Source organism: Daldinia childiae (assembly GCF_008694065.1).
Source record: "Daldinia childiae strain JS-1345 chromosome Unknown Scaffold2, whole genome shotgun sequence".
NCBI lineage: Eukaryota > Fungi > Ascomycota > Sordariomycetes > Xylariales > Hypoxylaceae > Daldinia > Daldinia childiae.
The window spans coordinates 1,382,826-1,660,275 of record NW_022984643.1 but is presented as its reverse complement, the minus strand read 5'-3'; the positions used below and the strand labels follow the sequence as shown (position 1 = coordinate 1,660,275).

Genomic DNA, 277,450 nt, shown 5'->3' with positions numbered 1-277,450 from the left:
CGCCCATTTTAACTTCATCACTGTCCCCTTAATGATCTTGAGGTTAGGTCTCTGTTCAATGGGATAGTAGAACGCTCGAGCAGCGTCTTCTCGAATGTTTGCGTCTCTGTCTAATGTCTGAGGCCAAACATCAAACCCGCGTGTTTCACCACCATTAACATCTAGGTTTAGGGGATAACCCAAACTTTCCCAAGCCTGTTGAGCGAGTTTGTAGAAGGATCCGTTAAGGAGTCTGAATGGAAACCCCGTTTTCACCAATCCATCCTTACCATGATATTCTGTATTGAAAGTGGCGCCAGCGGCCTGCTGGGCTGTAGTGGGAGGAGAGAACTGTTCAACCTGCTTGAAATAAGGATATAATATGTCCCAATCCCAGCCGTCGTTCCCGAGAGATTCCCATGCGTCAAACTCAGCCTTGTCGCCTCGGATGTAAGTCATACCTATACTATTAGCGAGTTTGACCAAGAGATCAGACTGTATTAGACCTACCATTGATTGTACTAGTCCCTCCAATGGCCTTGCCAGCGTGGAAAGGGATTGATTTATTATCAGCTCCCGGCTGTGGCGTCGTAGCATATTGCCAATCGATCTCGGTGTTAAAGGCGCGGAGGAACGCGCCAACGTCTGTGACATTAGGGTTATTGCGAACATCATCACCCGGTTCGACAACTGCGACTTTGATATTCGGGTCTTCTGATAATCGATTTGCTAACACAAGTCCGCACGTACCAGCGCCTGCGATCACGTAGTCAAAGGTTTCGCATTTTGCCTTGGCACCAAGAGCGGTTAATATTAGAGGAATAGCTAGTTTCATTGCCGATAGAATACTTTCATTGAGATCAGATCTATCGATGAGAAGACAACGCTAGGTTACCTGACTCTCTAGAATGCGGGTGTTAAACTTATGAAATAACACACCGCATCGGACGTAAGAATTCTTTAGAGCCATGCTTGCTGACAAGAAATATTGCTACGGACCGAATCTTCGCATCCAATTACCATTCTTGGGTGTGATAAAGCTGAATTCCCAGGTGTTTTCAGCATCATCGGATATCATTCGCCGCCTTAGATCGTCTAGTCTAGGGGGGTGATCATGGCTTGTCTTGATAGGATTTGCGGGGAAGCTATTTATTGCGTAACATTTTCCTTGCTTTTCAGTGAATCGGTTTAAATGCAACGCCGTATAGGGCTGAAAAGCTGGAATGCAACTATTCTCCATGGACTCTAGCACTTGAATCTGGTCCGATTACCACTTGTTGAAGCCGCTGAGAATTTGTACGCGGAGGGATTCAAGTTATCAAGTTATCAAACCCCACGCTTTCCCGTAAGCTACAGCTATGGGACACATGACAGTGGATGGCTCCGCTAAACTTCCTTTGTTATCTTATAACCATAACCTAGGAGTCTTTACATTCGTACCTCGGTTCCAACTTACATCCTAACAATATCTAAAGACTGAACTGGTTGGTTAAATAATTACGACTAATCGCCCATTTCAAATCTAGTATTACTAGAAAGAGGGAATACTTACCTTTGTTAATTTTTGTAATAGTAAGAGTCAAGATATTATATGAAGTTCTTGGTTCGTACGACTCTGAAACAACCGTCATGCCTCATGCTTCATACGGCGGTCCTCTCCAATTTGAGAGTAGCCGACTTAGCACATAAGCAAGCCAATACTCTGACCGAGTAACATGATATTCCTAGAAGTGAGAGCTAGTAATAACTCTCATTCTTGGAAGTCGTCTGACATAACTTCAATCACGAAGTTCTCTAACATCTGCTACGTGTCTCTGCTAATGTATTGAGAGGGAAATGATTCAAAAAATAAAAGAGGGAAAAAGAACCAGGCTGCGTTATTGCTTATTTAACTCTGGGAATAAATCATGTCGATGAGCATTGGTCCTTTGACGAAGTAATCCGCGCCTAAAGATGCCCAGATATTTCGATGCTAGTGCCCGCAGATGCGAAACGTAGCGATTGCAACCCTTTAACCCTCGCCAATCCAAGATCGAAGCCTACTATTCCCAGTACATAGGTAGTGTTCGGTATCTGTAGGTAGGTTAGACAGGTCGCAGGCCAAGTTGCGCTACGTGTTAGCTCGTGGTGATACGATTGCAACGGCTCACTAACGAAGGTAGGGCGGTAGATCTTGCGGTGATAGGCAGGTGATGCCCGTGCAGCATTGTCGATCTGCCGCCTGGTGAGCTGAGCTATCCGCCCAATCACGCTGCTGAACCCGTCGTCGTGCCGCACCGACGCGACCACCTGCGGTCCCGTTTTCCCCTTTCATATTTACCATGTCTCTCATCCCGGACTGGGGGGGAGGAGGGCTTTCGTACATACATAGAGAGATCCAGCTGAGGAAATAAGCTCGCTTGCTCGGTCTTGCTAACGGTAGTGCGAAGGAGATATGGCATATATCTAGCATATATCTACTTTCCTATCAGGCGTATGAGATCCGAAAGGGGAAGGCAGGTATACACCCCCCTGTCACGATACGTTTGGATCTACGCTACGCAACCCGTTTCCCATCCATGCTGAGCGGTCTTGTTCGATGTCGCGCAGGGCTAGTAATACCGAATTGTTGCATGAAGAATCTCAGATGGGGTCTCTTATCCAATGATTTGACCCATTTCTCACGCCAAAGGTCTTGGGTTGGATATTCGCACGCTGACCTGAGCTCATGTGCATCGCTTGGTCTCCGTTATAAGTAGTAGGCAAGATGCTACCATCGACATGTCACTAGCATTTGCTCTTAGCTCTGCAGGCCAAAATTGTTACCATCTCCGTCTCTCCACCGATCAAGTTGCACTCTATTGCCGCCCGTCATGTTTGGCTCTAAGGTATGTCTACGGCAATGAGTTACTGCCCGAATCCCTCATGTATCGTATTAGGCAGGATCGCTTATATGCATTATCTATTAGATCCTCCCTGCCATTTTCCTGGCTATCGTAAACGTATCGGCCCTCGCAGTAGAGAAGGTCGCTGTAAGACAAGATCAGACTTGCGTAGCTACGTGCGGCAAGATTTGCTACTGGCAGGAAGACATCGACGAAGCCGTAAAGCAGGGTTATTCTTTACACCAATCCGGCAAGACTGTTGGTACGTTAGATACTTATTTACCATTTATTATAACTATACGTCTTATATACCTAACACCCCTATTCCCATATAACAGGTTCAAACGACTATCCCCACCAGTACAATAACCGCGAGGGTTTTGACTTCCCCGGGCAGGCCCCTTACTATGAATTCCCTATCCTAAGCAGCTTCGATCCTTATAATGGAGGTAGCCCTGGTGCAGACCGTGTCGTTTTCAATGAGGGTGGCGACTACCAAGGTGCTATTACGCACACCGGAGCAAGCGGTAATAACTTCGTGGAGTGCACCTAAGTGCGCGCCATCCAGGTTGATGGGAGCGGGTGAATTGTGTAAAGGGTTATGAATGCTCTGTATATATTCAAGCATGTCAGCATTTTGTTTGTTCAAATACGATGGCACATGCTCTACACCATAACCTCTATAATTGCAGGTTATGTATCAGGAATTATATTCGAGGAATCGTACGAAACCTGCCGAAAGTGTTCCATAATTGTAGTTTGCTCAAACAAGAAACGGCGAGGAGCTGAATGAAACAAGACATCGGGTTATAAGTGTGTTGTAACATCTGTAATGTAGCTGCACTAGACCAAGGTCAAGGATATACTTCGATGTATTGTCTTTAGTTGCATTCTTAGTTGGGCCTATAGCCTAGGTATGCAGGAACATTCACCAGTAATAGAAAATGCTTAACAGAAATGTGGTATCAATAGTATATTATATTTAATATCATAGCCGTCTGTAACTATACTCTCATCTAAGAGCAAAGCCAGAAGTTATTACAGACGCCAAAGACATAGTAGCCCGCCATTATGCTTCCTTTTTCAACGGCACCCGCCGGCCAGACATCGACACCAGTAACTCATAATACACATATAACATGCACGTTAATAGAGAAACATCCAAAATAGAAAGGCTTATTGCTTTTGCGAGATCATCATCTCCTCATTTTCGGCAATGGGCGCGGGGCGGTTAACGGACTTGTTCAGCTCGTTCTCGCCGACAACGCTAACGGTACCCTCGAGCTTAAGGTGGTAGTCCTTGTTCTGGCTAAGAACATACTCTTCCTTGTCGATGTGTCGGAAAGTGAAATAGAAGATGATGGTGAGGACACCACCGGCAATGGCCGGGCCACCGAAATCCCACGTCAAGTACGGGTCGGTAATGACGGAAGAACAAGCTAAGCCGATAGCGTAGGCCACAGCCGTGTTAAACAAGTTAAGAGCAGACACCAGACCACGCATGTTAACAGGAGCACGCGAATATGCGATACCGTAGGCGGGCACGTTGACGAACAGCTCCGAAATACCACCAATAGCAAATGGGATAGCCATCCACCAAATGCTGATGGGGGCTACACCCTCACCGTCGAGACAGTTGCTAGAACCGTACTCGCCGCAGGGAGACTGCTGATACGCGTAGTAGTTCAAGATGGCATAGCCAGCACCACCCACCGACGACATGGCGAGACCAGTGGTAATACGGGCAACGGGGCCATAGTGAATGTTTAGCTTCCGTAGAAGAGGATATAAACCGTAGTTCAAAACCGGCGCCATGGCAATGATACTAAGCGAGTTGAAATTGTTAATAACGTCGTTAGGAACACCGTTGGTCGTCAGCATGGTTGACAAGAAACTAGCAGCGGCACCGAGACCGTTATCGTTAATATATTGGATCGGGAAAAAGCAGAAGATACCGGTGGCCTGGAACGTTCGTCGCACATCGTCAACAAATTCATCGTTCCAGTCGGTCTTGTAGTTGAGGCCTGCAGCTTCGAGGCGCGACGGCTTAGCCAAGTCCCAGAAACCGGAGCGACCAAGCTTCCTGAAACCACCACGGCGGAAGCAGATGCCAAGGACTCGGAAAACGTTACCAAGATCGCTTCCGCCCGGAGGATGGAGGATCAATCGCTTGTAGAGGAACCAGAGAAGGATCGGGAGGGGAAGGTAGAGCAGAAGAGGGATGAGGAATGCAAGCCACCATCCCACGTACTTCTCCGAGTATGATGTGGCAACTCCCATGAAACCACCGATATTGATCAGAAGGTAAAACCAAAGCATAACTCGTTCGGTAGTGGACTCGGGGTCTTGGATCACACGCTCGCCAGAGGCTAGCGTCATGACCTTAGGGACGGTCGTGGTCATTTGATCCAGTAAAAGGGGAGAGACGTTAGGCTTAAACATAGCTTAGAAAAGCATGTTAGTCTTAACTGTTCCATATAAATGCACCATGACAGAGACTTACCAGCACCAATCGCTAGGATATACACGGAAAGGAAGTAGGGAACCTTAGCCGTGCCGGCTGCTAAAAGGTCTTTGGCACCTGCGGCAACCATCAAGACGTGAGCAACACCGAATACCACGACACCCCAGCAGATAAGGGCGAAACGTCCAGTCTTCACGTCGGCGAGCCAGCCGAAAAGCATAGGTAGCGCATATGCCAACATGCTGAAGGACTGAGTAACAGCGTTTGCCGTGACGGTTCCGAGCCCTAGAGCGCCGGCCGTCTGCTGGGTCCCCTGCGGAGGAGCTCCGAATCCGTTTCCATTTTCCGGTAGAGGTCGGTTAACGTAGTTGCTAATTAGGGGCTGAATACCATAGTAAGAAGCTCTTTCACAGAACTCTACTATGCAGATTAGGTAGGCGACAACGGGTAGGCTGCCGGGAACTCGGCGCAGAGTCCTCATTTCCTCCTCTGTCGGTTTGCCCTCATAATCCGCCTCCATTATAGAGGGGTTAAGATACGGGTTGTGAGAATCACCCGGAGGCGTCTTGGACATCTTTTCCTCGTCGATAGGCGAGCTAGTGCCCGAGGCACGCTCGACGGGATCTACTGGGTTACCTGGGGCATGTCAGCAAGCGCTCAAAAAAGTTAAACCACGACGTCGTCGTCGTCGTCGTCGTCACGTCTCTTGGTGTTGAACATACCCATCGTTAATCCCTGTCTCTAGACGGTTCGCAGTTACGCAGGTTGGATGCGATACTAGAAAACAGAGAAAGCAAAAAATCGAAGGGGACGGTGGGATTTATGTTAAAAAAGCCCAGGATGGCCCGCAATATCGGGAACTATGTACGTGCGTACTAGATGCGTGCTAAGCATGTATGGGGTTTGACATGGATAAATACTACCGAGAGGTATCTAACCTACTGAATCGGGTCTCCAGGTGAGCCTCGTATCAAGTAATAACCATGCTATAGATGGTTCTCGGCGTGCGGCGAGGCTCGAGAGGCGAAAGATGAGAGGATCTTACAGGTTCTTAGAACTACTTTCACTAGCGACGGACCAGACCATATCGTCGGACTTTCCGTATCTCTACCTGTCTTGGTCTCGAGCATGGAGTGGCAACCAGTAAGAACGGATAGAGTCGTTATCTTGGTGTCACCCATGCGGGTCTAGCGATGGGGTTTTGTTTGGGTTACCCCTGTCCCCGGTGTCTTTTGTCTTTCCACAGGGACGGTCTCCAAAAAAAGCCTCTCGTGGCCGGCCGAGTCGTGAAAGAAATCAGATTGGGTCTAGCGAGCTAGCGTATATCTCACCGAGTTACATCCGTTTAAGCACGGCTGGGGGAAGATGCTCGTAATTCTGGAAATCTCTCTGCCGGAATGGGAAGGTGATTATCTGCAACCAGCCCTTGCGACTTTATTAGCTGACTGGGGGGAACTGTTACGTTGTATCGCGGTCCTACTGTGTAGTACCTAACACCCAATCGTTTGGGACATATTAGCAAGAAACTGTAAGATAATTAATATGTTATGCGTGAGTTACGCGGGTTGGCACGGGTTGACAAAGGGTCCAAAGCTTCAATTGGGCGGGCTTGGCAGGGATAAAACTGCATGAGATGGATGGATGAGATTACATGGGGGGATGGGGAGGGGACGGGGGGAGGAAGACTGCATGGAAGCTGAACCGAAGCATTCGATGCCATGATACTAGGTATCTAATGTATGCCATGATACGCCATGATACGCTATCTTTCGCCAAAGACGGCAAAAGTCCATCAGCTTTCAATCAAGCTTTCAAGCCAAGCTGAACGGTTTCTTTTCATTGATTCATCAAGCTTTTGCCCAGCCGGTGAGGCTTGCATAGGCGTGATCTTGTTTTCGGCAAAATTCCAAATCTTGTCCAACTTTCGAATTGGTATCAATCGCGGCATTCCTTTTTGCCACATTATGTAGGTACATGAATCAGCATTACATAGTCGGTACGAGAAGAACTGATAAGCTATTATCAAAACTAAGTTATTATGTTAGGAGGTACATACTAACCTATCATAAGCATAAGCTACCTATGTACCTAACTGCTGACACCGAATTTTAAGATCTAAGCTATGACATTTTGAGTAGCCGTCTCCGGGTTCCAACTTTAAGATTTATGGGGCTTTTATATCATCTTTCCCCCTAAAGTAATTTTTACGGGTGAGGTCGCGTGGTTATTTTATCTGAGCGCGAGATTTCGATTCAGCGATATCCGATCGAGTTGGTAAGCGAATAGTCATATGATAAGTATGATGAAATGCCTTGCTATACATAGTATACTCAATAGGCTACCCTATATTGATTTATCCTGAATGTTAAGTTAGATCTATACTTAGGTACCTATGTATCTAAGAGGTAAGTACCTATGTACATAATGTTCCGCAGTTGTTCGGATCCAGCGCCGTCCAGCCTCGGCTCCTAGCATACTGCATGGATGCAGTATGTACCTAAGGCGGTAAGTGTAACACTCACAGTATCGATAACGGAAATAAATTAATTCCCCAGACTTGAAATATAAGATTTAGTTACTCAAGGAGGTAGTTGAGGCATCCCGCTCTTTACTACCAGCCAGCCGGAACTCATCCGCACACAAATTTCTGTCGCAAACGTCAAATATTTAAAGTACTTAATATAAGTATGCAGATAGACGTATCCAATAATATCATTATATAGCAGACCACTTTCTTTATCAGGTAATTTTAGGCAATTGTCCTCTGCATGTTTTCCTTGCCATTCTCGTTCACGCGATCGACTCTAAAAGACACCCTAACCAGGTGAAGCAGCTGAGCTATTAGGATCAGGTAGATACCATAGCGGAGGAAGGGGGTTTGAGGGAATCATTCCGTAAACCTAAAACTATTGCACTTAGTAAAATCATTCCACCTGACGAAAACAGGGGAATCAGCTTGGTGCATTCCAACGTCGTGGAATGATTCTATTACTAGAATGATTCCGTAAAATAGAACGATTTGCCTTTTCACGTGACTTTCACGTGATATTCACGTGAAAAAGTGGGGTCGAAAAAGAAAAAAGTCAAAAAAATTAGAAGGACTGGTCCTCGAACCCACCACTCTTGCGTTCGTGTAACCATAAACCCCACCTTTTATTTTTTATTAAGGTTAAAGTTTAAAGTGTAAACGTTTGAGCTAATGGGACGAGGTGGCCAATCTCATCGAATTATTTCATTGTGGAATTTTTCCTGTTTTTAGGCCTTATAACCTTTACATCGGAAAAAGTAATATTTTGACTTAGAAAAAAAATTTTTTTTTTATTTTTATTTTTTTTTCATTTTATTTTTTTTATTATTTTTTTTATTATTAAAATTTTGTATTCTTAGTAAAATTGTTCCAAAAGTTGGAACGATTTTACTGGATGGAATGGTTTTACGGTTATAGAACGCTTTCTTTAAAATAAGATATTAAAAGTGGGTACATAGACCCACTATACCCGGATTCTGACCAATCAGAGCCCTTAAAACCTAAAAACGTTCTACCGCACGGAATCATTCCAGTTTTAGAATGATTCCGCCAAACCCCCCTCCTCCGCTATGGTACCTAATGTAGGTACATATCCGGATAGGTCTTTGAAGGATGTCGGATAACATGCGGGCCCACTCGGCCCTATTATAGTAGGTATAACTGTAAACCATATAAATTCATTTACGTGCAAATAAACTGGCCGTACAGAAGAACCTATTAACCAATTAAACCCTATATAAGCCTTCCCTTACTGGATACGGCTCGCATATGAAGCCACGCTGGAAATTCATTGGGTCTGATATATAATTACACATGCAAATACATAAGCACGCGATCGTGGATCTAAAAAGCAACATTGTTACCCCTTACTTTAAAGTACAGAAGCAATTATGTACACTATGTAGAAGCAACGAAGCGTATTGCATATGATTCTAAACCTGACTATAGTAAACGTCACAGTACCATTTATACTATCAACGAGGCTGTCGATCATATCATACGTAAGGCATAAGTGCATCTTCTCGCGTAGATCATATACCTAGATCCGTCTATCATCAGATGTCATTTATATATCTACAACTTATCTGATGACAACCAAATTCAAACGAATGGCAACTTCACCCACGCACGTAACTGTGACGGCTGGGTAACATGCCCAATCTACATTGCCAGAGATATCTATGAATGGATCCAACCTCTACCCGCAGTTTGCTTTGCCTCTTCCGTCACTCGATATCTAATCGACTCCGCTCTAATTCTCCGATGTATTCTCATTGTATCACTCACCTCACCTTATCGTCCCAAGAGCATGGTTCTGAGCTCAGATCGGCTGTCCCAATTGGTTGAGAGACACGGTTCATTCCTAGCGTCGACGGGTGGCGTGCACGTTGACAAACAACCATGATGCAAACGAAAACGTGAACCTTAAGTTGACATTTCGCAAGTCTTCAGCCCTGTCACCCAGATCGACCCGAATAAATGGGCGTTAGCAAACAATCAGGAAAATATAAAAAGCTTATCAGCAGCTCCACCGTCGATCTACGCTTTGTCGAGATAATCACGGGATTTCTGTTAGAAAAGGGATGATTCCGTATGAGGTGATCTGTACTATTTCAAGTAGTCCCACCTATCGTTCAAAGTATACCAACCATCCAGCCATTTACATACAGAGATAATTCAAAGAACACTCACGCACTTGACCGCCAACATACGATTACAGAGCCCCAACAGGCTGATTAATACGACATGATTATGGAGACTTATTAGCGTCGGGTTTGAAACTAGAACTGGATATTCGAAATTGCGTTCAACTCCTAGCGCCGGTTCCCGCAATATCTCCAGTTGTCTACTTTAGTGTATACTACTAGGATCTAACTAAAACTTTGATAATTGCTAAACAGGTATGAGCAAACTAAATGTCCAAACCAGCAAGGAGCATATACCGAACACTCCGAGGTTCTGAACTAGAGAAAAGCTTATATGATGGTCATCGAGCGAGTTCGGCCAGAGGTGATTCATAGCAGTTAGCAAGCTAGAAAAAAGTTTCAACGAGTTTCCCTTGCGGTATTCGAGCTTTTTTTTCTGCCCTACTTTGTGTAACCCCGTGTCGAAAAATAGATAGTCCAAAAAGACAGTCTGGCAAGCATACGTCTTTTGACAAGTAAATTCTATCCTTAGTCTGTAGCCATTACAGACAATAAGGGTCCAATTAGAAGTTAAAAGTCTTATATTTTAACTCTCATTTCAGATAAGTAATAAGTAACGCCCTAAATACTATTCCACGTGTTGGCAGGATTCAGGGGATGAGAATAAACAAAAGGTTTCCAATATTTATTGTAATATATACATAAACCCTTAATAATCACAAAGAAACAAAACAAGCTTAGCTTGGCAAGTGTAAAATATTTTCTAAATTAATTAAATATAGCATACCGAATAGTCACCCACTTCCATAATTATTTACCGTACCTAAGGTACAACTTATCAGGCTGCTAATACACTATACACCCGTCTACTCTGTGCTACTTCTACAAGACTATTCCTTGGTATATTGATGTGAAACACCGAAACTTGGGTAACGTACTGACTACTATGGTGGTGGTTTATTCTTCCTACTAAGGGGGTAACTAACTTAGGCCGTCAAAAAAATTTAAGCATAACTCATTCAAAGCCGGATATTAATAACCAGACTAGCGTTAGCTCTAGGGGAAAAAAATTCCAGATCACGAGCTAGTCACAGTCAATACTATTACCTGTCACCGACCCGGTGTGTTTTATACCAAAGTGTTAGTAATGGTAAACCTTTAAGCCATAAGTCCGCAAAGTCTACCACTGTTGTAAGTACGATAATGATGTTGCTCCAAAGCTATATACCACGTATATTCTAAACTATAAGCCGATGGGTCTTGAAAGTCGTATGGACACTTTCCTCTCTACAATCCAGCGAAGTTTACTAGCAATAGATATGAACCCTGATTATAGGCATGTCTTAAGTCTTCGCCCTTTGGTCCCCTTGAGCCCAAATTGTCACGAAGTAGTGCAAGAAGCATGGAAATAACTTTGTTGTTCCGCGAAGAACTGTGGGTTAAGTACAGGAACATACGGCTATACTTATTGAAATCCTGACACAATCAAGCTTCCGAGCATTACCTCAGCAGTTGACTGCTTTAACACAAACAAGATAACTTTGGTTTGATACTTTCTAAAGTGATTCAATGTCACGAGGTGGAACCAAATAGCATGGAAACAACTTCGTTGTTCCGCAAGGAACTCTAACTACCTAGAAGGTTCTACGTCTATATACTAAACATGTTCTTTATTCTAGATGTCTCATCTAGAATCCTGACATTCAAAGGTTTTAAAAACACTGCTAAAGACCTTGTGGACTAGATAGCATATACAGTATTCAAGAATCAAGCGAGTGACAAATGCGACCTTCTCAGGTATCAAACAACCTTAACTAAACAATATGAGTCAAGGTTGTAAGTAACGTTGAGATTATATTTCTAATGTTAAACATAGCCAATTGCGCAATGGTCCATCGGAGTGGTGTTTGTACTCTGGATCTTGAGAGATGCTTATAAAATGAAGTATTGACCTAGCTATACGTAGTTTTCTCGATGGGAAATTCTAAACATATCTCATACGGTGTTAAAGTAGTCGTAGTGAAACTTAGCATGCTCCTATGGGGTTAATACTAGGCTAATATGCTTAGATACTTAACTGGTCTGACTCAGGTTTCCCCTTGAGCACTGCTGAGCGCTGAGGATGATTCCATCTCTGTTATAAAAAGGCGTATTCGACGGGGTTTCTCCTGATAAAAGTCGGCTACCTAGCGCTAGCGCTAACCAGGCAGAGTAATGCTATAGGCAGGAGGGGGTGGATCTCTCATGTCAGGCGAAACTCCAGCTCCGTCTCCCTCGAGTATATATACTGGATTTCGACCAAGATTTATTTCATATACTGTTATAAAGATGGACCTGTAAGAAAAAAGTTGGTGATCTAATAGTTCTGTTAGTATTATAGAACACTCAACTAAGTAGTACTTCGATGTGAGGTAGCTCTTGAAGATCACTACTATTTCGTATGGAGACTTGGCTTAGTTCGCCTAAAAGAGAACACACAATATTACCGGAATTTATCAAGAATGAGTAGGTACCTAAGGTATTGATACTTAGGATTTCATTCATCTGGTATCAAACACCTCGGGTACTTGAATAGGTGGTAGGAGTATCACTTTATCATGGCAGGACTAACAAAAGAATGTCCTTAGTCATCTTAATCGTTTTTGGTTCGAAGCTATCACTGAACTATATTTTTACTATTAATATAAATATTTTACTAGCAGACGATGCTTGTTCGGTAGTTAAATGTTTAAGCAGCCTGATGTTTCATTGGGATGGTAAAAATCCCCTAACTTGGTTTGCTTACTACTAAAGTTGAGATTTCTTTATGTAACTACCTCCTAGCTTAGATGACTATTGGAGTTTCACATGTTTGATCTCGAATTAACCTGGTAAGGCTATTGCGGTCCGTCCCTTTATGCATGCTGCAACTTGGGGTTTGTGGCGTCCACCCGTGATGCAAGATCCCGAGAATGAAACGTGATGGAAGACACATTAGATACCAGATTCATGGGCCTAGTAGAAGACATGAACTTTTCAGTTATGCAGTAAGGCTCTAATTGCGATTATATAACGTCGCGCAAATAACCTTAAGATAACTCCTTAAAAGGAAAACGACTTGTTTTAAATGAATGAGATGACAATTAGTAGACATGGTGCTCTCTGAGAGGCAACCCACCAACTTGGCGACCCCGCACCGACAACAGCACAAGTTGCCAATTACTGAAGTGTTGCCTAGCAACCAGCTCGTAGCTGTACGCGGCCAAAGGATTGTCCTGCCTAAGTGCCTTTGGTATATTAATATAGAACAACTAAAACTACCTACCTTACTGGAAGTTATTGGGCGGCTTGGGCATTAGTAAATGACGACCTAACTAGGTAGATATTTAAGAACTTGTAGTAATTAACATCTTAACCTAGCTCTTAGTTGAAGATCGTAATGTGGTGATATCACTTGATTCGGGGAGAGTGATGAACAATGTCATTCACTGAATGTAACGGACAACCGCAAACACGGAAGCGGGGGAGCTCCCCGGTGATAGTCGGTTTAGGGGTACATTTGCAAGCGAGATACCCAATCCGCCAATCCACCTATACACCTATCCTCCCGTGATTCGTTATAGTATTGTATTGATGATGGTGGGAGTGGAGACTCTCTTGAAATTTGACCTGGCGCGTTTGTTGACCGTTATCGTGCGACGCGAGCCAATTGACAGCATCCAGAAGCCATGTTTCGGAGCGCCGTTTCAACGTCGATTAGTTTTCGAGAGGTTGGGTGGTTAACCGTTGCGGAGCAGCGCAGCCGAGGTTATGTAGCTAAAGATATATCTAAGTACCTGAGTTTATTATATACCTATATTTTGACTCTAGATTCTAGAAAACTATTATAAAAAAAGCAATAAAAAATTCAAGTCGAATATCTAGGTATGAGAAGTGAATTGCGACAGAAAATAAAATATTTTAATGCTTTGCATGGTAGCACAAAAAAATGTAGACAAGGATGAGAGAAGTGTCGAGTTGTGCATTTGCGGGGGGACGCTTAATGAGAAAAAATAGAGTTATACCGAATATGAACTTGCGCTATGCCTATAAAAGAGACAATTACGCTGCGCTCAGACCTTCGTGTGTGAGCCTCTAATTCTCATTGGCTAATATTTCTTTAGCGCAATGCAACCATTTCACAAAGTTGTGACCTGTCAAACAGGGTCGATTAGCAGCTCTGCATCAACAATTCACAAGTAAACATTGGCAGATTGGCAGAAGTTAGTGCCAAATTTTAAAGAAAAAGGACTTGCACAAAAGACTTCATGAAATTTCATGACCGCCACTTTGTCCGACTCCTCTTTTTGATGATATCCTTACATTACCTACATACGTAGTAAAATACTTTGGATAGCCTCTTTATCTTTGCATTTGTGCGATTGATTTACGATCCGTCAAATACATACACAAAAGTGTTTTCTGTTGTTGTTGTTGTTTGTTACTTTATCTATCCGCATGGAATTCGGGCATTGCGCTGTTTGACTTTTATCTTCTTTTCTCTTCTGTCTACGGTACGTTATTTCCCGTCATGATCTGTTCCCTGTTCGTCTTAGATGACTCTTGGAACTTGGCAGATTTTTTTTTATCTCTCCCAACTTTCTATCCTACACTTTTAATACCTGTCCTCCTTCGTTCACCCCCATCTCTATCCGCGCCATGACAATAACAATAATCTGACCTGTAATAGCGACAGCACCTTTTACGACTTTACGATCCTTCATGGCCTTTTCGAGATACCCTCATTTTTCACCAACGTATTCTTTATAATCGCGACTTCTCCATTTTCTCAATCGCATTTAACGTCTACTCTCTTCCTTTTGGTCGCCTTTTCGACAGGTTCACCGCTTGGCGGCTAGACCGTCGCGATGGATCAACCTCCGCCTCCGCCGCCGCATGGCAACATTCCCAGGCCGGCAAATTCCAACCTACCCCCGGGCAAATATGATATATTCATCATACCGCCGCACTCCTCGGGATCCGGTTTCCTCTATCTCCCTTCTCTGAAGCCGAACCTGAACAGTTTCGCCGCGGGATTTGCTAGCGCTCTGGTTCTAGTCGTTTTAGGTCAGACCATGGCACCGGTTTTTCATGTGTGGTGGAGCAGCTTCCAAGGAATGGGGAATATGGGCATGGTGTTATTGGTGATCGCAGTCGGAGTCGGGGCATGGTCTTTGGGGAGAACGCAACAAGGTGGTGGCCCGGCGTCGGGGAGAGGCAATGGAAATTCTTGGGGGTACGATCCCGGAGCTGGAGGCTATGCTAGTGGCCCAAATCCCAACGCTGGACCACCCCCCAATGACGATACGCCTCCGCCTCCTCCGCCTCACGCTTCGCCACCACCGCCTCCTCGGCACGGACCCAAACCTGGGACTCCAGGTACAGAGCGGCCCAAGCAATCGTGGCAACAGCATGCGCAAGCCAACGAACCTAAGGATGCGTCGCCAGGACCGCCACCAGAGCCTCGACGTCGACCGCCGCAGGAACCATCGCGAGAGCCACCTCGAGAACCACCTCGAGAATCTCCTCGAGAACCTCCGCGGGAACCGAAGCGAGAGCCGAAGCGAGAACCAAAGCGTGAGCCGAAACGACAACCAAAACCAGAGCAGCGACCTGAATCACCTAGGGAACCCCGCCGCGAACCGCCCCGGGAGCCATCTCCAGAGCCTGCGAAAGAGCCCCCACAGGAGCCTCCCAAGCCAAAACCCAGGCCAAAGCCCAAGGAAGCTCCTAGAGAGGTTCCTCAAGAGGCCCCTAAGGAATTACCTAAGGAGGTTCATAAGGAACATAAGGAATCTTCTAAGGCTTCTCCCAAGAAGCCATCTAGAAAGCCCAAGGAGATTCCTCCAGAAATCCCTATAGAGCCCCCTAAAGAGCTTCCCAAGGAACTTCCCAAGGAACTCCCCAAAGAACTTCCTAAAGAACTTCCTAAAGAACTTCCTAAGGAGACACCCAAGGAGACTCCTAAAGAAACCCCTAAAGAGGCCCCTAGAGATCCACCCAAAGGCGCATGGGAAAAAGCTAGAGAAGAGACACGGCGAAAAGAGGAAGAACGAAAAGCCAGGGAGGAGGAATTAAAAGCGAAGGAAGCTGAAAGGCGCAAGAAGGAGGAGTTGGCCAGACGACTAAAGGAGCTACGCGAGAAGGATGCTCGAGAGAAGGCCAGACGCCAACAAGAATCGAAGGAAAAGCAGGAACGTGAGGCCCGCGAAAAGGAAGAGCGAGAAAGGGAGCAGCGCGAAAAAGAGCAGCAGGAGAAGGAGCGACGGGAAAAGGAGCAGAGAGAAGCCAGAATACGGGAAGCTAGGGAGCGTATATTGCATGAACGATTGAACCAAGAGAGGGCGCTCCGAGAAAAGCTTGAGAGGGAAGTCAAGGAAAAGGAGGCAATCCGAATTAAGGAAGCAATCGAAGCAACTAGGCTGAAGGCTATAGCAGAGGCAGCTCAGCTGAGAGAGGAAGAGGCCGCGACGTTGAGAGCAAAGCTGAAAGAAGCGGAGGCTGCCGTGCAGAGAGAAGCCGAAGCTGCTGCTAAGCTGAGAGAAGCTGAGGCCGCCAAGCGAAAGGAAGAAGAGGCTGCCAGGGAAAGAGAAGCCGAAAGGCAGCGAGAAGCCGAGAGGCAAAGAGAGGTTGAGAGGCAAAGGGAGTTGGAGGCGGCTCGACAGAGGGAGGAAGCTACTAGGTTAAGAGAGGCAGAAGAAGCTAGGATCAGGGATATTGATGCTGCTCGGTTAAGAGAGGCCGAAAGTAGGAGAGGTGCCTACGCCTACTCGTCGGTCGGAGAGAAAACAAACCCTTGGCCGAACGGAAAACCGCCGGTTAGGTCTCCGTCTCCTGCTAGATCAAGTCCCCCTAGGCCGAGCCCAAGTACTACGTCTAGTAAGCCTAGTGCTGCCTCTACCAAGCAACCGAATCCAGCTCCTAGCACAACCAAGACTTCGAGCGGCGTTAACGAAGAAACTTACTCGTTTCGACCGTATGACCAGCCTAAGAACCATACTCGAAGGAGGTCGGGTGAGACAACCTTCACAGAGTCATCGTATGCTCCATCCCAGTCAACAGCAAGGACAACGCCGCCACCTTCCGAACATCCGCCTTATCGAACCAACGACCCAGATAAAATCGTTATCAAGGCTGTTTATAGCTTCGTCAACCAATTCTCCAAGACACCAGCTTCTCAACTCATTAGTGGTATGGGACCTGTCACGGACGGTTTGATTCTTCGTATCTCGTCTGCCGGTATCTTCATTGACGACGATGTCCGCAACGAGCCGCAGCGAGATTGGGACGTTAAGGCCTGGACGCTCAAAACGATGGAGATATGGTGCCCAGCACATTGCGTTGTCGAGTCTAACGTCACCCCCAAGGTAACGCCCAAGAGTCGTTTCCGATCCTCAATTCGTGGCGATCCAAAAACCCTGACAGGTGAGGATGCCGAAGCCTGTGTTAACGAGCTACTACATTCTTGCGGGGACGTGTGTCGCCATGCACCTCACGGAAGATGGGACACTGGGTCGTCAAATATTAGTACGCGACGACGAGGTCTGCATGTCCTGCGCGCCACAATCCGAGATCAAGACGGGAGGAGACACTTGTTTATTGTTGACGAGGATGAGGGCTGGAAGGTTGCGCAGGGCCTACGAAAGCTCTTCCAGGGTACCCAACACCGCCAGCTAGGTATCCAGTGCATGGCAAAGACAGAGGCTCAAGGCATTCTCGACATGTTCGGCTGGTGAGCTGGGACAGCATCTGGGGGACTTTGAGAGATATTTATGGGATATCAACTGGCAGGCATGCGTGGATACTGGAATGCTAAAGACTTACAGCATTCCACCGATATCCTATCTCCACACCGGTCTAATCATCATTCCTTCCGTGTGAGCCTTAATTCTTTATCCTTTTTATTATGCATGGCGATGCGGGCGTGGTGGCGTATAAGGGGGTGAATTGGTGAATTTATAAAGCACACGATTCACGATTGAGCCAGAACCGCATGTAGAGTTGGAAATTGCCACCAATTGGACAGATAGCCCTAAATATACCATGACTGCAAAGTTGAGACATTTTGACACGTAATATTTGCTTTGAGTAAAAATATGGTATATGTCTTTGTGAAGTTATTTATGCGTGAGGTAAGTATTTTTAACAGTTATAACCTGGTAGCTAAGACAAGTAGGTAATGAAATAAGTTGAGAAGGCTATAATAAGGCGGTTCAACTTATCCCAGATATGTAAACGATAGTTAAAGCTGGAATAAAGCTTACTAGGTTAGAGATTTAATACAAGGAAAATAAACGTGAGCCTCTTGAGTACATTTTGGGTTCGTAGCCAGGGTGCTCTTCAAGTTGCTCATGGCGCGTATTGGCTCACGAATCTATTGAAGCAGAAGATGATCATTTGCAACGCTTAGCTGAAGCCAACATATACTCAAGGCGCGTAATAGGAAATGCAGCTACGTATTAATAAACGTAACTAGAAAAATAGTAAATAATCCTATATCACCTGTTTCTTCACTGTCACTTGGTATTTCGCTTTCCGCTTAATTATTAAGGAGTAAAATATGGGTCGGATTTCTTCGTCGATAAGTGCGAATTCGTCCGTAGCCCTTGCATTGTCAATATTATATCCGACAACCCATTGCAAATCCTTCTCGAAAACAAACCATCTAGAACAAATACTAGAACGCACCGGAAAATACACAGACAGCGAAAAGCTCAGCCCGGGTCAGGAGACGTGTTACTGTGCTTAGGTGCGAGAGACGGCCCTAAGCGGGCGTAAGCGGCGATGGCGGAGGTAATAGACATTGGGCGACCAAGTAAATCTTCGGTGATATGCTATTAATTCGATATATAATTAATGGCTTCGTCCATATTGTACTGAGTTTTGCTGGTATTAGAACTAGCTCCATTATCTTAAGCAACAGAATTTATCTTCGTCTTACGATCTGAGCCTAGCAACTCCAGCAGCCCGCAAGACGAGCTACACTTCAGTCAACCATCAACACAACATAGTATGGAGCGTCTTCTCCCAAATCTATCCACACTGAGAACCGCCAAAGCAACTAGAAACATCTTCGTATTAAGTCAGCGCCTTAGTCGGTGCCCTCCACGATCAACTGTTCGATTCTTCGCCACGAAAGGTTCCCAGCATACTTCCAGCAATAACAAAACACTACATTCATCAGTCGGGATGCCTTTAAACGTCTTGATTATAGGTGCTGGTGTTGCTGGCCCGGCCCTTGCAATATTTCTACAGAAATCGGATCCCAATCACAAGGTCACCGTTATAGAGCGATTTCCCTCGCTACGCGTGGCAGGCCAGCAAATTGATATCAAGAACCAAGGTGTTGATGTCCTAAAAAAGATGGGAATCTTCGATGACATTAAAAAAGCGTGTGTTGACGAAACCGGTCTTGAGGTCGTAGACTCGAGCGGACGACGGAAGGCGCTTGTAGGCATCAACCCTGCTGGCCAACGCCGTCGCACTTTGACATCCGAATTTGAGATCATGCGGGGTGACATGGTCAAAGTCCTATACGATGCGAGTATCAAGCAGAATGAACAAGCGAAGCAGCTCGGGGGAAAGGGGGGCCTCACATATGAATTCGGTCAAGAAGTTACGGAATTCACACAGACCGATAATGGGGTAGACGTTACCTTTTCTAACGGACAAAAGCAGAATTACGACCTGGTGATAGCGGCAGATGGCCAAGCATCGCGCACCAGGCGCATGGCTTTTGGCCAGGAAGCTAACGATGAAGCCTTCAAGTCTATCGGAGTCCACGCCGCCTACTACAGCATCCCACGTAGCGAAGACGAGGGTACACTTGCAAGGGTTTATAGCGCGCCGAGAAGAAGAATGTTATTTACCAGGACGAGTGGCAGGCCGGTGACGCAGGTCCTGCTCTTCACCATGGCGGATTCAGATAATCTAAGAAAGTCGTACAAAGAATCAGTCGAGAAGCAGAAGGAAGCTTTCACGGAGACCTTCAAGGGCGCCGGTTGGCAGGCCGATCGATTGCTAAACGGCATGAAGACAACAACAGACTTTTGGGCGCACGAGTTGGCTCAAATCAAGATGAAGCAGCTATACAAGGGTCGAGTTGCGCTACTCGGAGACGCAGGGTACTGCCCTACTCCGTTCACGGGAATGGGGACGACGGGGTGTCTCATCGGCGCTTACGTCCTTGCGGGAGAACTGGCGCGACACAATAACGACGTCCCCAGCGCTTTAAAAGCGTATGACACGGTAGTACGGCCCGGGATCGATGAGATCCAGAAACTTCCTACGGAGCTCATGGGTGCCTTCTTCCCGTCTTCCAAGTTCGGCATTTGGATCTTGCAAAATGCAATTTGGGCGGTATCTAAGATCGAACCTCTGACCTACCGTCCAAAGCCGGAGGGGGATTACGCGTGGCGTCTACCGGAGTATCCTGAGCTTAAGCTGTAGTTTACCACCTGTCCGGTAACGCAGCCAGGGTGAGATTTGGAATGAGAAGTGCTGTTTAGAGAAGTATGCATAGATGCAATGTGTCAGTAGCATAACACCAGTGGTTTGAAGGATAAGCCGTGTATCTTAGTAGGATATTTTCGTTGCTGTTTAATACTTGTATTTACTCTATACAACCTCTGTTTCTCTCTTCATGTCTCAAGGCGTGGCATTAATTCATAAATATTTTGAATAGCACCTGCGTATTCTTCGTAATACTAGTGTAGTAGGTTTGTACTTTGGTTGTGGTTATGATGGGAACTATATCACTTAGGTAATTATCACGTTGGCAATCAAGTAAAATCTCTACCTATTCATAACCTGCCTAGGTAACGTGAACGGCTATTCAGAAGTTTATTCGTCCCATAATAAGACTTGCTAATTGACGAAAGGGCTAGGCCTCGGGATAAATAAGTTGTCATATGCAGCTACGGTAGGATTACATGTTATATACCCATCCCTCGGGTTTTGGAATTTTTGGGATTAGCTAAGGATATGGTGTTGCTCAAATACTGTTACATGGCTCCAGATGTTCGCTATAAAGAAAAGACCATATCCTTAGGAAACGGGAATAACCATTTAGTCGTTCCTGCGATATACCTGGGAGACTTGGAAATAGCTTACAATGTTGATTATATTTAGTATACTAACCAATAGTAGCTAGTAGTCGTAGAGGATGAGAACCTAATCTATTTTTTTTCTTGCCTACCTAAGGTATTTGGGTAGGTAAATTATTATCAAGTATGTCAGGTCGAAATTACATTTCCAGAACCAGCGCTCAAGATGTCTATCTGCGCTGTAAACTCTTACAAACCAACAAGTAATTATGGTTATATTGCAGTGAGGAATGTAGGTGTACTGATTTCGAAACGCCGCCGAGTAGAAAAAAAATCGATACCTATCACGGCACTTCCTCATCATACGCTCGATATTAGACTAGCCCTGGGATTGCAACATCTCAATAATTCTAGCGGTTAGAGCGGCTCCTATTCGCCACAAGAATTTGTCATGTTATATGAGGCGGTGTCAGTATTCTCGGCCATTTCAGGGATATAGGGGTAAGGGGGGAGGAAGAATGACAAAAATGCATATTCTATCTATTCGAGTGGGCAAATTTTCCTGATCCGGTAGATTTATAATCGCTTATAGGCCTTGTGGTATATTAAATCTCATATGCGCCTACACGTGCGCGATTCACCTCTCTCGATACCATCGCCCAGGGAATGCCCAGGCAGATGGTTGTGCTTCTAGTTTTGCTGGGATGATATAAATAAATTTGGAAAGGGGGTCTCGGCATATGCTGAGATGGATCCACGCCCGTATGTGCTAAGGAAGCTTGCTCCGTCCTATCTAGAAGGGGTCTTCGCGCGGTGCTGAGCTGGAGTTCAATGACGTTGGGCTACTTAGACGAAGGCTTGATTCGATTATTGGAACACTACCGAGTCCTTTGCCCCGCTTAATATGTCGGAATAGGCATGCGTCCGCCACAGCTAATTTGAGCTTCTCATCAGATTTGCTGCCCGGCCCTGTCCCCCAGACCCTAGGGTTATATTAACCGGCAAGGTTTTGTCGAGCGGCAGTTGCATTGCCATAGCTACCTAACCAATAACCACGGAGCCCTACCACTCCGTCCGCCTTGGCTTTACCCGGGGAACCACGAATTACGCCGTCTCGGCGAAGAATATAAACATGAAGACCTGCTCGCTTTCACCGGCTGGCTGTTTTGATCTTTTTGCTTTCTCTAAGCAAATTTTCATATTCTGAGTCAACATGCTGTTGAAATCTCTTCTGCCCGCAGCGGCAGCCGTCCACATGGCTGCTGCGCAAGAGCTTATGCGCTTCGGATGCTCCCAGCTTACTATCGACAGAATCGACCCGCTGGTAGAGCCGGGTAATATGCCCTCGGCACACATGCACCAGATCATCGGCGGAAATTCTCTTAACGCTTCCATGAAACCTAACGACCACGACCCGCCTACGGTCTCCACTTGTACTAGTTGTACCTATTCCGAAGACTTTTCCAACTACTGGACGGCCAACCTATATTTCCGGGCTCGCAACGGCACCTATAAACGAGTACCACAGTTTGCCAACCTAGGACTTAACGTCGAGGCCGGCATGACTGTCTATTACATCCGTGGTTACCAGCCTAATGCCAAAGTTACTGCATTCCCGCCGGTAAGTAGGTTCTGAAAATCTTGAAAATATTTTTTTGCTTATTTTGGTCAGGGCTTCCGAATGCTTGTCGGCGATCCGATGAACAGACAAGCCAGCACAATGCAGAAGGGCCTCTGCTACCGATGTGAAGTTAATATGGCCCAGAATCCATTCGGGGGGTAAGTTGAACGAGCCGCAATGAAGACGTTTGCTGACTTGCTATAGCGCCCCTTGCACAGGGTCAGACACGCAAGCGTTCCCCAAGGACGCATGCGGTGGAGGATGGCGAGTATCTGTGCATTTCCCATCATGTTGGGACGGCAAGAACTTAGATTCGCCCGACCACAAGTCCCACGTGGCGTATCCTGCTTCGGGAACGTTCGAGAGCGGTGGTGCTTGTCCTTCAACCCACCCGGTCAAGATCCCGCAGATCATGTATGAGATCATGTTCGACACACGTGCTTTCAACAACAAGGCCGAGTGGCCTGCAGATGGGTCTCAGCCGTTTGTATGGAGTATGAACGACACCACAGGATATGGCCTGCACGGCGATTATCTGTTCGGTTGGAAAGGCGACGCCCTCCAGAGGGCTATGGATGGAAAGTGCTCCGGCGACCGCTGCTCGCCGCTGCAGAGACAGACAGACCAGGCTGCCGTAGACTGTGTCAAGTCGCAAAGTGTTAAGGAAGATATTGGTGACGACTGTAAGTGGTCTCCCTATCTTTCATATAAGACATATATATGCTAACCATTCTTTCTTCCTAGGGCTCCCTGGTCTCCCTGGCTGGTAAACTGTCTTTCAATAAAGACACTCGGATATATATGCGATGTTGTTGTGCTGGGCGGCATGAGAAAAGATAGATATAGCTGTATAAGACTGGAATTATATGAGTTACATAGGTACTTGGTACTTAGGTACCTATGTACGGATTGAATTGAAGTTGCGGGTGTGGGTCCAAGCTAGCGGGCCGAAAACCTTATGTTTAATTTGGCTTCACAGTGCAATGTTTGCAACGTTTGTCAGCACCTTCATCAATCATAGGTATCTTTCCATTATTCAACTATTCACCTCTCACCTCACACATTACACTGATTTATCGAGGGTTGTGATCAACCAATAGTCCAAGAATTAATATTATAGATTATATACAAGAATGTTTGCATCTAGCTAACTATTAACATGATTAATAGGTACCCAGGTATTTAATCCCTTGTCGACTTCGCTTGGCTAGAAATTATATTCAATATCTGTCACTATATCCTATGATAGCGGGGCGCTTAAGGGCAACTTGCGACTGCTGGGACCGACGAACACGGTCTTGGCAGAGCTAGTAATGACCCAGTTCTGAGATTCAACATCCCAGTTGCTAACATCACGTCGTGTTAAGGTTGCCGTAAAAACCTCGGTGCAGCCTGGGTCAATTTGAATCCGATCAAAGCCGCGGAGGACTACTGACGGATCATCCTCTCCACCAAGGGAAACATAGAGCTGCGGGATCTCGTCGCCCACCACATCGCCAGTGTTGGTAATTTTAGCGGTTACCGTATACAAGACATCGAATAATCCGGTGTTACCACCTGGCTGATCCGTAAGTCCTGGTCCGGCAGGGTCGAGGTCTTGTGCGGTAGACTCTAGCGCTCCCGGAGGCAGGAACTGTTCTGCAGTCTTTCCGAATTCAGGATCCATGGATGCATCCTCGAGCGATGATGTCGTGTTCACGTACGGATAAATGTACTGCCATATATAAGGGAAAGAGGATTCTGGGAAGAGGTAGTCTTCAAGCTCTGTTGAGTAGTTACCGAAGATTGGGGCTTCGGCACCTTTCCCTGTTGTGGGTTTATACTCCTCGACATTGGCCTTCTCGACTTGGATATCCGAATACTCGAACGTCGTGTACGACAATCCAAATCCGAACTCGAAGATAGGATCGATCTTGGCACGATCCAAGGCCCGATAGTCGATAAATACACCCTCGGTATAGTCTTGCTGCGGTGCGCCGTTGCCGTTGTTGGGCTCATATAGGACGTCAGCACCATAGTCTTCTCGACTTTTAGCCCACGTGAAGGGCGTTCGGGCAGCAGGATTGACTTTTCCGTATAGTACGTCTACAATCGAGCGGCCGCTTTCTTGACCCGGTAAACCAGCCCATAAGATAGCAGTAACGTTGGGTGAATCGTACCAGTCCGATACGAGCGTAGGTCCAACAGAGTGTATAACAACCACTGTATTATTACACCAAGATGAGACGTTTTTAATAAGCTCATCGCCGTTGCCCCAAAGTGTTAAGTTGCGACGATCCCCATCATTACCATCAACACTAATATAGCCTTCGCCGGAATCAGCATTGACAAATACTAGGGCGATAGCCCCTTCTTGCTTGACCAAGGTTTCAATCGTCGTCGACGCGGAATTATCCAAAACAGCTTCGATACGAGTACGGTCTTCGAGAGCTTGTACCTGCAACGCATCGATGGGAGTGACGAGGTAAGGGAAGTCGGCGGTTCCCGAACCCCATCCCATTGCGAGAGTTCCTTTATTACAGCCTCGATCAGAGCAGCCGTTCGGACCTAACGGGTTAGGACCGGCATCCTCCCCGATGACGGCGAGAAACTTGGGCTTCTTTAGCGGGAGAACACCGTTATTCTTGAGCAGCACGGTTGACTTGGCAGCTATCTCCCGGATAAGATCTCCGTGATCTTCTTGGGCGTCTACGTGCCAGTTGATTTGCTGATGACCCTCGTTGGCAGCGTAATGGATAGGCCCGAAGGTATCCCGAGTCCACGAATCAAAGTTGATTGGGATCTGATCTAATGTTCTGCCAACCTTGAAATAAGCCGCCATGATCCTCATCGCCATATCGTCAACTCGGTACTGTGGCACTGTTCCATTTAGCACCGCAAGAGTAAGATTAGTGCCCCAGAAACTGAATCCGGAGTTGAAGAGGGTGTCTCCGGGCATCGTCATGTCAAGCCCGGCTACGGCACTGGCCGCGCCAGAGTGCTGCGCCTGCCAGTCTGACATGACAAATCCCTGGAATCCTAATTCGCCTTTGAGGAGGCCATTTAACGCCTTGGAGCTATAAAACGGGAAAAGCGCGTTAGCACAGAAATATAATCGCAACCAACCACTTGGCACCTACTTTTGACAAGAATATGAATTATTGATTTGCGTGTACGCGCACATGATAGAACCGACGCCGGCTCGGATCGCGTCCGCGAATGGCCATAAATACAATTCATGCATTGTCTTGTCGTCGATGTTTGACGACAGAGTGTCGGTAATGTTGTATCCACGGTCCTGAGACTCGCCGACTTGTCTAAAATGTTCTGCATCTGTATTAGCAGTTGCATTTCAAAAATGGTCATCTAATCCTTCTAACCTTGCTCGTTACCGATATAGTGCTTAGCGCAAGCAATCACGCCGGCATCTTGAATTCCCTTGACGGTCTCGGCTATTGCGACGCCGGTCAGATATGGGTCGGGAGAAAATCCTTCCCAGTTACGTCCACCTACCGGCGCTCGCCCGATAGGTCCAGCTACTGGCCCTAGAAGTACGTCGACGCCTTTAATTTTATTCTCTTCGCCCATTGCCTTGCCTCGTCGATAGATGAGGTCTCTGTCGAACGAAGCCGCCACAGTTTGACCAGACGTGAAAGCTGAGACATAGTCCGCAAAACGAATGCCCAACGGAGAGTCTTGCATACAAAGACTACGGAAACCCAGTCTAGGAATAGAACCAACTTGGCCAACACATTGCTCCCCTTGCCAACTAGATTTCGTTAGCCGATACAGCTCTGTGAATATTTAGAATGCAAATACTCACCCGACACCGGTTGTTAGATTGACCTTCTCTGCTAGTGTAAGCTGGGAGACGAATTCTCTAGCTTTGGCATAAGCATCTTCCCATCCTTGCGCAGTAGGGTTCATCCAAGGCGAAGGATAGTGCGGCTCGGAGTAGGCGAGATCTCGCTTTTCAACCTGCGAATTGTCAGATATTACGAACTGCGAAACCGGCAATATTTGTGCCAAAGATCTGTGGAGCTGCATGGTGAAAAAGCCTTGGCTTAACTGTGATCAGATCACGACATCAGAGAACATAAGATTTTGAATTTAAGCTATTTCGTATACGATACGACTGGCGCGAAAGAATCTAGATCTCGATGCTAAATTGATGGAGATAAACTTCACGACAGTCTTCTCGGTACTATGGATGATATGAAGAGGAATGTGCGAGGATGCCCGAGGGAAATACAGGAGGATGCATGGATGGGGTGACTAACCGCATTTGCTGCTGTATACCTGGTCACCGCCAATAAGGCGACCCACGAAGCGTAACGCATCGCGACTATCATACGGTAGTAACGTTCGTATGAAGTTCGTTCTATCCGATGAGAAGACAAGGTGAGGTCCGAGAGGGATGGACTACTAAAGGACAATAAAATCGAGCACAGGTCTCCCTATTAATAACATTGAAATCTGTTGCTACCCCTGTAAAGCAGCGGATCAAGTGATCAGCAATTCGCATGCGACTAATCAAGGTGAGAGAGATTGGATTCTCGAGATTCCTAGGTAGTCAGCACGGTTCTCCACGCTACAAGGTTACGGCGAACCCACGAAGAGCAGGGTTCTCCGCTTGGAGGGTTAGCTAAGAATCCGATTCCAGTTGGGAAACTAAACTAGACAAGACAAATCGAGTTACTACTGGCGTATATTAGACAAGAAAAGACATAGCAAACATTATGTAACAGTTGATCATTAAGAAATACGCGTCCTGTGGCGTCATAAAAATCGGCGAGATTTCCCAAGAACGGGTAGTAGTACATTTTAACAAAGCATTAATGGGCGGTCGAAGACAAGGAAGATCACGTTAGGAAATCCCTACAGCTCTCGCCCCCAAGGATTATGACGCATTGACTAATTAGAGACATGAGGTATGTACATGTTTAAATATAAAGCGTCAGGGAAAGATCTTCAGGGGGAGTTGAGTTATTAACATGTATAATTAATGTCTCTTATGGCATTTATTATACAGGAAGGACGTGTATAGAAAGTTTTGTGTAGAATATATATTATTCTATAGACTACTTATTAACGTATATTGAATAACACTATGAAATGAAGTGGTATGTTTCTCCTATTCCCTATTCTTAAGTTATCATATGTACATGTTAACTACCAAGTAAGTGTAAGTTGCACTGTAATTTAGGGTGCCAAGGTGCCGGGACTACTGAATACCCCCTTGCAAAGGTGCTCCACATACCACCCGTTCTGCCGTAAACACTGTGGGGGATTGGAAGGAATTCCCGAGGTTTACCCTGAGTGAGCCCCGCTTGTACACACTAGACCAGAAGAAAACAACTTCTTGTTTACAACATCTAACAGGTACCTAAGCTGTATTGACTGCTTTCTTTAACTCTTTAGATATAGTAAATACATAGTTGGAAACACCTCCAAAACAAACAACTCTAATAACGACAAAGATCCAATTCTATTTCATTCACCTACAATACCCGAATACCTACCAATCTCTCAATCCAAAAGGTCTCCCCTCTTGCCAACAATCAATTCGTACTCTTATTTTTTTATCGGCCCTTTTCTTAGCTAGTATGCAGCGTGCTTCTGATTTAGTTCTCCGTATACGAATGAGAATTGCTTCCCCGGCCGGGTGACGGTGTCTGTTTTGGGGAAGCTCGAGGTTGTGTGCGGGGAATGCCCCGGTCTTTTAGGTAATTATGCGGGGTAGACAAGGTTACCCTCGGCGGAATAATAAGCCAGAGCAGACTTTTGAATTTTGAATTATTGCCGTGTTTGCTTCATGAGGTCATATCTAACGAGATTCGTATAGTAGCAATTCGCCGGTCAAGAGGTGTATGCTTCTTCATAGCTTCATACTTAATTCGGTATTCCGGCTTGCTTACGTATTTTAATAGGCAACATCTTAGAGTAGAATAATGTAAATTGTGCTACGTACAGCTACCTAATGTATATACGATCAGTCATATGTGTGTACCCAATATCAACCATTTAAGTGATTTAAGTGTGTATAACAGTATGTGGATCACTTAACGTAATAAGTACGAGTTATGGTTAGGTAATTGGATAAATAACCTTATATCTACATAGATAGACACCTAGCTGATTACCTAAGGTATTATAGGGAGCACACTTAGACCATAACACTGCATAACACTATACACAGAATAACACCAAATAAAATAATAGTAAACGAATAACATCACTAAAGCTTCATAAATAGTATAATATGTCTGTTAGATGGAAATTTTACCTCAGCTCCTAAACCCGACCTAAATTCCTCCACTCTCACGCGACGTTTAAGATCTGTCCGCATCGGTATAGCCTTCAACTCTTTTCCGTTCAAAAGTCAATGTCTGGATAATGAATTCCTGGCTATTTTTATCACTCCGACTACTGCGTTGAGAGGGCCTCCATTGAATCGCTTCTGAACTCTGCGCTTCGGTAGCTTGAGGTACGTTATGGGCCCTAAACCAGTCATAGTGCTCATACTTATAAGACTGAGCACCGCGCCATCGGATTAGTTCTTCTTTACCATTCCACGCAAGGTGGAATCCGTCCTCTAGTGGAAACGTCCACAATTTAGCACACTGAACGACATTATCCAGCTGATTCTTCTTGCATGAAAATGTCTCCAAGACAAGCTCGAGCGTTGTGAGGTCTGGCCAATACTCTCGTATCTGAGAGCCCCAGCGCCCCTGCTTTTCAAAATCGTCCAGTTGGAAGTCAGGCTCGTTACCTGCTTTCCGTGCCTCGTACCCTTTCGTCATAGCCAAGTAGTTGGCAGGCCTCTTCCAGAGGTCTGTGACATTAATCATAGGCTCTAAACGAAGTCTCGCCGAAGGAGATACGTCACCCTCGTCGGGTCTACTCTCCCAACCCCACCAGTCAGTGCGAGACATGCGGATAGATAAACGAGTAATTTTTCTACCGATAAGTGGGTTCGGTAGAGATGATAGTTGGTTATTATATTCTTCCTTCGAGTCGGCCTCGCTAGTGCTTCTGTCGGGCTCAGTAGGCGACACAAAAGACGCGTAACCTGTAACCGCGTAGCCTCTACTCTCATGCCCATGATGCCGACCTATCGTTCCAATCAGACGAGACACTCGCTCGAGTCCACCTAATATTAGCGTCAGCAACTGAATTAGAGTACACATTCTTCAACGGACGATATCGAGGTATTTAGGACTAAACTCACCACCTTCCAAATTTACCTGCTGCAGTGTTATCTCAACGGATGATATATTTGCAAATTGCCAGAATCTTAGCTTCCTGCATAGGACTTGATCCTCCGTCGTGCGCATCAGCGGGATACCCGGAGGAATATCGTTGTTGTTGCCGTGGAATACCACTATGGGGTTGACTTGGAAGGGCGTAAGAAAGGCTTCGACGTATACAGCCCGGCACGTTTGAAGCAGCTGAACAGCTACCCGTAGTGGGGCAGCTTGCCCGGGCCTAGCATAGGGCTTCTGGATATCGTAGAGTTGGTCGAGATCTTCGTATCGCGTTAGAGAGAAGCGCCAAATCAAATCGCGCAACTCTCTGGGGAGCTTTCCGAAGAGAGGGGATTGTAACTGAGAGTTAATTGAGTCCGGGTGATCTAGTATCTCGCTCGCGAGCGGTACCCTCTGCTCCATCTTGCAGCGCGCAGGATCAATTGGCACTGGCACGGGCGCTGGCGGTGGCGTTTCGTCTAGTATCCTCTTCCGGGAAAAACCCAGAAGTTGGCCGACTCCTCGTACCATGATTGATTCAATATTTTGAGAAACTGCTTGAATAAAAGTCAACGAATCTATACTCTTGTGGGTTAGTTTTTATCTTCGACGAGATATCAAGGCATCAGCCTGCTGCCTGGTAAAGGAGGAACAGTTAGGTGGGGAATCCCCGGCTACTCCGAACCAATCTTCTCTTTACTCTAGGTTAAAAGGAATGATACATCAGCCGCAGCTGGATGTATATTTATAGCAACAGATCTTAATGAGTGTTAATATTCTTACATTCTTAGTCTTTTATATATCTCTCTTAATCTCGATCAGAACACGACAATTGTTGTAGTAAAGACTTCAGATTAATTCCTCTCGCACCATAAGGTATATAGGACTAACTTAAATTACAAGATGAATAGTCTGGGGATTAGACGCTATAATTTATGAACCATGATCCTAGTCTAACGTTGCTTCTTAACTACCTTAAGTACATAACCATAAAACGGACCTTGATCAATGATCCTTGGCCTATTTACCTCTTGGGAATGGGGACCTGCGAAACCAGCGAATATAATTATTTCAATCCACACACGCGGTACTATATAGTCCATCCACAGCCAAACAATCTAATAGGCAGGATGGAAATATTAAATATATAGAAGAGGATAATATCAATAAAAAAACAACTCTATGAATGCTAGGCTACTAGTTAAAAGGGGGTATTTAACATAATGACTTGAACTATCCGTATCTTTTTATAATATCCTCCTGTGCCTAGGAATTAAGCCGAGACATTATTGCTAGGACAATAACCATGCTGGTTTCAAGTCTTAGGAACGAAATGCTCAAAATATTAGCATTAAACCCGTACTAGCCTACATGAGAACCATATAGATAGAGAAGTGGCGATAATCAGGTCTCGTATTAGACGAGGAATTAAATGAATTTTTATACCTAAGGCAAGAGGTTCCTCCTATCGAATTAACTAGACGGCGAGAAACGCCAGTATAACTCTTTAACTTGAAGATAATGTCGATGAATCGTGGATGTAATAGCTGTTAGATAGTTTATACCCTTGGTAGTTACCATACACAGAGTGAGTGCTGGGATAGATACTTAGATTAGATAGCAAATAGTATTGAACTAATAACGCTTGTCTTCTACTGTTATAAAGACGCCACGCGCCTCTTTTATAGTAGATAGACCCTTACAGCTACCCCTAACCCACGTATGCCCTAACAATAGTCGTGGTTAGTCTCTACCAAAATGACGAGTAACCAGATATACAACCCTTCAGGGACTGCATTATCATAATAACTGCAGCCATCGAGTCCCTTTGTAACGTTAAGGTACAATAATATAGTGGAGAATAATATTGTTAGTTAATTCTAGCATATGACCGTTCTAGATAAGACCTTCATGAAGTAAACAACCGGTTAAACTTGATAGGCTAGATCGTCTAGTATAAATTGACGCAGAAACTAAAGAAGGATAATGCCTCATACTTTTCTACCAACATTTTATAAATATTTGCTAATACCTTAACCAAAACAATTAAATGAGATTGCAGCCAGGAGGTAGTCGTGTACCTAATATTACTTTAGATAGGTGAGATCTCGCGTTTCTTGATCTTTGGAGAATATTGGGAAATTTCAGTAGACTAAGTATTGACGTCCTAATCACAGTCGATGGGCCTAACTGATCGATCACGCTTAATAACCTTTTTTTTCCTATGTTAAGCAATACTCTGGCTTTGCCCCCCCCTCCCTCAAGGGAGTACTCTGGACGTCTAAAAGCGCCAAAGATGCGCAGCTGTATCTACATAGGTAGCCTATAACAGACCAATAGACGTAAACGCTACCATAATCATTATTAATAACCTTCTTGCATGAGACTGTTGAATTACATATGGAGTATGGCTCGCACCTAGATATACCTACACGAGTCTACATACTGTAATATAATTGGACTTCATTCGATAGACGGCAGTACTGTTAAGAGTTTAGGCATATGAGACGTCTAGAAAGAAGGGTATTGGTACCTACGTAAAACCGCCGACTTTCATATTCTAGCCTTAGAGTTCCTTGCAGGAATATGAAAGGTATTTTCACGCCTTCTATGCGCACACCTGGCTCTACAGCTCGATCTGCAATTCTACCTCACCAAGACCAATACGAGCCCTAGAGACATAGGCGAGAGCTCAACTAGAGGCTATTATCCTAGCGACTGATATGAGGACTAGATGCGTATAATGAAACGTCCGGAACGGTAGAGTAGACGTCGCCCCTTGAACGAGAGCACAGCCGCAAAAACATCAGAAACCAACTGCCCAACTGTCTTGCTTACAAAACTATCCAGCACTCCTTCACAGTCGTTCACAGTCGTCCACACTCGCACCACTGATGCCAGAATTCCAAAGGAAAGTACCCGCCAGCAACAAAGTAACTGGAACTTCCCCAACACCTACAAGATCAAACTGCTGCTAGCAAGATCGAGAAGGAACCTTTTATGTATTTTTATTCTTTCAATACATAGTAAGGCACCTAAGGCACCTAAGAGGACATCTTAAAATATTTTCACAGGCCTATTCAAGTTTTCCATCCCCTTGCAGTGGTTTATATTTACAAAGATCCCCCACCAACTTATTCACCACACAGCACATAACTCTCAACTTTTTTACCAACTTCGAAGACGAGATAGTTCGAAAGCGTGCCTAGGTTAGGTATCTAGAGATAGGTAAGTTCGCATCACTTATCTACCTCACGAAATTACACTCGTTAACACCTATGTAGACTGAGGCAGCAAGCACATCTACACTTGATCAAATCGAACTTGAGGTAAGTCTTCATCATCTCAAACATCCACTCTAACTATTCACTATCCCATCCTCTCACATATATCCCTAGAGATACCTCGAGGACTCATGGATGCTTATACTATTTCTCTTGCAGGCGGCGAATCGTATTTAGGGAGTCCTCTACTTAGCTCTCATCTAAGCAACATGGATACCTCTCGACACCTAAGCTCCACTGGTCATAATGACCGGGGTGGTGTAAGTATCCCTTCGTTCCAAGACTTTACAGGTAACATATTGCTAACAATGGCATCCAAGACGCATAATGACAGAACAAACCTCGAAGAATCAATGCCTTCCACTCTACTTCCCTGCCTCGTTATTCTTGAGACCACCCCCCTAAGCCGACACACTTCGGACAATATCCTCGATTTCGGTAGATTTGCTACGGACCAATTTGAGTTCAAACTCAAGCTCATTGCTCACCCCGATACGTACCATCTCATTAAACTCAATATGTATCGCAATGTTGAGGTTGGGAATAGCCATGGGGGAACCACTTGGATCGCCGGGGTGGATTTTTATTTACAATCAATGTCGCATGTTTCATGCACTAGATTGTCGCAGGATGCTACTACATCCTATTTAAACCGGAAATTTAATCCACTAGATCTCTGTGAAGCCCCTTTACAGGCATCGTCGGGCTCGCTTCGCTTGTCGTTGCGATGCTCTCGAGCACTCTTGTATTATGAAGAGGCTCGACTAATGGGCGAGACTGAAAAGGGGCAGATCAAACTGCTCCAGGGCTTTGCTGATTCGGTCAGTACAAACACTCCTCGTGAGGTTACGTTCCTGGTCGGCGAAGACCGAAGTGCCGCAAAAGAGAAATGGCTACAAGAGATTGCCATGATTGAGCCTAGTAAATACTTCGCGGATAGATCAAGCAAGCTCAGCGCCTTCAAGGCCATCTCTTTAGTTTCGGGCATGGTATCAGATCCGCTCGCTCGCTGGTTTGCTCGTTCTCCGAAGAAAGAGCTTATCAATATCCGGAATATCCTCGAGGCGGGTGAAAAAGATGCTTCTGAAGGCACCCGGAATGTCGTAAGACCTCCTATTCCAACTATAGGAATAATTTCGAGATTCTTCGACGACCGGCAGTTCAAGATTACTCAGGCCTACGGTACTATCGACCATATAACTCGTGCTCAGATCTTTAGCGACAAAAGGATATTACAAGAGTTTCAATGCCACATAATCGTTCTCCCAGAGAGCCTCGACGACTTAGACAATCCTTCAACCGTGGCCGTCGCAGTCCGCATAAGTCCTGGCTCTAACACTCACCTCCCAAGTTCAGCTACGGAATGCGAAATCCGGGTTTTGCAGGTAGAGCGCACCAAGAACCCACTATACGACGTCAATATAGCCAAAGAACTACCCGAAGTACTGGGCAGGATTGCATATGAAAATCTCGAAGAGCCGTCAGCAATGGGTCCCGAAGACTTTGTCAGCTATTGCAATGTGATCAAAGATGCAGAACAGATAGGTGCTAAGAAGGCCAAGGCTATACGTACCGAGCTAGAAGGAATTCTTTCAGGATTCTGGGTGTCTGAACGTATGGTGGACATCTCGGTTCTAAGAAAATTCGTTGCGAAGCACAAGAACTATCTTCGTATGCCCCAAGTCAAGGATATGACTCTAGAACGCAAGCTTGCAACGTGGAATGCTAGAGCAACCGACACCGTCTTCACTCTCTTCGGTAGTAGGTTTAGGGTCTTCCTCGCAAAGATCCCGCTCGAGCCGTAGTACGAATCGTGCGGCGGATTTGGGAGGAGGGCCAGCTTTAACCTCCAGCGTCCAGAGGGAGAGAGCTATGGCGACTATATCCAACGGATGCTGACGAACGATGATACCTTAACTTGCAAGATTACGCCTAAGCTCGTCCCGAAGATATTAGAGCAGGAGATGGAAGCTTACGCAGAGATTCAACACCCTGCTTCCACACGACGCGGGAATCCGGTGCCTAGTCTATTAGCACTAGATATCTACAGATGGTTACCCAGCTTAGAAAAGCCTAAACCTCACTCTGTAGTCAATCACTTCGCCATATTCCCGGGGATGGCACACGCTCTGGCCGGTACAGCGCCAGCCCACTTACAATCGATGTACAACGACTTCGACGAATGCAAGAAGCAGCTGTTTAACGAAGAAATGAAGCGTCTTCCCTGCGGACTAGCAGTAATTCCAGGAGTAGCCGCGTCTGGCAGGTTAACATTCGTCAAGTTTTACGCCCTGATGCACATAGCAGAGCAGACTCCCCCTGGTTCTCGCAATCGGGTCTTGATCTTAGCAGAGCAGCACCAGGTTCTCGATAATTATGAACCAAGCTTCAGGCGCTCGCTTGAGGAATACGGAGCACCTCCCCATGCATTTCCTCGTATAGAAAGGGTCTATACAACGTCTACGGACATTAGAGTGGCGGTGGACACCCTGAGCCAGCCAGCTTCCAGCCAGGTACCCAACGAGCTCGATACCATAGACCAATATCTCACCAAGTCGATCTTAGATGAATTCCATCAGCTTGCGGAGCAGGAATCGGAGAGAAGAGCCTCCAAGGATGTTAATTCTACTTTACTACAAGTCCAGAACCGCTCAGAGGAATACAATCTGTTCAATCCCTCAGACAGACGCGTTGACGAGCCAATCAATAGTATCTACAAGGCTAAGCTACAGGAAGCCGACATCGTCCTCGCTACTCCCTCGACAGCCCGCAGTATCCTTTTCAGACAGGAATTCCATCCGACTCTCGTCATCATGGACGAGAATACACGCTCGAGAGAGATGACGACGATCATGACCATCTCCTCATTCCCCTCCGCGAAATTATTCATGCTACTTGGCGACCCTCATCAGCAAGTCCCGGTAGTTAACCGCCGTAAGGACACGCTCGTAGCTTTCGACAACCAAATCGGCCTATCGTGCTTGGACAGGATCAAGCGCGCCGGTGCTGCTCTCCCCGGGCTGTTCTACAATCACCGGCAATACGGATGCTTGCAGGAGATGACAAGTGAATTGTTTTACGAAAATCTGATGAAGTCCAGCATCCAGGATCATTTCCCACCATCTGTCAACGTCGTTCAAGGCATAATCGCCGAGTTGACCGGCCTCCGCAAGAGTGTCCGTGTCATCGTCGACATTACCAACTCTGACGAGCAGGGTGTATTCAAGTCATTCAAGAACGACTATCATGTTCATTACGTACTCAAAACTCTAGAACGGTTCCTGAATGATCCCGCATTTACATCGGTAGACGGCAAACGACCCGGAACCATCGCCGTTCTATGTTACTATAAAGCCCAAGTCACGGAGATAGAGCTTGCTCTCCGTCGTCGAGAAGTACTACAGTCTCGCCTTCACACCACTGCCGAGACGATAGCCAAGCGAGTTCGCGTTGGCACAGTAGACAGCTTCCACGGCGAAGGAGCAGACCTCGTAATCATTGATTACACGCGAACCACAAAGCCAGGATATACCGGAAACGTATTTTTGAACGCTACTGCGCATACGCGCAGTATCCAGGGGGAGATCATCCTAATGAACCAATCGAGTTACGCAAGTCAGAAGAAGAAAGCCAGACATTCACCAGCAAGGCACCTCTGTATGATATACGAATATCTCGAGGCCAAACAGTGCGTCTCGAAGATACTCTTCTGCAACCACTGCCTTGGCTGGGGCCACGAAGATAGACATTGCGTCGAGAGGGCGACGTGCAGTAGATGCTACGAGATAGGCCACATCAAGTCGTCGTGCCCCGCAGTCCAGTGCGCAAACTGCGGCGAGCTGGGACATCTCCTTATCGAGTGCAACAACCTTGAACCGGCCAAGGCTTGCTCCCGCTGCGCAGGCGACCATTTTCAGGTAAACTGCACCGAGAGCCCGGAAGTCTACTGCACGGACTGTAACAACCCAGGACACTTCCCCGGAAGAGACCTTTGCGCAGCCGCCTGGCGACTTCTGCATCAGCAGCAGCAAGGCGTGTTGTTGGGTGATTTTGCGGAGAAGGATTCGGAAGAATGGTAGGAATGGTATACGCAAAGCTCGGAGATGAGCGTTCGTATATTCGTAGGTAGTTTCACGAATATTGGCTGATGCTTCATGTACATCTTGCTTTACATCGAAAGCACTTTCTAAATATGTTGTGGAGTAGATCCGAATCCTAGGAAAAGAAGTAGCAAGATGTTGTCTTCAGGCAGCTGCAAGGAATACCTATAAGCTACTAAGTCATTCGATCAGTTCACAGAGATAATGATATTGTATTGTACAGGAGTACCAATATGGGGGCAGCTCCCTCGGGGGGGTTTAAATACTTTTACAAGTGCCTAGCAACTCTCTCTTAAGTAGCATCCTCTTATAATATGCAATCCCGAGAATTGGCAATTGGTATAGGCTCGGTTAAAGTGCATGTATTTGCCTCCCGTAAGACGGTGGCACGATTTACATGACTTTCAGATCCAGCATTACTTACAAGAGTCTTTGTTTTGTTGTCTTGCTCGACCGTGAGGAAGGCAGCAAGGACTGTCATCAGTTCGAATAAGAAACATGGGAACAACTTCGCTATTCTCCGAGGAATTCTAAGCTAACTATAAGAGTATTAGGGTATAAGTGATACTGGTATGAATTAAGTATAAATCCACATGAGATAAATATATAAGGAGCGCTACGCGCCCTCGAAAGAGAGTAGAAGGTTAAGCGTTAATAATTTCACATTACTACACGACTACTATATAGCAGCAAAGCTGCTACTTCTAACATTTACTCTACGTATGACATCCATCAGGGAGTATCTCTGACAGGGAGCTATACATGAGGTACTGAAAGTATTCTTTACTCTAGATGCCTTATCCATGTAACTACCTAGAATCCTAAACATTGGGCCTACATCATTTAGCTCGTTATAAGTTTTCTCATTGTCACGACTATTCAACGTGTTCGGGTTCTTGTCTCACCATGCGAATGCAGGAAAATGGGTTGTTTAGCAATGCTTTGTTGTTGTGTTATGGTGATGCGCGTTCGAGTTATAGATATTCACAATGCGCCTTCTTTATCATGGTTATAACATTGGTAATTTAATACCTTAAGGTGTATTGGATTAGTTGTGATATTATAGTGTAGTATGTATCAGTTGAATAGTAATAATAATGTATAGTAATGATAGGTATGTGTGCAAGACTAAGTATTGAAGACTCAGTGTAACGGTGATGATGAAGTTTTCATGAGGTGGAGTACGCTGATGTGCAATAAATGAGAAATCAAAAACTTATCAGTAACGAGTATGACTGCTAATTACAACCTATCCTCCGCCGCGTGTATTCCTAACCATACCAATGTCCTTTGCACCTGTGAATATTATGCTAATGTACTATACACCAACTCTAAACCTCTTAAACCATCCAGCAGTTGGAAGCCTAGGCGAGAGTATCTTATATGGTAATGAACTTGATTGTTGTAAAAGGGAGAGAATATCTCTCCTTGACTATCTATAGTATATGTATGATTATCTTACATAATGGTAGGCTATCGATAAAGTCTATCACTACCTCTCGCTCCAGCATCTGTTGCCAGAACGGCGGGATGCGCTGGTCGTTGGGTGGTTGCATCACCCAAACTAAACCCAAGGCTACTAGGGCTTCGGCAACACCTGTTGGCAATCTGCCAAAACCGGTGGTTGAGTCTCCGTTAATACGTAAAATACCCTGTAGCACAACGAGTTGTGCTAATTGGAAAGCTTGCCGGCAAGGCTTTCCAATTAAATACGTTGAAAACCAAAGCCGATGGCTTCGGTTTTTTAAGAGAGGTACGTACCTGATTTTAGACTAAACTACATTTGTACATTTCGGGTAAACTTCAGCCAATAGGGTAAATGCAAAGTCGTAAGGTTTTACTAGCTTGAAAATCCGATCCCTCTACAACTCTATATACTAAATTTAACTTAGGAAAGCAAGCTTTCCAATAACTTCGAAGTATTCTTTCGCCGGTACGTGGTCGAGGATGCCATCGCAATTTTCCGGTTTCCACTTGCCGTGGTGGCCAATGGTGTAGACTTGGTTGAGTTCGCTCATGACATTGCGATAAGGTGCACCACTGCTAGGTTGTCCGTACGGATTCATCTTCATCAAGACTTCGACGATCTTTTCGACATCGAACCATTGTCGCGGTCCGGCAGTCGCGACGGCGTGGCACCAGTATTGGAGCGGGTCTTCAATCCACCTAGTATGATAAACTCCTGTCTATCGTCATATATTAGAGGTGGCATCAAATCATTACGTTTGGCGGCTTTTTTGCCATTTGCCAACCTGATGGCTATATTAATCCAGGAATCTTCGGCATATAAATGGTAAACCGTTACTGGTTTTCCCTAGCCCATATGATAAACCCGACTCTTGACCTACTCCTCTTAGCCGGAGACAAGAGTGGTTCGCTGATGAAAAGGTGGTTTGCTCCGGTAATATTCAGTCCCGTGCCACCCGCTCCAACTGTGCACAAAAGTACAGCCAATTTTTTTAAGTGCTCGATGAGATCTTTCAAAATCGCCACTGATTCGGATTGCTTCCAACTGTTCCTTGACAGGAAGCTTTTCCAGTATGCCTTGGCCGCTCTGGCTTTCGAAGATGTAACCGTCCCATTGAATTCTGTAGCCCTTATAGTATTGTGCTCCAAGGCCGCGCAAATTATATGAATTATATCTAGAAACATGATATAATTTGAGACAATCATAACTTTCTCGTTATGCCTTTCGAGTTGGATAGACTTAACTGTAGCAATGAGGCTGCAGGGTCTAGGTGAGAAGATCGCCTCATCTAGCTAGCTTTCGAGATAGGTAAGCCATTGCTGTCTTGCTACTAATATGCCCGCCATAGGACTTTTTAGCAGAAGCTGTTGGACTGACTAGGTATTGAATTCAATGACTGTGTATCACCTTTTACCTTGTAATAAAAGTGACGTTTTGCTGTATTGATGATGTAGAAGGGAAGATCTATGAAAGTGGGGAGAATCTATCCACAATTGGATTAGAGGGTGTGTGGGACACAACTCTTAGTCACATGACCATAATCCCAACAGAAGTATAATGTTGTAAAGTAATATAATAGGTATTAGTGTATAGTAGTGATGAAGTAGGTATAGTAGTAGTTAACTATGCATATGTAGTAGTAGTTGTGTATAGTTAGGTAGTGTACCAAAGACTTAATATTGAAGACTTGGTGTGATTGTGATAATGAAGTGTTCCAATGGTATTAGATTTTTGGAAATCTAGTAGGAGGTGGCCATGTTTATATAATGTTAGAAAAAAATGTAGAGGGCGGTGTGTAATTATATTGCCCATTGCGCATGTTTGCGAATGTGATCATACATAGGTACCTAGATATGTAAGGAAGGTACGACAATATTAGTGCTGTGATTATGCCTAAGGAAAGTGCAATAAAGGTATATAGGTATTTAATATTACTCTAGCAACTACAGGAACGACAGGAACTGCAACAGCTGCAATAACAGGTAGCAACTGCAACAATTTAAGAGATAACTACCTATGTACAGTAATTACAACAACTGTAGTAGTTTCTATTTAATAACACCTTCTCTTATATTAAATATCTAAGGTATTTGATGCAACTACCTTACGTAATTCCTTCTTCTTTCCTCGCAACTATGTTAGAACGAAGCTTCTTTACAAGCATTACGTAACTACTTTAAGCTTCAAGAGTTTCTAAAGTCGTGTCATTTCAATATGTCTATTCGCATTTACCTTAGGTATGTGGAAACTGTTTAGATGAAGGATCGACCTACGCTTTTGATACCGTTCCCGTCAATGTGATGCTACGAGTGAAAGTAAAAGTCCATGGTAGTACCTAATAGAAGTAAACTACTACCTAACCTATAGAGAAGATTATCGAGAATAAATATTCCCGAATACTTATAAGTACATGTAGATTATGTAGTTAGAGAACGGAACTATTAGAAGTCTATAGGTAGCGCCACAAGTATACGCCACAAAATTAGCCACCCCCTTTCATCCGAGGATATTAGGTATCTTAATCAACTAAAAAAATATCTAACCAGGCCCTGAATAGGTAGGTAGCATATTCTCGTAGCATAGGTAGTCTCTCCTCTATATGACTACCTAGTAATGAGATTATTTCTTGCACCAAGTTTGATGGGTTAAGATTATTCTGAGCTATGTAAAAATGGATAAATACACCAGAATCACTTATAACACTCGAAGTGATGATGATCAAATCTGTCAACGCCCAATGGGCGTATAAACAGATACTTAATCTAGCTAAGAGGTAGGGTGGCAGAGTACACTTATAAACCCTTAACGCAGCAATGGCGTGAAAGATGACTGGATTATGGGAATAAAGCCAGTGTTTCGCCTGACGTAAGAAAATAGGTATATTTGATAGTTAATATAACTAAAAAAGAATATAAAATACTAAAGAAGCACACCGTTACACTACATATGTAGGCAGGCAAGCCACATTAATAACGTAATTACGCACTAAAGTCCGCCCGTAATCTCCGTATCTTCTCTATTTACTAAGGTACTCTCTTTGTTATCGAGTTCTATGTATCATCTATGAAGTCTTATATCCAGCTTCGTACTACAGAAGCCTTAGAGGCCCTAAAGCTCCTATCTATTACACCTTAGATTGTTATCCTTCCCTAGTATCGAACTTCTATCTTCTCCTAAGCCCACTGGCTCCAACTCCTATTTACATCTACAATATCGACTCTCAACATTTTCAAGGCGATTATAGTTGTGAAGATGTCCGCTACAAACCGCTCCCTCTGGCAGGACAAGCCCGGCGTGCCAGGGGTCATCCGCGAAAGCCCAATTCCCTCTAAACTCGAGGAACATCAGCTTTTAATTAAAGTCCGCGCTTGGGCTATCAATCCTTGCGACGCCATCATCCAGGACAAGGCATTGCCTTTCTTCAAGTACCCTATCATTCTTGGTCAAGATGTTTCTGGCACTGTCGAAGCCGTCGGTTCTGGTGTCGCGGCTAATTTCAAGGTCGGGGATCGCGTTTTTGGCTTTACCGTAAATAACGGCTTCCAGGACTATGTGGTACTCGACCAGAGAGTCTCTGCAAAGATTCCGGACTCGTTATCCTACGCCCAAGTTGCCGTCTTTCCCCTGTGCCTCACTACCTGTTCTGTCTCGCTCTTCAGCAAAGACTATCTTGGCTTGCCCTTCCCGACTCTAAGTTCCGCTCCCACCGATAAATCGCTCTTGGTCTGGGGAGGCAGCTCAGCCTGTGGCAGCAACGGTATCCAGTTAGCCAAAGGTGCGGGTTTCCGAGTAATCACTACTTGCTCTGCTAGCAACTTCGACTATGTGAAAAGCCTCGGAGCCGACGAAGTCTTCGATCGTAATAGCCCCACTGTCGTCGATGACGTTGCCGCCGAGCTTGATAAGGGTGTGTGCGTCGGAATATACATGGCTGCCGGAAGCGTCGCTGAAGCCTGCCAAATCGCGTATAAGTCCAAGCAGAAGCCATTTGTTGTTTCTACCAACCCCGTAGTACCTGAAGAGGTCCCAGAGGGCGTAACAGCTAAGTTCACCTTTGGTACTGGGGGCGATGATCCATTTGCAGAGACGCGCCCCGCCACTTTCGGTGGGTACTTTCGGGATGCGTTACATAAAGGGGTATACAAGGTTGCCCCATCACCACAGGTGGTGTCGAGGAAGGGCCTTAACGGCATCCAGGATGCATTGGATATCTTTAAGAAGGGAGTTTCATCAAAAAAGTTGGTTGTGGAACTTGAATAAAATCGGTTGTAGTTATATGATATCTAGTTGAGTTAACTTGGACACTTATAAGTACCTAACCTAATATACCTAGACCTAGGTGATTCCGCTAGCTTGGCATTTTAAGTAGTTTTAGCATAGCCCATATGCTATAGACAGAACATTCAAATCAAGTGAATTAATCAAATTAGAAGACGAACACTATCGGGATACTGCTAGAAGAGTGCCGGGATCTTCGTGTATAAGATCAGTGTTTAATGTATTTTCATCTTTGAAATTCAACCTAAATGAACCCTTTTATTTCTTCGTCAGCGGAGGAAAAGGAGGTACCCGGTTACCAACTTCCATATTACAGAATTGGACTTGAGCTGATGAAAATAGACGCAAGGGAATTGTACTTTCAGGGTCTGCTTAAGCATATGTCCGTATTGTCCGCATTGTCCGACGACTCACTATTTCCTTGGAAGGGGACATGGGTCGCCTGAGCTTATATCGGTATTTTACCTATTTTAGAGCCTACCTAACCTCCGAGTCTAAACTCCGGGTCTAAACTCCGAGTAAGTCTAAGCTTGATCGTTAACTTCGGACCAAAGGCCATTATACAGCAACGGAGATTATCCGATTTAACTTCATGATTATTTAAGTCATGAAAGTCACTATACTTATTCGATCTAAGGTGTATATCTTTATGAAAGGAACTGCTTAAATGCCTATTCGGTAATGTGCGAGAGAACCATAGTAAACAATGTAGTTACACGTACTGGTTCAAGGAGATCGGGATCACCCATCTTGCCACCTCTTGCTAACTCCCTTACGAAGCAGGTGTAGACTACGAAATGCTTCCAGTTACTTGCTCCACGGTAATGCCCTATCCCATACTTGCTTAAAGAACCGAAGATATTGTGAGAAGCCCTGGTAGGTAGTTATAAATCATCCAAAAGATACATCGGGGCTTACATGAAAACGACACATAAAATACCGCTGAAAATATAAAACATATTAAGGGTTCAAACGAGGTTTTTTGCCTCATATCACGTCTCTTGGGATAAAGGGGTCCTCAAGGAAACAGGGCACACCTTGTCCTTTCCATCCAGTCGGTAACACCCTAGTCCTTGTACATCATATTTCAAACGTCTTTTAAACCCATGGAGATTGACCAATACTCGAGGAGCAGCATCTAGATGCCGCACAGGCCTTACGTGTAAGATGGTTAATAATATTAGAGCAGTTTGATATATATTGATCTACGTTGACTAGTCAGTAATAGGTCATATATCTTCATATACGGGTTTAGTTACTACCATAATATCGTATGATAAAGTGTAATCAGAATATTAAACAATCATCCCAGCGCTCTTCTTCATATTGTCTACGTAGCAAGGAAAATGAGCCCTTTCAACTACCTGTTCACTTCTTCCAGGGGCCAATAAGTATATTTCTTTACTATCTTGAGTAAGACTCGGCATCTCTCGTCATATCTTTCTATTAACCGCAAAATGCCAAATATACGTTCAACCAAGTCTCAGTTGCAGAGCCTCGACAGCTCGAATGCGAAGATGCATACATCAGTCGAACAACTACTTAGGAAAGATGGTGTTATACCGCTATCTACGGATGACATTAGTGGGTACTTCTTTCTAACTGACATACAGAAAAGTAGTAAATCCGCTAACTCGTAATGGGCGGATAGAGTGGCTACAACTAGACCAAGATCCGTTGAAGCTTTCACCTGAGAAACAACCCAGCCCAATGAAAACTACTACGAGGAAAAATTCGCCTTCTAGCAACACTCTAGAGTTCTTGTTTCCCCTACCACCATCAAAATCAGTTGGTACCCACCGTTCCCCCAACCTCTCCCCTTACTCCTCCGTAGCCCCATCCACATCCTCGTCTGCGGAAGACCTTCGAAGAAACGGAAATAGTGAATTCGCCGAAATAGCAGCTCAGATTATCCGCCGTACCCAATCCGCAGCTGAAATTCGAAATCCCGTCCAATGGAAGCCGCTGCCGGCTAGACCACTAGAATGCAAAAACAAACAACAAAGGGAAGTAGATAAGGCAAAGCAAAGGAGTCCTCGACCCACACGACCACCAACAGAAAGCCCACCAGCAAGTGTAAAGGGTAACCAACAGCTCTCGCTATTCGAAAGATCATCCTCTTCAGCTCCTGTAGTTAGAACCAGAACGTCGACTGAGGAAAACTCCGAGAGAAAAGAGCGGCCGACTATGAAGCCCCAGCTGACTACGAGTGAGGATATCACACCTATAAATCCGTTGGGCTTGGATACAGGACACCAGGAGAGTATAATGAGATTTACAGCGGAACAAGTACTATGGCTGCATCAAAACTACAGGGGCGAGGCTACGTTCTTGAAGGCGTGGGGTCTCCACATTTCTAGGGGCGCCGAGAGAGAAAAGGGACGTGAAATCATGGAAATGCTTATGGCCGCAGAGGCAAAGGAGAAGGAACAGTCAAAGCACCAAAAACTTCAAGGCCAAATTGACAGGGCGCAACATAAAACGACACCGGCCTTAGAATCAGGGGATAAGGGTGCCTTAGATATAATTGAGGAATAAAATAGGGAGGGGGCTATCCCTATGCATAACTGAAAAGAATATCGGGTTGAGTAGCTAGAAGATAATTAGGGACTCTGATTGGTATTGTTAGGTAATTTGTAATTGTACTTGTAGGAAAGCTTGTCGAGAACCTTCGCGATCATAAACTTCTCGTGGAAAAAAGAACATGTTATTCTCCTCGCGGATCGTAGAATCATTGTTTTAAGCGCCTAGATACTTAGGTACCTAGATAATAAGTTAGTTTTATTACTATGATCACATACTGCCATGATTCTAGATGATATACCTAAGATTAAGGACTTGCTTATAGCCACAGGCTCCCATAGTTAGGTTAGAGTGCCTCGCAGAACCACGAAGTTGCTTCCATGCTTAGTTCTACTTCGTCACACATACACTTCCAACTTGCACAGTTCATAAGATACTTATTATCTATCTAGGTACTTAAATTAACACCGCGAAATACGGCTAATGCTGTGATTTACTAATGGTAAACGCATTGGGAGATTCGAAGGCAACTATTTTGGAAGTCGAATACTCCGTTCAAGCTACACCCTCTAACAATGGTGATTGTCGAACCCTACCATCACATTCCAGTTCTACTCATCATTGAACTTTTGGCCCCTCACATGAGCGCTCGCATCGTGCGTCTGGCAAGCATTCATAATATCTTGAGCGTATTGGGCGGATTTAAAGTGGTATTTGAGTTTTTTTTTATTCACCTGAAGCTCGCTGCTTAATCCGGATCATATCATTGTTTAGCAACGTATCCTTCTCGAGCCCATTGACAACTTGATCTAGTAGTGCCGCTACGAATTCGCGCAAGTCGATGTTTGGGAGCTCAGGGATTATCTGCCTCTCCCTACCCGGAGCTTCAATAAGCCCGGGCTCAGCGACATAGGACTGTACGGAACCCTTGTAATGCTCCGCGTATGCAAGAATCCGTGACTCGGCTTCACCCTGTGGGAGTGCGATGGATTAGCTTCATAGAGTACGGAGTGGAGGTTGGAAGATAGCATCGTATCCATATGTACTCGCATTAGACCGAAGTTCATTAGACCGCTATTGGCGAGCTCTTTCGGCACCTCTGCCGGGCTGCGCGGGACAAAATGACCGCTGATGTAGATGAAATGGAGCGGCGGGTCTTGGTCGTGATATAGATCCGTGAGAGCCCGGATCCCTATTGCTGCATAGTCGCGGAAGATCTCGCAAGCATCTTCGAAAGGGACTGTCTTAAGTTTAGACGGTGTCACGGCGATGGTCCTGATCTAAGTCAACATACTAAATGTGCAAGGCAACAAAAGCATGGGTCATATGTACCAGATACAAGCATCCGTATCCTCTAGCTCGCGCTTGACGCTATTGGAGTAGCTTTCGAAATTGTCGTAAATAATAGACTTTAGCTTCGTAGAGCTAGGCTGTCCGAGGGCAACGATAGACGTGATGGCTGGACATAGAATAAAAGAGCTTGACGGATAAGTTACTCCCCCACAAAGCCGGTTGAACCACCGACGATTAGCTTCATGATGATAATTACCTATATAATACCTGTGCTCTAATGAAAGGTAGAAGGAAATAAGGCCTAGTTACCATGTGTTTGCTAACCTCAAATATTAACCTCCTTGTCCTACTTGACAAGCACAAAGGCATCGTCCATCCCTTGCATTGCGGCGTTTTGCCCTACTGCCGAGACTTTCATAGCTGTATAGAACTCTAGAATAATTCAATGTGAAAATCGAGTATTACTTATACCTACGACTATAATTAAAGGTAGTAATGTGTTTTCACCTGTGTAGACTACATGTTATTCATCGATGACTGTGCTTGTCATCTCCTTCATTAGGGCCGGCGTGCTGCGGGAACTTTATGAACCCCTGACCTCTCGGACCCCTCTATTTCTACATCAAGCTGATATACCGATAGGTGACCCACCAACATTTTTTTTTAGTATTGGACAAGCAGGGTGAAATTAGATTGCAAGATGAAGTCAAGTCGAGTCAAGCCAAAAGTCAAACTCCGGAATTTAAGTTCTTATGGCCGATTGAGAGATAGCACGCCGTTATAACAACAGCCTATCGTGGTGGCTTACCTTTATCTATTTGTAGGGTCTTTGTGGGGGTAAGACCCTCTGGATTCGATATTTCGGTCTCGATGATAAGTCTGCTATTGGATATATAAAATAGCAACAAGACGAACACCACTTAGGCGGTCGGGAACAAACTTTTAATACGCTATGGCCTTACAGAATGTGGCTGAGATCTGGTTCAAGATTCAATAAGCCTTTGGCTAATAGAACAGCATTACGAGCGAATCTTGCGCTGGGTGGGGAAAATTAAAGACGACTCGGCGGGGGAAGTTTGACGGATTTGGCCGCTTCTTAAGCTTTCACAAAGCACATCTACATAGTATTCTAGTTGGAGAATTGGGCACACTAGCAGAGAAGCTCGAAAACATGACATCTAGCAATGAAATATGCCAAACAAAAAAGGGCAGTATATGAAAAACAGCTGGCTAGACTGGAAAGTGTTATTGTTCAGCTGAGTTTGACAACTCGGTTGGAAAAGTAAGTAATATGATAATAATAATAATAATCGCGGTACGGTACATGGAGGAATCAGGTATTGTAACCGATTTTCCCTCAGGCTCTCCGTTTTCCCTCTCGCCCTACTGTACTCAGAAGGCCCATCTGCCACCCTTGCTCGTTCCCTTGTGACCGTTTATCTTCTGTCTTCTCCGGATTCTCCCATCGTTCTTCTTTCCTACTCACACATACCTTCTCTCCCGAATCTTCTTTTTGTCCTGCGTGTTGTTTCTCTAAGTTGTGCTGTTGTCATTGTTCTGTCCTGAACGACATGCTCTCTTTTCCCACTTATATGGATTTACCCTGCCTAAAACGGTATCGGGGCGGATTGAGTATACTGTACATGCGTATTGCGGAAGGGGAGCGTTTCTTAACCCGGAAGAAATCCTCAGCGTCAGCGATGCAGTAAACTCGAGCTCTATTCTATATAACTGAAGAGCTAGGCTTACGAAGCTTGCTTCTATCATCTACTCGATCTCGTCGGAGAAAAATTGATCGAGAACTGGAGCGTACAGCGTACGTATGGGCACCCAACGTCGCGCAAAACGGCCCACAAACCAACAATGGGATTTCGACCGGGATGATAGTCTCCGCCATAATTGCCCATAGTTACAGGGATCAGTTCATCAGTTAATCAGACATTCAGCGACGACCACTTCAATTCGGTCTTACGGAACATTGATGGAGATTCGTATAAATCAGCGATGTTTTCTCCTTGTCTAGGTTCCTACCAATCTCCCAAATTATTCGCTTGGAGTTAATTTTCGACTCACCAACAACCCTCACGAATAAGTCTGAGTCAAATTGACATTACCGTACGGCATACGGCATCTCCGTTTCGAGGTCCTTGTGGCAACACATAGGATTTCTACCTGTCACTTGTAACACGAGGCACCCGAAACTATTGGCAACAGCCAATTATTGGAAGACGCCGGCTCTTCAAGATGAATGATAGGGATGAAGAGGGGCCTGAATAAGAAGTCCTCAGTCTACCTACTACTGATCGGCAGGCAAAATTACAGGCCGATGCTCTATCGCGTACGTTTACCTACCGGAAAAGTACTTTCGTCGTTTGACCGGCACATGGGGACCGCCACATTTATTGTTCACCCTTGCAGTCCATAGCATTGGATTACTGGGAAATTCCTATTGGTTCTATGTACACTCCGAGGTACATTACATTTATACATGCATCTGCACAGAGTCGGATGTCAGCATGCATGTGCTATGCAATATATATACTATGCCGTATGTATATGTACCCGTTCAGCGTCAGCATTTCAGGCCGACAACTACATTTGAGTATCCGATTCCTTCATCATTGGAAGCACCGAGTACAAAGATCATCCATGGCACGCTTGATAATGCTGGGGGCATTCTAGGTTGGCTAGGACTGTCGGGATGCTAAACCAACCAATATAGGTACCTACCCTAGGAAGACTTTGAGCTGCCATGGAAATTTGAACTTCGAGATTGGGATACCATATCGGCCGGTTGTCAAATCCAACAGAAGTATAACCTTACCAAGCTGGCTTTCGTTTCCTCATCTGTTAATGCTGGAATTGTCGGTCACCCCTGTGGAAATCATTGAGTTTGGGACTATTGAGTCTAACACTTACTTCCTACGAGGCCACCTATTATTACAATATGAACTGCTACCCCTTAATGCTAAGGGATATCCAGAGAGCACGATGAAGTTGAAACAAACTCATGACACGGGGGAGCAGTCTGGTCGGATATTCGAAATATGAGGTGGGATCTCTACAGACACGATCTGTACCGAGAACTTTCCATGTGCTCGACAGCAAGAATACGAACAGCCTCCCTTGGATACTAGGAGTTGGAGGCAAGAGTGAGGCTTCTACAGGATATAAGTAAGCGCACTTTAGATCTAGATGATCTAGACCTATGGTTATGTCTTATGCCTGATAATTAGTCGCTCCTCATCCATCTGCGGAGAGACGGTGGCGATTCCTCGTCCTGGGCAGCAAGAGCTTCTTTTCATTTTCATTTCTCCGTCTCTTGCATTTACATCTCGTCAGATCGAATAGTTGTCGGTTTCGCGATTTGTAGGTAAGCCTTTTTTTTATTATTTTTTCATTATGTTAAATATGTCGTGTTCCTAAAGCCACTTTCGTCAAAGCAACTGAAGAATGACAGTTGTTTCGGCCTTAAACCTGTCGGGCAATATTCGGATTAACGTTTTATTATCCTAACAGGCTTAGGTACATCTTGTAGGTACATCTCGTTTTATCTATTGGGTCCTTTGTTATCCCACCAATGGTGTGACCTCACGGAGTAACGGGGTGGAACGTTAAGCTGTGACTTTTGAGCCAATCATTTAACTTTCTTTCTCGCAGGCCACACAGCTCCTGCGTTTCCTTTCACCACTAAGCCGCCTCCTTTTTTTATTTTTTATTTTTTTCTCCTCCCTCTTCCCTGACCACCCCTAACAGCCTAAATAATTCTAATCGCGCATCGACGCATGATTTCTCATCGTTTCCCCTCTAAACCTATCTAGGATTAGCGTAGGTGGGCTAAGTACTACCTGTTCCTTGCTTCTCTCGGATGGAAGGTGGTGCCAGCAGTCAGAAATTTTCTTGACCTACCCAGACCTTCAATCCCATCACTCAGCTCACAGCTTCCAGCTCAACCCCCCCCCCAGAGCCAAAGTTCCAGCCAAAGAATCCAGCCAGCACTCTTAGCCCGTAGCCCAAACAGGACCGGGCCAGCTCGCCAAAAAGACAAGTGCCTCTTCCTTACCTACTTACCGCCCTTCCCATCATTTCGCGCCTAGCAAACACGCACGGAGAGACGAGAAAAAGAAAGCGTGTGATTGAGGTGTCGTCACTCACCACCCGTTAGTTTTTAGCTTAGGTAGGTAAAACCTTGTTATCTGCCTCTTGTCTCTCTTATTATTTTCGTTATCGTCGTCTCCTCTAGTCTACAAGTCTACCTAGGTATCTATCCTGTCCGTCCTAAACTCACTGATCCTCGTTCGAGTGGCATTCGGGTGTTCCGTATGTACTGTGTCCAAATATAATGAGCACCACTACTGAAAAAAAAAAGGATAACCTTATATCCCCGTCACAACCTTGGTCAGCACCCCTTCAAGTGTCAGATGGTGTTGATGCGTTGATGCGCAGTGCTGCATTGAAACGATCAGTCGCTGTCACTGTCACTGGCACACATAATAGCGATAACGGTGACAAGGTGGGCGACTGACGCACCTGGCACGGCCGTACATACGACCCCGTCTGTCAATTCCGTATTATCACTATTATAGAACCAACCTCCGTACTCAGGCTCGGATCTGCCAATTACGAAAGTGGGCGCCGCCCTTTCGCCGGTGGATGTTTCCCCTACCTTTGCCGTTCATGTCCCATTCCCGTTCCCGTCCTCGTTTCCGTACATTTCTGCTGGGCAGATTTATTGTTATCGCTATCACTTCCCTTCTATTTTCGTAAGGTATATGTAGCACGGTATATACGGTCTACTCATACTGTATATATCTGTTTATGTATATGCCAAAGTACCTATCACTACTATTAAGGTACATATGGTACCTATGGTACCTATGATACCTATGATACAGCTTAGCATAGTGCTATGTTTAGGGAACTCTTCGCTGGCAAATGCTCAATCCCCGCCCCAATTCACGGCGCTACCAAACAACTGCAGCAAGTCCCAGCAGCACTAGACTTAGCTCTGCTATAGTACTGCCCTTCCCAAGCAAACCTATCTCCCCCCAACCACCGAAAACCTGCGACCGTACCAACTTATTTTCCCCGATCGCACCGTGGCCGTTCACCCCCCAAAATTCCTTAATCGACTCGCGACGCGACTTTTTTTACTATTCCATCGCGACAGTCGTCGCCCGTGACACTACCAGCTTTAATTTATCATTATTCTATCTCAATGCACTTGTCACAATCCATTATAATCGCTAACTTTATTTAAATTGTAGTCAGATGGGTTCCCATTCGCGATTACATCCGTCATGAGCTCCTGGATTAACGAGGCCGCTGCCGTCCAAAACCACAATGGCAACGGCTTCCCACACATGAACGACCCGAACAATATGGGAGCAGGCGGAGGAATGGGTGCTGGGCCGGGAGGCATGATGGATCCCTCGGCCTTCATGGCAAATACTGCTCAGTTCAATCACATGGCTGCTGGCCAGTTTAATCCTCAACAGATGGCCGCTGCTATGCAGAATGGCCCGATGCGCAACGCCTCGCCCTCCTTCTCGAATCCCGCATATCAGACCAACCCCGTTATCCCCTCGAAACGACCTCGACCTAGGGAGGATAGCATTGGCGCGTCTCCCCGACAAAACCCGGGCATGCTCCCGACGTCGCGCGCCGACACGCCTCAGCAATCACCCTTCCCAGGCTTCCAGCCAAATGCGATGCAGCCGCAAAATCCTAATCAACCGCAGCATTATTCCCACTTGCAACCCAATGGCTCGACGAACGCGTCTCCATCACCTGTAATGGCTGGTAATCAACTGCGTCCGGGAAGCGTGCCACAACGCGTCAATACCGCGTCACCACATCCTTTCTCTCCGGCTTCTCAACAGTTCGTCCCTCAGGCTTCGCCGGTCCCATCAGACCATGGCGGCACACCTCAACCGGGCATGTTCATGAACCCGCAAAATTTCCCGCAAGGTTTCAATTCGGGTTATACGCCTAGCGCATCACCTGCTAGGCCACCCTCAGCCCAGAATCCCATGGCGCAACAGATGATGCCTCCATCGATGGGCCAAATGCCTCAGCAGATGTCGCAGGTCCACCCGAGTCAGATGCTTACCCAACAAATGCAGCAGATGCAACAGATGCAGGCAGCGCAAGGGCGCGGCGCGATGGACCAGCAAAAGATGTTATATCAAATGCGCCTGCAACAGCAGCTTCAGCAAGGCGGCATGCCGATGGCAGCGCAGATGCAAGCTCAAAACATGGCTCAAGGCCGAGGCATGATGCCTAAGCAAGGGATGCCGATGCAGAATGGCCAGATGCCACCCGGCGTCATGCACCCTCAGCAAGCCGCGCAGATACCACGAGCTAACAATCCTGAAGCGTTCTTAAAAAACCTCACAACGTTTATGGCGATGAGGCAGCTTCCCTTGGAAACAAATCCCGTTATTGAAGGCCGACCTTTACACCTTCTTCAACTTTTCCAGAACGTTTCCAAATACGGTGGCTATAGGAATGTAACAGGCCGTAACCTCTGGACGCAGGTCGCTGCGTCGGTTGGTTTTAATCCACAGCAAATTCCCTCAGCCCCGTCTCAAGTACGAGGTGTATACGAACAAAATCTGTTAAAGTTCGAGGAGGTTTGGACAATGCAACAACGGACTCAGCACATGAAGCAGCAGGCGGGCGGACCAGCAGGTATGCCTGGTGTGCCAGGTCAAGGTGTACCGCAGAGAATGGGCCAGTTACCGCACGGACAACCCATGCAGCCCGGACAGGTCCCTCAGATGCAGCAGCCACACGTACAGACACCCATCAAGCAGATAACACCTGCTATGCAGCAAGCTAGCGCCAACGGTTTCTCGACACCTCAGCAGCCGCGAATAAGTCAACAGCAGCCTAATGCAAACCAAGGACACGTAAGAAATAGTATGTCAAGAAGTATTGATGCTAGACAGGCTAGTAGCGACTTCTCCGTACAATCTCCCGCATCTACCGGCAAGGGTGGGAGTATTTCGGTACAGCCCCCAGCTCAGCAGACAGATGGAGCACATACGAATGGTACCACCGCCAACTTGCCCTTTCCGGGACCATTCTCATCAGATCCTGATGAATATTCACCGTGTTCTCGAGAGATGCTCCCCGACCTCTATGGTGGCTTTGATCTCGAGTCAATACGAAAGCTCGGGAACGATTTAGAAAAGTGGCGGCCAGATGTTCCACCACCCCAGGAGCTCGGCCATATTGATCTCCATGCTCTCACAAAAAGCCTCCAGTGTGGCATACACGGAGAAGTACGGCTAGCTCTTGATGTTCTCGGATCTGTGTCGCGCGCAGCCGAGTATATACCGAACTTATCAATCGACCTGAGAGCTTGCGATGACTTGGTAGAGTCTCTTATAGATTGCGCAGAAGAGCAGGTTGACCTACTCGTGGAAAAGGCAGATCCGGTTTCAGACGAAATAGATCTTACTTCATATGAAGATGTCGTGAGAAGCTGCCGCCTCGAAGCTATAAGCCTTCGTAAACCTCACATATTCGGAGACGCCGAGTATGAGCTTGAACATGCTGCCGATCGTCTGTTAGCAATCACTACTATATTACGAAATTTTTCATTTATGGAGGTTAACCAAGCAGTCCTTGCTGACGAGATCGTAGTCAAGTTCCTCTGTGGCGTGATACGATCTTTAGGTACGCATGATAACCTGTTACGAGCCCCAAGGAATACGCTCGACTTTATGAAGGATGTTATAATTTTGCTATCCAATATTACTAGCTCCGTCGAGATACCCGGTCGTGAACAAGCACTTTGCCTCATACAATTTCTTCTTGCTTTCGCTCCATCGCCGGGGCCTTCTTTAACGACGGAGCGGGTGGTTTTCTCGCCTTTCGAGCCCTCACTTCACCCGTATCTCCCCCACGCTGTTGACTCATTAGCCAAACTTCTGGCGCGCGACGAGCCGAACAGAACGCACTATAAGATTATCTTTGCGGCCGACGCGGCCGCTTCACCTCCTTACGAGCTACTCACGCGGACTTTCGGTCTCGCCGTCTCTCCCATTCCAGACCAAAACAAAGAGAGCCGCCCAGCAAATTTACCATCGTTTGTGGAGGCGCGCAAAGCACTGTTAATGCAAGGTTTACTTGCTGCCGACATCATTGCCCAGCTAGCGCCGGGATATGAGTCTGGGGTAACGCGCGCTTGGCTGTCATCCGGGGAAGGCTTCGCGCAGAATCTCTTCCGTCTTATTCGTACTCTCTGCACACAAGCAGAACCGACTCCCCGTATAAGCGGCAATCCTAGGTCTCAACCACGCGAGGACATGGATATTCTTTACATCATTACCTGCGGTGTCTCCACCCTTAGAAAACTAAGCGAGAAGGCGAGAGATCCAAACAACCCGACCAGCATTCCAGCGAATGCTCTCCCCTCAAGAGACAGTCTCTTTGGGGCATTGCAAAGTCTCAAGAGTCCCAAGTGGGCATTCTTACTGAATCAATTAAGTACATATGCTGGGTTGGAAAGTTGAGCTACTCGCGCCTACGTGACGGATCGTGTTCATAGCAGCTTAATGATTGTGGACTTGGAGCAATTCGAACAAGGTAGCTCATACAATGGCGAAGCGGTTGTCGACGAAACGTGACTTGCAGGTGTCGTACCCGTGGTTTGGAGACTAGGTTGAAGCAATCGGACCCTCATGGGAGCGTGGCGTTTAGGAATTAGATAATTGGCATCATATGTACAAACTAGCCCAGCGTACAGGGGATGTATAAACGTGTAGATTATGCGTCGCGAGTTATACAGGCATGGCAGGTCACCTCCGCGAGAGGCGTTCCGTCCCGGAGCTTATGAGTGTTTTTTAGGGGTGTCAAGACTTGCTTATCGACGATGTATCGAATTAAGAGTGAGATGATCAAATATCTCTATTTTAAGTTATTTTGACGAGTCTGACTACCTTGATATTAACCCTGGAGTGAAAGCCTAATTATGAGGTTTATTAGTGCGTTAATGCTACATATTATCGGATGCGAATGTAATAGCTGCTCTTGGCTACTCTATGTATTATATTGAAAACGGTCATTTCTATCTATAGCTCAAAGCTAAACAAGCTGGTTGTAGCAAGAATGATGCGAGATCATACATAATAGACAAAAACGAAGCAAAATCCACAATCATTTTAGGCGAGAGCTTAGGTTAGGTACCTTAGTTGAAGACGAAAACTGGTTCCACTACAAATTGACCTATCGCTAGATCTACTTATTTTACTTATTGATCTTCATAACCCAGGGTTTGAGGATGGGTATCACATTCTCCTTCTCACCCTTCTCTTCCCTTCCCTTCTTCCTCTCTCTTCCCCTTCCTCCTCCTTACAACTGACTTGTCGGCTCTACGGGTTTCATATCGTGCGATGTGTCATCTGGCCTCGACCTGTAAGCATCTGGGTTGCCGCGGATAGAACGCGCAAGAGAGTTTAGGGAATCCCGCCGCCCGGGCGGTTTGAGGTCGTCGCCATCGTCTGCTTCCACGTGCGGCTGGCGATACGCGTTCTGAGGTCTGGTAGGTGGTCTGGGAGGTTTGGCAGCAGTGGTGGTAGGGGGCATAGGACCGACACCGTAGTCATCAAGTTCTTGGTTGTTCTTGGGAAACTCTCGCCTGTCTTGTCGCTGGCGCCGGATGTGTAGTACGAAAAGCGTCCCGACTGTTGAGACAACGAGGAGGCCGCTATTGTAAAGGGTCTCGTCAACAGGTTATTCTCCTTTCAGATTATACGTCTCATCTTTATCATCTTCTTCCTCATCCTCTCTCTTCCAGCTTTCGCAACCAAAATATAGACTTACCCTAATACCCCGACTACGATTGCAGTGCTATGTTTGGATGCTTCGGGCTTTTCGCAAAGGTCTATGTCAGGTCGCGGATGGCACTTCTTATCCTCGTCCTCGTCGCGCGTCGTCAAGACGTGGGAGATGGCTCGAGCGAAGTGCGACGCCAGCGATGCCGCCGACGGTATCGACGGATTAATCGGAAGAGGACTCATTACGTAGGAGATAGGCGACAATTGGATTTCGGAGCGTGTTCGGTGTTATACTTCACGATCGTCTTCTTCATTACCCAAATGGCTGATTTGCAAGTTCGGGTGCTTCCGAGGCGCCCGAGTAACAAGTAACGCGAGTAGCGCTAACAAGTTAATTAGAACGAATGTGACCTCGGCGTAGTTTGAGGTTTCGCATGTGCTAAAGCGTAGCTGAAAAAGAATAAAAAAAAAGAAAGTATAATAGTTGGAATTGCAAGGGCAGAAAAGAATGGATGGGATGAATAATGATGTTTCGTATGAAGAAAGGATGGGAAAATGAATAAATAACTACCAAAAGTAAACGAAGGCACCCTTCCTACACTACAAGGAAGAAGTACAAGCCATGATACACAATGTTTCACCGACCAAGCCAAGGGGGGGAAGGGTGAAAGGCGCTCGCTGGTGAGGCGACTGGCTTAACTGGAGGAACCAACGAAGACCCCTGAAGATCCAATTGAAACCGAAAGTTAGGGGTCTTTCGAACGTTACACTTTGATAAGTACATGCAGGTATGTTAGGTGGATTTGTATCTCAGGTGACTTTAATGTATGAGGTATTTAGGTACATTAGGTACCTTACTATCTAAAGTTAGTACCTACCTTATGTACCTAATCATATGATTAGGTGACATACCAGGGTGCGCTTGGGGGGACACTAGTGAATTAATACAGGTACCTATGCACCTAATCTACCTAATGCACAGTTATTATCGTCTCATCCGGCTGTCTCGACTTTGCCTTACCGGGTATATTTCAAGTATTATTGGTGTATAAAACTACTATGTAGAACAAAATGTTCCCTCGAATTTACTTCCCGGGTATTCGAATTATGTAGGTTAGTTAGTTTATTATAGTTAGAGTTTATAACAAAGTTCGCTCTAATATTACTAAAACTATTAAGACAAAGGGGCCTTGCCGTATATATATGTCATCAATCTACCCAAGAGCATGGAAATAACCCGTTTGTAGTAACCCTCCCCTCATCATACCTACCGACGAGATAACAACATAATGATAAACGAATTGGGTTACGGGTTCTCATATAGGTAGGTGAGACTGGTGAGTCTATGAGTATGCATTCTATCATCAAATGCAGCGGCATAGAACGGTTAACAAATTCCACAGATCGGCATATACGACCAAGTACTCAACCAATCTGGACCTCGTGACAGAATGATTACATTTGTGAAAGTGTGATAGGTAGGAAATATGGTAAGCTAGGAAGCATAGTAACTTGAAATTGGAGACGCGGCTCTGAAGATTCCGTCGGTAACCGCGTCGGTCTTAAACTTCATTGGATAAAATCGACGACGTCAGTTCCGTCCGGGTTCCGTACTTTCGGCTCGCTATTGTAGTTTTGGCTACCGTGAAAAGCCGAGATCTTTTCTATCTTGGATATATTTAAATTGTCTGGTGATAGATGTTGTATAATAGATAGAGATGGTAGCTACTACACGAACACGCAGCAGTGAGCATAAACACGAGGCCATGACAAGCAAATTTTGTTAACATTCCGGTGACGACAAACTCGAGAGTTAGAGATAAATTCACCACTCACCTTATTACAGAAAGGATTAGGTACCTATATAGGTATCTTTCCTACTAAGTAGTACAGAATATGACCATGATATTCGTCAACTTGATATATTTCGTTACTGTTACGGCTACGTTAGGATCAATTTATGTAAGAAATCTACAATAATTGTATAAGTCAAGCTCCAGCACGCTAACTAGTGCATGTCCTAGGTTATTGGACTTGTTACCTATCGATTATTCTTTCACCCTCTAGCTAAGTATCCGGGTCCATTTATAGCCAAGATCACAGATGCCTACCAATTATATCACGCCTGGAAAGGAGACCGACACCTGGAGTTCTGGCGATTACACGAGAAATATGGAAAGGTCGTGCGGTTTGGACCTAACAGCGTCTCCTTCAACTCGAACACTGCCCTGAAGGATATCTACGGATTTAAATCCAACGTGCGCAAGGCCGAGTTCTACGATGCCTTCGTACATCCGGCATCTAATACTCACAACACGAGAGATAAAGCTCTGCATGCCCGGAAGAGGCGCGTCCTCTCGCAGGCGTTCTCGGACGGAGCTGTCAAGGAGATGGAGAGGTACATCCTAGCCAATGTGCGATCCTTCTGCGAGCAGATCGGCCTCGGCGCGAGCGACGAGCAAAAGGGATGGACCGTAGCCAAGAACATGGCCGACTGGTGCAATTACCTTGCCATGGACATCCTCGGTGATTTGTGCTTCGGGAAAGCCTTCCACATGCTAGAAAAGCCCGATAATCGATATGCGCTTGAGTTAGTGTCGCTTGCTACCACGAGGCACCTCATCGTGAGTATCCAGAGCCCTATCGTTTCCTCTTCGAAAGATATCCCATTTTGTTAACTATGGCAGTGCGGAACCATGTCTGCCGTCGGCAAGCTTCACCTCGATAAGATCCTGTTCCGCAGAATTGCGACCGGCCGAGCGAAGTACATGGCATACAGCAAGGCCCAGCTTGCGGAGCGCACTAAGTTAGGCGATGATACGGACCGTCGCGATTTCTTCTACCATCTGCTTAAAGCACGGGACCCCGAAACCGGACAGGGATTTGCGATGACCGAGTTATGGGGAGAATCAAATCTGCTGTGTGTATCCAAGTACCTAGACAACTCCGTGTGTAGGCTGCGTTAACTAACAGGACTGTAAGGATCATCGCAGGAAGCGACACAACATCGACCGCGATGGCGGCAACGTTGTTCTATCTGGTCCGTAATGAAGTGGCATTGCAAAAAGCGAGCCAAGAAGTGCGGGCGAAATTTAGCGACGTAGAAGAGGTCTGTCAAGGCCCAGCGCTAAACTCGTGTACCTACCTCCGGGCGTGCATCGACGAAGCCATGCGTATGTCTCCCTCGGTAGGCGGAATCCTGCCTCGCGAAGTCCTGAAAGGCGGGATCACAATTGACGGGGAGTTTATACCCGAAGGGATTGTCGTTGGCACTCCTCATTATACCGTTCATCACAATCCGGCGTACTACCCGCGTCCGTTCTCGTACACGCCAGAGCGCTGGATCGAGGGCTCGCGTAAGGCCGTTGGAGAATTAGGCGGAAGCAATGTGACAGCGCAAGACGTATCGCTGGCGCAGAGCGCTTTCTGCCCCTTCTCCATCGGGCCCCGAGGGTGTATAGGAAAGGGCCTTGCTTATATTGAGATGATGACGACGTTGGCTAGAACGCTATATATGTACGATTTGCGCAAGTCGGCCGGCTTTGATCCGGCCGAGGGCAATCCTGATCTTGAATGGGGTCGACGACGCGTGGATGAGTTCCAGCTGATCGATCAATTCACGAGCTTGAAAGACGGTCCTATGGTTGAGTTTAGGAAGCGTATTTAAATTTTGGATATTCTCGATCAGATATGAAAAAAAAGGAGTTATACCTAGGTATGAAATGGATGAATGTGTGTGTGTGGTCACCAACCGATGAGATTGAAACTAGGTATGCAAGCTAGAAGCCGGCAAGGTAGGCAATTGGAATTGTCCAGCCAAAATTATATTTAGAACCTAGCGGTGGGCATCCCCTGTCTCGCATTTATTCATGGTAAAGGACCCTTGTTACTTTCTTCTCATGGAATTGGACGGGATAAATTAAGTCCAGCAGTCGACATTCGATGCTTTATCCAAGAGTAGCTAGATGAATATGTACCTAGTTTAGTATTGGACGGGCTGGCTGGATCTAGTCTAGGATAAGTTCTCACATCTGTTGGCCGAGAAGACGAATGTGGAGATGATATGCCGGCAATCTGGATGAATGACGACGGAAATATTTATTCCTACTATCTTGTTTTGCCCATCGGCGGCCAGCTTGGCGCTACCAAGACTTTACCCCTAGTCCCCCACACTTTATGATCTTCAATAGGCATACAAATCCTCTTCGTCCCTGGGTAAATACTACATAAGATGTGATTATACTACGGTCGTAACGTGAGAGGTGGTGAAAAGTCGGCCGCTCGGGAAGATGTTCCTACGAGCTCCCGAATCTTGGAACTTCCCCGGACAATACTCTCGTATAGGTATACCCTAGCTTGCTAAGGTGTTCTAGGGCACTAATAATGTTCTCGTATGTGACTTTAGGATATGAAAAGGTAGCAATATAATACGGAGGAAATACATAGTATGCGGTGAAGCTGTTCTTGGCAGATAGCATATAATCTGCAACACCCCGTGGGATATAGTCTCTCGTAGTGATATGATGATCACTGCAGGAAATACGCCATTCCGTCACGATGATGAGCTCGGGATTGTGTCGTTCTCTCGTGTCTTTGCTTGCCTTGGGCGGCATCCCATCCTTCTCTTGGGCTTCACCACTGAAGGTAGATATTGATGCTCGTGCCGATAGTTGGCCTTACGGACCGCTTGTCACATCTGGCCGTGACATAAAAAATACGCGAGGTCAAAATGTCGTCTATGCAGGCACCAATTGGCCGGGTCATGGAGAAGTAATGATTCCGGACGGACTACGCTATCAGTCTATCGAGACTATCGTCTCCAAGATCAAGAGTGTAGGCATGAATGCGATTCGCCTGACGTACGCCATCCAGATGATAGACGAGATCTATAGCAATAATGGCAAGGATACGACCGTGAAGGACTCGTTTACCAAGGCGCTCGGCCAGACAAACGGACCCAAAGTCTACAGCGAATTTCTTGCGAAGAACCCTTCTTTCAACGATAGTACTACTCGCCTTCAAGTTTTTGACGCCGTCGCCGCCGAGTGTGCAAAGCAAAATATTTTTGTTCACTTAGATAACCACATGTCCAAGGCTGCTTGGTGCTGCTCTACCAACGACGGCAACTCTTGGTTCGGGGACAGAGATTATAGTATGTGCATGACCTACATATGCGAATTGGGATGTCTTAATCCGCAAGTAACGCGGCATTAGACTCCTTAGTATTCGTACATACAGCTAACATAGATGTAGACGTGGAAAACTGGACTAGAGGTCTCTCGTATATGGCAAATCACGGGAAGAACTGGCCGGCGCTGACATCGATGTCGCTACGTAACGAGCTTCGCAAACCCGACAGCAACCCTACGCTTAGCAGTCAATCATACAACTGGAGGGATTGGTATACCAACATCAAGAAAGGAACAAGTGCGATCAACTCAGCAAACCCGAATTTGCTTATCTTCCTTTCGGGTCTTGATTTCGATACTTACGTGACACCGGTAGTTCAGGGCACGGCGTTCACACCAGGAAGCGATAAGTTCAAAGCGGCAGACTTCCAGGGCTATACCAACAAGCTAGTGCTGGAGATCCATAACTACCAGAACAGCGCGAGCAACTGCAACAGTCTCAAGAGCTCGCTATACAACAGCGGCTTCCAGGCGCTGCACGCAGACGACTCCAAGGCGGTTAACGTGTTCCCGGTGTTGCTGACCGAGTTCGGCTTCGATATGACGGGCAGCGCGTGGCAGGGAACGTATGCGACTTGTATCGCCAGCTATCTGGCTGAGCAGAAGGCCGGATGGTTTATCTGGGTCATCTCAGGTAGCTACTATATCCGCTCGGGAACACAGGACTTTGAAGAGACTTGGGGTCTCCTGAAGCATGACTGGTCGGATTGGAGATCGTCTGCGTATATTGAGGGAGGATTGAAGCCTCTTGTGAAGGCGACTGCGCAAGGATGAGATAGTTGAGACGGGCCATATGTAAACAAATACTTATGCCACGAGCCTAAACCTTTTGATAGTGATTTTCGACAAGTATATAGAGATATGAAGATTACATGAACAAATTCATTTTGGTGATATATTTTCTGTTTTGTCTAGGATCAATCAATCAATTCTTACATACAGCGAAAATAGTATGTATAGAACCTAGGTACCACGTGATACTTAAGGGTACGTACATTAGCTGTATGAATGTGGTTAGTGGATCTATCAATTCCGTGAGGAAAGAGGTACAGAAGAATACCTGGTATTTATCAGCTTCAACTAAATTGAAGCTTCCACGTTTAGAAACATTCTAAGTCTCCAAAGATATGCGCTTAAAGATGATATAATCGCATCCTTAAACGCATAAGTATTACATAAAATATTAAAGTTCCACTGAGGAACACCGGGACCTACATTAGTCTCCTGCAAGGCTGAAAAGGCTGATAAAATCCGTCAGCTTTTCGAGCTTGTCCATTAACACAACCACATCATCACTTCATCCATTCTATCGACATGTCGGGACGCATTTGCAAATTCTGGCAACGAGGCTATTGTAAAAATGATAGTATGATATATTCTCCTTTTTATTTCTACGTATCAAAACTAACGTCTATGAACGCAGCCGCCTGCCGCTTTGAGCACCCGGGCGCCAACACCAACGCGAATTCGAATCCGTTCGGAGCTCCTAACCCTAATACGAACCGTTTTAGCGCCCTAAGCACAGGAGGAAATAGGAATCAAGAAAACCCCTACAGGATCACTGCAGACATTATACGAACGGACTTGGGAATTGAGAGGCCATCATGGATGCTGTCGTGTTATGGCCCCGGGAGAGATGCCCCGGAACAACTATTTGGAGGATACCCACGGGAGCAAAGCCCTGAGGAAGTCATGCTACATATTAGGGGATCCAGTAATCAGCAACAGGCGGTATGATTTGGTAATATCGTTTCTTTTCGCAATGCTGACCTTTAAGCTAGATGTCGGAGATCGCAGCTCTCATCCAACAAGCTGAACAGCAGAACCAGACGGCGCTGAGCAACCTCGATGGTGCAATCGATTTCATCCTCGCCGCCGATAATAAGCATCCCAACCGTATAGATATATGCAAGCAGAGCAACCCACAAGGTAATACCAGTGGCATGTTTGCAAGAGATGCAGCGTCTGGCCCCCAGACGGGGTTTCCCAATCCTCTCGCTTCCAATCCCTTCTCGGCGGCTCCCCAGTCGAATCCTCAATCGAATCCGTTTAGTGGTGGTACAACTTCATTTGGCCAGCCGTCGGCGCTGGGACAAAAACCTAACCCTTTCGGTGCAGCACCGTCTGCCCCAGGATTCGGTCAACCTTCTGCGATGGGGGCTTCGAAACCTACGTTTGGGCAGACCTCGCAGATGGGACCAGGCGCTCCCGCATTCGGACAGACCTCGTCTTTGGGCCAGAAGCCGAATCCCTTTGCAAACAATACCTCAGGGCCAACTGGGTTTAGCCAAACTACCCAGAACGCCTTTGGACAACCGTCAGCCTTAGGGCAGAAACCGAACCCTTTTGGCGCGCCAGCACCCTCTTCCGCACCGAACCCATTTTCCTCGGGACCATCAACCTCGGGGCCTAATCCATTCGGCCAGCAACCGGTCGCCAATCCTTTTCTCCAACCGACGAACGCGACATCTTCTGATCAACAGATGGATACCTCTGCCCCTACTCCAGCTATCAGCAATCCCTTTAATCAACCATCCTCCAACGCCTTCGCGCCACCGACTGCCAACCCATTCACAACACAGAAGCCGTCTGCATTCGCACCAATAACAACTAACCCTTTCGCCCAAGCCCAGCTCCAGCCGCAAATACAACCACAAACGCAGGGACAGGCTACTGCAGCATCGACAGGCCCATATGCACCAGGTAGTACCAGACAGCACCCACTCCCTGAGAGCTATATATCCAAGGCTGCGAACGGGCGTATCGTGTCGTTCAACGGGCAGCCGGTAATATATAAGTGGAAGGTGGATGACAAATACCAAGACGAGATGCCCCAGGACGGTGGCACGTATTATCCGGCACCAGGCGTACGGAACGCGGATGGGTCGTGGCGTAAAATCTTCTTCCCTACCGGCCCGCCTGGCTATAACAAGGACACAGAGCCCGACCTCACGATGTACACCGCGAGCGTCAAGGCAGCGTATGCTACTATGATGGCTACTGGCAAGTTTGAAGGAGATATGCCTGAAGTACCGCCTCTGAGGGAAGATTGCGTCTGGAACTTTTGAGAGTAAGGCTGTTTTTAAAGCATTCGAGGGTGACTGGCGTGCATTATCTATAAAGGAGTGGCATTTATCGACTTGTCTGACAGGAATAGGCTACAAGGTTTGCGTTCTTGAGAGGTGGTAATTAGATACCCTGGAGTTACATTGAAATGGATCACGAATAACAAAATTATTCACAGATGACAGGAAGCGATCAGTTAGAATATTGGTCTCGTAAATTGGCTTAGGCTTGGATTATGCTGCAGAGTAGTCCCCGCAGGCATGTGTAGTTGCAGGCGATCTCTAGAACGCAGCTGAAATAACACGGGTATCTTTGAGTCTAGATAATCCTTCCAATACCCATCCGCCGTTTCGCCTTTTGTCATCTCCGCATCCTGCTTTAAGCAGCGATGGTGACTTCGACTTCGACACCGGCCTCGATGTTGACGATGATCTGCTTGACGGTCTCGGTGGGAGCGTTCAGACTATCAGACCAGTTAGTATTATTATTTCTTGCCAAGGCACGATAAAAGCGGAAATATTACGGCGGAGGCAAGGAGGCAAGAGACGTACTCAATCAGGCGCTTGTGGATGCGCAGCTCGTAGCAGTCCCAGGTCTTGGAACCCTCACCACAGGGAGTCTTTCGGGTGGTAACCTTGAGGGTCTTGGTGGGAAGACGGACGGGGCCCTTGACGCGGAGGTCCTTGCTCTTGGCGCGCTCGATGAGCTCGCTGCATACCTTCTCGAGGGCGGCGACCTTGCGGGAGCTGAGGGTGATGCGGATCTTGTGAGTCTTGGCCTGCTCGCCGGCGTAGTCCTTCTCGGGCTTGTTGTACGACATTTTGGCGTTGGGTATTTATTATCTTTTTCTTCGTTAAAAGAAAGAAAGGTGTATTTGCTGCGGTTGGCGACGCTAGGAATTTACCCTCACGACTCGAACGGTATGACGTTTCGGCAAAGTGATGAAGGCGACCTTTGGTGGTGTTGGTTTGTAGAGGGGAATTTTTAAATAAAATAAATAAAAGTTCGCGATATTTTTTACGAAATGATAATGGGCTTGAATTCCCCAATGTGGGTTCGGATAAGGGCTAGAGTGGGTCTAACCTTATACTTTCAGGTCGATAAGGATAAGACTGGAATCACTGGTAGTGGACGTGCATACAGCTGCTTACATGATGTAGCAGTACCCAAGGGTCTTGTGTCTAAGTAAGGTACTTCGGTACTTAATACGTTATACGTTTATTATTTTACTAATACCTTACCTTATGTACATAGGTATGGTTGATCTCATCTGAAGGCCAACATCTGGAAAGAGTCATCCGGTGAACATCCTTAATGTGGACCTAACAAACGACCAATTTAGTACAGAATACTATTATTTAATACCTTGAATAGGTTCAAGAAGCGTTAAAAGTTACACATTATAATATGTTCTCCTAAAGACTCCAGTGGAAACGCTTTGTTCACTTCGCATGTTATGGCGACTCTCCCTCAATTTGCGCCTTTCCCGGAAGCGCCATGGAGGAATCACATCGTACCCGAAGAGTGGGAAACTTGCCTAGCCAACTGGCTCGCGCTGGTAGAGGCTCACCTTTCTTTGCCAGAGGGCCAGTTTACTAGTTTGTCCGCCGGTGATGGAACATTACTATCGTTTCTTGTCTCTTTTGTGGCAGAAGCCTCAGCAAACGGTGCTACCGTACTCGGCACCTCACAATTCGCAAAGCTTCTATTCCGCCAATCTTTCCTTCTAGTTGCTAGACTACTGCGAATGCCTTCCCCTCCTCCTCCGCTGCTTCAGTGGGAATTCCTTTCCGACTTTAGCCGCCTATTTTCAAAAAAGAGAGCATCCACTCTGATCAGCCAGATCTCCCAGAAGCCACAAGTGATAAACTCGTTGACCGTCCTCAAGAAATCATTGATCGTAGATCTTGATTCGGGCCTCAAGGGTGACCTCAGAACCTTAGAGTCTCGGTTGAAGAGACTTAATCACCTCATCCACACATCTCCCGAAATAGCTGCATTCTTCTTGGCCGGGAGTGATTTTCTCGATGGGCTCATTAGTTGCTACAAAATCATGAACCCCCCTTTGAGAAAAGCGATTGTGACAACAGCTTATTTATGTCTAATTGGGTTGACTGAGGGTAATCCTCCTAATTTTTCCATGCTGACTGACCAGCTTTACTCCCTTAAAGCCGCTGCCGACAGCCATAAAGCAGGGCCGTTGAACGTGAACGACTCTATGGTGGCTGAATTGGTTACAGTTACACCCATCCTCAAGCAGTTTCAGCACCGTTTTGAGGAGTCTGGCTCGGGCGCAACACGATGGAAGTCAATTATTGTTGCGCTGGAAGGCTTTCGAAAACCCGGTGGTAATGCTAGACCGAAGAAAATAGTTAAACGGAAGATCGACAAAGGAAAGGGAATTATGACCGAGGACGATGATGTCCTGGGAGAAATGAAAATACATCGCATGAGCCAGATATCCCAAATACAAGATCTATTCCCAAATCTAGGTTCTGGCTTTGTTTCGAGGCTGCTAGATGAATACGAAGACAATACCGAACAAGTTATCGCGCACCTACTTGAAGATTCCCTACCGGCTCACTTAGCCGCTGCAGACCGCACGGAGGAGCTGTTCGTCTACGTGGAATATGCCATCTTTATCGTATATGCTAATTTATCTATAGATCTCAAGAAAGAAGTAGGAGGAAAAGTCGCGATATTGCACCTCGACCGACACCGCCGCTCTCACCTTCTAGGCGCCACAATGTATTTGATGGTGACGAATTTGACAAGCTGGCAGTGGACATGTCTAATATTCATTTCGGAAAACGAAATCCAGAGAAATCAGCAGATGATATTTTGAATGATAAATCATCCGCCCCTAACAAGGCTGCTATCCTCTCTGCACTTTCTGCATTTGACGCAGATGATGACGAACGTGACGACACATACGATGTTGCAGACGCTGGGTTGGTAGCAAACGACGGAAATCCAGAAGACGCAGATGATCAAAAACGAAAGGACGCAAGTGAGGAAGCTCTTTTCAGAGCTTACCAGTCAGATTCAAAGGTATTCGATAGAGACGCAGCTACGAGACGAGGCCAAAGCAGATCAAAACTAAAACAGCAGACGGGAATGACTGACGAGGCCATCGAGGGTTGGGCCTTGATGCTAACGAGAACGCCGCATCAGATGAGACAGTTGGAGATGAAATATAGCGCGTTTAGCGGCGACCAGCCTGCTTTAGCCCCAACTGCTTGGCGTGCGAGCCCAGCAGAATCGGCAGCAGAAGACTCAGAGATTGACGGTGGAGGAAACAATACCAATAATCCCCGAGGCGGATCTGGTAATCGTGGCCGCGGCCGTGGTGGTCGAGGACGAGGTAGAGGCGGTGGTCGTGGAGGAAATGTTGCCGGACCATCTGGTGATAAAGATACCGAAAGCGCTAGGAGGCGTAAGGAAGCGAGCAAGGGGTCCAGGGCCAATCATAACCGTCGAGACCAGCGCGCAAGAAAGATGGCACGTGGGGGCTTGGCAGGATAGCCAGTTGACACTATTCAGAGATATCTACCTAGATGGTAAAAAGGGGTTGGTGCTGACAGGCAGGTTGGTACTGGCAGGCATTACTTTTCGCCTCTTGGTTGGTGGTCGGCTATTAGTACGTGCTGTTGGTGTCGGCAATATACCCGTTGCGGTCTCATTGGTTTCCGGACATCTTTCGTAGAGGTCATCATCTTTTAGAGCGTGCGCATAGGGACTTCTCAACTCGGGATTACCCGGGGAGAGGGCTTGTGAATTTGGATAGAAAGCATGGATCGGCGCTGGAGATACCATGCCACTAAATGATGGGCTTGTTACTTCAGGTCCTACGTGACGAAGTAAGTTTGAGGCATCTCTTGGTGTTGCCAACTCTGATACGGATGTGACTTCGTTGTCAGTATCCCCGGCTCTTCCATCGTGCACCCCGATCATAGACACCAATGACTCTCGAGAGCTACGCCGACTTTCTAGATATTCGCGAAGTTTAAAACATTGTTTACAGACCGGATAGACAGGCCAACATTCTGCCTCGTCGCGGTACGATGGCAGCTGGGGCTGTCGCTCCTCGCCACACTTCTCTCGAATATCGTCTAAAATGTCATATACGGGCGTAAAGAAAGTGTGCCTCGGCCCAGGGCCGTAGTATTTGTTCCGCCCCCAAAGTTGGCCGATCATAGCGTTGGTCCCAGAATCGATGATGGCAGCACCGCTATCGCCTTCAACCCCTATACCACCGCAAATCCAAGCTTCTTCGTCGTTATAGGGGTAAGGCTCCTCTACGTACCACTCCCGAGATGCTTTTCCTGTACCGTTTCCTAAACCATCGACATATGCAGGTATCTCACAAACCTGACCTCGTTGAAAACCCGAGGTACGTCCTGTAGAGCATACTGTTGCGCCAGGCACAACCGAGCTCATCGAAGTTACTGGAGTCTCCTGCTTTTGGTTGGTGGCAGGGAATTTTCGCAGCATGTTGGCCTGCTGACACTTCGTAGAAACCAATGCCCAATCTGTAACGATCAATGGCGGCTCCTTATCACATTCTTCCCAATACGGATCATGGGAAACCCGAGTAGTTTTCAAGTCGAACCCAGAAGTTGCCGTCAAATTTCCAATGAAGAAGTTGAGGTTGTTGTCATTCAAGACTTCATGCCTCTCATCTAAGCACCTTGTACGGTCCGCCGGAGACGGGTGCTCGATAGATACTGGCTGGGTTCCTTTGCTCACGTCGATAAACGGGTGAAAATTAACCAACCAAAAATTACCGCCGCCAACTGCCAGACAGGGTCCTAACGTTGCTGTGATCTCATCGCCATCCTCTGATATCGCCCCAATACTATCACCTATGCACGGGTTCGTATAGTAGAAAGGATTACGCGGGAGGCAAATCTCATCCGGCATATCCTTACCTAAACCTCGCGACCATATGCGGTTTACTTCGCCGACAGAGAATATGAACGTGACTAAGTTATGGTGATTCTTTGGAAGCAGGTCTCGTACGTGGCTTGCAATGACTAGCCTCCGAGCTCTGGAGACGTTTTTCTTCGTCATGATACAGATTCGTCTCGAATTGGGCTTCCTCCCACGCATAACGGAAATGACATGACCATGGCCACACCATTTTGGGATGAATTCGACGAGAAATGGGAGGACGCCGTGTTCCCAAATAATGGGGAAACTAGCTGATTCTAGTAACTTGGAAATGTGATATTTATAATCTTCACCAGTTTTTGGTGTGCCGCCTAATGCTATTAGCGACCGCTTTTACCAAGCTTACAATATCCGTAACTCACCGTTAGCTTTCTTCATCCTCTTCTCGAGTACAGCTTCCAACCGGTCTCTGCAGTGCTTCTTCGAAACATCGAGAGACGTGTTCAACCCGATTGTCTTCTCTTCTATGGCGTTGGGGTTGTTAATCGAAGTTTGAGTTTGGCTACTCACTGCTGATTCCGACAGTGCTGGCACGGTTTCGAGAAGGTTGACGGGCTTAAATTGGGCGTTCTGGACCACCGTCGCATTGCCGTGGGCATATTTTAGGTGACAATCGAGGACATCTTTGGAAACGAAAGTGTCTTCTGCACATCCTGGGACTGGACATAGTAGTAAGTGTTCGCGCTTCACATGCCAATTAAGCTCTTCTGTCGTCGCGAATCCTGCACTGGAGCATGGTCCCTTATTGCCCCAAAGGCAAATGTGTCTATGCCCAACGCTGGAGTGGATATCAAGGTCTCTTTTGCTGATGAATTTGGCTCTGCACGGATCCCTAGAACAGACGTGATAACCATCTATATCAGCAGATATCTTATCCCTAACCTGTAGAGGGCTAGGATCGCGCGACTTTGGCGTTCCTGTGGAAAAGATGTCGGATATGAAGTCTGTCTGGATGGAGGACAATACCGATCCTTGATACGAAGAAGGGGGTGAATATGTCAGGGTACTGGCAGTGTCTGGGACACATTGCGATAGCCCTCTCTGCGAAAAATCAACAACTTCAGTCTCGGTAAACTTGCCACCAGCGCCGTATAGAGTCCCTGTTCCCAGAGGTATCGCTCCGCTACTGCCCTCTGCCCACGACGGATCCCGTCGCTTAATGGCGTAGAAAAACTCCGGGTCTTCCAAATGAAAATCGTTATCATAACCTCCAAACACAGTCGGCTCGATATTGCCACATTGGGAAATCCCATTTGCATATGAAGCCGTCTGCCCAATCCACCCGGAATGTCTCATAGCTCCGGGTGTGGATGCGGCCCCAGGCGTAGGTTTCTGATTAGCACCCATGCCGGGCTGCGGGCGAGAGCGCCGCCGCGACTACCTATGTAGTAAGATGGCTAAAAGGAGAAAAGCAGAGTAGGAATGAATGAATGAAGTTGGTTACTAAGATCGTATAGCCCCTATACGAGTAAACAAGAATAAAAAGATACCTCGTGTCGTATTAATTCAACGTTCCTAATTCCACTGTACCTCGGGGAGTAATGCTAAATGCGAGTCATTCGGATTAGGTACCTACCTATCCATACTCGAATGGGGGTTTCTAGCTGATGAAGAGGCCTCCCTTGTATCAAGGCAGCAGAGTAGTACCAAGGCGCAGCAGCTTGTAGTTCGCGACCCATCTTCAACCACCTACATACGCTGAGTTGGGGTAATCTGGTTGCCTTACATGGGTTTGTGGAAATCAACTATTTTACTGTTCTCAAAAAAAATCAAACTGCCTGTATAAAGCAGCTTTACGTATATCGGAGAGTTTTTGAAAAAAAAAAAAAAAACTATTTAAGATTTACTTTATAGGTAATCTAAATCGTATCGAACTAGTATAATGGCATTAGTATATTGTTTAAAGATGTCATAAAGTCTAATCACAAACCTATGTTTCAGCAAATGTCTGTCCTTTTAGTTTGTATTAATAATTGTATAGCTTTACGTCACCTACCCTCTATTCGATGGTCTTAGCTGTAAATGACAATTAGTCCTTACGAGAAAACATTTGATCACATCAAAGTACACCTACATAAAGCAATAGAAGACGAGCAAAAAAAAGATAAGGGCTACCATTTGCATGAATTGGCAGCGTAGAACTGCAGTATATCACTAATCCTCTCCAAACCGTCCTAATGAACAGGCGACTATGGACTTTACCCGGTCCACCCATCTCCTTCGAAGTTCCATAACAAAGTAAATGTGCTTTTTGTATAACCACCAGACAAAAGAACGCCTTAAATGCGTATGTCCACTAAACGTACTCCTAGGAACGCCAGGCGCCCATACGTCAATATTGATACAAGGTACTAGTAATTCGTATCGTACGTTCAACTTCCTCCACCATCTTGATAATTCTTCACGTTTCCCCGAGGAAGAAGAATTGCTCCCTCTCGCGATATGTATTAGCCAGAACACTGGCCTACGTAATATTGGGTATTCTCGGTTTCTGGCATGCGTGTTCTACTCTCCGTTACCTCTCCTCTTCGCTCGTACTAATTCGGCAGCAAGCTCATTATTCTGTCGCTCGCTATCCTGTATTCTCTGTCTGGCCGACGCTCGGTCCATATGTCTGGCTTCTCTTTCCATCTTGAGCTTATACTCAAGCTCCCGCAGCCTGAACATCCACCGGTTGTCGTCGCCGTTCTTTCCAGAAGAGCTATCGCCGTTAGAAGTACCTAGCCGCTCTATATCGGACGCACCCATAGTAGAGGCGCTCCGAGACATGCTGCCCGGTCCGCTCTTAGTGCTCGAGCTGGGCGTTTCTAAGTGAGTTGTCTTGCTGCGCGGGAGTTTTGATTCTCGGTGATGCGGCCCAGTCGGAACAGTCGGTGAAGGGCTACCTCTATCAATCAGGTCCTCGCGCGAGCTCTTGCTACTGGTCTTCTTAGGCCCCGTCCAACCGGCTCCGCGAGTGCGCGCGTCGTTAGCACGCTGTAAAGTAGCGTTCTCGATTTTGAGGGCCCGGTATGCAGTCTCTAGCTGAGATATTTTAGCATGCGCATCGAAGTGGCCGGCTGCAATTCCGGTGCGAACGATGGTCTCGAGACGTTCAAGTTTCTTAGACTTAGCGTCGAGGTTGCTTTCAAGAGACTGGTATTCTTTCCATAGCTCACGCTCGACCGATTTTATGCGAGATTGGAAATTGCCTACTATGCCCTCGATGGTCTTAACGGCGCTCATTAGGTTCTTAGCAAAGCCATGGAGCATCGTAGATATAGACTCTAGTGAGGGTAAGGCGCGTCCGTTGATGAGGCTATTATTATGGGCCCAATCGGTACCACAGAGCGCTGAAAGGCGCGTCCACAAGACCAGCAGTAGATTATTACGCTCGTTTAACTGTTCCTTAAACGAAACTTCGAGCTGCGCTATCTTCTTCTTGTCTGCTGCACGGTTGGTCTCGAGCTCTAAGATACGTGAATCCTGGCTGGTGACGGTCCGTGATACGTGCTGGTGCGTGCGCTGAAATGTTTCGAATTGATTTTTTGTATTGCGGTGAGCTTGCCGCTCCTTATCGAGCATCTCGCCTAGCCTCCGGGATTCGAGTCCGTGAGACTCGAGAAGGGCATCACGCTGCTTAATTATGCGATCCTTTTCCAGCATAGAATTCTTCGCAGCGTCAAGCTCCCGGACCGTGTTTTCGAGCTCTCTTTGGAGCTTGGCGATGGACTATTAAATGATTAGCTAGATATTCCAGAAACCTACACCGCATCTCGTGAATACGACTTACCTTCAGAAGGCTAGACCTGGTTCCATTCAGGTCGCCCAAAGCCTCCCGGAGATTGTTCTCTAGCTCCATAAGCCTCTCTTTCCATTCTGTAGCCTCAACCTCCCTACTTGTCAAGCTCTTACGGAGCCTCCTAGCCTCGTCTTTAGCGGTTGAAACTTCGCGATTAAGCTCGTTAACGAATTGCTGAACCTCTTCTTTCTCGCGTCCCGCTACGATCTCGCGCTGCTGCCGCTCGTTGGCCAGCCGCTGCTCCAACTCCTTAGTCCGATCGCGCTCCTCTCTAAGACCCTGCTCGGCATTAGCGAGCGCTGCTTCGAGATCGCCTATTCGAATCTTATCCGCTTCTTGCTCCTCGCGTAAAAATGCGATCTCGCCCTGGCTAGATTCCTGCTGAACCCCGAGACGCTGCGCCTTATCGTTCGACTCGAGAAGTTTAACCTCGAGATCTTCGGATTCCTTGTTAGACTCGGCAAGTTCCTGCTCCAGCTGTTCTATTCTTCTTAGTTTCTTCTCCTGTTCATCCTCTAGTCTTATCAACGCCTCGCTCATCTGGCGCATCTCCTCCTGAAGGGCGTCGAAATTCTCTGATCGGTCTTGCAGCTCAATCTGCAACCGTTGGATTTCTTCGGTCTTCTGGTCACTCTCGGCCTCCAAGGAATCAATTTCCTCTTGGGCCTCTTTCCGTAGGTTGTCGAATTCGGCCTGGAGATCAGAATGTTCCTGTAAAACCTCATCCCGCTCCCCTTGTATCTGTAACAGATCATTCGTCGTATTTTGGAGCTCCTCTTCCAGAGCCCCGTTGTGATCTTCAAGCTGTCTCTTAGACTCGCTGACATTATCCAACTCCTGCATACACGTCTGTAATTCGCGTTGGAGCTCTTGCTTTTCAAACTTGAGCTCGTTAATCCTGTCGCGGTGTTCGGCAAGCTTATTTTCTAATTCTTCGCGGTCGGGGTCCTCTTCTACCGTCATAGTGAGCCTCGTACGGCCACTCCCCCGGGAAGCCGAGCGTTCATGCCCACCCACACGCGACGCCGATCGGTCAAGAAGGCTATCGATAGTTGAAGTCGCTGGACCTCCGCGACGTTGAGCTAGTTTGAGGTCTTCAATCTCCTGGTAAAGCCTCTCCTTCTCACGGTTACGGGATGTCAACATGGAAGTCTGCGCGCCGACTTCTCTCCGCAGCTCAGCGTTCTCGTGACGTAGCTGTTCACTTTCTCTGCGGAGTTCATCGACCAGGGTTGCGGACTGGCTAGACGCGGTGGTAGGATCTATCTCCCCGGACAGGCCAGAGACGGGACGCGATCTTGACGGTGATGTTGGCTTGGCCTTCCGCGTGATATTATATATATTTGTTGTGTGGTGCATACCGCCTGGGGCAGCCGTTCCATTAATCTCCTGTTTTATCCGGAACAACTCATCTCGCAGTCTCCGGTTATCATCATCCGCCTGCTCGCGACGAGCCGTTTCTTGCTCGAGGAGATCTTTGTATACGTCAGCTTCCTCCTGGCGGCCTAGACTTTCGCCGACGCGCTCACCGGCGCGGTCTCCCATAGACTTAACCGTTTCGGCTAGTTTCCTTTTTTCGGCCTGGCTAGCCATGTTCTCGTTTCTGAGCCTCTCTATCTCGGTTACATATTCCTCGACGCGCTCCCTCAGATATAATAGCTCCTCTTCCCGTTCTTGTGCATCAGGATCGAAAGCCGGTGTCGTTGGCCCGTCCGAGGAATATCCGCTCCTCGCAGTGCTTGGTCGATCCTCTTCGTCGCGAAGACGCTTTTCTAACTCTTTTACACGCCGCCTAAGGATCTTATTGTCTCGCTGAATAACAGCTAATGACGTCTTAAGCTCAACATTCTCTGAGATCATTTCCTTAATACCTTCTTCGGAGAGTTTGTCAAGACGATCAGAAAGGAACATGACCTTGAGTTTAAGATCAAAGTTTTCCTTAGACAGGCGCTCAATCGTGCTAGACTGTTCTTTAAGAGTAAGATTTTTGCCGCCACGAGTATTGGTGGTAGTGGTGGTGGTGGTGCTAATATTTGCGGGCGTATAGCTAGACAGACTCGAAACCTTCCTATAGGGTTGTTGTATCGGTGTTGCCAGGCCACCTTTCGTCTTATACTCCTTGGCCAGAGATTCGGGTACCTCCACGTTGCGGACGTGTCTAGCAATGACCGTATCAGTAGGTGCCATTAGAGGACCCTTCCTCGGCTTCGGAGTTGCAAGCAGGTCGATACGACGGTCAGGCATAGGACTCTCAACTTCTTCCAGAGGCTCTAGAGCATCCGGTCGAGTGGGGTCCGGCGACTCGTCAAACCCGGACGCCATACTACCGATACTTACGGAGCGAGATAAAGTATTGCTAGCGCTCCGCGTTAAGCCAAAGGCAGGCAAAGCACCTCCTGACTGGAGGGCATAGTCAGCACCTAATCCGACCGTAGCATCGCTTTCGATATCTTCATTACTGAGGAAGGACGAAGTTGAAGAACGCTGACTACCGTTCCTACTGCGAAGGAACCTGGGACGCGTGCCAACCGGAAGAGAAATCGACGGTGTGCTGCCATTGTCGCCCGGTAGTTTACTCAAGTCCTGATTAGAGGTTTGCTGGTGGAGACTCGAAGATCTGGAGAGCGAACTCTCTCTCGGCACGCCAAGTACCAAATTACTGTGTGATAGAGTATCGCGATCATCATTTCCGCTCGGCATCTCCTCATTGGTACGTCTGCTAGCTACGGATATAGCTCTTGATACGCTACGAGCCGTGGCAGCAGTCGTCGGTGAGGATAGGTTCTCCAGCGCAGAGGTAGTATTGCCAATTTCGACGGCGTTAGAATCATCGTGGTCGCGTAAGGGAAGGGGGCTGTGATCTGGTGTCTGGCTTGTTATGTCATGGTCGGTCTTAGCGGGGGTCGAGTCGGTGAGTATATCAGGATGCGAATCGGGCTGGTCGTGCAAATCGGACGGTTGAGATGGTTGGGGTATTGTATTGGATGCGGGGGCAGGAGTAAAAGAAGGCGATAAGAAAGGCGCGGATGCCGGAGGATTCTTCTTCGTAGCATCGAATAGGTATGTGTCGTCGATACCTTTCTCAGGACTACCAAGTCGACTGGGCGAAAAAGGAGGTAAAAAACTAGATTCGACATCTTCTAGATGAGCTCTGACTTGCTGCTCCTCGGTGACCGAATCGAGGTGCTTATCATCGTGGTCAAGCCGTGTGGTATCGACAAAGCTACTATCATCTGGTGGCGTGCGAAGGAGTACGGGCGGGAGATTTTCCTTCTTAGACAAGGGAGTGTCTGTAGAAATGTCTACGGAAGCGGTAGCGGGATCCTGAGGGTTAAGCTCGGGAAGTGCTCCGGTCACGTCGTTGGTCGCGTCGACAGAGGTCGGGTCAATGCGACTATAGTCTTCAGCCATGGTTTCGGCGACTTGGTTTCAGCAGCTGGAGACTCGGCTGGGGGCTGGGATTCGGTCTCAGGGCGGGCACATCCAAGTCCAAACCCGATAGCGTTACCATCGACCTAGGAGTAGGTAAAATGGGGATATGTAATATTGTAATTATGGTTAGCCAATGCCGTCAGCATATAGTGTAAGGATAACACGCTGGCGGCTCGGAACAATGTCATATGGGTGGTGTTGACAGTATAGACATATGTACGTATGAGGTAGATTTTGAGTTAAGGAGATGCGAAAGCGTTTAACCAAAAGATGACAGGTTCAGAATAAACTGCAAGACCGAAATCTTCTGATATCGATAAGTACATAAACCTAAAAAACTAGAGGGATGCCATTGCCGTCGTTACTGCTTGTTTCTTTCCTCTACTTCTACTTTCAACAAAGAAGGATCTTAAAGTATCAAATAAATTTAAAAGAAGTAGGACATAAAAGTAAAAATCACAATATGGCTTTTCAATTTGGAAGTTCCAATTTCATAGCTTTTTTTTTCTTCTTCTTCTTTTGTCCTTTCCCCCTTCTTACATACTTGCAAGTTACACTGACGCTCAGAAGTCACCGCTCGGTCCTCTCTTGTTATGGTACGTCGGCTAGACCGTTATCTTAGCGCTTAAATGTCCCCTGTCCTACATACGTTGCTAGGACACCAGCGGGAGGATCCACAGGTATCCGGTGTACATTTCAATTGCCCAATTATCCCCTGAGGACGTAAGTACTCCCACATGTGGCTAATCCACGTTTTAGATGTTCCGCATTTACATTAGCTTGGTACTGCATGCATGTCCACTTCACTTATACACGCCAAGGAGTTTGCTAGGTACCATTAAAGAAAGCTCGAGCTTGATACAAATATTAAAGTTACAGGCCGATAATAATAAATTGTGAAGTTTGAATAGTAAAAGGTCAGTGTGCATATATATTAACTAATTAGACTAATGGATCCCTTAGAAATATATCAGATGATATGCAGTGCACATACATAGCAGTAGAAACTACCAACTTTATTGTTTGATTCCCTTTACTCACATCTTTAACCTGCTTAGTATTAACTAACATGTAAGATGAGAGATTCTTAGTTATAATATTTAGATAATTGCCTGAAGTACCTTCTACCCAAAGTTCTAGTCTTTCTGGACTATTTATCTTATTGGTTACCAAGTGCCAGAGGATAGGTAAGATAAACCATCGATTCGGAAATATTTACGGATAGATACTAATCTATAAATTATCTAACTACGATATATTAGTATAAGGTAACAATTCGTTGGCCATGGATTACGGACTTATGGATTACCTTAATTAGCAAGTGGGGTTAAATGTCGGTGGTTTCTCAAGATCCGCGCGATCTAACATTCTAGGTTAGTTAGGTACTTCGTACTGGATCTCTTTATTATTAATAAAATTAGGTGCTACCTCGACTTTCCGATTATTACCTATTATTAGCAAGGACGAAAGCTACTATAATTACGGTACTATTCCCACATTACCCATCATCTATCTAATGCCTACCCTACCCTAGGTGGTCTCTAGATTAATATTTCCATCTTATAAAGCTTCTCCTTAGTAAATTTCAACAATGGGGTGGGCGTCTTGGCTGTTCGTCATGGAGGCAAGTCAATATGTTCCGTGACACTAATGAATATCACTGATATCTGTCTATAGGACTATATTGTCGGAAAGGTACCTATACTCTAGCCAGTCCATATAAAAATAGAATTAGTTAGGTTAGGCACCTAGCATCCTAACATACCTCGTTTCCTAGCTTCTGCGGTCACCGACCTTCCAGCGAGGCGTTCGACGCATCCACAAAACCGTAGAGGATTATAAACACGGACGAGACCCGAGTGAGCCCTTACGAGAAGGAGAAGCTACTCGTAAGTGTCATTGTAGCTCAATAGCGAGATTACGAGATCTGATATGATATGTACGAGTAGGGCAGCCTACGAACCCCAGGTTAAGCGGATTTATGTCCCACTTCACCGACGAACTCCGTAATCAAGTTCGCGGTACGACAATTCGCCGCCCTAAGAAGTGAACAACAATGAGAAAGGCAATGATTACATCGATGGTCATGAAAGAACTACGTCATGCAGAACGAGGCGGTGAAAATATGCCAGTCGACCAGAATCCAGGGAGTAGCGCCGGCTACTCAGTTTAGGAGGACATGTGGCTCGTTTCAGTTGCCAGAATCGTCACATTACAAGGGCATTCAGTAACTAACATAAAGGTACTATGTCGCCACAGAAATCGCCTGTGTGTAGCCTGCTGGAGTCTGGTACAATTACTAAAGTCACTTCGCGGCATATCTAACTCGACAGTATGACTCTAGGGGGTTCTATAGGTACCTTACTATTTGCCGATACTGTGGTATAGGACTGCCTTCAGGCAGAGTTTTTTGCCATGCATACTCCGGTAGTATAGTAGGAGATATCAAACCTAGCAAGTCACTTCAGCCTAGCTACCGGTGAAGCCAACTCTCAAACGCCTAACTCACGAGAAAGGATGGTTGATATTTCATGAATGTAATCAGGAGTTACGTAATATATTGAACTCAGAATACATTTAAAGAAGATATGAAGTTATGATACACAGCAGGCAGTTATCATCGAAATCGCTTTATCATGACGCATCCCTTGTCCCCCAACATTAACTTCGGAATACCAGCAGCTCCTCCTCGCGTGTGCTTTTAAAGCGGAGGTGTACATGATAAACTGGTAGCAATGTTGCTCTGGAATGCCTGGCGCAGACTCTCAATGCTACTATAGCAGCCCAGTGCACATGTTACCAACGCGCCGAGGAAGTAAAATATGTTGAATGCGTTGAAGAACGGTTTTCTCATAAATCCTCGTCTCCATCGCTTCCACCCGTGATCCACGTAGTTGTACGTACCAGCCGCTGGGTCGAATCGTTCCTCACCCTCGATCATTGCGTCCTTTTTAATCCAATAACCGACGGCTAGCCAGGCTGGGAAGGTGTAAGTGAAAGATAGGATGAAGAGCGCGCCGACCAGACCGACGATGTACGAAAACTGCGGTACAGCCGCTGCTATGACAAATGCAATCGCCCAGTATAACGGAATTAGTGCGGCCCACCATAGCTTACCCGCCCTAGTTGTCAATTCCGGAAATCCTAGGAGATTATGGAACACTTCTATGTAGACGACCTTGAGACCGATGTTGCTGTATAGCACGGCCGCGATAAGATTGCTAACCAGGCTCAATATATTTCCTGCCGTCTGCATGCCGTACGCCGCAATACCTTGGACTGATGGGTTGTATGTATACTGGCCTTGGTACGAATACATGAAGATGCCAAAGAAGAGATACATCCCGTAGATGAATATCTCAGCGACGATTAGACTCTTCCAGAAATCCAAGGGGTGTCTAGCCGGTGTTAGCATAACTATCATAATTATAAGCTATTGCCCGATTCAAAGAAGGGAGATACCTCATCTCAGCCAGGAGAGCTGCAAATAGCAACGCTCCCCCGTATGCATACACGGCTACATTTAAACCGTTCAAAGAACCGACGAATCCTACGCCGCCTGTAGCCATTCCGGGAGGCGGCGTCCCGGCATACGTTCGAATCGGCATGCCCGGCGACAAGCCGAAGCTCGCTTCCACTGCGGCATAGTTCGGACCGTATATCACGGATACCATACTTTCAGTCTGGTGAGTAAGGGCAAGGTCATATTAGTTTCAAGTGTTTCTTACCATAGTAATACAAGTGTGACCGTTAGCCAGACGGAAAGGTTCGCAAGCCAACCGAGCCGTTGGAGAGTTCTGATCTGACCTAAAATGAAGCCAGCGGCCATAAATATAATCATACATGCTACAAAGCAAATACCCAGACTCTCTCCAGATGAGCCACGGCTAATTTGCGAGATACTCTGTCCATTGCTCAGAATGATAACCGAGACGGTTAGCAGTAGTTGAAGCGCCTGTGCGAGGTTGACGAAGTGACGGGCCCAGGACCCGAACATGCGAAAGAAGAAGTCGCCGTATCCTCTGATAGGATATCTGTCAGAGTCTAGCCCGCAGAAGACCTTCCAGAGGATCCAACCAGAGCTGAGGTACCGAAATATCAGACACGGTGGAACGTGGCGGGTTTTAGTATGGGTTTAACTCACTAATACGACATGGCGCCGAATACAGTATACAGCGCAACACCCGGGCCGTAGCCCAGTTGCGCAAACGCCCAGCTGGGAGAAACTCAGCTTCGATTCCCATCATGCAATACGTAGTAACTCACGGGGCTCCCGTTGGTCCCAGTATGTCGGTCGTGATAAGATAGAAGACGGTACCCCAACTTGCCGTCCTTAATGCCCGATTAGCAGTCTTACGCTGGGCCTCCGTGACCCCGTAACTTTCGGTGCTACTGTTTCCGGTAACTTGGAGCGCAGCATCATTGCCGTGGCCTTTCTCGTCAGTCTCTCTGGAAATCGATCCAACAACTTCGGCGTATGCGTCTTGTTCCATGTGGCCTTTGGAGAATCTACCCTTGATCACGCTTTTGAATGTCTGCGGACCACGAGCGGCTATATATCTGGCATTGGCTTCTTTTTCCTGGGCCCGCGTGATTGCGGCATGGTACATATATTCTTCGAAGCTGACTTCTCGATTTTTGGTGTATTCTATACTTGCAATGCCGCTTATACCGTCTCCTACCTGGAAGGACGACTTTCGAGGGTCGCCACCGTCAAGGGCAAGATTTGCTGGGGGGTTAGTAGCCATTATGATCGGTTTACCATACGGATGGATCTAAACCATAAGAGAAGAATTAAAGTTGAAGTTTCCGGCCGATGCGACTCATATCTACTTTATCTTTCCAAAATGTCGCTGAAGGATAAGGGTGGTCACATAAAGATAGTCTGTCCTACCTTAGTACCCTGGGTAGATACCTACATGCTGCATGATAGAGCTAGGTATAGATATACTAGGTATAGATATATTATGCGAGCTGAGCTATACCTAGTGTAGATACATAGAGTCGTGTAAGCCTCTGCAACCTTCTTGTATTAGTATTATGCGCCGATTTATCTCGTGCGACATATTTGGAGGAATTGAGCAATCACGAAAAGAATAGCTACGAAGTCCCGATTGGCAATTCCAAATCTTATTTGCTGCATTGAAAAAAAAAACGGGAAACTACAGCGACGATCGCGGTATAAGATTGTATGTATCTTTAATTCAAAACCCCACGCTTTTTCTAGGTTAGGTACATTTTCTTACTAGTCTAGATACGAGTTATGTATAGAGTATAGATATCATTATCCGGAACGGCCAATTCCGGGGTTCCTAATGAAACCTTCTGTTTCTACCTTAGTTGGGTACAAATTACATACCTAACTTACATGTTAATTCACGCTGTTATGTTTATCCTCATACAGTAGCGTTTAACTAATAAAATATCAATTGTTAACATACCCGGTACAGGTATATACTATGATTTGGTATCAACATTTATATACATGTGTAACGGTTAGTTATATGGAATACTTTCTCAAAATCCTAACCTTAGGTGCTCATGTAGCTTCCTTTGCTTCTTAGGCCTTAGGCTCTGTAACAACCCAACCCCCAGGTCGAAGCTCGCGGGATATATACTCCCCTTATATTCATGACAGTCCAACGGCATTGAAAGAAAAAAGAAATCTCAGTTGCGAATCATCTGAACAGACCCTTAGAATCCCAAGATCTCATTCGCCAGCGAAGTAATTGTCTTTGCTCCGCTGGTGTTTGTTGTGGCCGGGTGGAGTTTCTCAAACCCGAAAGCTCGTAGCCCATCAGCGGTGGCATATGAACGAAGATGCGATTCGGTCTGTCTATTGACATGGTCGGCTTCGCCTCGCCCGCCTGGAAAATCAGGGCCTGGGGTACCGTTCAAGAAAGCGTTCTTCTGTCGTGCGAGATACCTAGCATTTATCTCGGTTAATGGGCAGACCGGTATATACAACACGCTGGAGTCCGAATTTCCCTTGTGCACTTTGTCAACGGCGTGGATAGCTAACCAAACTATTAGTTGTTACCTAATAACGCAGAAGAGTATGGACTTTTTCGCTTACAATCACAGTGCCATACCACGTAGTCGCCAGGCTTGATACGTGGGACGTGCACCATAGTATTTTCGAGGTCCAAGTGTGGGTGGAGAGCATTATCTAACTCTTGCCCATGTCCAGGAGTCGCGCCGTGTAGTTCACTCGTCATATCAGCCCCGGCATATTCCCAGTTCTCGGCGGCGAGATATTTTTCTGGGGATGCTTGATCGAGATCCTTAATGGGCCGGAAGAACGGTCGAAGCAGTAAGTATGCTGTTGAGAGTTTGATTGCTGGATTCACCATAAGGGTCCCTTCGAACGGCTGTGCGGTGCTCATACTTAGCCAGCCTTGAAACATTCGGAACATGGAGCAAGCGCCCAGCCCGTTATAGTTATTAGCAACGGCAGACACCCGTGTGCTGGCATCCCACGGATCGTACTCTTCCCAGGAACCTTCAAATACCTTATTATACACGCCGCCACGACCGTACCCGTTCAACTCCCATCTTTCAACACTGCCCCCGTCAATATGCGGGCCCAAAGCAAAGGTTGCATCTCCAGGTTGCCTGATACGAAGACGGTCGGCATATGATACTGGCTGCGATGTAGAAATAGGGCTTTCGGGGTTCGACGTGCGCCACAGTTTCATAAGCGCCGTTTGGACTTTTAGCATGTTCGGATGCGCCCGAGCGCGGAGTTGCGGTGCAGACCAATATAGCTCATATACTTGAGGATCATGCGGCGGGAAGGCTGGTTTAGAGTCAGATAACAGAACGTGCTTTGGCTATTGCTATAGTGGTACCTTTTGTTTGAGGATTCTGTCTCACATACTCCTCGATTTCACCCTTGAAGGATCGAGCTTCGTCTTCCGGGAGCACCCCCCTAATGACAGCGACACCTCTCTTCTCAAGCTCGCCGCGGAGTTTAGTAAAATCTGCGTCTAAGTCCTGAAAGTCTAGACTAGGAATAATTCCGGGACCTTCTCTGGCGATTATCTTATTCTCACGTTTCAGCTCGGCGAGAAGTCGATTCCAGCTATCAATTATACGATCCTCATGACCGCTAACTAAAGTCTTCTTGAGGTGAAGAAACCGCTGAGGAAGAGGTGGTCTAGCACTGCCGGATAATGAGACAAAGGCGTCGGAAATATCACCCTCCCTTTTAGTCTGGGTTTGGGTCGCTGTCCCCATGACTGATCGTATCTGGTGAGTGTTTATTGATAACCGCCTCGGAATAGTGCGCAACATGATATCGGTGATAGTAAAGAGTAGATTTGTAAGTGTCTGATTAACTTCTTAAGTTGCAAGATATAAGGAGCAAGTTGACAACATCTGCCTTATAGTCCTTATTGAGACAAGGCATAGAAAGTCACGAAGGAGGATGAGTTTTATCATACTGTTTAGGTAATGTTATATATGGTAACTCAATCATCGATTCTACTTGAACATCTTACCTACATCTATCTAGGAGAAGAGAGGAGAGGAGAGGAGAGTTGCCGGAATTTCCTATTTAGGTTCCTTGAATTCCGACAGCAGCGCGGCGAAAGGGTTTAACCTAGTGTAGTCAACGCACTAAGAACGATTATAACATTATACCATGTACCTATCTAGGTACCTTATAAGCTAAAAGCAAAATACCTATACGGATATATGGACGTAAGTTAGTGTTTACTTTACGTATTGCCGCGGTTCTAATTGCTCGTCAAGTTTAGAGTAAAAGAGCCTGTATAAGTCTCCTTGTCAACTATCCAATCACATAACGTCGGAGTTCCCATTATTACCAAGATTATCGAGCGGGGCCGTTTGGATCTAAATACGGAGTTACCGTATTTAGTAAAACCGACTCCGCCTCTCCTAACGTTCATACGATGTCTACCTACAGCACAACGCGTGTACAATACAAACCTACCGATCGATTTGTTCACAAGAGCTTCGTAAGGTTTACTACACGCATAGGGCAGACGGCGCTTCCTTTATATGCGAATAAATTGCATGAGTTATTAGCGATATCCCTTAAGGTCCTTTCGGTCATTACTTTCTTGGGTTATTCGCCGACATCCTGGTTCACCTTTGCTTTCTCGGTCCTGCCATACTGAGAATGCCATGCTAAGAGTTCTCCTCTCTTAGAAATTAATACCACTTGTGATCGGTGTCGGAGTTGACGCTTCTGGAGCTTCGCCGCGGTTCGTAACCATGGTTAGGTTCGTCGAGTCGGACTCGACAGGCCTACCCCTTAAGAGAAAACAGGTCGCCCAGGCCTGTGCTAGGTGCCGACGCCGGAAGAAGAGATGTTTTCATAGTCACGATAGCGATATCTCTAAAGATGGATCGCCCAATTTAACACCCGGGGGAGGGGATACTACGGCCCGTAATCCAACTGGCCACCCTACTCCTCCACGATGCGAGCCTCTCCGTAGCCCTAACGACGCCCAGAGTCCAGAGCGACATGCTTCTAGATTTGTTGGCGACCTGAGCCCCGAAGCAATCCTCATGGAAGCTACGAGTCTTTGCTCAACTCGCGATGTATCAGTGAGGGGTGGCTTGGGGATATGGCAACCCCGAGCGCTCGACTTAGATAAAGTGGCCGGTCCCCTTTCCTTGACATCGCCATCGCGACATGCCGTCCAGGACATGCTTAGAGTATACGTAAAGAGCCATTGTCTTCCTTGCTGTCCTCCGCCTTCAGACTACGTGGTTCTCCGCCGTATCTACTTTGACAAGCTAGATACTATCTTCCCTATCCTCGGTCACTCGATAATTCAGTCCGATGACGAGGTAAAAGAGAAAGTGTTAAAGCAAATAGTTAGTCTTGCGGCTGCTTCCGATCCCGAAGCTTCGCGTCACCTTCGTTTGAACCCCGAGAGTCCAGTCCTTTCTCGGCATGACTTCTGCACTCTACTATCGGATGCAATCCAAACGACTATCGACGCCGGCCTCATCACGGACCGTATCTTCCTAACTCGTATATTAGCCGCCTTGTCGTTATATATGCAGCCTCGCAGTTCTGATGAAGCTGACATCCCAGCATTGCTTAACGGTCGTGCGGTTCATCAAATGCATACTCTAGGATTACAGATGGCCTCGGAAGAAAGCCATTCGAATATCCAGGCTACTCGGTCCTTGTTATGTTGTCTTTGGGCCTTGGACCGCCTTAATGGCGCATTTTACGGGCGAGCTTGTCTCATTCACGAACGAGATATCGGTTGGAACTTGGACGATTGTATTGCAATGCAAGCACCACTCTTTCGACTATTCCTAATGATTATCGGCCTCCTTGACAAGGTTATCGGGTTGTATCGCCCTGGAAGCCGGAAAGAAAAGGAATTCATTATTGAGCTACCCATCTTTGAGCAAATGATCATTGATGCCGGAGCGGTTCGGGCTTCAAGCTCATGTCTAGGTAAGTAAATGTCTTGACGACCAAATCAAGTTATGCTCATGTTTACCTCTTAGCCTCGCTTGAAATATTCTATCATTCAGTTGCCATACTTTCAAGCCAGTCACCATCTGAAAATCGATCCACAGCCCTCCCAGCGCCCGCAACAAACAGCCGTCGATCTTTGGCGGCCGACCGAATCACTTCCATCGTCGGACGTGAATTTCTAGGGCAGCTATCATACTTGCCTATAATTCCGTACGGCGTCTCCTTGTCGCTTAGTGTGTCGTATCGGAAAATGCGTCATAGCAATATCCCCATGTTTAGAAGTAGGGGCAAGCAATCTTTTATGGTAAACACGACGCTACTAAAATCAATGGACGACACCTTCTGGACCGCGAAGACTACGGTGGCAATGGCTGAACAGGTTCTCCAGGAAATGGACAGGGCGGTTGCATCGATAACACAGGAAACTGGTTTAGTAGATGCTTCAAAGAAGGGCGAGTCGGCGCCACGAGACCGAGAAATGCCTCCTCCAAGCGCGGACGATACTATTAACAATTACAATACTCACGGTGCTGACTTTTCGATTCTTGAAGAAGTTTCGGATCTTGATGTTTTCGGTCATTTTGACCCAACCTTCGACTTGGGCGCGGTAGATGCCGCCCTTGAAGGAAATCTCGATTTCGGAGCCTCTTCCAACTGGTTTGACTGGCAGCAACTATGGGGTTAAATTCCGAGTGGACACGCATCAAGGGACCAATTTTCCTCTAAGATGATACGCTTATATTACTAGAAATGTCCATATATACCTAGTACATACCTACACACGCACACAAATATATAATACCAGGTTCGTATGAGTTTACTTGCCTATAGGTATTTTCATATCATATCATATCACACCACCCCTGATTCTTATCTTCATGTTCCTTGCATATCTAGGTACCATCGTGACAACGAATCCCTGCCGTTTTAAGTGCGTGCTGCATGGGAGCTAACTCGAGTCTAGCTTATATTGCATCCATGTCTGCCCAAGCATCTAAGAAGACGCGCAGAACAGGATGTAAATTAAGTTAAAACTACACACTATGAGGTGGCGATGATGGAAAATCTGTACTCTAATCGCAATGTGATACGACAAACCCCGCATCACCCACAGATATTGCGTCCTGTAACGGAGACCCAGAGTTATTAGGGCATCGCCTAATATATCTAAGCTCCTGGTAGCTACCGTTGCTTAAAGTGATAATCTATCTAAGGTAGGTAGGTAGCTTTATGACAAGGGTGAACTTACAACAGATATCGCTTCGAGACGTCCAATCTCGTCTCTCGTGAAGCTCATCCACGAGGATGGCATCATATTCGAGTCTCACCAGCTCAGCTCCTACCCAAAAAATGGCACCGCGTACAGCCGTGGCCGTGAGTCTCGCGCAGATCGCCAAGGTCATCGACCATTCCTTACTACATCCAGCCATGACCGACAAAGAGATCCTCGCCGGCCTCGAGATAGCCAAAAGGAATAAGGTCGCAGCGGCATGCGTCAAGCCTTACAGTATTCCCGCGGCGAAGGATGTCCTTGACGGATCGGGAGTTCTTATATGCGCTGTCGTTGGATTTCCTCATGGGAACAGCACCACGGCTATAAAGGTCCTCGAAGCTGAAGATGCCGTTAAGACGGGAGCCCACGAGATTGACATGGTGGCCAATATAGGCAAGGTTCTCAGTGGCGACTGGGAATATGTGACTAATGAGATTCGGGCTGTTAACGATACTGTTGTGAAGCACGGCGCCATTCTCAAGCTCATATTCGAGAACGACTTCCTCCAGGACGACCACGTTGCGCATCTGTGCAAGATCTGCACGGCTCTCCCCGTGGCCTTCATAAAGACGTCGACCGGCTTCGGGTTTGTGAAACAGCCCAACGGCTCATATACATCCAAAGGTGCTACCGTACCGCGCTTACGGCTGATGAAGGCCAACATCGGACCCAACGTACAGATCAAGGCCGCCGGCGGGATACGAACGCTGGACGAGGTAATGGGAGCTATATCGTTGGGCATTACTCGGATTGGTACGTCAGCCACTGCTTCTATTATTGAAGAAGCTATCCGGAGGGGAATCAACACTCCTCCGGGTTTCGCATTAGTGTCTCCGGTAGATTCTCGTGGCTGAACACGTCGATTTTGAAACTTACAAATACGAGGATGATATCGTTTATCGTGCATCTAACTGGCCTTGTTTGATTCAGCAACACATCAGACGATTTAGGCTGCTCTTTAACACGATCGCTACTACGCCCAGATATTATATACATATATACAAGGGGGTAGGCTATCCAGAACCATCTTACTACGCTATGGACTCCTAGTGTAGGTTTCGTCTTGGAGCTATATATATGGTAAGATGAATATTCCAATCGAGACGAGGCCGCGGATGCTGTGGTGCGTCTTATAGCGTTTTAGGTACGCCCTGTGCGGAGATGTTTTACTAGGTAGTATCACTAGGTAGTATCCAATAATAAATTCCGACGCAAGTAACAAGACGTCGAAGAGATGATTATCAAGTTCCATTCTATTTTTCTTCTATTTTATGCCAAGTCCAAGCCACATTTTGTTTTGTCCTCCTATACTCCTACTGATACGTATAGACTACTAGTATTTACCATCACGAGAACTCCCAATCTGCAACCAGGTGCTCCAAGTAGTTAGCCTTGCCCAACGGCACGCCCTTGTGCCTGAGAATGTCGTAGAGGGTGGTCAAGTGGAAATAGACCGACGGCACTAGAAATCTAGTCACATCTGCGAAGTTGTTAGCATTGCTAGCCCTTAGTTTCAAAGTCGTATTAAAATAAGAAGAATATTTTCCGTTCACGTACTGCGAGTATAGTTAGTTAGCATAGTTATTTATCTCTAATAAAAAAAACACAATAGAAATAGACGTAAGACCGCACACTCACCAATCTATAGCCTTGGCGCTAGTTTTCCGCGGACCCACGTTAAACGAGATGATTTCGGATTCTCTCCCGTTGAGATCCTCAGGCTTGATCTCGGCGAGCAACTCGAGGGCGCCGGCGATGAAACTGTAGTTCTCCTCGAGCGACCACTCGCCAATCTGCGTGGGGGGCAATTCCTTGCCTGCCAGCAGGTGGGATACGATCCTCGCGAAGAGCACCGTGACCCCGACCTGCTTCGACAGCGAGAACATGTCCGGGGCCAGACGGGCAGCGACGAGCTCTTCGACGGGCGTGCCGGTGGTTTTGGCGTGCTCCTCGGCTTTCTTGAGGAGAGACTCCTCGGTTCGGAGGACCCGAGTTAGGACGGGGATGGTTAGCTCGTAGAGGGAAGCCATGGTGAGTGTTGGAGTTATCACTGAGGATTAATGTGACGAAAGAGTAGTGGAATATGTTGGATTGTTAAGATGAGGTGTATTGAATATGTTTAGGTTGAATTGCAAATTGTCTAGTTGGACATGGACATTCTATCCTTATATACCTACCTTTCATACCAATAACTACCTCATTTATATATCATACCAGGTTTCAGCAAGGCTAGTTATCCCATAAAACTCCGAACATGGGTCAAAATATGTCTTGTCCCGTATATCATACCCATATCGGGAGTATTTTGGGATACTTCGTATTAGACCATCAGTAATATTAATCGTTATTAGTCGTTATTAGTCGTTACAGTCTCGCCCCCTGATCTGAGACTATGAAACTCTGTCCAAAAATCAAAAATGCCATTTCTAAGCTAATGCTTACTAATCCTCTCATTAAGCGTTAAGCGTTAAGCGTCTTTTAATTATTAATATTCTTCTATTCTTCTATTCTTCTTAGATTACCAATGACAAATATTATTCCTTTTTCGCTGTTCGTTTAATACCTCCTTATCCGTCTCACGATAGAAAATCATACTTGGCGTGTAATAAATTCCAAAAATATATATATTTGGCACCGTGCAATTGGACAATTGGACAATTTGTAGACAGTGCGATATTTTGAGATAAATTTGATTTAATAAGCATCGCAACTACCGAATACCTGGCTGGCTAGACTAGAAACATATATCGCTTATTGGCGCGCTGTTCAAAAACAAGATAAAATTACTGTGCGATGTAACCCCCATGAGGTACATATAAACCCCGAACGAAAGAAGAAAAAGCGGTCGCGATGGTCCTAGTTATAAATCAGCATCTAGGTACCTACGCATACTGGATATTAATCCTTTGTAATCCAAAGCCAGATCACCGGCTTCTCTCCCGTCCGTCCCGTCCGCGAACGATCCCAGCCTAGATCTCTTAGCGTCTTGGTCGTAGAGTCACCGTCACCAGAAAATGTGACTCCTCTATACCACTTTCCATTACCTCCCTGAATCACTTCGGTGACCTTGTTCTTCTTTGGACATGGGTTGAGAGCGCCAAAGCCCACTAGTAGTTCCGCCAACGTCGTGTTGACAGGCACATGGTAGGCACCAAAGTTCATCGACATACCTTCGGGGAGTCGCCAGGGGGCGGTCGACGATTTGACAACGTGAAGCTTCGTGTGTTCGGGCGGGAAAAAGTAGTTGTATCCAGGCTCGCAACCGACACCACCAGTGGAGTTGTTCAGGTTCAAAGCCGGGGCGTCAAGGTTAACAACCGGATGAGGGTTGGGCAGTCGGGGTCCTTGGCTAGGAAACACAGGGACTGGATGGTTATGTCCATTCTGAGGGATAACATACACCGGGGCCTGGTTATTCGGTCCGGGAACGACACCGCCGGGTAGACCAGAGATTCCCTGGTTCGGGAGGTAGTTATATCCACTGGAGCCGGTATAGACGACGCCAGGGACAACATTGCTATAGGACGGAGTAGCATTCGGGTTTGCAGTCTGGTCCGAGCCGAATTGCGGGTGCCATCCGTTTCCGAACGTCTGGGCGGCCATGATCGGTGCAAAGGCCGGCGTATAGCCCGTGTAGTTCCCGGGATAATGGACAAAGTGAGTAAAGAAATTGTCAAGGGACTCCCCTTGTAGTTCAGTACCGTTGTATTCGTTAGGGAAGTAATTAAGGTTAAGTTGTGTTTCTATGTTATCTCTAAAATATTCCTCTCCTTCGTCTATTTCAAAGTTCTCTGATGTAAAAATTAGTACAATACAGGCAAAGACAATAACAGGGTTAATGACCTACCAGTCACGTCAGATGCGTTAGATGTTAAGGACTCGGCAAACTCGGTAGTAGTGTTATCCCCGTATCCGATGAAAATCTCGATATGCCAGAGCTCATGGGCCTCGGAGTCGTAAAACGAACCGACAACCAGCCAAGCCCAGGAGCGTCGAGATGGATGAATCCAGAAGTATTGACCGATGATGAGCTTTGTAGCCGGGTAAGGCAATTCAACTAGAGTCTCTAGAGGATCCAGCTTGAAAGACAAGCAGAGCGTGTCTGCTTAAATAGTTTGGAACCTATTAAAGTAGTGTGCTGGAAGTAAGAACCTGTGTGGAGGACAGCAATAATTTGTAGTGAAGACTGTGCAGCTTTCCGTTCCAAGACAGTGTCATGGCTAGTGAACTGTTAAGATAATGTCGTGTTTGCTTCTATCACAGTACATCCAGCTACTAGGAGACTCAAGCGTGAGATGGTAGATTATAGTCATCATCACCAGACGAATAGGGGGCTTTAATGGTTAAGGGTACTCTACTAACAGACTCGGTGGTAGACCCGGGGAGTGAATCGTCCAGTAGATTCATCATCTGCTCAGTCACTTTCCTACCCAACTCATCTCATGTGATCACCGCTCTTCTTGGGATGGAAGATTGTAATACATGTACCAAACCAGTCTAAAATCCCCGCGTGCGAGATTATAGTATAGATAGAAAGACACCATAAAGATTCGACGTATAGTTGCTTTTTGGATTAGGTAATGGTCGTCGCGTACTGTAAGAGAGTACGTCAATGTAGCGCCCGACATTGACACTATAATTCGGAAGCCTAAAAGCGGCAAGCCATTCAATGACACTGCCGTTGTACGAGAATGCGGCAAACCCTAAATCAGACTAATATCTGCTTCATAAGTGGTGGTGCTAGACTGTGTTGTCCAGTCAGCCAAAGCCAAAGCCAGTGCCAAGTATTGACGCATTTCCAGCAAGTGATACAGTAAGTGTTAAGAGTAGTCACTTGCGGTAGACGTGGGATATGACCGCGACACTACTGCGAGGATTGGTCGTTATTGTTAAGGACAAAGTCAGTTGAATGATATCATCTTCGTCTTCGTGCCACAAGCGCTATTTTCGCAGACCTTGTCAAAAATCAACCTGAATACCAGATCCAGTGGTAACACAAACTTGGGACTTATTAGAAGTTTGCCAACTTGCCCAAAATGCGTAAATAAACAAGGGAGGAAAGTGGTTCCATAGCGTTTGCGGAGGCGGGAGACTCGGTTCCCCAGATAGGCGTCGTGAAACATCGTGAGGAATAATGCCGACGGGCCGCGCGAGTAAATACTTCATCAGTATGTAGTCGTGCCAAAACTTAACTTCAGTCTACCATGTTAATTTCTTCTTCGACCATTCGGACAGTGCCTCCCTTTCTCCCTTCCTCTACCTCGTTTTTAATTCGCCTTCGCTTCTCAACCTCAGAGACAAGTCCTTTGAGATAGACTTCAGCTTGTACTGTCGCGCTGTAGGCGATGGCGGTCCAACTCCACACATTTCTCTTCTCGGGGTCGGCCCCTGCAGCAAGCAAAGTCCGTAGAACGAGGAGGTTACCGTTGCTGCTAGCGAAGTGTAGAGCAGTATTCCCGTCGAGATCCGCATTTTGAACAGCATTTTGCGCCCCTCCAGGCGCATACGTGAGAAGAATTTGTAGCACCGTATCATGACCTCCCATGCTAGCCTCCATGATAGCATCCCTACCACGGATATCCCGTCGGGGGATAGATGCGGGATCGCTCTCGGCAAGAAACAAGACAACTTCCGTATGACCCGCGGCGGCGGCTAGCATCAAGGCTGTTTGATGGTCATCGTTCAAAGCCGGCGTAGGAAGCTCGTGACCGAGAGCAACCAAGACCTTGCATACTTGGAGGTGACCAAGGCTGGCAGCAAGATGAAGGCTCGAATTAGAGAGACCGGTTGCGGAATGGTCTGGGTTATGAATTAGACTTGGGTGAGATTTCACGATGCGGCGAACGAGTAAGGCATCGTTGCTATGGACTGCTCGTCGTAGTCTTTCGGATGGCTCGATCCTAAGGTACAGGATACGTATCAGATTTTGCGAGTGATTATTATGATGATTATTATGATGTAGAACCGCTAAAAGAACACTGTACTTACATGATGTTTTAGTATGTGAACGGATATCCACTAGAGAGATGCGAGGACGTGGTGATGCGCAGTCGACGAGTCAGTCTATGGCACCGCGCGGAGGCCGGCGCATACAGCAACCGAACCTAACCTCTAACAAGCAAACACTCGCGACTCGGATTTTTGCATATGTTAGGTTAGGTTAGGTACTTTAGGTACTTGTTAACTACGAAATACCGAAATTTTAGAAACTAAAACTGATGAAGAATTCGATGATTATCACGGCCCTGATTCAAGATACAGCCAGACAAGTCTTAGACAAACATAAGCAAGCAGGAGCTGACGTCGTTCTGTATGTCCAATTAGAGGTACCTAATTGATAGATCTCCCCCCGCAGAAGTGAGCGCAGGTACTTACCTAGGTATCTAGGTACCTCTATTTACCCCACCTACGTAGCATCGTTTCAGGTTTGACATGTTTATCCTTGCTTCCCGCGCACCTGCTGGGATATATATTAGGTACCTTAAGTACCTGGAGATATGCACCCCGAATTCGTAAAGTCTTTAATGTTCCTGTCTTCCATGCTATGTCATGCTGTATTTGTCACTTGCAAGAGCGTCTCTCGGATATAGGTAGTAGAAATATTAATTAGATACTGTACTTTCGAATTGTTCTTTAGTTACCCGATTCTCAACATTGTTGGATTGTAATAATAAATGCGAGCTAAATAATTTGGACCATCAGGCGTCAGACAGTCTCAGGTCAGCTTGATTCTAGTAACTGCAGATCCTGGTTAGAGCAAATTATCTCAATAAAGTCTATAAAACCAAAGTCGCAATTTCTATACCAGTTTTCCAAAAAGTCACCTGCAAGTAATCAAATCTCCAGTCAAGATATTCTTGACAGGCCTGATAAGTACCTGTTTAGAACCCTACCTCCATCCCGAACTACGTAAAGGCAGGTAGGACAACGGCATGACTCCGAAAGACCAATCATAGTGTTAAGGTATTCTCGTGCCTCCGATAATAGTTATATTTTAAACAGTCTCTATGGTTCTTTACAAAACATTCTATCATACTTAAGTAGATATTGCTTAGTGAGAGAGTTTTCTAACTACTATAGATGTAGCCTCTATAACCGAGACTTTGAACATGGTAAACTCTATAACTATGTGTATAGGGCCATAAGTTCATCGATATTAACACAATATTTGGTGTCTTAAATCCAGTATTGCCCATGTGGTATTTTATTACCTTTAATCGAAAAGATGCAATTCAAACATAACTAATACGCTTTCGCGTAGTTAGGTAGTTATATTAATATAAAGATAATACTACCGTACGAAAGCTAATATTTAGGAATTGACCAAGTAAAGTTGTATAGCGGACTTAATCGGATTCTAAATGGCATTATGAGTATTCTGTTGACACGTCAAGTATAAGTCTATGCAGGCAATATTAAGCATATTAAGCATCACACGTCCAAGTTTAAGCCGGGTAAACCCTTTTCAAGCCCACTACTAATTAAATAGTCAATTTTTATTTTAATTAGTTATTAGAGTAATCACATACGCTAGTAAACTACGTAGGTCGGCGTCGTGGCCATTCGCTTAATACTGTAGATAAGACAGCTCTGTTAGTTTATGCCCCCTAGAAATCGCTTCTATGTAGCAAGCCTTGAAATCAAGATGTGGGTTACGTTTTGGAGAGACAACGGAAATAAAGATACAGTAGCTTTGCTAATGACCTTCCCATTCCCGCACCCTGAAGCAGAATCGGCTTATCTAGAACAACTTATTGAACGGCATCGACTTTCACCCAGGCCAGGAGGCCACATGCATATAAGCAAGTTTGATAAGGTGGTGTTGATTGAACGGCTGAAATAAATCGGACCGTCCATATGAGGTGGGCGGTAATCGTATCTACTACTGGGCTTCCGGATCTAGATTGTTGGGGAAATTATCTAGAGCTATCTTTCGGTACGTTGATTGATGGTTTATCGACGCTATTACTTAAGATGATATCGTATTGCAGTAATATAACATAAACTAAAGGAAGAAGTCATGGGAGAAAGGAGAGATGTGTGTCATGAGTTGAAAATCGCTGACGGTACGTCGGCTAAGCTGTAGCCGTTAAAAGCAAAGCGCCGGTTTGAAGCGGCTTTGCTCGACCAAGCAGCCAAGGCAGGAAGCAAGATCATCGTGGGGATCTATGTACGTAAGAGGTCTAACTATCTAACTTATACTAGGTTATATAGAGGAAAATGCAGGGGAAAGAGGTAGTATTGACCTAATAGAATTTGGTATTCTTCTTGTACGCCGATGCCGGTGGTGGGTTGGAATCTCTACTATAGTAGAGGGACATATTAGTGATGACGAGTGCGGCGGTAAGTTATGTAGGTACCTACCTCTAAAGACAAAGCTGTTTTTTAATTTCTACCATTTTACGTACTGCATTCTTGGTGCTGAACATGGGATAATGCACCTAAGGGTTTAGGGCATTGTAGTGGCTTATTTAGGTTAGGTAGGTCTAGGAGCATATATCTCCATGTGGCTACCCGGATTGATTAGATTACAGTGCATATAGGTGCAGTTCTTACCTGTAGGCCACCAATATGCGATACCTATCAAGGTAGTTGCCGGTACTTTCCATCTTTAACCCCCACCGCTCGGTACACGGGTTAGCCTTTAAAAGCTTAGAACGTATATGCACTGAAGAGGGACACGAAGGAGTAGTGGGAAGAAACAAGTAGCGCCGCTGTCATGTGCCAAAAAATTTATGAGATATCGGAAAGGTAGGACCGACTTTTTTAAGCTTCCAACAATTTCTCGCTTGAGATTCTTGTATTTATAAAGACTCTTAAACTTTTAACACGTATACTCTGACATACTCTCCAATTGCTACCATTAGATAGACAAGTTGGATTTGTTAGACCGGCGGACTAGTTATAATAGCTGTCTCTCGACTCGATTGTATATCACCAGCACTACTCCCCTCTTTAAACTCATATAAGAAACAAGGCTAGCAACAATGAACACCTCCATGGTTAAGTCCAAGTTTCTTTCCCACCCCGAGGACCTCGGCGTTGTTGCCGTCGGTTTCTCAGGTGGACAGGTATGATGAACCGCAATTGCTATAACTACCCCCCTCGGAATATCGCAGCAGCTTACAATACGGCTATTATTCACTTATAGTGTAAGCCTGGAGTTGATGCCGCTCCTTCGGCTCTGATCGAGTCTGGATTACTTAGCCAGCTTCGAGACGAGCTCAACTATAAGCTACACGGTCACGACACTGTACACTCGTACACCGATCTTGTCCCGAAAGATGACCCCCCTTTCCGGAACATGAAGAACCCCAAGGCCGTAAGCAGCGTCACTGAGCGTCTCTGCGACCAAGTATACGAACACGCCAAAGAAGGAAGAATGGTTTTGACCTTAGGTGGCGACCATTCCATCGCAATTGGCACCATCGCCGGTTCAGCTAAGGCCACACGGGAACGGCTCGGCCGCGAGATCGCGGTTATCTGGGTAGACGCACATTCCGATATTAACACGCCCGAGACGAGCGATTCCGGTAATGTCCACGGGATGCCCGTGAGCTTCATCACCGGCCTTGCCAAGGAAGAAAAACCTGAGTACTTCGGCTGGCTAAAGCCTGAGCATCTCATCAGCGTGAAGAAGCTCGTATATATTGGTCTGCGAGACGTAGATGCGGGCGAGAAGCGCATCCTTCGCGAGAACAACATCAAGGCATTCAGCATGTTCGATATCGACCGGTATAGATCCCTCCCCCACCCCCTTCATAGTTATATGTTGTCTAGAAACGTACTGACATGCGGCTGCGCCTTGGTATAGATATGGTATCGGTCGTGTCGTAGAGATGGCGCTAGCGCATATCGGTGCAGACACTCCAATCCACTTATCCTTTGACGTCGACGCGCTCGATCCCATGTGGGCACCTAGCACAGGAACGCCAGTCAGGGGAGGATTAACGCTGCGCGAAGGAGACTATATCTGCGAGAGCGTCCATCTAACAGGAAGCCTCGTGGCTGTGGATCTCGTCGAGGTCAACCCGAGTTTGGCACCGGAAGTCGAGTTGGGAGCTCACGAGACAGTTCGTGCAGGATGTTCGCTGGTGCGATGCGCTCTGGGTGAATCTTTGCTATAAACTGATTAAGATGGCGAATGCGATTAGGGTCTGTCCATGTCACAGGAGACATGAGTATGCTGTCAATCCATTGAGTATAATACTCGGATCATGACGGCGGCGGTTTAGTATATATATGGGATACATGTGTTTACACATGCTCTGGGGATTGGTTAAACTAGACTAGACGGTGTCTACTCATAGAGGAAATGGGCAGCAAGCCTTAGCAAGGACAACAAAACGAAGTATGAACTCCAACCTTGAAGTATATTGGTCGATAGTTGATTTAAGTAAGGTACCTAAGGTAGCTGAAGTGGAGTTAGGTATTGAATCATCACATGTAGAATAAAACGTGCGAGATCAGGCAATACCTTAACAGTATAAGTACATCTATATAGTACATCTATATATCCAGGGGTCGTCCCCAACTTTAAGGTAGCATGGTCTTGGCAGATGATCTTGTATCTTATAGGAAGAACCTTACATTCATCACAGCACGGCTTTGTGCCTTACAAATTACCAGCCACCATAGTTTCTTCATCACAATTTTCCCCCTCTGTGATTTAATAGGCGCTAAAGAGAAAGAGCGTTACAATGTTCCTCATACAGGTAATTACCTCGCATACATCGGGGTAACGTAAGGTAGAATTTATCCCTAATGCAAATCTATAAGCGCTAAATTGTTGTCTCTTTAATCTTCCTTGAATAAACAAGTCTCAAATTTCATGCTATTTCTATGGTTATACAATACTTACCTAACTATCAACTACATAACTACCTATTCATATCAAATCTCTAGCATTGCCGATCCTTTATCCTAGTCCTAATAGTATCACTTAACCAGGTATAGGTACCAGTAATTAAGGTACCTAGGATTAGGTACGCCAACAGGTCCCGCTCATCCCGCTCGGCGTCTCGGTGCGCTGCCGAAGAAAAAAAAACCCTTCCAGCGCCTTGTTCACTATTACGAATATTTCGTATCAGCTCGTGTAGCTGTAGCTCCAATTCCACAATCTATCCCTCACACAACGACGACGACTCGAGACTGTACCACGTAGTTCTTTTCTGCGCGAGCCTGTCTGACAATCTGACAGCGCACGATCGAAAGCGGATGCGCCCAGTCTCGCGGGGCTCCGGCACCTGCATTTGCTCAGAAAAGGCGATCCAATCAGCCCTCTAACACATCGATCGGCCGCGTGCGAAGCAGCTCTGAGCTGGCAGTTGGTTGTGGTTCTACTTCGTCAGGCTTCTAAAAAGTTAGGCGATTCGGGAAATTAATAGGATTATAATTATAATTGCAATTAACCATATGACGACGCCCCTCGACTATTAGAGCTATTTGCCGTCAGAATCGCCGTCGCGAACCCAATTCCTGTTTGGACAAACGACGTCTTAGGGAGATAGAAATATTATACCTTGTAACAACAATCGCTAGGCGGGACGGGTCCGGGAAAGACAAACACGCGGTTAGATAGAGGTATTGTCGGGTCGAATATCGAATATCTCGAGTCCTCTCTAGGAAAAGACGCTCTTGTCGAGGAGGAGAGCGTCAATTCAACTTCACCTTAGAAAAATTAGGACGGGCGAATATCTTACCTTTGCATTACGCGCTTTCGACGTTGGACGGAACGAACTCGACTTTAATAGAGCTCCAGTCTCGCATTGCTTATACTCCCTAGAGTCAAACGCGCAAACGCAAGCAAACGCAAGCAAACGCAAGCAAACGCAAGCAAACGCAACCCAAAATCTATAATGGCTACATCAATAGTAACCGGTTCCGACTCGGTCGTCTACGAGCGCCGGATAGCCCGTATCCATAGATACCACTGGCCTGCTATTCAACTTAACGTGTGGATGCTCATAATGCTAGCCGCATCGTGCTGCATCATTGGTATCTTCGCTACCTTTATCGGTGTCCAACAACAGCTGGAACTCTATGTTCCCTGGTGAGCAGATTTTATCCTACCCGCCCTCTTAAGTGCAATGGGATCGATTGTTTTCTAACTCAAGTCTGTTCTCGCGCAGGTACTTCCCTTATTTTATCACCGTGTCAGCATTAACAATCGTCTACGTTGCTACGCTGCTATGGCTTATAGCCCAACGACGGCTTCTCCCTTCTATAGTCATCCTCGGCTCTTTCATGTTCTTTGTGCTCTGGATGGTAGGCCTCATCGTCGTCAGTATTGAGTTATGGGGCCCCGTCGGTTCCGTCAGCTCGAATTGTAACCTTTTGGTATGGAGCACGTCGCCCACGGGAAATAACCAAGGGACATTGGCGTGGCTGGAGCAAAGATCTATATGTGAGCAATCCCCGGGTTCGATCCCTTCTAACAATCATTTACTGCGTATCTACTCATTTTTGCTTGGTATTTTACTAACACTTCCTTCGGAAGGCCAATCGTGGCAAGCAGTTTTTGCTTTCGCTCTGATCGGGTGCATATTTTTACTGTGGATTATCGTGATGGCGATACAAGTGTTTTACGATGACGCTTAAAATTTTACGAGATGTACGGTTTCATGTACGGAGTGAGCCATTGTGTTCTCTATTCGTACTGGTTTATGTGTTATGTCTCATGGACTTACTACTACGCGTATAACCTGATTATTTATTAGAGCAAGATGATTGGCTACACGACGAAAGTGTCCGGCGTTTCGGTGTACAGATGTTGAGTTTGAACTTTTTTATTTAAATATTTTCTATTTGAGAGATATGCCCATCTTTCCTGGGTGGGTTGACTAGTAACCCATTGCTTCATACCCTTTCTTCGCGATTAAGGAGCGACGAATTACTGGATAATCCAGATGTCAGTTATAACCCTCTATAGCTATTTGTCGGTAGCCTTTCCATGTGAAGGATTGATTAAATATTATATCCGCAGTATATCCTCCCTTATATAATTCGACAGCGCGATGTTCGCACTTAGTTGGAAAACTTAGGGTCGACTTTGCTTCTACATGCCAATTACTGTTAATTTCCCAAGAAGAAATTATTAAGGGTTGATTGGGGTTTACGTACCCAGTCGCCTTCTCATACATGTTGCGAGCCTTGTCTGTGCCGCTCTCTAGTTGCGAGTCGGAGAGCTTGCCTCCCTGCTTCTTGTTCATGAATCCGGCGACTAGTACATTGTCATGTTAGACATCGAACTTAAAGAAAGAGAGAGAGAGATAACTTGTGCAAATCAAATGGGACCGACTTACTTCTGTCTCCGACGTCTTTCTTCTCGCCAGTCTGTTGGGCACCGGTGTTGCTGCCAGTGTTTTGCGAGTTACCGCTAGCGAAGTTCTTGAGGGCATCCATAATGATAAATGTTGAGTAGTTCTAGGTACTTGTTGGTGAGTAATATAGATAGGTTAGGTAGATAGATATTTTAGAATAAATGTTTGAAGTTGTATAGAGTATGAAAGACCAATAATGTATAGACCACCTGAGAAGATATCCTCAGCTTTATACCGTCGTAGCTTCGACTCTCTTTTTACAAAGCTCACCGCGTTCGGTATGTCTGACATGTGTGATGACGTGCACTAAACGCCAAGGTACGTAATTCAAGGTTTGTGCCAATCTCGATCTATACCTACCTACCTCACTTTTACCTAGGTACTTTAAATCGGTTTTTTTTTTCTTGCTTTGCATTCCATGTCTCGGTTTGTTCGGATAAAATGGCATAGAAGGATCATCGGAGAGATATCATTGTCTTACCATGAACTTGCTTCCGTAAACTTGCACAAGTCCCGATTATCAATACTAAAATTGGTAGGGATTATGTAATTGTCGTAGTTATACCTAGGTAGTTGTAGAACATTGCCGCTACGTCATACTTATAACATCACTATATTCATTCATAGGTAGATATGCACCTATATCCATGTCTCGTGTTTTCAACTGTAAATATATCGTATAGCAAGAAGACCCCTGGCTATAGAAGTAAATATACAAGTTTTAGCACTGCTAAGTTGCCATTATTCCGAGTGCATGCATTAGTCTAACATTATTGTAGTTGTTCCTGGTGGGAGGTCCCGTTACTATTGTTCAGGGGTAAACGGAACCCCATCATATCGAGCTCTCCAATGTCATATCAAGTCAACGTAAATGTAGATCAATACCTTCAATTAACAAAGCCAAGGGCCGAGTAGTTAAAAATAAAAATAAAAATATTGAGGTACTTTCTTAATTTCGCTACCACAGGTAGCCACCTAGAGACTTCAATGTTCGTCTTTAAATACACCATCCAACGCCGGTTACCCAGACCAATTGGTCATATGCTCGAGCTTATCTGCTCCATGCTGGCATGCCAACATTTCAATGCCTTAACCCACCCTAACGCCGTCCTCGTATTGGTATATCGACGATGTTATACACTAAAGTTCGTCATCTAAAGGGTATGTGTCATGATTAGTTACTTTCGTCCTTCATATCTCCTCTTCACGACAGCAAATCGTCAACCCAGCCCATGATTTCTCTTCGGTCGTCCGCGATTCGCGCATACTCCAACAGCAACCGCAGCACATAGATTTGCATATCTTCTTTCCTGAGCACCTTTTCAGCCCAGGCCTTTCCGTCCGTCGCGATCTTCTCGGCTACTTCGTCGTGTCCAGGAACGCCGTCGTTGTAGCCGAGGAAATATTCCATGATACCATAGTAATCGCTGAATCGGTTATCCATCGGCACGAAGTGCTTCCAGGCCACTAGACGGCTGTCGTGCCACTCGCGCCAGAGCGTGCTCTTTATGGGCAAACTCGTACTTCGTAGGAAGCCTAGGTAGCGCCCCGAGAATGAGTTGCCATCAATGTCGGGAAGATACTTGTAGTAAAACTGAACCGCTAGCTTCTGGCCGAGTACCGTTTCGTAGTGCTCATCAGTATATATACAGTGCCCGTCTTTCTGTTCGGGCTCTACGTCAGGGTTACAGAACAGGTCGGTGAAGCCAACATCAGACCACTGCGATACCCACGCACCCAATCGCCTCTCCTTTTGCGCCGCTAGACCGTAGGTCGCGCTAGGCAGTTCGAAATTGATTGGCGCCTCGATATCCTCCTCGGCGCGCTGGAGCTTAGTTCCGTTGTTCATCGAGACGAATCGATGTCGCTGAAAGCCCTTCCAGTTCGATTCAGTATTGCGGCCGCCGGTAGCCACGCCACGCCAGATGAGAGGGCCGATCTTGCTATCCCACGACGGCCCATGGTCATCTCCTCCGGTAAATCTTTCCTCCTCGTTCCAATACATGGGAGCCGGAAGAAGGATTTCATTGTTAGTGGCCAGCTTGCTTCCTCCAAACATCGGGAAGAGAACCTTGGTCGCAGACGTTGTGAGGGGCCGTATAAAGATACCTTCAAGTCCTTGTAGATCGGGCTGGTGGCAAAATTCGGCCGAGAGCGTCGAGTTGGCCACATATCCTTGATATTGATGGGGTGTTGCCCACTCCGGGGAGAAGCTAGGTTTGCCGTCGAACGAACTAAGGGCGGGCTGTTTGCGGGCAGGGCTGTCAGGAGGGCAACCTCGACGAGCGATTAACCAGTACGGGTCTACAAATTGTTAGCATATACAAATATTCTTCACGTCTACCCTGCAGTGGCAATGAATGGTTGGTCCTACTTGTGTCTTCCCAGTCCTTATCGACAGTATGAACAGACTTGTCCTCGTGCTTAACCGGGGGTGGCAACTTCTGGAACTCGTTGACGATACTTTTAGCGGGATTCAAAATTCGGCTCTGCTTTTCCTTCTTCATGTAGGCATTGATATCCTCCCACGGTACTACAAGTCGCGGCTCGTCCATTGCGTTTAGAGCGATATCCATGTCGGGTAGCAAATGCTCGATAGTTTGAATCATGTCTAACCAGATCTGAGTCCAAAACCAATCGCTCTCGGCACTCGCATTGCCGTTGCGTATGTTAATAACCATCTCGTAGCCCGATGCCTCATCACGAATGCTAGAAGGTTCCAGCCCCCAAAATGGATTTAGGTCGTGATAAATCTGGTCAAAGAAATCTTCGACTATGACTGCATCATTCTCCTTCGCGAACTCGTACCACTTATCGAAACCTGGAGGCGGATGCCGCCCGCGACGTTTACGATAAGCTTGGGCAGCTTCGGCCAGCGTGTTCGACTCCTTGGTTAGCAGGTCTTTGAAATCTTTATCAGCAATTTTGATTAGCTGGTCGATAGGGTGGTCCGTAGCGGGTTTCGGCGGAGCTGGTTGGACGGGTTGGACAGGTTTCGATTCGTGTACTGGCTTGTCTTCGTCGTCTTTATTTCCATCGTCCAGATCTCCGTGAACAGGTTTCTGATTGGTAGACGGATTCTTGGCGGGTTGATCAACAATGTCAGGTGTCCCATGGTCGTAAGAAGCGGGGGGGGATGACGATAATGAGGATTTGAAGGAATCGCGATCGGAAGTTAAATAGGAATTAGGTGTTTGGACCTCTTGGGGCTTATTAGAGAGGTAGTAGAAGATACCGAGGAGGAGCACGGCCGGGAAAATGTATCGGATGAGGTGAGAGGGCCTCCTCGGTGGAAAAGCGGGCGAGCGCATGGTAAGGGAGAGACGTCGGCCGCCCTAAAGACGGCGCCGGGACGTCGACACTACTTCGAAGATGGGATGAAACGTTTCGTAGCGCGCGCTCGAAGATGCTGGCACGGTTCGAGTAGAGTAAGATGGGGAGGCTCCCGGTCTGGCTTAAAAGTCAAATGTGTTAGCAATGATAGAAGGGAAAATCGGTAGAACGATATCAAAAACTTTGTTTTCGCAACAAACGATTGGATGTTAAGTGTTTACAAGGAAAGGCCAAGAAAGAAAAAAAGATAGTAGACGTAAAAGACAGACGAGAATAAACTAGGAGCAGACGGATTCAATCCTATAAAAATATGTAGGAGACAAAATAGGACTCGAGGGAAAATATTATGAGGAGACAATATGATACAAATTATTGAGGCGGAGTGGTGTAATTCAGTGGGCAGATCTGGGTGACAGGTTTTACTAACCATGTAACTTGACTACATGTATCTCATGACAGGTACAAATTGCGCTTTGACTTGTCGTTGAACATTGGACGAAGAAACAGTTGGAACAGAGTTTCGTAAAGTTTGCTAAGTTTGTTAAGTTTGCGAAAAGTATAAAAAAAAAAAAAGAAAAATGAGACTTTGTCCACGGGTACAGATGGGCTTATTGGGGGAAATTTGATAAACTCGCGAGCGAAGACGCTTCTAGGCAAAGGTGGGTTAGTACGTTCGATACTGCAGGTAAGCTCACCCATATTGGTACAAAGTACGATACAGTTAGATACCTAATGTACTGTACATAGCATGTCGCACAATACGGGTCTTACCGTACTGTACATGTTACGGACCGTGGGGCTAAGGGATGCAGTAAAATTGAATACCAGCTCCCTGGGCCTTATAGATGATGTCCTTACCTACAGATATGCCGGGAGGTTACAAACACATGTAATATATTATAATAATTCCGGGAAGATAGGTAATAATAGTTACCTACGTGTCCTTATATAGGTATGTATACATGCAAATAGGTATTTAATATAACATATTTCAGTCAAGTATGTATTCTCATACAAACAAATATATATCAATCTGTAACGGCGCAAAGTTATAATTACATCTTATCTCAGAAGTCCCCTTGGCATATTACACGCATATATATGTGGTTCTTCTAATCTCTACCATAATAGCTGAAAGTGGCACAGCTCCGTGCGCTCACCTATGTATGTACACTAATAGCGAACAAGGTAAACAGGGGCCAACACCATACAAGTAAGCAGGATGTTCAATGTTATTTAGTGGAGATGTTGCTTGAAACAGTTAAATAAGTATTATGCTGCTTTATTTATATGGTGAAATACAAACCCGTTAGAAGATTCTAGCTTAATCTTTGCCTGAATAGGTAATTTTGGATGAAAAAAGTCTTCCCAAAATCAGGAGACATATTCACAATTGTATTTTGCCATAATATTTCGAGTGTTTTGATACTTCCCTTTTTTAAGTAACATCTCCACTAAATAACATTGAACATCCTGCTTACTTGTATTAAAAAAACGTGCAACATTCCTATGTCTCCATATTTCCGTTAGTTAATCCAACTTTCCTCCGCTCATCACTTGCCTTATGTGCATCCTCTAGGCGGTCCGATCGATTGAACATCTCTATACCAGCCCGGTGGGAAGGGGGAGCTTCTACTCTGTCACTGCAACACCCTATTGTCACGGGACCGAGCCGATCGTTGAAGATCGCTTCTTACGGAGTTCAATCTCCTTTCGTCTTCATGTTTGCAGACATAGGTATAAGGTACACATAGGAGGGAGATAATGGACAAGTACCTCTTAATGTACTTAAAGTACTATTACCCCAGACAAAAGGTTACATAAGGTTAGGTACATGTATGTACCTTAATATATGCCCTCCTAAGTTTAACGTTCTTCGATAAAGCTAGCGCCGAGCTAACCCCGCGCTAACCTCAATTTCAGATGCACCCTAATTTCATCTTTTTAATAACAGCGCCAACGTTCCAGAAACTCGATAGAACGGCTCGTTAAGCATCGAGATAAAGTTTCGATTTACCTGGGTATATATTTCTATTAAAAAACGTGACATCCTCTAGGGTATTATACATAAATGAACCGAGTCTGAATTCTATCTTGTGATTGGCGATGTCGTATCAGTAAAGTAATACGAGTCTGCTTTTAATGTAACTGTAAAGTATTCTTAGCAACTTAACAACATTCCGCTCGCATAAATATACTACATATATAAACCTGCATCGGGCGTGTTCAATTAATTAGCGTAAGTTAGGTGTAAGAGAAACACGGTATACGTTGCAAAGCTCGTCTGGATGAGTAGGTACATAAGTAAAAGTGTTGGCTTTTATTACTTAACTACCTACCTATTATAAGCAAATTGCTAACTATAAGTAACGTTAAGAAACCAGATAAACAGTAATCTGCCGAGGCAAGCAAGACCTCTTATTAACCCATTTTACGATGAGATATCGTATCGCAACGACTTAGACTAGGGTTATACAAAGCCAAGCCGACATTGTCAGCTTGCTGAGTGGGTTCATTTTGCTTCGGGCAGCTCCAAAGGGCCAGTTCGTAAAAGTAAGAAAAGGGGCGACTTTTATTTTTTGCATTGAAAAAAAGAGAAACGATTTCGGAATTGTATTTGTAGGTAGTCTATGAGCCTTATTGCAGCACCTCACCGAACATCATATCGAGTCCTTTCGATAATGGCAATTATGAAACTAGAACGGCACGGAAACGGCTTGCTTACTACTTGGTAAAATTAGAGCTTTAGGGCTTGAATTATAACACCGCTCGTCTGCAATGGGCGAGATGTCGGACAAAACACATACCTCTGTTTTAACGGCATTTGTCCGTGACATTACTTCGAATTGTCTCATGAAAACGCACTACGCTTTCGGTGGCTAGGTACCTTACGCATCTAGCATCAATGATCGAGCTCGCATTATTACGGTCTCAATTGCATAGAGCTATAAAGCTCACATGAAATAGATAAACGCATGTTGCAAAGGTCACGTTCTCTTCTGCTCTATCATCTCGCCATAATGTCATGATCTCGCTAAGAATACGAATACCTTACCAGGTACGCAAATATGTATGTAGAACCACCAAGCTTGTCGACGCCAAGGTCAGCCTAGAAAATCCTAGACACCAATTATGATTGTGCATGTATTGCGGGTCTTCGAACCATAGTAAAATATAATATGGCCAGGCGGCGCAGAGAAGTTGGCCGTAACTCATCTTGCTAACGCATATTAACGCTTCTAGATCCTTACAATCATACATTATTCGGTCTCTACGTAGAATAATTCCGTCATCTACCGTAGGGAACCTAGGTTGCAAAACGCCATCTCTCGTTGGAATCAGTCGGAAGCCATAATGTTATCTTCTATGGCTAACTCGTCGTGGGTGCGAGAGACGAGTTCGTGAAACTCGGGACGGAAAGGCCACTCCATCCAAAGCTCTATAAGTTCTTCCCACTGCCGCGCATTTAGTAACCTCGGCGTCAGCTCTAACCTTTTTATCTTAGAAGCCACTCCGCCGTGTCTCAAGTCTCTAGCGCTCCTCCAGCGGGGCATGATGTAATCGGCGGCACCTGGCATGAGGGCATCCAAAGCTTGGCTGACGGGAATTGTGCCGTGGCTCATCATCGAGCTTAAAAGCAATTCGAAGCTATCGCCTGCCCTATTCGAACCTGGGCCGGTCTGGCGGAGTAACGGCGGGACCCTTTTCGGCTGGATATCCAGCAAGCTGCATTCAATATTCGGGAAGAATTCTTCAGGCTCTATAACCAACGGCTCGTATGGTCTGCGATCCCAATGTAGCAGGGGTGGATCTTGCCTATAATAGTGAAGATTGTCCTTGTAGGTGATGAATTCAGTAACAAATCCCTTGGGATTGTCCTCCAGAGTGGCTTGTAATTTCCTTTCAAGAGCTTCGATTTCCCCGGGCGCCGCCTTGCCTGACTTGTAGAGAGTATTGATAGCATCGTAGCTTTTTATTAGATCAAACATGCGCTGGTGCTTTGTTTTCTCCCAGTTAGCCCTCCACCGATAGCCCCGCATGGTCTTATAATCATCCGAATCTCGAGTAAATATTTCTTCCCTATGTGCTGCCTCGAGCCTATCCAATATATCTCGGTAGGGTCTCTTAAATACAGGGGGCTTTTTGCCGGGTACAATATTTTTCTTTGACCTCGCATTTAGTCGAGCCTCTTTCAGACCTTCGGAAGACCTCTCCGGAGGTATACTAATCTTGGCAGCTTTCATCCTCTTCCAGGTGGCAAAGTTACTACTCTCGTCGATGGCACTATCGCGGACGTACCAAGAATTATCGGGGCCTTCGCGACCACACACCTCGTGTACCCATTCGCAGCAGATCTCGGAATCTAACGCCAGCTTCTTCCGCTTCTGCATCACCTTAGGGAGCAATCCGTACTTGTCGTCGTGCCGAGTCCATATCAGCATGCGGACGAGCCCGTAGCGTTGAAATAGGCCGCTAGTTCGGATAGCTTCGATAAACTGGTAGAGAACTAAATGCGCCAAAGACCCGAAGGAGAGAAAGCGTTTCTGAGGGTGGAAAGCAATATTTGCAGTGACTAGCAGAGTATCGTTGCGTCGACTCAACTTGGCCGCGTCAGGTATGGTTTGATGCGGTAGGTATTCCGGGGTGAGAATAGAATTAAGCTCCCGCCAGACGAGCCCGGACGCCGGAACGAGCGTAGTGTTGGGCCGATCGAGGAGAGGTTTGAGAAAGGGTTTGTATAATTCTGCATCGGGTTCCATCAGGATGTGAGAGCGCGGCTGGAGAAAATCGTGTAGCTTTTGGCTCCAAAGCCCGGCGCCCGGGTATATATCGATAATGTCGCATCCTCTATGTCGCCTAAGGGACTTTCCGACGTATGAGATGATATTGTCGCATAACTCTTCGCTGACGATGTTAACTCTGGTTTTGTCACTATCTGGGTGGGAGGCCTTGTCAAATTTCTTTTGCTGACTCTTTGGTAACCATAGCTCCGTAGCAGCGAGCTTCTCAGCTACAGGACCTGATGCTATTGTTGTTGACTTGTCGAGAGATTTTGAGGCGAGAGTGCGCCTCGCTAGGGCAGTAGTGGTCGGTCGATAGAAGATAGAGCGGGGATTGAAGGTGTACCGCGCATTACCACGGAAATTAAACATGTGAGATATGCGGAAGGTTAATAGGACATACAGTTATAAGGTCGATCTGAATGAGAAATTGTACAATGCGGATTTGTAGCATTAATCTATAGGAGGTACGTAAATTATCGTAGCCTTCTAGTTATATGTAAGTGAGGTTAGTGATTTTGGTGATGCAATTGTAAGTGAAAGGTCAGTCGCTTTTTTTTTTTGGTTTAAAGATTTAATTGGGTGTCCACTGTCAACCCCTGGCGCATCACATAATGTTAAGAGGTACCTAGGAGGTAGTTACGTCAGAAGCATATACCCCTGTAATGCTGTTAGGTAATGTACCTAACCTAAGGTACCTGATTTTAAGGCTGAACACAACGCGTATTGAGCACATCGGGGCTTTAAAGTCTACTAAAGAAGTATATTCTAGTGTTATATTATATAAAATTTAAAAGAATACTACTATAATCATAAGACTCGCACCGATGGATAGTGATACAGAGATAGCCATCTTTCCAACACCCGAATCATCAGTTTGCGTGTTATTGCCGGAGTGATTATTATTAGACTTCCTCCTTGGTTCTCTCTTCTCTACCTCGGAGAAAACCGAAACATTAACCTGTGATTCGACGCTGAATTGGATGTTAATAATTGGATCTAGAAACGACGATATTAGATGGTGTAGAACTTACCTGTCTCCGACGAGAACAATATGTTCGACCTCATGCGAAATAGCATGGGCAGCCACTGGTTTTGGAGAGGTCGGATCGTGTGTCTTGACATTATCCAGCCATGCGACTCTGTTAACTTGGGCTTCACCTAACCCGGTTGGCAATAAGCAAGTCGAGGCCAGTAATACCTGGAGAATAGACAAATTTGCAATCATTTTTATGCCGATATTATATCTAACCACAATCGGCCAGCTAGAGCAGGTAGAGACAAGAGATTTGATTCCAATATATACCTAACTCAGGTAAATGATTTATATTAACCATTTATATGAACAGTGCTAAAGTGTGCCAGCGCAGAATCAACCCTAAATATAGGAATCAGAAGTCAACAAGATAAGGATGTTCGCCTACCTTGACATGGCCCTGACATGGCCCTGACGTGGAGTAGCATTGTATGCTGCGTGACGAGTATAGTTTTACCTAAGTTGGCATTCTTGTGCGGCTGAGGTATTCGCTAAAATTTAGACCATGGATAGATACTCTTCGACTATTCGTCCATCTGGTGGTTATATCTGACTACCTGGTAATCTTGGTCTCCAGCAGCTCCCGCTTTGATGGGACCAGTGGACACATTGCCCCTACCATAACCCCCTAGATGATGCCACATGGCTGACATCAACATAGCCATATTAAGAGGGATCTAGCGAAGCGACAGTTTAGGTAATAGTACGAACAAGACCAAAGCGTATAAATATCTGGTTCACATTAAAGTTAATTCAAGTCTTGAGGCGGTCAGCATGGCTACAGGATCTTCAGGACTAAGTACCTCTTGGGAATTGTCGAGCGTTACCGGCGATTTACTAATATAATGAATAACGATGTGATACTTTAAAAAGTTGGTGGACTCTTAATTCCGACTGATTTAAATGCTTCTCGTCATGCGACTTGTACCATCTATACCTCTCATACCTCTCATGGATGCTTCTAGCCATAAACGCTAATTTTGTATAACGGCTTCTAAATGATCTCATCTCTATTTTATATTTATCCCTTATTCACCTATAGTCCTTGAAATTCATGAAACATACACTAATAGTAATAGGCAAGCACGGGAATTACTCACAGCTTAACCACCTACCTCAAATAGGAAAATTCACGTCGCTTTATCTGATTAGGGATACGATTCATATTTAAATACGGTTCTATATAAGACACTAGATGTAAGTAGTATGGCGACTAGATGAGACTCCATGTACAATATAATAAGACGTCTGAAAACAGTAATGTAGAGGAAGATCATGGTATAACCATACAAGCTACTCTAACTACCTGGGATACTTTCCAACCCTAGTAACATGTTAGCTATGTTCGCGCATCTGTAGCAAATATGACTCACATCCATCAACATCCTCCACTACTGTCTGAGCCTTGGTGCACTTCAGGGCCTCTTCCGACGTCTGAACCTTGAGCTCGCTGCAGACAGCGTTGTTGCATCGAGCATCAAGAGCACGTTGGAGGGAATCGTCTTTCCAGCCGAAGACGTAATCGCCGTGCTGCGAATACCCAGTTCTGTACGTGTCGATTTAGTACATGACAAAGTTAGAATATCTCTTGGAAGACTCACTCATCATTTGTACTCCAGAAGAACGGTTGCGAGCCATCCTCGGGCCATAGTTCCGGGTCGTTGAAAGGCGTTGTCTACAAAATATACAAATTAGCAATAGTCCTTCGACATAGCCTGTTACATCAAAATAGCAAAATTGATACTTACATCCCACATAACTTCGTACATCAACTGCGGTAGCCTGACGGGGTGACTCTCCGGACAGGCACCTACTGATTCGAAGGTACCCTCTCTAGGATAGGCAACGTGACTATTGTGATCTGGGCTGTCTAGATTCTTTCCGTCCCAGCAGGTAGGGAATGTAATAGTCGTGCGAATACCGCCAGCACAGGGCTTAGGGGGTAAGCTCTGCGTATCTGAACCAGTACACGGCGCGCCACCCGTGTCTCCAGCGGGGCCGGCGCCATCCGCGGTTGTGTAACAGCGGTGACATAGCTGGCGCTGCATGCCGTCGGCCTTGCGAAGCGCGGCGTCTCCAACAAGCATACGGAAACCCGGCTTGAAAGCGGTCACCTTCGTCTTTCCATCGTAGGGTGGGATATAGTAAACTGTGATTCCACCATCTTGTCGGAGTCCTACATTCGCAAATTGTGGTACTCGCATATATGTCCCATTACGGGCCCTGAAGTATAGAACCGCCGTCCAATAGTTGGAGAAATCTTCGGAGAACGTACAGCTAGTACAGGTAGAGTCTCTGACGAGATCGTGTACTGCCGGGTCCATGCTCGAGTTGAACGAGTTTCCACCCACGATCTGATGGACGTGCGGCGACGGCAACGTACCGGGGTTGACGAGAGGGTCTAGACGCTCAATAACAAGTTGGGAGCAGCCAAAGCGTATCATCTGCTGGGCGGCAACCTCCCCCGCGAGGAGCGCCAGGGCTAAAGCCTTCCACTGCATCTTGGACAGAACTATCTAACCAGTCTACAGAAAGGGGGTTGCGGCGATGGGAAAGCCTCAGACGGAGCGAAGCCAGACTATTGCTGGCGCATATAATCTGGACCTTAATTCCTATATACGAGAGACTTACCCTGTTCCTAAATCAATGCCGAGATACCGATTCTTAGACTTGGTTTTCTAACCTGAACAATATCGAGGTATATTGAGCTAAGGAAAATTGCTAATCCTAACGAATTTACCCGGGAGTATCTCACATAACAACCCTTTATTAGTCGCTCATTGCTCTTGGCAGAAACCTGTTTTCGATCGATGGTATGTATCAGGACATATTTGATTTCTGACAGTGAAACTTCAAGATGATATAAAGAGGCAATTCAAATCGTACTGATGCTGTATGATCTTTAGAATTAAATATATATAAAGTACGCCACTTCTGCACACTCGCTTATACTTTCGAATCTTCACCCAATGTTATAATTTGTCCAAGATAAGAGGTACCTAATATATGGGCGATTGGAGACCTTCTCCTGCTACGGCAAAATGGGGTTAATCTTCCACATACTCTTCCATATTGCAATGTAACGGCCTAGACGTCCCGGCATTTAATCAAGCCGGTATAACTAAAAGCCAGATAAGATCACCCATACCGAACTATAGACACCCCTTTATTACATAGCAATCATGCCGGCAGAGAAGTTTTAATCACCATCTATATTCCTTAGTATGCTTTGAGTAGTCTAGGAAGAAGAAAAAGTCCAAGATGCGAAACGGTGTGTTAGCCTTTGTAGCGGCGCTGCCGCTTACTCATGGAGTCGTTGCTTCTAGAGTATGCGGCACCGGTACGAATGCGTCCTCGGAGTATCAGTGGCATGTGGGCGCCGCAAGATATGACGGCGCAGAACCTGGAAAGAACGGGGCAGCGACGATAGCTGTGAGCATCGTGCCTGGAAACCTCACGATGGGCACCTTTTTCGAGTGTGTTGCAGAGTGGCCCGAATCGTGGGAAGGTTGGTACGAAGACGGAAATATCATTTGGAGCGATTGTATCTGGGCTGGCAACGGTAGGACTTCAGATACCGCCGTCGCATTTGCCTTGGACTGGAAGAATAATCGTACAATGTATATATCTCATACATTTGCCTGCTCAGATAAAGAAGGGTAAGTATTTCCCTAGACTTGCTACGGTCTTCAGACATAAAACGAAACTGACATCACGAGGATAGATCCGACGCCTTGGCTATAGGATCTTTCTATCTAGATTTAGATTGCGCGACGAGCGAGGAAGACGGCACCAGCTGCATGTTAAAGGGCGAAGGTCTAGATGTTACTACTACAGGAAGCCCGGCTCGTTTAGCAGCAGATTCTTGCGCGGATAACGCAGAGAGATACCAATCGTGGCAGCTCGAGAACTGGTTACGTCGCTACGAACAAGTTCCCGGCTCGCCGTCCTCGAGCGCGCCCTCATCTGATTCTGGCCCGTCCTTCATCTTGAGAAATATGGCCAATACGGATGTTTTCAACTGTACGACTTCGGGAAGCCAGAACAATACTCTGACTGGGTCTTGCGAGTCGGATACGGAAGAGAGTTCTACGACGACAGCAACGTTCAGCTTCGATCGGCAAATAAACGTACTGACTATTAAGCAGCACTGGAACTGTAGCGAATCGTAAGTGAAAATGTGATTTTCTGAGAAGTCATGTTTCTGACAACGCAGCAGGTCATCGTTTGATGCTATCGGTGTTGGTTATGTCCAAGCGACGTGTAGCCGGCAAGGAAATTTCCTCACCTGTACTTCAACTCCGCTCTGGATTGGTACGAAAACTGTATGATGATGCCTCTATATGAAAAATATCAAGGATGTATAGGTTAGGTACCTTTTACTAGGCTAGGAAAATAACTATTCGGATATTTACTTGAATATTCGCGCACTGCTTATCGACACTCCCGATATTCTAAATTAGAAGGATTCTGTGTTGGAATATTATTAGTTCCTTAGATCTAAATAAAATACACCATACAATGCCTCTCCCAATTTCCACATTATTCTCATTATTCTTAGTGGTAGGTCAGCTCATGTAGAAATCCACTCAATACTTATACAAGAACGGGGGAAAATACATTGGGCAGTTATTAGGTAAATACAATACAGATTCACCCCTGCCACGATGCATCTTGACGATCTCGTGGCTGGGTACTCGGATCCATCCTTACCCTACACTACGTGACGTAGGTTACTATTTTCAGATACCAAGCCGGCAAATAAGAACAGCGTAGCATTCACCCCGCAGAACAAGGAGAATTAAAGCCGACTAAATCCATCTTAGGTAGATCAGACACAGGGTTTAGTCAAGGATCACTCAGGGCAGTTCAGGGGTAACACTCCATCCAAATTTAGTCGTAATGAGAATCTTGATATTACTAAAACATCTAATCGTAACGAATCGAATAGTAGCCAAAAAAAAAAAGTTGACCCCTCATCGCCTCGTACATCCTTTTCAGTCTATACAGCTACTTTACAAGGTTATGCACCCATCTATTTCCCAACAGTAATCTATAAAAAAAAATCGTTATCCAGAAGTGGTACCCAAGAGGTAGAGATGGTCGATCGACTATAGCTTGAATCCGCCCGTGACCAGACGCTGGAACATCTGGCTTCTGTCGTACTTCTTGCTGGCGGCCTTGAGCTTGTTGTGGGACTGCTGCCCGTAGCTGACGAAGGGCTTCTGTCCGGCCCAAGCGTCGTTTAGGAAGACGAGAGGCATGTGAACCTTGCGGGCCTTGGTGTAGCTCTCTACTGCCGCCAAACTGTCCTGGAGGATCTTGTAGACAGCTGCATCGTCCTTCTCCAATGACCAACCAATGTTGATGCCGATCCCTAGAATTGTTAGCATTAATGCATGTGCGGGGGGATACTTGGAAATATTGTTACTTACATAGTTGCGCCTTAGCCTCCACGTTCATGGGGTCCTCGCCAAGAGCTCGCGACTTGTCGACCATGCTCTTGGAGATGGGCTGAACCATGGGGGCAAAGGAACCACCGGTAACCTTCTGGATGCGCGACTTGAATTGAGAGAACACGTCGATCAATCCTTCGTAGGTCTCCTTGCTGTTGCTGTCAAAGGCTAGAGTCGTAGCAGCGTAAGTCCACCTAGGTACCGCGTAGGGGAGGTCGACTTGGGCAAACTGGTAGAAGTTGTCGAAAACCTGGGTATAGTCTGCGACGATGGGGATATCGAAGAAAGGCTTGAAAGCATCAGGGCGGACTACACCATCCAAGTATACAAAGGTAGCGATGATGGTGTCGTTGTTGATGCCGACGTAAGGGAGGATAGCAGACTTGGTGTCAAATTGACCCTTAGCCTGGTATTCAGCCATAGCAGCCATGAACTGCTTCGAATAGTTACCAGGAAACTGCATGAGACCACCCCAGACCTTGCCCATGGGGTAAGTGCGCTGGACGATGTGAGTGATAATACCGAAGTTGTTGGATCCGGCCTTGATGGCATAGTATAGGTCAGGGTTCTCGGTAGCGCTGGCCTTAACATGAGAACCGTTCGAAAGCATGACTTCGTATGCAACAACGTTCTGACCAACCCATCCCCATTCGTTTGAGAAGTGAGAGAGACCGCCTCCCGTGGCCAAGCCAAGTCCGACCACGTTTAGACGGCCACCGACAACGATTCGTCCGTAAGGAACAAGATGTCCGTAGACGGCGCCCCAGCGGTTGCCCATTCCAGATCGCTGGGTTTGAGTAGCTTCATCGTATTCCAGATCGTTAATGTTAGTCATAGAAATCAGCAGGCTACCGTCGATGCTAGCCCAGTTGGAAAGAGGCGAGTGACCACCGCTGCGGACGGCAAATTTGGTGTTTGTGAATCCGGCGAGAAGAACGGCGCGTCTTAGATCTCGGAGGTTGTTAGGTGCGTAGATGCAAGAAGGAGACTTCCATGCCGTTGCCGACCAATGAGCGTGTGCCTCCTGAGTGTAAAGATCGCTGTTAGAGCGAGCGACGTATTGAGTCTCGTTACCGACATTGCTACCGTTGTTGCCGAGAATGGAGAGGACGGCGCAGGTGAAGTCGATACCGCTCCGGCTCTTGAAGCTCGCAGGTACCGAGTTTGCGTTTACGTCGATAGATTGTAAGAAACTATCGACTGATCCGGTGTTGGGAGCAGCCAATACTGAGGGGATAAGGGGTAAACCCAAAAGAGGAAGCCAAGACACGCGCATGGTGAAATGATGACAAGACAAGAGAGAAATGGTAAGGGAATATAAAAGATCGACTATATGAAAGACGATGAGGAAAATAGACTATGAGGAAATAGACTATGAAAAAGAAACTAAGAGGAAAGAGACTGAGGAAAATCGAACTCTATGCTTTTTTCTTCTTCCAAATCTACAAGTTGTGCTACGGTGACGTCCATACTTATACAGGCTGCTTCTGGAGATTGCTAATATCATGGACCCTCATGGCCCCGGAATTTTACGCCTCTTAGAATAGATACCTAGATAGAAAATGAGCTATCGCGCAGCCACGCCAGCGCTCTCTCACTCCTTCGGACCCGGATCGTACGAGCCTCATAGCGACGGGTTAGGTTCGCCGCGGACGCTTCCGTTTCCACGTGAGAAGCCACAGTAGTAAGATTTACTTTGCATAAATCCTTCGCGTGGTTCTTTTTTTTAGAACTGACTGCAGCCTTTGACAGCAATCTCAAATATCTAGAACTACTGAAACGCACCAAAATACAGCTGAAATAGGTCGAGGCGTGCGATTGGCTTACTCACAACAGCTGATCCTTCAGCTAATGAGGCTCAGCTAATGTGAGCGGCCTAGATCCTATATTACACCCGGCAGCCTACCGACCGAAATTTATCGGCCGACGACAAACATGACCCGAAATTTATCGGGGCTCGTACTTCGCCGTAGGGCTTACATGTAATCAGGTCGTGCGATTTTGAGCAGTTAGCAGGATTATGAATCGAAAGATAGAGAAATTTATGAGATAGATATATGAAAGAAATAGTAAGTCTACGCGGGAAATTGTGGCCTCTGGAAGCTCAACTCTTTGAAGATCACATTTACTCGTAGCCACGAGTAGACCATCTTCAACAATGCTGGACCGAGCTTTGCTTCTTGCTCTCTGGGCACTAGTATGCTGGGTATTCCTAGCGATATACAGAATATACTTCCATCCCCTGTCAAAATACCCAGGGTCTAAAATCGCTGCCGTATCGGATTCGTGGTGGGAGTTATATTGGAATTATTATCGAAATGGAGAGCTACTGTTCGAGATCGACAGGCTTCACAAGCTCCACGGTGAGTTAACGCCCCCGGTTTGATTATCGTGCGCCACAAGCTTATGCGCATGCCAGGGCCTGTAATTAGGGTCGGTGTAAACACTCTACACATTAGCGACCCGGAGGTCTTCCAAGATCTAGTGAAAACCAACTCGACTTTCACTAAGGATCCTCACTTCTATCTGAACATCTCGTTTCCGGGGACTTTGATCGGCGAGACAAACCCGGCTAGACACCGCGTCCGGAGAAAGGTCTTGGCCCCGGCTTTATCGGGCTCTAGGGTACAAGAACTTGCTCCCGCAATTTTGGCGAAGACGAAGCAGTTGGTTAAGAGGTTTGAGGAAGCGGCAGAGAAGTCATCGCCAATATGTGTCACTTCTGCCGCAAAGGCCTTTACGATGGACATCATCTCCAAGATTATCCTCGGTCAGGAGATGGGTTGTGTAACGGAGCCTAACTTTCGCAACCAGCTCACGGAATACCTAGAAGCGGGTTTCAAGATAGGATGGGTTGGCACTTCGTTCCCCACGATTTCAGCCATCGCGCTGAAAGCCGCATCCATGACTACATATATCATTTTCCCCATGCCCCTATTCAGCTTCAAGCGTGTAAGTCCCTGGATTTTACGTAGGTATAGTTAGTCGTTTAGCTTATCTGACTTTATGTGTAGGCCTGTCTTAACATTACCGGGAGATATCTTGAAACTTTCAACCCGCACCAGGCCGGAGGCCCTCTGAGCAATGCAACCCGGGAGTTACAGAAGAGCTACGGCGAGCGATCGGCTGTTATAGATATGCTTATGGATCCAAAAGCCGCCAAGGATCATCAAGTTCCCAACCTCGAGGAGCTAAACGACGAACTCGTCATGCTTCTGACCGCTGGAAACGATACCACTTCAACTGCTTTAATCTACGGTCTTTACCAAGTATACACCAAGCCCGCAGTCTACGAGAAGATATTCCGTGAGCTTTCGGAGGAGTTCCCGTCGCTCGAAGAAGAGATCACATACGAGCGTGTTAGGAAGCTACCTTATCTGGTAAGAGATCTGCAAACCCGTTACGGATGAGGAATAATTTTCTAACATACACATTTAATAGACTGCCACCATTAAGGAAATACTGAGAGTTGGAAGCCCTCTACCTGGACGCCTTCCTAGAACCGTACCCGAAGAAGGATACCAACTCTACGGCAAATATTTGCAGCCAGGCGTAAGTGACGAACCCATCTATGTGATATAGCATATTTTCTAACATTGCGCTATGCGCTTATCAGGTCAACATCCAAATGTCTCCCTATATCCTTAACCGTCACCCTGACGTCTGGGACCAGCCGAATGAATTCATCCCCGAGCGATGGTTGACCGACGACGTTGCTAGGCTCGACAGGTATCTAGCTACCTTCAACAAGGGGGCTCGCCAATGTCTGGGCAGAGAGTAAGAGATTTGCTACCCCCCTCTAACGCATTGTTGGGTACCTAACCTAGACGAACATGGTTGCTAACAAGGATATAGACTGGCCTGGTGTGAGATGTGGGTTGTTTTCGGAAACATCTTCCGACGCTTCCAGATTACGCCGCACAACACAACGGACAAGGACATGGAGTGGAAGGATTTGATTCTCGTAGTGTGAGTAACTCGTTAAACTGAACTTTGTGGATTTTCTTTAACTAACCGGTTGTGTGTTGTATAGATATAAGAATAAATTCTACGCTACAGTCGAGAAGCATTCGGTATAGAGTGTAGTTATATGGGAGGTTTAGTTGATATAGGAGTATATAGCGACAGTATTATAGGTATAGAATGGGTAACAAAAAGGGTGCATATAGAAAAATGTACCATCATAAACCAGTCCAAAGCTGGTTAAGGAAATTGAAGTTTACCCTTTACTATATAAATTTTCCCATGGCAGTGATTTACTTGAGCAATAATGTAACTAAAACATGAAAAGAAAATCCGTTATTACATGAGCTTATAAATGCCGTGGGCTTCTCTTCTTCATTTCATCTATTACTGATTGTAAATCACGAAATATAAAAACAAACCTCACTTAGAAATTACAATCACACGAGGTATTCTTAAACGAAATAGTAGGTAGGTACTCAATAAAACATAGTAAGCTTAACCAGCTATATATTCTTCGTATTGTACAAAACAAATATAGCCAAGGAGCAACAAAACCTAATTCGGGATATATAATCTAATCGTCACTATACATGCTTCAATACAGGTCTATCCCACCACCCTGCGCCAAAACCAAACACCAAATCCCACCCCACCCTTCCAATCAGAGCCAGGGAACAAAATCTAATACTTCACTTTTCCCAAGCGGATAAAGCATTGTCGCGGTGTGTGCGCAAGTCCATCCTTAGCAGCATAGCTCGACAACGAAGGGGGAACAGCGAGGAGTTCGAATTCCCACAACATCAGAGTAAGGACGATTCTCATCTTTGTGTAGGCAAGCCTACGGCCGGAACACCCTCGCTGGCCAAGGCCGAAAGCTAGCTGCGGCCCGGCGGTGGCGTCGAACCTCACCTCGCCGTCTTCGCCCCTCGCCAGCCAGCGCTCGGGACGGTACGCGCGCATGTCTTCTGCTTCGTTCCACTGCCGTACCCGAGTCGCCTGGGAGGTCTTGCTGCGCTTGCTTTCGGGTATCTCAAATGAGGGGGAGAGGAAGCTTGGCCCGTTAGATAGGAGAAGAACAACGGTTCCTTTGGGTATGCGGTGTCCTAGGAGTTCAGTGTCGCAGGTTGCTTCCCTGGTTATGGGCATGGCACTAAGACGCAACATCTCGTCCATAGTGGCGTCCAAATAAGGTATGGTAGTGTGGGTGATCTCGTCTAGGGTGGGAAGACGCTTCTCCGCCAGCGCCGCAGAGTGGGCGGCGTGGAGTGCGGAGCGAAGGCGTGACTGTGCCGCGGGATTGTCTGTTAGGAACTTCAAACCCCATACCAAAGTATTAGCAGTGGTCTCGTGACCTCCGACGACGTTGAAAATAATCTGTTTTGTATAATTGTAAGCGGGCATGGACACCAAAATTTTAAAGATGTTTCGATTTTTCTTACCTCGTCGCTCATGCTGGGACTGAAGAACTGAGGTTCTCGGCCGCTCTTTTCGGCAAGAACCGTCTCGCGCAGAATCATATGGTCAACAGCCGAGCGGACCCAGGAATCGTCCGCGGTGCCGTTCGCATTCATCTTCTTTACAGATTTATCAATTTGACCCATAACGAAGCGATCTTTAGCAGCGAGGGTCTTCCTGAAAGAAGGCCGCATATTCTCCCACCACAGCGTAAACTTAGGAGCAGCAGAGTTCATCAGCTTTTCAAGGACGTGTCCCGCAGTCAAGCTAACCTCGAGATTCTCGTGAAGGGCAGCCTCGGGGAATCGAACGGGATCGTCGATATCTCCCTTTAGAGCCGACTTCTGCTCGGGCGTTAGACTCTCAAGAAGATCCGACTGCGGGCGCACAGCTGCGTATTCAAAGCTGGCTCCGAACGAAAACGCGCAGACGGAGTCGAGGATAGTGTGGTAGATATCCGTCTGCGCGTGAAAAGGGCTGCCCTCCGAGAGGTTCTCTTTGAGCTCCCAAAGGTGTAAGAAATCTAGGACCTTGGAGTAGATAGCAGGGGCGGCGACTTTGTGCAGAAACGCGGGAATCATCAAGTCTTGAGTAAGCTTGCGAGCGTCTTTCCACTCGCTACCGGTACTCATGCGAATATGATGCTTCTCGATCGGGGCCATCAAGTCTCTTGTGAAGCTTGATCGATCAAAGTCCTTCCGCTTCATCAGAACATCCTGCGCCTCTCTCCAGTCTGCGAGAACGAGCGTAGGGTTAGATAACGGTCGCAGAAATATCTGGCAGAGCGGCGCGTTCATGTTTTCTGACTGTTTTCGCATCCATGCCATAAACTCGCCCGTCTTCACCGTCTCCTTTAACATGCTAGGCGCATCGCCAAAAAGGGAGCGTGTAGCCTCGGGATTATACGGAATCCCGGGAATAGGCTTGGGTAGAAGTCTAAGATAAAGTCCATAGAGAAGCACAGCAGCGCCGGCGAGAAGAAAACCAATAGCCGGCGAAAGGTGGACGTTGCCGAGGACGTCTAACACACCTTGTGCTTGAGACAACATGGTGGTCAATATCGAAAAGAGAAAACTAACACAAAGAAAATTGTACAAGCCTAATATTTTTTGAAATTGTAAGAGATGTAGTTAGAGAATACTAAACATACAAACAACGACTAACAGGGAACTACAAGCTATAGGTAATTTCAAGGAGATTTGTCTTTCTAATTTTCCTTCAAGATTCATCGAACCAAGACCCAATCGTAAGATTCCCAGTGATACGATTCTAGACTTAGTTATTTTGTGGACCGAATTGTTCGGCCGAAACTCTTTGAAGAATTGGGATTAAGGCTGATGAACTGACTACCTGACACTAAAATATGACTTTGACGAAGGATGTCCAGAAATATCAATTTTTGGACTTGTAGGATTTAGCTCTAGAAGGTGACAGGCCTAAGGAGGTGATAGGCCTAGTAGGTGGGTATAGGTATACGCGTACCTAGCCTACAAAGCGAGAGCTCGCTAAGGATGGGTACCTACCTTAGGTACCTCCTACCAGGTACCTAGGCATATTAGCCGCCTCGCCGGGTTTTATAACCCAGTATTGACCAATCCCCGGAAACCTCTACCGTAAATAATAAGTAAGCAGATTTGCCTAGGACCCTTATAGTGGAGGAAATAATCTAGGTACCTAGGTACCCCTAAGATATTAGTCAGAACTAGAGCAGTAAGTGAAATCAAGTTGCTACACCATTACATACATGTATAATAGGAACATCCCTTGGGTACTTTGTAATATTACAAAAGTCCCGATATCTCCACCTATGTCCGTGATATGATAAGATAAAAAATAAAATAAAACAGGTATTGAACCAAGTTAAAATCAACATGCAACAATTGCACAATAATCCTAGCGCTTCGTAAATACAAGGTGCAACCAACAATTTGGTAATCTTATCATCCTTATCATCCTCCGTGCCCTGCCTTACTACATGTAAATGCCTTCTATGCGGTTCCTTCTATAAATCCTGCGATTTCTGTGCCTGTTTCCGTGCCTGTTTCTTGCTTCCGTCGCAACCGACCCGGGTGCCTTTAAATTTATAGGTACAGCACCCGTTGAAAGGATCAATCTTCCAAGGTGGGCTACCGTGCCACCTTTGTGGCACCCGATCTATAACATCCCACTATGTACGATGGGATGTGGGATGTAGGATGGTACGTATATCTTACGTAGGACATGCGCGTATATAGTATACCTACCATATGTATGTCTAATCTATATTTTATAAGCATGCATAATACATTTTCAATGCAGGCTCCTCCCCATCGAATAGGTATGATGTTCCGGCTATTGGAATACAGCGGACCCTTTACTTACTTGGGGCATGCATAGGTACTGCGTTCTGGAACGCGCCACCAACGCACTTTCTCAGATTAAAGGTCGCATCGGAAGGACTTTTCAGGCAGCGCGGGTATTTAGGTCCTAAACGTTCTAAGCGTTCTGATAGATTCCGCCAAGGAACCAATCCTCAGGTAGGACCCATTGAACCTACCTGATAAAACCTGCATACACGTTGCAGACTGCAGAGGTAGGTACCTAGGTACCTTGTACATACATGTAAGCAGGGCATCAATTATTTGTGCCACCGGTTGGCGCTGAAAACGATGTGCGGAGTAAGCACCCTATTGGACCGTTTGTCCTAGCTGAAGTTAAGATGGGGCTACCTAGCTCGTATGTAATGCGGCTCCTCCAAACCCCTGTCAAGTCTCCACCCTGTACCTTGTCGGGAACCCCAGCTTGCTAGCGTGGTCTTGGCATAACCTTGAACAGTGGGTATAATTGAGTCGGTCTGTTCCCACGTGTATTCGCATATGCAAAGGAGGACGCGGGGGTGGGGGCAGTGTAACAGTAGTACAAAATGAGTAATCATTTCGGGACGGATGTGATTGATGTGGATTGGGTAGGCTATAGGCAGGCTATGGACCACGAAGGAATAAAACGAAATGATAACTTAGTAAGCTGACGTATAAGGGAATAGCTCGATGGAAGATTCCGAGACGAATCCGTCCGGCAGTCGTAAAGAAAAGCCATTCTGGATTGTCGTTTGAAAGATGCGCTGAACGGGGTTTTATTGTAGTTGCATTTATCGGGATGATCATCATACCGGGGATAAGATGTAAGTCCCGTTACAATGCATGCAGTTATTACATATCTTGAAGATCCCAGAGAATAGAGAGTATGAGGTCATGATTTCCCAACCAGATAAAGTTTAATAGATCGGATGCATAATCAGTAAAGATCGTCCTATGTTTAACCCAATCGGATTTTTATCTCTTGGTGTTGACGTTGAGGGTGCAGTCTACATGCATTGACCTATCTAACTTAAGTGGCTTCAATTGATACCAGAGTTAAGACTAGGAGATACCTACCTACATAGAAATAATCATAAGCACAAAAAGGGGAAGGAGAAGAGAACAATTCAAAAAATAATTTGTAAATAAAAAGATATCAGTTGTCTCATCTCTTTATTATTTAACTTCTAACTCTAGAGTCTAAATGTCTAATCTAGATTCTAGATTCTAGATTCTAGATATCGAGTAGTATACAATCAAAAGTGACTAAGTTCTATATCGACATTGCTTAGTGATAGTTGAAGATCCGAATCGGACATTCCTATGATTGATGACCAGTTCATGTCTTCGCTCATCAGATCGATGTCTGTATGCGACATCTGAAATTTTGCGATCATCGGACCGCTGTTTGCTGTTATAACGTGCGACATCGAGGAAGAAGACGGGGTATCTAATATGTCATCCTCCGGCGTGCCGCACTCTCCTATACGTCCCAGAAGCCTTCCTAGAGTTTTTGCTCCGGCTTCTGCCATCGCGTTGAGGTCGGCTAGCATTTGTAACCGCTCGTGCGCTTCTCGTATAGCTTCTACGCATCTAGCCTGGCTAATATCCATAGCCCTCGTCGCTAGGGGATCAACTAAGCGGAAGAAAGCTGGGAAACCCGAGCCGTCGTCGTCGAGACCTATTTGTGTCGGCTCCCCATCATCACCGTAGTCGGACCCGCCAGCTAAACAGAGACAAGAAAGGAGCACCGCCGCCTCAAAAGTGTGAAAGATTATGTCGAATAGACGTGTATGAGTGGCGCCTAATAATCTATGAAGTGTTGTGATAGCCTCCAGCATATTTAGTGCTGCCCGTGCTAAACTTCTCTTTTGGTGTTGGAGAATGGCCTGCTTATACCTTGGAAGAGCAGAGATCTGGTCAGGCTCCAATCGAAGCAGCGGCTTGAAATTATTGCAGACGGAATTATATATAGCGACGTGAAATAGTTGTCGCTGCCGCGCTAGATTAGGAACGCCGACGTCCCATTCTTTATTTGGATCCAAACCAAACGGAGCGGGAATATTTGTGATAAACTCGGTGCAAAATCTTTCGTAACGTTCCTCCGCGGCGCTGGGATCGTAAGATACCGACGTGTTACGGCTGCCGATGAAGCTGTTCCAGAATCGGGCCAATCGAGCTTGTAGAATCCGTTCCATAAACGCCTCCGGAGCGCCACTCTTCTCAAGATCTGCGATTTGGTGTACCTTTGGTAAGCTCGTGGTACAAAATCCGTCAGAAAGGAACGGGAGGCGTTCGAGGGAGCTGGATAGGCGTCTTTGAACCAATAGTTAGTAATGCTTCTTCTTTGCACAAAGTTAGATATTGGAGAATGAGACATGTATACTTACGCATCCCAAATATAAAGATTGCAAAATATCCGCCGCCTCATCTCACGCTCGAATTCATCCATCCCTTGTGATGCAGCGCCTGTAGGTTCTCTATGGATTCCTATCATCTGCGCTACTCCAATAGCCGAACCGAACGTTGCCCACGAAAGTTTTATATTGCCTTCGCATTGCTGGTTAAGCGCGGCGAAACAAAGATGTTGCACTCGGATTAGAGAGCCCGTCGTGTCTGCTTGTGCACATATCTTCTCTAGTATCTGGGCCGTCCGGGTGCATTGGTATCGTATCTCAGTTAAAGAGACGCCACGAATCATATCGGATGTATGAGCTGGCGAAGGGAGGAATTGCGAACAGTATGCGCTGATACGCAAGATGAGAACGGCAAACTCGACATCTACCAGACGAGTTACAGGTCTCCTTGTCCACCAATCTTCATATTCGGCCAAGAAACTTGGCGGATGTACGAGCTGATTCATCCAGTTGACCTCATGGATGAAATATTGGAGAAGAAAGTCTAAAATTGGCCTTGCTGGTATCTTTCCCATCTCATGTTGGGCAGCATCCAAGATTTCTCCAGACAAGTTTGTATAATTGGATTGCCATGGTCTTGTCTCTTCTACTTTCAACTAATTTTTGTTAGGTTGCTGACTTTGAAAAAAGATATAACATAAAAGGGGGATAAAATATACGGGTTAATACTTACTTGTCGTAATAATCCAAGCGTATTAGAGTCACTGTCATCGAAATATCCAAAGAGATCTGCTAAAGAAGCTTGTTGGTTGCTCTCGAATCTCTCCCTCTCTGACATGGCTGCCAACTGCTGGTTTGACTCTACCGGTGGCGTCTCCAATAATCTTTGGTTGGACGATGCCATGCCATCTTGTCCTGTGTTCGAACCCACGCTTTGTCTCGAGGGACTTAGACGAGGATTGGAGATGTAAGTGCATTCTTCTGGTCGTCGACGCCGAGTGCAGTGGTTGCATGGATATTGTCGGTTACACTATTCTAATTAATATCTAGTTACATGTATAAGAAAGACTACGGGATAGTTATTAGGTAAGTACCTTCTGCTTTTTCGAATAGCATGGAATGCAAGACGAAACGACACGTTGTTTACGCTTTGGAGTTGGTATCATGATGATAGAATATTAAAGATCGTTAAAAGATCGAGATCGATGGTTTGGAAATGATCGTCAGTAAACTTATCACATAAGAAGGGACCATAAATCGAATCTTGAACATGAGATTGGCATTACAAGCTAGGTATAAGAAACGTGCGGCATGTCGAACCCCCCCTTTCGATACCATGCCCTTATATTCATATTAATATTCATATTAACTTAGAAGTATAAGTATATTATCGAGGGATCCTACGGAAATAATGAGCCACATAGTTTACTAAGGCTATCATTGATCAGCCTCTTCGTTTCAGTTGGCCGGTTATTTTAAGGAACTAATGCCGTCATGCGGCACCTGAAAATATTTGTCAGATACTAGCGCTGAAGAGGTCGAACCAATAATAGTGAAGCCTCGATATTCGACAAATGTACAATTCGTTTACATTTTTATACGCGCTTATGTTCATTCTCAAGTCATTTAAGCTCCCCCCCTCTCCCTTTCTCCAATCTTACCTTGCATAGTTCATTAACTCCAAGAAGCTCTCCCCTCCCCCCCCTTCACGAATAAAAGAAGTCCTAGTATAACTTTACGAGACATCCCATAGCTTAGCTTGACAACATACGATATATTTCTTGGTAGCTTCATCAAGTTTACAATCATGGGCACCTTTCCTGGATTTTTGTACCGACAGGTTACCTTCAAGCCTAAGCCGCTGCCTAAGAGCCTAAACCTCAGCGGCAAGACGGCTCTGGTCACGGGTGGAAATGCTGGTCTCGGTTTTGAGGCTGCTAAAGAGTTGACTTCTCACGGATTGTCTCGAATTATCCTGGGAGTTCGTACCGTATCAAAGGGCGAAGAAGCAAAGAAGACTCTTCTCACGCTGAACCCTCAGATCGACGTCCAAGTATGGGCGATCGACCAGGAGTCTTTCGAGAGCATTAAGAACTTCGCCGACCAGGCGGCAAGTCTCGACAGGCTAGACATCGTCATCCTCAATGCCGGTGTTAAGAGCATGGAGCACGTCAAGTCGAAAACAGGCCATGAGCTAAATGTCCAGGTATGGAACAATCTAAACACCTAGATAATCGCGCGCATCTAACCCGAGGTTTTCGTAACAGGTTAACCACTTGGGTACTGCTCTACTTTCCCTTCTCATCCTCGGACCTCTCAAGAGGACGGCCGCGGCAACGGGTGAGCCGTCGCGCCTGACAATCGTCAGCTCGGAGAACCACTTCTGGGTGAAGCTCAAGGAGATCAAAGGTCCCGACACGCTAGCAACCATGGACAAGCCGGAGACTTTTGGAAAGGGCATGGATCGCTACAACGCGACCAAGCTTCTAAACGTGCTATGGATGCGCGAGCTGAGCGCTAAGGCTGCGGATTCCAACGTTATCATCGATGCCGTGAACCCCGGCTTCTGCCAGAGCACCCTGCACCGCACGGATTCTAGCGGATCTTCCTTTGCCAACTTGATCGGCTGGACTGCCGCGCAGGGCGGACACTGCCTGACTGACGCCGCGACGCAACACGAGAAAGATGGTAACGGCGCGTACATCAGCGAGCAGAGCGTTAAGAGGTAAGAATCCCTACTACCTACCTAATATTTACAAGACAATAGATGCTAACCAAAGATAATGTTAGTCCTTCTCCTTTCGTGCTCTCACCAGCCGGACGAAGCGCGCAAACCAAGATCTGGAACGAGACTATCCAACTTCTCCAGGACGAAGTGCCCGGCGTCGACCTTCTTGCGAACCTCTAGTATTGAGGCTAAGACAGTTTGTATCATGATCAAAATCGCATATTGTTCGTATTATTAGCAGGGCGCGGCAGGTAGCCGGGTGGAGTATCTGGACAAAATTGTTTCAAGTCTAGTAGTTTAGCTTTCTGTACCCGATTATTACCCATATAGATTTTACCAATACCATTGAATACTTGTTGAGATTGTCAAAGCTCTGCATATGGTGTGTTTTTTTCCAGCTGTGTTATGCAAAGGTTTAGGTTAGAGTGTTGTATTCATTAGGTACGTCAAAATTGGTGTGGGGCATTAAACATTGAAAGTCCTAGACTAAAATGTAGACTAAGGTACTCAGAGACCGTTTTCATTTAGTCAATTGGTCAGAACTTAGAGTTTATTTTCTGACGTCAACTATAAGGTCTTACAATTTTTATGCAGTCACTATTAAGTCTTGATATGTAATAATTCAAACTGAAGCCTGTATTTGAAGTATTTAATGCCTTTAATTAAAAAGAGCCTACCTAAATTTTCGAATTAATACTATAGTCGCTACAAGAACATATCTATGTATACATAATTACTACCATACACTACTACAGTCTCGGAAATGGATATTCGGCACGGTAAAGACGTCGGAGTGATTACGTACGTTTATCAGGTAGGTACATAATTCAGGTATTAATTAAAGGCCTTCCATGTCTCAGATCTTATGGGTTCTAGGCTTATACATATCAATCGGCAACCAAACTTGGCATCCGAATGGTTGCCTCGATCTTACCCTGTTATTTAGCGTAGCTGCTAGGGGATAAAAGTACAGAACATATAACTATCGCTTAGATAAGATATAAGGGCTTTTACGAATATTGCGGGGGAGACAAATATTAAGCCACTGGGCTAATTAGAATTCTGAGTGGCTGAGATAAGGGCATAAGCGGAAACTGGACTTTTGTCGAGGTGGAATGGACCACCCTTGCTAGTACCTAGGTACCTAGGTACCTCCCACGTAAGCACTTTACACCCCAGGGCCCATGCAAAGCATAGGTCACAAATCAATTAGTTACCTTGGTTGTGAAACCATAAACTCGGGGGCCGTTGTATGACGCATAATTTTACTATGTACTAACTTGCTCAATATTTGTGCAGTCCTAAAGTAATACCTAGCTTAAAGTTTGAAGTTATTTTATGAGATGAGGAAATGAAGAAATGAGGAAATTGCAAAGCTGGACCTACCTCTAATATAGATATGTATTAGGTACTAGGTTATTACCTAACTAAGGTGCCTAAAGGGTCCGTTTAAGATCGGCAACTAAAACTGTGCTGGGGGCCATTAGACGGCATTAGACGACTTCTTACAATAGCAACAACATTTTAATTCGTCTCGCACTCATTTTACAGCCCACTCACTCACTTACTCACTCACTCACTCTCTGGTCGGCATCAACGTTGCCCAATTCGTATCTACCTCCTACCTAGGTCTCGCTATTTAGGACCTCGAATTCTTTTCGGCAAATAACTTGACGCCAAGGAACGAAGCTATACTATTTCTAGCTGCCTTAGCTTTCCTTAGTTACAAGCCAGGCATTGATTGTATAGGTTCAGCCCATGTTTTCATTAATCTGCAGTGGCGTATCTGGCGCTTTAGGGTCGCTAACACGTTGCGACCATCCCAGTTCTGAATGCGCCAACGGGTAAACCCAGCTTTGCCGCCAGCGAGCCGAGCCAAGGCGATCGAGATGCACCCATTTCGCACCCCTTACACCGATACCTGTTTCTCAAGCCTCTTTCGCGGGAAGCTCATTTGAAATTCTATTGTTTTGATGATAAGTCACTTAAGCACTAGGAACAATAGCCTGGTTACTCCCGGCCGCTGCCCTGCCGAGTCTAGTATTTAGTGCATATACTAGGGTTTCTATATAAGCTTCTATGATTGGTGGGCCAAATCAAATAGAACAACGGGCATGTACTGTTATTCTCATAGGGTGAAGTCGTTGCTATCGCAGTCTCATCGTGAACGACTCTAGGTAATGGTGGTAGGTAAGATGACAAGCATCCAATATCCCACGTATCTTCCATTATCTGCAGTTACTTCTCCCTTTCTTGCAAGATGCAATAGGTCATCATACGCGGGATATAAGCATATAGCAACCTTATTAGCGTTATAAGCCAGTAGTTTGCCCACCTTGAGGGCCTCTATGACGATACCAGGGTAAACACCCATGATAATATTCAATTTGACTTTATTTCCTTTGTGATTATGCTGGCGTTAATGTCTTTTTCTTTTTTGATGATTTTTAGGCCAGTATATTACTCCTCTATGGTTATGTTATGATCACCTGGGTAAGGTACCTAAGGTACCTAAGGTAATATTTCATTTTTCCGTGACGATATTGCGACTAGTATCTTTTGACGATATCGAAGTTGTTAATCCTCCTGTAACGATACTGAAATCAACACCTGATTCTTCCGAAACGATATGTCGTAATCAAAATTGGAGATTAGACGATCTCATATCTCTTACTGGTAAGGAACGCATGTAAGTGTTGGCGATCCTCTAGAAATGAAGGCAAGATCCCGTGAGACACCTAATAAAGCTGATAAGCTGGGGTTGATTGTGGGGTTTGAGGCACAGATAACTACGCCGGCGGTAATGATTGCGGTCCGCGATGAACATGCGCCGCTAAGTTCGGAGATGTTGGTGGTTTACGTGGTGTTGTCCAGGATGGCTTATCATTCCCCATCAACTTCAGGTTTCGAAGGAATGATCAAGAATTGGACCTGAGTCCAAGCGGATATCGTAAACAAGAGTTAGGATTTAATGAGTAATCAGATAGACGACTCCTCGACCCGGGGCAAGGGGTATGGCAGGGGAGATATCTAAGTAAGAAAATACTGCTTATCTCCCTTGCAAGCTAGCAAAAATAGAATTGCCTATAGCTTCTAGAAACCTTCGCGATGCAAGGCGAATACCTAGAATGACGACCCGTCGGGAATGGTTGATGGATTAGAGCTGAAGGCGGATGCGGGAGGCGCAGCATTCGGCAACGAAGCGTCTTACTAACTCTGGCCAGAATCTTACAATCTTCGGCCGACTTTCATCGGCTTGAGTATATCGAAGGAATATAGAGGCTTAGGACTATACAAGTCAGATCCTAGATAGGAGAATTATGTCAGCAAGACGACTTCGTCAAGACTTTCAACATGAACTACTAATATCATGGCCTCCGCGACTCGAGATGAGGTTGATTAGATTCTTTAGACAAACAAAACAACACAGCATTACTTGGGTATTTGGGATAGATTTCGCCGCGTCTTTTTTTCAACTTTTAGATCATCATTAGCTCTTCATTGTTCAACACACCACAAAATCAGCCAGCCATGTCTTCTCAGTCGACTAACAACGGGGCACCTGAAATGCAAAATGACTTCAGCGGTCATAACCCAGAGCCGATCGCCATCGTCGGCATGGGTGAGTACAACTTCAAAAAGCTTTACTAACGGCATTACTGACCATGTATACTAGGTTGCCGATGGCCGGGAGACGTCCAAGATGCCTCGGGCTTGTGGGAGCTTTTGAAAAACAAGCAGACCGGCTACAGAGAATTTGGCGATCACCGCTTCCCCCTTAGCGGTTTCCACCATCCCAACCCCGATCGCCCGGGGAGCGTCGCAACTCGCGGAGGTTTCTTGTTGGCGGAGGACCCCCGTCTGTTCGACCCATCCTTCTTTGGCATGACACCCTTGGAAGTAGAAACGAGTAAGTAACATGAGCCTTCGTAAAGGGGTTAAGAACTTGAGAGGCCATAAGAGAATCGTCACTAACTGAATATTATAGTGGACCCCTCTCAGAGGAAGCTCCTCGAAGTTGTATACGAGGCCTTCGAAAACGCCGGAGAGCCATGGGAGAGCTTCTCCGGATCGCGCACCGGCGTCTTCGTCGGTAACTTCAGTACTGATCACACACTCATTGCGGGGCGAGACCCTGACCACCCTCGACCTTACGCTAGCACCGGAAGCTCTATCAGCATTCTTAGCAACCGCGTCAACTACATTCTCAACCTTCTTGGTCCCAGGTAAGACTCCCTACTAATCGTTCCGCGCGGTATCAAATGCTGAGACGTGACTGCTCTAGTGTTACTCTGGACACTGCTTGCTCATCTTCTATGTATGCGCTCCACCTTGCCGTCACGGCTATCAGGAGCGGCGACTGCGACTCGGCCATCGTAGCCGCTTCCAACTGCATCATGGATCCGACCGCGCAGCTCATGATGACAAAGCTCGGCGTCTTGTCAGCAACATCTACTTGCCACACCTTTGACGCTTCGGCGGACGGCTACGCTCGTGGTGAGGGTTTCGCCGCGCTTTACCTGAAAAAGGTATCGGACGCGGTTAAGGGCGAGTTCCCCATCCGTGCCGTAGTCAGGGGTACCGCTATCAACGCCAACGGTCGCACCGGTGGTATTACCCATCCCAGCAACGTGGGTCAGGAAGCTGTCATCCGCCAAGCGTACCAGAACGCCGGAAACCTTCCTCTGGGCGACACAACCTACTTCGAATGCCACGGCACCGGAACTCCCGTCGGTGACCCGATCGAAGTCTCTACTATCAGCGACGTTTTCTCTTCCGAGAAGTCGGCAGACGACCCGCTGTATCTTGGTTCCATCAAGACCAACTTGGGCCACACTGAATCCGCGAGCGCCATCGCCGGAATCATGAAGGTCGTACTCGCGTTAGAGCACGGTGTCATCCCGCCTAGCGTCAATGTCAATAAGCTCAACCCTAAGATTGATCTCGAAAAGGCTAAGGCCGTTGTGCTGCGGGAGATGACCCCGTGGCCCGCTGGCAAGGTCCGCCGTGCTAGCATCAACTCCTTCGGATACGGAGGCGCTAACGGCCACTGCATTATTGATCACGTCAACAATGTCATCCCCAACTACGTCAAGCCTGGTGTATATGCGGCACCTCAAAAGGCCTTGGCTGATGTGGTCGAAATTGACGGCCCCATCGAGACCGCCTCGGTACCACCTCATTATCCCCTCGCGGCCGAAGTTAAGGCGGTACGGAAGGCTGACGCCACCACCCGCGACTTGGTGGTGCTCCCATTCTCAGCCCACAACGAAGCATCTCTCAAGCTCAACGTCGCTACCTTGGCCGATACTATTGACACTCACTCTCTGGCAGATGTCGCCTACACTCTCTCAACCAAGCGCACTAAGCTGATGCAGCGAACTTTCAGCATCGTCAACAAGGAAGACCCAGAGCAGTCTCTTAAGGAGAGCCTTGAGAAGCTCGCAGTCATCTCGAGTTCTGCCAAGACCGCAAAGCTCGGTTTCGTCTTCACGGGTCAGGGTGCTCAGTGGCCCGCCATGGGACGAGAACTACGTCAATATGCCGTGTTCAGGAAGTCAATCGAGTACATGGACTATGTTCTCGGTGCGCTCCCGGAGAAGCCCTCGTGGAAGATCGAGGACATCATTACTGGTAACTGCGAGCCTGACCGTATCCAACATCCCGAGATCTCTCAGACTGTCTGTACTGCGGTGCAGGTTGCATTGCTAGATCTGCTATCCTCCTGGAACGTGCGCCCCTCCGGTGTTGTCGGTCACTCTTCAGGTGAGATGGCTGCTACTTATGCCGCTGGTCGCATCACGGCTGCCGAGGCCATTGCCGCTGCGTACTTCCGTGGTCAGGCCGTTGCTAAGAACAAGCGACAGGGTGCTATGCTTGCTGTCGGCTTAGGACGTGAAGAGGCACAGGAGTACTTGATTGGGTTAGAGGAGAAGATCAAGATTGCTGCCGTTAACTCCCCTAACAGCCTTACCCTCAGTGGTGATGTTGAAGCGATTGAGGAGCTTTCTAAGCTTCTGGAACAGGACAGAAAATTCAACCGTCTACTCCAGACCGGTGGAAACGCTTACCACTCGCACCACATGCGACCTTTGGGTGAAGACTACGAGAGCAGCCTTTCTAAGGGCCTCGCTCGCGTGGCTGACTTGGGACTTGCTGATCTCAAGCAGAGATACCCGGCAACAGCCTGGACGTCGTCTGTCTACCCCGAGAAGGCTGCGGTAGGTATCGAGGTTAACCCGCGATACTGGAGAGCCAACCTCGAGTCTCCTGTCAGATTCTCCGACGCTGTACTGCGCATGGCTAACTCGGAGTCTAACCCCATCGACGTCCTTGTCGAAGTTGGTCCGCACCCTGCTCTCAAGGGCCCCGTTGCTCAGATCCTGAAGAGCGTCGACGAAACCAAGCCTTACTTCTCGACTTTGAAGCGCAAGGAAGACGCTCAGGTTTCTATGCTTAACCTCGCTGGTACCCTGTTCTGCCTGAACGCCCGTATCGATCTCGGCCTTGTTAACTCAGTGGACGAAATTGATGCCGTCGAAAACAAGCTGACCCTCGTCCACGGTAGCACAGCCGTAGACTTGCCGCCCTACAAATATGCTTACGGACCAATCCACTATTACGAGAGCCGATTCAGCCAGGAACTCCGATCCCGTAACATTCAAAGTCACGACCTGGTTGGATCTAAGCTTCCCGGAAACGCTAAGCTCAGGCCTCAGTGGCGCAACATCCTACGCCTCAAAGACTTGCCGTGGCTTGGTGACCATAGGCTTTTGCCTCACCCAGTCTTCCCTGGTGCTGGCTACATTGCCATGGCTATCGAGGTAGCCTCTCGGGCTTACAACGAATTGCCCGAGCCTTTCCCTATCACCGGATTCTCCCTACGCAACGTCTCCATCAGCAACGCCCTGCGCATTCCGGATGATGACTACGGAGTTGAAGTTCTCATCAGCTTGGAACTCGTCGATACGGCCACCGCAAAAGCCCCCGCCTGGACGAGCTTCTCTATCAGCTCCGTCGTGAAAGACTCGGACCAATGGACTAAGCACTGCTCCGGTCTCGTCAAGGTTGAAGTTGGCGGTTCCGTATCCCCAAAGAAGATGTCTACCGAGATGGATGCTAGGGCCGTCAGCACTCGCTCCTGGTACAAGACGTTCAAGGAGATCGGCCTAGGCTATGGACCCGCATTCCAGGGTCTGCGCGAGATCCAAGCTGATCCTACTCAAAAGTTAGCTGTGGCCAAGGTCGCTCTTGACACGACAGCCGGTACGATCAAGGGCGGCGAGTCGAGCTACCCGCTCCACCCCGCTTCCCTTGACGCTATCTTCCAGCTGGGTCTCATTGCCTGCCACGGAGGACAGACTAACGTCACTCACACCGCATATGTCCCGACTCACATTGACAAGCTTTACCTGAAGAATGGTAACACCGAGAACTGGGGAACCGCCATTGCCGGTGGTGAGCTTAAGGGCTTGCGAGGAGCCTACGCCAAGATGCAGCTGGTAAACCAGTCTGGCGAGGTCATCATGGACTTGCCTCAGCTTCGCTGCATCAGCTACACCGAGAAGCAAAGCTCTCAAGAGAATGGCAAGGAGTTCAGCGCCCCCGTGATGCGCCTCTCCTGGAAGCCTGATGTTCGCAGCCTCAAGACTTCGCAGGCAGGAAAGCTCTTCCCTCCGCCGCAAGAGAACATTGACAAGTGCTACCTATTTGACGTCTTTGACAGGTTGGCTACTCTGATGGTCGTGGACATATTCGAGCGCTACGGTGACAAGGTAGAACTAGCAACCGCGGCCGAAAACCAGCGGGAATTCATGAAGTGGGTGGCCAAGCGCATGAACGACGACAACGACTACGTCAAGGAGGCTAAGCAGCTATCGAGCGCCGAACGTCAGCAGCTCATCAGCCAGCTAGTCGAAGAAAACCAGCACTGTTCTGATGTCCGAATTGCTAGGGAGCTTTTCAACAACATTGACGACATCCTATATGAGCGCAGGTCTGGTCTCGACGTCGTTGTTCCCAACGGCATGCTTACATCATTGTACGAGGAAGGTATTACTATGACGGGTGCTTACCCGCAAGTCTTGAAGCTATTCGAGTCTCTTGGTCACATCGAGCCCAGCCTTAACATTCTTGAGGTTGGTGCCGGAACTGGTGGTGCTACCCGTATCATCATGAAGGCGCTTGCCAACGACAATGGTATCAAGCGCTACAAGGAGTACACTTACACTGATGTGTCAAGCGGCTTCTTATCCTCTGCTCGCGAGGCTATGGCTAAGTACAGGGACATGAACTTCTCCGTCTTGAACATCGAGAACGACCCGATGACTCAGGGATTCGAATCCGTATACGATGTTGTAATTGCTTCCGAGTGCTTGCACGCCACAGCTAGCATCTCTGAGACTCTCACCAACTGCCGCAGACTCCTTAAGCCCGGTGGTAAGCTCATCGTGATTGAGAACACCAGGACCATCATTGGACACGGTCTAGTGTTGGGTAACCTTACTGGTTACTGGAGCGGTATCCCCGACGGTCGTGTCGAAAGTCCTTTCTTGACTTTAGACCAGTGGAACTCTGCCCTCAAGGCTGCTGGCTTCTCAGGAACAGACCTTTCCTTAGACGATTACCCCGCCCCCTACACTACAGCTTCTACTATCGTAGCTACTGCCGTCGAGACTGACAGCCCTAAGCTTTCCCTCCAGACCACTGAATCCAACGTGTACCTTCTATACTCTAATGAGCAGCCCGAGATCCTAACCCAGCTTAGTGCTGAGCTAGAGCGTCGCCAGATTACTTCTGAGATCCTTCCCATCTCTCAGAGCGCTTATCTACCTCCCAACTCGCGCGTCATCGCTTCTTTGGAAGACGACTTCTTGATGATCGAGGCCAATGAACACCACCTCCAGACGATTAAGAACATCGTCCGCAATGCTTCGAGCACGGTGTCTATCACTAGCACTGGTATCGTCAAGGGAACCAACCCCGACGCCGGTGTTGCCGCAGGTCTTCTGCGCACCATCGGAACGGAGAATCCGACATCCAAGTTCTTGTTTGTCGACGTGGACCCCGCTAGCGATATCCGAGACCCCAACCTTGCTAAGTCGATCATCGACCAGGAGTTCGCGCTCCAGGGCAAGTCTACTGGCGAGAGCGAAGACCACGAGTTCGTGTGGCAGGATGGCTGCCTCTGGGTAAGCAGAGTCGCGCCAGACACTGCGCTCGGTGAGTTTTACGAGAAGCTAGATATGTCGCCGAGTCGCGCCGAGATGCTGCCCTTTGGCCGCCACGGACCTGTCCGTGCCGCATTTGAGACTCCCGGTATCCTGACTTCTCTATACTTCAAGCCGTACGAGGAGATGTGGAAGCCTCTTCCCGAGGACTGGATCCAGGTCAAGGTTGCCGCTGTCGGCCTTAACTGGAAGGATCTTGCCATCTCGGCAGGTCGCTTCGATATGAACAACTTTTCTTCAGAATTCTCAGGAGTTGTTGACAAGGTAGGCGCTGACGTCGTCGACTTCCGCCCTGGTGACAAGGTCTACGGTATGGGTAAGGGTCACTTTGGCAACTACGTGCGCACACCAGCTAGGCACGCCCAGCGAATGCAGGCGGGAGATGACTTCGTTGGAGTAGCCACGATGCCTCTAGTCTACATGACTGCCATATACGCGTTCGAGCACGCTACACAGCTCAAGAAGAATGAGAAGGTTCTCATTCAGTCTGCTACCGGTGGTCTAGGTCTTTGCGCTATCCAGCTAGCCCGCTCCAAGGGAGCCGAGATCTTTGCTACAGCTGGTACCGCCGACAAGGCTCGCTACCTAACAGAGAAGGCAGGAATACCCGCGTCGCACATATTCTCTTCGCGCGACCCTAAGGATATTCCTAGGCTCATCGAAGCTAGCGGCGGCAAGGGATTCGACGTAATCCTCGGCACTTCAACCGGAGACATGCTACACGAGTCACTCAAGCTTATCGCACCTCTAGGAAGGTATGTAGATGTGGGACGTGTCGACGTACAGAACTCGATGACCATGGCTCTGGAGCTTTTCCAGAAGAGTGCCACTTTCTCGTCTTTCGACTTGGGTGTCGTCATGGATGCCAGCGCTGAGATGGCCCGTCTACTTATGGAATCTGTTGACAAGCACTACCGCGCCGGACATATCGGACCTATCAACCCTGTCACATCCTCAGACGTGTCCCAGCTCGACCAAGTCCTCCTCGGCTTCTCCAAGGGCACCCATATTGGTAAACTGGTTGTCACCTTCCAGAACCCCGACGCCCTCGTCAAGATGGTACCGCCTGTCCCTCGTGCCAAGTTCGATCCCGAGGCGCGATACATCATCACTGGTGGTCTCGGAGGTCTTGGAAGGAGCATTGTCCGATGGATGGTTGAGCGCGGTGCTTGCGACTTTGTCATCCTTTCTAGGAGCGGAACCCAGTCCAGCGAAGCCCAGGCTCTTGTGGCCCAGCTGGACACTCGCGGTATCAAGGTGAGCTCGGTGCGATGCGACGTCAGCAAAGCCGACGATGTCCGCCGCGTCTTCGTGAAATACTCTCAAGACAAGACTATCAAGGGTGTTGTGCACGCTGCCGTTTCCTACCAGGATTTGTCATTCGATAAGCTCAGCACGGAGCAGTGGACTTCAGGTCTCGCCGCCAAGGTTCACGGAACCCGCAACCTACACGAAGCTACCAAGTCGTTGCCTCTTGACTTCTTCGTCATGACCACCTCTCTAGAATCCGTCTTGGCTCTTGCTACCCAGAGCGCTTACACAGCTGCCAACAACTTCCAGGAGATGTTCGCACGACACCGCAGAAGCCAAGGTCTCCCCGCTTCCACTGCTTCATTCGGTCTTATTACGGACGTGGGATTCCTTAGCACGAGCACTACTACTCTTAACCTAATGGCCCGTAACAAGGCTCTCGGCGTGACTGAACACGAATTCCTAAAATACCTCGAGATTGCCTTCCTCAACAACAAGATTGACGGAGAGGCCGAGTCTTGGAATGGCATTCAAGAAGACCCTCTATCGGGTTCTACCATTATCACCTGCCTTGACCCCCGCGAGATGGCAGATAAGAGACTAGAGGAGATGGCTGCTAACAACGGCAACGTCGGCCCTACTCCCCGCTGGTACAGCGATGCGCGAGTAGCGCAGGTGATGCGAGCATTCGAAGATGCTCAGAGACATCATGACGACGACGGTACGCAGGGCAAGAAGGGTCACGGCAACTCGGCTACTGCAGAGCTCCGACAGAGCTTCGAAGAGGCCATCGCAAAGGGCCCTGAGGAGCGCAACAAGACTCAAGCCTTGGTCACGTCTGCCGTCGTAGCAACAGTTGCACAAGTCTTATTTATCGACGTGTCGGGAGTGGATGCAAACCGCACCGTTGCCGATTACGGTGTAGACAGTTTGATCGCAGCAGAACTACGCAACTGGTTTAACACTGCTTTCGGAGCCGATATCAGCATGCTTGACCTGCTAGATACCAGGACATCTATGAAGGACTTGGCAGGGATGATTGTGGATGGCGCTCTGGCTTAAAGAGGCTGAGAGTTAAGGAATATATGCAAATAACGAGAAATGTGTATGAAAGGATAAATATTTTATTATTGTTAGATTAGGTGAACTTGTGTAAGAGGATCGGGATATAGGAGTTAAAGGTTACAATATGGGAAGGGTTTTATGGTAGATTTTTTTTTTATCTTGTTTGTTAGATTTTCTATGATAGGTACCTGTCAATCAGTTCAAAGTTACCAATATTATTATCATCGTATCTTCAAGAGGATCGAACCAAGTGACGAATCCCCGCAAATAAGAGGAATTTCCCATCGGGAAATTGACCCTTCGTAGCATATTTAGGTTACTGATGAACCATTTTTAACGATTAAATCGCCTTTTGTTGCAAAACCCCGAGGTAGACCTACCAATAGCCCTCAAACTGTCTCTTAAGCCTTATTACAAGACGGCGCAAGTATGCATCGGCTACATGGCCTAAACCAAAATTCTCACCATTTTTTACTACGTCGCAATCCATCACAATAGGAATTGATAGACGAGGGAGAGGAGGATGTGCCAGTAGTGGAGTCGCCTACTCCAAAACCAACTGGACAACCTAAAAGAGGTAGGGGCCGGCCTCGCAAACAGGTTGAAAATATTGATATACAACCTCAGAAAAAACCCCGTGAACAAGAAGATGAGGAAGAAGCCGAAAATCGTCGACAAGAAAGGTTTCCAAATCCTCCGACATCACCTACTTATTGGTCAACAACAGATGACTATGTTTTGTTTAGTGATTAATACACTTTGTGTATGCTAATATTACGTTATATTAGTAGTTGGCATGGATATTCGCCTGTGAGAGACGGTGATAGACTTGGCGTTGATGTGCTATGGAAGTCATTCCAACGCTGAAGCTTTCGGCCTCTATGAGACTCTTCTTCCTCAATGTCATCACTTCCTGATACATCATCACCACTATCATCACTTATATATATAACGCGTTCTTGAGAGACAGAGAAGTATTGGCGGCACTTGGTTCTATGTCCGGATCGAGAACGCTTCGTTCCTCGCGAAGCAGACGTGGCAGCTGTGTTGTGTTGAGTGCTAGATGGTAAGATACTGGGAATCTCAGTAGGTGATCGGATGGTTCGAACGCTGGAAGTTGGAGGGTTGTCCAAGGCCCCAGGCTCATGAACAAGTATCCGAATAGGTGGGATCTTAGACTCGAAGGCTCGGAATGTGTGGCTATTAAATATAGACCAAGCAAATCTTGCAAAAAGGTATTCTCGCCCAACATCATATAGCTCTCGGCATTGGCGATTATGGTATAGCTCATTCTGCTCAAACATGGCTTGACGTCGTGAGCTAAGTACATGTATAACCAACTTATATTCATCGCCGTCCAACTTAGGAAAGAAGGTAAGCTCCTTGTGATCCAATAGCCGGTGAATATCGCTACGAAGAAGAATTGTATTACTTAGGTCATCGATTTCAGGAAAGACTGATTGGTCATTCGAATATCGGTTCATCTTATTGTGCCTAAACCAAATATCGCTTGCTCGGGGAATGATATGGGCTTGATCGACACCGCAGAAGGAAGAGGATATTCGGCAGTTTTCGTCACGGACGTGAGTAGCATCGTGACCTGCATGCGGTATAATGCCACGTCTTTCGGGGGGAGTGGGATATATTCGGAGAGAGGCCCATGGAGGAGGCAAAGTATCGTGAGGGAATATCCAATGATTGAAAGTAGGGACGATAGGATAGGGTTCTATGAAACGTTAGTAACAAACATGACCATTAAAGCTAAATACTTGCCGTTATTTAATGTAGAAACATGAAAGAAGTATAACTTCTCACGAAGGATACGATCTGAAGGTAGTGTGATAGGGGTTGCTTTAGAGCTTGAAGATGTAGCGAGATAGGCTTTGGCTTGCGTTATATGGCCAGGCTTCGTGGTTTCAAGGCCAACATTGCCAGCGATAATACAGCAGGCATAGTAGACAAGGTCATAATAAACGCCCCCATCGTCTAAAGCAAGAAAGCGTAACAATGGATTGTAAGTATCAGGGTATCCGGGATGATAGATGTTGATAGCAGATATAACAGCACCCTTTACACATTCATCCGTAGAGCTTGAATCTACGGGAGGCTGTACAGGAGGAGATAATACTGTTTTGAGCTCGAGTTTCATGGTGATAGATAGGTAGATGACGAATAGCTTAGGAACAAGGTTATTTTAGGTGGAGTAATGACTGATTCAAAGAGATTGGGGATGTTTAACTGGAGGCCCCAACAGCCCCAACAGCCCCAACAGCCCCAATAATCCCGACAGCCACATACACCAAAATAGCCACATCATCCCCAGGTCCACAGTTCCAAATCATCATAATACCAGACCAACACTACCGCCAATACCTAAAATTGGCCCTGGCTAGGCGTGAACAGAAAAGCTAGCTTCACCCTAGAATTGGCGACCCATCCGACCATCAGCACTATCTAGCTTAAAACGCTTGAGAGAAATGATGTTCTGCGCTCGTTCCAGCCTCCATCGCTTCCGCTTCTCTTCCTTGTGCTGTATTCTATCGCCCGCTATCCTCAGCTTAGACAGCTGCGCGGCAAGTATAGCTTCGCTACTACGCACGATTTCACCGCTTCCACTCCCTCCCCGTTGAGTAACCTCGAGACTGGGAGCCGAGGGGGTTCCCGGGCGTGGGGCAGATGAGTCTAGAGGGCGGTTTGGATGTCGGTCTGGCGTTTCTCGGCGAGCGGGTCGAGGCTTGGCTTGGGGATCTTGGGTCTCGGGATTCTTCCGATGCGAGATGAGCTTTCCCGACGGCAAGCGCACCGGCGTGCTGTCGTCGCGTTGCGCCTGGTCGATGACGGCGTTTTCGGATCGTAGCATCTCGTAGAATTCTTCGGTCTCTATGGATATGTCAAATCGACAATGGCTCTTGGCTACCATGTGTTGCTGGACGCCCTCGACCGTGCCCCGCCGCGTGCCGCAGCATATGCATTCTCGGTAGCCGAAGATGACAAAGTGTAGGTACTCGATGATCGTATCGAGGTCGACGGCTAGGAATTCTTGGAACGGCACGTTGAAGCTATGTGCGGCGGCCATATGTGTCATGTTGTCGTCTAATGTGTCGGACTCTTGCGCGCAGAAGAGGCAACTGCCAGGATCGAAATCTGGTGCTGATGGTTCTTCTAGTTCATCTTCCGTGTCGCTGGCAACGTCTTGGTCTTGGTCGATACTAACATTAGGTTCATCTCTCCTTCGAGCGCGTGACGACACTGCGCTTTTCGTTTGGTCGGCGTCTGTCGAAGGAGGGGGTGGCGGCGGGGATCTGACACTGCCGGGCTCTGCTACTTTTAATCGAAGCTTGTAGACACTGCGATCGAGGCATTAGCTTAATGGTTTTTAGGCACGATGTGAGAATCGGCCTACTGCTGGTCGCTTTTGAGGTGGGCTTTCCACGTTTGCTGGTCACTCAATTCTGCGTTACAGAGTCTACAGAAGGAAGGGGGTTTCGCAATATTTAGGGACGGTTGACCTGACACAGCGCTTGTGCTCGTTGTCGTTGTTGTTGTGTCCACCATGCTGACCTTTAGTCCTTGTATGTACGGGGCGTTATTAGTTTCAAAGCTTGTCAGATTGAGTATTGTGATTTGAGTATCGTGATCGTTGTTAGCAAGAATATTATACGAATGTTCAAGTCAACTCCATCATAGGAGAGCGCGACGGATAATTAAATAAACAAGTTGATTTACAGCCAGCCTTTCGGCATACTATTTTACATCTAGCCATAGCGAGGCAGTTTTCGTATAGGCTTTCGTATAGACGCAGAACCTCCATTGTGCTAAAGATATGATTAAGACAAGATGAAAAGTGACTTGAGAATGAACAACTATGAATCATATTTGGACCCACCGAGTAACTTAACTAGCTGACTAATATGACGTTATGAGCAATACCTTTCTATTGATAAGATGTTACTATTTCGAATATTCTACTAGCAATACTCTCCTCATGTTATAAAGCGTATACCAGTAGCATATACTATTGCCAACTTATATACTTTAGTATAACTACCTGTTTTTTGGTTTTCTTTTTTTGGAATCAGGCAGTTTATAACTTTGATAGACTTGTTAGTTACCTATGTATTCAATAATAGAGTGTCACATGCAACTTACTAAGAGTAGGGTAGACCAATAAGAGTAAATGCGCATTTCATATACTATAGAGTTTTAACCAACTCTTAAGTCCAGCTAATAACCAAACCATTAAGTATTCAACCTAGCAGTTATCTCGAGACGTTCTCAAGCCCATTACGGATTATGGCTCTTTACCCCATCCTTGACGACTGGTTTGCAGCCCAGTCTCTCGTAGGTGTAGTTCTTGGCATCGTAAGTCTCGCTACCCCTAAGTCCATTCTCAGCTAGGCTAGGTATCTATTAAACGTTAAAGTTGTGGATTTCTGTCTACGCAACAACACGATGTCTATAACTGCTTTACTTCCACCCCCTTTCCAAATTTCCAGGTAAATCCCAAGTAACCTTTTGGATAGTATAACCTTAGATAGTCCCCTAAATAGGTCTCTGGTAGTCCCTTAATGAGGCGGAAAAGGTGTGTAGCTGTGAAATAAGGAATGAACTTCCTAATAGACCAAATGCTATGTAACACACCATATCCCTCCCCCGAAATGACAGTATAAATTTTGACCTAAGAGATACATCCTCATCAGGGCGGGAAGTAACTTACTTATCTGAGAACATTAATAAATATTATTACCTAATGAAATGACTATATTATCGCCCCTCTAGAACCATGTCCTGTATTTAAACGACGATAGGCTTAGTTGAGACCAAGTAAGCAGTAGTCATAAGGTCGGTAGCTTACATGCAGGACTAGTATTGTCGAACATACCACTACACCACTAAAAAGGTATTTCGTAGTAGTATTTGTCCTACTACATTATTTGTGTCTGACAAGTATTGATCGCGCTCCCCTACCACATCCCCAAGTATGTCAGAGGCAGTTTCTGATGCACTTATATGAATATGAATTAGGGCATATCCTGACCTAACTGCTTACACCGCTGATTCAAGCCATTATGGGCCGAGTAGTCAATAATCGCCGACCCCAGCCGGAGTCTATTTTATTCGAGCATGTAACTCATGTTTATATCGGATACATCGTGTAATTAGTCCCCTTCAGATTTTTCCCTCTCTCGTCGAGGACTGTAAATATGGCACACGAGAGTGAGATGTCTACCGAAAAGCTCCCTTTAGTCCCTGACGAGGTTACAGCTCTGTGGCTGGGGTCTAAGTTGGGACACAAGATCAAGTCAGTCTCGTTGACACGGACTATATTCGGCACGGGCACCAAATTATTCTACTTCGTCGAGTACGAAAATGAAGTGGCCGACCTAAGCTCACGGCCATCGCACATCTGTGTTAAGGGGATATTTGATCGTGTCATGTTTGAATCACAGCCGTGGACTCTAAGTCTGGCGCAGCGCGAAGCTGATTTCTTCGCCAAGATCGCGCCGGCTATCAAGCATATGGGGTATCCAAGGGGCTGGTGGGGAGGAAGAAGCGAAGAGCAAGGCATCGCCATCATGTCAGATCTAGTGCACGAAGGATGCACGTTTCCATCCGAGGCTGCGTCCTACCCTCTCGAAACGGTGCTTGAAGGTGTTTACCAGATAGCTGGATTACATGCCCAGTTCTGGGGCAAGAGTCAGGAGGACTATCCTTGTAAGTGTAACGCCGACCGGGCTCGAGGGCTCGGATTGACGCGTGAAATAACTGATGAATATCAAGGGATTGATAATAATTACGATCCGGCTATGCTATCCATTACGGAGACCTGGGACAGCGTCGTGCGAGAGCCTGGGCGGCCCAAGCTACCGGAGAATCTAATGGACGGCGCACGCGTTAGAAAAGCACAGAAGAAGTACTATTCTCGACGGAATCCCAAGTTCCGCACGCTACTCCACGGGGATACGCACATGGGAAATACCTATTTCACATCTGACGGGCACATACGCTTCTTAGACTGGTCGGCGTTTCATTTTGCCTCGTGCTTTCACGATCTCGTGTACTTTGTGTCGACTATGATGACTGTCGAGGATCGGCGGGCCCACGAGATGGAAATACTGGATTACTATCTGTCAACTCTGCACAGTCTGGGTGGACCAAAGCTTGACAGGAACGACGAGGAGCTCATGCTTGAGTATAAAAAGTCGTACTTGACGAATTTGATATGGCCCGTCTGCGGGTATATTTTACAACCGAAAACTACTGTAGACGCCTTTGCCGAGCGGACAATCGCTGCATGGGTGGACCACAATGTTATTGAAGTTGTTGAAAACGAGCCATAGACGTAGTGTAGGAATAATATTGGACCTTGGGTAAATCAGCTTTACCAGATTCTATCTATAATGAAGGCTAGGACCAAATGTCTCGCATATCTAGTGACGAGCTACCAAGGTTAAGTGTATAGACCATTATCTGACCTATGGCTTAGTAGGTAGTTGATATAGCGCTGATGAAGTAGAAATCGTTTGAGTACGGTGCTATATATTTAAGACTTTCAGTCCTAACCCTCGTAGATGAAAACGTACTTGCATATTGATAAGGGGTAATATCGTACTTCGCATAGGGGTTAGTGACCCAATATATTATAACAGGCAACTACACAATCACTTAGCTAGCACGGCAAAGACTTGAAAGAGTTATAGTATAGTTAACTACAATATTTCCCATTACTATGATATATTAATTAATGTCTCATTTAGATTATCTCCTGGCTCCGCCTGTCGGTGCAGCCGTAGTGGTCGATGTACTACTACCCCCACTACCCCCGTTGCCCTTCAAAACAACAGCCTGGACTACCTGCCCAGCAGCATTGAACACGATATCAACGAGCGCAGATAACGGGTCGTATTTGTATGTCTTCTGGATGAGGCCGCCGTCTAATATTTTCTGCGCGCCGGTATAGGTCATGTTCTGCTCGAAGTTGCCCACGATCGTACTTAACAATTTGCCTGCTGTGCCCTCCACCTCTTGCACGATGTTTCCGAGATTGTCCACGAGGAAGTTTATCTTCGAGTCCCCGTTGACGATCGAGCCAAGCAGGCCATCGACTGCACCGATCACAACGTCGACGAGGTCCGTAACTTCGTTGAGCACGTTGATAAGTAGCGGATTTAGATTTAGCGATTCCAACGTCCTGTTCACGATATCGGCCAGATTGCCTAGCCTGATTATCAATTCCAAGTTGGCGTCGACGTCGGCGATCGTGATATTCACTTTGGTTACTCCGACTTGGATTCCTGCGTTGATTTCCACTAAGTTTGCTACTTGCGCAGCTAGGTTGATTTCTGCATTCAAATTATCCACGTCCAGCTCAATCCTGCCGACATGAAGCTCTGGGACATTTAAATAAACATCCGGTGGCGTGTTTCCATATGAAGGGACGCCTGTCGTGGTATCGCTACCACTGCTTCCGCCTGTTGCCGTTGCTGACGACGATGTCGTGCTGGAATCAGCTCCTCCCGTGATGGTATCCGTAGGTGTTACTTGCGGTTGGGACGTAGTTCCTTCGGATACTGTTTCTGTCGGGCCTGCATCTGATGTTGAGGAAGCAGTCTGCGCTAGAGTGACCGAGAAGAGTGCTAATAGCATAAAGGCAATGGCCTTAGAAATGAATGACTTCATTTTGAAGAGCTGGCCAGACGGCAGTAAATTGAGAAGAGACCTGGAGGCGGCAGTCCTCTCTCTAGCGAAGGAAATAGTTTTTAAGAAGCTTAATTCAAACGACCGTACATCTCAACCAGATGGAACCTACGACGAGGGAGGGCTGCCATTTTGAAATGGTAAAAATCTCATAAGTACATTATGGCATAAGACTGCATACACATCATAGCTAGGGCCGGCCTTCGTTCAGCTAACTTGAACAATCCCTGTCGATAGTTTAGATGATATCCAGCACAAATAATGGAGCAAAACAAAAACTTGGGGACAATATATCGTCATAGAAGCCGTTCTGGGATATTCTCCGTGTTAGTCAGGGGTTAGGTGGGTTTCTAGTGGCTAGATTCCGCTCCGGCATGTTTCGTCGAATCGAAGCTCGGGAGTTGAGTTGTCATCGCATTATGTTGCAATCTCTTAAAACTTGGAATAAAGCATCTAGACTAAACAGGGGTATAATACTAGCGGTATTGATGCTTGAATAGCCCACATCCACTGCTCGACTTTATATGAGATCCGTGTGCCAGTAGCCCTCGGTGTTTAGAGAGCTTGTAGGATGCTGTCGCTTCGCCATACACTCACTCAACAAGAAAGATGCGTAACCACTTATTATTCCCGCTGCTTTGTAGCTCCTCGCTGCTATCTTTCTGTGTAGCACAAGACGACGGCTACATCGGTTATGATCTCAGAAAGCGAGGCGACCCAGAGTCAGTCAATTACGAAACAGCAGATACGCCCGGCGTCGACCTCCCCCAGGAACCAGATGTATACCTCAATGCTTCAGTCTCTGTAGGAGAGATCTATATAGAGGTTGATAACATAACCGCCAAGATAAACCTCGACGCCAAAGTGTTAAATCTGCTACATTTTACAGCTGGCGTATCCGCTTCGATCGACAGAGTGGCTCTAAGGATCGAGAACGTGAGCGCAAAGGTAGAGCTAGAAGCTCGACTCGGCAATGTTGTTCAAATGATTGGGGACGTTCTGAACACGGTTGATTTGAATCCTATCGTCGCGACGCTCGGGAAGAACGTAGGAAGCATCGTCGGAAATCTTACCGACACGCTTGGGGAGAGCTCAACCTCATCATCAAGTACGGCTGCCGCAACCAACTCCAAGCGAGACATACTCGATTATAACCTAGCCTACAATATTCTCTACTCTGTCAACGACTATTCCGGTCAGACACACACTAACCGTATTCTGGCACAGAACGGTAGCATCTATGATTCCTTACTCGACAACAATGGTGACGAGCACAGCCGCCAGATAGTGGGATATTACAGCAAAGATATGACATTTACCGGTCATAATCGAACGATCACCATTGATGGAAAGACGGAATACGAGCTATCTTATGAATACAAACCCTACCCGGGTCTGGATGCCGTCGCAAATATTTATGTGACGCCTGAGGGAAAGGTAGTGAAAACACAAGTTGTTGCTGAGGCACAAGGAGGAGGCACCAGTACGGTTAGTGATGACGATGCCGACGAGGAGAAGGATTCTTGAATATTGTATATGTATAATGACCATTTAATTTAATACATTATTGCGGCTGAAGATTAACCGAAGTTTTTTTTTTCTATTATTGAAATTGTTAAGATTTACAAACGCTACCCGAGTATTTTAGGTACTTAGGTACTTAATCTAGGTACTGTATCTCTTTCCCCACAATCATTGGTGGGTCTTTATGATCGGATATGATCGGATATCTCCGGTCGCGTCCCCGGTTTTATTTTCTTCTTCTTTTTCATAAACAACAAATCTCCCAGCTCAAAAATTTAAATCTTTAGCTCTACGATATCTTACGATATTAATTTACATAGTACCTACTGACCGCTAGCACAACCATACATATAGAAGCCTTCTATTTTCCTTTACAACCCCTGTGCGCGAATAACTTGATTTTTCAACTCTAGCACCGGCAGCGTAGCATCGAGCCAGCATCGAGCGATCGATCCTTCAGGCTTGGTACACGTAAAAAGACGTGGATGTCTATATTTACCCCTGTCATTTTCCGACGTGCCGAAGTTTCGAAGCTTCAGGTACATATAGCTACGATATGCTTGCCTTATGCGTAACTTAGCAGGAAAGACGCTATTATGACGTTTAAAAAAAAGCAGATTACCGAAAGCACACCACAGCGACGGCTCGAAGATCAAAGGGCTAGCCTGGATATATCTGCTAACCCATATAGGAATAACGACGTTGTTGCGCGACAAGATCTTCTCTATCCATTGAGTTTCAGAGCAAGTCTTATTACATACCCCCGAGTGATATATATGCCCTCAGTTATGATGTAGTCAACTTATTGAATAGTTATTAACATCTAACGTCTTTCTATCTCATAAGCCGCAAGCATGAAAGGTCCAGCTCCCCTATGGTCGTTTTCAACTAGGGGTATCGAGATGTAATACTTCACCAGTCACGATTAGCTAGATACTTAAGCGAGTAAATAATATCAGAACTCACCTCGTAAGTTCCATTACTGCCCAGGGAACCAACTTCTACGGTCCCCTCCCAATTCAGAGTGCCATCATCATCTGCTTTCACGAACTTTTCTATAAGTCCATGGTACGCCTTAAGCGCCGGCTCGAGATACTCGCTCTCATCAAGTAAACCCAGCCGGATACCCTTCAGCCAACCAAAGGTGAACATGGCCGAAGCGCTACTCTCGATGTAGTTCCCTGGTGCTCCTGGGTACGGCTCGCTCATGATGAGCCACCAGTTACCAGAATCCTCGTCCTGCGCTTTCTTCAGACCCGCCGCGAGAGTCGTGAAGTAGCGGATGAGCCGTTGACGGCCAGGATGGTGCAGTGGAAATAAAGGAATAACTTCAAGCAAACTCATAAAATACCAACCGACAGCTCTATTCCATACCAACGGAGCGGCACCCGTCACGGGATTTGCCCATACTGCTTTCTTGCTCTCGTCGTACCCGTGAACCAGGAGATTCGACGTCCGATTCCGCGTGTGTGCATCGATATTATCGAATTGGCGCGCGATATCGTCCCATGCAGTCTCGTTCCCCGCGTCAAACAAACGCGTCCACTTCGCGTAGAAGCTATCCGCCATGAAGATGCCATCGAGCCACATCTGGTTGGGGTAATTAGGCTGTCGATGCCAGAAGCCGCCAGTAGCAGTCCGCGGGTGTCTATCTAACTGCGCGCGGATGACATTCGCGGCGCTCTTATATTTTGCGAGCCTTGTACGCTCATACCACCATAGGATATTATTGCCGATCCGATAATTATCTAAAGAGTAGAATTCGCTTTTCCAGTCCTTGATTGTGCCGTTTTCTAGGACTACTGCACCATCGATCTGCCCCCGGTACCACTCTGCGTACGTCTCGTTCTGAGTAAGCGCGTATGCGGCTTCGTATCCTGAATATAGAGTTGCTTCGCTATAGCCTTGGGTCTTTTTAACCCCGTGTTGGATAAAGGAGTCCGCCGTCCACGCCAGATACGATGCCGAGGCCGTAGCCCCGGTGACAAACGTAAGGAATAAAGACCTCATCTTAACATATCTTTACTAGAGATGTAGTGGTATATCAGTATATAAAAAGTGACATTCTTCCGGACTTTCTTATTTTCTAAATGACCATGTCCGATGCTATGGAGAAATACCAAGGCAACTATTTATCGACATAATTATGTGTCGAACTATTTGGTAGCATCTACCCCAACTATGCAGTTCCCACCTGTCAGCTCGCTATTTATGGAGATAACTAGCAACATCTTGTGGGTTGACATAATCTATAGGTGGGAAAATTAGTATTGTTCGGAGCATCATTACAGCAATAGCTTTTATTCTAAATGCTTAATATAGCATCACGAGCGCCTATACGCCGTCAGATCACGATGATGATATCACCAGGAATCGATACAACGCTGGAGACAGATGTTTCTCTAGGTAGTATATCGATGGCTCCCGTAAAATGTATGCGATACCCTATGAAAAACTCATCGTAGTCATATACGCAATATTCAGCCACTACTAGGAACACGGCGCCAACGACTACCTTTTTAAACGGAATATTTAATATAGGTTGATAGTTCCTCGTATAACAACAAAGCTATTTTCCTATCATCCGTTTCCGCCTTTTACTCCTTAGACTAATCCGAGGTTGCTGTCCTATCTAGAAATGCAAGACTAATAAGATCACGATGACCACAGCTACTACTATTGATACTGTAGCTCTCCTAAATAGCACGTAGTCTTTAATTTATATGCTTAGGGTTAATAAACGCAAGCTCCACATCCCAATCTACAAACCATAGCTTACCATCTTTTGACGAGAACCTACCGTAGACCCGTCTACCGAAAATTTCCTTTATGGAAATGTCTACCATAGTAAATACAATGACGGGCCAGTTGTTATATATACTACGAGCACCCCTTCTTCTAGATCTCCCGACAGCCGGAACCTTATGAAGGAGGTACGGCCACCACTAGAGCTCGGCGGGTTGAGGCTCCCCAATGCCAGAACCAGCGGCAGACACATTTTTAACATCACCGGATGTCTCTGGCTTCTGCTTTAACTGCCTCATAACACTCTTATACCCAGAGCAAACACCGAACCGAGCCAACGTTTCTATCACTCGGCTTGGTACCTTATTGCTATGAAGATATATGCCCATAGATAAAGGTAAGAAATTAGATTGCATAGGTGCATAGGCGCCCAAGAACATCGTAGCGATCATATATGCCCTAACCTCGTTCAAGAAATCGGTGTCGATTTCGACCTCATCATACGACTTCTGGCCAGCTCGTTCATGGGCGAGCATAGCCGTTAAAAACCGGTCAAGCTTATGTGTCGTTACTTGTATTTCCGTCCGAGAAGACTGGATGGCGCTGTTAATCCAGTCTTCAGTGCAGATATCTCTAACGTCACAGGGCGGAGCACCTGGCTTATCGAATGACTTGGGCTCAAATTTACTAAAGGAGGGTTGGAGTATCAAAGCAGGAAACTCGTCGCGGAGGCCGGGAACAATGTCTTTATCTCCTGTTTTCTCCTCTTTTTTGACCTCTTCACCTTCGAGCTGTATTAGGACACCAGCTTTCTCTAAGCGCTCTCGGACCTTGGGATCTTTAGGTAAGTATCCGGACCATTCCGTGTAACCTTGGCGCTGAGAACTTATTATCGGATGTCTTTGCTAAAAGCCATCCTTTCATGAAGCGTTTGAAGCTATAACTACGTCTCCGCTTTCTCCGCCAAAGGGCGTATGTATCAGCCGCGACCTTTTCTATACTCGTGTCATAGGGTCGTGCAGGGTCGTCCTCAATGCCATCGTCTTCTTCGGAGTCAGAAACGTTCGGTATAACGTCGGGACGATCAGATAGCTCGGGTAGCTTAGACCTAGGACGTGGTACAGCTGTGCTTTTGTCATGTAACGGATGGTCTTGAGGAAGCTGGGGAGGGGAGATGGAGGGGCAGCTGATAGCGACGAGGTATCCATACTATCCATGGTTTCTATAGTTTCCGTGGTTATAGAATCATATATTGTATGAGCGTCGTTAATATCAATGTTAATATTTGTATTTAAATGTTTTGTTTGTTGCCAGGAATGTTCTTAGACACAATATTAGAAGTTCGTGGGGTATGGTAAAGCGATAAAGCGATAAAGCCAGGGGTATAATTACATCCTAGTGTGAATACCGGTCCAAGCTTGCTAAAAGAAATATAACTGCATTGTATGAAAAGTCCTGGTAGAAAAGACGGGTAATCATGTGAGTATCGCGCGACATATACCACGTATTATACGCTTAGTGGCCGATTCCTACCACTGTTTTGCCAAGCGCTCATTGAGGAGGGAGAGGTCGGTCTTATTGCTTCGAAGCCAATTGAAATTAGACGAGAATATGAAAGTCAACTCGATCTGCACCATAATAGACGACATGATTGTCTAAGATATTCAGAATGTAGTGATCTTGGATAGGTACCTACCTATATATGACCTCTCTGATACGATTTATAGAGAATTATTGAGTCGCGACCCCATTACTGGGGCCACCCTAGCAGGGGTCACCACCGCATTTCCCATATAAATCAAGAAAATAGTTAAGTAACGAGGTCACGACTTATGCTCGATATTCGACCGTGGTATGCCGTGCCATCCTCTTCATCCAACCTAAGAGGTACGCTTCTTATCACGTATCACCCACTTATAGATAACTGTATTAATATATACTTCCTAGAGGGTAAGGGGATAAGGGGTGCGTTGAAGCTGGAGAGCCGAGAAATCTAAGTCTCATTATAAAGTAAGCTATTGTCTAGTGAGTGAAAGAACTGCTTGAACTCCGAGACCCTAGGCAGCTATACAACTGCCATGGGTAGTCTTCTCTAATTTTATAGTTCTTCATGCTTTAATATAGTAGTGTAAAGAACCTTCGACCCTTTACAAGTACTATCGAACCTTACATGAAACTAGACTTTGGAAAGAGAGCCTATTGAAATCTTGTACCTTCACTTATACGATTACAAGACAATATTATATTCATCAGTCTTAAAGTTTTTATTTTTTGTACAACTAATAGCGACCACAAGATTTCCTTCCCCACGGCAAGACTCTTAGAAGAGTTCATAGCAGTCATGGTATTCGTATTGCTTGTTCAGTTTAGGAACAAAGAAAAGTTGTCTAACAACTACACAATACTTTTATGCCCGAGGGACATCTATATGTTTGTTTAAATAATTCTGTTACATTTAATAAGTATTATAGCGTTCAGGTTTTACAATAATAACACCATAAATGTGATAACACAATGGTCTCTCGGGAGACGTGAACCCACACGCTATAAGACTTCTAGGTTGTCACGCATTTGTTCATCTAATATTACATGTAGTGCCCCAATGGTGCATGTCGATAAGTTACGTACCTCTGATAGCCAATTCTCATTCACCAGTAAATATTTAAAGTTTCCGCCGAGTTGATTGTTGATTCTGTCTCCTCCATCAAAGCAAACAGGTCTAACCTAGTATCTTCTACTCGTATCTCGGGATTTCAAAGAAGAACCGTATGTTCATAATATATCAATCCGTATTTTAATTATCGGTTACTCTCTCATATTCCCATTCAATAACTTATATCTACTAACCCGACACAATGAACTTCGCGACTCAAACTCACCGCCAACGCGGTTGGCGACTCCTTACCATCATTCTAGTAAGTCCACATCAACATCCAATTTATTCTATTAGCGCAGCTACTAACTATTCCCGAACCTCCCTAGGCGTATCAACGAAGATCTACATCATGGGTCGCATGGGAGCAGCCCAACCCAGCTCTCTACACACCACCTTATGCGCCCCCCCGCAGCGAGAGCCAGCAAGCAACCAGCAAATCTCAGGGCACACCCACTGCTGGGGAGACCAGCTCAGTACCAAAAATTGCTACGACTGTGACGGGCAGCCAGGAGATATCCACATCAGGAAAAATAGCCCCTTCGTCTATCCCAGCAGGCGCCAGTCGCACCCCCTATTCCCAAACGCGCTCTATCCAAACCCAATCCGAGGACACGCCGCTTCTTCCTACCACCCTCCTGCGCATCCCCGGAATCACCGCTACCTGGCCGGACAAGGCGCCTGAACATCCAGACCAACTGAGAGTCCGGAAGTACGCCAGTTTCGCCCACGAAAACGAAAGTCTTCACTGAGAAGGAATTACGCAATCTTAAATCCAGGATATTCTGGAGCGTCTCGGTACTGACGAGATATCGGGCTAAGGCTTCATCAATGCGTAGAGTATCGCGATGATGCGCTAGGAGGAAGATAAAGGGGGGAGGGGGTGGGAAATATTCACCCTCGAGTAAGCCTTCCGCATTACTCTCAGGTCAGACTCCTCGGAGAGAACACAATGGTTTCTTCCGGAATACTATTGCATCGCGTATATTTATTTACTTTATGATACCCGTCTGCTTTAGTTTAAGGTAAAATAACAAGCGGCGCTTTCTTTAGTGTATGAACCATGAGAAAGTCTAAATATGTAAAGTGATGTGACTGGTATTTTTTATATCGCATCTGTAAACCAAAGATACTAGGCTGTGACAATCTCTAGGTGCGACTGAAATTAATTTAGTCTCCATCGTAAAAGCCATGGCAAAGGAGACTTGATTACCCTATGTTGCTGGTCTTCACACTGATCGCAACTGGAATCCACAATATTCGCTATGAACACGTCCGTCCCTTTACCTTCCAATTCATAGTCTCATACGAATAGCCTAACAAACAAATCCCCAATAAAAACACTCGAGCATATCCATAGCACAGAATAAACCAAATAGTTAGACCTCTATTAGGTAAACGCCTATACGTCGAGATACAAACGCTCCGGTAGTCGTACAGAGTGGACTCTAAAAAAGGAAGGAGAAAAGAGAAAAAGGTATAGTAATAAACCCTTACCCTACCACTGATATCCATAGTTCCTAGTTCTAATCCCGAGCTTTAAAATATCCTCCAATACCAAATAAACCAACTCCAATGAAGAAGAGTGCCTGCTAGACCCAGAGATGCGATGAGAGAAATCCATGCCATTATTTCCGTATGGCGGGAGTGTAGCGAACGTACAAGCGATCGAGGAAGTGAGAATGTCTGATACCATTTGGTCGTTTAGCCGCGAACTCTTCGATGGCCTGCTGGACTCCGTATCCGCAACGTTCGACAAGATAGCACACCACGAAGTAACCGGTACGATTAAATCCGTAGTGACAATGGACGCCGACAAAAGAGTGCTCATCTGCCGCACGTTCCGCTTGCTCTGCCCGGATCTGGTCCACCAATTTGATAAAACTGGCCACTTCCGCGTCTGTTGGTGGGATTTTAGACACCGTCGGAAACTTGTGGTACTTGATCCCCTCTCCAAAACTTTTGGGGTCATACACCGGATCTGCATGGCTGATATCAATAATATCTTTAATTATATGGCCCCTGAAGAGGGTTAATAAGAATTCATCATTATAGCTTGCTGATACATACCATTTAGCCGTGAAGACTTTAGGTGAATGCTCTTCGTCGACCTCGCGGAGTGTCTTCATCGCGCGAAAGACTCCTCCAATGGGCTTAGAAACGGGTTGGACGCTTTTCCACTTGGCAAGATTTTTAACATCCCACTTGCCGTCGCGCGAGAGATGTTGTAGCTGCCACCCCCTATTCGTGATAAGTTAAGCAGGTAAAAGCATCAGACTGATGTAGAGAATAAACCTACAGCGAAAATCGACCGGTAATGTGATCATTCATAAAGTCGCCTATTAGCCCTGCTAAAGTGCGAACCGTGGTTGGCATGTAAAGCATAGCGTGCCCAGCTGGTAATATTGTGACTTTGACGGTCTTGGCCGGGTGCTGGGGCTGTGGAGGAATACCGCCAATGGAGTCCAGATCCCTAGGCGTAGTAGGATCTTCATAATGCTCTTCTACGTTTGACGTCTGCTGCTGTTTCCGTGTAAAATCATCGTCGGTAATTGCCTCGATCGACTCCGGTATATGTGTCCGTGGTGCTGATGTAGTGTCCACTGGGGCTGCGGCGTCCACAATTGCACCCACCTCGCTAGTGTTAGACAGATCATCAGGGGAACTACCTTCGGAGGTTGCTGATTCGAGAAGGCTGCGAATCTTTTCTATTTCTGTAGGCGGCGTGACGGTATCATGCTCGCCACCAATAAGGTAGACCGGAATATTGAGGCCGGCCCAAGTGGGTTCACCAAACATACCGCCGACAAATTTACCATCTTTAGAATATTTCGGCAATGCGCCCCACGCCATTCGACGAAATACCGGAGTCCGACTCCCACTATTAAACTTATCCTGGAGCTGCCGGGCCTCGAGATCTGCGCCGGGGCCGACGAAACGCTTAACACTGGCGCTCTCGGGGCCGCCCCATCGATCCCAAGCCCGCCATAAGTTGAAGATGAAATCCGGAAGCGAGAGTAGCATGCGAATATTACGTACAGCCCGCGGCGGTGGTGGCCCGGACACGGGACATACTGCGATTAGTCCCATCACGTGTGAAGGAGGCCGTAAGTAGAACGCCGACTGCTTGTTAGCGATTCTTGCCGCAATCGCAGTCCCCATGCTATGGGCGATTAGGACAAGCCCTTGGTCCTTCTCCCGATAGCCATCGATGACGGTTTCGAGTAAGTCGGTTAGTGCATCTGTTGTATACGCATTCCATGACGTCGGGGCAAACTGGGATAGACCGCATCCGGGTAGATCAATAGCCAGGCAAGATGCGGAGTTGACGAGACTAGTGAGAAGGGGGTGAAATTGAGCGATAGAACCTCCAAGGCCGTGAATAAATACTAAGAGAGGTAATGAAGCTGGATGCTGGGGGAGCTCATCCGCTTTGGGATGTCGTCGATAGAAGACACGAATGCCGGGGTAAGTTATACCACTCCGGTGTGCAGTATATGAGATTATCTTAGAGTGATTCCGGAGTAGCGGGGGGTCTGTGGCGTTCGCATCTTTCGACTCGGCCCCGTTGGCCCGGGTCTTGGCCATTCGATTTCGTAGATACAAAAACCATGCACTCCCCACTAAGATGATAATGAGGCCGGGGGCGCTTCGCCCGTTTCCGACGAAAGCGTGGGCTGCGTAGGAGTAAGTCATTAGGAACAACTCAATCCTGCGATAAAAGAAAATGTACGAGATGAAGCAATTATTAATGGGAGACGCGATGCGCTTGAAGTGGCAATAGCAGTGGATCTTGACCGAGTCGCGTACCATTCCAAGGAGAGATGTAAGGAAATAGATTGAATTATGCGAATGTGAGATATGACTTACCACTTGAAAGTTCTTGCGGTCAAAGTAATGAGCACGTAGGAGGTAATAAGAAACCACAATTTTAATGTGTATTGTAAGTAACGCCCGTTAATATCGTTGTAAGTGACGATCCGAGTTTATTAGGTCTTCCCTCTAGGAGACTATGAGGAGAGGAGATCGCATGCGACTCATGCAAAATTTAATGTTCCCACGATAGATCGCAATATCGTCTCAAGATGATTCACTCGTTGGGCTGCAACCAACAAAGAGATAATGAAAATAAGATAACGACGCCGACCCCCCTGGAGAAATATATATATGGTGGTACGATGCGAGACAAATAAAAGAAAAACAATTAATTGTCAGATAATTCGAGATCTAATAATAAGATATCACCCGTTTGGTTATAGTTGTACAGCATTACATGTGAAGTGAGCGATTCAATGGAACATTGAAATGATTTGACTGATACGGTACGGAATACATTTGAAGCTAAGCTAAACTTTTAGCACCCGAAAAGCCAAGACCAATTATATCGGACGAGAGAGAAAAAATATGTCACAACTCGATTATCCCCTTCAGCCACTGAATCGTCATAGCGCCTCAACGTGTTCCTCAAGAAGGCTGTCATTGGACTGTCGCCATTGACCAATTAAAACCTTGGTAAATTGCTAGATCAGCCACAATATGCAAGGCTGAGCTAGGGTTAATTAAATATCTACATACTAGTAAGTCCGGGTTTGGTTTAGACGAGACATTAAGGTGCTTGAGGCAACCTCAAAAGACGAAAAGAGATATTTGTGGATTAGATTTAAACGCTGTGCTTTTCTAGAATATTAAATGACTCAAGCTTAAAATTTTTAGTGCTCCCTGACTTTTTCGCCAAGACGGTGACGGGCTATCCGTTTGAATCATCTTCACACAAAATAGTGGTACAGTTAATAAGATTCTTTATGAGGGTTTTTTTAATATTCATATCTAGATAGAATCTAGTGGATTATACGGTATTGAGATTTATAGGTGTATCGATGAAATAATAGCGTTGACGATTTACTTAAACGTCCCTCCAGACTCAAGTTGTCGTATTTGAGTTTTCGTATAATATCAGGTATACGTGCCCCATAGTACAATATAGTACATTTTGCCTCAACCTCCTGCCTAGGTAGTTAGGCTTTCATATTTACGTATCCATAGACTTAGACACAGGCAATGCTATAGTCTAGGATGAGACTGAAGCAACGGCCCAACCCATAACTAGCAACAGAATAAGACCATTGTATAAAGCGATGATACCGTGAACCGCATAATTAATTATGCTCTTACCTCCATGTCCAAGTGAGCCGTATAGGTGTGACAAATATAATGAACGACCATATGTATCGCTCAAGCAGCGCCCACGCCTTCTCTCCAGCCAATGGGTATCAACGCAGCCGCGACGTCCTCAACACCCCTCTCCGTAGCCAGCAAGTTGTACTGCGCAGCCGCATTCCGCGTGTCCAAAATCTCTACCCTCATACCTAAGCTGCTAATATGCTTCCTCAGCTCCGGACTCATGGGGCGGATATCCGGACCGAGGCCGATAATTAATAAATCTACACGTTACTGATCAGCAATAAGCTCACCAATATATAACCACCTATATTCCCCTCGCCTCTTACCTGGTCGAGGCCATAGCAATCCAAACAACCCGAAGGTTTCATTCGGCACATCCCATTGCCCCTTCTTATTTAGCAACCTCTTCTCGCCGCGAGGTGCCCATGGGCGCCATGTGAAGGCTTCGCCGTTGATTAAGAGGACGCCGGAGCCGTCGGTGACTCTTGCGCCGCTGTTGAGGTGGAAGCCGCTCGACGTGCAGACGTCTACGGAAGTGGCGGGCACCGGTGTATTGCCCAGCACATCTAAGGATGAAAGGTCGGCACGGGACGGCTCTTCGTCTGCTCGGCGCGATGCGGTAGTGTGGAACTGCGACGTTGCGTATGGGGAAATTCTGTGGCTCGCTGCAGTACGGAGGGTGTTTGCTGTGGGTAGTGGCCAGCGGCTTTGAAGGCCCGGCTGTCGCAAACCCGTGGTAAGTCGATTCAAAGGCCGACAAGCTCTTGTTGCAGAAACCATGGCCGTAAGTGATTTTGTTAGCTTCTAGTAGGAAATCCCATCGCTCTTCATTCCTTGAATGACTTGGAGTTTTGTCTCTTTCATTCGAAGGAGCTGGAGCTTGCGCAAAAAGATGGTGGGTTGAACGTCATCATTTTGGAGAAGCTTGTACAGTATATATACTTATCTAATCTTCACTGTATCGTATCCACATAAGCACAAATCATGGCATTATAACTGGTAGATAAGACATTTATTTTAGTTTACGCTTCACTTTCTATTGTGGTAGTTTTGAGCAACTTTATATTAGAATTTTCTATATCGTTTGGGATATGAATTATAGTAAAAGCATAAAGGAATAACTCTCAAATTCGATACCATATCCTGTGATATATCTAAGAGTAGGACTTGAAGAAATATTAGACTTATCGGATGGATGACGATGGTATCCTTTCATATTCATTTCAAAGATTACACTTATTCATACCCTGGTTATTCCGAAATACCTAGAAAACATTATTAGGTACTTACCTTACAGATTAAGTTGAGTGGTACACACGATCTCGCAATAGGAACTACTGTAATTTAGAGTGATAAAGCTCTTGTGCGTTGGGAACACTACGATTCGAGAAGGATGCCCGTGTTTTCCCTATTCAAATATAAGGGGGGGGCACAAGGAAACCAATACGGACATGCCACGAAAGTTGCAGTGATACTGTCCAAGTTAGACTAGAAAATAGCCTATGTCCATTAAGTCGTGGTATTCGTGTCACAGTATAGCAGATGTGAGGAACGATATGAACAATGGTAGTCCTGATGTCGTTTATACCATTCCGATCATCTAGACCATGAGAAGAAGCCCTAGAAGCCCTAGAAACAGATACGGGCTATTCGGTAGCCGTTCGCATGACATGCAGCCCTGTCCCTCTGAACACCAAATCAATGAAGGCCGAACCATTCCATCCCAGAGTTATTCGGTAGTTTATTTCTTCTTGGAACCCTCGCTCTGCTCCTTCAGCACCTTCTTGACAATCTTTTGCTCCTCGATCAGGAAAGCGCGCACGATCCTGTCTCGCACGCAGTTACCGCATCTTGAACCACCGTACGCTCGCTGGACGGTCTTCTTAGGGTGGGAGATCTGAGAGTATTCACGGGGTCGGAGGGCAGGAATCTAGTGTAGATAGTTAGTATTGGTTTAATAGGCTCGTGTTTGTTTAAATAGTGGTCTTTATAGGTGGTTTGTCGGATGTAAAATCTATGTCTCAAGTGGAAAAGAATTGCGCAAGTTCGATCCTGTGCTGATAATACCGAATTGTTTCGGCCAAGGAGAAACATGATAGCTGTTGTCGCAGGAGTCGATGTTGATTCGAATTTTCCTAGGCTCCTTTCTCGGTTTCCCTCCAAAATAACCAAAAATAACTAAATTTACTTACGCCGGGGAGCTTGACACCACAGTCACCACATTTCGGGGCGGTTCCTCGCTTCTTGATGTGAAGAGCTCGCAACTGACCACCGGGAGTCTTGACGACACGGGTCTTGTTGGAGGTGGTGTTGTACCTTTAAGCGACACGTTAGCTTTGCGCGTTCCTAGGAGTAGTAATTATTCGAATTTGATGAATATTTCAATTGAATTGGGAGACGTACGGGTTACGACGGCGATAGGTGACTCGGTTGTTGCCCATTTTGACTGATGTTGCTGGTGGAATGGTTTGACTTCTTCCTTTACAACTTTTTTTTGTGAGGGATGAATTTTGGTGTTTTTACGGAAGAGATGTGTGGGATGGATCTTTAGCCCGCTTATTGATTGAACCAATGGGAATTTTGGTGTGGGGTTTCTGATTTAGCCACAAGGCACTAGCCTGAGGTCCACTCTTACTTGAAAGCCACCTAATCTTGTTCACGTGACCACATGCCGACAAAGCTCCTTATGTAATCATTTCAGTCTAACCCCCGGTTTGCCAAAGTCTGAGTGGGGACTAAAAGGTCATAGGAAAAATTGCCCCTACATAGTTTAACCTTTGAGGGATTCCATCACTTTACCAACTTTAATCTTCTTTTCGCGTCGGTCAATCAGGGAGACGACGCGCCCGATTACGACCTTAACTCTAATTTTCCATTTCAGGATTGCTAGGAGCTAACGCCTGTGTTCGGCTGTATTTGGCGTCCCTAGCATCCTCGCGCGACAGATCGCGCCGCGATAGCGACAGCATCTAAAAAAGTCGCGTAATTTTGATATTCATCAACTTGGAGATGTCGTCTTTCCAACCTCCTCCACCTCCTCCCGGATGGGGACCTCCTCCGCCGCCTCCTCCCCCACCGGGTCCCCCATCAGATTTTCTTCCTCCACCGCCTGGAGCTCCAGCTCCTCCTCCCCCTGGATACCGGCCTCCAACCGACCTGCAGACCGCGAAGTTTGCGCAGAAGAAGAAGGAATGGCTTCGGAATCAGCGAAATCGCTTTGGCGAGAAGCGAAAGGGTGGCTTCGTAGAGACCCAAAAGGCTGATATGCCTCCTGAACATCTACGTAAAATCGTGAAGGATATTGGTGACGTTTCTCAGAAAAAATACACCAGTGACAAGCGAAGCTACCTTGGTGCGCTAAAATTCATGCCACACGCGGTCATGAAGTTGCTGGAGAACATGCCTATGCCATGGGAATCGGCAAGGGAAGTTAAGGTGTTATACCACGTTAACGGATGCCTCACACTCGTAAACGAGATTCCTCGAGTTATCCCGCCCGTATTCCACGCGCAATGGGCCACGATGTGGTTGACTATGAGAAAGGAGAAGAGTGATAGAAGACTGTTCAAGAGGATGAGGTTCCCGCCATTTGATGACGAAGAACCTCCGCTGTCTTGGTCGGAGAATATTGAGGATGTGGAACCGTTGGAACCGATTCAGATGGAGCTCGATGAGGAAGAAGACGGTGCTGTTTACGAATGGTTTTATGACCATCGGCCCTTAGTTGATACCGAGCACGTCAATGGGCCAAGTTACAAGCAGTGGAATCTCACATTGCCGCAGATGGCAGCACTTCACCGACTGAGTCGCCCGTTACTAAGTGAGATAGTCGACCAGAACTATTTCTACCTCTTTGATTTGAAGAGTTTCCTTACTGCCAAGGCGTTAAATGTTGCACTGCCCGGCGGTCCTCGGTTCGAACCGTTGTACAAAGATATCGATCCGAACGATGAGGACTTCGGGGAGTTCAACGCCATTGACAGAATCATTTTCCGCTTTCCCATCCGAACCGAGTACCGGGTCGCCTATCCTTACCTCTATAACTCCCTTCCCCGAAGCGTCCAGTTTACCTGGTACTCTCACCCCCAAATCGTGTATACTAAGTCTGAAGACCCTAATCTACCCGCATTTCATTTCGACCCTATGATTAATCCCATCTCTTCCCGCTCGGTGGCGCCGAAGAACATTACCGTTAGCCACGAGGACGAGATATTCGGCGCCGGGAATCTCGAAGAGCCCGAAGAGGACACTTTCGAGCTGCCAGCCGGCGTTGAACCTTTCCTAGCCGATGAGGATCTCTACACTGAAGATACATCACCTGCTATTGCCCTCTGGTGGGCCCCCTTTCCATTCGATCGTCGGTCCGGTCGTATGGTGCGCGCGCAAGATGTGCCGCTTGTGAAGCAGTGGTACCTTGAGCACTGTCCTCCGAAGCAGCCCGTCAAAGTCCGAGTATCGTATCAGAAGCTCCTCAAGACGTACGTTCTCAACGAGCTTCACAAGAAGAAGCCGAAGGCGCTCAATCGCCAAAGTCTCCTGAAGAGCTTAAAGCAGACCAAGTTCTTCCAGCAGACAACGATTGACTGGGTTGAAGCTGGTCTTCAAGTTTGTCGGCAGGGATTTAACATGCTGAACCTCTTAATTCACCGAAAGAATCTTACATACCTCCATCTAGATTATAACTTTAATCTTAAGCCTGTGAAAACACTAACGACGAAGGAGCGAAAGAAGTCGCGATTCGGAAATGCTTTCCATTTAATGCGTGAAATATTACGCCTGACGAAGCTCATCGTCGACGCGCAGGTACAATATCGTTTGGGTAACATTGATGCTTTCCAATTGGCGGATGGTATTCTCTACGCCTTCAACCACGTTGGCCAGCTGACTGGTATGTACCGTTACAAGTATAAGCTCATGCATCAAATTCGATCGTGCAAAGATCTGAAGCATCTCATCTACTATCGGTTCAACAGCGGGCCCGTTGGTAAGGGCCCCGGATGTGGTTTCTGGGCGCCTGCCTGGCGTGTCTGGCTCTTCTTCATGCGAGGAATTATTCCTCTTCTTGAGCGGTGGCTTGGAAACTTGCTATCGCGTCAATTCGAAGGACGCCACAGTAAGGGTGTGGCCAAGACCGTGACCAAGCAACGTGTTGAATCGCACTTTGACCTTGAACTCCGAGCCTCCGTAATGGCCGATCTAATGGATATGATGCCCGAGGGTATCAAACAGAATAAGGTTAATACTGTTCTTCAGCACTTATCCGAAGCCTGGAGGTGTTGGAAGAGTAACATTCCATGGAAAGTCCCCGGCCTGCCTGCACCCATTGAAAACATCATTCTCCGCTACGTCAAGTCGAAGGCAGATTGGTGGATCTCTGTTGCTCATTACAACCGCGAGCGTATTCGGCGAGGCGCTACTGTTGATAAGACGGTTGCGAAGAAGAACGTAGGTCGTTTGACACGTCTCTGGCTTAAGGCCGAACAGGAGAGGCAACATAATTACATGAAGGATGGACCTTATGTGTCTTCTGAGGAAGCCGTGGCGATCTACACAACCACGGTGCACTGGCTTGAATCACGAAAGTTTACCCCGATTCCCTTTCCAAGTGTATCGTACAAGCACGATACGAAAATATTAATTCTTGCTCTCGAAAGATTGCGAGAGGCATACTCTGTGAAAGGTCGCCTCAACCAAAGCCAGCGAGAAGAGTTAGCTTTGATTGAGCAAGCTTATGACAGCCCGGGTACTACTCTAGAGAGGATTAAGCGGTTCCTGCTCACGCAGCGAGCCTTCAAGGAAGTGCAAATTGACATGAACGATAATTATAGCACTATTAATCCTGTTTACGACATAGAGCCGATAGAAAAAATCAGCGATGCCTACCTTGACCAGTATCTGTGGTACCAGGCCGATCAACGACATCTCTTCCCTGCCTGGATCAAGCCTTCGGATTCTGAGGTGCCACCCTTACTGGTGTATAAGTGGGCCCAGGGCATCAACAACTTGGAAAAAGTTTGGGAGAGTGCGGATGGCGAGTGCAACGTGATGATTGAAACCGAGCTCTCGAAGGTCTATGAGAAGATAGACCTCACCCTCCTTAACAGACTCCTAAGATTGATCATGGATCACAACCTGGCAGATTACATCAGTTCAAAGAACAACGTACAGCTAACTTACAAGGACATGAACCATGTTAACAGTTACGGTATGATACGCGGTCTTCAGTTCTCTGGTTTTGTCTTCCAGTACTACGGGCTTGTTCTTGACCTCTTGCTCCTCGGCTTGAACCGAGCTAGCGAAATTGCCGGCCCACCATCAGCCCCCAATGATTTCCTTCAGTTTCGTGACCGTGAGACGGAGACCAAGCATCCTATCCGCTTATACACAAGATATATCGACAAGATATGGGTTTTCTTGCGTTTCTCGGCGGAGGAGTCGCGAGATCTCATCCAACGGTTCCTGACAGAGCAGCCCGATCCGAATTTTGAGAATGTCATTGGTTACAAGAGCAAGAAATGCTGGCCGAGGGACTCCCGCATGCGGCTGATGAGGCACGACGTCAATCTTGGCCGAGCCGTCTTCTGGGATTTGAAGAACCGTCTCCCTCGATCTGTTACTACGATTGAGTGGGACGATACCTTCGCCAGCGTCTATAGCCGTGATAATCCAAACTTGCTCTTCTCCATGTGTGGATTCGAGGTTCGCATTCTACCGAAGATCAGGAATCAGAATGACGAGTTCCCTATCAAGGATAGCGTTTGGTCTCTCGTGGACAATACCACAAAGGAGAGGACGGCGCACGCCTTTTTACAAGTTACGGAGGAAGATATTCAGAAATTCAACAACAGGATTCGCCAGATTCTTATGTCTTCGGGATCAACAACCTTTACTAAGATCGCCAATAAATGGAACACGGCTCTCATTGCGCTCTTCACCTACTACCGTGAGGCTGCTGTATCAACGGTCAATTTGTTGGATACCATTGTAAAGTGTGAGACCAAAATCCAAACCCGAGTAAAGATCGGATTGAACTCAAAGATGCCGTCGCGTTTCCCTCCTGCCGTTTTCTATACGCCAAAGGAGTTGGGTGGTCTCGGAATGATTTCTGGTTCGCACATTCTTATCCCAGCTAGTGACAAACGCTATTCGCAACAGACGGATGTTGGAGTCAGTCACTTCAGAGCTGGCATGACGCACGACGAGGAGACACTCATTCCCAACATTTTTAGATATATCATCCCGTGGGAAGCTGAGTTTATCGATTCGCAGAGAGTTTGGACTGAGTACTCCCAGAAGCGATTAGAGGCAAACCAGCAAAACAGACGTTTGACCTTGGAAGACTTGGAGGACAGCTGGGACCGTGGGTTGCCTCGTATTAACACTCTATTCCAAAAGGACAGAAGTACACTCAGTTTCGATAAAGGCTTCCGAACCAGAAGCGAATTCAAGATTTACCAGCTCATGAAGAGCAATCCCTTCTGGTGGACGAGCCAGCGTCACGACGGAAAGCTTTGGAATCTAAACGCATACCGTTCAGATGTTATCCAGGCCCTTGGCGGTGTCGAAACGATCCTTGAGCACACCTTGTTTAAAGCCACGGGCTTCCCCTCTTGGGAGGGTCTGTTCTGGGAGAAGGCCTGTCTTGCTAAAGGGACGAAGCTGCTACGATACGACCACACTCAGATCGCTGTTGAGGACGTCAAAGAGGGAGACCTGCTTCTAGGTCCCGATGGAACACCACGACGCGCTTTCAATATAGTCAACGGCAAGGATCGTCTCTATCGCATTAAGGTCGGAGGCCGTCAGGAGGACCTCGTTGTCACGCCAAATCATATTCTAGTCTTCTATAAGAAGGGTCTTACTGATGAGGGTAGGGAATCTAATACTCAAGGACAAAGACGAGTGTACAATTCTCATGAGCATAAGAAATTCGGTCGTTACCATGCATCGCCATTACCAAAGTCTACTAGTTCAGCAGCCAAACGCTTTGAAACCGTCGAGATGACCGCCGCAGAGTTTGCAGCCCTGGAGCCAAAAGAAAGGAGCCAATATAAACTTTTTAGATCTTCTGGCTTCGAATTGCCCGAAAAGGCTGTGCCAGTTGACCCCTATTTCCTAGGCCTCTGGCTTGGAGATAAAGCCCGTGCTAGTACCACAAAACAGGCCAACTATGAAGCAGAGATTCGAAAATTCTTGGTTAATTTCGCGGTTGAGCTTGATCTTCATGGAAATTCCGACGCGGACTTAGACCTCCTAGATATAATTAGTGAAGATGAGGAGATTAGTTCCGGAGAAGAAGACGACTCTGATGATCATAACCGCCAACATGTCATTCGTTTGCAGGCTGGCCAGCGAGCGTATGGAAGTCTGCAACAAGAAGAAGCAGAGCAGTTAGCTAGTCGGATTGTTAACGATACTACGAATGCATCAAGCATCGATGCACTCGTCCAAGCCCTTGGCAAATTTAGCGTCGACCAAAGATGTATCCCTTCTCTATTTGTCAGGAACTCACGATCCGTCCGTCTTGCTGTTCTTGCTGGCCTACTCGACACTAACGGCTGGTATGTTTCTCCCGAGAACGTGCTTGGTTTCTGTCAAAACGGTCTCGGGCAGTCGGCTCAATTTTGGGATACTGTTTCCCTTGCACGGTCGCTAGGTTTTAGTGTTTTGACCAAGCAGCAACAATCTCAATTGTTTGCTGAGATATCCGGAGACCTGAGTGAAATTCCATGCCTCCTCCTACGGAAGATAGGGGCTACACAGTTCATCCCTCAAACTCATAGTTTTGCTGTAAAGGATATCACTCTTGAAACGGAAGCTACCGAATGGGCAGGTTTCCGAGTCGATAAAGATCAGCTCTATTTGCGGCATGACTATCTTGTGCTCCACAACAGTGGTTTTGAAGAATCGATGAAATTCAAGAAGTTAACCAATGCTCAGAGATCCGGTCTAAACCAGATTCCCAACCGTCGATTTACGCTTTGGTGGTCGCCTACCATCAACCGAGCAAACGTTTATGTCGGTTTCCAGGTCCAACTCGATCTTACAGGTATCTTCTTACACGGTAAGATTCCTACCTTGAAAATTTCTCTCATTCAGATTTTCCGTGCCCATTTGTGGCAGAAGATTCACGAGTCCGTCGTAATGGATTTCTGCCAGGTGTTCGACCAGGAGCTAGAGTCTCTTGGAATCGAGACAGTCCAGAAAGAAACTATTCATCCTCGAAAGTCGTACAAGATGAACAGCTCCTGCGCAGACATCCTACTTTTCGCTAGCAATAAATGGAATGTCACTCGGCCGTCTCTTCTACATGACACTAAGGACATAATCGAGCCTACCACAACCAACAAGTTCTGGCTTGATATCCAGCTTCGGTATGGTGACTATGATTCTCACGACATTGAGCGATATACTCGTGCGAAGTACTTGGATTACACTCAGGACAGCATGAGTATCTACCCTTCAGCAACTGGTCTAATGATTGGTATCGATCTTGCTTACAACCTTTACTCCGCCTACGGACAATATTTCCCAGGTCTAAAGGTCCTGGTACAACAGGCTATGGCCAAAATCATGAAAGCCAATCCGGCACTATACGTTCTCCGTGAACGTATCAGGAAGGGTCTCCAACTCTATGCTTCGGAGAGCAACCAAGAATTCCTCAACTCTCAGAACTATTCCGAATTGTTCAGCAATCAGACAAAGCTCTTTATCGACGATACCAACGTTTATCGAGTTACTATCCACAAGACCTTCGAAGGTAACTTGACCACGAAGCCAATCAACGGAGCAATTTTCATCTTCAATCCCCGAACTGGTCAATTGTTCCTGAAGATCATTCACACTAGCGTCTGGGCTGGACAAAAGCGTCTCGGTCAACTAGCCAAGTGGAAAACGGCTGAAGAAGTTGCAGCTCTCATCCGATCGTTACCAGTCGAAGAACAGCCGAAGGAGCTTATTGTTACTCGTAAAGGCCTGCTAGATCCTCTCGAGGTTCATTTGTTAGATTTCCCGAACATCTCTATTCGAGCGTCAGAACTGCAGTTGCCCTTCCAGGCGGCAATGAAGGTCGAGAAATTAGGTGATATGATTCTCCGTGCTACTGAACCTCAAATGGTCCTGTTCAACCTCTACGATGAATGGCTTAAGAGCATCTCGTCATACACGGCATTCTCCCGTCTTGTTCTCATCCTACGTGCACTTCACGTTAACCCGGACAAGACAAAACTCATTCTACGGCCCGATAAGACTGTTATAACTCAAGTGCACCATATTTGGCCCACATTGTCAGATGAAGACTGGATCAAGGTCGAAACACAGCTACGAGATTTGATTCTGCACGACTATGGAAAGAAGAACAATGTCAACGTCTCTAGCTTGACGAGCAGCGAAGTCCGAGACATCATCTTAGGTATGGAGATTTCTGCGCCGTCGATGCAACGACAGCAGGCTGCGGAAATTGAGAAGCAGCAGCAGGAACAGCAACAAATTACTGCTGTTACTACGAAGACTCAAAACGTCCATGGCGAAGAGCTTATTGTCACCACCACGTCAAGATTCGAACAGGAGAAGTTTTCGTCCAAGACGGAATGGCGTACCAGAGCCATTGCTACCTCGAACCTGCGAACCCGAGCCAACAATATATACGTCTCGTCCGTTGACAATGATTTAGACGACATGACTTACGTCATGCCCAACAATATCCTAAAGAAGTTTATTACTATTGCCGATCTTCGTGTACAAATTGCAGGGTACTTATACGGTGTTTCTGCGCCAGATAACGACCAAGTCAAGGAGATCCGTTGTATTGTCATGGTTCCTCAAATAGGTAACCTACGCTATAGCCAAGCACCTCACCAACTACCGCAGCACGAATATCTCGCGAATATGGAACCTCTCGGTGTGATACACACTATGGCCGGGAACGAACTTCCGTACATGTCTGCGGTTGACGTCACGATGCACGCTCAGAATCTCGACCGACATCAAAAATGGGACAAGGAAAAGACCGTGACGATTGACGTATCCTTCACACCTGGCTCCGTCTCCCTATCTGCTTGGGCCTTGACCCCAGCGGGATACCGATGGGGCGTTGAAAATAAGGATCTCGGCAGCGACTCGCCGGCAGGGTTTACAACTTCTATGGGAGTCAAGCGCAAGCTTCTGCTCAGCCCACGGTACAGAGGATTCTTCCTCGTACCGGAAGACGGAAAATGGAACTATAATTTTATGGGCAGTAACTTCATCGGCCTAGAGAAGAAGCCAGTACACGTCAAGCTTGACACGCCACTGCCATTCTATAGCGATCAACACCGCCCCGAGCACTTCCACGACTTCACGGAGATGGAAGACCCTGGTGTTGACAGAAACGACAATTTCGCTTAATTACCTTGGCTATTTTAGGGGGGAGTGGCTATGGAGGGAAGAACAAATCGCCGTCTATGAATGGGAGATGATAATAGGGATAGAGATGAGATGAAATAATGCATTTCAATAGCATTTCCAAAACCGGCGATGTGATGGTGGTGTGCTTGCTGATATTTTTTCTATGGCGTTGAAGAAAAATGGATTGAATTACGAAGTCCAGGGATAAAGGCTCAGCCCTGACCTAAGAGAGCATTGATGTATTTTTTATTTCCCATATTGCTATTTCTATCTGCTTACTTCAAAAGTATTATGCCGGGTCGGTACGTACCTCATTGTAACATCAGCTACATCTTATTATATGTAGTACCTTATGTATACGAGAATGTGATAATACCCCCACAACCATGGACTCGGAACCGAAAATGCGTGTGCGTGACTTTGCGATCACCATTATTCCGCATTGCGATATAATCTTGTTCTAAAGGAAGCTTGGGCCCTCTTTCCCCTCCCCAGAATCCTCGAGGGCTAAATGCTACCCAGGTTCGGCCCAGGTACTTATAAGGCATGTACCACGCCGAGCTCGTGCCCGCCCGTCAATTATCAAATGAGGCGGATGTGGAGATCAAGGCTGATAGCCTGCACGATTTTGACAGGTTGCCCGCTCGAGCATCGATCTGGATTACGCACCCGACTCTAGGGGTGGAGTAGCGGAGTATAGAGACTAAGTTAGTTAGGTATATCATGGATTTCGTGGATTTTTCTTGATGGACGACGTTATTAGCTCAGGGCCAAACCCAGATGGGGAATGTAGATGCGGCGCAAAGTGGTTAAGAAAGCGGCCGCAGGAAGTTGGTTACATAGAGGCCGTCCCTGGACCGGTTGGTCGCATATAATCTACTACCATATGCAGGCACTTCGCATGAAAGCTAAGCTACCTATCCTACCCCCAACTTTCGCTCTGATGAACGCAGCGGAGGTTCGGCGGCGAACGAGAGGGAAAAAAAAAAAAAAAAAAAAAAAGCAAAACTGGAGGTCTCGATCGCTGCCCAATCCCGTAGCGATGTGTACCTAAAATCCTACGAGCTTGCTCACTTAAGCGGCGTAGATAGAACTTGATAACCCCCGGCCGCCCGTAATCCCTAATCGTAAAACCGATAAATCCTCCGCGCTGGGCAGGCAAGACACGCAAAGTTCTCCGAGCCTGGCAACTAGCTCGTCGTCCTAGCGCGGGATGAGCATGCGCATGTACTTATACTATAGGACGGGTTAGTTAGTTAGTTAGGTAGTTAGTAGCTTGATAATCGGCGGGAGGGAAAGACGAGTGGGTGGGGGGGATGATAGGTAAGTTGGCAGGTTGGGTGAGTTTACAGGGGGGGAAAGGCTTTGGGACTAAATGCATAATTGGAGATCAATAACTGATTGGGAAAGATTCACTCTCTTCTCGCCGCAATGGAGATGAAGAGGTGAGATGAGAGCTACCGGTTTAAGCAAGAAGCTTAGGACAAGACGTAGTGCCGAAGTTATGGCGCCGCCGAAATGGGTATACTAAATCGAGCGAAGAGGGTATAAGAAAGTAAATTGCTCTTCTTTATGCGTTCATGCGCTTATACCTAGACTCTCGTGTAGATCAGGTTAGATCCTCTTACGGATCTTATTAGACATTTGATCTATTGCTAGCTTTGGCTAGTCTTTCTAAAAAGAGTCCACTTCGTAACGTCGTATGTACTGACCGGGCTGGGGAAAGGTTGCGTAGTCCTATAATTCATCGTTATGTACCAGTACGGAATACAATATCTAACCGGATCTCTGGGCGAGCGAGGGGGTCGTTGAACATTGCGGAGATTTTCTGGCCAGGGCTAGATACATATGTACTTCTGTACTTCATACCCGCTGTCCATGCGCAACAGTTAAGGTCTGTTATCCCCACAATGTACTTAACCTGTCAAGGAGTGTTTCCCCAGTTGAGATGTGCATTATCGACATGGTTATTCGGCACGCAACCATCTGGAGTGAGGCTGACCTGATGCTGAATACCTGAATACCTGAATACTTGAATATATGACGCTATATAACTAACCATTAATGAATGATTCAAGTAACAAACGGATCTTCCCGGTTTTGGTTTTGTATAACACCGATAAAGTAAAGAGTTGTCAGTTTACTTTGGTTAAAACCTAACATCGATTTATTTTGGACGTAATATCAGAGTCATGCAACTTATCTGCATACTAAAATTTGTTGAGATATCCAGCGATGCTCCGTGTAATAGCGGCCAGTCCGATACAATCTCTCCTAACCATAATTGAGCTTAAGCTGTAAGTGCCGATAAACCAGCGGTATAGAGAAGTGGGTCTCTTGGTATAACACGGAGCTTCAATGTGAAAGTGGAGCTTGAAACGGTCCAAAACATGAAGGACACGGAGACGGAGAACATTGTATCCATTACGCGTCTCAAAAACATAAAACTACAACCTCAGAATCTCCGTAAAAAAAAAAAAATAATAATAATAATTGAATCTTGATTACAGGCATTCCGTAAAAGGATTATCGTCTGATGACCAGCATGACCAGCTACCCGGTTGTGTAGATCAGGAGACACGGATGTTGGTGGTAACAACTTGCGAGCGTTAGAAGATAGAGCATTGATGAACAATGCTAACTCCTCACCGACAATATCTTAGGTAGATGAACTCCTGTCGGAGCTAAGCGCTTAAAGAAACGAATGCAGCATCGTATCGTATCGTATCGTATCGCATCGCATCGCATCGCGCTACAGCATTTACGCTATGATAAGGAGGCATGTAATGCATAAACCAAGATAAAATGCCCTAAGTTACTCGTAAATACCTATCAACGACCTACGTAAATATACTTCAACTTGAAGCTATCTCCAGCCACGCGACGCTACACAACATTTGACAAAAGAGCTTTAAATTGGCTGCATTGTCCCTTGCGTGCATGCAAAGCAGGACATGCTATGGGCCGCAGCGGTCCACCCAAGCGGTCGGATGCAGGGGCCCGAGAGGGGATAAGACATAATTGACAGGGCTCTTGAAATAGAATTCTTCTAGAAGAAAGGCCGAGGAGACCGTAATTGACAATGCGTCCTATAATTAACACGCCAATGCTTTGCGCTTTATCCGAAAATGGAGATAATGCTCTATTTGTCTTCGTTTCTACGTAATGCATCAGTGTTGTAAGAAAGGATAGAGTTGGGTCTCAGGGGTAAGGAGAAACTAGATTTTATTCTAGTTAGTTATTCGTTCAGAAACTACAGGTGCCTCCATCTCCATATGCCCTTTCCTACCCTATTCTCCAAAAGAACGGGTAGACAAAAAAAAAAGATTCAAAATGTTTGATAATACTAGGATCTTAATTCTTTCCTTCCGTGCACAAAAACAAGGTATGGGTAGCTATCGAGCTGAGAGCTAGGTAGCTATACACTAGGGGATTTCTAATAATAGCCCGGTTGAGCATAGTTCTGTACCTTACCCTCGGATTAGGCCCGAACTTTACGGTACCTATTATGTACATGTCTAGCTAAACTTTACTTTCCGTACCTGCCTATACGCAGATCGTTCGCAATTTCCGATCTTGCAGTTCTTTCTCTACGACTTCCTTGACATCATTTCTCTTAGTTGTGATTCCACTTTTACTTCTATTCCTCAATTGTTAATTGTTAATCGCCAATTGTCAAACTTCCATCTATGCGCTTTCTCATTCAACGTCGCAAACTCCACACGGACTAATACCAGACGGGGCGGCTCAGACGTCTGAAACACCCCTGGTCACGCCCTAGAAGCAATTTCCATTCTTCTAGAAGCCGACTTAATGGTCAAATTGCATAATTGATCTTTTAATTGCTTGGAAGTATTGAAACGTGTTTCGTTCATGCGAGAGCTCCATCCCCGAAGCTCCTGTCCTTCTAGGTTCCTCAGCTCTACACCGTTGTTCAAATGGATAATGGACCAGTCTAACCAACCTCGATGTCCCACCGCCTATTGGACCTCCCACGTCAATCGCATTGAATCGCGCAATATTACGATGCCCTAGAACCGGGATCCAGAGAATTGGAACCAGTTACCCCCAATCTCTGGACCGTCCGCTAGCATTCGGCGAGGTATCATTTCTAGATTAACGATACGATGACGACTTTTAGTCACTTGACATGTACCTTAGACGAGAGAGGGTTAGGAAAAAGAGAGAATCGTGTCCAACATGACCCTGCTTAGCTATCCCGCCAAGTATCTCAAGCCCCATCGTTCCCGCTTGGTGATCCAAGCATCATCATCATAGTATATCCCGAAACGTAAGTCTGCTAATCTCTGCTGGACGCTGTTATTCCTGTTCCCATCTCCATCTACGACCCCCCCCCCCTTTACCCCTACCTCTTACATATCCCTACACGTCCCAGCATAGCTCGACAAATCTGCTGACATAGAAACCACATAGAAACCAGGTCCCAGTATAGTATACATGGGTGTTGCGACTTCGAGGTCGCCAGGTCTCCTGCTGAGCTGCCAGATTACCCTGGAAAAGCAGACCGTTAGTGGCTCTAGTGTCATATTTTCCCTTGTTTTTTGCTCGGCAATCTGTCAAGCGCGTTCTGTGGTTACTTGCTACCTTACCAATTTCACTCGCCCTATGGCGTGTCAGGGATCAGAGCTCTCTTAATTCTTATTATAGCCCACCCCAGTTCCAATATATCCCCTCCAAGCGGACGAGGGAGAGAGTGACCCATTCCTTTCTAACTGCCCTAGCAGCCGAGCTTGGGCGCGCCACCTAATACACGTACATACACATACAGTACATCCAGTCAACCGGCATTCTAACCCTCCGGGGATTGCCCACTGCCTTGGCTGCCCTGTGTGAAGAAAAAAAAAAGGTTGAACAGGGGCCCTTTCTGTCGTGAGCCTGGGTGCGGCCCACCTCGATAATTCGCTTGTCATGCTCTACAGACACTGCCCAACTGCGCGGTAGGTCCCGTTTCAGCTGTTCATTTCTCTATTCGGTCGTCTTGTTTTGTAAGCTTCTATGCGTTTTCCAGACGTTCCTCTCTTTGGATTCACTTAGACCTTTGGTAATCTTATTTGGGGAAAAGCTCGACCAGGGTCACAAGAAGACAACTGGTACTTTCTCACCCTGTCAGTGTCCGAGTACCTCACCCGTTGTGGGTTTATCGCTGCCCCAGTTGCATCATAACCTCCGGCTGGGGTATCTTCTATATCCGGAAAGCTGACCATGGCATAAGATCACCAAATTATGCTACCGTCATCGCCGGGCGAGGTAACCGAATCTCCACACCCGTTCAGGAACGATACTTGTCTCGCACATGGCAAATCAGGTCAAGTGCTTTAACCTGTGGATGAAAAAAGAGAGGTAGTTCCAGGTTGTCATAGTACTTGCGGGTCGTTCCCTAGCTCGTCCCTGCCTGGACAGAAACGAGAAAAGAAGATCAGACGATATAATGCATCCCTTGCCCGCTGCTGTTCATTTTCCACTTTGACGTTTTGTTACCATATAATAGACCCAGCTAAGGAATCCAAGAAAAAGGACGGATCCCCATACTCTCGGCCAAGCTTAGGTGCCAGTGAGCTGTTAAAGAGTCTGCGCGGGCTGCCCCGAACTTGATTTTTATTTCTTTGGCTTACGGATATTCGCCGCCCTGCAAGACGATCTTACCTTAACACCACACAATCCTACAACGTCCCGCACCTGACCAACTCACCGACGACTACTACTGCAACAGCATATGTACACGGCTGCTGGGCAAGTAAGTGCTCAGCCTACTAATTATTCAACCCCAATCCGACAGGACGGGCATCATCATCGATCCCACGCGCGAGACTCGCCCTACCAACTTACAACCGCCCGCACATCAGCAGCCCCGAGGGGCTCCAGTCCATCAAATTCTTTCTATACAGACTCCGGCGACCGTCCAGAGCGGTTCGCTCTGGCGGAACCCATGCATCGACGGCACACTGGCGGGCAACTATCGAGTAGGACCGGACTACAATGTCGATTACTCTCCACAAGAATCGCATCCGGGCGAGCAGAGCCAGTCTCAACACGCATACGACACGCATCACCACAGAGGAAATCCAATGCAGCACTCAGGACACGGGAGTTTACATGAATCAGCGCAGTCGCACTCTCACCACACCATGTCGCAGCATCACCCCGCCCATCACCACCAGATCCTAATGGATCCGGCGCATCTCGGCGGCCATCCGGCCGCTCGCCATATGGCTCACCAGCCTTCACACTATGGCCCAACACAGTCGCCTCACTCCGTAGTTGGTCCACCGCTATACCCGGCTATGACGCCTACTCAGCCGCACAGTGCTGGGACGAAACGCAGTCGTCCAGACGATCTTGACTTATCCGGCGGGATGTCTGAACTTGAATCAGGCGATCTAGATAACATGCAGCAGTCTATGGGAGCCGCATATGCGCAGCCTCCTGGAGCAGCTCCAACTCACCATCATCACCGCTTACCAGATCAAGGGCCGCCTTCGAAGATGATGAGACGCGAAGGTGACGGAAGCATGGGGGCCGCTGGGGGTGGCGCTCCGAGCGTAGTAGGACAAGCCGGAATGCCACCGCCGGCACCGAGGCCAAGAGGGCCGAAGCTAAAGTTTACGCCGGAAGATGACGCACTACTTATCGATCTAAAGGAAAACAAAAGCTTGACGTGGAAACAGATTGCCGACTTCTTCCCGGGCCGTTCCTCGGGTACGCTCCAGGTCCGGTATTGTACGAAGCTCAAAGCAAAAACGACTCAATGGACGGACGAAACAGTAAGTTTACCTCGACTAACGTACACAATTTACGTGAGTTTGCCGGCATGCGGATGTTAATTACAAATTTACAGGACCAAAAGCTTCGGACGGCGCTTCAAGACTACGAAAACGAGAAGTGGCGCTTCGTTTCCAACAAAGTTGGCCCCGGGTTTACTCCTCAGGCTTGCCGAGAGCGGGCGGCGCAGCTTTCTGGAGAGGTGGCGGATGTTGGGGAGGAAAACTTATAGCAATCAGCGTCCCCGCCAGGAGTTTCAGCTCCTGGGGCAGGGGACACCATCTATCCGCGGCAGCTTCAGGGTTGAGGTGTAACCAGAAGCGAACGCCACCATCACCGACACTCTGGGATCAGAGTGACAACAAGACGAAGACGACTTAGCACCATCGTCAAATACTATAATACGTTACTTCACATCGGAAGCCGTGAGTTAGGAATTAGCCATGAAATGTTGTCGACTCGGCAAAAGTTACGAAGAGAGGGGAATTATACCGTGCCTCTACGACTAATTAGCCTTACGGAATTACCGATCTAAACGCGCGACGCATCTAGCATGTTTGCAAAACACATATTTACTGTTATCACCAATGGAATACTGTACAACAAATAGTAATAGGCCAGGGTTTTACCTTCACCTGGTCTCCGGGGCGGGTAATTGCTTAATACTAGAGATACCAAACCACGACGGGCATGCCTTCTACTCGTAATATTGACACATTAACGACTAAGACATAGAAATCATGGGGAAAGGGGAAGGGGGTTGGGGAGGTTGCTTTGAAGCTCGTTTGATTTTACAAAATAACTCAAGTCAATACATTTTACTACGCATGCGCTTCGAGACGACGAACGCTTCTACTATCTACTTTGTCTTTTTTTTTTCTCGATCACCATCGCCATATGACTACGACGATAGTACCCTACCGAAGCAGGGGGCACGAGATCATACCTAACGGAAGGAGGATACTACAGATTATTTTTTTTACGTTGACCGCAACTTGGCGGCAGGCTCGGGCAGATTGGGAAACGGGGATCCGAGAGAAGAACAACGGATTGAGGAGTTGGCAGAAGATACCCACGGGATAAAAAAAAAACCATACCAAAAGTACAACAGGGCACGAGAGGGAGAGAGATGTGCCTCACCGTACTTTTCGAGAAGCACGCCTAGCCATGCTAGGTAAAACGTTTCGGCCAAAAAGACTTTTCTGGCCCCATTCGAGTGCGTAGGAGCATGAACAGGAGAAAGCGCTGAACGAATCAGATCCCAGACTTACAGAAAGTCGATGACATCTAGGCGTGGGACTGACTGCAAGAGAAGGAAGAAAGGAAAAAAAAAAGTTTTGGACACTGGTGAAAAGAGCTAGGGAATCGTGGGTGAAAACCAATGACACACGCCCCCGAGGAAAGACAAATCCGTACACGATATTTCATGACTAAACTACCTTCTGATATACAGTACTTAGTACCTTAATAATAATTGCCAATTGGCCGCAAAGTCTTCGCGATATTCCCACTGCGAAGGTCACGTTTGCTATGTTTGAAACGTTCTAACAATGACATGCAGTGGCGGCGGCGGTGGTGGTAGTGGAGGTAAAGGTGATGGTGGTGGTGTTGAAACGGCCCGCATATCAAGGTACTATATCAGGTACTATGTTTTAGTGTATTGCTAGTATTGTTAGGATTGTTAGTATTAATCTCGACAAGGCCACGAAGTAGCACGTAGTAGATTTCGTACCGACTCGTGTTACATCGCGACGAGCTTACTGCGGAGCTTGCTCATCGAATCCCGTCCGGATAAGGAACGAGGGAGTTCCAGGCGATGAATTGTTGTCATTGTTGTCTATAATACCAGCCACTTATTTGTGTGCACGGGGTTTTTTTTTTGCCCCCCCCTCTCTCTGGAGACCCCCCCTGGAACGTTTTCGGGCGTGAAACGTGAAGCGTGTTGTGGCTCTCTCTCTTTCTCTCTCTCTCTCTTTTTCTCTTCCTCTTTCAGTCTCTCTCTTCTCCTAACTCCGCAAAAGTAACCCCTTCCAGCTAATAGATACCTAACATCTACATCCATGATATTATACGCGTTATACGCATTGTAATAGGCTCACAATTCACACAAGCTATGTTGTGCTCTAGGGCCACACGGTTTCTCCGTAGGTACCCCGGCGACAAGTTGATACTGTGCATGAAAAAGTGAAGTAAAGCCAGAGCAAAGCGGAGCGGGAAGACGAGGCGGCGCATGCCATGCCATGCCATGGCTTTGCCTGCTTCTTCCGCCAGCCTGCCAGATAACGCAAAAATACTTACCTACACACATATATACGTACATATGTACATACTTACATACAAGTAGCCTCGACTTTCGAAACTCGAAGGGCATGACTCCTTAGATGGTCATGGCCTGATTCCGGAAACCGGATTCACCGCCTTGCGGTCTGGTATTGTATGTATGTATGTATATATGTACATATTCACATATATACATACTTACATACATACATACATACATACCATATACGTATTACACATATATACGCGTACTCATACGTGCAAAAGTCTCGACTTGCCCTCACACGCATAGTACAAGTACGGTAGACCGGTAGACATACCATATACAGTACCTTCGAACCGGAGATACAGTAACAAACAGTAGCAGCCAACAGCAGCTAACAACAAGCAACAAGGAAGAGAAAACGTGCAAGAAAGGAACGCTAGGTACCACGTTCTCTTGATCTGGGAACTTCGATCTACAGTACCCTTCGAAAGAGCTGCACGCTAATCACGCCGGCTCTTGTGGTGGGTGTTAGGGGGTTGGTTCCGAGGTTCGCCACCGACACAGCGGATTGGCCCTGAGCAGCAGTTGTGTTAATTGTCTTGTGTGCGTCTGTGTGCCTGTGGTTTATGGTGTGTGTGGTGTGTGGTGTGTGCGCTGTCATTGTCACATATAACACGGCTGCGATATAACCCCCAAATCCACTATTCCTAAGTCTTCCCTGCGAGCATAGCTGTTGTTCTCCCATCTTCCAATGATTCAGCTTCCTAGCTTTCGGCTGCCCCTGGCGCGCAACGATTGCGGAGACCGTGGAGAGTCGAGATGTTCGAATTCCTTCATATCGTTGGCCGGCCGTGGTGTGTGTGGTCTCATATAGATTCGAAACTTACACGTACTCGCACAGAACGCATTGCGAAAGGCTCTTACACACTACCGATGATATGCAACTCGACCTCACGTCCGTCTTCCCCCTCTAAAAGAAAAATGCCTCTTAGAGAAGCTGTGTATGGTGGTGCTACTCTGACATCTACGAGTAATACTACCAACGCGGTAATATTATCCTTCCACCGTTAGGCTGTTGTTGTGCCTTAGCCTTAACTTGGGGTAATGCTCATCAGCTAGACTCGGCCGGGACCTCCTGATCTAGAATCCCGGCAGACGGCTAGTCAGGTGCTGACAAGTCTACAGGTGTTTGTTGACTCAAGTAACAGCTGTCTCGTCTTGCGGTGAGATTATGTCTCTTTTGCATATAGCGCCGCCCGTTTTCCTCTGTTGGCGGAGACGTTGGCATATTATTCGTCTGCCATGCCCAGTGACATGTTGTACTGTGCTTCATCGCTTGTTCTGATACGCACGTGGTATCCTAGAAGCTATCTACGAGGTTACGCCATCAAGATTCCTGTAGCATTAACCCACCAACTGTCATTTGGGATAAATATCCATGCCCAGGAATCCATCTCGGGAAAAGAGACGTCATGCCATGTTTAAGTGGTTTATAATTTGAGTCGGGTCGGATCGTATCATGCATGATAAAGTAAAAGACGAATTGCTATGACTTTTAGGAAGCTCTGTGAAGCCATAGTTGGTGTAATATGTTGACAGTTCGGTCGGCGTTTATCTCTCCAAGACGTGTAGACGCAGCAGGGTTAGTAGATAATCCCTGCTACTGCCGCCATTGTCGTTGCAGGATCTCCAAGACCTTTGCAGGCTTTGCAGGCTTTCCAGCAACTTAAGCATGGCGACCACGATGGATGGCTGATTTACCCGTCGCGTACCGTGCCGCCCCTGCTGTCAATGCTGACGTGGTTCTGCACAGGCTCTGCACAAGCGATATACGTTACCTAGTAATATATTCCAGCGGTGTGGGATCTCGTTTCAACTGCCGCCGGCCTTATAGTGAGGGGTCCTTAACGAGCGCGCCCCTGTTGCTGCAGCTTATAAAAAGCCATCATTTACACGTTTAGGGGAATTTGGCTGCACGAAAGCCATGCTGCAATGTGAACATGGATGATGGCTAGGTCTGGCCTGTCATTCCATCCAGCCAGCGACTACCAGCCAGTCAGGTCTCGGCAATGCAGGCTGCAGTATGCGACGCATTCCCGCCGTGTCAATTGACTATCACACCTACCTTGAAGGATAATGCTTGGACAATGCTTGGGCGTGCTTGGACAATGCTAGGGGATAGATAATATTAGGGGACCGTATGGGGCTTATCGCTTCCGGCATCGTCTCTATTTACAAGTTAGATTAGAGTTGAAAGCTCGGATCTCTTGGGACCAATATGACAGAATCTGATTTGGTAGCGCACAGCAGATTCCGATCGATCCGGATCTGTCATGTCAAATCGCGGCGCACGGAGGTCTCCTACCTAGTAGCCTTAGCATCTAGCTGTCATGGTCCCATCGACGGCTTTCGAGATTAAAAAGACTAAGCAATGTCTCCATGATCGGCACGAGTCCAAAGACCGAGCCAGTCGACCGCTTTTGGCTTGCTTTATGCGCCACGACATGCATGTATAATTGGCAATGCCGTTTGATAGGTAGCTGAAATCCTAACTTAAAAAGGGACCGAGCTACGGAAATGAGGTACTTGCTATGTGTATTAACATAGCGCGTCTGAATATTGCCCGATTCCTTATCTAAAGTTGTTGTAAGTGCTTTGGCGAGTTGAGGCTGAAAATCGGATCTCCTCATAAGGAAGCCTTTTCTATTTGATTGGATGGTGATCCGCTCGCGGCTCCTAGCAAGAGCCCGGCTGGCCATAGAGATATTTCAGGACAAACCGTTCAACCTCCTCTTAGATTGAAAGGCCCGCCTGGACATTGTTTAATTGTGCTCATAAGACCAGATAAGACGTTGAACGACAGTATCCGCTCCGATCTGCACAACCAATCGGAGATTTCCATTTGACATCGTCATATGCAAGACACTAATATCGTGTTGCAATGCTTCAGATCTGATTGTCTGTGGTTATCGCGATGAGGCCCGTGTAGACTTAGCTTAATCGAAATCTCCGACTCCATATCCACAACGCAAATGTAGCATGGAGCCTACTATAGAGACTAGGAAGCTTCTATAAACCTCAATTACGCGAGGCTCGATTTCTGCAGACATGCTTGGGTGTATGTTTAATTAGCACATCGAGATGAATGTCGTAGCCGTAGATATCCCAATTCCACAAGAGATCTAGAATGTTGATACATGATACCATGTTTATGCCCTCACTTTAGCGGGCCAAAACGTGTAGGCTACGTAGAATCAGTGTAGGGATGTAAGAGGATGCAAACTTCTTTAGCATTAAAAAATCATTTCAAGCTGACATGTGCTCCAAAGTCCCTCGGGACGTGATCGCTGTATAACTTGTACGCGTCTAAAAGCAGTCAGCCGCCAACCTGAAAGTTTGCGCTGTGTTTTGTAGTGTTCGCGCAACGATGATCTCAGACTTTAGTATAGAATAGAATAGTACGAAACCGTGACAGGGTCAGCCCTTTGGACAAGCCTGTGCATTAGTGCTCGTCGGGCTGAAAGACGGACAGGCCCTGTCTGATTCTTGAAGCCTGACGAACGAAAAGGGCGATTGATGGTGTGAGAGGTAAGACGAGGCGTAGTATCTGTTTGCCTAGCCTAAGCGCCTTATTAGTACCTGTTCGTACTTGTACTTCTCTCTGTAGTAAAGAGTGCTAGGCTGATGGAAAGAATTGTGCCAGGGAACGGGGGGTATATAATACGTATGTTAAGTTCTCGACCCTGTCGTCGACGGCCTATATCGATCTCGTATTAATGGAACCTCCACGCCTCACCAAAAGGCAGGCTGTCTAGGTTCAACAGCTCGCGGCCGAGGTAACTTGCCCGGCTCCACGAAATACTCACTAAACCTCCCTTCCCTGACCTCTTGCAGGCAACGAGAGGATTCTTGGCGACTCAGAAACCATCAGTCGTAGAAGGATGTGGTCCTCTGCAGCTGCGACCTGACAAATTCGCATTTCCGAGTTTATGCGATACCATGCGGTGAACAGTGGACGACCCCCATTGTCAGATACAGCCAAACAGGTTTGGTTGACGAGGCAGAAGTCTGGGTGCATGAGCAGAAGGCGAATAGGATCAAGCCTAAGGCTTCCTTGCCAGCCCAGGCCACAACTTCTGCCGGGCATCAGGTCCACACCGGAGTGCTTCCATCGCATAATTATCTCGGGGATAACCTGCCAAATTCGACAAAAGCTATGGGTCTCTTTGTTTGGGGGCTTATTGTTGTGTGTGAGAAGGCAGCATCATGCCACGATTACAGTACATACTTACTTACACCCCTTATTAGCTTGCCTGTGTTTTCTGGGTGATAATAGTGCCGATCTTTGTCATAGAGCCTAGACTGATGTATCGAGAATTGGCCCAGAGTCGTGGTGGCTAGCCTTACAATTGAGATTAGTGTGAAGTTGTATTAAGAAGAATGTATTCAAACAGAAGTTTCGTTTGTTAGAATAACTAGTTGTTTTCTAGCGTATGTTAAGGTTTGGTCTCTAGCTAAACCTTATAACTTGTTACCTAAGTAGGATTTTCGTTCCTTCTACGTTGTGATTAGTAAATGATAAGTTGTACCTGCCTATGAAATGATTGTTCGGTCTATAAAAGTTTAAACCCAAGGTAATTTAATAGTGAGAAACTTGTTTCTCAGTACCTAAAGTATAAGAGCTACATGTACTTAACCCATATTTTTAACTTAATGGGCAATATTCTTCTAACCTTATTTACTTCGAAGCTTCATGGCAGAACAATTAGAATATCTTTTTGTTTATATACAATAAGTTTACTCATTACCTGTTCCACAATTCCCGTGTAAATGTAAAAACAGCAGAAAGATGTGAAAAAGGAAGATCAGAACCCATAAAATATTATTTCGGCATTGATCCCGTACTTGGGACCTTTACCTTTTTGCGATACATACCTACCGTAAAATAGACTACAACAACTACACTACCAAGCAGTGAATATCACCAGTTACTAGACTCCAATTTTAATACAAGTATAAGACTTGCATCACAATTTAATCTTTATTCACTTCTTTGTTTCTCATATTTGAATCAAAGAATCAAACCTTCTCACAATTAGGCTACCAGTGTTGGCTAGTGTAATGCTTTAAACACACCATTTTCAGTGGTGTAAATAAGCTTCAAATTAGCCATGTTGATTTTTTTTATGCCAGTTTTAATAGCTTAGAAGCGCAATAGTAGTGGCTATATCCTAATTAGTTACACGAAACCATTTACCGATAGGCCTGATTAGTATCCGAACTGCCGTTATAGTGGACAGCAACTGGATAGGGGCTCGAACTCCTTTGGTGATTAAATCGATATCCTTCCTGAATCGGAAACAGGAAACTACTACACGTACATGTGACACTTACTTGATTAACCATTAAGACTTTAGACGAGCCATTTAGAACACAGGATACTTTCATTGTGTAGTTATAGTCATGAGTTCTCATAGTTTAGTTAAATATTCCCCATAGATCAAACTCGGGGTTTACAGTCCTATCTCGTGATTTAAACTGCTGGTATCTGAATTTAAAGCAAAGTCATGGTTTAAGTATTTGGTTTTCCATAAATTCAAACTTACCTAGTAATAGAAACTCTTAGTTGCTACATGGCAAGTTTTAAGCCTAAATATGTTAACAGGATCACAATATACAGTCTCAAGCGCAAGCTACTTGTAATCTATATAAGCATACCATGCTGCTCTCTTGATAGCCGCCGATCTATTAACTTGAAGAGAGTCATACGATGAATTTAATGAAGCAGGTAACAGTATTGGATTATAAATATACAGCTTCCTCTCGGGAAATTATAGAAACATTGCATGCCCAACAAAACCGTAGACTTATAACTACTCATGGTTAAGTAGATCCTCGGATCTCGATATATTATACCCTAAGAACATATTATAAATAGTTATAAAAGGAAATCCTAAGTCTCTCTTGTCTATGGACTAACTAGAGAATGGGGAAATACGTCGTCGTACGTATAGCTACGGCACTGTATTATTTAGAACAGTACTACTAATATACAAACAAAACCTTCAACATTGATAACCCAACAGCCTTGTAGTAAGTCTCTTAAAGGACATCATGGGATACTATATAGGAGAGACTTATATTACTATAATTTACAGTATTAAACCAGCATAGAAGCTTTCCGAAGCGCGATATAAGTATTTGTCTTTCTCTTTCAAAAGAGGCAGGTATGATATGAAACTTGATAATTTATTACTGGTAGAACTACCAGCTAGTACGTTGTACTAGTATATATACACTTCCCTAACTATACTAGCTGAGTATATAATTATTTGATGGTACTTCGCGACGTATTTCTAACCCTCGAAAATTCCAAATTCACTCTCTCAACATTATAACTTTCTCGAACCGTCTAGCCCTAAAATAAAATTATACCGTACTATATAAGATATTACCCCAGGACAACTCTACCATACCGTATTATATGCTATATTATCCCAATTAATGAAAACTTTAACCGGTGAGTTAGTACTTTTGCTTCCTTTTAATAGAACCAAGTATCATTTTATGACCATATCATAACACAATGAATACAGGGTTAAAGCTCTTAGTTACCTTCATACCTACTAGACGTCGCAGTATCTTTACGGATGAAGCTCTAAGGGAATAGCTATTGATCGTTAAGCTCATATACGGAGAGCTTCATCTAATTGTTTCAAAAATAGTTTTCTTGACATTAGAAGCCAAGGACTTGAATCCGACTTACTCAACAACGTAAACACTACATGTAACAACTTGAAACTATTAAAGACTTAGAAATACTAGGTACTTAGGCGAGTTATGACTTGCTAGAGACGCACTATTGAGCGACGCGCCAATCAATACCCTAAATACAAGACCAGTTCTATCACGAGGTGGAACCAAATAGCACGGAAACAATTTCATTGTCCCGCAAGCAACTCTAACCTAACTACGAAGGTCTACGCCTATACATATTGAACCTATCCTATGTTTCAGATGTCTCATCTAGAATCCTGACAAGTTCTACACTGTGTAAAAAAGCCACGGTTATTTTTTCTATCCACGATGAAGCTCAAAGCACTAACAGCTATATTATCTTCAAAAAACCAACGAGCCTTCACTTGAATTACGCCTAAGATTGACCCTTCATCGAGGTTATCTAATAACACTACACCGTCAGTTGTGTCGTTACTTTGCAAGCTGTTCAACTCGGAGAGTATGTCATGCTCTTAGCAGATGTGTCCTCGGCAGCCTAACTCATAGGATTGCAGCAGATATGTCCTCACTGTTGCCTTACACCCTGCGCGTTTCCTAAATTTCACATCTCCAGGCCATCTCTTTCCACGGAAAGTCTCGATGGAAGTGCCTTGCGTCGATATTCTACTGATCTGCTACTGACGCCCTTGGTCACAATTCCTTACAACACCGTCAAAGTGGAACTGGAAATGCCAACCTTTCTTACTACTATATTTATCAATTACAAAACAATCCACCTCGCTCCAGAGTGTACAGCTCCACAACAAGATACGAATGAACCTCACAGCATACCCTTTTACTATGAGGTCCTCCCGTACTAAGTATCACAATGCCACGGAGTGCATACATAACATGAAGGCTGGAAACAGCGTATGAGCTGCTTGGAACTACTTATAGATATGAAAGATCAACCTATGAACAAGAGTAGAATAGGAACTAGTATTTCCAAAGATCCCCTGGACGAGATTGAACGATCGGTCGAAAACATGCATAAAAAGCTCGAGTATAAGACATAGGAGCTGGAACATGGTCTACATTATATACTCAAGAAGATGGCTGAGAAGTACGACTAATTGGAGATACCCCCAGCTAGTGGCAGCTGATAAGAAAGTGAGAAACCAGAAGCAGTGGCATGTTCTTATACGTTCGGTATAGGTAGATGGAAAGCATTTAACGATGGGTGTAAATGGACTATAGATCTAATTAATTTTTTCTAGATGTCGCCAACAACTGCAAAGGAATCATAGTTCAGCTTGTACAAGTGGGTTAGGAGTAGTTACAGGGGTATATCTAGTATATAAGGGGCGCGTAACGCCCTTGTGAGAAATAGAAAGACAGGCATTTAATAGTTCAATCTCTTTATCTTCACATTCAGTCTGGTCCATCCGGTTCGTAAAGTAGATGCTTGATAGTCTGCCTGTTGTAATAATTTATATTAACTTGTCGTTGAAATATAATGCTATGTCGAACACCTAGATGTAATTAATCCTAAAAAAAGGTGAAAAGGACTACTATAACAAGTGACTCTAGCAGAGATGAAGAGTGCCGAAAGTACTTCATCTACCGCCATTACCCTTAACCAACTCCAATTCATGAATATTTATACATTATAATAATATACAATCTCATAGACGCATACACACATGCACAACTCAACCTACCCCCGACTGTCTCGAAGCTCTTTAACCAACTCACCTCTTGTCCGCACCGCCCCATCTTCAACCAACGAAATCAACTTCTCGTTGACAGGCAGTCCTTCGTCACCAAGATACCGCGCCGTCTCCACGAGCCAGCCGTTGAAGTCCTCGATCTCGGTCTTCTTGCCGGCCTGCACGTCCTGTAGCATCGAGCTCGTGTTCGCCGCCACCTTCTCACCAACACTGTAGAGCATTGTACGCAATCGCACGGAAGAGAATCTTTCTAGAAGCTCTTCTCGTGTTCTTTCGAGACTCTTTTCCCCAGCTGCCCCTATCACTGCATCATCTTGCGCACGTAATATGCCCTCACTACTCCGATGTCCCACCAGCGCTCTCAGCGTGCGACTCGCCTCCTCCACCAACATCTCAACCACATCCCCCAACCCATCCCCGCGCTCCTCAAAAACCTCCCCGTTCTTACACCTCAGCACCGCCGTCAGCGGATTAATAACCGCATTAACCACCAGCTTCTCCAGCTGCGCCACCCACAGCTCCCGCGTCGCGACTCTCCGCGCAGCTAACCCCGGCGCACCGACGATCTGCTCGGCCAGGTAATCATCTTGATCTTTATCTCCATCATTACCATTACCATTGCCATTGCCATCCCAGCCGTCCCCACCGCGCACCATCACAGACCCTACACGCACGTCCGCAGGCGACGCATGGACGCTACGGAATGGCTCGAGCGACGTGACGCCATGGGTCGTCACACACGCAAGCCAGCGCGGACCCCCACCTTTGCCGAACCGCGCCGCGACGTACGCCTCTCCCAGCGGCGGCCAGAGCTTACACATGCCGTTTTGCGCGAACGCGACGGTCGAGCCGCCGCCGAGATACCGTCTCGCGCGGTCGACCTGCGGGATAGCATCCGGGGCCTTGGTGGCTATGATTAGATTGCTGATACCGCAGCCCGAGCCCGGTTCCCTAACAGGGCCGTGCGCGGGCTGAGCGTCGGTCCACCATTCGATGCGGAACGCGGGGTTTCGCTCTATCCTACCATCGTCGCGCACCAGCTCGATACCCGGACGGGCGTTCCACTGGTCTAGGAGTTCTCTCCGATGGACGACCAAGGTAATCGGCGGCCGGGGATTATTCTTAGCAAGAAAGCTCGCATATAGCCGACCGATGTTCCCGACGCCTAGGATATAAATGCGGTGGCGCTCATCGTCTGAGTTTGGTATTTCTTCTCCCACCTCAAGCGATTTACGCGCGTAATTTGCGCCATCAGCTAAGTTTGTAAGTCGCCAAGCATAAAGTCTCGGTGGTTCCGATTGGTCTTCCGTAACTCGTCGTAGCCATTCTGTCGGAACTTGTCGCGAGCCTGTAAAAGACGACACCATGCGTAAAGAATGCTTACAACAACCAGCCTTGAAGCTGTTCATGATCCATCGGTATTGAACATCGAACGACTTATGACAGTTTTCGTAGCCTTGCAACCTTTAGAGGCTTTCCGGGATATTACGATGTACCGAATTGCGTCTAGATACGGATCTACTATTCCCTTTTAAGATTCGAATAGGCTTTACAAAAGATCTCCACTGGTAAAGGCCAATTAAATATCGATTGGATGTAAGGGTATACCCCAACCACCGATCCATCGTTTTGATTTGGTAAAGCTTGTGAAACATTCTAGCGTCTCAAAAGCACTAACCACCTAATAACCCTCGGATCTTGCCTACTTAGGCAAGTACCTATGTAAGCCTCAGACTATCACGTGCAATTATCAACAATTCTCCGGCTAGTTGCATATGTATTGAGGTCATAACATTGTAAACCTAAGACAAGAAATTCATAGACCAGAGAAAGAACAATAAAAAGACAATAATATTTATGAAAATCATATCAATTAAAAGCTACTAACTAGCGCTAGGAACTAAATCTGCCGTCGAATTATTAAAACCAAGTGGTTTGTACACAAAGACTAGCGGCTAGTCAAGAACACCGTCCATATCCTATAGTATTAGGCAAACGTTCTTCCGGTGAAGCCAGCGCATGATGCTTACGACCAACCGAGCATCGTTCCAGCGATGACATACCTCCGACTATAGCTGAGTGATGACATCAGACAGTTCTAAGTCAGCACCCTTCTTCGAGACTGTCACGCCATGGTCAACTCCTGAAGATTCCTTCACCTCCTCTCCCATTATTTGGGAGCGCTTGCGGGGACACGCCTGTTCTTCTTGTATGGGAGGAAGGAGAGATATCGAGTGTCTAACAGATACTGCAGACTTAACATTCTCCTCAAATGAAACTCGAGTAGCGGATCGGACTGACGGGATAGTACCGTTGGTACCGTTGGTAGTGGGATTTGTAAGGTTGCCCGAGGTTGCACGTTTGGTGATCAGGCCAATTTCTGGGGACTGGGATTGGACAGACTCAACATCTTCAACGTGTTCAACGTGTTCAACGTGTTCAACGTGCTCAACGTGTTCAACGTACTCGGTCTCGTTCTCTTGATCGTCAGCAAGAGACAAATTTTCCCATGACTTGTTCCATGAACTATGCCATGAGCCAACAGAGGATGCCGGTCTACGATGAGCTAATGGCTGATACTGAGGTTAGCAATGGATACGGGATAATAAAAGTGACGTTGTCATACCCAAGGTACAGCCCTCAGGCCAATATTTTTCAGCCTGTCTGGGTGGATAACTGGCCTAGATGACAAGCGGTTGAAACCGAAGCCAACGGCTGCAGTAGGTGGTATATCGCCGTTCGCGATACCATCTAAACTTATATAGGATCTTAGTTCGCATGAAGGACGACAGCTCTGACAGGATATGAAACGACATTCCTCATTCCAACCAGGAACCCAGGGTGCTGTACCTTCACTAAACTGGAATCCTGGTGGCGGGTCGATTGTGGATGACGTTGGTGATGCTGCCCGCGCAAGACTACGGACCTAATTTATATATTAGTATGTATATTGTTCTTATATCCTGGCAAAATAATACATACCTCATCCCTTTGCGAGACGACGGCGAGGATTTGGTCAGGCGTATAGCCCGTTAAACGCCCACTCGCGAACTCTTCAAATACGCTGTACCTCTCTGATCTGCTTCGAGGACTTCGAGGTCGAACCTTCTTCAACTGCTTAACGAGTTCTACCCCAATGGTATCAAAGCACACCTAAAAAGGCTAGTCAGCTATTACGTGTGCTATAGAGAATGTTGAAATGAAGGGGGAACTTACCCCGTGTTGCTTCTCGATGGCGTCTTCGATGAGAAGGTCTCGATCATCGGTGCATTGCCAGAGCCATCCCTACTGGCCTGGTTTACCGCACAGAGGACAAGTTAAAGCGGTATCGAAAATACGCGTCATAGTTAGGTGGGAACATGAGTTGCGAAAACGTGGTTGTTGAGGTTGTTGCGTAGTTTGTGTTAAACGGTGTAGTCGTGGTATAGGCGATAAGGCTTTCTGGGCCTCCTGCGCCCCTGGACCCTGTCGATATACATTCTTCATGGCTTTAGTATTAATACGTGAGGATATACCAAAAGAAAGATAATGCTGGGTAGAAGTTGCAGTGCAGTGCAGTGCAGTGTTTTGTGTCGGGATGAAATAGAAAGGTAGATGCTGGTTCACCGTGAAAAGAATACCTGGGTTGAATGCATTTAGTGACGAAAGTATTTTAGTAATAGAGCAGTCAAAATGACTGATATTTCCCCTCACTACTATCAATACTAACGAAAGTGGTATTGACGGGAGAAAAATACGCTTCGTAGAGCAAAAGTAAAAACGAAAGTGCTCTTCAAGAAATTCTGTACTTGATATGCTGGACTTTATAAGTCAAAATTACCTAAAATGAATGTTGAGACTCGAGACCCACGGACGGAGATGTGAATTTGTGGATAGATGGAGGGGCAAGAACGCAAGGACGCAAAGTTACTTGGACTCTTTGGAGACTGGAGAACTAGTGATGAAATAATTACGAATGTTTATTCCGATTGCTAGTTTGACTGGGTGCGTACGGACCTTCCTAGGTGCCTAACATATACCTATATAGGTACCTACTAGGTATGTACTTCCGTGCATGTAGGCGATGAAACTATGTGGGCAAATTTTAGGTAGGTGCTGCCTTAGATTACCTACCTAGGTAGAATAGCAACCACGAATTACTCAACAGGTAAACTCGCTCATTCCCATAGCGTTAGACAGGCTAGGTACACGGTTGAAGCTATTCACAACAACATCGTCCTCCCCCGAGTTTCCTTTTGGCTTCCGAACTCGTGGGTTGTGCCGCATGGTTAAACCCTATTTTACGGTATCACTTGTCATATCATACCGTCATTTTCACTCTCACGCCCCTACGTACCTAGGCACATTAGATGCATTAGTGGCGTGATAGACGCTGTAGTCGTACCTGATATCTCTCCATATCCTATTAGCTACCAATTATATGAGTATATTCTCCAAGGTGTGCATGTAAAGCGATTTTGGGTCTTAGTGGTTCTTGTGGTTCTTGTGGTTCTTGCTGCGTACCGAAAAAGGAAAATACATGTGCACTCGTACTGAAGCAGTAGCCAGACCACGGAAGAACGAACATACCGGTTAATCGAACCAATGAGGAGCGGAGCACATTCAAGGTCAAGATAGATCGAGCCCGAGTGTTTTGTGGATTTTATGGGTCGCAGCTGTCGTGCAGTAATGGTCCCCCCCCTTGATCCCCCTTGGTTCAAGGTTACTAAAAAAGCAAAGGATCCACCCAGGCGTGGTCATCTCCTGGTCGCGACTTTACGAGCGAATGAGAGGGAACTATGGCGAATGAAAGTGCAAGGAGAGGAAGGTACCCAGACAGGTCCCAGCCCAGGTCCCAGCAAGGTTCAGCAGGTGCTGGCGGCCCCAGGGCCCCAGACTTGCCCGACCTGTTGTCCAACCTTGTCCAACCTCATCCTCACCAACCTCCTCCACATCTTCCACAATCTGCCACCAAATCTACATCCTATTGTTCAACTTTCAAACCCGACCGATACGGATGAGTTTCCAAAGACCCGCAATTCCCTCCCGGTGACTTCTGCCCTCATGTAGAATGCTAGCTATCATTTCTTCTACTTGCGAGAATATTCTTATGCTTTGATTGATAGATACGCGAAAGCCTGTAAAATTCACGTCCCGAAATCCGAAATAATCCTACCGAGGCCCCCCCCGTCAGCTCAAGGTAAACAAATCAATTGACACCAACAGAGTCCCCAAGTACCCGCCGTCCACACTAGAACACCTTTCTTTCCCGACCGCACTTTCATCACTGACACGATTCTTGCTTTAGACTTTCTGGACTAGACCATCTGTTATCGATTAAACTCAGGCGATCATGTCGCTTAAGATCGAGAAAGAAACGATCCGCCATGCGACCGAGACCGTGCCCGGCGCTCTCGCGCACATTCCTCGTGACGGTCCTCTCCCAGGTACGACCGGCAAGCATCCCATCGCAGAGGCGATCGGTACCGCGATCACTGGAGGTAAACGAAACGCCGGCACGAGGGGCTACTTAATGGTACGTCGTGTCTTTTTGCCATTAACTTTTAAGATTCGCCGAGTCGCAACCAAGCTGACCTCGGCTTTTTACTAGGCCTACATCAATCAGCTGGAGAAAAATCCGATGCGGACTAAGATGCTCACGGCTGGAACCCTCGCTGGTCTACAAGAGCTTCTCGCGTCATGGCTAGCTAGAGACCGCAACAAGCATGGAAACTATTTCACGGCCCGTGTCCCAAAGATGGCGGCATACGGCGCCCTGGTCAGCGCGCCCTTAGGCCACTTCCTGATCTGGTGTCTTCAAAAGGCCTTCAAGGGTCGCACGAGTCTCCGTGCCAAGATTCTCCAGATTCTTATCAGCAACCTTATAGTGCGTTCCCCCAGACCGCCACCTAAACTAACTGCATGACTGACGTGCATCAACTAGGTTGCTCCAATCCAAAACACTGTCTACCTCGTCGCTATGGCTCTCATCGCCGGTGCCCGAACCTATCACCAGGTCCGAGCAACGGTACGCGTCAGTTTTATGAAGGTCATGAAGGTATCTTGGATTAGCTCGCCGCTGTGCCTTGCTTTTGCACAGGCCTTCCTACCTGAAGCCGCTTGGGTTCCCTTCTTTAACGTCGTCGCCTTCACCATCGGCACGTATATTAACACCATGACTAAGAAGAAGCGTCTTGCTGCCCTGCGCAAGAAGCACTTCGGTGATGGACGATCGGGCTCCGTGGCGGGTGGACGACCCGAGTCGGAATATCCTCCTCCTTCCTCAATCGGTGGACCTAACCCACCATACTAACTTGTGAATTAACTGTCGGGATAGGGGATGGGGATGGGGTGTTGTATGGGACGGGATGTGGAAATTTGTAGGTATTGAGGATGACCGGGGCCGGCTCACTCGACTTAATATCGGGGACGCTATTTCACGTAACGTCGTATACAAGTAACGAGGGAAAATAGGGAGGTTTGGGGTTATATCTTGGGACGATCCGTGATGTGTTCAGGAGTATCCGCGCTTTTATATAATTTGCTTTCGTCCTGTTATTTGCAGTACCAAAATATTTCCTCGAGTAGTTCATAAACAGAATAAAATATTGAAAACATAACTTTCTTCAGTCTTCATAGTATAGATGATGTTTGTATAAGCTTCCAATAATAGTGCCGTTGATGCCCATATAACACTGGCTCATTTGAAAGGTAGTTATGGTTGACACTGATATTCAATATTTCTTTTAAGATATATATCTATTCACATCTATTCCAATATATATTGTTTCTGCCCAAAATACCCCTGCACGCCTCACTAGTATCGTCGATACGGCGGCCCTTACGCGGTGAAGTCGATGCAGCTCTCGTAGGTCTGCTTCGCTCCCGTTCCGTACCACCACCACTGAAGGACCTATACACGCTCTATTAGCTACAACGTAACATAACACAATACGACACCTCAAGTCTCAAGGTCAACTTACACAAGAACCAGCATCAGCGCACTTGGAGCCGAGGTCCTCGGGGATAGTAACGTCGAACTTGGTCTGGTTGGCAGGGGTCTGGTGAGCGTAGAACTGGCGCTCGTCGGCGTAGCCGGCAGGCCAGTTGAGCAGAGGTTCGCCGATGATGGTGTTAGTCTTGGTGTCGACGATAGACACGTTGGCGGCGCCGGCGTGCGGGATCGTCAGTTCCACCTCGATGGAGACTACCTGGCCGGGCTTGTAGGCTTGCACGTTGGCCGCGTTGTCGGCGTACTGCAGGCCACGGCATAGCCAGAGGTTGCAGAGCTCGCCGTGGTACCCCGTGTCCTTGGCGGCGAGCTCGGGTAGCCCTTCGACGTGCGAGGTCAGGTCGCCCTTGATGTTGGCGACGACGGAGGACCCGCATGCAGCGGAGGATGCGTCGCCTGGGCCGCGGGGTGTAGGCGTTGTTATCAGACCGTGGCCGGAGACGGTGGCGGCCAGGGCGGCGAGAGGGAGGATTTGCGCGTACATTTTGACGGTGCTAGTGGTGATTAAAAAGTAAAGAGTATATATTCTAGTCGTGAGGGAGAAATTATCGAAGCGCTTATATCGAGTCCGTGTGTCTCACACGACGGCTAAGCTAGCTGGGCGCAAGTGCTCTTTTGTAACCCCTTAGCCTCTACCTTTGATTCCAAATACCTCCACTTCGAACCCTGTCTCTGGTAGGAGATTTAATCAAAAAATATTTCAGCGTGCAGGGTGTTTTCTTTTCGCCCGGCAGGCAATATATCTCGAGATGCGGGCCCTGCTCGTGGGGGGGAGGGCGGTTGGGTGCTGGGAATCCGTGGCCCATATAGCCGGTAAAATAAGGACGTCGTCGTACTGGATCGCGGGTAAAAAGGAGGATATGCGAAATCGACGGCCAGAAGTCCCCAATTCAATCATGTCCGGCACGTAGGCCGCGCCCCGTCGAGGTATCCGCGTGCCTGCATGATACCTAAGGGAAAAGGGGAACGAGTACTCCCGCGGAACGACCTGTTTCCGGCGGGAGCGATGCACGCTAGAGGGTCAATAACGCAGACAACATGTAAATTACATTCCTGGCATCTGAGCTAGACAGACGTGCTCGATAAGAAATAAATGTCTCTGATGAGCTTGCTCCTCGCTAGCACGTAATCGCCGACAGCAAACGCCGAGATGCCTCAATATCTCTTTTGTCTGCTAGGCGTGGGATGGATGATATCTAAGCCCTTGACGTCGGAGTAAAGCTTGATAATAGCCACGACGGGATGCCGGATTGAGATATGATCATCTAGGGGTCCAGATGAGATAAAAAGGGGGGTTTCTTATTTTAGGGGACTAAAGTAAGCGTCAATATATTACTTGATGATGTTTATCGATGCTAGGGATGGGGGTTTGATTCTCCTCTTTACCTCAGCGAGTATGGGAATTTGAAGAGTATCATCCTCCGCCTCAATTGAGGTTTCTCCTCTTTTCTCTACAACTTAACATCATGTCGACTTATATGAAAATGGAGCTCGATAATTTATCTCTAATAAGCCCAATTGAGATTGGGGATGAGTTGGAGAAAGCCTTATTCATTCACACAGCCTTGATAGTTGCTGCTCATAAGTATAACTTTTCAATACCTTTAATCGTGGTGAAGTTAGAACACACTTCTAAATGTTGAAAGAACGAGAAAAGTATAAATAGTTTTATTAATCATGTTACTTGTATAATGTCCTTACCAATGCATATACCATATACTCTCTTAACCGAATTCTCACCTTGCTTGAGGTGAACCTTCCGTGTCACTTTTCCAATTCTATGAACTTACTATAATCAACGTTCCTGCATTTACAATCGCGGTTACATAATTGGCTATCCTATTACTAATGCCGCAAACCGTACCCGTCAACCCGCACCAACACAATTGGCTTCTGTGCCGCTTTTCGCCGAGCTTAAACTGACCCTTGACATCATCCCACCTACGAAAAAAAAAAAAAAAAGAAAAAAGAATAATCTCTTACTTGCTTAGAAACGCCCACATCTTCTCCGGCAACGCTTAACCTCCCCAGCCCCGAAAATGCCGCCTCCGCTCGCCGTACGCTGCACCCACGGGTCCTCCCCCTCAGCTGCGAGGTTATTCGTGCGCTTGCTATGCGCATCGTCATCGCCTATAGGTAGCAGCAGCAGCAGCAGCAGCAACACGTCTATTCTCGATGTGTTGCTACCGCCGCGGACCCGAGCTTTCCACCTCGCACGGGACATCCGTGGTCGGGCGCGGAATCCCCGGGTCCGGAATGACAGGAGCGTTATATCGCATGTCCCGTATAGTACTGCCCGACGACATTTCAGCGCCACGGCGCCCTGGCGCAAGACCCAAGTCGTGTATAACCCGCAGAAGGACGAGGATGGCAACGATATGGTCTTGGAGATTACACCGCGCGCCGCCAACGTGAGTCTTTCACGTCTTTCACACATTTTTTTTGTCTACTCTTCCTACTTCCTCTGTCGCGACTCTAGCTAACAAAACCCCCTCATTCCCCCCACTCCAGAAACTCTCGCAAATCATGGTCAAAGACAAAAACCCCAACCTAGCGCTGCGCATCTCCGTCGAATCCGGCGGGTGTCACGGGTTCCAATACCTAATGTCGCTAACCTCTCTCCCGCCCTCCCTGCCCTCCACCCCGGACTCGACAACATCCGCGCACCCGCCTCCCGAAACCTCATCTACCCCTCCCACCCCCGCCAACCAAGAGGGACAAAAGACCACCGCCGAAATCACGCCCTCGACAACCACCAGCGCCGCGCCTTCCGCGCCTAGCATCGGTGAGGACGATACTATCTTCGCGTTTGTGAAAGACGATCCTCCTTCTTCTACCGATGCCTCCGCGCCGCCCAAGATCATCCTAGACTCGCCGAGTTTAGAGCTGCTGAAGGGGAGTAAGGTGGACTACACGATGGAGCTGATTGGGAGCCAGTTTAAGATCGTAGATAACCCACTTGCTTCAAGTAGTTGCGGCTGCGGCACTAGCTTCGACATCAAAATATAGCATTTCCGCCTTAGGTCTTTAGGTACTTAGATGTTTCCCTGTTTGGCCGAGGGTTCTTGTGTATATTTGTCTATCATTCACAGTTTATATTAGAATATTTGCATGAAAGAGGAAAGAGGGAAGAGGGGGGGATGAGATCCGCGGAAATTGGCGGTGGTATCGTAATTTTCATTGGAAGGCAACTGTATATTCTACTATCACGGCATACTACGAGGACCGTGTCGACATGAACATAGAATACATTGATTATATAAATCACAATCTCGACTTTCTCCTAGGCGGTCCAAGTTTTTTATATTACTGTAGGTGATAATACGAATGAGCTCATATAAGCAAGAACTTACGCTAGGTTTATTTCAGTAAACACTTCTCTGGTATAATGCGCCCTATGTACCTACCATCATAAGCTTTATTATAGTACTTAGATGGCGGTGACTTATTATGAGCTAAGGATTAGAAGGTACTTGAAGACTGGCGGCAATATCCTGGTAAGGCTTCATAAGAAGTATACTACTATTCATGCTACTATTCACGACTAGACAGCTAAGGACAGGCGAAAGTATGGGGTTGCCATCATCATAAAGTCTCAATTCATTGGTAGCATCCGAAGCTTTTATGAACGCCGTGAACCATGCATAGAAGCAAACCCCCTAATACCAGACCCTTTTAACCCATAACCCTTAACTTAGTTCATCTGTCGGATGAGGGAGTTGATCTTGTCCTCTCGGTTGCCAAGGTCGCCACCCTCGATGAAGTGCTTGAACTTGCGCGTTCGGAAACCACCGTTGGGGTTGCTGAGCTTGAAGGGCCATAGGAAGTTGGAGGCCTGCTTGAAGTTGGGGCCGACAGTGTAGATCTCGTGAACGAGATCCTCAATGCAGACAATACCGTATTGGCCGAGGTTCTCCTCGATGATAGAGTTGTCGGTGAGGGGAATGCGCTGCTTGTTGATCTTGCCGTATCCGCGCTTGTAGATGAGCTCCTTGACGCTCTTTAGGTTGGGGTAACCGTAAGCAACCCACGGCTCGACGATCTTGATCATCTCGGCGGTGGCCTTGGTGATACGGACGAAGATACCGTTGTTGATCTGGAGGAGACGGAGGAGCTGGAGGATCTTGCGGGGCTTAGGGGCAATCTTGTTGATACTATTCGTTCGTTAGAAAATGGTTGATTACGTTGGAAATGTTGGAATAAACATACCCCTTGATTCGGATAACGAAGATCAACTTCTCCTCGGCAGGGACGTGGAAGCTGCCCTCCTGCTTGGCGAGGCGGTTGAGGCGGACCTTCTCACGCTCCGCATCGCGGTACTCCTTGACGTACTTCTCAGCACGCTTGAAGATGACGGAGCGCTTCTCCTTGTTGAGCTATATATCTATGTCAGCTTATAATTCATGTACATAGAAGCATATGACAATATATGTATAGATTTGTCGATCAGACCCGAAAGATGGTATTTTGCAACAGCATTGACTTTGTCTAGTTGCAAATGGTTTTATGCATCACGTCGTTATTTTATTTTTTTACTTAATAGAAATGACTAACCTTCTTGCGCTGCTCAAGCTCAGCGGACTTCTCAGCGCGAGCTTTCTCCTGGCTCTTGCGCTTCTTGAGGAGGGTCTCGGGGACGAGGACCTGGTCCTTGGTAGGGACGGAACTGTTGTCAAATCAGATTAGTACGTAGTCCACAATCATACATGAATGCATGAATAGAGCCCCGGTTGGAGAATTGCCGACTGCACGCGACATTCTCAGCGGTAGCTAACTCGGTGGGAAAATTTTTAATCGGTGAGATGCTAGAGCCTGTAACCTCTTTCGAGAAGTGCGACTATATTCATAGCATTCCCCCTCATCCGACAACGCCTCGAACATAAGTTCAAGATATATGCTCGCTCTATACCAGCTAAATTGACAGCAATTTCTTGACCGTCTGCTGATAGTGAAAGCGGCAGATAAATTTAAGAGAGAAGGGCTAGGCCTTCATCTCCAACACCCCAGAGCAACATCTCTCTGTATCCAAGCTATGTATCAAGCCTGAAAAACAGAGGGAGAAGTCTGGGAAAGATCGAGCTGGCTTGCGATGTCTCTTTCACACCATTTTTCAGGTGTTCAAAAGAACAAGGCAATCCAGCCGAGAAGACCACGACAATCTGCAAAATCCATAGGACCGGATATCGTTTCGCTCGTTCAAGAACAAGAAACTAGGAAGGTATATCATACGTAGTAGCAGCCATTGTTGTCGAATTGGGTGATGGCCGTTTGGTCCTGGGTTGTCGACTCGGGTTTGGGATGTGAAAAGGATAGAAAAATTCAGAAAAGGCACGAGAAAATTTGGTAAAGTTTTAGTGCGGGACTCTTTAGTTGGTGTGACCAAAAAGAGTTTAGACGGGGGTTGGGTCAAAGCTGTGGGCTATTTACTTAGTACACCGCCCCAAGCGAGAAGTGGAAAGGTGTTAGGGTTAATCCACTTTTAATTATTTCTGCCGTTTCCCACCGCCGCCTTTTTGCGCTTCTCTTCCACCCCACAAATAAACACACTGAATTATTGTGAACGATCGATTTCTCTCGAGGAAAAAACCCGCGGTCAAGCTTCATTTCAACAACCGTCAACCCCGAAGTCCAACTCCTCCCCCCACCAACACCAAAAGATCATTCACAATGCCTCCCAAGAAGACCACCCGTCCTGCTCAGGAGAACATCTCCCTCGGACCTCAGGTCCGTGAAGGTGAGTCAAGATCCTCTTGAAAGTGTAAGACATCGTCAAGTTTGCTAACGTACCCCGCGTTCACAGGTGAGCTCGTCTTTGGCGTTGCTCGTATCTTCGCCTCTTTCAACGACACTTTCGTCCATGTCACCGATCTCAGGTTCGTCTAAACAATTTTCTCGAAATCAATCCCTATTGTCTCGAGGTTATGAGGTATAAGCGAATGAGGAGGAACGAATTCTACGCCCTTCTCTCGCTATACTTATAATATACATATGACCTCTATATATCTCCTCTTAAAAAATTTCGTGTGTATGGTTCATAGGCTAACATTCTGGGTGATTCCAGTGGCCGCGAAACCATCACCCGAGTTACTGGTGGTATGAAGGTCAAGGCCGATCGTGACGAGTCCTCCCCCTACGCCGCCATGTTGGCAGCTCAGGACGTCGCCGCCCGCTGCAAGGAGCTTGGCATCAACGCCCTCCACATCAAGATCCGTGCTACCGGTGGTAACGGTACCAAGACCCCCGGTCCCGGTGCCCAGTCTGCTCTCCGTGCTCTTGCCCGTTCCGGCATGAAGATCGGCCGTATCGAGGACGTGACCCCCACTCCCTCCGACAGCACCCGCAGAAAGGGTGGTCGCCGTGGTCGTCGTCTGTGATCGCGCTATATTCACCTATACATCAACCAGCTGCGGCTGGTGGTTTTGGTGGGCGATCCAGCAATGATCGGCGGAATCAAGGGTTGGCACGAGGACTTCTTCATCTCTGTGGCGTTGACAATTACGAGGAGAACGGCGTGCATCTACAAAAGAATAAGACATGCCTGGTCTCCATGATACTTCGGGTAGCTATGCTTATTGTCACATGATGCCTTTTGGCACGGCTATAGAAATGAGAAAACATTGATCCAACGAAAACCATATACTTATATTATCATCTCCCTACGTGATTTGTTGGAACTCGCGTAGCATTGTTATGAACATCTCGTAGGAATTATAGTTTTGATTAAGATAAATCCATAACGCTAATTGGAGCAACTATTCCTAAGCTCTAGTGAACATAAATGTACCTGTGCTATGCTAATGTATATAGACCGTACCGTAACACCTTGCTAAACCGATCATGAAGACTCGCCCTCGGAATCCGCTATTTTAAATCAAAGCTATTCTTAGATCAATAATTATGTCGACACCGATCAATCAGTGTCCTGGTTTCAGGGCCCAGATACCCCTCATAGTAGACCCCCTTTTCTCCATCTGAGCAACCCGGTCCAGGGCGGTCTTGAAGTCGCCAGACTGCTTCTTCGTAATACAAAATTGGTTGAAATGATCAACCAGTAGTTTCGTGGGGACCTTGCCTCCGTGGGCTTTGATGAATTCCGGAATCATCTTCGCGAAATCTTTAGCCCCTAAGTTTGTTCCTCTGGCTGGTGTGGGCGTTGCTGATCCTGAGCGAGAACTACCTGCGGGTGAGCTCAGTCCTTGCCTATCAGCTAATCCGGCTAATATACTAGCTGAACCGGGGCCGCCGCGACCCCTACGGATGTTAGATGGTCTACCGGCCTCGCCTACTTCACCGGTCCAGGTAACAGTGCCAATAGGCACCGAGTGCGTCTGCTCACCTGCTCGTCGAAGGGATGCAGCTGCCTGTGCCGCCACGCGATCTGCTTCTTGCTGAAGTAATCTTGGGTCGGCTCTCAATTGTTTCTTACCGTTGACTATTTTATCATGTTCGAGTGCCGAATGTACACCAGAGCGGGCAAAAAGACCTTCCATGATCCGGTCTTCCTCTGTCGGCGCCGGCTTTGTATCGGGGTCAGGCTCATAGTCCTCGAGAGCAGCTACACCTGCTATAGAATGGAGATCACGATCACCGTCTTCAATAGCTGATTTACTTTGTATCTCCATAGGCTCTGCTGCCTCGCTAGCCTTCTGACTCGGGCCATCTTTAGTTGAAGTATTATTAAACTGAACTTCCGAGCCTTCGAATAACTTCCCTGTTTCTGTCACCTTATCTCCAGAAGACCCTAGCGTAAAGAGGTCATGGAGATCCTGGAGCTGGAAAGTAGTACGCTGTTTCGGGTCTTTTAATACCTTGTTGCTTAAGAATTGTTTGAAGATCTGGCGATGGTACATCTTCTCTTCGATCGTACCAGCAGTCATGAGTCGGTAGATTGTAACCTCTTTCTTCTGACCAAGACGCCATGCTCGCTCCCGAGCCTGAACATCTGTTGAAGGATTCCAATCGGGGTCAAAGATAATAACCCGATTTGCGCCAGTCAAGTTCACTCCTAAGCCGCCAACCTTTGTGGTTAGTAAAAAGAGATCAATTTCTGGGGTATTATTAAATTGGTCAACGAGGCTCTGTCTATCTTTAATAGCAGTGCCACCATCCATTCGCAGGTAATTGATATACCCTAGGCGCCTTACAAATGCCTCAAGGATATCAAGCATTTGAATACCTTGACTGAATAGAAGAGTCTTATGTCCGAATCGTTTCCACATTTGGAGAAGCGCTTCTACAATCTGCATCTTGCCGGATTTCTTAGAGACTCCCCATTCGTAGCCTTCTTTTATCTTTAATCCAGGATCAACTAGGTCAGGGTGGTTGCAAATCTTTCGGAGGACGTCAATTCCATAAAGTGAATTCCTTGATCCGACAAGAATAGCGCCCATTTCTTTTGACTGGAGGAAGAACTCGTAGGCATCACGCTGAGGTCTTGTAAGGTTACAAAAAAGAACCTGTTCCTTCTTTTTCGGGAGATCGGCTGCAACATCGACTTTCAATCGTTGAAGTAGAAATGGGCTTATTGTGTCCTTCAATATTTCGGCACATTTCTGAGCTGTCATGATTTGGAGATTTGTAGCATTTGCATAGCCTCCTAATCGTATAGGTATTTCGAACTGGTTACGGAAATCAACAAGCGTCCCTAGTCGCATTGGGAAGATAAAGTCAAACAATGACCACAATTCCATGAGATTGTTTTGCATCGGAGTACCGGAAAGAATGACTCGATTTGGCGTCCGCAACTCCTTGCAATATACCGTGACCGCGCTATTTGGATTTCGGATCTTGTGGCCTTCGTCTAAGACTGCGTAGCCCCATTCGATAGGGGTTAGGATCCGTCCGTACGTCTGCAAGCCGGCGTAGGTGGTGACTAGAACATGACCCTGTTTGACCACTCGATCCACAATCTTCTTGGCAGCTTTGTTAACCCCCTTGTTTTCTCTTTCATCCCACATCTCTTCTTCATCTTCAATCTTACCCTCAGCTCTCATATTGAGCATACCACTACCAGACGAATGGAGAATTGACACGCGGAGGGGAGGCCACCAGCGATGGAATTCGTTTACCCACTGTCTCAAGACAGTAGCTGGTGCCACAACGATGACTGGTTTGTCAAGCTGCTTGCTATGATGCAGAGTGGCGACAAATGAGATGAGTTGGATAGTCTTTCCGAGGCCCATCTCGTCACCAACAATGCCCCCTACTTTTTGGTAATAAAGCTCGGCTAGCCACTTCACCCCGGTCTTCTGATAGTCAAACAGAGCAGGGTATATATCGCCGGGTAACTTTAAGTCGTTTTCGAAGTGATGGTCGGTATGGTCTGGAGAAGGTTTGAACCACTCTTCTTCATCTCCGCTATCAACTTCATCATGTCCTTCTTCCTTTCTTTCTTGTCGCCTTTGGCGTCTGGCTTTGCCACGCCTGTCCACCCAGTCTGCAAGTCGAGCCTGATAACTAGCCTCGTTTCCATCGTCAATCTGACTGAGATCTACCTTACCGTCGTCCTTTGCTACCTTCTTAGACTTTTTACGAGGTCGTTCGAGCTCGGAGTCTTCCGACTCCTGGCCAACAATAGAATCCGCATCGAGCGCATCAGAAGAAGCATGCGGTGCAAATTCATCCGATGATACGACATCACGCTGCACTCTTCGCTTCTTTCGTGGGCGCAACGAGAATTCGGTCTCTGCCGCTGCTATGGCTAAACTGGGATTCTCGTCAAACCCAGGCGCACGTAGATTTTGGTGAGATTGTGGCTCATAACCATCTTGCTCCTCCAACTGCTCTGCCGCAGCCTCGTCCTCTGCGTCGATCAAAGCGTCCGCTAATTCTCCCTCAACTCCCTGAGGTCGAGGTCCCCCGAAATTCGCAAAGGGCGTGATTTTCCCGGTACGGATTAAAAATTCACGGTGAGTCTCATTGGGCAACTTCTTGTTCCCACCCTGAATGTGTTCGGCATGTTCATTATCTTGATGTCGTCCCTCGATGCGAGCGCGGAAATCTACTATGTCTTTATTTGCTAGTTCAATTTCTGCGTCTATTCGTGCGATTTTCTCTCGTAGAGTCTGCTTTAGTTTAGGTCTACCAATTGCTTTCCGGAACTGCTCCTCTTGCGTCTTCTTCTGGGCATTGAGCTTTTGTATAGTGGCCTGCACCTTCTCTATACGTTTTTCGTCTCGCTTATCTTCAGCCTCGATCAAGGCAAGGTTCGCTTTGAAGGTAATATCTCGCTCGAGGTCATCCTGATCGCGCACGCCTGCTGTAAGGTTCCTCAGAGCGGAGTCCTCGTCTTTAATATCGATAGTACCATTTTCTAATCCAGGGTCGGCAGCGGAGGCTTCCTGTACGATCGTAGTAGTCTGTTCAGTAATTAACCCGTCGGACTGCCGCGCATTGTCCGACTCTGCCTTCGGTCTATCCTCATGAGTAGGAGTAGGCGTCATGGTGAGATCTGGTAAAATGAAACTGCCATAGAGCTAAAAACGGGAATCTGGAAAATAACAGGCGGGCTACGTCAAAGCTTCAATATGTGCCGGCGTAAGAGAACAAAGAAGGGGGATTGGGAAACTTAGATATATAATTATTGGCGCAAAAGAAGGCGCATGGGGACTTGCACGGGAGGTAACAATTTCAGAAATAAAAAACAATGCGCAGAGTAAAAACAGTTAGGTAAGATGAAATAGGCACCAGCGTAGATAAAAAATTGAGGTGATAAATTGAGGCTCTTTGTAAACCACCCGACGCCACAAACTGGTTGAAATATGCAATGAAGCTCTGGAATTACAAATGACGAATGACGCAGACGCAGACCCGGTGAGTCAATAAAATTAGCGTTAGAAGCTAACGCATCTTATCGATAAAAATTGACCAAATCTAGTAAGCAGCTTCCAAGTGCCGCATCAGATCTTACCTTATGTACATTACTTCCATTCACTTCGGTACACCTAAGGTACCTACATCTAGCAGAGATGTTAGATGTTGCCAATTACAGGAGCTGTGCTGAAGTTCCTGTTGAGGAATACAAAACCTGATATTTACAGAATTATTATCAACTAAATCTACCAGAAATGCAAATATAACTTAGAAGACAAAAAGCTTATACACATCCTTTACAGTGAAAATACCTAAAAAATAAAAAATAAAAAAGTCACAAATCTATCGTATAACCTTCCCGTGAATGCCGTGGGTGCGTATCTGTCAAGTAAGATAAGTTGTAGAGTTTGAATAGTTATATAGCAGATCTGCATTGCTGAGATAGTTTAAGCACTATAAGATATTGGGACTCTCGTTATTTCCCTAGAGCATAAGATATTTTCGAGTCAAGTTAGATTTAGCATTAACGGGCCGAGAAGCTTGCCGATTAGGATTTACGGTAAAGCAACTTATATCAAACCTCTTCATCTCGCTTAATCAATATCGTCAAGGACATTTAAACCTGGTTTATTCTCGTGATAGTTTGTTTGATAAAATCTAAATTCAAGGGACTCGAAAGTGCAGGTGAGAGGTTACATGGTCAAATTAGTCGTTACATCAGAAGTTAGGATTTCCCCAGATGGATCACGCGAAAACCCACCTTAAATAAGCATGAACCAATGAGATTACATAATATTCCTAAGGCTGCTAGGGCGAAGCTTTAGTGTATATCCAAGAATAGATGACTTAGCGTCGCCCCTGGAGGATTTTTAGTTCTTACCCGATCATTAACGAAATCTCCTGCTCGACTTTGTTAATCTGAATATATCGATCCCAGCCGTGAATAATAAATAGCATACAACGGAATTAACTAGCTATTTTCAGTTTCAAAGCTGTCGGACTAATACAATGCTACGTCACCTTGACCGATTGTATCACCACCTTCTCCTCATGCCAATAATGATACCCGATATGATCAAGACGGTAACATATCACATGCGGTGAAAGACGTGATGCTGACCGAAGTTCATGTTCGGAGATAATGTATGCATACCTACATACATACACACATATACCTACTTAAGTCTAAATATCCCACCATTACGGCATTGGTATAGTTGGGAAGCATCCGTACTTCCGCGAATGCAGTAGGCAACAGGCAGCAATACATACTGAATTACTACAGAGCAAGGTTAGAAAGGCCCGACTCGAGTGCTTCTGGTTGATATAATAGAACCCTTTCGACAGCCATGCATTCATCACCTGGTCCGACCAAGAAATAAATAGCACTCTCGACTATATTTTCCTATCGCAGGAGGAGCCCAGATGCAGATGTGACGGGGTCAATCGATCTCCAAATGAACTACCTGCCCTTCTCGTTAGCTGCGCGCGAGGCACCTCGTTCTATTGGTCGACCTCATAAACTCCCGCGTCAAAGTGGATTTCTCGACAGGCATCATGGCAAGTAGCCGTCGAGCTGTTCGCAGGAAATAGGTTACCTGCATACCGACGCCAGCCATGACAAACTCTTCCCCGTGCTGACAAAATGTTTCAACCGATCGTCCGGCATTACCCATGTCTACTCAATTATATACTATGTAGATCCTGTGAAACGGAGCAGCCGCCATACCGCCTCTCTAGATGCTACTTAAGGTAGCTTGCTGCGCTCCCTCGATGCATAGCCCTATCCTAGAGGATCCACGCAGCAAGAGCTTATTCGAACTGCGAGCTAAACCTCAGGTACTTAGAGAGAGACGAGTCCCGAGCAGCTCAGACTAGAGGAAGCTCTGCCATAGTCAAATCAACATCTATAGGCCCCTCATATTCTACGGGCACCCAGCAGCTTACCTTACAGCCTTCGACAAGAAAGAGTGGTGATAACAGCTGTTCAAGATGCTGTTTTGCAAAGTATCCACCTGGATGGCGAGGTTCATGCCGCTCCTCGTCCCGGCGGCATGTGCCTTGGCAGCAGTAGCTAACGACCACCGCGTCGTCATCTACTACCAGACGACCCAAGCCAACAATAGTGCCACAGCGCATATCTCGCTACTACCGCTCGTCGACAGTGCCCCTGAAGTTTCTGTCACCCATGTCCTGATCGCCGCCATCCACATCCAAGATGACGCCACCATCCACCTTAACAACGAACCCCCTGACAACGCCATGTTCGACGCAGTCTGGACTGACGCAGCACAGCTACAGGCCAAGGGTGTTACTGTGATGGGTATGCTGGGCGGTGCTGCCGCAGGTTCCTACCAGCGTCTTGACGGCGACGACGCCTCGTTTGAGAAGTTCTACGCCCCACTACACGACATGATCGGCACCTACAACCTGCAGGGTCTGGACCTGGATGTTGAGGAGAACTTTTCATTAGACGGCGTCATCCGGCTGATCGACAGACTCAAGAAGGACTTCGGCAACGACTTCATCATCTCCCTCGCCCCCGTAGCTTCCGCATTGACCGAAGGCGGCGGCAACCTCAGCGGCTTCAACTACTTCGACCTAGAGCAACAGCGCGGCAGCTCCATCGCCTTCTACAACGCGCAGTTCTACTACGGATGGGGCGACGCCAGCAGCGCCGGCGACTACGAAGCCATCCTCGACGACGGCTTCCCCGCCGAAAAAGTAGTCATGGGCTTGGTCACCGACCCGTCCAACGGGTACGGCTTCGTCAGCTTGGACAACGAGGCCCCCGTTCTCCAGGAGCTCACGGGCGAGAACCCGACGTTCGGCGGCGTGGCCGGTTGGGAGTACTTCAACTCGCTGCCCGGCGGCTCGACGTCCCCCTGGGAGTGGGCTGCTTGGATGGCGGACCATGTGAGGTCTGCTGCTGCGACTACCGGCGAGAAGCGCGAGATTGCGACGACGGAGAAGGTCTGGAGGGGTATTCGTAAGGCTGGGCGGAGGGTGCGCCGCGATGCTAAGAAGGTGTATCGGGATTACATTGCTTAAGGAATTGCGCGCGCGGTGGATAGTGTTGACGCGTGTGGTCCGTTGGGTGGGCGTTATTAGCGAGTATAAGTTTGCTTGGGAAATGATATCTTCTAGCTTGGATAAGCATATGTATAGGTACCTAGGTAGGTACTCACTCGTATATTTTGATATCTACGTAGCTTGATGAAAGCACTCACATATGGTACTTTTGTTTTTGATCTCTTACACTCATATTCACCCCGCGTTTAGAAGGTCTCGTGAATGATTGCCTAAAGGGCATAAGCGTTCCTGTTGTGAAAGCTTTGGGTTTGTATGTATGTATGTATATTATGGTTGGTGACATACTGTAAGGGGGGACACGAGACGTGGTGAGACATAGGTAACACTAATGTCTCACTTCTTATTCGAGATCTTATTCGATTAGATAACATGCCGAGTTGTCGCGTGTCAAGGTAATTAGTCTTGCTGAAAATATAATCTAGCAAAGTGTTTGTGATAAGTAGGTAATGTCATTGAGTGGAAATACACTAGATACCTAATCTATCTATAAATCCAATATAACTACTAGTAATTCCTAAGTATACTGCGTCTCGTCACTCACAAGCTATGTAGTGGGTAGTATTTTCACTACGTCACTTATAAGAATCTAATCTGAGACAATATTAACCGTAGTAGGATAAATACATGCATATTCCACTCCAGACTTATGAGTGAGTGTCCACTTTCTATGAGATTTGACTTAGGTAGGTCGATATCACTTAATAGTGTTTAAAGACTTGTGTATATATTTGATTCATATAGTAATTTGTGGGTGAAATAGCACCCTCAAATTCCCAAGTTTTGCTACCTAAATTGTTTTGCAAATCGCTTGCTTTGCTCTAGGGCTCACGCCCCGTCTAGAGCACCTGAGTGCATCTGCCTCTGATTTCTAGGATCTACCAAATTCCTCGTCGTGTTATCACTGTTCCAATCTCCTTCCTAGTTGGGCACTCATGCAGGATGAATACAGTCTCAAACCCTCTTTAGGGTCCAAAGTGGCCCAAAAGTCCCTGCGTCTTCTAGGGCGGATCTAAATTTCCGCAATGCGCGCACAATCGTACGTCTCAGGTGTCTGAACCCCCATTTATGCCGCTTCAAGCTGCCCAATGTATTAAAAAAATTTGACCTTCAAGTCCAACGCCGGGCAATGCAATGGCTACCCAACCTATCCGAATAATGCCTCCTCAATGCGTTCAAGAATAGAAGCTGTCCCACTCCTCCCAAATGCGTATCAAAAATTCGCTCGCCTGATGCTGTGAGTGAAGTGTTAAGAAACAAACATGAATCCGTACTAAATCGTAACATGAAAAAAAGGAAAGAAAATTGCCAAGGGTATTTTGGTAATGGTACATAATATAGAAAGAAACTCAATATCAACGTAGCAACAGCTACGCGATGAAAACCAGACTGGTCATATGCATAATGTACTCTGTTTCGACATAAATGTCAAAGAGCGCGGGATGGCATTGTCGGATGCGCAATTTTTTGTTCTGACCGCTGATATGTTCCACCATTCAGGAACGTTCCATCTTTCGTGGGTCTAGAAGAAATCTAAACTTGAGAAAGATCTATCTCGTGGCCGCCAAAATTGATGTTGCGGGGCTTCACGGTCGTCATAGACTTGATTGATTGGAAGGCCCTGCGAGATAATGCACTCTTATGTGCTGTGCATGCGACAACCCAAGGGATACACAATTCGACAATTTGAGAGGATGAAATAAACCACTACCCATCCTAACCCGGTCGTGAAAATTTAATCAAGTCGCTTAGGTCGCATGTCGAAGTATTCCTCGGCAATGCCCTTGACTCGGGAAAAGAAAGAGGCAGGGAATATACCCCACAAAGCTCTTAACTATGTATCATAGCGTTGTTGAGATTGCACATTCCAGAATGATATTGTGGATCTCGTTAGACTGGCGATGTCGGCAAGATGGAGTAATAAAATGGCTAGGATTCGTGGAAGTCGAAGCTAATGCTTTTGTCGGTATTCGCCGTTGACGTAGGATGTGGGACAAAGTCCTTTCTTTTCACCTCCATCCACTCCCGACCACTTGTTAGCCAAAATTGGTAGCCCACAATATTGAACCCTCAAAATTCGATTTATAATTATCTCCACGAGCGCGCTCTAGCGTAGTCATATATTTTGCTGTCTCGATGATCGTAATGTAATATCGTAGCGGTATGCTGATGATGGAGAGTGCCGAGCGGGTAATGCCTATTCCATCCGAATTTAGATGACGTCCTGTGAAAGTGCAACCCATCTCGCGGGGACACCATCAGGTCTAATCTCGTAGGGTCTTGTTGTAGATTTTCTTGGCGGTAGAAGCCACCGTGCGTGTCCTTCACGTTGGTCGTCTAATTTACCACGCTTGCGCATTAGGTGTTCTAAGACAGCAATTCGAATGAAATCCGAGTTCTCCCGAATCTCCCGCTGGCGAGGACCCGGTGGAAAGACGTACGCGTTCGGTGATTTGTTAGAATTGCCCGCTTGACCGCCTGAACGACTAGCTGCCGGGGTACTCCTTGATCGTTGTACTTTATAGGTTTGCATCTGAATAGATGCTGTATAACTGCGAAATGTTGACCGTACGCGCGATTCTGGCCGTACGCTGGTCGGATTTAGATAACGACGCATGGCTTCGCTGGGTTCTTCTCCTAGGACGGGAGGCATTCTCTCGTCGGTGAATGGGACTCGCGGGTCGATTGTGAGTATAGATCTAGTAAGGAAATCATCTGGAGGTATCGACGAAGAAGTGAAACTAGATAATGATCGGGCGGCAGAACGCAATGCACGAAGCGACGCCGTCAAATTCGACTTGAAGACGGATTTAAGTGGTGTGAGCCCAGTAGTCTGTTTCTGCTCGGTTGGGCTTGGTTTTGGTGTGAAAACTCTAAAATCAAGCTCGTCAACGTCCAGGGTACTCTTAGTAGAAAGCGGATGTTCTAAATGTTGACCAGGAGGTGAAGACACCGGCTCTAGCGACCGTCGAGGCGGTCGTATCCTTCTCCCGCGTGGGGTAACGGGAGAATCGATAGAAGTAACTAGACTAGTTCCAAACGAATCGCCTAGAGACGGTATACTGTCGAATGATGCTGCGCGGGTTGAGAATGGTGATGCGAATGCGCTATCGCTATTTGAAGATGCCTCATCCTCGTCGAGCTCGTCCGGCGGGCTGAGTAAAACTTCCATCGGGCTGCGACCATAAGACGTGAAGCTGATATCGCTTAAATCTTGTGCGAATTCTTCACTCAGTTCCCGGCTTAACTCTTTCTCTGATACTTGAGACCGAGGTACAATCGAGTTTACCGTCATCCGTGAATCTCTAGACGAGTCCCTAGATTGCCTTTGTCGTGATCCCCCACGTCTTTTAGGTGGGGGAATAGTAGTGATGGCAAGCAATGCCGCCACCGACGGCGGGATAGCATCAGGTGAGTGTACATCTCGAGAGTTTCGATTTGGAGAAGAGTTAGCTCGATGCGCGTGCGTATGGAGTCGCGGCCTGTGCGAATGCGCGGTGTCATGCTTTGATCTAATGGGGATCTGTACGGCGCTCGAAGGGGTATTTGGTCGCGCGACAACATTTGTCGTTGTCGCACTTGGCGGGCTCCCGCTTAGTGGAGACAACCTATCTGGTTGTAAACCTTTCCGCTTACCCATGGTTCGCTCTTTTGAGTTTATTTTAGTGTTGACGGACTTAGAAGAGGCGACGTCCTTCTCCGTCGATGGTGCATCCTTTCTCTTAGGTGAAGATACCTTCGGTGTCGCAGCCGTTAGGGAGGTTGGGGACACGGTTTGTTTTCGTGAGTATAAAAAAGATCTCGGAACCATCATCATTACACGAGGTCGAGCTAGAGCCGACTTTTTAAACAGTTCCCGTTACTAAAAGGAAATATCCGTTACCCTATTATAGCAATTAATCAGTCTGGCGGGGCCGCAGGCCGCAAGGACCGCAAGGAACGTGGATCTAAGTGTGATGTAGTTCGCTGTAGTTCTTTTTTTTTCCCGTCGCGTCCGCCGAATCGGAAACCAGCTACCGTAACTGGAATCGTACGCTAAGTAAATATTGGATTGGTGGTCGTGTGCAGGCTCCGCCAGGGGTTCACGATTCTCGTACGTAATAGCGAAGTCTCTCGTCGAACGGAAGATGCAGGCCAGATGCACGGCAGGAACCCAGAGACGTGGAAACTGAATATAAAGTAATGATGTCGCTTTTGCAGATCTTTGCAGCTCTCGGGTTTTCAACTGTTACCATCCGTCCTCTCTTAAGCGCATCAGCTCTTCGAGTAGCTGAATCTGGTGAGAATAACGAGGCATTACAGGAAGTACGACGAGGACATGGATGGATGATGATGACGACAACTCGTATTGTGACGACTGATTAACTCGTAATTCTAGACGATGTATATGATGTATACGTCTTCTCTCTTTGAATATCTCGGGATCAAACAGGTACTGCGGTATGTAGGTATTATCAAAGGGAACGTAATAGAAGATTACGATGATGAGAGAGACGAGGTAGGGATAATATATTATTATACAGCTATCTGAATGAGTACGTAGGTAATAATAATAATCTAAGAGGACGGGAACAACGGATATTGATGACAGCCAAGACTAGAACGGACTACCTTGCAAGCGAGCCAAGCAGATAACACGGGGGGTGACATATCTATCGTTCTGACTTGTCGAACAGGATTCCGACTGACCCTCTCATCTTGATTTAGTGACTTAGGGTCTTGTAATAGAGCAAAATGTGGCCTGCCTGATTCGGGGGAAAAGATAAAAGGGAACAAGTAAGAATCAAGATAAGTCACTTGTTCTAGCTTGAGTCAGGTATTTCGTAGTTCCTTCCCCTAGACAATTCTTAGACTCACGCCAACTCAGGGACACCTCGTACCATGTATTTCGTATAAGTACAAGTATCATGTATCTTTTAAAGGTGGGGTCCGTTAACATCCAACATGCTGGAGCTGAAGCGCTGTAACCACTGGAATGTATGTAGATGCTTGCTGATAAGGCAATGCTACCGAAGTACCTTAATACGTACCTAAAATCGACTAGAAGTGGCTCAGATCCAGAACTTCCAGCTTCTTCGATATTGAATCGACGCACATTTTGTCACTTCGTCACCTTTTACATTTTTATATGCGCTTAAGCACCAAAGTCGTTGAAACCCCTCAACTCCGATTAATATACCCAAAAAGGAAAGAAACTCCTTTTTAGATTATTTCTGATGATCTAGGCTATATTGTATATCCCAAATACAAATACCAAGCCAGGGTTTGTCTTTATGTATGCGTTGTCAATGGACTTACGTTGTTAAAAGAGTACGGGTGTGTGGTGTGTGGTGTGTGGTAGCTGATCGGCTGATCTGATACCCCTTAACTTATTTACATCTTTGCCTCGTGGGATACCGGATGCCCAGGCGTGGTACCCAAGGCATCAAGGCACCTAAACACCCAAGTACCCCCCACAAATCAACTTCACCGTATTTCAAGCCGCCCTTCCTGTCTCCTACGGGGAACCACAGCATGTCTTGCCATCGCCACTTTCCGCCCTTGCAGAACGGTGGGCTTGGGGGTTTGTTGGGGGTAGGACCCTGAAATATTGACTATATACCAGGCTTGCTCACAGATCATCATTAGTGAGGCTATTTCCAACCATGGAGACTACGATTTGTCAAATTGAGAAAAGGCCAAGTCGTATTCGGAGCCAAAGCCCGAAAACGCCATTCCTACTTTGTAGGTTCAATATACATCAAATTTCCCATTGACGGGAATGCGGAAATCAGGCTGTAAAACAAATGCCTTCAAGCTACTCGAAGCTACGTTAGCTATCAAGTTACCGTAATAGTAAGTCAGTTCTAGCCCATGCTACGTTTGGGTAGCATTGTACGGATACTCCATGCAACCATTACTTGTAAGTCAATTTATTGCAAGATTCTGTGGGGAACCCTGAGCATTCTCATAGAAATCATCGTCGAAGGGTGTCGGGCTTTGAAGAGCATCATGAGTCATGTCTGCGGTAGATACCGGGATGTTATATCTACGTATCAAACTCATCTTCCGGCAAGGCAGATTGCGATTCTATGAATAAGAGCTTACTTTTATTCTACCTTCTCGCCGAAGACTTTGAGCTATATAGTGCGATTGGTGCCAAAGTGTCGCGAGTCGCATCCCGCCAACTCATCCATCTCATCAATCTAATATAATTACCTAGGTACGCAAACATGCCGAACTACCGCGTCCCTGAGCGTACCAATTTGTAGCGGTTCGACACGGCGCGCTATCTTTACTTCATCTTGGGAAATCCAAAGCTTGTTGCTCCAACTGTATCTTGCATACCCGCAACCCTACCTACCCAATATTAACACTTTGATGTATGTATAAGACTAGCTGCAGGATTCTAGACATGATTTTACATCATACGCGCGAACAAAGGGTCTTTATAAAGACTAACTGGTCAAACAGAAATTGGCCTAATGCATCTCAAACTCCATATTGCATAGTACAATTCAACAACCCTTTCAGCCGTATTCTTATCAAGACATCTTGATTCGTTCCCCCGCATACTAGCAAACCAACCTTCATATGCAACATCCATACGCCATAGTAGCGTAGGTGGGCCTTCATTGCAGAATTTAACATTAATCAGCGCCCACGTCTTAGATATTGGAGACTTGTGATTGTCTTGTCTGAGGTTTTACTAATAGTGCGGGGGGATTGCGAATGAGCTGATGAACATAAAGAATAACTCTAAATAGCTTACCGATCTGGGGACCCCGGAATTCGTCGAGCTGATCCCTCTCGCTACTGTAAGACGCTATTGTTCACGATGCCTTTAAATATCACGAGTCTTTAATGATAGACTCGACGACTAACGCATTAGCAAGGTCCCGTTACCAAATCAGGAGGCCCTATAGCGCGAGATGACGTTGTTAGTCTAAGCTAGTAAGGGTGCTTCTCCGCGGGACGCTAAATACATGTACCCAGAGTCTATGTTAGGTACTCCAGACATCGGACCAGTATCCGGACTCTTGAGACCAGATGCTTATATCTTATATTCTGACGTCGGTGTACGGATCCGTAGACTCTGCCCTGTAGATCATACATCGATCGCCAAAGGAAAATTAGTCTAAAACGCAAATGCGGCACGACGGCGCCTTCAGGTTTTAGCTTATCTATGCCACGATTCTATTTATCGGATGAGGGCGGTAGTACAGCATAAAGGTAGGACATTTAATTCCACGCGCGGTATTTCCAAATGGCTGGATATACTATATAACTGGAGGAGCATGCGTCAAGATCAAGCAAGCCATTTCGAGCGCCACTATCACAAATTGCAACGTTTCTGTTTGTTAGACCTCTGAGCAAGCTCTTTCTATATATCGCCCAGACTGCCAAGATCGTTTTGAAGTCGCGTGGAACATGACATAGATAACACTTTCACTTATAAAAGTTGACAGAATTTAACATCTAATACTCATATGTATTCAGGTTTTCGGGTTTAAACCTCTATCAATACTGGGTCCGTAGTATTGCAGCTATTGTGGCGCCGTGGGTTTATAATGCGATAGCCTCGTTGATCCTATCAGAGCTGCTTCCAAAGTCTTTATAAACCAGGTACAGTCACCGATGCAGATACACAGTATACGGAGATTTAAGTAGATAGAAGACATGTGAAAGTAACGTACATTGGGCATTAATTGCCATGGCTAAGTAAGATGTTGCTCGCGCTCGTGACACTTGTTTCTTGATTTGGCTGTCATTAGAGTGTTTCATCAAGAAAGTTAATCTAAGAGAAGACTCCATAAGAAATGCAACTTTTATGATAGTAATAAATATTTATAAAAATGAAGTGTTTAATCTATATTAGTTCACTCTCCGTATTATACTTCGTCGTGTTGTGACAATTGGTATTGGTATCAGGAGTAACGATAGTATATAGTGAGATTATTCTTAGCATCTGAGACTATACTTATGAAATTATACAAAATTCCTCTCATTTTCTTTATGTTTTGTAGCCATTAAATGTGCTGATAGTGTAAGATAGAATTGGTAGAAATGGTAGAGTGAGCAGCCGACGTAATGGAATCCTGTTAGCTCCTAAGAGTACCTACGTATGTACCTAAGAAAAGTACATTAGGTACCTATGTACTTATCCATCCTGAGCAAGCACAAAGCTGTCAAGCTGTCAAAAAAAGCCAACACCGCAAAGTTTAAACCTAAATGCGAAACGAAGACAACATCGACCCAGAAAATCCAACCTGGTAAACCCCGGGAATCTGATGCGATAAACAACTCTCTAAACCCCCGCTACCCTGCGACCTCTCCTACGGACGTACAATGGCGGCCCCAGACACTTCTTCGTTTACCGACTCGGCCCAGGTCTTCGCCGCGCACACCTTACCCCAGATCCGCGCCATTCACAAAAGCCTCCATGTCCAGATCGACGAGAAATCCGCGCGTCTGCGCACTCAGGTCGGAAACAGTTATAGAGAGTTGCTAGGAACAGCAGACACTATCGTGCAGATGCGGGGGGACATGCTAGCTGCCCAGGATATCCTAAACCATATGGGTGGTATGTGTGGGCGCACCATTGTCGGCGCAAAGGTCTCGGGGCTGAGTAAGTTTCGCGGCAGGGAGGATACCGAGGCGCAATTAAGTCAGATCGCGAGGGTTAAGTTGTTGAATGCGTGCGGACTTACTATCGGGCGCCTATTGAAGCAGAGTGGAGAGGGCAGAGGAGATCGGTTGGTTCTAGCAGCTAAGGTCCTCGTCTTGAAGCGATTGCTAGTCTCGAGCTTCGGGTCCGATAACGATGTTGGCGAGGATATTCAGGCCATATTTGACGGAGCGAAGAAGAGCCTGAGTAGCTTGCGGAGGAGACTGCTCAGGGCAGTCGAGAAGGTATTGGAGAAGATTAGTGATGAGGTCGATCGAGGTGATATTTTAAAGGCTTTGACTGCATATAGCTTGGCCTCCAGCTCTGGTGCGAGAGACATCCTGCGTCATTTTCTAAGTGTTAGAGCAGAAGCTATAACATGCGAATTCGACCTCGGGGACCACGAGAAGGAAAGAGACGCTAATAGCGTCTTAAAAGGTCTCGACTTGTATACGAGGACTTTACTAGACGTCCAAGCCTTGATACCAAATAAGCTCTCGGACGCATTACTCCAACTTAAAAAGCAGCACTTGTTGGCAGATGAGTCGCTTCAGGGGCTAGAGGGTCTCCGGCTGGATATATTCGAGAAATGGTGCGGAGATGAAATACAATTTTTCACCCCATTCATCCGGCATGACGACTTGGAGGGTAAACAGGCCAGAGAAATGCTCACGAACTGGGCGACTAAAGGTGGAGAGACTCTCCTCCGGGGTCTGAAGAGTACCCTCGAACACGTTTCCGAGTTCAAGACCATTGTGGATCTGCGAACAAGCGTTCTTCAGCACTGGATCAAGGATGGTGGAAAAGCCAGGGGTTTCGATCCATCTGTTTTACTCAACGGACTACGAGAGGCTATTGACGATCGACTGTTACAAATTCTTGAGAACAAAGTGGCTAAGCTCAAGCTTGTCGGATCCGAGGTCACTGCGACGCTCGACGCATGGCAGCCTGGTACTACCGACCAGCGTCGCAGCTTATGGGATGAAGAGACGTTGGAAATGGACGTCTCGAGCAGTGCTAACCAGATCACTCACGAAGTTACATCTCGCCTGTACGGACGAAACGATGCGGTGGCCCGAGTAGTCACAAGCTACGAATCGTGGCACCATCTTATAGACAATGTTGGTGATTCGATCGAACAGCTTAAACGTCAACGCTGGGATAACGATGTAGATGAGATAGAGGACGAAGATGTTATTACAGAGCGCCAAAAACTATTAAGCAAAGACGATCCCGAGTTGTTACAAAATAAGCTTAATGGAGCCATCACTGCCGCGTTTCAAGATCTCAATGAGCACCTGGCAACCGCCTGGAAGTCCAAACTAGAGAGCACAGACAATGGCCCTATTTCAATGTACATTTTAAGGATTCTTAGGGATATTCGTGGCGGATTGCCTAAGCTTGAAGGTGTCAAGTCTTTTGGCTTAGAAAGCGTTCCATCCCTACATGAGAAGCTCGCAGCTTATGTTTCAATATCACCCCTTGAAGAGTTCGCCTCAACAGCTCTGACACGCAAACGGGTGGCTGGACGAGCTCTATGGGAAGGGGAACCTGCCTTGCCGACTCAACCGTCCCCCGGCACGTTTAAACTCTTACGAAATCTCATCATGGCCATGGGAGACGCCGGCTTGGACCTCTGGACGCCAACTGCTGTGAATGTTCTGAAGCGAATCTTCGGTAGACAACTTGTCGAAGTATGGCGCAAGGAACTTAGCAATTCGGAAACAGCAAACAGCCAAGAATTAGATGAGGCAAGCGAGGAAAAGCAATCAGCGGAAGAAACAGAAGAGACAGAGGGGACAGAGGAGAACCCTACAGAAACGACTACAGAAACCAATGAGGGTCCATCAGCGAAGGAAGAGTCAACCGAGGTGAAGCCTGAAAAGAGCAAGGAGGTTCTCATTCAATGGCTATATGATATTCACCTTCTCCAACAATGTCTTGGCACCGACGTCTACTCGGAAGACTCGTTTAAGGAATTCACAGAGGAGGTGTTTAATAGAACTGGATTAGAGAGTACTGCTAAAGACAGACTAGAAAAGGCATCTCAAGAATATTGGAAGAGGACAAGCTTGCTATTCGGACTGCTTGCATGATACCCATAAAAAGAACTGAGCAGCTATACAGAAAATGGAAACATCTAATATACCTAATGGTTATTTATAACTTATGTCTCTTCTTTCCCGACGCGATTTTCTCAAACTCCTGCTCCGGAACTCCACTGATGAACCTGTCCAGGCCGGCGAAAACCTCAGCCACATTTTGCTTCTCATGGGTATCTCTATACGGCTTCTGTATCAACGCCTTGATACCCAGCAAACTATCGCCATTCAAATGATCGCCCATCGTGTCGTCGATCTCCTTCATAACCTGCTTCAAAAATCCGTCGCTATCCCCCTTGGCGCAATCAAACACCTTGTTTACAAACCCAGTGCGCACGAGGTCCTCACACGGGATCTTTTTGGATTGGATAAGCGCCTCGTTGGCTTTGCTTATGCCTAACCGCTGCACCACGGCATGCGAAGCGCCTCCTTCAGCGACGAGGCCTAGAGACGAGAAGGGCATTAGCAGAAACGTGTGCGGCACGCAGTACACGAAGTCGGCGTGCGCGGTCATGGCTGCTGAGAGCCCGAGTGCCGGCCCGTTCAGCGCGGCGATTAGGATCTTGGGGTGCGTGTATAGCGCCCGTGTTAGGTTCAGGTTGTTGGCTGCGAAGTCCCGCAGCCAGCGCATGTAGGCGTCGGCCTCGGAAGGGTCTAACTTGGCGTCGGGCTTTTTGGTGATGATGGAGACGTCTGCGCCGCTGGAGTAGCTGTAAGTCGTGTGGCCGTGTATCGGGTAGATTGGTATATGGACGAGGTAGACTTACGCGGAGAAGTATCGGCCTTTGCCTGTTAGTACTGTGATGTATATGTCATCGCGCGCGGCGATCTCGCGTAATGCTTTGGCTATTGCATAGTAGCCTTGGAAGCCGAGAGCGTTGAGCTTCTTTTCGTTGTCGATGGTGATAGTGGCGATGCGGCCGGCATATTGGAGTTTGATTGTGTCAGCCATTGCTGTAATCTTTCTTTCTTTCTTTCTCCCGCCTTTTACGTTGTTATTAGTCTATTAGTATATATATATATATACTAGTTATATAAAATATTAAAGTCTATCTATATCAACCCAGAGAATTGGAACTCCTACGTATAAATACTAAGACGGTAGACGGTTACTATTACCTTGGCTTAGTAGAATGGCTTTCTTTTGATAGGTTGATAGGTAAAAGCGGGTTACATTCCTTGTAAGAGAGGTAAGAGAGAGGTTCCTAAGCAGCTAAGGTCCCCGCCTATTGTCCAACTATATTAAGTGGGTACCTCGGTTGTTTGTAGGTAATGCCGTCCCGTGTCTCAACTTCCCAGCTTCCCCATGATTTACTCCAGAATCGGGATTGTCGGTTAGAGGGTTACTATCTTGGATCTTGGCTACTTGGGTGACTAATGACTAAGGTATGTTACCATTAAGATTTCCTATTTGCTTTAGGTACCTTTGAAGGATACACAACATCAAGCTAAAGCTTAGCTTAGGTGTGTACATGTATTCCAGGTTAAGTACTTGTATTTTGACCTCAGCAAACGGCGTGTTTGTTATAAGTATTTTTCAATTCATATAATAATACTTCTCTCTGAAAAGTTATATTAAATTTCAATTTCAATTTATTATATCATAGATTGATAAGCTGACATATTATAACTTATAAAAGACATATGTCTAAGGAATTACATCGGAGAATAAATCGTATCGAGGAGGCATAGTACATGCATTCTCTCACCGATATTCAAAGCAGCTTCACCAATATCCTCTTCTCTTGTGTTAACCAACTCCAAGATTTAGTTTGAGACAATAGAACTAAAGGTAGAAAGGTGTTCTATTCTTACAAGTTAATCCCTACGTCATATTAATCTCAGCTACATGCATTATCTGCAAACATGTTCTTCTCCCAGCTACTTCGTCAACGGCCTCGTCTCACTACGATAACACGCCTGGCTCATCTCACATCGAGACCCCTAGCACGCTTTGCAAGTACCGGAGCACAAGCTAAACCCTTCTCAACCGGTACCGTAGCTGTGTCCTTCGCTGCAGGACTAGCATCAGCTACAACTGTGTACTGGTTTACCTCTCGTAGCAGCCAGACCCAGACCCAGACCCCAGGTCCCGCAGAAGCATCTAGTGCTTTAAATGACAAGGGCAACGGTATTCCAGACCTAAATAAGCTGGGCTTGTCCGATCAGATTGCCTATAGCCCCACTCCCACTTCGGAGGACGTCACGCGCCAGTTAAACGAGCATGCTTTCTCCGTACCTGGGGGAGGGAAGCCGGTGAGGAGATACGACGGTGCTCAATTGGCTTCTAATAGTCCTTGCGAAGATGCTTTTATACACGGCAGCTTCTCTAATCCCCTTGATAAAGGCAACGAGGACTGGCTCACATGGGGTGTTTTCGATGGGCACTGCGGCTGGCAGTTATCAAATCTCTTGACCAAGCAACTAATCCCATACGTTCGGAATGCTCTCGGTAATATCAAACCCAAGGACGGAAACCAGCTCAGCGATGAGGACATCCAAGAAGCCATAAAATCGGCTTTTACAACCCTCGATGACACCCTGGTCAAGTCCGCCGTAGCAACTATCAACGGCAATCTTTCCTTTGCAGAGAAAGTTAGAAGATTAGAGGCCGCGTACGCAGGCTCATGCGCCCTCCTAGCGCTCCTCGATCCGCAGAGCAGAAAACTCACGGTAGCGTCGACGGGAGACTGTCGAGCGGTGCTCGGCCAGAAAACCGCGGACGGCAAGTGGGCTGCTACGGAACTTACGACGGACTGCACGGGGGCTACGCCGAGCGAAATCGCCCGCATCCAGGCGCAGTTCCCCGACGAGCCCGAGATAGTCAAGGGTGGCCGGGTGTGGGGCATGCAGCCGTCCCGGACTTTCGGCGACGGCATGTGGAAGTGGCCCGCGGCGCTGAAGGAGACCCTTCGCGATTACTACAACGGGCTAAGCTTGCCGTCTGCAGTGCGGTACGGCGCTTACAAGGAAGGGCCGTACCTGACTGCCGAGCCGCTGGTCACCACGACCAAGATCCCGGAATCTGGACCCTCGTTTGTAATCTTGGCGACGGATGGCCTATGGGACGCGATGACAAGCGAGCAGGCTGTCGACTTGGTGGGGAAGTGGATCGAGTGGCAGGCCCAGGGACAAGGAAAGCCGGTGAAGCCCAGGTCGGACGGTTTTGGCGAGGTGGTTCTTGGACGCAAGCAGCAGTGCCGGTTCGAGGAGCAAAAGCTTACGCTGCAGGATAGCAACGCGGCTGTGCATCTCGTGCGCAATGGCCTAGGAGGTGGCGATGAGAATATGGTGCAGGGCGCGCTGACGTTTAGGTACCCGAACTCGAGGGATATCAGGGATGATATTACCGTTCAGGTTGTCTTTTTTGCTCCTGCCACGGGGAAGGGGGGGAAGTAAAGGGGGACGGGTGTGGGGGGAGTTGGTGATGATACAGTGCATGCTCATAGCGGGCGTTGTATACCCACTGGCGTTTGTTGATTTCTTGCATGCGGTAGATGGTATGATGTATTAGAATAGTCATGAATGACGGGTATGAAATCTTAGGCTACTCTCCAGTATTATGCCGTGTCTTGTGGGTTTTGATATGTTGTGGCTCGCGTATATGTTATTACCTAGAGTTTAATTTGAGGAACCAAGGTACTATTCTCTTAACTACTCCTATCATTCAGAGAGATCCTTCCATGGATGCTAGGAAAGATGTATATTCTCGTAATGCGTTAACTACACGATATCACCGAAAGAAAGAAAAGGGTACTTAGTTACTTAACCCAATATATATTCCAGCCTCGAAAGGAAACTAATATAATAATAGTATCAAAAGTCCAATCTATAGATAGCACTATTCTACGTCGGGGCTCTTCCTTTCATACCCCCTGAACAACCACCAATCTCACTCTCCCCACATCTCCCCAAGCACCACCACCGCACCGCCAGCAACAACAACAACAACCTAAGGCACCGCCTTATACAACTCCCTAATCTCATCCTTATGCTCCTCCAAATGCTGCCTAAACGTCTTAAACCCAAGGCCGAAATCGTCGGCCGGCGGGTTAGGCCAGTCGGAATCGAGACGCATGAGCTGTCCGGCGACGATCTCGCGGGTCTTGAGGGCCTCGAGGGCCTCCTCCCGCGTCCACGTGCTGACGCGGAGCTGCTTGCCCAGGACGGCGCTCAGCTGCGCCACGATCTCGCCCAGCGAGAGCACCTCCCCCGTCAGGTGCAGCTCCCGCCGGCCCGAGGCGAAGGTGCTGGGCGCGGCGATGGCGGCGCTGGCTACGCGCCCGATGTCGTCTACGTCGATCTCGCTGAGGAGGTAGCTGGCGGGGAGCGCGGTGTGTAGGACGCCTTCTTTGATTACTGGGGAGGGGATGTAAGTATACGTATGTACCTAGGTATGTATGTATATGATGTTGTCGGCTGCTGTTTGAGCTAGGTGGGGATAGGAAGATAGGTAGGTAGGTATGTATGTATGTATGTAGATGAGATGGATGACTTACGATCAGGGACCTGGAAGTGCGCCAGATCACCGGTGTAGTTGGACATGAACTCGGTCGGGCGCAGAATGGTATAGTGCTCGAAGCCGCCGTTCTTGACGAGGTCTTCGGTCTTGGCTATATTCGTTATTTGCATTAGCATTGTTACCCATCCCGTAAACCCAGAATAGTAGCCCAAGAAGTATAAGAAAAAGGGGGATATGCATACCCTTGGCGATCCAATAATTCGCAAAGAAAGGCGTACGATCCCACCCCTTAAGCGTCTGGTACTTATCCAGGCTCCCCACGCTGCTATACAGCACGTGGCGCACGGAGCCCGCGCGCTTCGCCGCCTCGACGACGTTGGTCGCGCCCTTGAGCTCGACTTCCAGGTCCGTAAACGACGGGACCGACACGAAGAAAACCGCCTCGATGCCTCCCGAGAGCGCCTTGTCTAGCGCGGCCACGTCCGTCGCCCAGTCGCCGCCGACGACGACTTCGGCGCCTAGAGCGGCGAGGGCCTGGGCTTTGGCGGACGAGGCGTCCCGGACTAGCACGCGCACTGAGTGTTGGCCTTTGGAGGCGAGGAGCGCGCGGACGGTGGCGCCGCCTTGTTTGCCTGTTGCGGCGAGGACGAGGACTTTGACCATTTTGGCGGGGGTTGTGGTGTTGTGATGGGACTTGTATATGCCCCTATTTGTTGAGTTATGGGTCTAAGTGCTTCTGAGGATGAGTTGAGAGATGATGATGATGATGGTAATATTGATGGTAGAGAATAGCAGCAGTCTAAGATTTATATATGCTTTCTACGTCTATCTGTGTTTATATGGATATACATACATACATATGAATCCCTATTCTATTGTCTTACGTTGACCTTGGTAGCAACGAGGCTGGATGCAACACCGCACTGCACCCACCCCGAGCTCGCCATATCCACGCTCAGGAGTCGTGCTCAAGGCGGGATTGCATGTATCATTCCTCGCTAGTTAGCGACGAAAGATACATGACCTCGACACTCTCTACGTACGGCGGTGTGACCTGCCAGTTGCTCATGGTTTCAAAAAGAAGCATTAGAATCCGTCGGAGCGGTTTGACGACGAGTCCGAATCCCGAATAGGAAGTGCCAGTACTACGACAATTATGTCGTTGGTCTGGGCTTTCGTATGGAACGCTCGCTCTTGAAGACCATCCGAGTCCGGGGTAGCTGTCGTATGATTGGCTACGGACAACGGAAGCCCACTTCTGTCTTACTTCTCGGACAAGCGACATTTAACATACAACTTCATCTTCTACGGTTCGACCGCTGTTGTGTAGGACTTGTTAGTCTGGATTGCGATATGCAGAGTACTTGATCACCGTGGAGTTATGTATAAACGATAAAAAGCTGACGAGATACGGTCTTCACTTGCGAAAACTCACTCACTAGTGTTTCTCTTTGCTATGTTAACGGCTGTGTCGCGGGGTACTAACACATCCTTCATATGTAGGTGATTTACAGTGGAAGTCTAGTCTACGAAGATGTTTTTGGATAGAGTCAGATATCACATAACACTAAATGTCTTCTAGGCTTGGGTACATAGACGAAGGCGAGTTGGACAACCAGGTTTACACGCTCAGCAGTCTCCAAGAAGACTTTCTCGCTAGCATCTTGAGGTTGAGGTTGAGGATCCGAATCTAGAGGAGGAATAACTTCCTTCGTGCAGAGCCTATTAATTGCTGAGATAGCATCTAAAGGAGGGAGATCAACCTCCCGATGACCTACTTGTTTGAACTTCTAATGTAGCTAAGTTAACCATTCAACAACTAGTTTTATCTCATCGAAATGATCATAGGGAGGGAGGTCAGGAATCATGTTATTCTTTTCAACTATACTCCCTATCTGCTCGACTAGGGGGCTTCTTGGACTAAAGTTAGGATTGCCTTGAGGATTAGGGTCTATAGCAGTCTCTAAAGCACCTTGGCATTCACACATAACCATCAACAAATCGTCGTCATCGTCGTCCTCTACTTCCAGATTCACGGTCTCTGCTATAAAGCCATACGCCTAGAAGACCCAATCCGTATCGTTTGGACACATGCAAGCCTGACGTTTCCTTCCCCGCTCTGCTAAGCAACTCTATCATCGGTAATTATATAAACAGGTCTTATTCGTCTATGGCATCACTTCTATTATATTCAAAGGGTCATCTAGTAGAGATATACCCAGTAAGAAAAACGACTAGTTAGGCTTTAACCTTTTTGGATCATAACAATAACAGCTAAGAACCAATTACTAACTAGACAATCTTTAGAGGCAAATATAAAGATAAAAGACTCGGGTTTAAATAACATAAATTACTATTATGTTATCTTAAAGAGAGCCTAGGAATTAGTTAGGGGCTTAACTTGTCTGAAAGCCAGAACAATAGAGCCGGCTTAGAGAATAGTCTAGACACGCGGGTAACAACGACGATTGATAAGAACTGATATATATTATATCATCTTAGAGCATTACAGGTATTGACATAAGTCTAAACATTACCATGACTTATTAAAAAAATTATTGAGACTGCCATTCGTGGTATAAGGCAACCAACCCCTTAACCACTCGGAAGATTTGACCCCTTTAGTCTTTCTAACAACTAGAAGGCACACAAGTATTTAATATTAATAAATCGAAGCGGGTTAACTATTGAGTTTAAGACTCAGCAAAGTCTGCGTCTATAGAAGTATATAGCGTTTGACTTATAACTAGACTATAATCTAAGTGAGTTGAAATGCAGGTAACTAGAGGTAATTAGATATTAGCTTGCAGGTATTGCCCGCTTTATCTTTACCATATATCGAATATTTCCTACCCTAACCCCGAGATCTCCGTATTCTATCCTATATACTAACCCATAGCCCCGAAAGACATATCTAATATCGATAACGTTGCTGCCTGCGTATACGCATCTTATACCCAACTCCACATCCGCGGCTCGGCACGCTCTGGAGCGGATCAGTCCCCGAAGGCAACAATAACGTATAACTACCTAGGTGCTGAAGAAACTAAATATAGACACATTACCTTGACGGCACGGTATATACCTTAGGCAGATATGATGACTACTACCTATGTTACACGACCTCAAGAATGGTAACACGACATACCATGTAGCCGTCGAAGGCAGCACCGCATCCGACGTATATCACCTCGCTGCATCGCTCACCAACGTCCCGCCGTGCGCCGTGATATCTCATATATCAGGTGATGCAATATGCAATATGCAGAGGTATGCCAGGCAGCGATGACTCTTCCACGACTTAACCTAACAGGTAGTTAGTATGTTAAACGCGATAGATCGTAAGCAAGCAGCACGGTAACGAGACCGGTTGGAAGAAAGCCTAGACTACCTAGGTATTCATAAACTCGAGATATCCGACTAGAACAAGTTAGTTATCTCCTCTCTCCATCGCCACTATTCGCCACGGATATGCCTAGCCAGGCCGATTCCTTATCTAGTACTTGTTTCCACGGATGTCGAAGAATAAGTACATATCAAGCTAGTCACCGACTACCCATCCCAGGAGAGTATTCGCTAGATCTAGGTATGTAATTTCCCCCATCGTCATAAAGTCTACCTAGAATACGAGAATATTAAGAGGCGCCTAACCTACATATGTAGGTCTTCCACCGGCGCATCTACTAAAAAAACATTTAACACCCCGTACCTAAGTTTATAGGCGTTTTAACGACCCGCCTGGAACCTCCATGTAACCAACCAACCAGCCAACATCCACTGCTTGCTTAGTATAGACATACCAGGTACAATTCGCAGTACCGGTAGGGCTGGCTGTCCGTCGGAAGCCGGAAGACGAGGAATTGGAGGAAGGATCCGAGACGAGGGCTCGGTAGGGTTACATGCATGTATAATGTATACTGCCCCATCCACTCACCTACATTGCATTAGATAAAGGTAGGTACCTATGTAGGTCCATCCATATAGAAGACTTTGATCAACGTACATTGTACAGTGCCCTTATGTAGGCTACCTACCTACCTAGGTCCTAGGTAGGCCAAGGCATGTAAAGTAAAACCTCCCGATTCTATTTCCGGGTCTCGGACTGTACATGCATAGCATATGTACTATGTACGTATGTATGTATGCCCGGCATCAACCAAGATACGTATATACGTACATTCGTAGGTAAATAGTATAAGTCTAGCTTAATCTAGTCTTGTTTTACCAAGTCTAGTGAATCAATCTCCAACGTAGGGCTGAAGAAAAAAAAAATAGTAGGTATACGTGTATAGGTATTACATAGATGGGTTATCTCAGGCTTAGACATACATATACACATATACTTCTTTATCTATCTGTGTACCGTTGCGCTATGTAATACTAAGTAGCACAAACCCCCAATACGATACCTCCTCAATATCTATCGTGGTACCCAGGCCAGCCTACCCAACTCGCCAGCCTTAGCCAGTCTAGCCAGCCGAGTACATCATTTCTCCATCAATAACAGATACAATAACAGGTAGTGACGTTTGTGGCCGTACGCCTCTGTTTCACCTGGATCCTTCAGATCCTCATACGGTTTCCCCCAGCCTAGAGCCCAACATTAATAGAAATAATGTACCAGCCCCCCCCCCTATCTTGCCCTACCTATCACCTTAGCGTCTGGCTACCGACGGCACAGCGCTATACTTTTCAATTTATTACCCAAAAGCCACCGCCTCTTTTCAAGTCACAAAACAACCACTTCACCAAAGCAAACAGAATAGCTACCCCAACTTTTTAACCTATTGAATAAAGCATTTGATTCTATGTGTCATATCTAGGCACATCTACGTTTCAACACCCGTGAACGGGAAACACATGCTGTCGAGTAGATAGAAAAATACAAACGCTGCTCTGTAAATTCTCGCTTTTTGTGTGCTCGTCTGGCCGTCGGCTTGTTCCTAGCGCGGCTAGCCACTCTTTATTTCCTTCCGAGACCTCGCTCCAAAATGCCTTATGATTTACCCGCATTTCCCAACCTACACCCCCAAACACCGTACGCCTAAACCCGCATAAATGGGAGCCGATGGCCGTCTCCCAAGCCAGCCGCAAGTACCAATAAACCAATTTGCGAGGGAAAAAAAAAAGACACGTAAGAAGGGAATCCGTTGATGCGGAAAGAGACCATTAAAACCAGATATTATGTGCTACTATGTTGTATGTCGTAGAGTCTCGTATCGACAGACCCGAGATCTTCCCATCTCTCGCGTTATTTGCAGTGCTATGATAATTTTCATGAACCAGTGCTAATCTCGACTCGCTAAAGAAAAGAAAAAATGACAGGCGAAACGGAGTTTTTGTGGGTGATAGGTTCATGTGTGACGTATAAGATAACTAGATGACCTTGTCCGAAGAGTTGAAAGATTGTAATATTCTGCTAATGCGTGGTGAAAATGCATCTGGCGCCTTACGGTTCGTTAACCTCAACTGGCCCGCAATCTTTTTTGAGGGTCGAGGTCTTGCTATTCTTCTCATCCATAGACTCCTCTACGCTCGCATTGGTACTAGGCGGGCTGCTACTCTGCGGACTATTCTGCTCCATGGTGAGCGACGGAGTAGGCGCAGCTGAATTGACATCGACTAATAGATTCGGCGTAGTGGGGCTGGTAACGGCCGAGCTTGCCGACATCAGCCTATCAAGAGCAGTATTTTGTCGCCCGGTGCTGTACTTCTTCAAGTTCGTAAAGTGGGGCCGCATCTCCTCTTTAAACGACTCGAGGTCCGGACCTTCCAAGTGAGACATGAGTTTCTCTGTCTATCGGTTAGTTATGACGTGCTACTGCATAGAGTATGACTTTGAACTTACGGATCACGTAGTTCCCAAACTGGTCCTTCATCATGGGCTGGAGCGGGCTAGTACCGTCACTGTGCGGAGCTGTAATTTGGTCCCTGATCGCCCTTCGATCCTCCGTCGTCCCGTACTCAATCGACTTCTCAACCACATTCGATGCGAATTTGTGCTTCGAGAATGTTATCAACCTTTGAAGCACCAATTGAATTATCTTCTGCCGATCTTCCGGTTCGCCCCGGGCGATGATATGTTGGGTAACATAATTTCCGTACTGGTCCGTTATGAGCTTAGCCGCGCAAGCATGGAGATCTGTCATGAGACTTGTCTTCTCCGCTTCGGTCCCCCACTCGAGGATTCGCTGGATGACCCTGCACCCGTAGTTGTGGGATGCTAAGGATTCAATTTGGTTTTGGAAAGCATCCATAATGAAAGGAATGCATTGGAGCGGGGCCATCTGGATGATTTTTTGAATCACATGATTCCCATTCTGGTCTTTGACGATCCGCATAATGTCAGGTTTAAGTTCTTCCACGATCTCGCGCTGCTGTTCGACAAGCACGTGTTCAAGCGCCTGATAACTAGTTAGCAGCTTGCTCCAAATGTAGTATTGTTCACCTTAGCCTTACCTTCTGTACAACACGGCATGCATACATCTGAGTCGAAAGCTCTGCGACCTTCCCCTTCATATGTCCTGCAATTATCTTCTTCTGGACTTGGTTTCCGTGCTCGAAAAATTTCTGTATGACGTAGTTGCCGAAGACGTCCTTCATGAGTTGAAGTGTATTGGGCTCGATTTCTTGAAATACTCGCTCTTTCTCATCGCTGTTTGCAGTCTGAAGTTTTTCCTGTATAAACCGCGAGCCATGCTGGTCGCCGCTAAACTCGACGATATGGTTATAGATATCCTACATCTTGGTTAATCCTTTAATCTGCTATCGTTTAGGTATACTGCAACATACCTTCAGTTCGTAGCGCTTGTTAGCCTTAGAGTTGGCCCGAAATTCTTCAAGCAGTATGCTACGAACACCTTTGCCAAGATCCTGGTGGTCCCTGCTGGGTCTCACTGGAACTGAAACGTTGGAGAAGTTCAATTGTAAGCTATATGGCGCAACCTGCATGTGAGGACGGAAACCTAGGTGCTCTCCATATTGGTCGAAAGGGGGTGAGAACTGAGAGATGTTGTTACCGTAATAAGGTGGTTGAAATGAGGGTTGCTGGTGTACGTATTGGGAGCCCTGGGATGTTCGCTCGAGATCTTGAAGAGCCCTCGAGTCCCGCGAAGCTGGTCTGTTCCATGTGACAGCCCCCGGGTTTGGGGTGCCTGATAGAACCCTCGGACTATTGACGCTAGGACGATAGGTTGGTCTTTCGGTAGATGATCCTCTTTCGCCTGGGCCCCTCCTGGCGGTATAGAATGAAGTAGTAAGGGGGTCCGCCCAAGACTCCTGTAAATTCTGGCCGAATGGCCTCGAATTATTCCCCAGATCGTGCTGCCAGGCCTGAGATCCCGGGTTCAATTGGAAATGCTGGCTTGCGGGATTGTATTGCCCGCTATAATTGCCCGTGACGGCGTCGGAGCTATCCTCCAAGGTAACTCGGTTGAGAGTCTCTTCAAGGTCATGATTAGGAGTATCTACTCCTCCCACTGTCCCGTAAGGAAAAGGGATAGGTCGACTTGTTTCCGATGGCAATGCGACTGAAGGTCCAGAAATAGAAGGTCGCTGGGGTTGGTTTTTAGAATGGCCAGGGGCCTTTGAAAAGTAGTGGGAGCTATCACTGTAACGATGGGAGGTCTGTACATCGGATTCGGGCTGCCGTGAGCTGAGCGTTCGATTATGCCCAAGGTTGAGGAATGACGGATCATTCGAATTATGCCGATATGCCCTAGTAGTTTCAAAATCTAGTTGTCCGTTGGTGTTTGACGCATATCTGTTACATTTCGCCCTCTCATCGCCAACCGAGTCTCCAAAGCTCGTGGCGTACTTCAAAGATCGCGCTGAGTGATCTGTAGGGCCAGGTGGTAATGTTCTGGTCGGAGCCGACCCGTTCTGGCCTCCCGGCGCTCGGAGCGGATAGAGAAGGGGGTTGCTTGGAGCTTCGGAGAAGCTGTGTTGAAGACTGTCTCTCGTGCGTGTTGGAGAAATACTTCCAGAAGACGATTGACCCTGATGTGTGCCACTTGCCTGGTTCCATATGCTGGGATGAACTTTCCAGCGGACGGTTTCAGAGTGTGGGTTTAGTTGTCCAGAACCAGAGGCGGCGCCGGGCGAAAATTCATCTGATTCTATAACACTTATTAGGTCTAACCTTGAGGTATACCTCTACTTGCTTCCTGTATCACACTACATACCTCTTGCGCCTGTCACATCCCGGCGTGAATTCAACGAACCGCCAATGCCATTTCCCCATATGTCATTTGATTGCGATTGCCAGGTTGAGTGGGTGAAAGATGATCCAATAGGCTGCGAAGCCTTGTCGTTCGAGTGATTTACCATGGTTAGATTAGGAAAGCCGTTAGGTCGTGTCTATATGCAGCCACATGTCAGCTTGGCAACGGAGGTTCGTGACAGTTCAAACGGGGTGGGAGAAGTGGCCATGCATGATCTGGAAGTTAATCGACCACTCATGCAGCCAGAACAGCTTTAGAGAATCCACCGTCTACACTTTCGTTTATATGACGCCAGACGGCACTTGTGCCAAGGTGCATCTCTTTAGGGAACAGTAAAGAAAATGAGCACTCACTGCTGTGCTCATAGCTTTACGTCGCTCGGAGGTATCTGTTTGTATCCTACAGAAGGATTCTGTATGCTGGAAGCGGCGTGCCGCGCCGTCTCTGTCGGGCTCTATAACGCTCGAAATGTGTTACTCGTGGCAGAACGATCGTGATGTCCGGTCGTTTGACGAATTCTATTATATATGCTAAATGTATGCGAGAATATTCTTCTTATATGTAACTATGAGACAAAGAACGGATTAGATTGCCAGCCTATAGGTTCGGGATTTGAAGAGAGGGGAGGGTCGAGTAGTATACTAAGGCTGACGGAATGCTACGAGGGAAGTTCCAACACCGGGCAAGATAAGGTATAAATCAGACGAGGCTATGATGGAGAGGTGTGCCTACCCAGATTGCTCTTATGTTATCTTTCTATATCGCCAGAAGTCTATGTAATTAGCTGATAGCTGAAGCTCGACTTGTAGTTCTGATATAACGACGTCTCTGTATACATGTATCCCAAGGATAAAATGGATCATGTAAGTCGACTGTCGTTATCTGTTGGCAAGATAGCAAGGTAATAGGCCAGGTCGAGAGGGAAGAGGATCGAAGAGGAGAGAGGGAACCGGAGTAAATGAATAGTCGAGACTGTAGGTAGGCAGTCGAAGGAAGGGCTGATGTACGTTAATGTACGTGTGTAGGTTGTGCGCAGGTAGGCGTGGATTGGTCAAGAGATATGACAGGATACTTTCTGGGTTGCGAGCGCAGAAAGTAATATGTAAAAGTTGACGGGGCAAGTACCGAAAGTTATTATATGCAGATGTGGCACGGCGTCTCTCTCGCAAAGGCCTGAAATGTTTTAAGAATATAGCTAGCTGTACAGCCTAAGGATCGTTAGGTTACCCCGTGAGGGCTGGCCTCAACTGAGCGTAGACAAGTAGGTCAGGCTGTTGTACTAAAAGTGTCAAGTTTCAATAAGAACGTGAAAGCGCCTTATTTGAACGAGCAATGAGCCCCACGCTCTTTTTTTGGGGCGTGTTTTGCGCAAAGCCGGAGGACGGATTTTGTGCTTTGGATTGGCTGGTTTATTGGCTTACGAAATGGAGTTGGACTCTTTCGTAAAAGTTAAAAAACGGCTTCGAGTCACAGTATTGCGAGTCTTGCCCAGTTCTGACCGGTCTAAGAGCTAGACAGGGATGTATCAAGCCCCAAAAAAGAAATCAGTCCCAAACCAACAGTGCCCAGAGGTAGTAGAAGGTCTCGAGTCTGGTCTAGGGCCAAACTTAGAATACGGTAAGATGCTAGAATTGGTAGGGGGGTGGGCCCCCAAAAGAGACGATTCACAGAGTTTGGCAGTGTGTGAATCTGATAGATCTGGGGGAAAAGATATTCGGGGGGGGAGGGTTGCAGCCAACTTGACGGTAATGGTAATGGTAAGGCAGGGTAGGGTAGGGCAGGGTAGAGAGGTAGAGAGGTAGAGAGGCTAGGTATTGAAGGTGTTAAAACGAGAAGTACCAAAGTGAAGGTAGGTACTTGTCGAGTATAGTGTAGGTAAGTATTGCGTATTGTGTATTGCGTATTGCCCGTGGATTATATGTATGTTGTTATTTTTTTTTTTAGGCGACGCGGGCAATGCAAATGTAAATGCTGCAGCGATTTCAGGTTGGGCTGTAAGGTGTTATCAGTTACGGGTCCTAATGCGCTCTTGCTCTTGCTCTTGCTCGTGCTCGTGCTTTGTGCGACGACCTGGCTCCAGTGTACAGCGGCAGTACATGTGTACCTCCTATGTATGTAAATATGTAGTTCAGCGAAAGGCAAGCACTTTTCAAGTGCAACTTCCCCTCAATATGGCTTGTGGGTGAAATTGTATTGTACCTAATGTACCTCGATTGATTAGTACCTGCAACTGGACAACTTAGTACCATCCAAGCTTCTCTGTGGATACTTCACACAGTAAACCCCCCAGGTTATTGGAAATAGTAATATGTTGAGTGAGAAATCTGAACTTTGACGGAGTGCGAGTTACGCAAAGCAGATAGGAGAATAATGTATAGAAGTGCAAATATGTAGAGATGCAGAGGATGTAGAGACGCAGAGACGCAGAAACACAGACTCGAATCTGGGTCAAATCTTCTACCGTGACTAAACTTTTAGCGTTTGCAGGCTGCAGGTACCTAATGAGTGGGCAGTTAACCCAGCTTCTCTCTTGTAATACCTAACCTGTTACAAGGAGGAAGAGAGCTGGCGCCAGCTTAGGGGAAGACGGGTCAGATCGATAAAGAAGCTAAACTTGTTGAACTTGTAAGACAAACTGAGGGAGCTCCGCGGAGTTGGTGTAAGTGCAAATGTCTTAAGATCTGTAATGGTTTTGCTTTGCTTTGCTTTGCCTTGCCTGCTTTGGTACCTAAGCTTGAGTCTTTTCCCTTTTCCCCAATAGAGTAAAAAAGCTTGGATCTAAAGGGTTAAGTTTCTTTTTTTTTTTTCTTGGGGAGGGTTTTTTTTTTCGGTTTGCAAAGGGCCAAAACCAAAATGCAGGTGCGAATCTGTGAGGCGCGGGTGCAGATGGTGGATATGGGGCGATGGGTCCTTGAATGGGACTCCCGTTCCCGTCGTCTTGCCGTGTCCTCCTTTAGGTAGTAGTTACTTCCAAGATAGGTACACTAAGTATCTTCTTTTAGTGGCGTGGTTTCCAAGATAGCGGTCCCGATGGTAGCGCAACACCCACCACTTAAAACTACCTAGGTACTTAAATCAACTTAGCACTCTTATATTATTCGACGAGAGCTGCAAACTGGTCGAAATAATAGCTTTTCCCCGTTTTAAATACTAGGGTATTTTTTGACAAGGTACGGGCGGGTGCTTGTCCACCGAGTCGGAATATATTAAGTGTTGCGCGGTATACTTTGTTGAAAAACTAGCGTTTGATTCGTTCAAGTTGATGGCGGGATGTTCCTTTCTCGACGAGATTCTAGGTTGAATATGATAGGCGACGTCTTACTGCAGCCAAGCCTTCTGTGCCGGCTAGCTAATTGTTGCTCCGTCTCGACCGAACTGTGGTATTGTGGTATTGTGGTATTGTGATATTTTTGGAGCTAACAAAGTCAACTTCCAAGCTCTGCAACGAGTATATTAAATGAGTAAGCTTTCCATTTCCATACCTCTATATCGTGTTTGGAGGTGAAAATACCAATTCGTAATATATTAGTTGCTGGGTTGCGAATAATGACTGCAACCTCTTAAATAAAAAATCGGGGGCCGTTGGTGGTGGCGTTAACCTGCTACTGGCTATCGAAATAATCTCAAACTCCGTGGTGTCGTAGTGTTAATATATAAGAGGTATCGTTTATATATATATGCGAATAGTAACATGCAGAAATTTTGTTGCTGCGCCGTCCGATATGTGCGTTTGGGGGCTATCGATGTTTTTGGTATATGTCCTCAACTTGTTTTACATTGACATCGCCTCGAATTTGATACAATAGAAAATGGTCGTGCAGGAGGAAAGGCACAATTCAACAGGGGCAAAAAAAGACCAAAAAAAAACTATAAAGGAACGGATGATTGTTTTATACGATGTGAAATATCCTTTTATCGACACTTGAGCGTTACCGTCCTCGAGCCGCGCTCCCTTTTGCGAATTAATGACTTCAACTGGCCAAGGGCGAAGGAAACAAAAAGTGATATATTCAACTTGAAGGGAGGATTGGGAGGAGGGAAGTTGGGCAGACGGCCCGCGATACTAATATTCTATCTATCAAGTCCTATCAGGTCCTAGTTGCTATGGCCAAGATACACTATTGCCGTAGTTACTAGCAAAGCATGTATAATAAAAGCTGGTGGTACAGGGGCGACTACGGATGTACGGGGCAGATCACTTATGTGGCTCTCCTACATGTCTTGGAGACAACCGCTTGCTTGTTGTTCGCCCAATTGGACCAACTTCACGAGCCCAACAGTCTGGGAGAACGGCATTCTCTTCAAATCATGCGTCGTAGTAGCATTGACTGGTGCCCTACCGCACTCTCCTCGCGGCAAGGTTAAGAATTTGCTAGAGATATATCACGTAATAGGTAACTTACAGCCTGACTCATTGGGAGGCTCATTGACAAAGCCTACCTAAGCTCCTCTTCTCTACGCGCATTTACATTTTCGAGATATCTATGCGTATACGATGCAAAACTAATATGATGACAATTTTTGGTATGTGCACTAGTCGCTCTACCTTGTAGTTTCGCCCTAAGACGTGTGATATCTTCCCTCCACGCAGCCGTAGAGGCAGAGCAAAGGGATGCCAGTTTCAGACCCCACTTAGCCGGCCGCCGGTGACTTAGGAATGTCGTAATCTTCATCATATGTCCCAGGAATGAAGATGACTATCTTGGGGAATGTAGCCCGATGCCAATCTCCCGTTATGGAACGACGTGTCGCGGTCTTACCTCACCTAAGTAACCCTTCGTCCGCCTCCCCGTGACACCGTGTCCCCCGTTAGTTTCGGCATGACGAGCTCTTGTCGACTTTATTGTCACCCTTAAACAGTCACACCGCAGCGAACACTCGCCTCGATGAACAAATTCGTTGGCTCACCGTCCCCTATTAGAGGAGGGAGTAAGTCTGCTGGAGTCGTAGTGTCGATTATTGACAATAGTAAGAGCCTGACGATTTTGCACGATTTTGCCTTACGTTCCCTTTTAGTGTAACACAAGTCGCACGCTTCAAAGTCATACGTGTCTACTCCATCCCTCTTTGATAAGTAGTTAGGACTTAGAGTAGTGATGTCCTAGTGATAGGAGCAATAGGAGTAAGGCTGTCTCAAGTATACCAGTATGCTAAGATGAGTAATAATATACGCGCCCCTAAAACTACTCATCGAATTATTTGACGCTACACCATAGCGACAGCGTCTATAACCGCCTTGCTTCGTTTATTCACAACATATATCACAGTAAGTAGGTGTGGGGTAGGATGTAGCCACTTGTAGCAAGATATAATTGTGGTTGATTTGAATGTGGCTTCCCGATCGAAGATCCGAGGCGTGAGTCCTTTCATACCGGCAGCCTTAGGCTCTTGTTTGTTGCTTACCATTTTCGTGTATCCGACGCGCGCCTAGCAATGAAACGTATTGCACAAGCGCAGACCGCAGGACCCCTTCTACGGATAGTTGCAGGCTTTCGAGCCATAGAGAAGGCGTCTCCAGCCGATCTCTGTGAGACATTTGACGTGGGGTGGCCTGGTTTATGCACCGAGCTGCTCTCCGGACCGACGAAGCACTTGACGGAAAAGATTGATTAGTTGACTACCTGTTGACTAGCAAACCTGATTATCGAGCAGGTCCCCTAGTAACACAGAAAGGCTTCGTTCGTGGTAATGAATAGGGACGATCCAGCAGCCCATAGATTGCATGCTTAGATTTCCAGGCTGGGAGATTGCCACAGACGGGGAAATAGCGGCCCAACACAAAATATGGCACCGGGTACATCGTTCGGCACGACCTCTGCCATGTCTTAGGTAGCTGCACTCAAGTAGCAACGCCATTGCGGGGAATATTAAGAGCATTCTGACTTATACAAGCAGATGCGCATATTGACATCGCCGATGTACAGATTAGTGGATGTTCTTCATCGGTGAAGCTATGTAAGAGGATTCGTAGTTGATGTCAGCCTTGTCATCTTGAGAGCGTCATTCTCCGTCGAAATTATCCTAGATACGGTAAGCTTGTGTATAACAGACAGCGGAGTATTCTGAATCGAGCTAGGGAATTCAAACTGACATTCCATGATCACAAGTTCTAACTGTGATACTCTTAGTGTCTTCTCCATTAGTGTATACGCAACCCATTTTGTATGTGCGGTTGAACTTGATTTACTTGATTAAGACTAAGAGGTGGTCCCATGAGTATTCTCCTCCTACGTTACTTGATCCTTTCGTACTTTTGAACGGGCCGAGTTGCTATTTGTGAGTAAATATTATTTAATAGGTATTGAGTGATAGGTAGGCAGATACTATGTAGGTAGGTGGTTATCCGACATAGAGGCTTGTGCCACGCAGGATAGCTCCTCTTCATATATCTCTAACTTGAAACTAAGAATAGAATGAGGCAAGCTGATTCGCTGTAGTTTGTTAACCCACATCTACATATTTTAGGACTTAAGCTTGCTTATCGATAGTTAGCTTTGTTTCTTAGAGTTTAGGTACATTAGATCTGCATAAATATTTCTGTAATTAGTGCCAAGTTCTCGATCTCGTAGAATTATCCTGCAATGTTCGTCAGATGGGGGACGGAACTGATCCCAACCATTAAACGTTCTTAAATATCTTTCAACTGTGGGTGAGTTGTGGGTGTTGCATTGAAATGTTTAAATAGTATGTGGGAACCCATTTAACCCATTTACTTGCTACTGGGAAGCTTAGAAGAAAGTGCAGGTATTCTTGATTGGCTAGATTCCTAAAGAAGTCTAGAAGCTCACTATGAGATATGATTTTGTTCTGTTTTAGGTAGTTTGTCCATGTACAATTCGTAGCGTCATTGGATCTTAACCGTTTTTGTGTTCTGTTACCCGCTTTTACCGGAGCCGCTTTAAATATCATTGGTCGATCTTGAAATTAAGCAGCGTTTAGTTTGGAACTTCTCGATGAATGCATCGAATCAGAAGCCTGTGCCTGTCGAGCCCCTTCCCGCAACGTGTGAATGATAGCAACTACGGATCCCTACCCCCTTGTTAATAAGATTCAACTATGGCCAATCATTTTTCACGGCTCTCCCTAAGATGAGCTCCACAATCTGTTGATCTTGCTCATCCTCTTCAACTCCCCATCTCCCCCCCTCCCTTTCTTTCCTTTCTCTTCACGATCTTCGTCGTCGTTGTCGTTGCCGTCTTGTTGTTGCTCTGTCGGTTCAGAGAGTCCATTCCTTTGGCTTTGAGCCCCTCCCTCTCATTCACTCATTATTTGGTTTCAGCTTCACTCTTTTTTGGGTTGATTCCGTCCGGTCTTTTTTTTCTTCTGGAGTTTTCCGAAGCCTTCCGAAGTATCGAGACCTTCACACTCTCTCCCTTACGTACGTTCATCGATGTCTTGAACCAATCTAGGAGGCAATATGGTCATATCCATCTGTCTGCTATCTGGGTTTCTATAATTCTATACCGTATTGAGTCAAATATCTAACTCATGTCTCAATATAGCCGAGCCATTCATTGATTATTCAACTGAACCGACATAACCCCTTGACACCCGGCCTTAAACAACGACAATACTCCTATCGTCAAATTAGCAATTATCGTCAATATGTCTACTTTCAGCAACCTTATTGCCCGTGGCAATGCTGTACTTTCCAGGCGGGACCTTGATATGGGAGGCGAGCCGGATGGGGTCATTGATCTTATGATCGCCTTTCTTGGCATCGCTTTCTTCGCTCTTGTTCTGGTGGTGTTATTATTCATGATGCGGCGTGCGAAGCGCGAGCGACAGCTCCAGAATGGTACCCTACCGCAGTATAACGATATCAAACATGATGATGGTACCACTCGTCGTCTCACCATCCAGACCGCTGACGGCCGATCAAGTATTCTGGTTCTTAACGGTCGTCCAATGCTCAATGACCCGAGCTCGCCACCCTACTCGCCCAACAATATTCCCGAGATTCACATCACCTTCCCCGACGAGCAGGATGAGCAAGGTCGCAATAAGGGCGGCCGTGTCGTGGTTGTCCGAGTCGGCGAGACCACTGTTGGCCTTGAGCCTGTAAAGGAGGAGCAACTGCCAGCATATTCCAAAGAGAACAGCGCCGGTTTCTACTCGATCGACATGGATCAAATCGGTGGACTGAAGGAGAAGGATCGAAGCCAGTTCTCCTGAGCTACGATTAGCCTGGCCTTCCTGTCAAAATCTCTCTAAGTTCAGAAACGCTACTTAATCACCACTAAACCGACTTAATTTAACATGATGGGGGAGTTTGAACGATATATATACATATGCATGAATAATGGTGTACCTATTACAAAGCAAATGTCTATATTACCCTTCTATAAGTACCTCTAGGAGGAGGCAGGGATGCGGAAGGACGGACCGCGGTGGAAGGCGAGTCTGGATGGCCACATGTTTACCATCCGGCGCTCTAGGTACATTCGGTCCTGTATATAACGATACCCCTTTGCTTTTTTGTCTTCACTTTTCCGGGGCCACCACGGACAATTAAGCCTTCCAGTTCGAGTAATATAGACGAGATCATCACTCACGAGATATATTCTCTGTTGTATAGCTAAATTAATTCCGTCATCCAACTCAAAAATACTTATTTCTACTGAAAATACCAATTTCTACTCGGGCACGTCCGCGTTTACTAGTGTTGGTATCTTAAGCACCTAGCAACTCGGATTTTAAGCTTATACATAGCTGTTTAGGACATACAGCTTCACGAGGTCATCGGACATATAAGCCGAAACGAGACAGTGCCTACAGAATCGAGACGTATCTCCCTTCTTTGGGTGGCTCACCAAGACTCAATTTCAGACTGCTGCGACCAGTAAGAGACGACAGCCACACAACGCCCATACGTAACGATTATATCCATACTATCTAAGGCCATAGCACTAATGTCTGCGGAGCCAACCAGTCAGCCACTGAAGGTGCGGCATGTAAAGTAATAAAGTTCGGAAATATTAAGACGAAGAACCATTATCCCCCAGGAAAAGCACCCACCGTCTCTCTGCATATGTCATTCTTAGACAGTCCAGAAACAGATGATATACATGCACATCGACGAGGCTTTTTGTCGTGCATACATGTATGTGGCTTGTTGGCCGGTTTCCCGGTCGCCGCTGTCGGCCGGTGACATATTATGACATTCTCGTGGAGAAGGTATCTGAAACATGCGTCTGTAGACTGCTCCTTGAGACATATTTTACATCTTCTGTTAGGCGTCGTTGGATGCATTTAAGACAAGAGCGTTTAGAGTCGTGACCTTTGAAGGTTGGTACGACCTGTATACTGCTTCATATTTGTATAATCTCACTTCATTTACTTCGTAGATAAGAATAATGGTATGCTGCTAAAAATACTCCCATATCATTATCTAAGTGTGAGAGTACCTAGCTCACAATGCTTCATTAACCCTGTAGCTATTTATATACGAACTACTTTAGAACTTCAAATGACGTCCGATATACCGGTCAACTCACCTTTGAGGTCAGTATTAAAATAGAATACCTGGGGTAAAAAGCCACACAAAATATTTGCGGAACTATCGCAGGCCATCCTCCCTCATTGACGGCAAAACTGTATGTCCGAACCGTCGAGATAGGTATCTGAAGGATTTGAATGACATTCAACCTCGAACCATATCGTCATGACGTATTTTTATTACCTAAATATTAGATAGTTATCTGATATGTACGCACAATATCTATGCAAGTCGCTTATAATATCTCAGCCACTTTTCTCGGCATCCAGGAATCTCCGTAGGAACATGGAACTAGTTGTAGTACAACCGAAGCGTTAATGTTGTGAGACCCGAACGGCATTTCTTTCTATTTCGATGCTGATGTAATATCCTAACCTCACCGATATTCGGGGTCTATCTGATAAAAAGAAAAAAAGGGGAAATGTCAGTGTATGAAAAGTGAGTATGGAGGGAATTATATATATAGTATGGTGAATTCAAGCCTCGGCCCGGTGCCAATACGTTAACCAAGTGCTCAGCTCAGATATCTAATGAGAGAAATAGAAGCGAATCTCCGCAAGGTATCATAAGACTAGTTATGATACACGAGTTGCCAACTGTGGCAGCGAGCGACCTTATAGAAAATGCAATGGAACATGAAACAAGGGCGCTTAGAAACAGAACTACGTCTTCAGCAACCACACAGTGTTTAATATTGCGATAAGCCACTCGGCCATCGAGTAGTTGCGAAGAGAGCTAATGGATGCCATGTGTCGGTCCAAGTTCCAGATCAATGCAACAGCTCGCGAAAAGGATCTGCCTTTACCCACAATATGTTCTACCGAATCGATATTCCAGATCCGAAGAGGGATAGCAACGGACATAGCGACACAGTCCGTATAGCCGACGCATAGTTAAGCCCAACCGGTAGAAGGTCCGGGTGGGACATCATTCACTAAGGTAGTTCCAAGCCGAACTTCATACCATTTATACGTAGATACGGCGCAGTAAATCAGCTGTAATAAGTTTGGCTTCTATCTTGGCTTAATGTTCCTGCGGATATAGGTGTTAGCGGATGTATGAATATCTCTAACTGGACTAGTACCAAGGTAACATTAGTTGGACCTAAAACCGATTTCTTATACCCGGGTTTCCTCTTCGGAGGGCATCTAGACAGGAAATCTTAGCTTTTGTAGAATCCGACAAATACCGATATATCCCGTGTGGCACGGCTATAGTTTCTAGGATGTAGCGTATTCTTTCTGCCGTTGAGCGAATGGTGGAGTAGTTATGTAGCAATGGCTATGTATTGTGCCGTTCCACTGTAACGATATGGAATCTAGCATTTACTATAAAGCCTAGTACGAACCATTCTGTTTCAATATGCTCCAGACAGACTTTGCCATCCTGTATAACTATCCGAAACCCGAGCTATATTATTAAATCCATCACCATGACGACATCGGCAGCGAATACAGCGGCAGTCTCCACATTCATTAGCACAACATATACTGATACGTACGAGTATATCTCTCCAAAGAAATTAGACCTCAGTGGAAAATCGGTCTTCATCACTGGAGCCTCTAAGGGCGTTGGGAGGGAGACAGCTCTTAGCTATGCTAAAGCCGGCGCTTCCGGAATCATTGTCGGAGCCCGGTCGGATTTGTCAAGTTTAGTGACCGAAATCAAAGAAGCAGCAAAAACAGCCGGTCGCAAGACCGAACCGACGGTCCTCTCCCTGAAGCTCGATGTCACATCGGAAGACAGCGTCAAGGCCGCCGCAGACGCCATCTCAACTAAATTCGGAGGCAAGCTGGATATATTGATTAACAACGCTGGCTACCTCGATGACTGGGCACCCATTGCCGAGGCGAGCACGTACCACTGGTGGCAGACGTACGAAGTCAACGTGAAGGGAGTTTTCCTATGTAGCAAGTATTTCATCCCGTTGCTCCTCGCAAGCGAGATCAAGACCAATATCCTCACATCGAGCGTGGGCGCCATTGCGGTTTATCCCTCCGCTTCGGCCTACCAATCCAGCAAGTTCGCTGTCAGCCGACTTGCGGAATACGTAGCAGCCGAGTACGCGGACCAAGGCCTAGTCTGCTACTCTCTCCATCCCGGTGGCATCAAGACGGAGCTGGCGACTAACATGCCTAAGGAAGTGCAAGATAAGGTTCTGACTGACGAAGTAGCGCTTCCGGCAGATACGCTTGCATGGCTGGGAGCTGAGAGGCGACCTTGGATGAATGGGAGGTTTATTAATGTCAAGTGGGATATGAAAGAGCTCGAGGCTAGAAAAGACGAGATAGTTGAGAAAGATTTGTTGACGTTTAGGTTGACGACTTCGGCTTGATTTCTTTACATCTTAACCTATATTGTTGCTAAGTTGGTAGTTATCGTCTTTGTCAATATAGAAAAGTAACTGAAAGCTATAAAGTTTGTAACATGGAAGTCTTTGTTATATATTGGTTAATGGAGTGCTTGTGTAACTACATGTAATTTAAGGCAGGTACCCAGGTTATCCACCTGTCGCTGCTAGGGTTCGTCATATAGTGGAAAGTTGCGTGTACATGTACCCTGCTTGCTATACAGTATGTACGTAGCTGCAGACTTAGGTATCACTAAACTTTAAGGGTCCCCACAAGTACCCGTAAGCTCTTTTCCTCATTGACAGCTTCAGAATATGTGTTTTTTAAAACTTGCGGTGTTTTTACATTAACTATGATACCTAATTGTTCTTGCAACTGAAGCTGAGCTAATTGCAACTTTCTTCTAGTCTTCCTTTTGTTCATATTTTCACCATATATGTTTTATAGGGAAGCCAATGGCCGCGATTGATTATTGTACGACGCGTTAATTACTTTAACCTACCTTACCCTCCGACCCACGATGCCCTCCCGCAATGTCCGCCCAAAATCAAAAACCCCCGCGAACGAATTCAAGGCCATTGCGGCAGAATGGGCCCGCGCAAAGCAATTGAAAGAGCTTGAAGATGCTGTACAGAAGAAGCCAGAATCATCTACCTCTGATGATGCGCGGCATCTAACTCTCGAAGCTCATCGAAAGAAAGCTTTTGAGCGCCGTTGTTTTTGGACTATAGGTTTTTGGGGCTGGCTGCTCTGTATCCACATCATTGGCATATTACTCTTTACCAGCGGTTTCCTTTTGACCAGATTGGTCTTGGATGAACAGTCAGAATGCGACAACCCGCCTATAGAGCCGTTATTGGAATGGAAAGGGAAGGGTACCGTGGATGGTGGCTGTTGGCACCCCAAGACCTTCGACAAAGCTGTTATTGTATTGGTGGATGCTTTGCGATACGATTTCACGGTCCCGGTTGAAGAGGACGACCATGCTGAAGTTTACCACAATGCGCTTCCTTTCCTCTACGAAACTTCCGTTAAATCGCCAGGAAATGCTTTTCTACGACCATTTATCGCGGACCCCCCGACTTCTACTCTTCAAAGACTGAAAGGTCTAACCACGGGCACTTTGCCTACGTTCATGGACATAGGTTCCAGTTTTGCGGGGACGGCTATAGAGGAGGATAATCTATTAATACAGTGGAGGGCTCAAGGAAAGCGAATAGCTCATTTAGGAGACGATACTTGGACCGCATTATTCCCCGATTATTTCCAACCTAACATCAGCAGGGCCTACGACAGCTTTAATGTTTGGGATTTACACACTGTTGACAATGGAGTCTTGGACCACATATTCCCGTTGTTAAAGCCCGATCAGACACAAAAATGGGACGTTCTCATAGGGCATCTTCTTGGCGTGGACCATGCTGGCCATCGGTATGGACCCAATCATGCTGCGATGACTGCCAAGCTTCAACAGATGAATGGTTTCATTCAAAACCTTACGAAGGAAATCGATGATAATACGTTATTGGTAGTTATGGGTGATCATGGAATGGATAGCAAGGGCGACCACGGTGGTGAAAGCGATGATGAGGTTGAGGCTGCGCTGTGGATGTATTCAAAGAAGCCAGTATTCGGTCGTACACAACCCGAGTTCAAAACTCCACCAGCAACGGCTAAGATCCGGCCTGTAAACCAGATCGATCTGGTTCCAACCTTGGCTCTACTCTTGGGTATTCCTATACCATATAATAATCTTGGCCGACCGATCGAAGAAGCATTCATTGGTCTCAAAGGAAGTGCCTGGGATGTTCTCGCAGCCGCCTCTAGTATAACGTCGGCCGGAATCAGGAGGTATCAAGCATCATACTTCAAGGCCCGTGGTATCGAGCAGAGCACGAAGCCTGGGTCCCCTGCATCACTCTGGAAGGATGCCGAGGCCCTCGTCCAAGCAAGCACTAAATCTAGATCGTGGCAAGCTCTATACAATGCTTATACTACGTATCAGCAGGAGACGCTAAGAATCTGCAAAGAGCTATGGGCTAGCTTCGATGTCCCGAAGATGATACTGGGCATCGTGACCATGGCATTCGGAGTGGTCGTATTATTACTCTACGTTTCGAGGGATGAAGACGAAGATTTTGCAGTCCTGGATAACGCCGAGCTGGACTTTGCCGAGAGGAGCCTGGAATTACAGAGTTCGTTGGCAGAGCCAGAGGGTGCATCTTACAAAAGTTTTAGCAAGTCTCTCGCTAAGACTGGACTTCTAAGCGGTAGCATAATAGGAGTTCTAAGCTTAGGGTTTATTCAGATCACCGGATCTGAGGAATGGATATTAGCAGCCGGCGCAACAGCTATTGGAAGCATGCTCGCCGTGACTGGTGTTCTGTTACAGATTCGTGGGATACGCATACTCAACCTACTACCGAATACACCCTGGGGATGGTTATCCGTTGTCTTCACATTAAGCCAATCTATCGGCTTTGCATCTAACTCGTACACTATCTGGGAAGATTCAATCTCACTATTTTTCCTCTCGACATTTGGTTTCGCAAGCGCAGTCGCCTCGCTTCAACTACTATCAGTACGCGATCGAACTCTAGGCGTTTATCACTCCATCTTATTTGTTATCCTTGGACGGGTGGCGTCTTTCTCGAAACTATGTAGGGACGAGCAGATGCCATACTGCACGTCGACGTACTACGCATCTGCCAACTCATCAACCTCGGCTCCTTGGCAATTGGCTATTCCATTCCTAGTGTTCCTCATCCTCCCGTCTATTATCAAGTCATATCTAGAAAGCTCGCGGTCATACGAGGGTCTCGCACCCATGTGGATCGGCACCGTCTTCCGAACCGGCCTTTTTCTCACCGCCGTATACTGGACCTTAGATGCGGCGGATAATGCAGACTGGCTCACTTCGATCCCGGAGAAGATGCTAAAGACTATCCACGTCTTCATCGCTCAACTAGTTCTAGCCGTAGCCGTCGCAGCCGGCACTACAGCCTTCATTTGGGCTCCTCCCTGTGTTAAAATCTTCACAACCGCACCTAATAGCAGTAGAGCGCAAATCACTGTCCTCGGTTTCGGCAATGCTAACGGCGCGCGGTATCTCTTCCTCCCGATCAACATCGCCGCCGCCTGCATCCTCCTCTCGAAACCCATGGGCGGCGGCGCCCTCGCCATCATGCTCTGGCAAATCCTCTCTTTAGCCGAGATCGTCGACCTAAACGACCTCTCCGCCGAAACCATCGGACCCGTAACATTAGCACTACTCGGCAACTTCCACTACTTCAAGACGGGCCACCAAGCCGTCCTAGCATCCATCCAATGGGACAGCGCATTCATCCCCCTACTCACCTTGCGCTATCCCTGGAGCCCCCTCGCCGTCGCCCTCAACACCTTCGCCGGGCAGATCCTAGCTGTGACCTCCGCCCCGCTCCTAGCCCTGTGGAAAACCTCGCCCAAGCGTCGCGGTGTCCTAGAAACCGCCAGCCGCGCGCTCGCCGCGCTAGTCGCGTATTACGCCGTGCAAAGCCTTGCGACCATGGCGTGGGCGGGCCACCTCCGCAGACATCTCATGCTGTACCGCGTGTTCAACCCGCGGTTCATGATGGCGGCTACGGTGTTGTTGGTGGTGGATCTGGTTGCTATCGGGGTCGCGCTGTTGGGCGTTAGGACGAACGTCCTCGCCATCAGCGAGGTCTTCGGGTTCGCGGATTAGGGGTTCGCGTTCTCGCGGGCGGACGGGCTGCAGATTATAGGACCCCTGGAGTTTGAGCGGATAACGTTCACAGGGATAGATGAGGAGAGAACGCTTATATATATATACGTCAAGCGGGGTGGTTGATGGAGCGTATGAAGCATAGGTAGGGTTGCTTAAGGTATATATGGAAAGGAAATGCAGGAAATACCTACTTACCTAGGTGCCTAAGTAAATAAGGAAGGAAGTAGATGAATGAATGATATTTCGTCTCCGTTATTAGATGTCACATCAGTATGTAGATACCCTGCATACACGTAGAGCCTCGACAAGACCTCAAGGCGAGGTGTATAGATATGCTTGCTACCTAGGTATCTAAGGTGTCTAGGTAGGTGCCTAATGCAAGTACCCGTAATGCTGTAAATATATTGACGATATACAATCCATCCATCTATCTATTTACATGTACTGAACTTATTTCCATTCACGCATCCACAATCCTTCCAACTCCACTGCCTAGCCATGTCGCGAATAGATCATGTATCAATCGATTGAAAGTACGATAGGTATTAGTGAGCCAGGCGGATTGATGAGAAAACGCGAATGAATCCTCCCGACTAATCCGCGAATATCCGTCATCTATGTACCTACACGAGACTTTTAATTCCCAAGTTAATTTAATATACCGTATATGTCGACCTAGAAGTTAAGCGAGGGAATGTTCTAACATACTATAGTTTAGTTGTTTCTTTCAGTATTCGAACCTAGCCATCTCTCACACATGTATGTACATATATATGTATAATTGGTGATCGAATATACGGCCATATAGTATACAGTGTTAGGTTATGATGAAGTATATACAGATATCCAATTGGATTTTTACTGTTTAGCTACCCAAGGTAACCTATCCACATGTCGAGTACCAAGTACTTATATATGTAGGCTGCAATTATGTACAAGAATCCTATTTTCGTCGTAGGATGGCGTTGGGTGAGCATGCTTCGCCCCATGTCTCAGACACACATCCAAATCGACGACAACCGCCACCATGAGTTTAACACACCTATCCACCTAGATCAAGCCTCAATATGTATCTCGTATGTGTTCGTGTGTTGTCCGCCGATTTGATCCTCCATCTATTATTCCGTAATAGTAATAAGGAAGTTGGCGTTAATTATGAATAGTTATAAATAGAAATAGAAAATAATTTTATGTTGCAAGAAAAGAAGGCCGAAAATATCGACTTGGGTATCAAAAAGCGCCGGTATGTAGTGCTACCGATTCATAAAAGCAGTCGTCCCAATCCAGTACCCGAAGCCTATATCCAAAACAAGCATATTGTATGCCTGACCCCGTTCCAAAGACGCCCAAGAAGTGAATTACTGCCGGGTCATAGTATCGACCATAGGCCTATAGAATGCTACCGAAGCAAGCGTGAAACGAATACGCATAAAAATGATAGTACCAGCAGAGACGGTGCTTGCGCTATAGATGTCGCAGCGTTGTCCGGAAGTGGTTCGGGGAGTGCTGCGCTGACAAAATTCCCACCGCAGTTTGCATCTATTTGCTCGGCTGCTTTGACGTACGTGCTCGATATCCATTTCGTCCGGTCAGCCGCCGCCGCTTGATATATCTTCATCGTTTCGCTTGTGCAAGTATCGCATGCGGGTACAGCTGTTTCGGGGAGGGATGAATTGAAAGGTAATGTGTATAGGTAGACGTTAGAAGCAGTCGTTTGGTTTGTAACCGCATTGACAAAGCAATACGTCGAAGTGTCTGCATTATATAAACACGTCGCGCCGTATATCTCTTCGTACGACTTCATTCCCTTGTAGGCCTGGATCACTAGATCATTTCGCTTGTTGTAATCCTGTCCGCAATTCTCATCGGATTTGAGCTTCTCGGCGAGATCATCGAGATAGGTCGTGCAAGATTGCTTGTCAGCTTTGCATGATGTTTCGATGACCTGCGTAATTTTGACCACGGATTTCATAGCCTGGAAGAATGAATTGGAGTTCTAGAAATCTTGTTAATTATAATCCCACGAGATGAGCGACGTTTAAGACTCGCCTTCAAAAGTAGCGAAAGAGGATAACAGGCTTGGAATGTCGGGTCCTCTAGAAATGCGTTGATAAAATCGAGGCAAGATCCTTCCCCATCTTCGCCTGAGAAGTTCGCAGCGAGTGCGCCATCGAAGGGCGCGGGAAGAGGGCCTGTCGCGACGGTTGTTTGAGTAGATACGTCTCCAGTGGCTGTAGCTGTCGAGACGTCGACTGTAAACGTCTCTGGCTGCCGACGGACGAGTTGGCGATGCTCGTCTTCGGACATGATCTGCCAGTGACCGTTGACGAAAACCGGTATCCGCGTATCAATTAGTAGATTTGTCTCAGTCGATCGTGGAGTGTCCTCCAGTGAAATAGCAGCAGCAGCTAGGGGGATCCAAGAGGAAATGATTAGGATGATCACTGCCATATATATCCATTGTTTGTGGTATGGTGAAACGACAGCAGGGTAGGGCGGGCCCCCGCGGCGCAGTGACCACTGGGACCTGAAGGAACGATTTGAATGCATTATTATGTTCCCGAAGCAGGTAACCGATCAGCGGCTTGTTCGTACATTACTTGGTGATGCTAGAGCCTCCAGCCGGTAGTGGCCCGGCGAATATTACGATAGCTAATTGCGGCTCGAAGCTTCAAGTGAAGTTGTGGTAGGAAAACTCTGGCCGTTTCTACCGTTTGTCCTTATTATACTCAACAGATCCTTGGCCACCCGAACCCGGTATGATGCTGCGGACGGTGAAAACGAATGACTCCGTTGCGGGGACGAGTTGGCCAATATAAAAAACTGACGGGTAAATGAATGCGTCCCGTAGCGAAGAGCAGAATACCAATGAGATAATGCGCTTCTATGCAACGAAAATGCCGTAGCAAATCCAAAGCAGCGTGCGGGGATAAATATTGAAGCTTGAAAATCCACCCCGTGATGTGTGTTGTTCACTATCAGAGTATTGGGGATAGATAATGACTATGGAGACCCAACGACAAAAAGAGCAGGAGGATCCCGTTCCTAAGCATAAGCAGCACGGCCGGTCTTTTTCAATGAAATTATGTTCGAAATGATACTGGCCATGGGGCGACGGCGTATGTACGAGCGGTCCTAAGCGTTCCCATTTTGGGTCTTCAGGCCGGTTGGCCTATCCGGTGTTTCCCAAGATCCAAGAGGACAAAACGCTAATCTAGACCGGGCGCCTGTCAAAATGCAGCGGAGAAGATATCGCAATTGGGGTCGGTAGCGTAATAAGACGTGGCCTATAGCCCTTGGCCGCCCTTAGTACATAGTAAAAGAACCGACCCCAAATAAGCCATAATAAGTCCTGCCGTCGTGGTGTTATGTTCTTGTGTGCCGCTTAGCCTGCCTCGAGGGTCATAGCCAATATGACCACATAGCCATGAGTAACATAACACAGACGACATGTCATTTCTTCATTTCTTTGGAGAAGTGCTGAAATCTATCACATCGGCACATCTCAGGAGGTGAAGCCAGCAATTGGATAAGAGCAAGGACAAGGACTTTCCTTGCTTCATGAAATGTTTACCTTAGGTACCCAAGTAGCTGACCAGTAAGATTGTAAGCAGAGGATTAGGAGAGCTTGGCTTTACTTAGGAGTTTTCGAGAAGGGTTAGTACGCAAGTAGTCTAGAACCAAGTCTTTTTTCTCCGATTCGACTCGATCCCGATTGAGGATGCATGGGGGGGGTGTTGTTGATGGGAGGATGGAGTTAGGAAGTTGATTAAGGGGATTGAACGATTGGAACGATTGGACGATTGGATGGGAGTTGCATAAGCGAAATTTTATTATCTACGTATTGCAAATTCGGCAACTTCGCTCCTATGTAGTTGTTAGACACGGCTGAACGAATCATAAAAGCTTAAATATATACATAAAATTATGTTCATTAGATAAATTATACTTTAAACGTGCTAGTACTGCATTATTCAACACTAATGTCAGGCACAGCCGCAACTCTGCAGCTCTTAGTTCTTAGCTCCTAGCTCCTCGTGTCTACCTGGACCGCTAACAGCCATTAGGGTTATTTTTCTCTAGCGCAGCGGATACCTGCCCCTGTTCTTGTTAACCCTCGTACCTACTTGGGTATGTACAGCGCGCCATGTAGTACCTTATGTGCCTAAGATACCAAGTCTAACCTAGTTCTTATCACTTACACGCAATAAATAAATAACAAGTCGACTAATTGTCATTATTGGTTATTATCATTTTCAATTCTTTAGATGACCAATTCAGCTTGACCTAGGTAATAAACGTCAAATATATCTTTAGAGACAATAATGTGCTACAGACCATAGCTTTCTTCTTCAGCTCCGGTTCATCCGCCCGGATCATCACGATCGGTAGTGTAAGGTAACATCAAGTCGCAATAGTGTATGTACCTAATTGCAAGGCCAGACGCGTACGTACATACCCAGGTGCATATATACCTACTACATGTATGTATGTAGGTAGAAGCATTCCTTCCTTGCCTCGAGCCAAGACGCTCCGTTGATTGGTTTCGCTTACCCAAGATTTCTCTTCATTTCGTACATATTAGAACCCAGGATCCCGGGTTCCTTCTTACTAATGAGATTCTAAGACTTATGCCTCCCTCGCTCTAGATTAACGAGGTCTTATTAACTTGGCCGTCCCTTAGAAACACTCAAAGAAGCGGACTGACTGCCTACCTGTCTACCTACAGATCGACTGGCTGAAGCCTTGTAGCACAGAAAGGCCTCGGAATATATCATGACGCGCAGATTAGACCCTCCAAAGTGTTGAGATGAACAATTTTATGCAAGTTTAATATAAGTCATACGCGTGACTGATGCAAGCACGCGGCTTTCCGAGGCACCGCTGTACATTTCATTTATATCTTCACCGACCCACACCTTATTGCGGCTGCTCATTCGCAATAATATACCCAAGATCAATGCAGCAGTCTCATGTTTTCACAACCGAGGACATTGAAAACGAGAAAGAAAAAAGGTAAGGCCATTACGAAGCATATAAAACGTGAAATAGCTCTAGGCAGATCGATCGTCAATCTCTCATACCCCTTTAGTATCTAGTTAGTGATCGACAGAGATCGTCACTTAAAGTTGAAACGATCTAGGTAGCCCTACATCGTGATCTATATCTGCGATTCTGCTCCATACTTAAGCCAACATCACATCACATCACATCACATCACCGCTTAGACCACTTACACGGTAGTTATACATACATATATATGTATGAACACGCCTTGTGGCTCCTCATCTCGTCAGCATAAACCGATATCCGAACATACCAAAAGTCTAACATCAACTCTCCCATCTCCTTCCGACCGACAAACAAACAGACAAACAATATCCATCAACCTCTAACCTCCCATCCGCATATATATGTATGTAGGTATGTACATAGGCAAGACGCATATACCATCCACGCGGCCTCCCCTCCTCGTGGCAGCCGTGAGACAAACGACGTATCTATCCGCTCTAGCTTACTTACTACCCACCCACCTACCTACCTAATCCAAGACACGCCTATTCCGTCCGTGCCCGTGCACCTACCTACCTACCTAGACAGTACCTAGGTAGTCACACGATTCTCAGCAGCTACGAGCTCCTAACGACGACACCGGGTCTCAGCCACCAATATATCGTCTCGCCTGCTTCTGTTTCGGTTTCAGGGCGGGCTAACCTCGTATATCTCCGTACGTCACAACCTTGGGTACGTAGGTAAGTAAAGTCAGATGTTGTAGCTGCTTAGAGGCCGTAAGTGGAAGTAGTAGGCGATATACCTACCTGGATACCTGACCTACCTTGTTTATTGCCCTATCTGACACTTTTCGTAGATTATCACATATATTAGGTTAGGTACTACTAATATGTAAAGTATCGGCCCCGGCCCAGAATAATGAATATTGACATATTTAACTTAGGTAGTCATTACGATATACATAACTTAAGGATACCTATTCATATGAGACGAAGGTAAACTGCCTACAAATCCTCTATAACTTAGGTAAATAGACATTTACTATAAATATTGACCAAGGTTAGTAATAGTATAGTTAAAATACCTTATAAAATAAACACTTACATATTCTCCATATTAAACCCAACTATCAAGTATATCAAACCAAATCACATCAGTAGGTACACAATCACCAAAACCCGGCCCTTTATACTCAAATATGTTTGAATGGTTCATTACATTTTATAATTAAGTGACAAGAGTTTTTCTTTCCTCCCTTTAGCCCATATGCTTTGCTATCCATATCGTACCTACGTCCAGCTATCTGCCTCATAAGTTATATAGACATCTCTAGACCCTAAAACGCCAATACGATGCTATAAATCGGCCCGCGCCTCCGTCGCCCACTCATACGACGGCGCTGCCTCTTTCTCTAACTCGTCTGCCAACTGCGCTGAGCAGTGGGGGGGAATCTTTATGCATCAAAATGAGAGGGAAAAAATCATCAAAATATCGCGGCCACATATGCGTTTAAATCCAACTTAACTCCCCTACCGGGTCTTCTCCAGACTCTGCAGGTTGACTAACTCGGCATACCGGCCGTTCTTCCGCATGAGCTCGACATGCGTACCTTCCTCAACGATGCGACCTTGGTCAAACACGTAGATAACATCAGCTTTCTGGATGGTGCTAAGACGGTGCGCCACGGCAATCGTGGTTCGGCCCTTGGCAGCCTTGTCGAGAGCTGCTTGGACAACATGCTCTGATTCCGAATCCAACGCACTGGTAGCTTCGTCCAAGAGTAGAATCTTCGGGTCGCGGATAAGCGCACGCGCGATAGCAATACGCTGCTTCTGTCCACCAGACAGCAGGGTACCCTTGCTACCGACAACTGTGTTGAAGCCATCCGGTAAGGACAGGATGAACTCGTAGATGTTAGCTTCTCTGCAGGCGAACTCGACGATTTCGTCTGTAACGGTCTCGGAAGAGGAACCAAGGAGAATGTTCTCCTTAATTGTGCCTTGGTATAGCGTCGGCTCCTGGGAAACGAGAGCGATGAAGGATCGGTATTCGTTGACGTTCAGGGTACTTATCTCCTTTCCATCAACAAATACGCCACCGACAAGAGGGTCATAGAATCGTTCCAATAAAGCAATCGTAGTACTCTTTCCGCAACCCGAAGCACCGACCAAAGCAACATATTGACCGGGACGAATCGTCAAATTCAAACCACGAAGCACGGGCTGCTCAGGTCGCGTCGGGTATCGGAAGTGGACATCTCGGAATTCGATGTTACCTTCAACGACTTCAACAGGGGTACCGTCCCCGGACCAGGTGTCGATATTCGGCTTTCGATCAAATAGTGTCTTGAGCTCCTCAGCGGCGCCGTGCGCCTTGCCCATATCGGGAGCGAAAGAGAAGATAGTACCCGCAGACTGAGCCCCAAAGATTACTGACATAAAAGAAACGAAAAACTGAAAGAGATCGATCTCGCCCTTAGCGATCAAGGTACCACCGTACCAGAAACCGAGGGCAAATATCAGGAAAGTGAGGGACTGAGAAGTAGCGTAGAGTGTCGAAGACTTCAAGACAGAAATCAGACTAGCTCTCTGCTGAATAGCAAGAGACTTCCTGTATTGGGACATAACATCTTCCTCCCTAGTCAGAGATGCGACGGTGCGGATGGCTGAAATGGCTTCAGATGCATATGTAGCACTCTGCTCGTAAGCCTTTCTAGAGCGACGTTGAAAGTGCGCCAGCATGTAAAAGCGGAAGAAACCGCAACCCAGTAAGAGTGGCACCGTGGCGATACAGACAAGAGACAATTTCCAGTTGAAGGCGAGGGCAACAATCATTGCTGATATAAGCGTCGTAGTAACCATGAGCAAAGTGCCAAGAGTAACACCACTGAGACCAGCCACGTGGGTGGTCTCGGTGGATAGGAATGATGTGAGGGCACCGGCAGTATTCTCATCTCGATCAAAGAAGGCAACGTCCTGGCGTAACATGGTTCGGAAAGCCCTATCTCTGACACGGTGGATTAAGCGCTCGGAGCATTTGGCAAAGGCAACACCCTGGGATATTTGAGCGATGAGCATGACAAATGCCAGCATGAGAAACATGGCGCTCCAGAAGTCGCTGTCCCTCTTGATCTGGTGACTGTTCGCGGGAGTAATAGGTACAGCCAATGTCTATGTCGAGTTAGTTAGCGACAATAACATGATGAAGGTTTAACTAATATCCAGGAAACTTACGAGGATCTGCTTGGCAAAGAAAAAGGCTTGAGTTGGGTTACCACCTCCACAGATGATAGACCAGAACAAGCCGTAGAGCATTAGTTTCCATTCCTCCTTATTAAACGACGCAATTAGCTTAATCAGAGTCCATAATGAGTACTGTTTCCTTTCCTCGGGCTTGCGACCTTGAAGAGCCTTGCTGGATGCGGATCCCTGTGTTGTCGATCGGTTCAGTTTATCGCGGATGTTGTCATCGGGGTCCTCAACGTAGCCAGCATCGCCCGCCTTGGAAGCCGTACGAATGAGGCTCTCCTCCTTAGCGTCAATTGCCTCTTGCTCTTCCGCGGTTAGATCATTTACAACAGCGATATTCTGTGCGTTGACAAGCTTTGCATATGCGCCGTTAAGTTCCAAGAGCTCGTCATGTGTTCCCTGCTCGACAATAGTTCCATGCGACATGCATACGATGTTGTGGGCATCCCTGATGGTAGAAAGACGGTGAGCAATGGTAATGGTGGTTCGACCCGCCGCAGCGGCCTCTAACGCAGCCTGCACGACGCCTTCTGACTTGGTATCTAATGCGCTTGTCGCCTCGTCGAGTAGAAGAACTAATATTAAAGTTAGATAAATTTACGTATATCCTAGCGCGCTATGACTTACTCTTAGGGTCCGAAACGACGGCTCTAGCGATAGCAATACGTTGCTTCTGACCGCCGGACAATAAGAACCCACGCTCGCCAACATTTGTTTCGTATCCTTCTGGTAAAGCCGTGATAAAATCGTGAGCATTAGCCTTCTTAGCTGCTTCAAAAACCATCTCTTTCTGTTTTTCTTCGCTGTCGTTTTCGTGTTTAGTGCCGATAAGACCATGCTTGATGTTTTGATAAATCGTAGTACCAAATAGGGTAGGTTCCTGGCTGACTAGGGACATCTGTTGGCGTAACCATCGAAGATTCAAGGTGCTAATATCATGTCCATCTAGCAATACTCTGCCCGCCACAGGGTCGTAAAATCGTTCCACAAGTCCAACGATAGTACTCTTTCCGGACCCAGAAGTTCCGACCAATGCTGTCGTCTTACCCGCCGGGATCTCCAGCGTTACATCCTTCATGACAACAACCTCAGGCCTCGAGGGATATATGTGCTTGATGTTCTCCAGACGGATCGTACCAACAACCTTCTCCAGCTTCTCGCCATTCTCGGAAGTGGGGTCCAACGGGGACGCACGATCAATGGTGTTGAAGATCTTGGCTGCAGCCGCAAGTCCGGTACCAAAAGCCTGGAGATTGGGGGCGACATTACCCAGATTAAAAGCACCAATGATAATCGACATCATGATAATAAGGACACTCGATAGCGGGATAACACCATCGACAAGGTATTTGCTGCCCATCCAGAAACTCAGACCATAGTTCAAGTATATAATCCAGAACATGCCGGCAACCATGCACGCGACCGAGGCCGACTTTCTGAACCCAAAGTATTCGGCTCGGATGAGATGGGCGTCGTATTGCTTCGATAGGGTGCCCTGGGTACCAAAAGCAATCGCATTGCGAATTGAGCTAATAACCTCCTCGGCAACGCTGCCTCCTGCCGCATACGCCTGGATGGAGTCTTTGGTATACTTGACGACGAAGCGAGATCCAGTTCCCATGACCATAATCAAAGCAAAGAGCGAAGAACATAGAATCAGGGTTAATTTCCAGTAGAAGACGAAGCCGATGACGAAAGCGGAAACGAATGTTGCCGCTGCTGTCAACGTCAACCCAATCTTCTCAGAAATACCTTCCTGGATCAGATTTGTGTCGGCGGTAATACGAGTAGTAACCTCGCCAGCACCGAGCTTGTCGAAAAAACCGATGTTTTGGCGCATGCAGCTCTCCAGGTAGTGTTCGCGAATCTTGGCACTTATATGTTCTCCAGTATAAATAAAGCCGACGGTTGCGATATAGATGGTTACGAACTCGCCGATGGCCAAGTACACGAAGTATAAGACGAGAGTAGTCATCTTGTCCATGAAAGCATCGTACCCAACAGTACCGAGAAAGAATCCCTGGAACGTGTTTTGGAGGTTACCGAAGATGACCGTCATTAGTGGCAACGCGGCACCACCCGCGATAGCGCATATAGCGCTGATGGCCATGATTATAAGATCATTCCGAGAAGAGTACCGGTATATAGTAAGAACGCCGGTCCTTACTTCGGGCGTTATGACTTGCCTCTTGAGAATCTCCGCCTCGTCGGTGGGAAGATGACGAAAAGGATCATCATTAGAATCCTTAGCTGCCTTTATAACTTTCGAATCTGCCTTCTCCAATGCCGTTCCAGAACCAGTAGAATTTCGTCCCTTCTCCGAGTCTCGTTGACTAGAGTTGCGACTTGAGGGACCTTCCGCGGCGGCCATCTGAGGTTTTTCCGAGATCTCGTTGGCCATGGCTGCGCTTTGGTTGAGATTAGAGAACCGGTAAAGTTTAAAGGTTCTCGCGCGCCAGACGAGATATATTTACGTGGAGAAAACAAAAGGGGCGGTTCTCGACCGATAAATCGTTGCTGCGGTGTGCCCAAACCTTGTTCTTTTTTAAAGTTGTCGTTTGCTTAGTTGGGTTTTTAGCGCATTCTAGTTATAAAAAAAAAAGCGATGTTCGCTTCTTATCTAGATGCTGTACATATAAAACATGACGGGGGTGTATTATAATTTCCCTCTTTATGACTCTTAATGATTCAACGCACGGGATTGACCTGCGAATTCCGGGGCCGAACCTATCCTTTTTCTACATAAATTTCGAATGGCAAAAAAAAAAAAAGATATGGTACGGATGGTCCGATGGTGCATGCAGTGCTAACTTGGGTAGGTGTAGAAGATTCTAATCGATGGGAATTATACAGGCCGGGCGCGGAATACTAGAATTCCGAGCACAACGTTAACGCTAGACTCGCAACCGGTAACTGTTACGCAGTCAAGCAGTATATAAGGTACCTATGTACCGAGTGGGGTGGGATACTGCATGGAGTCAATTCGGAGTTGGGTGCGTGTTACGGTGCCAACGTGGGTTCTGGAAACTAATATACGAAAGATACGAAATGAAATACATACTACATCTGCAAATTTTATACCATGTGTTTCTCTCTTCGATCCGTCCTTTTTTAAGCTTTTGATTGATTCATTGTCCTATTTCCCCGCATACAAACAACTAACATACCTAGGTACTTACATCTATGATGTATGCGAAAATTCGTATACCGGACTAAGGAGATAATATATAATATAAAAGGCTACCTAGTGACACGAAGCTTCGTCACGTACCTAAGCTAAAGGGGTAGTAACTGACTATTCGACTTTTTGCTAATATTAATATTTGATCTCATAACGGGATTCGAATATGAAACTACGTTGAAATTTGGATGGGGCCAACGAAAAACGTCTTACCTATCATGTTAGAAATCCCGGTTCGAATATAAAGACTCCGGTCCATCGTTACATGAGATTTCCATCTTATGTTAGGCTCTTCCATTCCGTACATATTACAGGATAGCCGCTAATTATACACTAGCTATTAGCAGCACTACAAACAGCAGGGTTCCCCCACATCCCAGTGACTTGACATGGCTTCGTTCGAAACTAAACTTTCAAGCTGAAGGGTCGGCTAACTAATTACATAGATCTAATTGAATCTGGAATGACATATAAGATGTGCATCTTATTATCTTACACGAAAAGTTATTATACCTACCTAAAACAGCTGTATTATCGGCTGTAGATATCAATTGCATTGCCGGCAGAGTCATACCGAAGAGTCACACCGTTCGCTAATAGTGCCTACAATCTCTTGCAATACATACCATGGTGATATGACTATTACGACTGCTTACCCGCATGAGCAAGAATAAGATACGCCACTAACTAACTAACTAACTAACGAGCCCGCTTTTTTCCTTTACGAAGCGAAAACGAGCGTATGTAGTAGCGGGATCGATAACCTATAAGATTATCAGATGGCCAAGACCTATGATCTCTCTGTTTTAGCAAACACTTGGAGCTCGGATTTAAAAGGGAATCCCCGTACCCGATTACGTATGTAGTAATTGCTGACTTCAATACCTAGTCTGGAAGCATTTTACGCATGCAACTAGTGGACGGTTGGGTGCGCTCTAGATTCGCTTTAGCGATCTAGAAGCTTATTTGTTATTAAAGACCGCTACTCGGGTCCGCAGCTAGTATATATACACCGAGATAAGAAGGAGGGGCTCTCACTTTCTTGATCTCGTTAGTCTTCCCATCTCATACATAAATATCAATCAACCAACCCGTATCCGATCGTATTCCCCTTCGGGATCGTCGCCGAGATGCGCCGAATATATAACACAGGGGATAGAAGCTTGTATTGCTTGGACCCATAGCCATGTGTCGTAAGCAAGCCTGGGACGCTTTATGCCATCGGCGTCGGGCACGCCCCAAAGTCCGGTTTCCATTGTTAGAGATTTTCATGATTCGAGACTTACCAACGATATTCCTCCATGAGACAAATACATAACGCGTCATGTAATTAATAACATGATAAACTGGACTTTCTTTATGTATGCATGATTCTGTTGAGGCGACAAAGCAACCCGAAAACGAGACAAGAGACTGGAACCAATTGACTTTGAGCGGGCGACGGGCCGTTCGATACATTTTAAAATAAACAAAAAGGTTATGTTACTCGAATATAGAGTTGCGGCTGAAGATTAGTTCTCAGACAACATCTCAAGGCAAGTAGCACGAGGCGACATGGAACTAATTCCCGGTAACTACATATACTTGGTACATTAGGTAAATATTATACCTAGGTACCTATGCACAAGTATAACATTATGAAAGCCTAATATTGCCCCCCAAGCGCCCCGCTTCCGTCATTTCAGCCTTGCACAAGGCCGCAAACCAACACCAACATCGAATAGGACTAAAAATGAGTTTGATATTGAGCGGCCAGGTGTCCTTTCAAGTTGATTGACGAATATACACAAAACCTCTACGTCTCTGGTGTAAGCAAAAAGTCAAAAGTCAACGATCAATAATCAACACCTCTTGATTTTTCCAAGTTTGGCGGTGAAACATACGACTTCTATTACTTTATATCGTTGATCGAAATAAACCCATGGTCTGAGTTCGAACGGGTACCTAATCCCACCCCATGCAACCTCATCACCGAGTCGTTATCTCCAGCTAGCTGCTTCGGTCAAAATTTAATATTAAATATATGAATTAAATCCACATATTCATAGGTACACAATACATATCGACCAGCTAGCCACAATGCATCTCACCCCATCCCTCCTCCTCCTCCTCTGGACCTCTCTATCTCCCCACCCCGCCGCCGCCGCAGCAGCCAAGCCCCAAAACGCCATCCTCCTCTCAGACGTGCAATCCCTAACGCTCCGCGGCGGCGGCGCCCAGACCAAGCACAGGCGCGTATCCGCCGTCCCGCAGCTACGCTGCGTCTCGCCCGCGGCGACATGCCGTCTGCACGAGATCGACGTGATGCGGTGCGCGAACCAGGGCTCGGGCTACGACGCCCAGGACATCCAGTGGTCGTGCACGGCCTCGCTGCCGCCCGAGCTCAAGCTCGGCAGCACCGACGTCGTCTGCGAGGGCTACTCGTCTCCCGACGACCCCTACGTGCTCAAGGGCAGCTGCGGCGTCGAGTACCGCCTGCTCCTGACCGAGTCCGGCGAGGCCAAGTTTCCCGACATCGCCAAGACCGGAGGGACCGATGAGAAGAAGACCATGTCGGAGAAGATCGGTGCTGCCCTGTTTGGCGTCGTCTTCGCCCTTGTCTGTATGATTATGATTTATTCCGCTTGCGTAAACGCTAGGAATGCTCCGAATGCGCCGCGGAGACCGAGGGATAATCGTTGGGGAGGAGGAGGAGGAGGCGGAGGTGGGTTTGATCCTGGTTTCGGGCCTGGCGGAGGTGGTGACGACTGGAATGACCCGCCACCACCTTATCCGGGACCTAAGTATTCGTCTACGGCAGGGAACCAAAGTTGGCGGCCTGGATTCTGGACTGGGGCTGCAACTGGGGCTGCAGCAGGATATGTGGCTGGCAGTCGAGGGTCCGGACAGGATAGGCGAAGTTCTAGTTATGAGTCAAGAGCAGGTCCGTCTAGTTCATCACAGTCGACATCCTCTGCTAGATATGAAGGTACAGGATTTGGTTCAACAAGCCGAAGATAATAGACGAAGGACACGACTAGTCACGAGATCATATATCAAATAAAGGCTTTACTCATTATCAAGTAACTTATTAAGTTTTCTATTTGTTTGCACTTGCTATCCAGTGCTATAGCTCGTCGCGAAACGTGAGTTGTGAAGCTATTCACTCGATGAGCCACCAACCCCTTGTGCAGACGCAAACTAAAGCCTCATCTTTCACCGGCAAAACAAGTTGGGTTCGAATCCTCGAAACACCTAATAAACTTCTGCAGAACTGAAACCGAGACTGCTCTCTTCAGATCTCTCAAGGCAGAACTCACGTCTGCAAATAATAGTAGTATGTACATCAACTCTTACACGTAACAACGCCGTTTCCTCTTAATGATACTTTACAATGCGCCTCTGTTCATGGTCCCGGAGCTTCCATTAGCCTCTACTATAGGTGGACGGTCATCGCGTCCGACTTGTCGAAAGCTTTACTACATGCGGGGCACTTTCGCATTCGGTTAGAGATTCTATCGTCAATGCATCCTCTGCAAAAAATATGTCCGCAAGTTCGTAAAACTGTGTTCTTGAAATCCTTTTTGCAGATTGAACACGTTGCCATGCTCTGGTAAAATCGTTAGAAACCGGATATACCTTTGATCATAGGACATTGTACTCACTCTTAACATTTCCTCTTCTTCTGAAGAGTTACTCAAGCACTTGACCTTCCACTTGTCGCGATCCTTCGATACGGACTCGAGGCGCACCTTCAGCTTCTCTACGTCGGATTCCAAAGTGGCAGCTCGCTCTTTAGCGACCGCAGTAGTTGAATCTTTCGACTTTGCCAAATTCGCCAGCTCGGTAACTTGTTGCTTGAGTGCGTCGAAGCGTCGCGACATCTCGGTGCTCGACGTCTCAAGCTTCCTATTTTCGGCCATGACCGAAGCATTCGTCTGCTTTAGATCGGCAAGCTGTTTATCCAAGTTCGTTACGAGTGTTCGGTTATGGGCCTCGACTTCTTTCAGTTGCGAGATGATTTCTGTACTTTTGCCGTTCTGGGTGCGCAGCTTCTGGATCGCTTCGAACTTCAGGTCGCCATCCTTTCGCGCCGTGAAGTACTTTTGATCCGCTTTGCTCTTCTCTGCAATAGCTAGAGCTACCCGTTCTTCCATAGCCGCTTGATCCATGACCTTTTTATGAGCAAGAGCCTGGAACTTTTTAACTGCGTGCGTCATGCCTGGTAACTCGCTCTCGATCGAATTGTAGTCCTTTAATAGCTTCTTGTACTTCTCTCGTAGTTCCTCGGGTGAGAGCGCGTCTATTTCCGGCCGCTGTGTCATGTCTACATCCTCGCTGGGTTGTAGTCTTTGCAATTCTGATTCGAGTGTGGCGATTCGGTCCTCTTCAGCACTAACAAGCTCCTTCATGTGTTCCAAGGCCGTTTTATCTTGCTCTTTGCTCGCCCTGAGCATCGTAACGTCCGCGTGAAGCTCGTCTCGTGCGGATCTCACTCGTGCGAGGGTGGTATCTGCTTGTTGAAGCTGGTCCTCGAGTTCTGCAATTAGTGCCTGCGCTTCACTCTCGACCTTTCGGCGGCTAGACTCGCGTTCGGCTTCCAATTTTTCGGCCGCCGCTCTGAGACTCTTGTTATCTGCTTCCAGACTGTTAACCTTGCGGAGAAGATCTTCCATTTGGCTCTTGAACACCTTGAAGACTTCGGTGCGGGAGTAGTCCTCATCGGTTAAGTTCGTTAGCCGGGTCTGCACAGAAGTAAGCTCTTCTTGTAGGCTCTTATTTTGAGCCAACGCGGATTCTAGCTGTTCCTTTTGCCGCTCTGCAACAGCCTTGGCTTCGCGGAGGGCTAACTGCAATGCCTCGCTGTTCGTATTACTCTCATCGGGAGACAAGCCATTCTCTTGGTCCATACCCACAGGTCGAGTAGATACATGATTTAATGCCTGTTGCTCAAGCTTCTGTACTTGAGCACTTTTAGCCCGGTCGAGCCTTCTTTCTGCCTTCATATAGCGAAGTGTCGCGATGTTCAGTTGCTCGGAAAGGCTTTCTTTGTCGGTAGAGAGACGGTCGAGTTTGACGAGAAACTCTTTCTGCTGGGATAGGAGCGCATTGACCTTCTTCTCTAAGTCTGTGATGTCAGGAGCTACCTTACTACGAGTCCCATTAAGACGGCTGAGTATCGCCTCAACCATCTTCTTGATAGTTGAAGTCTTCTCGCTTAAGTGTGACTCGAATTCCTCCAGGTCTTTGAATTGGGTTTGTGTAGGAAACGGTTGGCCTACACATGGTCTTAGCATCGCGGGTTCAAAACATCAAGGTAAAGGAGGGCTTTCTCACTATCAGATCCTTGTTGGAAAGGCACATTTCCTTCAACTAGTAACTCTATCTCCTGAAGTAACTATCATTGGGCTTAGTATTTTATTATCAAACTTGCCTTCGATGAATCAGACATACCTGTATCCACCAGTTGTCGACAATTCGGATGTGGTCGTCATGGTGTGTTGATCGCTTCTTGACCTCGCCCAGTTGAGTCTCAAGGGTATTCTTCTCGCGCTTATACTCGAGCATTTGTCGGTAGATAGCATCTTTTTGATAGTCCTAGCCAATCCATATCTGTCAGCGACTCCATTTCCCTTATATGTATCATGTTGGGTGGCGCGAGTATACGTGATGACGAGGCAACTCGGATCAGGTTGCATAATAAAGAGCGAGAGGATATTAGAGCATGGGATGGTAGTATGATTGAATGCTGATGACAGCAGAGCCGCGCATCAGTACTGAAATGGTGAGTAGAATATTCTGATGACGACTTGAAACAAAGGCTACGAAGGTCTCGTGCTAGGGTGAAATCGTCTGATAACAGCGACGATAAGAAGTTGGAAGCCGTGTTTCGGTAGGCGGTATTGTTTCAAGGGGAATAAGTCGCGACTGCGAGACTTACCTCGATCCAGGCTTCATCCTTCGCGTCGGTATCATCTTTAGATTTACTACCGCCGTTGACGGCTTGTCGTTTACTAGGAGGGGCCATGTCATCAGCGCTGCTCATAGCAGGACGCTTACGGTCCTCCATCTTGATGCGAGTCGATAGAGGCGCAGTTGTAGGTGAAGTGGACAGAGGCATCAGAATGAATAAATTGAATGGGATAGAAAAATATAGTTGTAGAAGGCCTAGGAACAAACGAGAGGCGGGAAATAGGAAAGCGAACGGATCGGCGAAAAGGAGGAGTTGCAATAAAATGGATGGCGAAGTAGGCTTAAGAAGAGGGCTCAAAATAATAAATAGTACAAGTGCCTCCCCGGGTGAAAATTTGTATGCTGACCCAGAGGTAGCTAAAGAAAAGCGTACCTTTCGCGCCGATAGATGCAAACTGTCGTTAAGGAAATGGGTTGGAAAAGTAATGGGAGAAGAATGAGCCTGGGCTCCAGGAGTTGTAGAACGAAAAATCGAAGTCGAAATCGAGAAAAGCCACAGAAAGGCCACTAATCTAAATTAGGACAGGCAAGAAGCGTGCCTTCCCAGTCAACACAAGTCAATAGTTGTTGCAAGGTTTTGATAACAAGTCAAACAAGCCTACAGGCCTACAGCCTACAGATTCAGAATGCCTACCGCCTTAGAGGTACCTAAGGTATGTACCGCCTATCGGTAAAGCAGTGGCCCGTGTGCATGCGGGTCTCTATATAGGTTCCTTTCAGTCAGCCCAGTTGAACGCTAGGTACCTAATCCACTAAAAAATTAATAAGGTACAATCAGTTATCCAATCCCAGCTTACAGTTCCAATATTATCCCACCAACCCCACCCAAGTATTTCTCTTTCTCAAATCACTTCAACTAAATACAACTCGATTCCTTTTACATCTGAACAACTTCGACAAGGCATACACATATCCGAGTCACCAATTAGAATTGCCAATTCTGTCATCAAGGAGGAAAGTTTGAAAAACTATCGACAAGGCAATGCGCAAGATAATATATCAGGCATAGTAACCGTAGGCATCAGCAGCCATGAGTTCTATGCTGAAAAAGACCGGAGGCTTGTCCTTCAAGCCAAAGATCGCTCCTCGTCGACCAGCCGGTGCTCCCTCGTCATCGCAAGCACATCCTGCACCCTCATCGGCTAGCACTACGAGAGCTCCTACTACCGAGATTCCCTCTCAAGCATCAACACCCGCGCCTACCGTTCCTCCCACTCCCTCAGTTGAGTCATCTAGTCAAACAGAACCACCAAAGGAAAATCCGAAAGAAACTCCCAAAGAGACAACGCATGTTGAATCGGAGCAGCCAACCCCTCCAACTCAGCAGAATCCTGCAGTATCCGCTACGTCTAGACCAACTCCCCCCTCGACAGCTTCTTCCGCAGATGTCGAAGTATCATCAGCACCAACACCAGCACCTACTGAGAGAGTTACTACCAGGGCAACGGCACCGACGCCAGCCCCGGCCGCGGATGAACCTCTACAACAGTCGCCTTCGATTTCTATCTCGCCTCCTACCGATCGACCAACACAGCCGACGCCAGCACCAGAAACCTCAGCGTCAGGAATTCTAGCGACTACTGGTCTAGACAAACCTACGCCTAATACATCAGTTTCTGTTAGCTCGCAACCCGTTGTTACGACACATACGCCAATATCACACCCGTCCGCTTCCGTACAGAGTCGACTCGCACCGCCCACTGCGCCTCCATCTCCTGCCCCCGTTTCCGACACGATTGCCGTCTCTGCTCCGACTGATGAACCCGTCACTACCGCCCTGAAGCAGAAAAGGGTGTATCGCAAGCGCAAGACTGCTACTGGTGATGATACTGCCGTAGAGGGCTCTGCGCCAAAGAAGAAACGTCCTCGCAAGAACCCCCCCGCCGAGGGCAATGGAGCAACGACAACAGAAGGAGCGGAAGGGGCACCCCCAGTCAAAAGGACATATAGACGTCGCAGACGTTCATCTACTCCCGAGGACCCCGAAAGTCAAGTAGTTAATCACAGTATGATGAAAATGGCAGATTTGACTAAGGATCTGGGAATTGGCAAAAAATTCAAGCATGCAGAGGCTATAGAGGAACGCGCACGACAAGCACGTGAAAAATTCCGCCAAAAGAGACTGGCGAAGCAAAGACAGCTTATGGGAATTCCTCTCGACGGGGAAGAGGCTTCTCGTGCCAGCACTCCCGCGGAAGGCGAAGAAAACGGAAGAGAGTCAGCAATTGCGCGAGCTAGGAATTTGGGAGCTTCAGTCGATGCAGGCGCACAGTCTGTCGGTTACGAAGTTGTGGATGGTCAGATCATAATTAATCAAGAGTCGCTCGTGGTAGACCGACATGCAGCGCACCGAGACATGTCATCCCTCGAAACCGTCGAAGAAGATGAATTCTCCCACTTGACTACTTCGGCCTCGTTTCGACGTGAGAGCCGCAGAACAGGCGCGAATCATTGGACTGACGAGGATACCGTAAGCCACTTCCTCTTTTCCCCTATGTGTAAAAAAAGAAAAGAAAAATTGACACTAACGCTTTCCCAGGAACGCTTCTACCGCCTCCTCAGCATGTTCGGCACCGACTTCGAGACAATCGCAAGCATGTTCCCGGGCAAAACCAGACGCGCTGTCAAGCTCAAGTTCAACCGCGAAGAGACCCAACGCCCGCGCCGCATCAACGCCGCGGTCATGGTCCGCGGCGAGAAGCGCGTCGGCATCGACCTAGAGGAATACAAGGCCCATCAACCCGAGTGGCGCGAGAGCGACGCTATTCTTGCCGAGCACGCCGAACTCGTCCGCGAGCACGATGAGGATATTAGACGCCTGAGAGAAGAGAGGCGTGCGGCAGGGTTGATTGATGACGATGATGAGGTTGAAGGGCAGGGACAGGAACAGCAGCAGAATGGAGAGAAGCAGCAAAACAACGGTCAGGGGGGTCAGGGGAACGCAGGGGGGGATAACCCCTATGCAGTCACAGAAGAGGTGGTGGTTGAGGGTTAAAGGGGGTGGGTGTATGTATGTGTGTGGATGAGTGAGTAACTGGCCCGAGCAGCAACACCCGCAAGCTTGTTTTTGATACCCCATTTCCTTAGCTTGCTTGGTTGCTTGCTTATACGAGCTAGGCAGACACATGATCTTGTTGAAGGTCAAAAGGTCAAAGGTCAAAGGTGATTTAGGGAATATCGGCGTAACGGACTACGAAAAAAAGGGGGGGGAGGGGCAAGGCGGTCTCCAATGGTATTGGTAGCATTGACGAAGACATGCTCTACGGCTTTGGCTTGGCTTGGCTTGTGTTTTTCTCTTTTACTTCTACACTTGTATTTACTATAACTAGCCTCTTTAGGGCTATTTTAGGTATGTTTATGATCACATAGCAGATTTGAAGGCAGCGGTCGCTAGCCTAAAGCATCCGTTGCGATTAGTTGCACAATGAGGAATTCATATTACATCTTAGTTACGTCGCAAATGCAATGTGTCGTATCACTTCGTCAAAGGAGAAAAACTAGCCATACAGCACAAACGCAAAGAGGCAGGTTCTGGGAAATCAGTATGTAGAATTCAGAACTAAGCTAAAAACTTAACTTGGTTCATCTAACCATTGTTTTCCTCTTCATCTTCCTCGCGGAACGGAGAACTCGCCGTCCACTAAACTGGGATGCCTCGGCCCGAAAGTACGCATTTCAGGATTGGGTAGTTCGGGGGTGGGAAAATTCCTGAGACCCATGGCCGTGTACGTTAATAGAGTCTTTCAGAGTGCCTCCTCCCGACGAAACAAAGCATTATGGAGAGTGAATAATAGCCATTAACAGAGGGGATGGTGTGATGGCGCAGAGGTGAGGCGCCACACCGGATATCGTGAAGGGGCGTAAGAGCGTAAGACGAAGATGACATAGTAAGGCGAGTATGTCGATCAATTCTGAGGAGGTTCATCGTCTTCCGGCTGGTCGAACAAGAAATTTGCGGCCAGCTCCTCGTTCTTATCACAGGCGAAATAAGCCTGGATCGCTGCGTCTCGGTCGAAACCCAATCGGCATAGCTAGACTTAAATTAGTTTTCCACATGGCATGTACACTCGTAGGGTAACTACATACTCTCTCAATGGCATCGCGCTCTTCCTCCGTGACGGAAATTGTCTGGGCACCAGGGGGCAGAGGTGCATCATCATCACCAGCTTCGCCCAACAGGTTCAGGAACTGTTCGGGGTTCGAAGAGATCAGCTGCGCAAGCTGAGGGTTTCCGGCACCGAGTTGCTGCAGGATAGGCTCGAGCATCTGGGGTTGTTGTTGAACCACCTGTCTAAGCTGCTGGAACTGAGCGTTGTTACGCAGCCAGTCCAGGTTACCTAGAGTCTGGCCACCGGCGGCGGCTGCGGCGGCTGCTGCAGCTGCAGTTTGGGAAGAACCACTGGCTCCTCCACGGCTAACTCCTCGACCCTGTTGCGCAGCTAGATCAAAAAGGTTGACATCACCTCCCTCGCCCTCACCTTGGGCAGGCTGACTGGCGGCGGCGGCGGCGGCGGCAGCGCCTGTTGCGGCTTGAGCGGGAGCTGCTTCATGCTGGGGCTCTGGTTGACGAGCAGTTTCCGGAATACCCTATATCACGTCAGATGGGAAACCCATAATCGGTCGCTATACTTACGTTCAAGAGGTATTCGACGGCGCGGTCTGGGTTGTAGAAAGCGGCACGCAAAGCAGCCTCAATTTGAGAGCGCTCGAATCCCATGGCCTCCATATTAGCGATCACGCCAGCTCGGGCCTCGCCCATAGCCATGGAGTTGTCATCGTTACCACCAGCTGCTGCAGTTGCAGGTGCAGGCGACGGCGTGGCCGGCACCGCGGCGGCGGCGGTAGATGAGTGGGTAGGTGCGGCCGGGGCAGCAGGAGTTGCAGCGACGGATCGGGCGGGCGTCTCGGGCGGAGCGCTAGATGAAGAGGCTGCGGCAGAGGCTGCGGGGGCGGCCTTGGGCTATTGATTATTAGCAAAACTTTATAGACTTCCCAAGTTAGTACGGATGCGACAACATACCTTGCTCACCATGCAAACAACATAGCCCTTCTCCTCAATCTTGTGGGCCGCGACCGTATCTTCATCCTTGAGGATCTTGCCTGTGCCTAGGTTAGCATTCAGGTAGCTAAGGCATATATCCGATTGTAGCACAGATGCAACAAGAAAGCGAGAACGTACCGGAATAGATGAGCTTCAGAGCCTTGGCATCCCATCCTTTCTCTTCGGCAACTCTTTGCTTCAGGGTAGAAATCTTGATCCCAGTTAGAATACGATATGTCGTGGTGAATCACGGAGTTTAGGTTGGGGATAGTAATGGTCGGCGATAACATGACGACATACAAGATCAGTAGGCTCGATGTCAAGGGTGAACTTTTGGTTCGAGAGCTCCTATAGACAGAAAAAAAAAGCGTTAGCATCTTCAATTATAAATAAGGTTTAGGATAGATAGCAGCTTTAAGTCAGGCATGAATGCTTCCTGACATTAATATGCGATGCTTACCTTGAAGGTGACCTTCATGGTGGCGGCGGCGGGCAGCTTCAAAATAGCTGCGACTAGGGTTTATGATAACAATAGTGGGAGATAAAGAGGGGTAGAAAGGCTGAGTTGGCCGAAGAAAAAATATCCTGGGCGATCCTCTAGTATTGTGCGAAATGTGGCTAGAAACCAGGAAAGTTTCGGAAGTTTTGTGGTTTAACCAGAGAAAAAAAATAGAAACTGGTTTTTGGTGGAAAGTAACGGGAGTAGAAAGTCTGATTTGAGTCTTGAATTTCAGGTAGCAGTTTATGATGTGTCGCGGCGGACAGTGGCGGGCGGCTAGCGCTGCTGGGTCGCCGGCTGGTCATGCTTACCACATGTGCACACTGGAATTTTAGGTAATGCCTGCTTACGTACATAAACGTACCTAACCTAAATGTACCTACCATGGACGTGTTACCCGCTACACATGCGGGGTCCAATTGGTGGGGCAAGCTTAAAATACTAGGCCTGATGCTACCTAAGCAATCCTCAATCCTCAATCCTCAGTTCTTAACCTGTCAACCCAGTGCAAAGAATCACCAAGTTTCTTATTGGAAAAGCAGAACCCTACCGAAACCGAAACAATACAAGACATAGTTTATTCATATTGACTTTTATTTGATTACATGTCAAGTTGAGTTATGAACACACATCTTTATTATCAACTCTAGCTTGCTTATACAACTCTACCTGTTTATATTGTCTTAAGTCTTCTCCAAGTTCTCAATGAACTCAATAAGGTATATCATATATCATTTCAATAAAACCATATAAAGCATATTCACAGCTGTTCTACTCGTATCGGATAGTTTTACACTAGTTTGGTTTAGTTTATTTATTTATTATTTTTTACTAATTTCTCACTTCAATATCTATCTTCCCTTCTCCTCGCATTCATAAGGAGGGACTAACAGAGCCCTTTCCAAGGTTGGGAACATAGTTGGTTCAACGCCGCGCTAATAAAAAAAAAAGACAATGGTATCTTCTAAGTCCCCCAAACCCAATTCCACGTTCCGAGGTCTCTCGAATAAAGAGCCCTAAGTCATATTCATCATCATCAGTAGTAGTAGTCATGGATGCCATCAGTGAGCACTTGAGGTCTCTTCTAAGGCCTCACGCTCCCGCTATTTCTTGACCTGATAATCGGACAAGCTTGTCGTTGATCCGGCATTCAGAATCCAGTCAGGAATCGGGGGCGTCATTTTTCTCTCTACAGCTAGCTCCTCTACACGAAGGCGATCTGTATTAGGGCTCGGTGTCTTCCGGAAGCTGTCATAACTGCCTTGCCGGCTAAGGGGCCCGGAGCCCGCTATTAAACTGCTACTACGCATTCGAGTGAGAGACTTCTCTGATATTGTCTGTCCTGCATTGGGCGCTGCAATAACCACCGTTCCAGGAGTGACCGCTGGTGGTGCTGGAGAATCAGATCGGAAGAGCGGATGAATATGTAGCTCGCCTGATATAGATTGAGGCGTCATGCTACGCTCGTGTTGTGGTGGCCTAGGGAGCGGGCTGTAACTCCGGCTTCTACGATTACGGTTTGGGTTTGGAGGTTCGAAGTCCAAAGCGTTTCCAGGACTCGGGCTTCTACTAGTTGTCGGGCTCGCGGGAATAGTTTCCAAAAATCTACCTGATCGGATGGGCGGGCTTGTCTCCACGATTAATTGCCGGTTCTGAGTATCGACTGAGGAAGTATCCCAAGAATCAAAGCCATCCTCCGATACGGTCACGCTCGCTCGCTCTCGATAACCATTTGAGTCAATAGAAGCTGGACGGCGCCCAGTTCTTGAACCCGAGGAAAGTAATCTAGTATGAGCTCCAATCGGGCGTACGGCCTGAGAAACAGAGGTACGGATTGAACTCATAGTCTCAGCCATCGACTTGCCAGCGCTCGAGCCCGGTGGCGTTGGATAATCCGTCGGTGTCCGCTTCCCGATCGTAGTCTGGCTCGTAGCAGGCACCGTTCGACTGTAAGGAATAGATTTCACATGCCTCGGCAGCTGTCGAGAGCTATCCTCATTAGTGTGAAGTGACAGCGCCTGTTCCGAGTCGGGCAACCTGTGGACGACAAAATAGACGACGATAAAAGCGAGCTGTCCCACGAAAGCAATAACAAGTGTGATTGAAGTTCCGATACGCCAATTCGTCAATGGCGTTTGTAATATCGTTTTAGGTAATCCCTCCGGTCTTCCCAACGTAACCAGCATCACAACCGATGCAGCCGATGCCAATACACTTCCAATAAGTCCCAACGCGAACCAGATCCCATTAGACTTTCTTCTACCAAACTCCATTCCCCGTCCAACACATTTAGTAAAAAGGATAATTAGCAATATCAATATTATTATTTCGAACGCTGAGGCGACAATTGCAGCGAATTTAGCTGGGGAGGGTGATCCCCAAAGCCCTTGAGCTACGACGACTTCAAGAGTCAGGATAGATGCCGTTGCCAACAAAGCAACGGCACCCAGAGAAGCACTGACAAGAGCCCTTGCCATTTTGAAGCGAGTGTCGTGGATAGAATTAAGCGTAGGCTAACACATGGAAGTTCAAGCCTGTTGTATCGAAATGGTTTAATGGTCCAACACCTCCCGATAGTCTAAGACAAATCGAATTATGCGCGTAGACGCACTAAACGTCGGTGTATCGGTTAGGGGCAGCGAGGCCCACTACCGTCTAAAAGGTCAACAGCGAAATCAGCACAAGCTAGGCTTGTCTTTAATCCCCCTGGCTAAGGTTGAGCCAGAAACGCAAAGTTAAGGCCTCAGTAGATTGATCCTCTCGTCGATGAGGTTCGAATTAGAGGCTAGCAGAATACCCCGGATGATGACTCCCCAGGTTGAATACCGATATGACGGTAAAGGGACCGGGCCGCTGCGTAAGTAGGAGCAGGATGATCCAAGACAAAAGAATTAGCGGTCAGAGCAGTCGATAGCCGTGTCCGCACGTCGTTAGTATATAGTAGATGCAGCAGGCCAACCGGGATATACATGAGGCGATATGTCCCGGAAAAGTGCAGAACCTCTTTAATGGGAAAAAGAGAGGGTCTATTCGCCGGGCTAGTAAAAGCAAAGCAAAGACCTAGGCGAGTTTAGGGCAAACGAATGACGGGCCTAGAGCCGTTGATATGTAGTGTATGTGTGTATGTATGTATGTATAAGCGAGGGAATAAACGGGAAGGAATAAAGATGACGGGACCCAGATGGAGGCCGGTAATACCGGAGACCTAGTCCAGGATCTGGCGAGGAAAAAGAAGAAAATAAAATATTAGTTGTAGGTTCCTCAGGTCTATGTTTAAGGATAGGACAAGACGAGAGGATAAAAAAAAAGTAGAGGGTCGAGAAAATGGGCCGGAGTCGAGAGGGGCTTGTTTGCTATACGACGGACCAGTCAGAATAAAAGAAGAGAGCCGGTTGGACGCGTCCTGAGGAATTGTCGCGTATGTTGGTGTAGGTAGTATTGAATGGATGCACACAACACATATGGACATAGGGTAGATACGACCCTTGTATTCCCGTCGTTTTGGGAACCCTTCTTCTTCTTCTTTTTTTTTTCTCGTCTTGGAGTTGTTGGCAGGGGTATGCAGGTATGCAGGTATATAGCAACCTATCACGAACGCGAGACAACCGGGAGGTGACCCCGTATCTGCCCCTCCTTAAAGATGGTTAATGCCACTCAACAGGTAGGAATCTACCGTTGGACAAGACCACGGATAGGCTGACAGGATTCGTGCCTGGCTCGCTCCGTTGGGCTGAATTAACCAATATGATTTGCAGCTCCGAGCCTCTATGGATGGGTACTGGGAGAGAAAGAGTTTCCCTGGCGTGGATCGATCTTAGTCCCTGTTTTTTTTTTGTTATTCAGCCCCCAATTTCACCCTTTATTTTTTTTCCTTCTCTCGTAAATGTTGCTTCTTTTGGCTTCTTTCCGCCTTCGACCGTTTGAATCTCAAGCCTCAATTCCCCCTTCAAATATCGATGTCACTATGGTCGTTTCAATTTAGAAGCCACGTCTTTCCTAACAAGCCTCTTAGAGACCTTAGTCCATGTTCCGGATATGATAGTTGAGTTAGGTAGGTAGGTTCCGGACTTTCGTCAATCGCCTCGGCAGTGGGAAAAAAAGAATGCAGGTACCGCCGTATTCAAAGACGAATGGAATGGAGCTTGTGTCTTGATCTACTCAGCCTGCTTACCCAATACGGAAGGATCGTAAGAATGGCAGCGAAGGAATATGAAAAAGTAAGCTTGTCTGACCTTCGACCTGAAGCCAAGAAAAAAAAAGGTGAGAAAAAAAGGAGTAAAAGAATGGAAAAAAAGTTTTCAAGGCAAACCACATCAAGCGGATATAACTTCGTCTTATTAATATTGTTGTTATTGTTATTGTTATTACTATTGCTCAGTGACTAATGACTACCTATAGAAAAGTTCGTGGTTTTCTTCGACTTCGCTAGGAAAAGCCCCCGGTAGCATCAGTTTTATGACATGGGTCCGTGAGAAATCCACATGCTGGCGTGGCCTTGCGGCCCTTTCCATCTTAACGGTACTGATTGACTGAGCCTCTTTGAAAACTGGCGGCAAGCCCTAAAGTCGTGCTTCTCCACCTTCTTGCGCATTTAGTTTGGTATTCCAATCGTGATCTAGTTACTGATCACGATGGATTGTGGTTTTCATGCCAGGGACATGGTTGTTTGCTTTGGCTTCGTCCATTAACTGTCTACTACGTATTCTCATACCAGACATAACTTTTTTCCCGACTTCCAAGGTTCATATCCATTCCTAAGGAACTCGTAACAGGGACAAGCCCAACAAATTGGGGTTATCATATCAGACGGGTGATATGACGCCTGGATAATTCCTCAGGCTATTACGAGCTCATACAAAACAGTAGTAAAAATACCGGCGTCTCCCTAGCAGTATTCCCGTCTCCCCGGTAAGAAATATACAGTTCCCCGCCCCATGGCTGTTTCACATGTACCGGCGGGATACTGGGTTCGTGATGACTACCTAACATAACTTATCATGACAATAATAATAGAAGACAGTTCGTGAAACGAAGAAAAGACAACATAGATAATCCTCAACAAAATCATGAACGGACTGAATATAGATAGACATGAAATATTTCATTGGTACCACGACATAGCTACACCAGAATGATGGCGCTGATAAATTCGACTTATTAATAGAGCACACGAAAATATTTTGCATATGCAAGATGCAAGGGAGAGAAGAAGAACTGGGGGGTTTAACTGAGGATCCTGACGATCAGCGTCGCTATCTTAGCCCGACAAGGAAAAACAAAAGAATAATCTCCGATGCGAACAAATTACGCCAATGAACTTCTAGACTATTCGAGCCCAGAGCCACGGCTGGCAAGGTCCGCCTAGCTTGGCTTGTTTTGGTCGACCCAGATTTCTGACCGCCGAATCTGCCCTAACTATTATTCTTGACTTAATAACTTCCTGAACAAGATACCGTCGTTAACCTGGCTGCCTATGTATATATGTAGTCACATTCCGAGGTCTTAGCCCATAACTCTCTTTCTGTATATCTTCATTGGACAATTGGTGATAGCTAACTCGGTGCTACGGGGCCAAGGATCATCCATGTGGGACCCGGCGTCCCCTCTTATAGAGCCATTCACTCGTCGGCATGCCGGTAGCATCGTCTCGGGATGCTAAACTAACACGGCATATTTTTTTTTACATACATAGTAGTATTATACCAAGGTATGCCGACGAGAGCATCTACCAAACATCGATTAGGGACACATACCATCTCACATATATGTGACATCTAAGGTAGTCTAGCCGTTTATTCAAGATTTTAGGAAATTACAAAACATGAGGAGA

General features: G+C 46.8%; 76 protein-coding genes across 78 annotated transcripts in view; 37 read left to right on the top strand and 39 right to left on the bottom strand.

Annotated features, from left to right (window-relative positions):
- The window catches only part of GL218_01366 (Glucose oxidase), a gene marked incomplete at both ends in the record, with an annotated part of 1,893 nt that extends 1,079 nt beyond the window's left edge, over nt 1-814 (bottom strand). The window contains 2 exons of the mRNA XM_033577832.1: nt 1-440; nt 490-814. The exon at nt 1-440 is cut by the window's left edge and continues 161 nt beyond it. Of these exons, the coding sequence (XP_033438766.1) occupies nt 1-440; nt 490-814 (765 nt within the window). The remainder of the gene's footprint in view (nt 441-489) is intronic.
- A 2,017-nt stretch (nt 815-2,831) lies between these two features.
- Nucleotides 2,832-3,396, top strand: GL218_01365 (Guanyl-specific ribonuclease T1; the record flags this gene model as incomplete). Its single annotated transcript, XM_033577831.1, has 3 exons — nt 2,832-2,846; nt 2,928-3,105; nt 3,182-3,396. The coding sequence occupies 3 exons, from the start codon at nt 2,832-2,834 to the stop codon at nt 3,394-3,396; spliced, it is 408 nt and encodes a 135-aa protein (XP_033438769.1).
- A 623-nt stretch (nt 3,397-4,019) lies between these two features.
- Nucleotides 4,020-6,033, bottom strand: GL218_01364 (Peptide transporter PTR2; the record flags this gene model as incomplete). The annotated part of the gene is made up of 3 exons (XM_033577830.1): nt 4,020-5,287; nt 5,347-5,943; nt 6,030-6,033. The coding sequence occupies 3 exons, from the start codon at nt 6,031-6,033 to the stop codon at nt 4,020-4,022; spliced, it is 1,869 nt and encodes a 622-aa protein (XP_033438768.1).
- Nucleotides 6,034-14,867: 8,834 nt separating this feature from the next.
- On the top strand, nt 14,868-17,735 carry GL218_01363 (Reticulocyte-binding protein 2 like protein a; the record flags this gene model as incomplete). The annotated part of the gene is made up of 1 exon (XM_033577829.1): nt 14,868-17,735. The coding sequence occupies one exon, from the start codon at nt 14,868-14,870 to the stop codon at nt 17,733-17,735; it is 2,868 nt and encodes a 955-aa protein (XP_033438771.1).
- A 1,453-nt stretch (nt 17,736-19,188) lies between these two features.
- On the top strand, nt 19,189-20,448 carry GL218_01362 (uncharacterized protein; the record flags this gene model as incomplete). The annotated part of the gene is made up of 1 exon (XM_033577828.1): nt 19,189-20,448. The coding sequence occupies one exon, from the start codon at nt 19,189-19,191 to the stop codon at nt 20,446-20,448; it is 1,260 nt and encodes a 419-aa protein (XP_033438770.1).
- Nucleotides 20,449-22,257: 1,809 nt separating this feature from the next.
- GL218_01361 (uncharacterized protein) lies at nt 22,258-23,435 on the top strand (the record flags this gene model as incomplete). Its single annotated transcript, XM_033577827.1, has 4 exons — nt 22,258-22,665; nt 22,717-22,823; nt 22,870-23,348; nt 23,410-23,435. The coding sequence occupies 4 exons, from the start codon at nt 22,258-22,260 to the stop codon at nt 23,433-23,435; spliced, it is 1,020 nt and encodes a 339-aa protein (XP_033438773.1).
- A 470-nt stretch (nt 23,436-23,905) lies between these two features.
- GL218_01360 (putative beta-glucosidase A) lies at nt 23,906-26,691 on the bottom strand (the record flags this gene model as incomplete). The annotated part of the gene is made up of 4 exons (XM_033577826.1): nt 23,906-25,721; nt 25,785-25,971; nt 26,025-26,413; nt 26,468-26,691. The coding sequence occupies 4 exons, from the start codon at nt 26,689-26,691 to the stop codon at nt 23,906-23,908; spliced, it is 2,616 nt and encodes an 871-aa protein (XP_033438772.1).
- Nucleotides 26,692-28,976: 2,285 nt separating this feature from the next.
- On the bottom strand, nt 28,977-30,422 carry GL218_01359 (uncharacterized protein; the record flags this gene model as incomplete). Its single annotated transcript, XM_033577825.1, has 2 exons — nt 28,977-29,797; nt 29,876-30,422. 2 exons carry the CDS (start codon nt 30,420-30,422, stop codon nt 28,977-28,979), a joined length of 1,368 nt encoding a protein of 455 aa, XP_033437848.1.
- Nucleotides 30,423-33,528: 3,106 nt separating this feature from the next.
- On the top strand, nt 33,529-34,980 carry GL218_01358 (uncharacterized protein; the record flags this gene model as incomplete). The annotated part of the gene is made up of 1 exon (XM_033577824.1): nt 33,529-34,980. One exon carries the CDS (start codon nt 33,529-33,531, stop codon nt 34,978-34,980), a length of 1,452 nt encoding a protein of 483 aa, XP_033437849.1.
- A 312-nt stretch (nt 34,981-35,292) lies between these two features.
- On the top strand, nt 35,293-37,254 carry GL218_01357 (uncharacterized protein; the record flags this gene model as incomplete). Its single annotated transcript, XM_033577823.1, has 1 exon — nt 35,293-37,254. One exon carries the CDS (start codon nt 35,293-35,295, stop codon nt 37,252-37,254), a length of 1,962 nt encoding a protein of 653 aa, XP_033438690.1.
- Nucleotides 37,255-41,995: 4,741 nt separating this feature from the next.
- GL218_01356 (Zinc-binding alcohol dehydrogenase domain-containing protein cipB) lies at nt 41,996-43,003 on the top strand (the record flags this gene model as incomplete). The annotated part of the gene is made up of 1 exon (XM_033577822.1): nt 41,996-43,003. One exon carries the CDS (start codon nt 41,996-41,998, stop codon nt 43,001-43,003), a length of 1,008 nt encoding a protein of 335 aa, XP_033438691.1.
- Nucleotides 43,004-46,270: 3,267 nt separating this feature from the next.
- On the bottom strand, nt 46,271-47,081 carry GL218_01355 (uncharacterized protein; the record flags this gene model as incomplete). Its single annotated transcript, XM_033577821.1, has 4 exons — nt 46,271-46,516; nt 46,591-46,819; nt 46,877-46,969; nt 47,041-47,081. The coding sequence occupies 4 exons, from the start codon at nt 47,079-47,081 to the stop codon at nt 46,271-46,273; spliced, it is 609 nt and encodes a 202-aa protein (XP_033438692.1).
- A 5,056-nt stretch (nt 47,082-52,137) lies between these two features.
- GL218_01354 (SWI/SNF chromatin-remodeling complex subunit sol1) lies at nt 52,138-55,362 on the top strand (the record flags this gene model as incomplete). The annotated part of the gene is made up of 1 exon (XM_033577820.1): nt 52,138-55,362. One exon carries the CDS (start codon nt 52,138-52,140, stop codon nt 55,360-55,362), a length of 3,225 nt encoding a protein of 1,074 aa, XP_033438693.1.
- An 838-nt stretch (nt 55,363-56,200) lies between these two features.
- Nucleotides 56,201-56,868, bottom strand: GL218_01353 (uncharacterized protein; the record flags this gene model as incomplete). Its single annotated transcript, XM_033577819.1, has 2 exons — nt 56,201-56,555; nt 56,672-56,868. 2 exons carry the CDS (start codon nt 56,866-56,868, stop codon nt 56,201-56,203), a joined length of 552 nt encoding a protein of 183 aa, XP_033438686.1.
- A 1,653-nt stretch (nt 56,869-58,521) lies between these two features.
- GL218_01352 (Isotrichodermin C-15 hydroxylase) lies at nt 58,522-60,292 on the top strand (the record flags this gene model as incomplete). The annotated part of the gene is made up of 4 exons (XM_033577818.1): nt 58,522-58,587; nt 58,650-59,249; nt 59,313-59,545; nt 59,608-60,292. 4 exons carry the CDS (start codon nt 58,522-58,524, stop codon nt 60,290-60,292), a joined length of 1,584 nt encoding a protein of 527 aa, XP_033438687.1.
- An 890-nt stretch (nt 60,293-61,182) lies between these two features.
- Nucleotides 61,183-62,588, top strand: GL218_01351 (putative beta-galactanase protein; the record flags this gene model as incomplete). Its single annotated transcript, XM_033577817.1, has 2 exons — nt 61,183-61,777; nt 61,879-62,588. The coding sequence occupies 2 exons, from the start codon at nt 61,183-61,185 to the stop codon at nt 62,586-62,588; spliced, it is 1,305 nt and encodes a 434-aa protein (XP_033438688.1).
- Nucleotides 62,589-63,128: 540 nt separating this feature from the next.
- GL218_01350 (putative ccch zinc finger domain-containing protein) lies at nt 63,129-64,882 on the top strand (the record flags this gene model as incomplete). The annotated part of the gene is made up of 3 exons (XM_033577816.1): nt 63,129-63,180; nt 63,238-63,545; nt 63,596-64,882. The coding sequence occupies 3 exons, from the start codon at nt 63,129-63,131 to the stop codon at nt 64,880-64,882; spliced, it is 1,647 nt and encodes a 548-aa protein (XP_033438689.1).
- Nucleotides 64,883-65,258: 376 nt separating this feature from the next.
- GL218_01349 (40S ribosomal protein S20) lies at nt 65,259-65,700 on the bottom strand (the record flags this gene model as incomplete). The annotated part of the gene is made up of 2 exons (XM_033577815.1): nt 65,259-65,343; nt 65,432-65,700. The coding sequence occupies 2 exons, from the start codon at nt 65,698-65,700 to the stop codon at nt 65,259-65,261; spliced, it is 354 nt and encodes a 117-aa protein (XP_033438846.1).
- A 636-nt stretch (nt 65,701-66,336) lies between these two features.
- GL218_01348 (Activating signal cointegrator 1 complex subunit 2) lies at nt 66,337-68,405 on the top strand (the record flags this gene model as incomplete). Its single annotated transcript, XM_033577814.1, has 2 exons — nt 66,337-67,493; nt 67,547-68,405. 2 exons carry the CDS (start codon nt 66,337-66,339, stop codon nt 68,403-68,405), a joined length of 2,016 nt encoding a protein of 671 aa, XP_033438845.1.
- A 24-nt stretch (nt 68,406-68,429) lies between these two features.
- GL218_01347 (uncharacterized protein) lies at nt 68,430-71,180 on the bottom strand (the record flags this gene model as incomplete). Its single annotated transcript, XM_033577813.1, has 2 exons — nt 68,430-70,150; nt 70,196-71,180. 2 exons carry the CDS (start codon nt 71,178-71,180, stop codon nt 68,430-68,432), a joined length of 2,706 nt encoding a protein of 901 aa, XP_033438850.1.
- A 1,158-nt stretch (nt 71,181-72,338) lies between these two features.
- GL218_01346 (Anucleate primary sterigmata protein B) lies at nt 72,339-77,025 on the bottom strand (the record flags this gene model as incomplete). The annotated part of the gene is made up of 2 exons (XM_033577812.1): nt 72,339-73,544; nt 73,606-77,025. The coding sequence occupies 2 exons, from the start codon at nt 77,023-77,025 to the stop codon at nt 72,339-72,341; spliced, it is 4,626 nt and encodes a 1,541-aa protein (XP_033438849.1).
- Nucleotides 77,026-78,637: 1,612 nt separating this feature from the next.
- On the top strand, nt 78,638-79,096 carry GL218_01345 (uncharacterized protein; the record flags this gene model as incomplete). Its single annotated transcript, XM_033577811.1, has 3 exons — nt 78,638-78,682; nt 78,824-78,935; nt 78,996-79,096. 3 exons carry the CDS (start codon nt 78,638-78,640, stop codon nt 79,094-79,096), a joined length of 258 nt encoding a protein of 85 aa, XP_033438848.1.
- Nucleotides 79,097-79,747: 651 nt separating this feature from the next.
- Nucleotides 79,748-81,794, bottom strand: GL218_01344 (N amino acid transport system protein; the record flags this gene model as incomplete). Its single annotated transcript, XM_033577810.1, has 5 exons — nt 79,748-80,444; nt 80,509-80,721; nt 80,775-81,128; nt 81,191-81,262; nt 81,313-81,794. The coding sequence occupies 5 exons, from the start codon at nt 81,792-81,794 to the stop codon at nt 79,748-79,750; spliced, it is 1,818 nt and encodes a 605-aa protein (XP_033438847.1).
- A 946-nt stretch (nt 81,795-82,740) lies between these two features.
- On the bottom strand, nt 82,741-84,285 carry GL218_01343 (uncharacterized protein; the record flags this gene model as incomplete). Its single annotated transcript, XM_033577809.1, has 3 exons — nt 82,741-83,063; nt 83,123-83,845; nt 83,898-84,285. 3 exons carry the CDS (start codon nt 84,283-84,285, stop codon nt 82,741-82,743), a joined length of 1,434 nt encoding a protein of 477 aa, XP_033438854.1.
- Nucleotides 84,286-85,287: 1,002 nt separating this feature from the next.
- On the top strand, nt 85,288-87,203 carry GL218_01342 (uncharacterized protein; the record flags this gene model as incomplete). Its single annotated transcript, XM_033577808.1, has 2 exons — nt 85,288-86,494; nt 86,548-87,203. 2 exons carry the CDS (start codon nt 85,288-85,290, stop codon nt 87,201-87,203), a joined length of 1,863 nt encoding a protein of 620 aa, XP_033438882.1.
- Nucleotides 87,204-87,868: 665 nt separating this feature from the next.
- Nucleotides 87,869-88,645, top strand: GL218_01341 (Deoxyribose-phosphate aldolase; the record flags this gene model as incomplete). Its single annotated transcript, XM_033577807.1, has 1 exon — nt 87,869-88,645. One exon carries the CDS (start codon nt 87,869-87,871, stop codon nt 88,643-88,645), a length of 777 nt encoding a protein of 258 aa, XP_033438852.1.
- A 492-nt stretch (nt 88,646-89,137) lies between these two features.
- On the bottom strand, nt 89,138-89,821 carry GL218_01340 (uncharacterized protein; the record flags this gene model as incomplete). The annotated part of the gene is made up of 2 exons (XM_033577806.1): nt 89,138-89,347; nt 89,468-89,821. 2 exons carry the CDS (start codon nt 89,819-89,821, stop codon nt 89,138-89,140), a joined length of 564 nt encoding a protein of 187 aa, XP_033438851.1.
- An 868-nt stretch (nt 89,822-90,689) lies between these two features.
- Nucleotides 90,690-94,225, bottom strand: GL218_01339 (Target of rapamycin complex 2 subunit AVO2; the record flags this gene model as incomplete). Its single annotated transcript, XM_033577805.1, has 4 exons — nt 90,690-91,582; nt 91,639-91,870; nt 92,995-93,774; nt 94,202-94,225. The coding sequence occupies 4 exons, from the start codon at nt 94,223-94,225 to the stop codon at nt 90,690-90,692; spliced, it is 1,929 nt and encodes a 642-aa protein (XP_033439593.1).
- Nucleotides 94,226-96,778: 2,553 nt separating this feature from the next.
- GL218_01338 (Arginase) lies at nt 96,779-97,918 on the top strand (the record flags this gene model as incomplete). The annotated part of the gene is made up of 3 exons (XM_033577804.1): nt 96,779-96,862; nt 96,943-97,526; nt 97,606-97,918. 3 exons carry the CDS (start codon nt 96,779-96,781, stop codon nt 97,916-97,918), a joined length of 981 nt encoding a protein of 326 aa, XP_033439594.1.
- A 1,731-nt stretch (nt 97,919-99,649) lies between these two features.
- Nucleotides 99,650-100,391, top strand: GL218_01337 (uncharacterized protein; the record flags this gene model as incomplete). The annotated part of the gene is made up of 3 exons (XM_033577803.1): nt 99,650-99,843; nt 99,923-100,197; nt 100,291-100,391. 3 exons carry the CDS (start codon nt 99,650-99,652, stop codon nt 100,389-100,391), a joined length of 570 nt encoding a protein of 189 aa, XP_033439603.1.
- A 1,926-nt stretch (nt 100,392-102,317) lies between these two features.
- On the bottom strand, nt 102,318-104,424 carry GL218_01336 (Beta-1,2-xylosyltransferase 1; the record flags this gene model as incomplete). The annotated part of the gene is made up of 2 exons (XM_033577802.1): nt 102,318-103,417; nt 103,488-104,424. The coding sequence occupies 2 exons, from the start codon at nt 104,422-104,424 to the stop codon at nt 102,318-102,320; spliced, it is 2,037 nt and encodes a 678-aa protein (XP_033439604.1).
- Nucleotides 104,425-107,784: 3,360 nt separating this feature from the next.
- GL218_01335 (uncharacterized protein) lies at nt 107,785-109,599 on the bottom strand (the record flags this gene model as incomplete). The annotated part of the gene is made up of 1 exon (XM_033577801.1): nt 107,785-109,599. One exon carries the CDS (start codon nt 109,597-109,599, stop codon nt 107,785-107,787), a length of 1,815 nt encoding a protein of 604 aa, XP_033439601.1.
- A 1,962-nt stretch (nt 109,600-111,561) lies between these two features.
- On the bottom strand, nt 111,562-112,764 carry GL218_01334 (uncharacterized protein; the record flags this gene model as incomplete). The annotated part of the gene is made up of 4 exons (XM_033577800.1): nt 111,562-111,587; nt 111,637-111,809; nt 111,865-111,938; nt 112,012-112,764. 4 exons carry the CDS (start codon nt 112,762-112,764, stop codon nt 111,562-111,564), a joined length of 1,026 nt encoding a protein of 341 aa, XP_033439602.1.
- A 760-nt stretch (nt 112,765-113,524) lies between these two features.
- GL218_01333 (uncharacterized protein) lies at nt 113,525-114,594 on the top strand (the record flags this gene model as incomplete). Its single annotated transcript, XM_033577799.1, has 3 exons — nt 113,525-113,922; nt 113,988-114,431; nt 114,483-114,594. 3 exons carry the CDS (start codon nt 113,525-113,527, stop codon nt 114,592-114,594), a joined length of 954 nt encoding a protein of 317 aa, XP_033439599.1.
- A 780-nt stretch (nt 114,595-115,374) lies between these two features.
- Nucleotides 115,375-116,995, bottom strand: GL218_01332 (Bifunctional solanapyrone synthase; the record flags this gene model as incomplete). Its single annotated transcript, XM_033577798.1, has 2 exons — nt 115,375-115,640; nt 115,699-116,995. The coding sequence occupies 2 exons, from the start codon at nt 116,993-116,995 to the stop codon at nt 115,375-115,377; spliced, it is 1,563 nt and encodes a 520-aa protein (XP_033439600.1).
- A 1,130-nt stretch (nt 116,996-118,125) lies between these two features.
- Nucleotides 118,126-119,798, top strand: GL218_01331 (Trichodiene oxygenase; the record flags this gene model as incomplete). 2 transcript variants are annotated; one of them, XM_033577797.1, is made up of 6 exons in its annotated part: nt 118,126-118,671; nt 118,734-119,099; nt 119,161-119,271; nt 119,336-119,496; nt 119,575-119,688; nt 119,753-119,798. In XM_033577797.1, 6 exons carry the CDS (start codon nt 118,126-118,128, stop codon nt 119,796-119,798), a joined length of 1,344 nt encoding a protein of 447 aa, XP_033439596.1. The 2 variants fall into 2 exon arrangements, with proteins under 2 accessions (XP_033439596.1, XP_033439595.1); XM_033577796.1 differs by lacking the exon at nt 119,753-119,798 and having other exon boundaries at nt 119,575-119,692.
- A 568-nt stretch (nt 119,799-120,366) lies between these two features.
- On the bottom strand, nt 120,367-122,189 carry GL218_01330 (the record flags this gene model as incomplete). Of its 2 annotated transcripts, XM_033577794.1 has the most annotated exons (2): nt 120,367-121,059; nt 121,125-122,189. In XM_033577794.1, 2 exons carry the CDS (start codon nt 122,187-122,189, stop codon nt 120,367-120,369), a joined length of 1,758 nt encoding a protein of 585 aa, XP_033439597.1. The 2 variants fall into 2 exon arrangements, with proteins under 2 accessions (XP_033439597.1, XP_033439598.1); XM_033577795.1 differs by lacking the exon at nt 121,125-122,189 and having other exon boundaries at nt 120,367-120,858.
- Nucleotides 122,190-124,732: 2,543 nt separating this feature from the next.
- Nucleotides 124,733-126,408, bottom strand: GL218_01329 (uncharacterized protein; the record flags this gene model as incomplete). The annotated part of the gene is made up of 2 exons (XM_033577793.1): nt 124,733-125,792; nt 125,867-126,408. The coding sequence occupies 2 exons, from the start codon at nt 126,406-126,408 to the stop codon at nt 124,733-124,735; spliced, it is 1,602 nt and encodes a 533-aa protein (XP_033438653.1).
- A 1,232-nt stretch (nt 126,409-127,640) lies between these two features.
- GL218_01328 (WW domain-containing oxidoreductase) lies at nt 127,641-128,741 on the top strand (the record flags this gene model as incomplete). The annotated part of the gene is made up of 3 exons (XM_033577792.1): nt 127,641-128,039; nt 128,101-128,558; nt 128,624-128,741. The coding sequence occupies 3 exons, from the start codon at nt 127,641-127,643 to the stop codon at nt 128,739-128,741; spliced, it is 975 nt and encodes a 324-aa protein (XP_033438652.1).
- Nucleotides 128,742-132,092: 3,351 nt separating this feature from the next.
- Nucleotides 132,093-140,104, top strand: GL218_01327 (Lovastatin diketide synthase LovF; the record flags this gene model as incomplete). The annotated part of the gene is made up of 4 exons (XM_033577791.1): nt 132,093-132,183; nt 132,238-132,471; nt 132,550-132,787; nt 132,847-140,104. 4 exons carry the CDS (start codon nt 132,093-132,095, stop codon nt 140,102-140,104), a joined length of 7,821 nt encoding a protein of 2,606 aa, XP_033438659.1.
- Nucleotides 140,105-141,833: 1,729 nt separating this feature from the next.
- GL218_01326 (uncharacterized protein) lies at nt 141,834-142,256 on the bottom strand (the record flags this gene model as incomplete). Its single annotated transcript, XM_033577790.1, has 1 exon — nt 141,834-142,256. One exon carries the CDS (start codon nt 142,254-142,256, stop codon nt 141,834-141,836), a length of 423 nt encoding a protein of 140 aa, XP_033438658.1.
- Nucleotides 142,257-142,526: 270 nt separating this feature from the next.
- Nucleotides 142,527-143,662, bottom strand: GL218_01325 (uncharacterized protein; the record flags this gene model as incomplete). The annotated part of the gene is made up of 2 exons (XM_033577789.1): nt 142,527-143,454; nt 143,511-143,662. 2 exons carry the CDS (start codon nt 143,660-143,662, stop codon nt 142,527-142,529), a joined length of 1,080 nt encoding a protein of 359 aa, XP_033438661.1.
- Nucleotides 143,663-145,311: 1,649 nt separating this feature from the next.
- On the top strand, nt 145,312-146,448 carry GL218_01324 (putative aminoglycoside phosphotransferase protein; the record flags this gene model as incomplete). The annotated part of the gene is made up of 2 exons (XM_033577788.1): nt 145,312-145,822; nt 145,889-146,448. 2 exons carry the CDS (start codon nt 145,312-145,314, stop codon nt 146,446-146,448), a joined length of 1,071 nt encoding a protein of 356 aa, XP_033438660.1.
- A 418-nt stretch (nt 146,449-146,866) lies between these two features.
- Nucleotides 146,867-147,787, bottom strand: GL218_01323 (uncharacterized protein; the record flags this gene model as incomplete). The annotated part of the gene is made up of 1 exon (XM_033577787.1): nt 146,867-147,787. One exon carries the CDS (start codon nt 147,785-147,787, stop codon nt 146,867-146,869), a length of 921 nt encoding a protein of 306 aa, XP_033438655.1.
- A 627-nt stretch (nt 147,788-148,414) lies between these two features.
- On the top strand, nt 148,415-149,332 carry GL218_01322 (uncharacterized protein; the record flags this gene model as incomplete). Its single annotated transcript, XM_033577786.1, has 1 exon — nt 148,415-149,332. The coding sequence occupies one exon, from the start codon at nt 148,415-148,417 to the stop codon at nt 149,330-149,332; it is 918 nt and encodes a 305-aa protein (XP_033438654.1).
- Nucleotides 149,333-150,152: 820 nt separating this feature from the next.
- On the bottom strand, nt 150,153-151,339 carry GL218_01321 (Unsaturated rhamnogalacturonyl hydrolase YteR; the record flags this gene model as incomplete). The annotated part of the gene is made up of 2 exons (XM_033577785.1): nt 150,153-150,239; nt 150,296-151,339. 2 exons carry the CDS (start codon nt 151,337-151,339, stop codon nt 150,153-150,155), a joined length of 1,131 nt encoding a protein of 376 aa, XP_033438657.1.
- A 3,590-nt stretch (nt 151,340-154,929) lies between these two features.
- On the top strand, nt 154,930-155,479 carry GL218_01320 (uncharacterized protein; the record flags this gene model as incomplete). Its single annotated transcript, XM_033577784.1, has 2 exons — nt 154,930-154,989; nt 155,057-155,479. The coding sequence occupies 2 exons, from the start codon at nt 154,930-154,932 to the stop codon at nt 155,477-155,479; spliced, it is 483 nt and encodes a 160-aa protein (XP_033438656.1).
- Nucleotides 155,480-156,355: 876 nt separating this feature from the next.
- GL218_01319 (mRNA-capping enzyme) lies at nt 156,356-158,423 on the bottom strand (the record flags this gene model as incomplete). Its single annotated transcript, XM_033577783.1, has 3 exons — nt 156,356-156,749; nt 156,798-156,968; nt 157,027-158,423. 3 exons carry the CDS (start codon nt 158,421-158,423, stop codon nt 156,356-156,358), a joined length of 1,962 nt encoding a protein of 653 aa, XP_033437754.1.
- A 1,536-nt stretch (nt 158,424-159,959) lies between these two features.
- On the bottom strand, nt 159,960-160,688 carry GL218_01318 (DUF498 domain protein; the record flags this gene model as incomplete). Its single annotated transcript, XM_033577782.1, has 2 exons — nt 159,960-160,168; nt 160,235-160,688. 2 exons carry the CDS (start codon nt 160,686-160,688, stop codon nt 159,960-159,962), a joined length of 663 nt encoding a protein of 220 aa, XP_033437755.1.
- A 961-nt stretch (nt 160,689-161,649) lies between these two features.
- Nucleotides 161,650-162,349, bottom strand: GL218_01317 (60S ribosomal protein L34-B; the record flags this gene model as incomplete). Its single annotated transcript, XM_033577781.1, has 3 exons — nt 161,650-161,838; nt 162,101-162,224; nt 162,312-162,349. 3 exons carry the CDS (start codon nt 162,347-162,349, stop codon nt 161,650-161,652), a joined length of 351 nt encoding a protein of 116 aa, XP_033437756.1.
- Nucleotides 162,350-162,917: 568 nt separating this feature from the next.
- On the top strand, nt 162,918-171,293 carry GL218_01316 (Pre-mRNA-processing-splicing factor 8; the record flags this gene model as incomplete). Its single annotated transcript, XM_033577780.1, has 1 exon — nt 162,918-171,293. The coding sequence occupies one exon, from the start codon at nt 162,918-162,920 to the stop codon at nt 171,291-171,293; it is 8,376 nt and encodes a 2,791-aa protein (XP_033437757.1).
- Nucleotides 171,294-177,439: 6,146 nt separating this feature from the next.
- GL218_01315 (uncharacterized protein) lies at nt 177,440-178,305 on the top strand (the record flags this gene model as incomplete). The annotated part of the gene is made up of 2 exons (XM_033577779.1): nt 177,440-178,075; nt 178,150-178,305. 2 exons carry the CDS (start codon nt 177,440-177,442, stop codon nt 178,303-178,305), a joined length of 792 nt encoding a protein of 263 aa, XP_033437758.1.
- A 10,468-nt stretch (nt 178,306-188,773) lies between these two features.
- Nucleotides 188,774-190,195, bottom strand: GL218_01314 (putative 2-dehydropantoate 2-reductase; the record flags this gene model as incomplete). The annotated part of the gene is made up of 1 exon (XM_033577778.1): nt 188,774-190,195. The coding sequence occupies one exon, from the start codon at nt 190,193-190,195 to the stop codon at nt 188,774-188,776; it is 1,422 nt and encodes a 473-aa protein (XP_033437759.1).
- A 3,923-nt stretch (nt 190,196-194,118) lies between these two features.
- GL218_01313 (uncharacterized protein) lies at nt 194,119-195,078 on the top strand (the record flags this gene model as incomplete). The annotated part of the gene is made up of 3 exons (XM_033577777.1): nt 194,119-194,301; nt 194,377-194,652; nt 194,710-195,078. 3 exons carry the CDS (start codon nt 194,119-194,121, stop codon nt 195,076-195,078), a joined length of 828 nt encoding a protein of 275 aa, XP_033437760.1.
- A 528-nt stretch (nt 195,079-195,606) lies between these two features.
- GL218_01312 (putative chitin binding protein) lies at nt 195,607-196,261 on the bottom strand (the record flags this gene model as incomplete). Its single annotated transcript, XM_033577776.1, has 2 exons — nt 195,607-195,678; nt 195,749-196,261. The coding sequence occupies 2 exons, from the start codon at nt 196,259-196,261 to the stop codon at nt 195,607-195,609; spliced, it is 585 nt and encodes a 194-aa protein (XP_033437761.1).
- A 1,555-nt stretch (nt 196,262-197,816) lies between these two features.
- On the top strand, nt 197,817-198,786 carry GL218_01311 (Iron-sulfur assembly protein 2; the record flags this gene model as incomplete). Its single annotated transcript, XM_033577775.1, has 2 exons — nt 197,817-198,188; nt 198,289-198,786. 2 exons carry the CDS (start codon nt 197,817-197,819, stop codon nt 198,784-198,786), a joined length of 870 nt encoding a protein of 289 aa, XP_033437762.1.
- Nucleotides 198,787-199,471: 685 nt separating this feature from the next.
- On the bottom strand, nt 199,472-201,020 carry GL218_01310 (60S ribosomal protein L7; the record flags this gene model as incomplete). Its single annotated transcript, XM_033577774.1, has 4 exons — nt 199,472-199,931; nt 199,987-200,153; nt 200,332-200,443; nt 201,007-201,020. 4 exons carry the CDS (start codon nt 201,018-201,020, stop codon nt 199,472-199,474), a joined length of 753 nt encoding a protein of 250 aa, XP_033437763.1.
- A 424-nt stretch (nt 201,021-201,444) lies between these two features.
- GL218_01309 (40S ribosomal protein S14) lies at nt 201,445-202,151 on the top strand (the record flags this gene model as incomplete). The annotated part of the gene is made up of 3 exons (XM_033577773.1): nt 201,445-201,511; nt 201,578-201,650; nt 201,839-202,151. The coding sequence occupies 3 exons, from the start codon at nt 201,445-201,447 to the stop codon at nt 202,149-202,151; spliced, it is 453 nt and encodes a 150-aa protein (XP_033438716.1).
- A 540-nt stretch (nt 202,152-202,691) lies between these two features.
- Nucleotides 202,692-206,219, bottom strand: GL218_01308 (DNA repair protein rhp26; the record flags this gene model as incomplete). The annotated part of the gene is made up of 1 exon (XM_033577772.1): nt 202,692-206,219. One exon carries the CDS (start codon nt 206,217-206,219, stop codon nt 202,692-202,694), a length of 3,528 nt encoding a protein of 1,175 aa, XP_033438715.1.
- A 2,362-nt stretch (nt 206,220-208,581) lies between these two features.
- Nucleotides 208,582-209,640, top strand: GL218_01307 (putative chitinase 3 protein; the record flags this gene model as incomplete). Its single annotated transcript, XM_033577771.1, has 1 exon — nt 208,582-209,640. One exon carries the CDS (start codon nt 208,582-208,584, stop codon nt 209,638-209,640), a length of 1,059 nt encoding a protein of 352 aa, XP_033438714.1.
- A 2,251-nt stretch (nt 209,641-211,891) lies between these two features.
- On the bottom strand, nt 211,892-212,974 carry GL218_01306 (uncharacterized protein; the record flags this gene model as incomplete). Its single annotated transcript, XM_033577770.1, has 1 exon — nt 211,892-212,974. One exon carries the CDS (start codon nt 212,972-212,974, stop codon nt 211,892-211,894), a length of 1,083 nt encoding a protein of 360 aa, XP_033438713.1.
- A 5,033-nt stretch (nt 212,975-218,007) lies between these two features.
- On the top strand, nt 218,008-220,422 carry GL218_01305 (uncharacterized protein; the record flags this gene model as incomplete). Its single annotated transcript, XM_033577769.1, has 1 exon — nt 218,008-220,422. The coding sequence occupies one exon, from the start codon at nt 218,008-218,010 to the stop codon at nt 220,420-220,422; it is 2,415 nt and encodes an 804-aa protein (XP_033438712.1).
- A 64-nt stretch (nt 220,423-220,486) lies between these two features.
- On the bottom strand, nt 220,487-221,380 carry GL218_01304 (3,2-trans-enoyl-CoA isomerase; the record flags this gene model as incomplete). The annotated part of the gene is made up of 2 exons (XM_033577768.1): nt 220,487-221,138; nt 221,196-221,380. The coding sequence occupies 2 exons, from the start codon at nt 221,378-221,380 to the stop codon at nt 220,487-220,489; spliced, it is 837 nt and encodes a 278-aa protein (XP_033438711.1).
- Nucleotides 221,381-222,294: 914 nt separating this feature from the next.
- Nucleotides 222,295-223,827, top strand: GL218_01303 (Protein phosphatase 2C like protein C10F6.17c; the record flags this gene model as incomplete). The annotated part of the gene is made up of 1 exon (XM_033577767.1): nt 222,295-223,827. One exon carries the CDS (start codon nt 222,295-222,297, stop codon nt 223,825-223,827), a length of 1,533 nt encoding a protein of 510 aa, XP_033438710.1.
- Nucleotides 223,828-224,380: 553 nt separating this feature from the next.
- On the bottom strand, nt 224,381-225,553 carry GL218_01302 (putative nad dependent epimerase protein; the record flags this gene model as incomplete). The annotated part of the gene is made up of 3 exons (XM_033577766.1): nt 224,381-224,787; nt 224,928-225,041; nt 225,133-225,553. 3 exons carry the CDS (start codon nt 225,551-225,553, stop codon nt 224,381-224,383), a joined length of 942 nt encoding a protein of 313 aa, XP_033438709.1.
- Nucleotides 225,554-230,339: 4,786 nt separating this feature from the next.
- Nucleotides 230,340-233,218, bottom strand: GL218_01301 (Maternal protein pumilio; the record flags this gene model as incomplete). Its single annotated transcript, XM_033577765.1, has 5 exons — nt 230,340-230,683; nt 230,739-231,294; nt 231,350-231,628; nt 231,683-233,007; nt 233,074-233,218. 5 exons carry the CDS (start codon nt 233,216-233,218, stop codon nt 230,340-230,342), a joined length of 2,649 nt encoding a protein of 882 aa, XP_033438708.1.
- Nucleotides 233,219-240,717: 7,499 nt separating this feature from the next.
- GL218_01300 (uncharacterized protein) lies at nt 240,718-241,287 on the top strand (the record flags this gene model as incomplete). The annotated part of the gene is made up of 1 exon (XM_033577764.1): nt 240,718-241,287. The coding sequence occupies one exon, from the start codon at nt 240,718-240,720 to the stop codon at nt 241,285-241,287; it is 570 nt and encodes a 189-aa protein (XP_033438707.1).
- Nucleotides 241,288-244,043: 2,756 nt separating this feature from the next.
- Nucleotides 244,044-244,946, top strand: GL218_01299 (putative oxidoreductase YxbG; the record flags this gene model as incomplete). The annotated part of the gene is made up of 1 exon (XM_033577763.1): nt 244,044-244,946. The coding sequence occupies one exon, from the start codon at nt 244,044-244,046 to the stop codon at nt 244,944-244,946; it is 903 nt and encodes a 300-aa protein (XP_033439550.1).
- Nucleotides 244,947-245,482: 536 nt separating this feature from the next.
- Nucleotides 245,483-248,683, top strand: GL218_01298 (GPI ethanolamine phosphate transferase 3; the record flags this gene model as incomplete). The annotated part of the gene is made up of 1 exon (XM_033577762.1): nt 245,483-248,683. One exon carries the CDS (start codon nt 245,483-245,485, stop codon nt 248,681-248,683), a length of 3,201 nt encoding a protein of 1,066 aa, XP_033439549.1.
- Nucleotides 248,684-250,085: 1,402 nt separating this feature from the next.
- GL218_01297 (putative c6 transcription factor protein) lies at nt 250,086-251,137 on the bottom strand (the record flags this gene model as incomplete). The annotated part of the gene is made up of 2 exons (XM_033577761.1): nt 250,086-250,682; nt 250,736-251,137. 2 exons carry the CDS (start codon nt 251,135-251,137, stop codon nt 250,086-250,088), a joined length of 999 nt encoding a protein of 332 aa, XP_033439546.1.
- A 4,091-nt stretch (nt 251,138-255,228) lies between these two features.
- Nucleotides 255,229-259,348, bottom strand: GL218_01296 (Leptomycin B resistance protein pmd1; the record flags this gene model as incomplete). Its single annotated transcript, XM_033577760.1, has 3 exons — nt 255,229-256,869; nt 256,933-257,522; nt 257,575-259,348. 3 exons carry the CDS (start codon nt 259,346-259,348, stop codon nt 255,229-255,231), a joined length of 4,005 nt encoding a protein of 1,334 aa, XP_033439545.1.
- A 2,859-nt stretch (nt 259,349-262,207) lies between these two features.
- On the top strand, nt 262,208-263,128 carry GL218_01295 (Store-operated calcium entry-associated regulatory factor; the record flags this gene model as incomplete). Its single annotated transcript, XM_033577759.1, has 1 exon — nt 262,208-263,128. One exon carries the CDS (start codon nt 262,208-262,210, stop codon nt 263,126-263,128), a length of 921 nt encoding a protein of 306 aa, XP_033439548.1.
- A 415-nt stretch (nt 263,129-263,543) lies between these two features.
- Nucleotides 263,544-266,177, bottom strand: GL218_01294 (E3 ubiquitin-protein ligase BRE1; the record flags this gene model as incomplete). Its single annotated transcript, XM_033577758.1, has 5 exons — nt 263,544-263,717; nt 263,773-265,385; nt 265,445-265,505; nt 265,562-265,705; nt 266,049-266,177. The coding sequence occupies 5 exons, from the start codon at nt 266,175-266,177 to the stop codon at nt 263,544-263,546; spliced, it is 2,121 nt and encodes a 706-aa protein (XP_033439547.1).
- Nucleotides 266,178-267,110: 933 nt separating this feature from the next.
- On the top strand, nt 267,111-269,075 carry GL218_01293 (Transcription factor TFIIIB component B''; the record flags this gene model as incomplete). The annotated part of the gene is made up of 2 exons (XM_033577757.1): nt 267,111-268,550; nt 268,620-269,075. 2 exons carry the CDS (start codon nt 267,111-267,113, stop codon nt 269,073-269,075), a joined length of 1,896 nt encoding a protein of 631 aa, XP_033439542.1.
- Nucleotides 269,076-269,985: 910 nt separating this feature from the next.
- GL218_01292 (UV excision repair protein rhp23) lies at nt 269,986-271,599 on the bottom strand (the record flags this gene model as incomplete). Its single annotated transcript, XM_033577756.1, has 7 exons — nt 269,986-270,111; nt 270,167-270,667; nt 270,714-271,040; nt 271,101-271,180; nt 271,260-271,332; nt 271,422-271,469; nt 271,582-271,599. 7 exons carry the CDS (start codon nt 271,597-271,599, stop codon nt 269,986-269,988), a joined length of 1,173 nt encoding a protein of 390 aa, XP_033439541.1.
- A 1,124-nt stretch (nt 271,600-272,723) lies between these two features.
- On the bottom strand, nt 272,724-274,097 carry GL218_01291 (uncharacterized protein; the record flags this gene model as incomplete). Its single annotated transcript, XM_033577755.1, has 1 exon — nt 272,724-274,097. One exon carries the CDS (start codon nt 274,095-274,097, stop codon nt 272,724-272,726), a length of 1,374 nt encoding a protein of 457 aa, XP_033439544.1.
- Between the last annotated feature and the right edge of the window lie 3,353 nt (nt 274,098-277,450).